Here is a 288,358-nt window from a genome sequence, read left to right as displayed (position 1 = left end):
GCAGGCTGGAAGATTGGGAAACTTTCAAACATAAACAAAGGGATGCTAAAAAAGTAATAAAAAGAGCTAAGGTGAATTATGAAAAAAAATTAGCGCAGAATATCAGAAAGGATAGCAAGAGCTTCTACAGGTACATAAAAGGAAAGAGTCGCTAAGGTGAATGTTGGCCCCTTGGAAGATTAAACCGGTGAGTTAATAGTGGGGAACACAAATGGCAGAGGTGCTAAATCAATCCTTTGCCTCAGTTTTGACAGTGGAGGGCACTAGCACCATTCCTATAGGAACCGGCAATTCAGAGGTAATAGAAAGGTGGATCAATCAGCATCAATAAGGAAACAGTACTCAACAAACAATTCGGATTGAGGGCAGACAAGTCCCCAGGGCCTGATGGCCTACATCCTAGGGTGTTGAAGGAAGTGGCAGCAGAGATTGTGGATCCGTTGGTTATAATATTCCAAAATTGGGAAGCATGGTGGTGCAGTGGGTTAGCACTGCGGTCTCACGGCGCCGAGGTCCCAGGTTCAATCCTGGCCTCTGGGTCACTGTGTGGAGTTTGCACATTCTCCCCTTGTTTGCGTGGGTTTCGCCCCCACAACCCAAAAATGTGCAAGTCAGGTGAATTGGCCATGCTAAATTGCCCCTTAATTGGGAAAAATGAATTGGGTACTCTAAATTTAAAAAAAAATATTCCAAAATTCTCTGGACATGGAAAAAGTTCCAGTGGATTGGAAAAATGCGAATGTAACGCCCTTGTTCAAAAAGGGAGGGAGGCAGAATGTGGGTATTTACAGACCAGTTAGTTTTAACACCTGATGTTGGAAAATTGTTAGAATCAATTATCAAGGATGTAATATCAGGACATTTGGGAAAGCCAAAGCGCTGTCCATCAGAGTCAGCATGGTTTTATGAAGGGCAAATCATTTTGACTAATTTGCTAGAGTTCTTCAAAGATGTAACAAGCAAAGTGGATAATGGGGATCCTGTAGAAGTAGTATATCTGGATTTCCGGAAGGCGTTTAATAATCTGCCGCACAGTAGGTTAATTCCCAAAGTGAGATTACCTGGTATTAGGGGTAACATATTAGCTTGGATGGAAGACTGGCTGACGAACAGCAGACAGAGTTGGGATAAATGTTTTTTTTTCTGGATGGCAAGATGTAACTAATCGGGTGACACAGGTCCATAGGCCCCACCTATTTACAATCCATATTAACGACTTCGATATAGGGTTAGAAGGTTCTATAGTCAAATTCGCAGATGACACAAAAATAGGTGGGACAGTAAGTTGCAATGAGGAAATCAGAACCTTACAAATGGATATAGATGGGTTCGGAGAGAGAGCCAAAATGTATTAGATGGAGTTTAACGTGGAAATGTGTGAGGTCATGCATTTTGGTTGAAAAATTGAATGGCAACTTATTATCCAAATGGGGAGAGACTTTGGGCTCTGATGCAGAGGGATCTGGGTGTCCTTGGGCATGAGTCACAGAAAATGATCATACAGGTGCAGCAGACAATAAGGAAATGGAATGTTGGCATTTATAGCAAAAAGAATGAGTATAATGTTAAGGAAGCGTTGTTGCAACTATACAAGGCATTGGTAAGACCGCGCCTGGACACAGGTGCACAGTTTTGGTCCTCTTATTTGAGGAAACATGTAGTGGCATTAGAGGCAGTTCAGAGGAAGTTCACTAGATTGATTCTCGTGAAGGGTTTGTCATATGAGGAGAGATTGAACAGTTTAGACCTGTACTCTCTAAAGTTTAGAAGAATGAGGGGAGCTCAAATCAAGGTACACAAGATGCTATAAGGTATGGATACAGTGGACGTGGAGCAGATGCTTCCTCTTGTGGGGCATTGTAAAATGAGAGATCAGAATCTTAGAATTAGAGGTCGCAAATTTAAAACAGATTTGAGGAGAAACAATCCCAAAGATTTGTGAATCTGTGGAATTCACTACCCCAGAGTGCAGTGGCTGCAGGGTCAGTGAGTAAATTTAAGGGGGAGTTAGTCAGAATTTTAATTGGTAATGGCTTGGAGGGTTATGCAGTACGAACAGGACGGTGGAGTTGAGGCCATGATGGGATCAGCCATGACCACATTGAAGGTGTTTAGGCTCGGGAAGCTAAATTGCCTACTCCTGCCCCTACATTATGTGTTGTGGGGAGGAGATCCTCTGGCTGATGTTGCAATCCAGCTCTTCGTCTGTCGCATTGTAGGAAACAGATGAGAAATATATCAGCAATGATAGAGCAGACTTGATGGGCTGAATGGCCTAATTCTGCTTCTATATCTTATGAACTTATGGAAAACTGGCGATTAATGACTAAACCAGTTGTCTGCCATAAACATTTGAATCCTTATCCTTTAGACTTGAGGGAAATGTTGATGAGGAATGACCAAAGTAAAGAGAATAATCATTTTAATGGTGGCGCCAATAACATAGTGTGGTACATCCTACATATATACAATCCTGCCTACCTCTTCCCCCCCCCCCCCAACAATTTAAAAAAAATCTAATATAGCTCTCAACCCTCCCCTTCCCCCAAAGAAAAGACTGTGTTACCTCCATTCCCAAAACCCTTGACAGGGCATCGATAACACCCCTCTAGACCCCACCAACTTGGGACACAGCCAGAGCATGTGGGTATGGTTCACCGAGGAGCCAGCACACCACACATTGATCATCTATCCCCGAGAAGAATTGTCTCGCCCTGGCCATCGTCATGTGCACTCTGTGTACCACTTTGAATTGGATTAGGCTTAGTCTTGCGCATGACTGGTGGAGTGGCATAGTGGTATTCTTGCTAGACTAGCAATCCGTGAAGTAAGGTGTAATGCTCTGGGGACCTGGGTTCAAATCCCACCATGGCAGGTGGTGAAATGACGAGGAAGCATTAATTGTATGCAGTGCCTACTTCCAAATCCAACCCCGCATCGCTCTTTCTCTCTTTCTCTCTCTCTCTCTCTCTCTCTCTCTCTCTCTCTCACTCTCACACATTCTCTCTCTCTCTCTCTCTCTCACACTCTCTCTCTCTCTCTCTCTCTACCCCCCCCCCCCCCCGACCCCCCTTCCCATTTTAGCCGAATATCCTCCATTGATGCTTGGTCCTTTTTGGTCAGTTCTGCATAGATATCAGAGATCTTGCCTTTCCCAGTCCCGTCCTCTGATAAGAGCCTATCCTGTAGTCCCGGGGGTGGCAACATTGGGATTAATTTCGTAAATTTGGGAGCGCCAGGCCTCCTTTTTGTCTATGTCCAGGAAAGCTCTCTTGGTTTGAGGAATCTTCCCGACTACACAAAGCCAAGGATCAGCTTATTAACCTTCCTAACGAATGATTTAGGGAAGAAAATTGGGAGATTCAGGAATAGAAAAAACAAATTAGGCAGAACCACCATTTTTACAGTCTGAACTCCCCCCGACAAGGACAGTGGCAACACATCGCATCTCTCGAAGTCTCCTTCATCTCCTCCACAATTCTCGCCAAATTTAAATTTATGGAATTGGGCCCAGTCACGCGCCACAAGTGTCTCCAGTTAATGGAAACTCGACCTTACCAGTCTGATTGGAAGCTTACTCAAATTATGCTCCTGCACCCTGGTGCTCATCAGGAACACCTAATTTTGTGCCATATTGAGCTTGTAAACTGCCACTCTGCAGGATTTGATATACACTGGGAGGTCGTCCGCATATACAGAGATCTGGGGTGGGATTTTCCGGACCCCCCCCCCCCCCCCCCCCCCCCCCCCCTGCCAGGGAGGAGAATCGCTGGGGGGCAGCGTGAATCCCGCTCCGACGCCAGATTTTGGGCGGGGATCGCATTGTGCCAGTCGGGGGCCGTTGGCAGCCCCCCCCCCCCCGGCAATTCTTCGGGACCCGATGGGCCGAGTAGCCACCTGTTTTCAGCCAGTTCCTCCGTCGTGAAATAGACAAGGTCCATACCAGCGGGACCTGTCTTGTAGGGTGGTTAGCGGGGTCCTCGGGGGGGGGGGGGGGTTCCAACCCCGGCGGGGGGCCCCACGGTGGCCTGGCCCACGACCGGGGCCCACCGATCAGGCGGGCCTGTGCCATGGGGACACTCTTTCCCTCCGCGCCGGCCTCTGTAAAACTCCGCGATGGCTGACACGGAGAAGAAATCCCCAGCGCATGCGCAGGAAACACTCAAGCGGTCGTGCGCATGCGCCAAATCGCGCCGGCCGGCGGAGGCCTTTCGGCACCGGTTGGTGCGGCGCGAACCCCACCGGCGCCAGCCTAGCCCCCGGAAGGGCGGAAGATTCCGCACCTTTCGGGTGGCCCGACGCCAGAGTGGTTCATGCCAATCTTTGGCGCCAGTGCGGGCCACCCCGCCGATCGCGGGAGAATCCCGGCTCTGGTGTTTCACTCCACCCCGCACCTCAAGTAATCATCTTTATGCTGCTTTGTTCTTGTATTCAGCTTCTTCATAGGTTGTCCATCAGAGGCCCTGGGTCAGCACGCTGACATCAGGAGGAGGCGTTCTGCCCCGTTGGGCTCCAGTCCTGCGCACTGCTGAGGAAGCATGCATCCGCGAAACAGACAGAATTCTGAAAGCTAGCCGCGACTAACATTTTCCGAAGCCAGTCACGCTGTTGGGCACTACTTCCCATGATCGTGAACACTGCGACGCATGACCCTGCGACTCTTCCGACACCCACCCGCGGTCCGCGACCTTGGGTTTGAAAATGAGGTTCAGAGAGCCATCACTAATTGCTCGATTACAAGGGCAAATGAGCAAGGGTAGAGTAGGCATACCTGTTTCTTCCCACACTGCAAAGCAAAGTATGTTGAGCTGATTCCATTCGTCAGGACCCTCGCCTTTGGGGCTTGTAGAATAATCTGACCCAGTCGTTAAACCCCTATCCAAGCCCAAACTGTTACAGTTCAAACAAGAACGCCTATTCCAACCGATTAAATGCCTTCAGCGCTTCCGTGGACACCACAACTTCCACCTCCTTCCCCCCCACCCCCCGTAGGCATCATGATGACTTCCAATAGCCTCCATACGTTTGTTGATCTTTCCCACTGCGAAAGCCACCTTCTTGCTTATCAACACAGCCACCCATCTTGTCTTCATGTCAAACTCTGATGGAAGACCTGACCCAACCAGCCCTGCCTTAGTCTCGTCTGATCTGCCACTTTCAAATGTGTCTCCTGTAAGAATATTACATCAAGTCTTCAAATGTGCGAACTTGTGTGACTTCTTAACAGGTCCGTTTAGTCGCCGTGTGTTCCAAGTCAGCAACTGAGTTAGCGCGCACCCACGCCCCTCCCCCTTAAATCAGCTATATTTCAGGATATGGAAAATTCTGGATAGACTCGGACCACGTTTCCCTCCTGTGTGCCCTTTGTCTGTCTGACCAAGGGCAAGATTTTCTCCTCATTCAGAAAACTGCAGACGCACCACCATCGCACTCAGCTGCTCATGTGCCTTTGTCTTCTTTCTCAGCACTCTATGCGCTCAGTCAACCTTGAGGGAATGGTCAAAGGCTCCCCCTCCCATCAGTTTCTCCAGCATACGTGTAACACATTCCGAGGCCTGCGAGCTCTCGATCCCCTCCAGCAGCCCAACTTTATGAATGTTTTGATGCTCTCGTGGTTCTCGATCTCATCAACTTGTCACGCAGCTTCTTATAACTTTCTGGAAGGTAAATTACGCTTCCAACGAGGCCAGACAATCCTCGTGGTTGGCCACAGACTCCTTCACTTTTTGCAGTGACGCTCCCTGGGATTCAAGCTTTTGATCCATTCTTTCTGCAGCCGCCCGGTTTGTAAAAGCACCCGGACCTCAGGATTAGTCTTATTTATATTTTTTTACTGAAGCGTAGATAGATGATAAAATGTTATTAAAAAACATATAAATGAAATCTTTCCCGACAGAATCTGGTTCTACATTCAACCATGGCGGTAGGACTTTTCTACTGCCTTTGTGCCACCTCCGCATAATTCCTGTAAAACATCCAAACTGTTTCACGTCCAAAGTTTGAAAAATGCAGCAGGCAATGTAAATTATGGACAATTGGATTGTTGGCAAGCTTAATAGCTTGTTAATTAGTGATTTCAAAATGGCAGATCAGCAGTTAATTTGGGCACCAGGTCGTCTTCTGTAATTTGGGAGACTGGTGTGATGACATTGGGCTGGATTCTTGCGCCCCGCCTGCTGCAAGATCACCACGAGCGAGACGCAGACAATGGAAAAGTCCATTGACCTCGGGTGGATTATCTGGTCACCAGGTGGGTGTGGCTAGAGAATCCTATTCATTGTATTGTTGACACAACGTAATCACTCCCTATTTTACGTTTGCGTGGGGGTGGGGGTGTCAACCTTCCTGATTTGTGCAAGTAAAATCCAGATAATTGTTTAAAATTGCTAACCTTTCATCAGAACTTACAGATCTTTACTGTTCTTTTTGATTTTAATTCAGCATGGTTTGACGAGTTAAAAGGCTCATATCCTTTAAAAACATGTTACAGTACTGTTAATTTTTAAATGTTAAGGTGAAGCATTTTGTTGTAATATAATGACAGTAGTATCGGCGTCGAGGACTTGGGTTCGTACACAGCACAGGACACTGTCCATGTGGAGTTTACTCATTCTCCCCGTGTCTGAGTAGATCTCACCCGCACAACCCAAAGATGTGCAGGGTAGGTAGTTTGGCCACACTAAATTGCCCCTTAATTGGAAAAAAAATTGGGTACTTTAAATTTAAAAAAAATAATGACAGTGGTATTTCAATTGTTTGTCCCTACAGAAACGTAGTCAACGGATGAACACTTTGGGTAATTCAAGTCCATTGCATCCCCCCACACTTGGCCACAGTAAGTTGCATGTAAATTGAAAATTTCTATTTGTTAATGTACTTGTTCATGAAACCCACAATATGAAATTTTGATGAAATCTGTGACACTAATTTCTTTAAACATCCAGCTATTCACAGAACTCAACCATGGTTTCACGGCCGTATCTCTCGAAAAGAGGCTCATAGTATGATTGAAAAGCAGGGGCCTGTGGATGGGTAAGGAGAAACGCAAGGGTAAAAAATAATTATTTCTGTGTAATCCGAGAAACATCTGTATCTGTACCTTGTGCCATGTACAGTGCCTTTAATACTGTAGAAAGCAAACTTTTAGGAAGTTAGGAAGATCAATAATTCAGTTGAAATATTTTAAATTATTAAAATATTATGAATTATTCAAACGGTAATATTTTAACTCTTTAAGCATTATATTTTATTAATCTTTCTATTCATAACAAATTGTTATTAAAAATGAAGCTTCCAGCCAACTATGTCAATAATAAAAGTGTTGTTTGGATCAATGCTAGGCTCTGGGATTAAGAATTAGACCATGTCATATGAGTGTTTCTCACCAGTTCATCTAACATTTTCATGGCAGCGAAAATATAAATGAATTTTCTCCTGGAACATGGTCATTGTTTTGGGCAGTTGCCTCTAATATGTACTAGATGGACAGTATTTTTTTAACCATGAAGTACTGCATTCTGATTGTATTTTCTGTGGAACTGAAGTTTGTTCTTTTCCTGTTGCATTTCTTATAGCTTTAATTTAGCTTCTTTTCATTTGTTTATCCCATTCACCTTAAAATATTGTCCAGCTGCAACTACAGTCTCCTAGTTAATGAATACAATTGGCATGTTAAAACCAGTTCAGATGTGTCTGTTTAGCCCAGCTAAGATTTCCAAAATTGCATCTTGCACAATTTTGCTTCATTACCTTGGCCAAGCTGACAAGGAGGTCATCAATCGAAGATCATAAGGCTTGAAAATTAGAAGATGGAAATGAGTTGTTACCAGGAAGTCTAGTGTGCCAGTTTTTCTAATTAATTATCAATGTACATAAGCCATCCAATGCATAACCAGCTTTGTCAACCTATACATCGTGAAGTAACGCAGTAAACACTACACTACGTTGACCATTGCGATTTTAAAAATGAAGTTGCATTTTGTCATGTCCTCCGACAAATAATGGGGCCAGGTTGTCTAATTTATTTTCTGTAATGTAAGTTGTTCTCTATCTCTTCATGCCGTGTCATGAAAGAACTGCAGCTACCGGAATCCTCAAGATTTTATGATGGTTACCTGGTTCTACCAACCGCGTGACATTCCTCTTATTATTTTAGGGGGTCTGCTGGATGGCCCAACAATAGCCTCATTTGAGAGGCCGCATCCTCATTTGTATCCTATATCCTAACATTCAGAATCTAAGAGATTTCTTGCTGGCATTAAATCTTGAATCAAGTTTAACTCAATCAGTTTCCCAACCCAAGTTCTTCCTTGAAAAACCCGTGTAAAATTCAGCCTTGAGTTTCAGTAGTTCCAGTCGGGTAATGCAAGAAACTGCACTTCGCATCTGATATGCAGGCTCCCATCCAGATGCTGATACCATGTGCACATGGTGATCTACAATTCTTGGTCGGTAGGCCACTACAAGCAAAATATTGCAAATTCTGTAAATCTGAAATATGAATAGAAAAAGCTGGAAATAATCATGTTAGCAGCATCTGTGCAAAAGGAATCTCTCTCCATCGATGCTGTCTGACCTGCTGAATATTTCCAGCATTTTCTGTTAATGCTATTGCGCATATGTGGGCACCTTCACACTTGCTGAAAGATTTTGAAATGTACGTTGTGCATTTTCAAATATTGGTATGAAATGCTGGTGCTGGTAGCCTTTCTCCAGATGCAAGCCCAGTCTGTTCCATAGAAGCTTAATTCTCCTTTTTCACATTTTTCCCCAAATTTACACCCACCAACAATAAACAATAATCAGCAACAAATATGTCAATCCCCATAACAATAGCAACGATCCCGTCCTCCCACCAAACCCCAAACATTAGCTAGCATGTTTACATAAACAAATGACAAAAAGCAATCAGGAATCACCCATAGTCACCCTCAATATACACAGCCCCTCCTCCCCCCCATCCCTCCCACCCATCCCCCCCCAACTAATGTTCGATGTTATCCAGTTCTTGAAAGTGCATAATGAAAAATGCCCATGGATTTGTAGAACCCCTCCGTCCTTCCCCTCAGTTCAAATTTAACCTCCTCAAGAGTCAAGAATTCCAACAGGTCCCCCCCACCACACCAGGGCACAGGGTGGAGAAGCTGCTCTCCATCCCAACAGGATCTGCCTTTGGGTGATGAACGAGGCGAAGGCTACGATATTTGCCTCCGCCCCCGTTTCCAACTCTAGCTTGTCCGACACCCCGAATATGGCCTCCCAGGGACCCGGGTCCAGTTTTACGAGCACCACCTTGGAAATTACCATAAAAACCTCCTTCCTGTAATCCTCTAGCTTTGGACAGGACCAAAACATATGAACGTGATTAGCGCCCCCCCCCGCCCCCTAAACGCTCACACACATCTTCTACTCCTTCAACGAATCGGCTCATCCTCGCCCTCGTGAGGTGTGCTCTGTATACAACCTTCAGCTGTATCAGCCCCAACCTCGCACATGAGGTGGAAGCATTTACTCTCCGGAGCACCTCACACCAGGGACCCCTCCTCTATAGCCTCTCCCAACTCTTCCTCCCACTTTGCTTTGCTCCCTTCCAGTGGTGCCTTATCCTCTTCCAAAATAGCTCCGTACACCGCTGACACTACCCCCTTCTCAGTCCCCCTGTCATCAGCACCTCCTCCAGCAATGTGGAGGCCGGTTCCTCTGGGAAGCTCTGTATCTCCTTTCTGGCAAAATCTCGAACCTGCATGTATCTAAACATTTCTCCCTGCTCCAGCTCATACTTCGATTCCAGCTTCTTTAATCCTACAAACCGACCCCTAAGAAACAAATCTTTTAGTGTCTTAATCCCCTTCTCTTCCCATTTGCGAAAATTTCCATCCCACCTCCCTGGCTCAAATCTGTGGTTCCCCCCCGAATTGGCATTTCCCTTGACCCTGCCCCCAACCCGAAGTGTTGGCAAAATTGCCTCCAAATTCTCAATGAAGCTATTATTACCGGACTCCCTGAGTATTTCCCCGGAGCTATCGGGAGCGGCGCTGTTGCTAGTGCTTTCAGTCCTGATCTCCTGCACAATGCGACTCCATTCTGACCCACTGGGAATCAACCCCTCTGACCCAGCTCCGCACCTGCTCCACATTCGCCGTCCAGTAGTCGTAACATCAGGTTCGGAAGACCCAAACCCCCTGCCTGCCTTCCCCTCTGTTAGCAGCACCTTTCTCACTCTGGCCACCTTCCCTCCCCATATGAAAGAAGTAATCCTTCCCTCAATCTCCCTGATAAAAGCCTTTGGCAGGAAAATCGGTAGGCATTGAAAAATAAACAGAAATCGAGGCAACGCAATCATTTTAACCGCCTGTACCCGACTCGCTAGTGATACAGGGAGACCGTCTCACCTTGCCAGATCAGCTTTCACTCTCCCCACCAAACTAGAGATGTTGTACCTGCGAAGCCTCCCCCACTCTTGGGCAACTTGCACCCCCAGATACCTAAAGTGAGTCCATACCCTACAGAATGGCAGCCCCCCCCCCAACCCCAGCCAAGACACCACAAAATAGTCCCTCTTGTCTAGGTTCAGCCTGTACCCCGAGAAAGACCCAAATACTCACAGTAGCTCCAATATTCCCCCTATCGACACACTCGGTTCCGACACGTATAACAGCAGGTCGTCGGCATATATGGACACCCTATGCTCTATCACCCCCCCCCCCCCCCCCCCCCCCCGCACTATTCTTTTCCATGCTCCCGAACTTCTTAATGCGATAGCCAACAGCTCAATCGCAAGTGCAAGCAGCAGGGGGACATAGGACAGCTCTGCCTCGTCCCACGGTGGAGAGAGAAGTATCTCGAGCTGATGTTGTTTGTGCGGACACTCGCCCTGACTCCTTATATAGTAACTTTACCCAGTTCACAAATCTTGGTCCAATCCCAAACAGCTCCAGAACTGCCATCAAGTACCCCCATTCCACCCGAACGTCTTCTCAGCTTCCAATGCCACAACCGCCCTTGTATCCTTCCCCTCTGCTGGTGCCATAACTAAATCCCTGGCTTTGAAAGCAGACCAAGCAGGCCAGCAGCATGGTTCGATTCCCGTAACAGCCTTCCCGAACAGACGCCGGAATGTGGCGACTAGGGGCTTTTCACAGTTACTTCATTTGAAGCCTACTCTGACAATAAGCAATTTTCATTTCATTTCAATACACTTCTAATGTTTGAAAAGAGCTGCCTTCCTTTCACGAACCCCATCTGATCTTCACCTATCACCTTCGGGAGGCACTCCTCCAGCCTACCCGCCAGTACCTTCACCAATACTTTTGCGTCCACATTCAGACGTGATATGGGCCTATACGACCCACACTCCGTCGGATCCTTATCTTTTTTTAGCAACAGTGAAATCGATGCCTGCCGCAAGGTTTGTGGCAACACCCCCTTCCCTATCGCCTCTTCAAACCTCCCCACCATCAGGGGTGGCAGCTTATCTTTGAATTTTTTATAATATTCTACCGGAAACCCATCCGGCCCTGCCACCTTCCCCGACTGCATCCTCCCAATCGCATCCTTTATCTCCTGCTCCACTATTGCTCCTTCTAATGTAGCCCTGTCCCCTCACCTACCCTCGGGTACTTCAACCCATCTAGAAATTCCTACATCTCACGGTCTCCCTCAGGTGGCTCTGACCTGTACAACCTCTCCTAAAATTCCTCAAAAACCTTGTTAATCAGCTCCGGAGCCACCACCAACGTCCCCGCCCTATCCCTCACCTGCACAATTTCCCTTGCCGCTGCTTCCCTCCAGAGCTGACCTGCTAACATACTGTCTTATCTCCATGTTCGTAAACTGCACCCCTTGCTCTTCTCAGTTGGCGCACCACCTTCCTGGTGTGATAGTCGGTCAAAACTCGCCTGTAGTTCCTTCCTCTTTTCCAGCTTTGCTGGGTCCCCATCTTCTGCATAACTCCTATCTACCTCCAACATCTCATCTATTACCCCCTGCCGCTCCAACCTCTCCTCTTTGTCCACCCTTAAACAAAATCACCTTCCCTCTCGCCTCCCAGACGACCGCCTTCGATACCTCACCCGTACATATACCTTAATTACCTTATGAAACCTACATATTCCTTAATTACCTTAATTTTCTCACAGAATACTTGGTCCCCCAAAAATCCCACATCTAATTTCCACCCCAGTCTCTGTGCTACCCCCTTCTCCAGCACCATATCCACCCAATGCGGAGCATGATCTGACACTGCAATTGCCGAGTATTCCGACCCCCCGACCCCTTAACGCCAGCCAGCAAAGCCTTTCCCACCACGAAAATGTCGATCCGCAAATATACCTTATGGACCCTGAGAAAAATGAGTACTCCCGCTTCCTCGGGTGCAGAAGTCAGCTCTACCCGTCTGATCTGCCACCACCTTCTCCACCTGGAAACGTACTCTTTTACTGACCATTACTGCTACTCCTCGAGCCCTTCCGTCTAGTCCAGAGTGAAACACCTGACTAACCCAGTCCTTTTTAAGTCTCACCTGGTCCGTCACCCTCAAGTGAGTCTCCTGCAGCATTGCCACATTGGCTTTCAAACTTTTAAGATGCGCAAGCACTCTTGACCAGACCTCCTAACCCCCTCACGTTCCATGTGACTATCCTAACTGGGGGTCTCTCAGCCCCCCCACCCTTCTTATCCACCATCATCATACCACCGGGCCCTGCCCCATGAGCCTGACCCGCCCCTATCCATTATTAACATCGAACACCTCCCCCCCTCCCACATTTCCTCTTGAAAAAACATCTCCCAGCATCCACCCCCCCACCCCGTCACTCGCATCGTAGGCCCATCAAAACCTGCTAACCATGCTCTAATGTCCGCAGCCTTCCTCTCAGCTCACCTCCGTTCACTAACCGACTTTCGTTAGCTAGAGTGGGTGGCTCCCCCCGTCAAGATATACCGTCCCCTCCCGCCCAGTCCCAGTGAAAGAAAAAACAAAAACAACAATCACACCCATACAATTCACTAAAATAAGATATAACCGTCGCAACACAGAATGCCAATCAACCCAACCAATAACTTGAACTCTAACAATGTGAAGGGAAGTAAATTACAATACACGTCAGTAAAAAGAAAATTGACATTTATACATTTTCCTGCTCCCCAATCACAGTCCACAGTCTGTCTTCCAGCTCCGCTCCTCACGTCTGTCCCAAGCTTTCCGCCCTCACGAACGCCTCAGCCGCCTCCACTATCTCGAAATAAAAGTCTTTGGCATCATGCATCACCCTCAGCTTCGCCGGTTATACCATACCAAATCGAACGCCGCTCCTCTTTTTGCCAACTCCACCGTCAAGTCCTGATACATCCAACCTCCAGCACTGTCCCACTGCACCTCACGCTTCTGCTTTGCCCAGCTTAACACCTTCTCCTTCATGCAATACCTATGGAAGCAGATAATTACTGTTCTTGGCGGTTCATTCACCTTGGGCTTCGGCCTTAATGACCGATGAGCTCGGTCCAGCGGGTACCGGGAGGGGTTCTCACCCTCCCCCATCAGCTCCGTCAACTTCTTAGCGAAGTACTCTGTTGGCCTTGGGGCCCTCTGTCCCTTCGGGCAAGCCCACAATTCTCAGATTGTGACGTCTCGAGTGGTTCTCCAAGTCCTCGAGCTTTGCTCGGAGTCCTCTGTTGACCTCCCCACCACTCTCCGCAGCTCGTCCCCCAAGGTGAGCTGGTCGCTGTGCAGCGACACGGCTTCCTCCACTTCCTTCATCTTCTCGCCCTGCTCTCTCACCTCAGCCGATGTTTTTGCCACAGCTACCCTCACCGGGGCGATTGCCTCCTCCACCAATGATTTCAATGCGACCGCCACCACCTTCCTCAAAGCCTCCATATACCTCGCAAACTGCTTTTCCAACTCCACCGCCATCACCTCGGACATCTTTTCCACCCTACCATCCGCCATCTTGTCAGCGCTTTTGCTGGCCTTGTCATTCAACAGCGAACCCGGGTTTTCTTCCTTCTTCCTAGCTGCTTTTCGCATCGTCTAACGACTTATTATTTTTTCTTTCTTCAATCCAAAAATAAAGAAATAATTATTTTCAAAAAGTTTTCCCAAAAATTCCATAATCAAAAAATCTCTTCCCCCAGGGACCGGACTTCAAACTCCTCAAGGATCCATTTTCAGTGGGAGCCACCCAGTGTGCTCTAGTCCCCCTCTACATCGCATTCTGGACTCAGGCCTGCCATCTCGATTGCCTCGCCTCGTTTCAAACTCCGCCAACGCATCTGACCTCTGGATTGATGCCTCCCGCTCCGGTTGCCTGACCCTCCGGCGGGGCTCCTCACCGGCTCCAAACTGGACCGACTCGACGCCCGTCCCTCAGGCCCCTAAGGCCGAAGAAACCCGGGAAGAAAGAACCACAGGGAAACCCCCGAAAAAGTCCAAAGTATCGCGGACCGGCGGGAGCCTCTTCTCGACGCAGCCACTCCGCTCTCGAGGGCCACCGGAAGTCCCAAGCACCAGGAGGAATTGATGAGGATGGAAACCCCTCTACCCTTCGCTTTGCCTGATGGTGCGGTGCGGTCCGCCTGGTGAATTGAGAAGCCTTCAGGTTGTTTGGCACAGTGCGGTGAGGCGGGGGTGAGCCATGTCTCTGTGAAACAGAGCACACAGCAGTTTCTGGAAATGTTGCTGTGGAAATTAGACAGGAAATGGTTCCTGTTGCTCGGACATCCAGTGGACTTCAGTCTGGGAGAGGTTGAGGGTCGTTCTTTCACTAACCCAACCTGCTTTTGCGCCCAGAAGTACAGCTCAATTGAACCAAGATTCCCCAATATCTACTGAATCACCAGTGGTTTTACATAGATCACAAATATAGTTGCAAAGTTCCAGAAAGACTGACATAGAATTGAGATATGTATGTTATTATGTTTCTTTCCTGAAGAGGGATTGAAATTTCTGAGGGGAAAAGTGTTATACAGTGTTATAATGAGCATCTACCTATTTGATTATATGTATTGATGCCTTTAACAAGTGTCACACCATACACGTCTGATATCATCGGTAGCACAGGCTTGCGCGGGTTCTTAATATCGCCACAAGGAGCTTGTGTATAGTTGAGTAAACATTCTGCTGGTGTCTGAAGTTGAACTGCACTATTATCTTAATATTTTCATAAGATTGAATTTTTACATGTTCGACTACCTTTTTGTGGTCAAGTTACCAGATTGTCTATTCCTCTACTGTAATTGTACTTTCTCTTCCTCACTTGGGTATCTTGCATCACCTAATGCTTCTCCCTCATTCACACTTCCTAGAAACGACTGAGCTATTCATGGGCAGCAAGGTAGCACAGTGTTTAGCACAGTTGCTTCACAACTCCAGGATCCCAGGTTCAATTCCCGGCTTTGGTCACTGTCTGTGCGGAGTCTGTATGTTCTCACCGTGTCTGCGTGGGTTTCCTCCAGTGCTTCGATTTCCTCCCACTGTCCAAAGATGTGCCGGTTAGGTGGATTGGCCATTTTAAATTGCTCTTAGTGTCCAAAAAGGTTCGGTGGAGTTACTGGGTTACGGGGATAGGTTGGAAGTGTGGGGTTAAAGGGGTGTTCTTTCCAAGGGCCGGTGCAGGCTCGATGGGCTGAATGGCCTCCTTCTGCACTGTAAATTCTGTGATTCTATTTCCCTGCATGAGATGGAATGAGTTAGAACATAGAACGATACAGCGCAGTACAGGCCCTTCGGCCCTCGATGTTGCACCGACATGGAAAAAATCTAAAGGCCATCTAACCTACACTATGCCCTTATCATCCATATGCTTATCCAATAAATTTTTAAATGCCCTCAATGTTGGCGTGTTCACTACTGTTGCAGGTAGGGCATTCCACGGCCTCACCACTCTTTGCGTAAAAAACCCACCTCTGACCTCTGTCCTATATCTATTACCCCTCAATTTAAGGCTATGTCCCCTCGTGCTAGCCACCTCCATCCGCGGGAGAAGGCTCACGCTGTCCACCCTATCTAACCCTCTGATCATTTTGTATGCCTCTATTAAGTCACCTCTTAACCTTCTTCTCTCTAACGAAAACAACCTCAAGTCCATCAGCCTTTCCTCATAAGATTTTCCCTCCATACCAGGCAATATCCTGGTAAATCTCCTCTGCACCCGTTCCAAAGCTTCCACGTCCTTCCTATAATGAGGCGACCAGAACTGTACGCAATACTCCAAATGCGGCCGTACTAGAGTTTTGTACAACTGCAACATGACCTCATGGCTCCGGAACTCAATCCCTCTACCAATAAAGGCCAACACACCATAGGCCTTCTTCACAACCCTATCAACCTGGGTGGCAACTTTCAGGGATCTATGTACATGGACACCGAGAGCCCTCTGCTCATCCACACTACCAAGAATTTTACCATTAGCCAAATATTCCGCATTTCTGTTATTCTTTCCAAAGTGAATCACTTCACACTTCTCCACATTAAAATCCATTTGCCACCTCTCAGCCCAGCTCTGCAGCTTATCTATGTCCCTCTGTAACCTGCAACATCCTTCCGCACTGTCTACAACTCCACCGACTTTAGTGTCGTCTGAAAATTTACTCACCCATCCTTCTGCGCCCTCCTCTAGGTCATTTATAAAAATGACAAACAGCAACGGCCCCAGAACAGATCCTTGTGGTACACCACTCGTAACTGAACTCCATTCTGAACATTTCCCATCAACTACCACTCTCTGTCTTCTTTCAACTAGCCAATTTCTGATCCACATCTCTAAATCACCCTCAATCCCCAGCCTCCGTATTTTCTGCAATAGCCGACCGTGGGGAACCTTATCAAACGCTTAAGTTGATAGCTTTAAGATGCTAGCTTCTAGTCATCATGAGGGTTTTACAATCTCAGTTGGTATTATAACTGGATAGGAAGATCGCAGAATGGACGCCTGGCTCAAAACACTAACTTTTTTTCTTTTTTATAAAATGCGGAGGAACAGAGTCACTGTTGTCTAAAAGCTTTTACACAAATTCTGAAGTCCAGCCATCCATTTCCATAATTATTTCAAATAATGCCTCCCAAACTGTAGTAATTTCTCACAAACCTTAGCACTATTAAACTTATCTTCTTCGCCTCTCACGATCCAATGCCTTTTCAACTCTGTGACTTTACTGAACAATTATCTGTTCTGGTTCCCAGTTTCCTCGATTCCGTTAACTCCAAGTTTCTTGGAAACTTGTCTTCATTTCTCTAGTTTCCTTAACTAGCTGGACTTTAGATTTCTGGCATCTGTTTTCTTAACTATTGCTCCATAATATTTCTAATTCTAGAAAGGCTGAGAGTGATGGTCCGTCTTTCGCCTTCTAAAACCAACTGCTTCTAAGGGAGCTGAGAGCTGCCTTCTCTCACAACCTATCTCCAACTGCAATCAAATTAGCTAAATTGAAACTTAAAAGCTTCTCTACCTTACAAGGCCCCAGTTGTTAAGCTACCACAGCTAGTTAATTTACTCTTCATGCCGTAGCCCCATCTGTGCACAATCAAAACAGAGTGAATTGAAACCAATTCCCACACGTACAAACTGTTACAATCCCGGACCAGATCTCAACAGTTCCTTGGATACTGGACAGAAATCCCAATATTTAATTTAATTTATAAGACTGAGAGAAAAGGATACTTTGCTCCAGGAATGATTCCACGTACAGATAGGCATAAGGTACATTAAAACAAACTTACTAATACAGGATTAAAATAACTTAACATCATCCAAGAAAATAGCGGTTACCTGTTAAGGGCAGCACGGTAGAATAGTGGTTAGCATCAATGCTTCACAGCTCCAGGGTCCCAGGTTCGATTCCCGGCTGGGTCACTGTCTGTGCGGAGTCTGCACGTCCTCCCCGTGTGTGCGTGGGTTTCCTCCGGGTGCTCCGGTTTCCTCCCACAGTCCAAAGATGTGTGGGTTAGGTGGATTGGCCATGCTAAATTGCCCGTAGTGTCCTAAAAAGTAAGGTTAAGGGGGAGTTGTTGGGTTTCGGGTATAGGGTGGATACGTGAGTTTGAGTAGGGTGATCATTGCTCGGCACAACATCGAGGGCCGAAGGGCCTGTTCTGTGCTGTACTGTTCTAAATCTAAATCTAAATACTTAATAGTGAAAATGAAGCACTAACTGCTATATTTTATTCCCACTCGAGCAAAACCCATCTCCGGTCAGAATCCGCTTTTAAATACAGTTAGCACACCCAGGAATATTTGCTTTATTGAGATGTCTTGGTTAAACTGCTTTGAGATCCTTCAGGAACTAGCTTTCAGATTCTTGTCTATGTCAAAATACTGTATAACATCCCAGCAATTGGCAAAATGCTCCTGTCCTGTTCACAGGAGAATCTAACTGTTTTGAGAGAAGCTGCTGGTCTGTTCATGTGCCAATCTTTAATGGAACTGAAACTACTGGGGCTGGTTTAGCACAGTGGGCTAAATATCTGGCTTGTAATGCAGAACAATGCCAGCAGCGCGGGTTCAATTCCCGTACCGGCCTCTCCGAACAGGCACCGGAATATGGCGACTAGGGGCTTTTCACAGTAACTTCATCGAAGCCTACTTGTGACAATAAGCTATTATTATTATAACTCAACACCTGATTGCTTCAACCCCATGGCTTCTCCCATTAACTACATCATCTCACTAAAACTAAACACAATGGGCTGGATTCACGGTTGTCGGGATTCTCCATTGTGCCGGCAGCCAGGGATTTCCTGGTGCAGCGGGACGGAAAATCCCACCCAAAGTCTCTAATTATCTACTCTTCAGGGAACCTTCTATACATAAACAAAATTCCATTAGCCCCACATCAGCTAAACAATATCCATGGCTGGAGTGAATTACGATATTTTAATGATGCTTTAATTGCATCTCTGTAACACAAAGCCTGGCTGTCTTTCAAACTAGGGTTTTGAAAAACATCACTGCATCAGTCATACACACACTAACCCTGGGTTGCTGAACCAAATACATAAAATACAATATATATCTGAAATTACTGAATTAAAGGAAATTACTGGTGATGCTGGAATCTGAAACCAAAGGAGAAAATGCTGGAAAATCTCAGCAGGTCTGGCAACATCTGTAGGGAGAACTCCTTTCTCTCCCTACAGATGCTGCCAGACCTGCTGAGATTTTCCAGTATTTATTTTTTGATATATCTGAAATCCCTACATCCATCACACAAATACCTTTGTCTAGCATGAGCTTAATTATAGGTTTTACTCTTCCAGGCACATAACAATTAAATTAAACCCACTTAAAACTATATCTTATTTCCAGTGTATACCAATACATATATAAATCCCTGAAAACTACCTTTATTTTCCGAACTGGGGCTGATGCATCATTTAGGGGCTAAATCGCTGGCTTTGAAAGCAGACCAGGGCACGCCAGCAGCACGGTTCAATTCCCGTACCAGCCTCCCCGAACAGGTGCTGGAATGTGGTGACTAGGGGCTTTTCACAGTAACTTCATTTGAAGCCTACTTGTGACAATAAGCGATTTTCATTTTTCATTTCATTTTCATTTTGGTAAACTCCCAAATTTCCCAAGAAAATGATGCAAGGAACATGTATGAGAATGGTAACTTTGAAGAATTCCATCCGTCAAACAGCAGTGAAATTTTCTATACTGCTTTTGTGCAGTGTACAATTGTCGTTTTGAGTAGGTGAAGAAAGGTGATTAAGGAAAAAAACGACAATAAGAAAGGAGCACCAACACAAAACCCGTGGAGTTTCACGACAGCGCATCTCCTGGTGGAGCTATTCATCGGCCCATAAGGGGCTAGGACGGGTGGAGCGTGAAGCGTCCAAGGGAGCAGTTGCCGATACGCCGGTTGCATCATTGACGCGACATCGCGACTGCTCATAAACATCCGCCGCACCCCCCCAACCACGCACACGCACACACACACACACACACACACACACGAACTGCATCCCCTCATCATGCCCGAGCACAGGGCACTGGGCATTGTTGGCGGACCGGAGGAGCGGGAGGTTGCTGATAGAGGTTGGAGGCGCACCACCAAGTGAGAATCGCCTGCCTGTACGCGGCCCCTCGTCCCACCCCGCTAATCCCTCCCTCCCCCCCCCCCTCACCCCACCTCCCTCACCACATCACGCCTCGCCCCCATCCGTCTGTCTAACCATAAATGCTGTCTTGTGTCTTGCAGCAGCAGCCGGCGATGGTACCGGCCCATCTGGCGCCCCCAGCCAGTGCCAGGGCCGGTGCCCCCCAGGGACACAAGTACCAATGGGGAGGGCAGTCGTAACAACAGCCCTCTGGCCAAGACGAGCCAGGATACCACGACCCAGGGGACGGAAACACAGGGGAGGACCGACACACCGAAAACCACTACACAGGGGACAGGCACACAGCACACCATGACCCAAGGGACAGACCCACAACACTCCACGACCCAGGGGAACCAACACACAGAGGACAGATGCACAGGAAACTAACACACAGCTGACAGACGCACAGCACAACATGATACAGGAGACCTCGGACTTTAGGATTTTGTTTATTGTCATGTGTACCAAGGTATAGTGAAAAGTATTTTTCTGCGTGCAGCTCAACAGATCATTAAGTACATGAAAACAAAAGGAAATAAAACAAAATACATAATAGGACAACACAAGATACACAATAGAACTACATAACACCGGCATCGGGTGAAGCATACAGGGGTTTCATGTTAATGATGGCAGTCCATAAGAAGGTCGTTTAGGAGTCTGGTAACAGCATGGAAGAAGCTGTTTTTGAATATGTTCATGCGTGTTCTCAGACTTCAGGTCTGATGATGACATAGACTTTCCGTAACTGCAGTCTCCTACACCCTCCACATCTCCGAGACTATCGCCTCGCCTGGGCTCTTTAATGAGGAGGCTTCTGGGACACTTACTGGTGCGCACCACACAACTGCTTCCGGCACAGCAGGTGGAAGTAGGAGGAGCCGAAGTGTAGGACGGTTGGAAGGCACCCGGCCCCAGCAACCAGCTGCTGCCCAGACAGGTCCTGGGTTTCTGGAATATCCACTCGGATACAGTCAGAGACCCAGGGACCTGTGGAGGGGATGACTTCCGGCTTCCAGGACCTGCAGATGCAGATGGAGGAGTCCAACCGCCTGCAGGAGCAGGGAATGGTGCCGGTCATGCATGCCACACAGGCCAAAACCGCACGGGTGGCGTCCACAGTGGAGGCACTGGGGGCAAAGGTTTAGGACACAGGTTATGTTATGCAAGGACTGAGGCCATCTGTGCAGGCAGGGGCCATAGCCCATGACATGCCTGCCCACTCACAGGCAGCCGTGTGCCAGCCCATGGTTGAGAGCATCGGTGCCATTGCCCAGGTGCTGGCCGGCGTCGCACAGACCCTGACAGGAATGGCCCGCTCCCTGAGCTCAATGGCCGCTAACGTTCAGACCCTGGTCGAGACCAGAGTGGGCCTCCAGGCCTGGCAGAGCCCAGTGGCAGGGGGGCCTCAAGGAATGGCTCTGCTCGCACTCCCGTCCCATGGAGAAGCCCAGGGGCCATTGGGCACCCCAAGGGAGGAGGAGGTGCTGGGACCCGTGCTGGCGACTCCTGCAGGGTAAGTGCCAGAACACCGCAGCACTTCTGAACCCCCCTCCTGTCCCTGCTGCATCTGAGCAGCGGGCAGAACAGGGTGGCCAGAAAGATAGACACCAGTTAAGTTGGCACGACTGCAGGGCACAGTTTAATTATAGGGGCTAGGGCACAGACTATATACCTCTGCACATTAAATATCTGTTATCACCAATGAAAGCTGCCTCTGTGCTCTGTCTGATGGGTGCGGGGATGGGGCAGTAAGTGATGGCCACTGTGGGTGAGGGGTGGTGGAAGTGTGAGGCTCAATTGGTGCGCTGTGCAGCCCCGCACCCCTGGTGGGTGCACTGTGCAGCCCCCCACCATCCGCCCCCCCCTCCCCCAGACGTCCCCAGCGATACGGCAGGGCCATCCGGTTCAAAGGAGGAGAGGGCAATGCGCACATCAGGTCTTCGGCCAGTCCCTTTGTGCTGTCTTCATCTTCATCTTTATGTCTTCATCTTTATGGAAACGGGAAATTTAGTGTCACATATGCAGGTCATCGTGACGAGCAGTCACAACAAGGTGCATGTTTTACTCGACACTGGATACTCCTGGGAGATGCTACTCTAGAATGCTGACAGCCTCATGGTCTTTTGGCAAGTTTTTAAATGTGGTATTACAGGTCAGCTACAGCAGAATAGTATTTTAATTTGGAGTCAGCCCTAAGTTACTAATTGACTCTGAGGTCTCAACTTAATTTCTTCATTTTTCTTTCAAAATCTGAAGCATCTCGAGCGTTGCACGGTAGCACAGTGGTTAGCACTGCTGTCTCATTGCGCAGAGGACCCAAGTTCGATTCCGGCCCAGGTCACTGCCCATGAGGAATTTGCACATTCGCCTCGTGTGTGCGTGGGTTTCACCCCACAACCCAAAGATGTGCAAAGAAGGTGGATTGGCCAAAATAAATTGTCCCTTAATTGGAAAAAAAGAATTGGGTACTGTAAATTTTTTTAAAGTCTGAAACTTCTCTCATTTGCCAGTACTTCCCTGCACATAATACACATGAGCTTTCCATCCTTATTTGTATTGGCACAATTGATAAAACCATAACTCAAGAATCACCTTCATGCTGCTTTGTTCCCGAGTCAAGTTTCTTCTTTGTAGGTCCTGGAACTCTATACAGAGCTAACACTGGCACTATTTTCTCCTGCCTGCATTCGCCTGAACAGCTCTCTACAGCAGACTCTTGTATGATCCTGTTCAATCGGTCAACTGTCTATTTAAGTTTCTGGCCGTGTCTCACTTTTAAGGAAACCATCAACTTCACAATTCACTTAAAATGCTTGCCAGCAGCTGGAAAATGGAAACAACAATGCTCCGTGATTTAGCACCAAAAGCACGTAGCTGGAGAGTGAAGTCAAGTGTGCCTGCAGGGCACATGACCTGCTCTCTGCTGCTTCTGGCCAGAAGACTCCACACAGCCTCATTTATTTCTATTTAAAAGGCGGCAATGGCTGCCATTCTCAACGTAAAAGCTGGTAGCAGCTTTTGGGTGCTTCTCTCGTGATCAGGCCGCCCCAGCAATGGTGTGACCGATCAGTCTGCAGCCCTCCGAACACACGCCCGCGACCCACCCGTGGGTCACAACCCACACTTTGGAAAACCCAACTCTATGCAATCTCAGTGCATGAGTAGTTTGAGAAGCTGATCCAAAAATATTTAAAGATTTAAAAACAACGTATTTGAACACACTCATTCCTCTCGTCTAACTTTGGCAATATTCCTGAGTCTGATAACTTTTTACTGATTTTCTCCCATGAGCTTCAGACAGAGGAGAATATATTCAGTTGCACAACCATTACAGTATCAAATGGGATCATTGCAGTTCTGATTGCTGCCATTGTTTACTTTTTCAAGTGAAGTACTTGTGCGTACAATTTTAATAAGTGGTTATAATTTTGATTTTGTTCATGCAGGTTATTTCTTCTGAGAGATAGTCAGAGTAACCCAAAGACATTTGTGCTAACATTATACTGTCAACAGAAGATCCGGCATTTCCAGATATTACCAGTAAGTTTTCAGTCACCTTTCTAAATGTCTTTGATTTATGTTAGTGTCTCCTTTTTGAAACCATAAATAATTTGCAATTAAGTAATTTACTTGCAAGTGCTTTGTGGTAGTTCCAACTGACAACACAAAGATACAATTGATACAATTGCTTGCAGCTATTATTAACTAATTATTCATTCATATTCATTTTCAATTATATGTTACTGACTCAACTCCATCAAGTGGAAAGGAAAAGGGAGAGAGAGAGGATGTGAAGAGAAAGAGAATGGGGCAAGGAGATTAAGAATAAACAAGGTTGGGTGTCAGAGAAAGGGCAAGAGTGAGTTAGGGAGAAATGTAAGAATGCCAGAGCTGAGGAAGACTGGAGACAGGATGAGAAGGGAATGGATTAGAAGTGGGAGTATGGGATAGAGGGGTGTATAGGAAGATGGCGAGAGTAGAAAAAATGAAATGAAATTAAAATTGCTTATTGTCACAAGTAGGCTTCAAATGAAGTTATTGTGAAAAGCCCCTAGTCACCACATTCCAGCACCTGTTCAGGGAGGCTGGTACAGGAATTGAACAGTGCTGCTGGCCTGCCTTGGTCTGCTTTCAAAGCCAGCGATTTAGCCGTGTGCTAAACCAGCCCCTGAGAATGAATGGAAGGAAGAAAACTTGGGAAGGGTTCGAAGTGGGAAAACTAGTTGAGGGGAAAGAAATGTGAGTCAGTGGAAGTGTGGGGATGAGAAGTGAAGTTGAAGAACAGGGAGTGAAAAGGCAGAAAACAAGGGACAAAGATGCAGGAGGAACTGTTTGCCTTTATGTTGGAGATGTTGCTGTGACTGCATTTAGTATCATCGATGGAGTGTGTGAACATGAACTAATTTTGTCAGGGTTAGGAATACTATGGTTGTAATTCTTAACATCTGCAGGAGGATTTTAGTTGTATTTTGAGCTTCATCAATTCTTTAGTGGTTCCAGCTTCTGCTTTCTGTTAGGGAATTTGGAATGGTTGGTGGATGGATCGAAGATTGTGTGCAAACTTAACACATTCTGCTTTGGCCTGAAGAAGTCCTCAAGCTTGAGGTGTAAAATGTAAGGAGACAGCAGGATTTAGATCGTTTGGAGACTTGGGTGGAGAGATGGCAGATGGAGTTTAATCTGGACAAATGTGAGGTAATGCATTTTGGAAGGTCTAATGCAGGTAGGGAATATACAATGAATGGTAGAACCCTCAAGAATATTGAAAGTCAGAGAGATCTAGGTGTACAGGTCCACAGTTCACTGAAAGGGACAACACAGGTGGCGAAGGTAGTCAAGAAGGCATACAGCATGCTTGCCTTCATTGGCCTGAGCATTGAGTATAAGAATTGGCAAGTCATGTTGCAGCTGTATAGAACCTGAGTTAGGCCACGCTTGGAGTATAGTGTTCAATTCTGGTCGCCACACTACCAGAAGGATGTGGAGGCTTTAGAGAGGGTGCAGAAGAGATTTACCAGGATGTTGCCTGGTATGGGGAGGCATTAGCTATGAGGAGCTGTTGAATAAACTCAGTTTGTTCTCACTGGAACGACAGAGGTTGAGGGGCAACCTGATAGAGGTCTACAAAATTGTGAGGGGCATTGACAGAATGGATAGTCAGAGGCTTTTTCCCAGGGTAGAGGGGTCAATTACTTGGGGGCATAGGTTTAAGGTGCGAGGGGCAAGGTTTAGAGGAGATGTACGAGGCAAGTTTTTTTACGCAGAGGGTAGTGGGTGCCTGGAACTCTGCCGGAGGTTGTGGTGGAAGCAGGGACGATAGTGACATTTCAGGGGCATCTTGACAAATACATGAATAGGATGGGAATAGAGGGATACGGACCCCGGAAGTGTAGAAGATTTTAGTTTAGGCAGGCAGCATGGTTGGCACAGGCTTGGGGGCCGAAGGGCCTGTTCCTGTGCTGTACTTTTCTTTGTTCTTTGTTTGAGATTACAGGTAGCTGCCGGAAAAATAAGGTGGTAATAGTTGGGGACTTTAACTTTCCCAACATTAACTGGGACAGCCATAGCACTAGGGTTTGGATGGAGAGAAATTTGTTGAGTGTATTCAGGAAGAATTTCTCATTCAATATATGGATGGCCTGATTAGAGAGGGGGCAAAACTTGACCTCCTCTTGGGGAATAAGGAAGGGCAGGTGACGGAAGTGTTCATGAGGGATCACTTTGGGACCAGTGACCATTATTCCATTAGTTTTAAGATAGGTATGGAGAATAATGCTTATGGCCCAAAAGTTTAAATTCTAAATTGGGGCAAGGCCAATTTTGATGGTATTAGGTGGGAACATTCAAATGTTGATTGAGGGAACCTGTTTGCAGGGAAGGGGACAGCTGGTAAGTGTGAGTCTTTCTCAAGTGCGTTAACTCTGGTTCAGGGTGAGCACATTCCTCTTAGAGTGAAGGGTAAGGCTGGAAGAAGTAGGGAACACTGGATGGCTCGGGATATTGAAGCCACGGTCAAAAGGAAGAAGGAGGCATATGACATGCTTAGACAGCTGGGATCAAGTGGATCCCTTGAATACAGGATTTGTCAGAGTAGAGCTAAGAGAGAAATCAGGATGGCAAAAAGGGACATGAGATTATCTTGGCAGAAAAGGCAAAGGAAATCCAAAGTGCTTTTACAGATACATAAAAGGTAAAAGAGTGACTAGGGAGAGGGTAGGGCCTCTTAAGGATAAACAAGGTAATCTATGTGCGGCTCCACAAGGGATGGGAGAGGTCCTAAATGAATATTTCTTGCCAGTATTTACTGTTGAGAATGTTAGGGAAATTGGGGAAATAAAAAGTGATGTCTTCAGGAGTGTACTTATTACAGAGAAGGAGGTGCTGGAAGTATTAAAGTGCATCAAGATACATAAATCCTCGGTACCTGATGAAATGTATCCCAGGGCGTTGTGGGAGCTAGGGAAGAAATTGCTGGCCCCCTAGCTGAGATATTTGAATTATCGACAGCCACAGGAGAGAGATGCCTGAAGATTGGAGGGTAATAAATGTTGTGCCCTTGTTTAAGAAGGGCTGTAGGGATAAGCCTGGGAACGACAGACTGGTGAGCCTTACTTCTGTAGTGGGTCAGTTGTTAGAAGGTATTTTGAGGGACAGGATCTACAGGCATTTAGATAGACAAGGGCTAATTAGGGAAAGTCAGTATGGCTTTGTAAGAGGAAAGTCATGTCTCACGAGTTAGATTGCGTTTTCTGAAGGGGTAACCAAGAAGGTAGATGAGGGCAGTGCAGTCACGTTGTCTACATGGATATTAGCACGGTTTTTGGCAAGGTACCGCATGGTAGGTTGTTGCAGAAGGTTAAATCTCACGGAATCCAAGGTGAAGTAGCCAATTGGATAGAAAACTGACTTGGTTGTGAAGGCTTTTTTTTCAAACTGGAGGCCTGTCACCAGCGGTGGGCCTCAAATATAGGTGCTGGGTCCACTGTTATTTGTTACATATATAAATGATTTGGATGAGAATGTAGGAGGCATGGTTAGTAAGTTTGCAGATGACACCAAGATTGGTAGCAGAGTGGATAGTGAAGAATGTTATATAATGGGTAGCACGGTGACACAGTGGTTAGCACTGCTGCCTCATGCGCCGAGGTCCCAGGTTCGGTCCTGGTTCTGGGTCATTGCCCATGTGGAGTTTGTACATTCTCCCCGTGTTTGCTTGGATTTCGCCCCACAACCCAAAGATGTGCAGGGTAGGTGGATTGTCCACGCTAATTTGCCACTTAATTGGATAAAAATGAATTGGGTACTCTTAAGTTTTTTTTTAAAAAAGAACGTTGTATAAGATTGCAACAGGATCTTGACCAATTGGGCCAATGGGCCGCTAAATGGCCAATGGAGTTCAATTTGGATAAATGTGAGGTGATGCATTTTGGTAGATCAAATCAGGGCAGGAATTACTCTGTTAATAGTCGGGAGTTTATTAATTGATATTTATTGTCACGTACTGAAGTACAGTGAAAAGCATTTTTCTGCGGCCAAGCGAACATACACAGCATGTAAATAGTAGACAAAAGAATAATCGACAGAGTACATTGGCAAGTGGTACATCAACAAACAGTCATTGGTTACAGTGCGGAACAAGGGCCAAAGCAGCAGCATAGGGCATTGTGAATCGTGTTCTTACAGGGAATAGTTCAAGGGAGAGTCATTGAGAGTCTAATAGCTGTGGGGAAGAAGCTGTTCCTATGTCTAGATATGCAGATCTTCAGATTTCTGTATCATCTGCCTGATGGAAGTGTCTGGAAGAGGGCAAAGCCTGGTTGTGAGGGGTAGTGATCTAGGAGTACAGGTTCATAGTTCATTGAAGGTGGAGTCGCAGATGGACAGGGTAGTGAGGAAGGCATTCAGCATGCTCGGTCAGAATATTGAATCCAGGAGTTTTGACATCCTGTTGAAGTTGTACAAGATGTAATATTGTGTTCAGTTCTGATCACCCTATTATAGGAAGGATATTGTTAAACTAGAAAAAGTGCAGAAAAGATTTACGAGGATGCTACCAGGATTTGATGGTCTCAGTTATAAGGAGAGGCGGGATAGGCTGGGACTTTCTTCCCTGCAGCATAAGAAGCTTATGGATGATCTTATAAGAAGTCTATTTAAAAAATGGGGAACATAGATAAAGTAGATAGTCAACAGGGATATGGACCCCGGAGGTGTAGAAGATATTAGTTTAGATGGGCAGCATGGTCGGCACAGGCTTGGAGGGCCAAAGGGCCTGTTCCTGTGCTGTACTTTTCTTTGTTCTTTGTTCTTTGACATCTTTTCCCAAAGGTAGAGGAGTCTAGAACTAGAGCGCAAAGGTTTAAGGCGAGATGAGAGATACAATAGAGAGCAGAGGGGAAATTTCAGAGGGTGGCAGTGGTAGAGGCGGGTACAATTTTGCCCTTTAAAAAGCAGTTAGACAGTTACATGGGCAGGGTGGGTATAGAAGGAAATGAGCTAAATGCGGGAAAGTGGGACGAGCTTAGTGATAGAAACTGGGCAGCTTGTATAAGCTGGGCCAAAGGACCTGTTTCCATGCTGTAAACATTTATGACTCTACATGTCTGTTATAAAACAGAGGGTTAAATATGTGGTGCCAGTTTTAAACATTTTGCAATGTTTATTGCGTATGTTATGCTTTTTTATTCAATCATTTTTTCCCCCCTAGTTTGAAGATAATGGACAACTTGTCTTCAGTCTTGATGATGGAAATACCAGATTTACTGATCTGATCCAGCTTGTTGAGTTTTATCAATTGAACCGAGGAATCCTTCCTTGCAAACTAAAGCATTACTGTTCCCAGATTTCCTTATAACCGTTGATTGTTGTTCACTGGTTTGTATTTGCTATAATAGACTTGAATTGCTACCTGATTCTCTGCATCAGCTCTGCAGTCTTTGGAGAAAATAAAACTGCATTCATTTAACAGAACTGTGAAATCCAATAAAGGCATAAATTGAAGACTAAAATGAATTGAGGCTATAACTTCTTGTTCACAAAATATGTGTTAATACAGAAGAAAAGATGGGCTGAGCAATTAAATATTTGCAAGTTTCAGTAATCACTTTTTAGGAATTGAAAGATCTTCAAGAAAAACTGCAAATATATAAAAGATTTGTTTGTGACAACAAAAGCTTGACTATTGCACCTGCTCTGGAGTAACCTTGCACAAACTTTGTATGTTTTTAAAAATGGGCTACCCATTTGCTCATTCAAATGAAAAAGAAAAATAGACATCATCCTATTGCTGAAGAGACATTTCATATCCTACAGCACTTAATATTTCTTTTACTTCCTGAATGCAGTTTATTATGAGTAATGTTTAAAGTGTGGAGATCATGAAAGAATGGGACAAATCATATACCTATTGCTTTTGGAAGTTAAAACAGAACGTTCAAGAATGCAGATCCAACCCATTTTACTGCTGTGACATGTGCTTAAGTCAAGTTTTGAAACAATTATTTGTTGAATTTCAATCTATTTTGAAAGTACTTTCTGGAGATAACTGAAAAATATTTAATAACTATGGATTTCGACATGAGAGGAGTATTTTTTACTTTCTGTGCAGGTGGAAAATGGCAGTTCCTGATTGGGTGTCTTTTATTCCCCTTCATTGACTTCAGTGAAGTGGGGGAATCAGGTGGGATGTAAAATGGGTGACTTTTACCCAAAATGAAAATTACCACCAGCATTCGTATTAGTCCAGATCTTTGAGTATTCAAATTCAATGTTTTCTGGGAATTTGCTCCTTAGCACCAGATACCATTTCCACTCTAGGTTTAAATAATTGTTTAATTGCACATTAAATTGGTTTACTGCAGTAATTTATCTGCTAGAGAGCTCTGTTGTTTAGCCCTGGTAATCAAGGCCATTCACATTGGACAGGTCAGTGACATTCATTAGCCCACCACAAGAAAACTTTATTACTCAATTTAGATAGCACAGGAGCTCTATAAAACAAATATTTTCAAAATGTACTAAACCCATTCTTAAAATAGGCATCCCATATTTTTACGAAATCCTGCATTTCAGATGATTGTGTTGTAAAAGAAACCAAATGGTGTTCAAATGCAGTTCTAACAACAATGAAGGAAGCCCTGTTTTAAGAGAATGTGTAGAAGTAGAACACGATAGTTTACAAATTACAATTTCAGTTAGTATTTGTTGTATTGATTTTCTTTCAAAACCTGTCAAGTTATTGAAGGTGAGGCTTGATTTCAGTTTATGGGCATTATATGCTTGCCTTTATTACAAGTAAATGAGTTTCATTTTTTTCTGCTGTGTTGTATTTTTCTCAAAATGCCCCATTCAAAGAAAAGGTTGCCTCGTGTACCACCATACAAGAATGTACATGCATGCTTTTGTAATAAGTTGAATAAACCGCTCCACACAGCCAATGCTGGCTGAAGGCATTTAAATGTAACAAAATATCAGTGGTTCCAAAAATGATATTCCAAAAGAGTTGAGAATTTTTGAGATCGAGTTCCAGATACCTTAAACGCATAGCCAGAATTTTCACATCAGTATTGCATCTCTTTGCATATTTATCAATGTAAATTATATTTAAATGTAGAGATGGAAAAGATGTTTAGTATGCCTTACGATAAAATGTGGTTTGAATGTTCAATAATTATTCATTAATTAGCCTTATTTAGTGCAGCAGATAATATGCACATACTATTAATTATATTCACACTATCAGCTTGGTTGAGTTCCTCCATTTAAATTTTGGCGCACTCTTCAATTTGACTGGGCCAATAGGTTCAGCTGGCTGTCAATACCAGAAGCCAATGATATTTTATTTTTGTATTTGTGATATGAATGTACAGTAAAAGGGGACTCTCAGGGTTGATGAAGCCTGTTGATTTTTTTTTTCTTGGCATGTGGGAAAAAAAATCATCATGTAGCAGATCATCTTTGGCTTAAGGAGGATATACCAAACATATTTGGTTATTAACATCAACATTGACTTGTGTGTCTATATTTAACAGCAAGCTAATTCACCCATCAAACTGAAAATAGGTAATGCATTTCAATTTGTTTGGGTCTGCTCCTCATTGTTTTTTTGCATGAAGATTTAACCAATCATTTGACCAATCAATGCACCTTTTCCAGTGATAGGATTTGCTTATCACAGATTAAATTTAACACAATGCAAAACTGATTTACTATGAAATGGAATATAGCAAACCTTTTTTTTCAGGGAATGCTTGAAGGTATTAACTTTTTAAATGAAATCTGTATTCAAAATATGCTTTGCTTTTTGATGTAAATAGCAGTAAAGCTTGTGAACTTAACTGTAACTGTTCAGGTATTTTTGTATAAATAAGGGACTGATATATTCTGTTTATTGTAATTAGAAATAAACATTAATGTAAACTTGCTCATCTACAACTACTTAGTTCAAATCCTAAGACTCTTCCTTTGGATCTCCACTAACTTAATTTTGTCTCATCATTGTGCAAGTGACCCCAGAGCTTTTAGCCAGCAGGAAGAAACTGCAGATGCCGCTTCATCTACCAACCACCGATAAGGTCGTTCACCAGTTACAACACTCTAGGATGGGGGGGGGGGGGGGGGGGGGGGGGGGGGGGGGGGGGGGGGGGGGAGACGGTGGGTAGGGTATAATGTACGAACATGGGGAGAAGGCCAGTCATTTCTTAGCTTGCCAGTTAAGGCGGCAGGCAGCCTTCCGAGAGATTGTTCAGATTCAAAACTCGGGTGGCGTGTTGGTGTCCATGCCAGATATAGTTGCTGGAGAGTTTGAAGCATTCTGTAAAAATCTTTACAGGTCGGATCCAGCTGGGGAGGAGTTGGAAATTGAGTTTTGAATGCTTGGAGCTGTTGGAGCTAAGCTGTGGAGGAGGTCCTGACAGCTATTGGGTGAATGCAGACTGGTAATGCTCCAAGGCCTGATTGGTTCCCGGTGAAATTTTACAAAACATTTGCAGGATGTTTGGTACTGTTACTGGTGGAGTTGTTTGAGGATTCAGTAGCATGGGGTTCTCTTCCTGAGATGTTCCAAACGTCCATTTTGCTTTTTTTAAAAAAACCGATATAAGAACTAGGAACAGGAGTAGGCCATCCGGCCCCTCGAGCCTGCTCCGCCATTCAATCAGACCATGGCTGATCTTTTGTGGACTCAGCTCCACTTTCCGGCCCAAACACCATAACCCTTAATCCCTTTATTCTTCAAAAAACTATCTATCTTTACCTTAAAAACATGTAATGAAGGAGCCTCAACTGCTTCACTGGGCAAGGAATTCCATAGATTCACAACCCTTTGGGTGACGAAGTTCCTCCTAAACTCAGTCCTAAATCTACTTCCCCTTATTTTGAGGCTATGTCCCCTAGTTCTGCTGTCACCCGCCAGTGGAAACAACCTGCCCGCATCTATCCTATCTATTCCCTTCATAATTTTAAATGTTTCTATTAGATCTCCTCTCATCCTTCTAAATTCCAACGAGTACAGTACGAGTAGACTGGCTACTCAACCTCTCCTCATAATCCAACCCCTTCAGCTCTGGGATTAACCTAGTGAATCTCCTCTGCACACCCTCCAGCGCCAGTACGTCCTTTCTCAAGTAAGGAGACCAAAACTGAACACAATACTCCAGGTGTGGCCGCACTAACACCTTATACAATTGCAACATAAATTAAATGTGGGTGTTTAGATATTGGCTAAGGTCCTACCACTAAGGCTGAAGCAGTGTCTCCATCAAGTCATTGGGGACGATCAGACCGGTTTCATTCAGCGTCGACGATTGTCATCTATTGTGCGGTGGTTGTTAAATGTGGTGTTGTCCCCGTCGGAGGGGATGGAGCAAGAGATCATTGTTGCACTGGATGCCGAGAAAACTCTTGATAGGGTAGAATGGGCCTATTTGTTTGGGGTACTTGACAAGTTTGGGATCGGGCCTAAATTTGTGTTGTGGGTACGGTTATATAAAGCATGAAAGCCAGTGTCTGTACAACAATGTAAGTTCGGGGTATTTTCAGTTGAACAGGGGAATGAGACAAGGTTCCCCAATGTCCCCCTCTTTTTGTGTTGGCAGTAGATTATTTAACCATTGCCCTTAGATAAGTGGAAGGGGATAATGAGGCGGCGGTGCGGAATGTTGGGTATTCCTGTACACTGACGATCTTCTGCATGTGACAAACCTGATCCCCACCATGGGTGATATAATGGTACGGTTGAAGTGTTTCAGTACTTTTTAAGGGTACAAATTGAACTTGGAGAAAAGTAAGTTTCCTGGTCACACTCCCGGGGAGGGGAGCTAATCTGGGGCTGTTGCAGTTCCGCTTAGCAGGTTCTCATTGCAGTTATTTGGGGGATCGGGAACATAGAACATACAATGTAGAAGGAGGCCATTCGACCCATCGAGTCTGCACTGACCAACTTGAGCCCTCACTTTCCATGCTAACCCAATAACCTCCCGAACCTTTTTGGACACTAGGGCAATTTAGCATGCCCAATCCACCTAACCAGCATGACTTAGTGCTGTGGGAGGAAACCAGGGCACCCGGAGGAACCCAGCAGAGAATCGAACCTGGGACCTTGGCGCTGTGAAGCCATAGTGCTAACCACTATGTTACCGTGCTACCGGGCAGTTCAGGACTGGGCCCGGTTCCGTGGGTTTAACATTGCAGAAGTGGGATAGTCTCCCACTGCCCTTGGCGGGCAGGTTTCAGTCGGTCAAGATAAATATTTTACCAAGATTGCTGTTCTGTTACAATGTTTGCAGGTTTCTCTAACCAAGTCCTTTTTTGGGAGAGTCGAGAAATTGATTTTGTCCTTTGTTTGGGTGGACAAAGTGGTGAAAATTCGAAAGACAGTCCTTCAGAGGGACCAGCAGTCAGAGGACTTGAAGTTGCCGAGCTTGATATATTATTACTGGGCAGTGAATGCGGAGAGGATGTTGGGGTGGGGTGGAGATCCGGAGGTTACATGGGTATGGATGGAGTTGAAATCATGACAGGCAGGGTTTCTCAAACTGCGTCGTGACTTGCAAGTGGGTTGCGGACAGGTATCGGGTGGGTCGCGGAACAATCAGTCGCAGCGTTCCCAATCGTGCGAGAAGCGTCCAACCACAACTGGCTTTTAAGAATGCTGACAGCAGCATGGCTCTGAATGGTGGGGATGAGGAGTTTACGTGGACTCCCCCCACCCCTCGCGTCTAAGGTGACGATGAAGGTGATCAATGCCTACCCTGAATACCAGGACAAGATCATCAAACCGATGGGAGATTACCTCCTGAAAGGATAAAAGATGCTGACACTGTTGTCAGGAATATGGAACAGTCCTCCTTCAAGACAAACAGAAAAACTACTGTGTTGCCTGTCTGGATTCTGACGTGGACAAGGACAACCCAGCTTTGAACCCACAGGCAGTCCTGACTCAAGTGAAGGAGGGACAGCGCGTTTTTAATGCCCAGGAGAAGCCGCTCCATTCCGGATCCTTCCGCCAATGCCAGAGCTCGGCCCCCACCTTTTCCCAAGCTCCCTGAGCCAGCCCCTTCCTTTGCCGAGGGTGACAAGGCTTCCTTGGCCTGGGCAGCCCACGGGCCGTGCCCATCGGGAGGCCGCGCAGGCCGTTTGCAGAAGCTGGCATGGACCAGTGGCTAGTTAGAGCGGGCCTTGTCCGTGGAGTACAGCTTGTTGCTCTGCATCTTGATCAGGAACTGCTCCAACTCCCTTCAAACCCTGAAGCAGCTGGCATAGTTGTGCGTCAGGGGTGTTGAGGCGTGGGGCTGGTCTCTGCTAGTGACTCTGCCACCATCGCAGTGGACCGGTCCGGTATCCGATAGTGCAGTTCTGCACCAGGTCTGCAGGAGGCACAATTCGCTGTTACATTGGCTCTGGCACATCCTCCAACCCATGTGAATGCCTTGCTATGTCCCCTCTGACCCCCTCTGCCATATCTAATTTTGGCCTATTGGAGAGCAAATGGAGCCTATATTGCCAATGGGGTATTTAGTGGTTAACTACATTTACAAGGCTTCAGTCCACCTGAATGTGTTCCTTGAGAAAATGCATCCTAAATATCAGTCTGACCCAATCAAAGATCCTTTTCATTTCTCCCATCTCCAATACTTCATTAACTAATAAACACAAGTGTTAATTTAAAAAATATGAATGCCAGCCGTGTCAGGTTTTAAATGCGAATGATGCTGTTGAAAGTAGTGACAAAGCGCAGATCATGCGCCCGGCACACACACGGACGTCAAGCGGTCTGTAGTTCTGTGCATCTGGTATGAAATCACGGAGGAGAGTTCCCTCAATTTTCTAGCTGGGAGAAAGCAAGGCAACAGGTTTGTGATGAACTGAAGATGAATTGTTTTGTTATAAGGAAGAAAGGGCCAGAGATACAAACAGGCCAGGATCTCACAACTGAATCTGCTGGGGAGAGCTGCTAAGGAGAGTCCACGGCAGGACAGAGCAGTACAGGTGTGAGTTGTATACAGAGGGCCAAGGCCTCTGGTGAATAGCCTACCAAGAAGAAACTTAAATTGGGAACAAAACAGTATAAAGGTGATTTCGTGAGATATGGCTTTGTTAATTGTGTAAATGCAAATTGGGATGCAAAGCCTTTGCGGCATTTGAAGACTAAGCATGGCAAGTTCGAAGACAAACCTCTTGATTTTTTTCAAAGGATTCAGCAGGAACTTAAATCATCAGCTTAAATCCTTTGCAAATATGTAATATTGAATGACAAAGCAAATGAGATTGTGAGGATCAAGCAGGTCACCTGTCACATTAAAGGTAAGTGAAAATGTCGGCTGGCATAGGTTGCAAAGATCAGCCATCATGGGTCCCAAAGTTCAGCCAGTTGGTAAAATTGGTCACAGGGAAAACGAGTTTGAAAAACACTGATGTAGGGAGTCAGAGTCGAGTGCACTAGTGACGGTCTTGTTCCTGTTCTCATCTTTGAAATATTCAGCAAATCTGCAATTTTGTGTAAAGGATCTTTCCGACATTCTCTGTGGTGCCGCCAGCCTTTTTGACGGAGAGAGTTCTTTCGCTGGCTGGGTCGGGGGAGTAGGGGAATATCAGTAGTATCAATGGAAGGATATCTATGGATATTGGGTATCTATGGAAGGATTATGGGTGAAGACACACTATTGGTGAAGGGAGTTAAGGCCAAATAGGAGGAGGAGTTGGGGATGGTGTTGGAGGATGGGGTGTGGAGTGAGGCCCTCTTGTGCGAGGCTAGGCTTAATACAGTTCTAAGCAGTGCGTAGGGTTCATTTGACTCAGCCTAGGGAGAATAGGTTGCTTGCAGGAGTAGAGGACAAGGGCGAGTGTTATGGGAGGCGTCCAACCAACCATATGCATGCGTTCTGGTCGCGATCTAAACTCATGATACTCTGGATCTCCTTTTTAGAAAATATTTTATTGAGGCATTTATAGTTTTAACATTTTTAACATTCTTAACAGAGAGATCCAACACACAAAAACCCCACAATAACACACCCAACTCCCCCCAGCCCTAAACCCTAACTATTACCCATACATTGGGTTCCCTGCCCTTATTCATCACTTCCATGCCTCTCCCTGTTCTGCCCCCCCCCCCCCCCCCCCACTCTTGCTGACGGTCAATTTTCCTTGAAGAAGTCTGAAAGGCTGCCCCCTCCGAGCGAACCTCTGTAGTGAACCCCTTAAGGCGAACTTAATTTTCTCCTAGCCTAAGAAACCCTGCCATGTCACTGGCCCAAACCCCTGTCTTTGAGGCTCCGAGTCCCTCCATCCCAGCAAAATCCATCTCTGGGCCACCAGGGAGGCAAAAGCCAAAATGTCAGCCTTTTTCCCTTCCTAGACTCCCGACACTTCAAATATTGCCATCTCTGGACTCAGAGTCACCCTCCCTTCCAGGACCTCTGACATGGCATCTGAAAATTTCTGCCAAAATCCCCTCAGCCTCGGACACATCAAAAACATATGTACATGATTCGCAGGACGTCCCCCGCCCCCCCCCCCCCCCCCCCCCAAACCACCCACACCTGTCCTTCACCTCTACAAAAAACCTACTCACCCAGGCCACAGTCATATGAGCCCTGTGGACCACCTTGAACTGGACCAGGCTAAGCCTGGCACATGACAAGGATGTATTGACTCACCTCAGGGCATTCTCCCATAACCCGACTTCCAACTCCCCTCCCAACTCTTTCTCCCACTTCCTCTTCACCTCCCCAATTGGAATCCCTTCCCACTCCATCAGTTCCTTGTATATTTCTGAGACCCTTCCCTCCCCAACTCCTGGTTTAGACAACACCTTATTCTGTAGTCCCCTTAGTGGGAGGCGAGGGAAGCTCTGGACCTGCCTCCGAACAAAATCCTGTACCTGCAGGTACTGGGTCCCGTTCCCACCCGGCAACTGAAACTCCTCCAAGCTCGGGAAACTCTCCTCAATGAAGAGATCCCCAAATCTCTCAATCCCTGCCCGCTGCCACCTCCTGAAGACCCCGTCCAGCTCTTTCCCCCCCCCCCCCCCCCCCCCCCCGGAAGCGAACCGGTGATTGTCACAGATCAGTGACCAGACCGACGACCCCTCCAGTCTCATGTGCTTCCTCCTTTGCCCCCACACTCTCAGGGCTGCCACTACCACTGGGCTTGTGGAGTACCGAGCCAGCGATAACGGCAGGGGTGCTGTTAACAAAGCCTTCAGTCACGTGCCCTTGCAAGATGCCGCCTCCACTCACTCACACACCGACCCCACCCCCACTACCCATTTCCTAACATCGATATAATAGACGCCCAGTAGTAATTAATAAAGTTCAAAAGGGTGAAGCCCCCTTCCCCGCGCTTCCATTCAAGAACGACCTTCTTCACCTTCGGGGCTCTCCCGGCCCATATAAAACCCAAGATTGCCGCATTCATCTTCCTAAAAAATGCCTTGGGGATGAAGATTGGAAGACACTGAAACACGAACAGCAATCTCGGAAGGACTGTCATTTTCACAGTCTGTATCCTCCTCGCCAATGATGCATGTCCCACCTACGGAAGTCCCATTTTATTTGCTCAATCATCCTGCCCAAATTTAGTTTATGTAGCTGACCTCAGTTCCTTGCTACTTGAATCCCCAGGTACCTAAAACGCCCTACCACCACTTTAAACGGCATCTCCCTCTGTCTCCTCTCCTGCCCCCTTGCCTGGATCACAACACCTCACTCTTGCCCATATTCAGTTTGTAACCCGAGAACTGACCAAATTCCTCCAGTACCCCCATAACTCCTGCAATTCCCCCCAACAGGTCTGTTATATAAAGGAGCAAATCATCTGCATAGAGCGAGACCCTATGTTCTACTCCACCTCTCACTATTCCCCGCCAAATGTTTATGCCCTCAGCACCATTGCCAAGGCAAATAGTAGTGGGGAGAGTGGACACCCCTGCCTCGTCCCCCGATGCAGACTAAAATACTCTGAACCCAGTTTGTCCTTGCATTTGCCACCAGTGCCTGATATAATAACCAAACCCACTCCACAAATCGCTGCCCAAACCCAAACCTTCTCAGAACATCCCACATGTACTTCCACTCCACCAGATCAAAGACCTTGTCTGTGTCCATGGTCACAACCACCTCGACTTCACGCCCCTCTGTAGGCATCATTGCGTAATTTAGACGCCGTCTAATTTTGGGCGTCAGGTGTTGCCCCTTAACAAATCCCGTCTGGTCCTTCCCTATTACCCCCGGAGCGCAATCCTCTATGCGTGTGGCCAAGATCTTTGCCAGCAATTTTGCATCTACATTTAACAGGGAAGTTGGACTATATGAGCCACAGCTCTCCAGACCCTTATCCTGCTTCAAAATAAGGGAAATCAATGCCTGTGATATACGTTGGGGGGAGCACTTCCAACTCCTTTGACTCGTTAAAAGCCTTTACCAGGAGCGGCCGCAACAGCTCGAAAAACTTTTTATAAAACTCCACCGGGTATCAGTCTGGTCTCGGGGTTTTACCAGATTGTATCGTACCCAATCCGTCAATAACTCCCCAAGCCCAATTGGGGCTCCCAAACCCTCCTTTGCCTTGCTGATTGCTCTGAGGCGAGTGTTGATGGGATGGAGGTCAGCTTCTCCACCCAATGCCTCAGTGTGGCTGAGGGATCTGATGGAGTTTCTATACCTCAAGAAAGTCAAGTACACCATGAGGGGAGCAAGTGAGGCAGCCATTTATCTTGTACTTCAAAGAGCTCGTCACCATTAGTTGCTGGGGTCGTAGGGGCGAGGGAGTTGCTGGGGAGGGTTGGTGACCGGGAGTTTGGGAGGTTGATTTTTTTTATTCCATGGGGGAGTTTATTTTGGGGTGTTGTGTTCTTTTGGTGTAATATATAAAATTGAAAATGTTTGAATAAAGGTTTTTTTTAAAATCTTGGTGCAAGTGCGCCAGTTGTTCGTAAACCACAGAGTGATAGTTTGAGCAGGTTAAAAATGCCATGGGCCACCTCATTTCCAGAGATAAGTTTTCCCTCATGCTCCACCATTTTCTTTCCTGATCCCTGCCATGCCTGATGATAGCTGCTTGTTCAATTATTTTTCTGTGGTATCTATATTCCTGTGGCCCAAAACAGTAAGTATCAGCAAGCGAAAATGCTCATGGGAAATGTCAGGTGAAACCTCAGTTTTGTCGTGATTTGACATCGACTTTTCAACAACAGTTTTTAAAATTCTTTTACGGGATGTGGGCGTCACTGGGATAGGTCAGCATTTATTGCCCATCCCTTGTAGTCCTTCAGAAGGTGGTGGTGAGCTGCCTGGTTGACCCGCTGCTTTCTTTGAGGTGTAGGTACACCCACTGTGCTGTTCGGGAGAGAGTTCCGGAATGCTGCCCCAGCAACAGTGAAGGAGCGGTGATATATTTCAAAGTCAGGGTGTTGAGTGACTTGGAGGGGAACCTCCGGGTGGTGGGGTTCCCAAGTATCTGCTGCTCTTGTCCCTGGAGATGATAGTGGGGTTGGAAGGTTCTCTCTAATGTATCTTGGTGAGTTACTGCAGTGCATCTTGTAGATGGTGCACACGGCTGCCACTGTTCGTCAGTGGTGGAGCATGTGAATGTGGAAGGGGGAGCAATCAAGCGGCTGCTTTGCCCTGGATGATGTTGAGCTTCTTGAGTGTTGTAGGAGCTGCGCTCATCCAAGTAAGTGGAGAGTGTGGAGAGTATTCCATTACACTCCTGACTTGCCATGTAGATGGTCGACAGGCTTTGGGAGGGTCAAGAGGTGAGTTACTCGCCGTCGGATTCATAGATCATAGAATTTACAGTGCAAAAGGAGGCCATTTGGCCCATCGAGTCTGCACCTGCCCTTACAAAGAGTTCCCTGCTCAAGCCCATGTATCTACCCTGTCCTCATAACCGGTAACCCCCACTTAATCTTTTTGGACACTAAGGGCAATTTAGCATGGCCAATCCACCTAACCCGCACATCTTTGGACTATGGGAGGAAACCGGAGAACCCGGAGGAAACCCACGCAGATACAGGGAGAATGTGCAGACTCCGCACAGACAGTGACCCAGCCTGAAATTGAACCTGGGACCCTGGAGCTGTGATGCAACTGTGCTAACCACTATGCTACCATGCTCTCCTTCCTAACATTTGACCTGCCCCAGTAGCCACAGTATTAACATCCAACTGTGAATGGTGGTGGACAGTTAAACAATTTACTGAGGAGGAGGCTCCACAAATATCCCCGTCTCAATTATAGAGGAGCCCAACACATACGAGCAAATGTCAAAGCTGAGGCATTCACAAGCTAGAAGTGCCAAGTGGGTGATCCATCTCGGTCTCCTCATTCTTGATCCTTTGACAAGTAGAAACGGTTTCCACGACATATTCTGTCCAGCCCTTCTAATTTTGAACATCTCTTTCAAAGCTCCTGTCAGCTTTCTCTTCAAGGAGAACAGTGACAACCTCTCCAATCGTCAGAACTGAAGTTTCTCAGCCCTGAAACCATTCTTGTAAACCTCTTCTCTACTCTCTCCAATGCATTCACTTCCTTCCTATAGTTTGGTGCCCAGAACTGTACACAATATTCCAGCTGATGTCCAGCATGTGCCTTGTATAGTGCAGAAGGAGGCCATTCAGCCAATCGAGTCTGCGCCGACCCACTTAAGCCCACTTCCACCCTATCCCCGTAACCCAATAACCCCTCCTAACCTTTTTGGACACTAAGGGAAATTTAGCATGGCCAATCCACCTAACAAGCACGGATTTGGACTGTGGGAGGAAACCGGAGCACCCGGAGGAAACTCACGCAGACACTGGGAGAACGTGTAGACTCCACACAGGCAGTGACCTGGGGGGAATCGAATCTGGGACCTTGGAGCTGTGAAGCCACAGTGCTACCATGCTGTGCTAAGTTCAGCACAACCTCTTTGTACCCTATGTCCTTATTAATAAAGCCCAGGATACTATAAGTTTTATTACCTGCTCTCCACTTGTCCTGCCACCTGCAATGATCGAATCACATTTACACCCAGAACTCTCTGCTGTTGCACCCCTTTAAACATTTTACCCCTTATTTTATATTGTCTTCCTTCCCAAATGCATTGTCTCTCACACTTCTCTAATCTGAATGCCATCTGCTACCTGTCTGCCCATTGCACCAATGTTTCTTATGTCCTTTTGAAGTTCTACATTGTCCTCTTCAGTTTTTTCAATCTGTCCAAGTTTTATGTCATCCCTAAACTTTGAAATTGCCCCCTGCATCCCAAGATCTAAATTATGAATATATGTCAGGAAAAGCAAGTGTCGCAATATCGACCCCTAGGGAACACCACTACAAACCTTCCTCCAACCAAAAGATATCCATTGACCGTTACTCTCTACCTCTTTAACTTCAATGAAAAATGAAATGAAATAAAAATCGCTTATTGTCACAAGTAGGCTTCAAATGAAGTTACTGTGAAAAGCCCCTAGTCGCCACATTCCTGCGCCTGTTCGGGGAGGATGGTACGGGATGGTTCAAGTCAGTCAAATACTATTTCCCCTTTAGAAATCAATGTTGGCGGGGATGCTGCGGGTGGTGAGGACATGGCGTCAGCAATCTGGCAAAAGGGGATCAGCACTCAGCAGACTCCAATGACTAGTGACACTTCCGATATGCCAACAAATTTAGAAAACCCTTACAAAGAACCACCCAAGAGATGCATTCTGTGTGGTGGACAGATATATTTCTGATTTTTTTAAAAATGGGTTAAAGGGATAGGGGCAACAGGTGGGGAGGTGTATTTGGGACCAGGAAGAGATCAGCCATGATCTGATTGAATGGTGGAGCAGGATTGAATGGTGGAACGGGCTTGAAGGGCTGAATTCTGCTCCTAATTCCTCTGCTGCTATGTTCCTATATTCCTATGCCCTGCTGGATTTCAACTTTGGACCTCAAAAAAAAAGACTGGTGAAATAATTGATGCATTTGTTTTAATTTTCCAAAATACACTCTGGGATGTTCCCATTAGATTGGAAAATAGTGAATGTAACTCTTCTATTCAAAAAGGGAGGGAGACAAAAAGCAGGAAACTACAGGTCAGTTAACTTAATGCTTGTCAAAGGGAAAATGTTACATTGTATTATTAAATACTTTATCGCAAGCCACTTAGTTGAATTTAAGGTAATTAGGCAGAGGTTTTGTGAATGAAAAATCACGGTTAACCAATTTATTGGAGTTCTTTGAAGAAGTAATGTGCTGTGGAAAAAAGGAGAACTGGTGGACATGCTGCATTGGATTTCAAGAAGGCATTTGATAAGCTGCCACATCAAAGGTTATAGTTCATGGTGTAATGTGTAACATTGGCATAGATGGAAGATTGGCTAGCTAACAGAAAACAGTTGCTATCAATGGGACATTTACTGGTTGGCAAGATGTAACTAGTGGTGTGCCACAGGGATCAGTGCCTCAGATTTTTGCAATTTACATACATGATTTGGATGAAGGGATAGAAGGTATGGTTTCTAAATTTACTGATGATACAAAGATGAGTTGGAAAGTAAACAGCAAAGAGGACATACGGAGGCGACAAAGAGATATAGATAGGTTTAGTGAGTGGGCAAAAGGTTGCAAATTGTGTATAATGTGGAAAATTGTGAAATAATCCATTTTGGCAGGAAGAATAAAAAGGAAGCATATTGGAACACTTAAGATGCTGAGGGTCTGGGAGTCCGAGTTCATGAATCGCAAAAGGCTAGAATGCAGGTACAGCAAGTAATTAGGAAAGCTAATGGGTGTATTCAATTCCCCTGCAATAAATTATAACAAAAGTACGGGTGTTATGCTTTAGTTGTACAGGGAATTGGTGAAATCCCACCTGGAAATATCGTGTGCAGTATTCATAGAATTTGCAGTGCAGAAGGAGGCCATTTGGCCCATCAAGTCTGCACCAGCTCTTGAAAAGAGCACCACACTTAAGCCCACACCTCCACCCTATCCCCGTAAACCAGTAATCCCGTTTAACCTTAGGGCAAGTTAGCATCGCCAATCCACCTCACCTGCACATCTTTGGACTGTGGGGGGAAGCCGGAGTAAACCCACACAGACAAGGGGAGAATGTGCAGACTTCGCTAACCACTGTGCTGCCCACTTTGGTTGTCTTATTTAAGGAAGGATATAAATGCGTTGGAAGCAGTCCAGAGAAGGTTCAGAATCATGAATCACTACAATGCAGAAGGAGGCCATTCGGCTATTGGGCCTGCACCGACCCTCTGAAAAGAGAACCCTATCTAGGCCCAATCACCACCCTATCCTCATTTAGCATATCCAATCTGCCTAACCTGCAGACCCTTGGACTGTGGAAAGAAACCAGAGCACCAGGAGGAAACCCACGCAGACACTTGGAGAATGTGCAAGCTCCACACAGTCACCCGAGGTCGAAATCGAATCTGGGTCTCTGGTGCTGTGAGGTAGTAGCACTAACCACTGTGCCACCCTTATTACTATTAATATTGTCTGGAATGGGTAGGTTGTCTAATGAGGAAAGGTTGGACAGGCTAAGCTTGTATCCGCTGAAGTTTAGAAGAGTAAGATTGAAACATATAAGATGTTTAGGGTTCTTGACAAGGTGAATGTGGAGAGGATGTTTCCCCTGTGGGGGAATGGGGAACTAGGGATCACTGTTTTTAAAAATAAGGAGTTGGCCATTTAAGACAAAGATTTGGAGAACTCCTTTCTCTGTGGGTGAGTCTTTGGTCATCAGCAAACTTGGAAATATTACATTTGGTCCCCACATCCAAATCATTGATCTAGATTGTAAATACTTTGGGGCCCAACCACGGATCCTTGCAGTGCCCTACCAGTCAACTAGAGAATGACCTTTTTCTATTATGTTTTCTGTCCATTAACCCATTTTCAATCCATGCCTGTATATTGCCTTGAACCTCATGTGCTCTAATTGTGTTTACTATCCTCTTCTGTGGGACCTTATCGAAAGTCTTCTGAAAATCTAAATTCAGCACATCCACTGGTTTCTCCCTCGTCTATTCTGCTAGTTCAGTCCTTAAAAAGCTCCCAATAGGTTTGTCAAACATGATTTCCCATTAAAGATACATGTTGACTCTGCCCAATAAAGTGTTCATGTATACATCCTTTGTAATAGATTTTAACAATCTTCCTTCCTCATATCAGGCTAACAGGCCCAATCCCTGCTTTCCCGCTCCCTCCTTTCTTAAATAGTGAGGTTACATATGCTACCTTCCAATCTGCAGGAACCATTCCAGAATCTATAGAACTTTGGACAATAACCACCAATGCATTAATTATCTGCCCAGCCACCTCTTTCAACACTCTGGGTTGTAGATCATCAGGTCCAGGGGGGGATTTATCAACTTCAGTCCCATTATATTACTAATTTCTTTCAGTTCTCCATTCCTGCTCACACCTTGGTACTCTAGTATTCGTGGGCGTTTTTTGGTATCATTCTCCGTGAAGCCAGGCAGTAAATATCTGATTAGTCTTTCATGCCATATGCTTATTACCCATTCTAAATCATCTTGTCTTTTCCTGCAATGGACCCACATTTGCCTTTGCTGATCTTTTCCTTTTTAGTCTTTTTAATCTTACAAAGCTTTTTATAATTGTGTTTTATTGCTCACTAAATTACTCTTCTATTTTCTCTTTATCAGTTTCTTTGTTCCCCCAATGCTGAATTATAAAAAGCACCCAAACCTCAGACTTAATACTTTTATGGCAACTTTATCAACCTTTTCCTTGATCTAATGCAATCTTTAACTTCTTTTGTTTGCCGCAATTGGATCACTTCTCTGGTTGGGTTTTGTGCCTCAATGGAATGTATATTTGTTGTACTATTATTTAAATTCTAGCACCCCTCCCCCTCCCACCCTCACCCCACCTCACCCCTCCCCAAATGAGCACGGAGATCCACTTATCCACCCCTTTGAAGAAAGATTTAGGTAAAAATACCGACAGACACTGGAATAAAAACAGGAATCATGGCAACACATTCATATTAGCTGCCTGCACCCGGCCCATCAACGGCAAAAGGGGATTGTCCCACTTCGACAGATCATCCTTCAAACTCGCACCATAGAATCATCGAATCCCTACAGTGTAAAAGGAGGCCATTTGGTCCATTGAGTCTCCAGCGATCCTCGGAATGAGCTACACATTTACATTCCCCTGTCCACCCCACTCTATCCTTGTAACCGCATAACCTAACCTGCAAATCCCTGGACATAAAGGGGAGATTTAGCATGGCTAATGCTCCCCACCTGCATGCCTTCGGACTGTGGGAGGAAACCGGTGTAATGATCTCTATATGTGTATGTACACAAGGAGTTAATGTGTAATCAGTTGCATCACATGATCACTAGAGGGCCACACCAACAGGGGTATAAAAGGCAACCGCATTGGGTCTCTCTCGCTCTCTTGGGTGCATTGTGACCAGGGCAATAACAGACTAGTTCAGATGGCTAGTGGAGTTACATATCGTTACCGTAGTTAGACCTTGTTAACCTTATCACTAGTATCAAAGTTAAAGTAAAGAACTCATGCAATTATTATTATAGTTACCCAATAAACCTTTTGTTACTACTGGACAAGTTCAAGTCTTCATCGAGATTCAGAAGACCTCATCACTAACCAAGGTTTGAGTATCACATGTTACCTACCACACCGGTAACAAGACAACCGGAGCTCCCAGAGAAAACCCACGCAGACATGAGGTACTTTGAATGTGTCTGCTGTTTGGAACAGGAGTTTGTGAATCTATGTGGGGCAGGGTATGGGGAACCAGAAAGTAGCAATGGAGGATCCTCAGCTCTTCTAATTGTCCAACAGATATGTGGTTCTTGCAACCTGTGTTGGTGACAGCAGGATGGCAGGGAGGTGGAACAGACTGTCCGCAGCACTGTGGTGCAGTGGACCAATCAAGTGGGGAATTAAAAAGGAATGTTGTTGCTGCAGAGGACTTTATATATGGAGGGATAGATACAGTTCTCCACAGTGTGTTCTGAAAACTGTGTTGTCTGCCTGGTGTCAGAGATGAGGACATTCCTTTGGGCTGAGAGGAACTTGGAATGTGATACGAAGGATCCAGTTGTGGTCAATGGGTACCAATGACACAGGTAGGACTAGGAAAGAGGTTCAGCTCAGGAAGTATGAGCAGCTTGGGGCTAAAAAAGGAGCCACAAGCAAATTGTTTTGTAAATAATATCAGCGTATTGAAGGCATGGCTCAAAGATTGTTGAGGGAGAAATGAGTTTTGATTCTTTGGTCATTGGCAACAGTACTGGGGAAAGAGGGGAGCAGTACCGTTGTGATAGCTTTACCAGAACAGCACTAGGATCAGTGTCCTTGTGAATGATATGACTAGAACTGTAGGGAGCGCTTTAAGAAAAATAGTCCTGGGGGGAGGGAAGAGTTATTGGGTTGGGTTGCTGCTGTTCATGTGAGGGGAAATTTTGAAAGTTAAACGGAAAGATAATAGTTCAGAATCATGATAACCAGCATTTGACAGGCATGGACAGGGCACAGAAACATGTGCACCAGTAAATAAGGTCAGATGAAGCAAAAAATGGTAAAAATACAGGATTAAACACACTTTATCTGAATCGTCGCAGTATTCCTAACAAGGTGGATGAATTAATAGCACAAATAGAAATAAATTAGTTTGATAGAAGCCATTATAGAGACATGTTTATAAAGGTGAGAAACAATCTTCAGGAGATCAAGAAGGAGAATCAGTTTGGGTGGAGATAAGAAAGATCAAAGAAAACATGTCACTGGCGGGGCTTTTTTAGGCCCTGGAATAGTGATAACCATGAGGACAGAATATGCATTAAGAAATAATTAGGGCTTGCAGGAATGGTACTGCAATATCATGGGTGATTTTAATCTTTTTACTGATCAGACAAATAAAATTGGCAATGGTTGCGTTCGAAGATAGAGTGTATTCAAGAAACTTTCTTTGAGCAATATGTTCTGGAACTGACCAGGCTATTTTGGACCTGGAATTGTATAATGAGACAAGATTAATGAAAGACCTCATGATGAAGGCAAGTGTGATCATAACATGGTAGAATTTCACATTCTGTTTAAGATTGATAAATGCAGGTCCGTAATGAATGTGTTAATTTTAAAGGCAATTGCAAGAATATGAAAGCAGAGTTGGACTGAGAAAACAGGTTAAAATATAAGAGAATGGAGAAAAATTGGTACACATTTGAGGAGATGTTTCATGACACTCAAAGATATATTCCATTGAGGAAGAAAGATTCTACCATAAGAATGCACCACCCTTGGTGAAATAACGAAGTTAAGACTGGCCTCAAATTGGAAGAAAAGGCAAACAATGCTGCAAAGGTTCATGGTGGGCAAAAGATTGGTACAGTTTTAAAAACCAGTAAAGATGATTTCGCCCGTGGGCAGCACGGTAGCATTGTGGAGAGCACAATTGTTTCACAGCTCCAGGGTCCCAGGTCCGAATCCTGGCTTGGGTCACTGTCTGTGCGGAGTCTGCATGTTCTCCCCGTGTGTGCGTGGGTTTCCTCCGGGTGCTCCGATTTCCTCCCACAGTCCAAAGATGTGCAATCTAGGCATGGTGGAACAATGGCATTGTGGCCTCACAGTGCCAGGGACCCGGGTCCAATTCCAGCCTTGGGTGACTGTCTGTGTGGAGTTCGTGTGTTCTCCCGTGGCCAATCCACCTAACCCGCACATCTTTGAAATGTGGGAGGAAACCGGAGCACCCGGAGGAAACCCACGCAGACATGGGGAGAACGGGCAGACTCCGCACAGGCAGTGACCCAAACCTGGAATCAAATCTGGGACCCTGGAGCTGTGAAGCAACAATGCTAACCACTGTGCTCGATAACAAACAACGTACAACACAGGACTAGCCGCTTCAGCGACCCAAGCCTGTGCCGATCATGATGCCTGTCTAAACTAAAACCTTCTGCACATCCGAGGTCCATATCCCTCTATTCCCAATCTCTTCATGTATTTGTCCAGATGCGTCTTAAACGTTGCTATGTTGCAAGAGCACCTGCTTCCATCACTCCCCTGGAAACAAGTTTCAGGCACTCACAGCCCTCTTTGTAAAAAAACTTGTATATTAACTTCCGGTGAGGGCAGGGCAGCACGGTGGCCTAGTGGTTAGCACAACCGCCTCACGGCGCTGAGGTCCCAGGTTCGATCCCAACTCTGGGTCACTGTCCGTGTGGAGTTTGCACATTCTCCCCGTGTCTGCGTGGGTTTCGCCCCCACAGCCCAAAAATGTGCAGAGTAGGTGGATTGGCCACACTAAATTGCCCCTTAATTGGAAAAAATAATTGGGTAATCTAAATTTATAAAAAAAAAACTTCCGGTGAGGGCGATGGAGTGAGTGTTCGCACATTTGGTGGCTCCTGCTCGAGGTAGAATTTGCTGGTCTTTCCCCATCCGATTTCAGGGATGTTTGCTGGTGAATGATGTATAAGCACTGGAGGATTAAAGTACTCCTCTGGTGGGGGTGGTATATGGCTTATTGGATGAGGAGTGTAACAAAGAGGAGGTGAGAATAGTCGCGGTGCGACACAGAAAAAGATGACGGAAGTCGCTGGGGCATCAGTGGTTGATGATAATAGCTTATTGTCACAAGTAGACTTCAATGAAGTTACTGTGAAAAGCCCCTAATTGCCACATTCCGGTGCCTGCTCGCTGCTGGCCTTGTTCTGCATTATAAGCCAGTATTTAGCCCACTGTGCTAAACAAGCCCCTGGTTACAGAGTAGCTCATAAACATTTTGAATAGCAGGTTCCAACAGCGGAGGAAGGAGGCCTCAGAGGACCAGGCTGAGGTGGTGGAGCTGCTTAGGGCGGCTATCGAGAGAGTGGAGTAGAGGCAGGAGGTACAGAGCCTCCAGAAGGTGGAGGAGTCGGCGGGGGAGCAGGAGAACTGGTTGGCGTCACTGGATGCAGATATAGTACTGGTGGCAGACAGCCAAAAGAGGTTGAGGGAGAAGGTGAAGGACCTTCTGAATCGCTCCAAGAGGCAGAATGTCCAGATCGTGAGGATGCCTGAGGGGCTCGAAGAAGTGCAGACCCTCAATAAGTGGCAAAAATGCTGAAAAAGTGAATGGAAGAGGGGCCCTTTGACTGAACCTTTGAGGTGGATCGGGCACACAGAATGCTGAGGATGAAGCCAAAGGCAGGGGAGCCACCGAGGATGAAGCTGTGAGGCTGTATCGCTTTCTCAATCGGGAGAAAATCCTGAAATGGGTGAGGGAGACGAAGAAGTGCACCTAGAAGTGGGACAAGCTGAGAATCTAACAGAACCTGGGTGCGGAGTGGGACAAGCAGTGGGCCGGTTACAATTGGGTCCAATCTGCTCTTGACAAGGAGGGGTGAAGTTTGGGTGCTGTATCCTGCTCGTCTGTGGGTCATGCATCAGAATCTGGAGTTTTATTTTAATACACCGGAGGTGACAAGGGCGTTTATGAGAGACCATGGACTGGGAGGATCTAACACACAGGGTAGATCTGCGGGTGGTGCAGGGGGAGGCTCAGCGGCTGCAGTGGAGGCTGAACGTGTGATTGCTGGAGGACAATGGGTCTGTGAGAGCGATCATTCGAAGTTATGTGGAGCTGAATAATATAGGGGAGGTCATGGCCTCCACACTGTGGGAGGCATTGAAGGCAGTAGTAAGGAAGGAATTTATTTTGATTCAGGCACATAGGGAGAGAATGGAACAGGAGGAGAGGCTGAGGTTAGTTGAGGATATCCTGACAGTGGACTGGAGATATTTGCCGGAGGAGGAGTTGCTGAAGGAGGGACAGAGGCTTGAGATGAGTTTGGACGAGTGACAACAGGAAAGGCAATCTATGAGTATGGGGAAAAAGCAAGCAGGATGTTATGCATCAGTTGTGGAAGCAGGCAGCAGCAAGAGAGATGAGAAATAGATAGGCACAATGGTGTTGGAGCCAGAGGAGGTGAATGGGGTCTTTGAGACTTTCCATTGAAGGCAGTATGAATCGGAATCTCTGACCAGGGAGGAGGGTATGAGGCGGTTCTTGGATGGGCTGGAGTTCTTGAGAATGGAGATGGGGACGGTGCAAGGATTGGGCGCCCGGATTGGGCTGCGGGAGGTGTTGGACGGTGCAGGCTGTCCTGCGTCATGGGGTTTCCCATTGTGACCACCCCCACGTCATCGGGAAATCTGTAGGTGTGAATGCGCTGCCAAGTCTGGTCTAGTCCAGCACTATTATAAACTAAAAGAATTGGTTCCAGGGATTCCCATAAGCCCCAGCCGCGAAACCAATCCAAAGTGAAGTCAGTTCGAACCCATGCAGGACACGATACCTCCCCCACCCCCCCCACCCCCCCCCCCCCACCCTCCCTCACACATACACCCTCCTCACAAACCATCCAATACATATGCCAAAAACAGGACCCTTGGGCAGGGTCACATACCTACCATCAAATAAAGAATATTCAGACTGGCCTGCCTCACAAAAGCTCCGACAGCAGGAAGAACAGTCAAAGAGGGAGGCCCAGATCAAGAGAAAAGACTGACTTCCCCCTGAAGAGGAGTCCAACAAACCCCAGTCCCCATCAGGATAATGCACAGTCTGCCTGGGCCGAAGATGAAAAAGGCGCAGCCAAAAGTAAAAGTAAATCTCTGACTATGGGAGACCTTCCTCGAAAGTAGCGAGGACAAATCTAAATCTTAACACCCACGCCATCGCCCCGCACCGGCTCTTCTCATCTCACCTCCCAAAGATATATTCGGATAAAGAAGCTGTGCACAAATCTCAAAATCAATATTCAGCTTAACACGATAAAACCTTATTAAATCAGGATAACCAGTGGTGAAGACATCACAGCCAAAATATTTACTTCCCTGCAAAATGACAATATTAACAGACGACAACATGGTTATCAAGGAGTAAAGTCAAGGATAACAACTGAGGAACGAGGCAGTCATCAGGATAAAAACCAGAGAACGAACTTCAGGTTCTTCCAAACATTCCAATATTCGGAGCATGAGCCTCATAACTTCCAACATGCAAACTCACCCGAGTCCAGGCGGTCGACTACCTTGACACCAGCAGGGGGAGCAGTGTGGCTGGCTCAGCTGCTCCAAACACCTCTCGACTGACAACAGGAACAAGACCAAACAGAAGCAGCGTTTGGTAGGCCTGGCCAACCCAACCCAAGGCCTTGGAGAGAGGATTAAATGTGCTCCATTGAATTTGAGATACCTGGCCTCCAGATCGAGATTCCCGAAACATGGCAGTAAGTTATCAAACTCGGCTGGAAATTTCTCCACCAGCTCAATGGAGACACCAGGCATGAACAGATGCCTAACCCATTCCCCTTGCTATCATCCAAAATCCTCAAGGTGGCCGACAGATCTTGCAACAGGAACTCAATCGGCAAAGGCAGCCCTCCATCAGAGACACAAGAACCTCCTTTATACACCATCACTGCCTCGATAAAGATGCCTTGCAACTCTTGGAATTGGTCTTTAATATCCTGCACCGCAGAGTCATGGCTAGCGGACAGATATCTTCAATGCTAGCAGCTATCTTCATCGGTTTGAACCACATTATCGGGGTAGGAATCCTCTGAAAAGCAGCTGTGCCACCAAAGACAAGGACCGACTCCAACTCTCTACAGCCACTACGAATCATCGAACATTAAAGCATATTGTCCTGACTCAAAAGTGCTAAAACATTGACCAACAAATCTCAACACATATTAACAGTGATATAAACTGAATAATGACAGAAAAGTGCCCAAGGATAAGAACCAAGATTGAAAGATGAGCAGAGCTAAAGCTCAGAGAAACACAGCTGTTCCCATGCTCACATCAAATCCCCTGGGGACTTTGTGTTATTGAGACTATTGCAGATAAAAATGTCCTCTAATCTGTGTTAATCCTAAAACCCACATGTAATTGTTAAACGAAGAGGGGCTAAAGGCCTATTGTATCATCATCCAAATTTTTAACGTTTAATAAATACAGGGTGCGATTCTCTGGAAAGTTTTCTGGATGTGGAGGCGAGCGGGAAATGCCGCGAGTTTCCCGGCGCTCGGCCAAGTGAGGCCAGCAACACTATACAACGTTAATTGGTCCACTTAACAAGGCCTTAGAGAGGGCAGCACGGTGCCACAGTGGTTAGCATTGCTGCCTACGGCGCTGAGGACCGGGTTCGAATCCCAGCCTTGGGTGACTGTCTGTGTGGAGTTTGCACGTTCTCCCCGTGTCTGCGTGGGTTTCACCCCCACAGCCCAAAGATTTGCAAGTTCGGTGAATTGGCCAAGCTAAATTGCCCCTTAATTGGAAAAAATAATTGGGTATTCTAAATTTATAAAAAAAAACAAACAAGGCCTTAGAGAAGCGGACCTTGGAGGTGGCTGAGGATAGATTGGTCACCCACGTGGATGTTGGTAAGGTGAGGAACCACCGGGTTCCATCCGGAGGACCTCTCAACCGTGAGTTGTTTTTGTCTTACTGACTGACCCATCTCTCCCACTGACCACATGTCTATTCTCCGCAGGTCCTCCAGCCGGTGGCGCCGGCCCATCCCGGGCTGGGGGTGGGGGCCCTGGAAGGGAGGGGTGCTGTAAGGCGGCTTGGGGGGTGGGGGGCCTGAAGAGGGGAATCCACAGGAACCCCATAGCGGGGTGTCCTCACTTGGGTGGTGTGGGGACCACAAGCTCACTTAGAGATCGGGGCATCCTTTCAAAATGATGGCCTGATATCCGAGTTCGGCTCCCCAGTGCTGAAGAAAATTCTCAGTGTGGGCGAAACTGGTGAGAAACTCCCTGGGGCCCCAAAAAGTGACTAAGTGTCATTGAATAGTGGTAGGGAACCTGCCGGAAAGCTCCCTGAAAACCCGCCACAAATTAATTTAGAAATTGTTTTGGAGAATCCGCCCAAATTTTTGAACCAGGTTTCCATTCTGGGTTCTTCCAGTCCAGTTATAATATCAACTGGGATTGTTACAATACATTCACACACAAATAGTATGGGTGGAATTCTCCGACCTCCCAGTCGTGTGTTTCTTTGCACCATTCGCTGATGGCGAGATTCTCCCTTCCCGCCGCTTGTCAATGGATTTCCCATTGAAGCGACACGACGTCGCTGGGAAACCATCAGGCAGGGATGGGCTTCCAGCAGGAAAAAAGAATCCCAACAGTCGGATAAATCCACCCCACATACATCCACACACAAACAACACACCCACTAAATAGTCCTACACACAAAAAAACACATAACACAACAAACACACAAGAAACAAACCACAACATCATGACACTTTTAATACAGTAAAAGATCCCCAGCTTCTTTACAGGAGCACTATCGGGCAATATTTGACACCGAGTCGTGTAAGTGTTAACCAGACACATGACCAAATGGTTGGTCAAGAAAGAACATTTAAGGAAAGCCGCTAAAGGGGAAGAGGTACAGAAGTGTGGGACAGAATTCCAGATCTTGGGGCTTAAACAGCAGGTTGTTAATGGTGGAGGGTTGAAAATTGGGGATGCACAAAAGGCCAGAATTGGAGGAGCTCGGATATCTTGGAAGGTTGTGGGGATTGAGGAGATTATGGAGATAGTGAAGGGGGGAGAAACCATCAAGGGATTTGAAAACGGGTATGGCGATTTTAAAATTGAGTTTCTCGACCAGCATCCAGAATAGGTCACTGCGCACAGGAACATTAGTGAACAACAGACAGCAATGTTTGTCCATACATAGATCAACATAGATCAGCTCATGTTTATGGAGAATGAATGTTGGGACTCTGGCCTGGAACATAGAATGGAAGAAACAGTGTAAAAAGCTGAAATGGGGAGCATAATGTTCATAATACTGCATACCAAGTTTGAATTCAAGCAATTGCGATTTTTTCACAAGTGCTAAAAGTTCACATGGAAAAGCAAATTGCACTAATTGTGAGAAAAGTGAAGCATTTTTAACTTGATACTTGTAGCCACCTGGGGTGACGACTGCCCAACACAAAATGGAAGATTGCAAGGAATGCAGGGAAATTGGACATGTTGTAAAAAGCAAGCAGCTTGCAAAGCACTTGTATATTCAGGCTACTGCAGAAACCAGTTTTGACTGCTGCAGAAACCAGACAGCACTATGAAAAGAAAACAGTTAGCATACTAATGAGGCGATACCGGGCGATCCCCAGATACAATGGAAACAAGTTAAACACAGATCGATACATTCAATGGAAGGCCAGACTTTTCGGCGCCAAAGAAATCCAAAACAATAAGTCCTAAGAACCGCCCCAGTGATCGAGGAATTGCCCCGCTATTGGGGAATTCAAATCAATCGATTGGGAAGAGACCTAATCGATTGCGAGAGTATAGAGGGTTCGCTCAGGTGGCCGCAAGACCCTGAGAGGAGTATAAGACAGAGACAGCGACCCCAGCTCGCTCTCTCTGCCAGCCTCTCCTTGACCAGCCAGCCCTCCCAGCAGAACACCGTTGCAGCAGAAGAACCTTGAGGAGGAGAGGTCTGGACAGTAGTCGCCAACAAGTAAGTCACAACGCACGCTACGAGAGTAGACACTCCTGATCCCCTTTAGTCCATAACTACTGGAAGCCTGCGGACCCAGGACAAAGCTAGAAGCCGTTGTTCCCTGATCCGGCAGTCCCCTTGTCCAGATAAGTATTTGGCCTAGTAGTGGTAGGATTAGCCTAGTCTTATAGTTTTATATGCATAATTAGTAGATTACTGTAATATAATAAACATGTCTTGTTTGAACTTACTTATTGGTGTATGGTTTTATTGAATCTACTTCTCCCACCTATTCCAGATCAGAACTCACGACGTTGTTTCCCTCTCCTGACATCTGTTTTGTTTGGGAGGCAATGATGTGGTGGTATTGCCACTGGACTCATAATCCAGGGACCTAGCATTCTGCTCCGGGTCCTGGGTTTGAATCAAACTAAAGCCTTGAATTCAGTAAAATTCTGCAATTAAAAATCTGATGATGACCAGTATACCATTGTCGATTGTTGTAAAATCCTATCTGCTTCACTAATGTATCTTTAGGGATGGAAACCGGTCATCCTTACCTGACCTGGCCTACATGTGACTCCAGACCTATAACAATGTGGTTGACTCTTAAATACCCTCTGAAATAGTCTTGCAAGCCACTCAGTTCAAGGGCAATCAGGGATGGGCAAGAAAGCTGGACTAACCAGCAACACCCACATCCGATCAATGAATAGAAAAAGATCTGTGGAACCAATTTCTCTTTATTTGCTCTATTAAAATCCTTCAAGATTTTGAATGCCTCTTTCAAATTTCCTCTTGAACTTCTCTGCTCAAAGAAGAGGAACCTCAGTTTTTTTCATCTTTCCACTCAATCAAGGGCGTGCGTTAATGGTCTCGTTGCACCTGACTAGTGACGTAACGAGGCGTATCTTGTGAGTAGCCTTTCGCGAGATTCGCAATGCTGAAAACTCCCTGTGAGCTTTATTGAGATCTTGTGAGACATCACAATCTGGATCTTGTCCTCGCTGGGCGAGAGCCAGATTAACATACTTAGCTTGGGAGACCTCGCCAGTGTGCCTTTTAGCACTGGTTTCCACAAACATGGACCAGCCGTAACTGCACTGGGAGGCATTCTCTCAGTCTATTAGGAACCCCCCCCCAGGTGCTGACCCCTCCTGGTGCTCGGGCTCTGGGCAGGACAATACCCTAGCACTCCTGCTGGCACCCTGGGCACTGCCACCCGGGGACCTGGGCAGAATGAGGGTAGAATTGCCAGGCTGGCAGCGGCATTGCCAGAGTTCCAGTCTGGCAGTGCCAGGTTACCCTGCCAGGGATCAGGTTCGGGGTGCAGGGGGGAGGGCTTGAAGATCCACTAAGAGGTAAGTTGGGTTTGATGGGGGGGGGGGGGGGGGGGGGGGGGGTCCGGAGGCCGCAGTGGCGTGGGGGGGGGGGGGGGGGCGGGGTTGAACAATTGGGGCGGCATTTAAAAATGCTGCCCTCGATCTGCAAATACTCTTCCTATATTGAGGAGCTGTGCTCATTAGTGCAGGAAATTAAGTAAGTGCAGCCTCAACAGTGCATTCCTCATTGAGCCCAACCCCCCCCCCCCCCCAAGCAAAATCCCATTAAATAGCAAGCGCCGGGAACCCCCCCCCCCCCCCCCCCCCCATACCACCCAAAACGGGACTCTGTTTTTGTCCTGTTAAATCGTGGCACAAGATTTTTACCTTGGCACCATTCTAGTAAATCTCCATTACAACCTCTGAAAGGCTTAACCGTTTCCTCAAATGTGGTGTCCAGAGTTGAATATAACATCTAGCTGGGATCAAACCAATGTTTTAGATAGGACTTCCTTGCTTTTGTTCTCCAATGTTCAATTTTAAAATTTTAAAATTTATTTTTTTTAAATTTAGAGTACCCAATATATTTTTCCAATTAAGAGGCAATTTAGCATGGCCAATCCACTTAACCTGCACATCTTTGGGTTGTGGAGGATCAAACCCACTCTGACACGGGGAGAATATGCAAACTCCACACAGTCAGTAACCTGGGGCCAGGATCGAACCTGGGATCTCAGCACCGTAGGCAGCAGTGCTAACCACTGCACCATTCCAATGGTCAATTTATAAAACCAAGAATCCCACATCCTGGAAAACAGCCTTCTCAAGTTGTCCTGTTACCTTCATAGATTTGTGTATGCAAATACCTCCCAGGGTCTCTCTGTTCCCACACCCCGTTTCAAATGCCCAATCCAATAACCTGTCTATTTCCTCCTGAAGTCTATTACTATCTTTCTAATTACTTGGTACAAATTTTGAATTTCAAATCATTTGCAAATTTTTAATTATGCCCAGAATATCCAAGTGCAATTCATGAATAAGTATCAAAAGGAGCAGTGATCCCAACATTAACCCTTGGGAGACACCACTGCACATTTCCTACTAGTCTGGAGAAAACATCTGATCACACCACTATGTTTTCTACCAAAAGCAGCTACACTGGCAAAAATCCTGCTCCATCTTAAATCTTTTCAAGTTCTCTTTAGCTGTTTCTGTGCAAGCAACTTGAGGCAGAAATCAATTTATTCATAGATAAACATGCTGTGTAATTAATAAATATAATCTGAAATAATTAGATTCAAATTCTAATTCCAAGATACGCCAATAATTGTTTCCAGGTATGAATCAAAGCTTTAAAAAAATTCTTTGACTGAAGTCAAAGAGTAGCCTGTCTCCTGACTCTGAGAATCTAACTTAACACTTCAGTAGTGGTCAGAATAAAATTAAACAAGAAAGTATAGTTCAGTTTAGAATTTGCAAACCATTTATTTCTCACAATACATAAGGCAATAGCTACTGGAAATGTATTACTATTAATTATTTGCTTGAGCAGGTATTAAATCATTTTGGATTGCTATTTAAAAATGTTTTTTGACTGCTTAAAAATAATAATAATAATAATCGCTTATTGTCACAAGTAGGTTTCAATGTAGTTACGGTGAAAAGCCCCTAGTCGCCACATTCCGGCACCTGTTCGGGGAGGCCAGTGCGGGAATTGTACCCGCGCTGCTGGCCTTGTTCTGCATTACAAGTCAGCTGTTTAGCCCACTGTGCTAAACCAGGGTGGGATTGATCCAGTAACTCTTTATTATCCCGGATGTGCCATCAGACAACCAAACTAGATGTTGTAGTGTAAATGTTCTTGAGGATGGAAGCAGCGACTGAATTACAACAGCTCCGCTCAAAAAAAAATAGAGTACCACAATGAAGTAAGAGCCAAACATGAATAGCAATCATTACATTTTTCAATACACAACGTTATTTGTTGAACACACAAGGAATCAAAATAAAATCTACAGTGCAAAATACATACAAGATATTTATGAATTTATTTGATTCAGTGCATGGGAATGATTGGTTTACATTATTCTCTGATCATCCAGATTAGCATCAAAATCAAATCTTGACAAAAATAAAATTAAAATGCAGGCATTTCGCGCAAATGCATGTAACAATGACGCTGGAATTCTTTACCCAAGTAACATATTACTGATGATCTTTTTCAAGGTCAGTCGCAATCTCCTTTATGTTCTGCCAGGCATAATGAACATGTTTACTTTCAACTGCCTGTGCACATAAAGCAAACCGGAGGACAAACTTGTCACGAAGTCGGCATGGCACAATGTGAATCTTTCCCATTTTGTTTATTCTTTGAATGAGATTTTCATTCCGCTCGTTTGAACCCTAAACAAAATGAAGTACACGAGACAGATCTTGAAGAAGGTTTTTACTTTTTTATAACCATGCATATTTTAATAAACTGCAAACTTTCCGATGTGGAATCATAAAACCTACAGCGCAGAAGGAGGCTATTCAACATATCGTACCTATGCTAGCTCTTTGAGAACGCAGACATACTTCGTTCCACACCCCTGTATTTTGTCCTTAACCCTATAAATTCTTCATCCTCAAGTACTTAACCAAATCCCTTTAAAATTATTAATTGATTCGATTTCCACTATTCCGATCAAGCATTCCAGATCCTGTCAACTGAGTGAAAACATTTCCCCTCATTGCCCTGCAGATATTTTGCCAATAATTTTAAATTTACAGCTTGACCTCCTTTTCAGAATATTAGCAGCAGCTTTCCTCACTGCGGTGTGTCTGGGAGGTCGAGAGTTTCATGCACAGCACTTCTATAGACGTGGTTATCCTGCAGCTTAAGAGTATGGAAATTGTGTGCGAATGGGTGACCATCAGACAGTCGAGAAGAAACAGCCAGGAAGTACAGGAGTCCCTCAGTGCATCTCACTCAAAGCAGTATTCATTTGGGGAGTGCTGCCAGAGCCAGGTCTATAACACTATAGATGTCTCAGCTGTACAGAGGGGGACATGGAAGTGTGGAAACGTAACATCGATAGGAGATTCAATCATTAAGGAACTATATTGGTGCTTCTGCGGCCGTAGACATGAATCCCGGATGCTGTGTTACCTCATGGAGGGTGCGTGAAAAGAATGCCATGGGCCTGCCTGCCTGGTTGAGGGTGTCGGCCAGAGCTACGTCCGATGCATCGCTCTCGACCTGGAAAGGGAGGGACTCGTTGACCGCTTGCATCGTGGCCTTGGCGATGTCTGCCTTGATGCAGTTGAAGGTCTGGTGGGCCTTGTCCGCATAGTTAGGGACCCACTGGGCATAATGGAAGAAAATCCCCAGGCATCGTTTCAGGGCCTTGGGGCAGTGGGGGAGGGGGAATTCCATGAGGGGGTGCATGTGGTCGGGATCGGGCCCTAGAACTCCATTTTCCACAACATAGCCAAGGATGGTTAAGCGGTTGGTGCGGAACACGCATTTCTCCTTCTTGTACCTGAGATTAAGGAGTTTGGCGGTGTGGAGAAATTTGTGAAGGTTAGCGTGGTCCTGCTGATCGTGGCCGAAGATGGTGATGTTATCTAGGTACGGGAAGGTGGCCCGCAGTCGTACCGGTCAACCATTCGGTCCATCTCACGTTGGAAGACCGAGACCCCGTTAGTGACGCCGAAGGAAACCCTAAGGAAGTGATAGAGGCGGCCATCTGCTGCGGACGCAGTGTACTGGCGGTCTGCCTTGCGGATGGGGAGGTGGTGGTAGGCAGATTTCAGGTCCACTGTGGAAAAGACCCGGTACTATGCAATCTGATTGACCATATCAGATATGTGTGGGAGAGGGTACACGTCGAGCTGCGTGTACCGATTGATGGTCTGACTGTAGTCAATGATCATCCTGTGTTTCTCCCCAGTCTTTACTACTGCCACTTGGGCTCTCCAAGGGCTGTTGCTGGCCTCGATAATACCTTCCTGCAGAAGTCGCTGGACCTCCGACCTGATGAAGGTCCTGTCCTGGGCGCTGTACCGTCTGCTCCTGGTGGTGACAGGTTTGCAATCAAGGGTGAGGTTTGCAAACAAGGAAGGTGGATCGACCTTAAGGGTCGTGAGGCCGCATACGGTGAGGGGGGGGGGGGGGATTTTGAAGTTAAGCTTTGTAGATTGCCGAATTTCAGAGGCGTGGAGGGTGCAGGAAAAGAATGCCACGGGCCTGCCTGCCTGGTTGAGGGTGGCGGCCAGAGCTACGTCCGATGCATCGCTCTCGACCTGGAAAGGGATGGACTCATCGACTGCTTGCATCGTGGCCTTGGCGATGTCTGCCTTGATGCAGTTGAACGTCTGGCGGGCCTCAGCCGTCAGGGGAAAAACTGGTTGGTGAATGAGTGGGCGGGCCTTGTCCGCATAGTTAGGGACCCACTGGGCATAATAGGAGAAAAACCCCAGGCATCGTTTCAGGGCCTTGGGGCAGTGGGAGTTCCATGAGGGGGCGCATGCGGTCGGGGTCGGGCCCTAGAACACCATTTTCCACAACATAGCCAAGGATGGCTACGCAGTTGGTGCGGAAAGTCCCGTCTGTCCGCGAATCGGCTCTCACCCGACTGTGGCAGCGCTGGACTGAGTCCGCAGCCGCCAGGCCGAGTTCCCGACAAGTAATAGCATGAGAGACCCACGCCGTCAGGAACTCGGCCGGTCGGTGGGGGCGAGGCATCGGGGGAGGGCTTCGATACGGCATACTCAAGTATGCCGCTTTGGAGCGGGTGGAGCATCACGAAAGCGGCGCCGCCCCCATTTCGTTGGAAAAGTTGATTTTCTGGCAAATTGCTGAGCGCAATTTCGCCCTCGGTGATCGAAGAATCCTGCCCAGTGTTTAGGTTGGCTTTGGAAAAGGACAAAGACCAGACCAGAGTAAGAATAACTAACTGGGAGAAGGCCAACTTCAATGGGGTAAGAATGGATGTGACCTGAATATTTTGGAGTCAAATGAGAAGCAGAAGCTGAACAATGGGCTGCTTTTGAAGATAAGCGATGGGATTCTCTTCAGAGACTAAGGGCTGCATTCTCCGCTGTCGGGATTCTCCGTTTTGCCAGCAGCCCGGGGGTTTCCCGAAGGTATGGAGCTGCCCCACAATGGGAAACCCCATTGAGCAGCCGCCAAAACGGAGCATTCCGACAGTGTGTCGTACCAGCATTTGGTGCAGCGGGGTTGAGTATTCCACCCGTCCAGTTGACCCCTCGGGGAATCCTTGTGGTGGGAACCCCTCCCACCACAAGGACGCACACATCATAATTTCCTGCACTGAGTAGCTCCAGCGAGCTCAGCTCCTCCGTGCAGGAAAAGATTGTGATGCCACTTAAATGGCATCCTGATTTCTCAGCTCCTGAAGCAACTCCCAGACCCCCCCCCCCCCCCCCCGCCCCGGCATCCCAACTCACCTATAAGGGGGTCATTGAGCCTTCTTGCATGCCACATCACGTGGGCAGGGCACCCCCGGGCCTGAAACTGGTATGGGTAAAATGCCAGCCTGGCACATTGGCATGGCCAGCTTGGCAGCGCCACCTGGACATCCTGGCAGTCCGGCAGTGCCAAGGTGCCCAGGTGGCACAAGCAGTGTCGGCCGACCACCCCAGGGCCTCCGATCATCTGGGTCACCCCCAGGTACCGTTCTGCCTAGTCCCCATTCATGGGGGCTAGTACTGAACAGCACTGGCAGTTAGATCCAGTATCAGTGTGGCTAAGTGTGTTCTTAGACTCACTTAGCATACAAACCTGATCGCAACGTCTTGAGAGATCTGGTTAAATTGCGCGAGGCGTAACGGCTATCGGGAATTCCGGGATGGCCTTTCCTGGGATCTACTGGCCATATTGCGTCCCGGTCCAGTGACACTCAGCTAGTAGATTGCACCCATAGAGATTAAGATGAAGAAGAAAAGGTGTATTTATGACAACTGTTGGACGGGGAATACAACAGAGAACCAGGCTGAATATAGAATGTTCAGAAGTGAAGTGAAAAAACAAATAAGAGAAGCAAAGCGAGAGTATTAAAGAAGACTGGAGTTAACATAAAAGTGAATTCCAATGTAATCGTTCGGCACATAAATGGTAAAAGGATGGTAAAATGAGGAGTGGGGCTGATTGGGGACCAAATTGGGGATTTATACATGGAGGCAGGGGCATAGCTGAGGTATGAATTTAATATTTTGTATCGTTCTTAACCAAGAAAGAAGATGTAACGTGGTGAAAGAGGAGGTGATTAATAAATCAGAAGGGTCACTTCCGGTTGCGGTGATGCAGAGCTAAGCCGCACTTTCAGCAGCTCCTGCTATCAAAGGACTTTTGGGCCTGTTTTAGGGCCCCAAACAGCGCTCTGTTTCGACGATTCCCGTGGGGGAAGGTGCTTGGAGGAACATTCCCCGGAATTTATGGTGCGCACCCGGAGTGGGGCAAAGAAAAAGGCTGCAGCAGCTCCCCAGAAAAAGCGGGGGAAGGAGGACAAAATGGCGGCTGGCGGAGCACCGGAGAATTGGTGGCAGTGGGCGCAGGAGCAGCAAGCTGCTCTTCTACGCTATTTTGCGGAGCTGAAGGCTGAGTTGCTGAACTCCCTGAAAGCGACTACCAGTAAACTGCTTGAGACCCAGACAGCCCAGGGGGCAGCCATTCAGGCCGCTGATCGGGAGGAGGAGGCTGTGGTCCTCGTGGGGAAGGTGAAGATGCACGAGGCACTTCACAAAAAGTGGCAAGACCGCTTGGAGGAGCTGGACTTTCGCAAGAGGCGGAAGAATTTGAGGATCCTGGGCCTTGCGGAGGGGCTGGAGGGGTCGGATCTACCGTCCTATGTGGCCACGATGCTGAATTCGTTGGTGGGGGCGGGGTCCTTCCATCTGCCCCTGGAGCTTGAGGGAGCCCACAGAGTGCTGGCCAGGAGGCCCAAGGCGAATGAACCCCCGCGGGCGGTGCTGGTGCGGTTCCATCGGTTCAGTGACCGGGAGTGTGTGCTGTGCTGGGCCAAAAAGGAGAGGAGCAGCAAGTGGGAGAATTCGGTAGTGAGAATCTACCAGGACTGGAGTGCGGAGGTGGCTAAGCGGCGGGCCGGGTTTAACCGGACGAAGGCGGTGCTGCATGCCAAGCAGGTTAAATTTGGAATGCTGCAGCCTGCGCGTCTGTGGGTAACATATAAGGACCGGCATTACTACTTCGAGTCCCCGGAGGAGGCGTGGGCCTTTGTGCAGGCGGAGAAGCTGGACTCGAACTAGGGTTTGGGGGCTGCGGGGTCCTGTGTACTACGGTTGTTGCTGTTTTTGCTGTTGCTGTTTTTGTAATTTTGATATGTTTTTTCTATGCTGGTTCTTGCTCTGTTTCCGGGTGGTTCTGTTGGGTATGGTTTTGTATTATGTGGGGGATGTTGGGGGTTTGTTTTTTTTCTGTACGGGGCTGGGGGATGGGGTGGAGCTGGAATTTGGGAGCTGCGCCAGAAGGGTGGGGTGGGGCAGTGTGAAAGCGCGGGCTTTCCTCTGGTTTCCCGCGCTGCGGGGCAGGAGGGGTGGAGCTGGCGGTGGGGGCGTGGCCTCTACTGGTTTTTTCCCACGCTGGAGCGGTGCCAAGGAGGAGTGGCAGGAGGGGGGATGACCCCATGACGGGAGGGGTCGGGGTTTGGCGGGGGTTGCCGGGGTCAGCAGAAGTCAGCTGACTCACGGAAGTACCATGGAGGGTGCGTCGCGGCTAGGAGGGGTCCTAGCCTGGGGGGGTGTGGGGTGGGGGGGGGGGGGTACTGGGTTGCTGCTGGAATGGCCAGGAAGGAGCTGGTGTGGGCCGGGGGGTAGAGGAGAGGCGCTATCGCCATGAGGAACGGATCGGGCGGGGTGTGCTGGCCTGGGGCGAGCAGTCGATGAGCTATGGCTAGTCGGCGGGGGAGGGGGGTGCGGGGTGCCCTCTGATCCGGCTGATCACCTGGAACATGAGGGGGCTGAATGGGCCGGTTAAGCGGGCTAGGGTATTTTCTCATTTGAAGGGGCTGAAGGCGGACGTGGCTATGCTCCAGGAGACCCATCTGAAGGTGGCGGACCAGGTTCATCTGAGGAAGGGGTGGGTGGGGCAGGTTTTCCATTCAGGATTAGATGCGAAGAACCAGAGGGTGGCGATTCTGGTGGGGAAGAGGGTGGTGTTCGAGGCGTCTGAGGTGGTGGCGGACAAGGAGGGCAGGTTTGTTATGGTGAAGGGTAGGCTGCAGGGAGAGAAGGTGGTGCTGGTAAACGTGAATGCCTCGAGTTTAGATGACACTGGCTTTGTGAGGCGTATGCTGGGCCGCATTCCGGACCTGGAGGCGGGGGGCCTGATCATGGGGGGAGACTTTAACACAGTGCTGGATCCCCCACTAGACCGGTCCAGTTCAAGGACAGGTAGGAGGCCGGCGGCGGCCAAGGTGCTGAGGGGGTTTATGGACCAGATGGGAGGGGTGGATCCCTGGAGGTTTGGGAGGCCGAGGGCGTGGGAGTATTCCTTTTTCTCCCATGTGCATAGGGTTTACTCCCGAATAGATTTTTTCGTTCTGAGCAGGGGATTGATCCCGAGGGTGGAGGATGCCGAGTATTTGGCCATAGCAATTTCAGACCATGCTCCGCACTGGGTCGATCTGGAGATGGGGGAGGTGTGGGACCAGCGCCCGCTGTGGCGTCTGGACGTGGGGTTGCTGGCTGATGAGGCGGTGTGTAGGAGGGTCCGGGGAAGTATTGAGGGGTACCTTGAGGCCAACAATACGGGGGAGGTCCGGGTGGGGATGGTTTGGGAGGCTCTGAAGGCAGTGATCCGGGGGGAGCTGATTTCCATCCGGGCCCATAGGGAAAGGAGGGGGAGCAGGGAGAGGGAGAGACTGGTGGGGGAGCTCCTAGATGTGGATAGGAGGTACGCGGAGGCCCCGGAGGAGGGATTGTTGGGGGAACGGCGTAGCTTGCAGGTCATGTTCGACTTGCTGACTACCAGAAAGGCGGAGACACAGTGGAGCAAGGCGCAATTTATGAGTATGGGGAGAAGGCGAGCAGGGATGTGGCTAGGGAAATTGGTGGAGTGATGGATAAGGGTGGGAATGTGGTGCGGAAGGGGGCAGAGTTGAACGGGGTCTTTAGGGACTTTTACGAGGAACTGTACCGGTCGGAGCCACCGGTGGGGGTTGGGGGGGGATGGAGAGCTTTATGAACAGGCTACGTTTCCCAAAGCGGCAGGAGGACCTGGTAGAGGGGCTGGGGGCGCCAATTGAGTTGGAGGAGCTAGTCAGGGGGATTGGTCAAATGCAGTCAGGGAAGGCGCCGGGGCCGGATGGGTTCCCGGTGGAATTTTATAAAAAGTATGCGGAACTGGTGGGCCCCCTGTTGGTGCGGGCCTTGAATGAGGCATGGGAGGGGGGGCTTTGCCCCCAACGATGTCACAGGCGCTGATTTCTTTGATCCTGAAGCGGGATAAGGACCCCCTGCAGTGTGGATCATACAGGCCAATCTCGCTCCTCAATGGGGATGCTAAATTGCTGGCGATGATCCTGGCCACCAGGATAGAGGACTGTGTGCCAGGGGTGATACATGAGGATCAGACAGGATTTGTCAAGGGAAGACAGCTTAACACGAATGTGCGGAGGTTGTTAAATGTTATTATGATGCCGGCGGTTGAGGGGGAGGCGGAGATAGTGGTGGCGCTAGATGCAGAGAAGGCCTTTGATAGAGTTGAGTGGGGGTACCTGTGGGAGGTGCTGGAGAGGTTTGGATTTGGGGAGGGGTTCATCAAATGGGTGAGGTTGCTTTATGAGGCCCCGATGGCAAGTGTAGCTACTAATGGAAGGAGGTCAGAGTACTTCAGGCTCTACCGTGGGACCAGGCAGGGGTGCCCCCTGTCCCCCTTGCTTTTTGCACTGGCAACTGAACCTCTGGCTATGGCGTTGAGGGAGTCGGGGAGGTGGAAGGGTCTGGTGCTGGCTGGGGAGGAACATCGGGTATCACTGTATGCGGACGACCTGCTGCTGTATGAGGCGGACCCAGTGGGGGGAATGCCGGGGGTGATAGAGCAGTTGGCTGAGTTTGGGGGCTTCTCGGGCTATGAGCTGAATCTGGGTAAGAGCGAGGTGTTTGTAGTGCACCCGGGTGATCAGGAGGAGGGAATTGGTAGGCTCCCGTTTAAGAGGGCAGTGAAGAGTTTTAGGTACCTGGGGGTGCAGGTGGCCAGGAGTTGGGGGACTCTCCACAAGCTTAATTTTACCAGGCTTGTGGAGCAGATGGAGGAGGAATTTAAAAGGTGGGACATGGTGCCGCTATCACTGGCGGGTAGAGTGCAGTCCGTCAAAATGACGGTGCTCCCGAGGTTCTTGTTCCTTTTTCAGTACCTGCCCATCCTTATCCCTAGGGCCTTTTTTAGGAGGGTGACTAGCAGCATCATGAGCTTTGTTTGGGCGCATGGGACCCCGAGGGTGAATAGGGTCTTCTTGGAGCGGGGCAGAGATGGTGGGGGGCTGGCGTTACCCAACCTCTCGGGGTATTATTGGGCGGCCAACGTGTCGATGGTGCGCAAGTGGGTGATGGAGGGGGAGGGGGCAACATGGAAAAGGTTGGAGATGGCGTTCTGTGGAGGCACAAGCCTGGGGGCCCTGGTAACGGCGCCGTGGCCGCTCCCTCCTACGAGGTATACCACGAGTCCGGTGGTGGCGGCTCCCCTCAAGATTTGGGGGCAGTGGAGGCGACATCGGGGGGAAGTGGGGGGCTCAATGGAGGCTCGCTAAGGGGGAACCATCGGTTTGTCCCGGGGAACATCAATGGGGGGATCCTGGGGTGGCACAGAGCAGGCATCAGAAAGCTGAGGGAACTGTTCATTGACGGGAGGTTTGCGAGCCTGGGAGAGTTGAGGAAGAAATTTGAGCTCCCCTCGGGGAACATGTTCAGGTACCTGCAGGTAAAGGCGTTTGCTAGGCGGCAGGTGGAGGGATTCCCTTTGCTGCCCGCGAGGTGGGTGAGGGACAAGGTGCTTTCGGGGGTCTGGGTCGGGGATGGGAAGGTATCTGATATCTACAAGGTAATGCAGGAGGTGGCGGAGGCATCAGTAGACGAGCTAAAGGCTAAGTGGGAGGGGGAGCTGGGGGAGCAGATCGAGGATGGGACATGGGCGGATGCCCTGGAGAGGGTTAACTCTTCCTCCTCATGTGCGCGGCTTAGCCTCATCCAATTCAAGGTGCTGCACCGGGCCTATATGTCCGGGACTAGGATGAGTAGGTTCTTTGGGGGCGAAGACAGGTGTGTCAGGTGTTCGGGGAGTCCAGCGAACCATGCCCATATGTTCTGGGCATGCCCGGCACTGGAGGAGTTCTGGAAGGGGGTGACGTCGATATATGCGTTGCTACGGTCTTGGGGGTGTTATGCTTATTCTGTTGTTTTATTGTTGTTTTTTACTGTTTGTTGTTATATATTTTGTAAAAAATTTCAATAAAAATTATTTTAAAACAAAAAATAAATCAGAAGGGTTTAAAATTCATAAAAAGATCTTGGACAGGATGTCTGTACTTAAAATTTACAAGGCCCCACACCTCAGGAAGGACATACTGGCACTGGAGCGGGTCCAGCGGAGATTCACACGGATGATCCCAGGAATGGTAGGCCTAACATACGATGAACGTCTGAGGATCGTGGGATTATATTCATTGGAGTTTAGGAGGTTGAGGGGAGATCTAATAGAAACTTACAAGATAATGAATGGCTTGGATAGGATGGACGTAGGGAAGTTGTTTCCATTAGCAGGGGAGACTAGGACGCGGGGGCACAGCCTTAGAATAAAAGGGAGTCACTTTAGAACAGAGATGAGGAGAAATTTCTTCAGCCAGAGAGTGGTAGGTCTGTGGAATTCATTGCCACAGAGGGCGGTGGAGGCCGGGACATTGAGTGTCTTTAAGGCAGAAATTGATAAATTCTTGATTTCTCGAGGAATTAAGGGCTATGGGGAGAGAGCGGGTAAATGGAGTTGAAATCAACCATGATTGAATGGTGGAGTGGACTCGATGGGCCGAATGGCCTTACTTCCGCTCCTATGTCTTATGGTCTTATGGTCTTAAGGCACCGGGACCAGGCGAGGAGCAGCCAAGGATCCTGACAGACCTGAGAGTGGAAATTGCAAAGGCTTTGACCATCATTTTTTAGTCTTCCTTAGACTCAAGAGCGGTGCCAATGTACTGGAGAATTGTAAATGTTACACACTCTTGTTTGTAAAACGTGTATAAATAAACTCAACAGCTCCACATTGGTCAGTTTAACTTCATGGGTGGGGAAACTTCTAGAAACAATAATTCAAGCAGAATTAAGTCACATAGGGAAATGCAGATTAGTGAAGGGAAGCCAGCACAGGATTATGGGAAAATCATGTTTAACTAACTTGCTGGAGTTTTTTAAAAGGGAAGCAGAGAGGATTGTTGAGGGTAATGCTGTTGATGTGGTGTACATGGACTTCCAACATGTCTTTGATTTGGTGTCGCACAACAGACTTGTGAGCAAAATTCTAGCCCATAGAACAAAAGAGACAGTAAAAATATGGATATGAAATTGGCTGAATGATAGGAAACAGAGAGCAGTGATAAATGGATGGCTTTCAAGCTATACTGGAGGAAGGTTTACAGTGGGGTTCCCCACGGTTCAATGTTAGGACCCTTGCTCTTCCTGCTGTATATTAATGACTTAAACCTTGGAATACAGGGCAGAATTTCAAAATTTATAGATTATATAAAACTTCAAAGCATTGTGAATTGTGAGGTAGATGTGTAGAATATTGAAAGGACATAGGCAAATTGGTACAATGGTCCGACAAGTGGCAGATAAAGTTCAATGCGGAGAAATGTGGAGGTATTCATTTTAAATAAAGGGCGTAATTCCAATGGCTAATTAACCAATCGCCTGTTACGTGGCTGACACTTTCTGGAACAAATCAAGGGGGTTTCAGCTGAGAATTTGAACTAATGAAACTAAGTAAGGGGCTAAACCCAGATAAGGATTCCCTTAAGAATGTGATCCGTTTGACTGATTAGAGAGAAGTTTAGCCATCGGAGAATCCTTGAAGCATTCGTGAAAATTACTTTTAAAAAGGCCTTTTGTTGAAATTACTTTTAATTTGTAAATCTGGAGTCACTTTTATCTTGAAGTTTTTGATTTCACTCCTCAGTGTCTCAAGGACATTTCAATGTACACACACAAAATTGTTTTGATTAAATTTTGTGTAAATGTACCAAAATGAGTTCTTAAAGAAATAAACAGTACTTCTTACATCTATTCAACCGGACTGAGACCTTATCTATGAGCGAGAGATAAGAGGAATCTTACTCAGTTCATCAAGTCTGCACCGACACTTCGTAAGAGCACCCTCCTCATGCCCACCATCCTGTCCACTCTACCCTATCCCTATAATCCAACCTAAACTGCTCATTCCTGGACAATAGGGGCTGTTTAGCACAGGGCTAAATCGCTGGCTTTGAAAGCAGACCAAGCAGGCCAGCAGCACGGTTCTATTCCCGTAACAGCCTCCCCGAACAGGCGCCGGAATGTGGCGACTAGGGGCTTTTCACAGTAACTTCATTTGAAGCCTACTCGTGACATTAAGCGATTTTCATTTCATTTTCATAAGGGGCAATTTCACATGGCAAATCTACCACACATCTTTGGACTATGGGAGGAAACCGGTGCACCTGGAGGAAACCCACGCAGACACAGGGAGAATGTAAAAACTCCACACAGACAGTGACCCAAGGCCGGAATTGAACCCAGATCCCTGATGTTGTGAGGCAGCAGTGCTAACCACTGTGCTACCATGCACAGGTGGTTGACAAGTTGAGACAGTAGTTGAGACAGCACACAGGAGCACAGAGTACAAGAGCAAGGAGTTCATGTTAAACTTGTATAAAACACTTATTTGTTCTTAACAGGAGTATTGAATCCAGTTCTGGGCACCACACTTTAAGAATAATGTGGAAGAGGGACAGTGCAAATTGGATTTGGAATAATGGTTCCAGAGATGGGGAACTTGAGCTCCAACGATAGATTGGTGAAGAGAAAGATAAGAGAAGATTTGATAGAGGTATTCATAATTATGAGGGGTTTGGATAGTTAGCAAAAAACTGTTCTCACTCATGAAAGCATCAAGAATGAGAGGACACCGATTTAAGGTAATTGGCAAAAGTAACAATAGAAACAGGAGGAAAAAATGATTTTCATGCAGTAAGTGTTTACGATCTGAAATGCACTACCTGAGGATGTGGTGGAGTGCTCATGCATTGATGGGACATCACAAGGGAATATTTGGACACATTGTGGATAGTAATAACGAGACACCCAGGGGAGCAGCCTCACCAGGTCTAGTCTCCATTCCTGTGCTTGATGTAGCCTCAGAAATCTAAGTGCTGGTGAGCTTTACTGGCCGTATAGTTAGAACCCTTCCTGTTACAGAATGGATGCGGCAACCAGCCTGTGTTACATGACGCAGGGGAGCGCAATAGCGGGGTGATAATTAGTTTGCTCTGGTAAAGAGATAGTTGGGCATGCTGCTCCGAGAGTCAGCAAGTTTCCAGATCAGGGAATGGCCCTGCAATTCCAGCAAAGGCTAAGATGAGAAGATTTTGATGATATTTTCCATTTCATGCCAGGATACCCAAGGCCTGACTAGATGATTTACTCAGTACAAATTGGTTGGGTTCATGTTGAATAAAGAAACACAATAGTCAGAACTTTATGCTACCCCCCACCCCCCAACACCGGAGTTTTCTGCTCCCTTAACTTTTGAACGGCTTTCCTTATTTTCCGGCCCTGCTGCCGTCGTGATGAGGTCATAAAATTCCACCCCATCCCAATTTCCTTGTCTGCACTTCTATGTATTGGACCTTTGGAAACACGTATTTGGACTAGAAATCTAGGCCTCAATGCTAAAGAGGAAAATATCAGGTGGGATTAATATTAACAGTGTTTTTACATACCTTCATTCTGAAGCACACCAGTCCCAATATAACATCATTTTCAATTTCAAAACGTCCATCTTGACGTACCAAACTCTCAAACTCGTGTGCTAGACCCACGTGCTGCAGCAGACACAACATAAATGGATGCTCAAATCCCACTTTTTGACATACCTTTTCTCAGCAAAAATAAATGATGCTGCCACAAAATGAATAAAATTGGGCAAACAGTGTTGGAACATTCTCACTGATTATGTAATTTAAACATGAAAATATTTATAAATAAGACAAACTACAGGACAGGCGCGACAATTAAAATCAATGAGAGAATTTTATGACGCTTTTAGTTAACTTCCTTCTTGCGTAATACTGTATGTGCATCGATTCTTGGGTCTGACAGCAAAGAAAAGGGTTTCGAGACCCATAAAGCTTGGCAACATTTCTACCAAGTTGAGGAAAGGGAGGTGGAAAGTGGGTGATTTGTGTGTGGGAGGGAGGCCAGGAAGGAGGGAGGTCCAGCAGCCAGTGGACCTTAAGAGTAGGGCACCTAAAGCCAGTAGGAGGCAGCTGATGCAGCTGTTTCGCACCCACCCAATCCGACTGAAAGTTGGGATTCGAACCTCATTATCAGGGTCTCTGGATCACTGGTCCAGCAACAATACCACTATGTCACTACCTCCCCATAACATGTAAGAGTGGAACCAGGGAGGGGCATCAGGTCAAGCTGAACAATGGAGTAGGTGTGTTGAAATCTGCATCATATTCACAGACAATATCGTTTGTGAGTGACTTTGGCGAAGCTTGGTTAAGTGTTATTGGATGGGCAGAACTCACATGATGGGCCGAATTCTCCGCCCTGCAGTGCCACATTTCTTTTTCAGCATGCCGGCGGGATGCTCCGTTACGTCGGCCAGTCAATGGGGTTTCCCACTGTGGGGCAGCCCCATGCCGTCGGGAAACCCCCGGGCGCTGGCAAAACGGAGAATCCCGCCAGTGGAGAATCCAGCCCGAGATATTCAAGCAGATTTGTAAGAAACAGAGATACAGACCTAGGAGGCTTCAACTTGCTAATTTGGTTGAGGAAAAGGAAGTCGAAGATGGCACAATAGTTAGTGATAATAGGGGTGTTGAGAGTGGGGTTTTATCGAGATGCGTCATCACAGCAGAGGGTGGGGCATGAATATAGTTATAGGGGAGAAGATGCCATTTCCAATGTCAGTTTACATGGGGACAGGAAAGTAAATTGTTTGATCATGTATCTGGTGGGAACATGATCAGGGGAACAGGACTAAGATGAGTTTGGAGAGAGTAGTGTCACAGGTGATTTCAGGATTATGCAATTTGTCTTATTGAGTAGGAAGAAGGAATAAAGCATGAGACAGAAATTAGCACCCGTTCTTAACATTTTGACTTATCCTACACAAGATGAAAACTGGCTCCATCAATTTAAAATGGGCTTCTGGTGCAATGGAACCTCATAAAGGATGGGCACAGAGGTATCAATTTATCAATGATAAATGATAACACTTAAAAAACATGTTGGCTAAGTGACAGTGTAGAGCCGATGGAGGGAGGATGCTTGAATTCGGTCAGGAGAAGCTGGGAGAAAGGAATAATAGAGGAATAATGGTCAATAATATTGCCAGATGTTAACATATACAGTCTCATGGCTTCATGCCAATTTGCTAACAATCTATCAACCCTCTCTACTGATGAATCCATCCGTAATACTTCAGATGAAACTCTACATGGAGGAAGTACCGATGAATAAACAAAGGTACAGAATGTATTCTTCCAACTTCTTCCATCGAGCAGAGGATACAAAAGTCTGAGAACACGCATGAACAGATTCAAAAAGAGCTTCTTCCCTGCTGTTAAATGCCCGCTGTTAAATGACCTTCTTATGGACTGATCTGATTAATACTACACTCCTCTATGCTTCACCCGATGCCAGTGTCTACGTGTTTACATTGTGTACCTTGTGTTGCCCTATTACGTATTTTCTTTTCATGTATGTTTGCACATAGAAAAATACTTTTCATTGTATTGTCACACGCGACAATAAACAAATCCAAATGGAAGTGAACTAGCAGAGACCTAAGTAATCTAAACTACGAATGTTGACTTGGGTTAGATATCAAAATGAACAAATAATCTATTTGACTTCAACCTCAAAAATATGTCTATCACTGATGCCTTTTTCAACAATTGCTTTGATAAGCATGATTACCATACAGTCCTTGTGAATATATGAAGACTAAAAGGATAACTCAAGGAAGAGTAGAGACTATTAAAGACCATAAAGATGAATTGTATGCGGAGGTGGAAAACCTGTGCATTTTTCTTAATGAATACTTTGCACCTGTAAAGAAGGAGATGAAGCAGATATTGTGTTTAAAGAGAAAGACTGTGAAATATTAGATAGGATAAACAAAGTGAAGGAGGAAACATGAAGGTATTTAACATCCTTGAAGGTGTATAAATCACCATGCCCAGAAGAAATACATTCAGGGCTGTTAAGAGATGCAAGAGGGGACTATCATTTTCCAATCCTCCTTTGCTATAGAAATTGTGACAGAGTCGAAAGGACGTACCACTGTTCAGAAAAGGATAGGCTGAGTAATTACAGGACATTTGGCTGAACTACGGGCATATTATTAGAAAGGCTTCCGACAGTATAAATCATCATTTGGCTCTGGGGATCCAAAGGAAATTTTGATCTAAAATTTGTAAAGTGTGAAGAAGCAAAGGGTAACACATGTTTGTGTGATTGGAACTTTGTTTCTAGTGACGTTTTGCCAGGCTCCAGACCTTGTTGTTCATAGTAATAAGAAAGACTTGCATTTGTGTATCACCGTTCTCAACCACTCGTTATCCCAAAGTGCTCGACAGCCAATGTAATAATTTTGAAATGTAGTCACTGTTGCAGCATGGGAAATATAGCCGCCAACTTGTACGCAGCAAGCTCTCACAAACAGCAATTTGAGAAATTCCAGATAATATTTTTTGTTTTACTGAATGAAGAAAGATAAATATCGATCTGGATGCTGGGAAAACACCTGCTTCACCATCATTGTTATTACTATTAGATTCGGACTCCTCTTTCTTATGGTCACCATAGGTCTTGGAGTCCTCAGAACCCTGGTTCTTTTCTAGGTTTTACCTTTGAAAAATCTCAGTGTAATCATTCCTTCAAAATAATTTGATCAGTAGCAACAGAATCAGATTCACTACCATTGTCATTTGATATGTGATTAATGTCTGTCAACGTTTCTGTCTTTGAGTCATTTAATGCCCAATGAGTTTTCCAATTCCCACATATCTACCGTTGGCATCTCATGTGCTATCTGCTGTACATCCCTCAGACTCTCTCTAATCCTGGGTGAAGCTATGACCTTCACTCCTGCCAAGTCATTCCTCAAACGTATGTCTACTCCATGGGAGTTTCTTAACCACTCCGAGAAACCACTGGACCTGACACTAAATCAGACTCCAATTGTACTTTACACAATGGAATTGCAATATAACCTCCACCTATCCACCTGTTGTATAGAACCTTGGTAAAGCTGCACTTGGAATAATGCATACAGTTCTGGTCGCCACACTACCAGAAGAATGTGAAGGCTTTGAAGAGAGTGCAGAGAAGGTTTACCAGGATGTTGCTTGGTCTGGAGGGTGTTAGCTATGTGGAGAAGCTAAATAGACTCGGACTGTTTTCATTAAGAAGACGGAGGTTGAGGGGTGACCTGATAGAGATCTACAAGATTATGAGGGGCATAGATAGAATGGATGAGCTGGCACTCTTTCTCATGGTAGAAAGGTCAGTTACCAGGGGGCATAGGTTTAAGGTCCATGGGCAAAGTTTAGAGGAGATGTACAAGGCAGGTATTTTACACAGGTGGTGCTGAGTGCCTGGAACGCGCTGCCAGGAGAGGTTGTGGAAGCAGATATATTAACGGCATTCAAAAGGCATCCTGACAAACACAAGGATAGGATGGGTATAGAGGGATACGGCACAAGGAAGTGCTGAGAGGTTTGGAAAAGGTTGGTATCATGACCGGTACAGGATGGAGGGCCGAAGGGCCTGTGACGTGTGCTGTATTGTTCTTTGTTCTTTGTGATCCCATTCACTAATACCTTGGCTTTCATTGAGCTCTCCAGAGGGAAAACAAAATCCTATTCCAGTAGGAGAGTTTGAGTAGCATCTGTAACCTTAAAACTAATCATGGGTTTAGCTACATCAGTTGATGAAAATTGAGTGCTCATTTCCTCAGACAGAAGCCCTGAATATCTCCCCTCTACCTAATTTCCTCACACCTGTTCCCACTGCAGTGTTGACCTCAGATCCCTTAAGTCCAGTTAAAGTTACAGTCTGCCCTGTAGTATCCTCCATTTGTGTTCTGTTTTCAGAATCCTTGTGAATTCCCGCGAGTCCCATGGGCTTTACTTGGAATTTCCAATATGCTGACCGAACGCTTCCCACTGTGTTACAACGGTAACATCTAGGCTTGTGAGTCTCACATCCCCCCTCAATACCTTCTTTCCTGGTCTGAGGAGGTGACTTCGGAGCATTCCCAGCTATCCATTCTTTATCTTGGCTACCTGCATTCCTTTCACTCCCCCACTCCCAATCCTTTTCAAAATCATGGGGGCGAAGGAACACAGATTTAAATTTATGGATGAGCTCATAATCGTCAGCCATTATTGCTGGTTGCCTAGCAGTTTGTACCCTCTGGTCTTCAACATGGGTTCTTATCATAGAAGTTTGGGAATTCTTAAATACCTCTAAGAGAATGACCTCTCTCACAGCCTCATAGGCAGCTGCAACTCCCAATTCTCATACCTATTGACCTCTCTCAGAGCCTCATAGGTAGTTTCAACTCCCAATTCTCATACCTATTGACCTCTCTCAGAGTCTCATAGGCAGTGCAACTCCCAATTTTCATACCAATTGACCTCCCTCAGAGCCTCACAGGTAGTTTCAACTCCCAATGCTCATATCCATCTATCAAAATTATTTTGTTTAACCCTTTCAAATTTGGCATACATCTGCCCGACTGTATCCTTAAATTCCAAAACTCTTGCCTTTATGCTTCAGGGACCAATTCATATGCACACAGAATAGCCTTTTTTTAAATCTTGTTATAATTCTTAAACACCCGCTCTGATTGGGAAACATAAACGACCTGTACCCACCCCATCAATTTACTCTGCATGTGTAATGCTCACTTTTCTTTTGGCCACTCCATTTGGGTTGCTATTTTATCAAAAGCCCTAAAAATGGTTTCTACCTCCTGCTCTTCGAATTTTGGGAGGGCCTGTATAAATTTTAATATATTGCCACTGGATTCTGTTCTGAGATTAGATTCCCCTATACTTTATGGCAGCCCCCCACTAATTTCTAATGCCTTCATCATAGAATCTCTTCAGTCTCTCTGCAGAAGGAGGCCATTCGGCCAATCAAATCTGTACCAATCCTCTGAAAGAGCAACCTTGTAACCCCACCTGACCTTTTTGATACTATTGGGCAATTTAGCATGGCCAATCCACCTAACCTGCACACCTTTGGACTGTGGGAGGAAGCCGGAACACCTGGAGGAAACCCACGCAGACACAGGAATAATTTAACTCGGGTGCTTGGGCACTGTGAGACAGTAGTGTGAACCACTGTGCCACTGTGCTGTCCGGAATGCTCTCTCTTTTGCTTTTCACTGTCTCTCTAATTCCAACCGACTCATATCCATCCCTATTTCCTTCTCTTTTTCTTTTTGCTTCATCTTCATTTCTTTTTCTATTCTTTTTCATTCCCTTTCATGCTCTAACTGCAATCGAACTCTCTAATTTCCCCCAGAAAATATCCTTGATGCTACACTACCTTGAGGGTTCTCCTGTGTTTCTAGCATCTCTTTCAAATTAAATGCTGAGCAATCGCATCAGTTATCTCCACCTTCCTAACTCTAGACAGTACCCCTATTTTTAATTCCCCTGCCAATTCGACCAGCTTGTCTTTCAAAGCTCTTTCAAATAAACCAGAGATAAGTCACCCACCTGAAGAAATTTCTTAGCAGCTTCCAAAGCCAACCTGTTATATCACTACAAACCTGGTGTCTCTTTTTAATGTATACTATAATCCCAATTTACCATTTATGGTTCCAAAGATCCCAAACTTGAGCACCCAAATTATGTTGTGACACCCTGGGCAAGTGTGTGGTCAATTCCAGCTGCACTTTTCCTGGAGTCACAACACAAGTGAATTAACCAATAAAATACCCAAAATCTTTGGCCCCTAGCTGTCTATTAATTGCAGTCACAAACTTAATAGGTTTAACCACAATTATAGTTTATTTATAACAAGATCTATAATGTACTGTGCAGCAAATACATTGGTTAACTATTAACTTGTTCCTAACTCTCCACTTTAACTTACACCCCCCCCCCCCCAACTGTCTACACACACACAAGACAAACAAACACAGAGAGGTGGAAAGGGATAAAAAATAATCCAAGGAAAAAAATGTCTTTGATTCAGATAATGGTCTTTAGCACACATTCCTGCACAGCAAGCTTGCAGGTTTTGGTCTTTGTTTTGCAGCCTGTAATGGTTTCTTTGTAAGTTCAGAAATAGGGCATTCACAGCAGCTTTCCTGGAGATGCAGCTTATTTCTCGTCAAACTTTTCTTTCAGGGCAAGATTTGCATTCAGGCCTTTGATGTTTCAGTAATACAGCACTCACAGCAGACTTTCTGGAGAGAGATTTGGAGGAGAGTAGCAATACCGATCTTTGTGCTGCCATATCAAAACTAAAACTCTTTGGGACTCTGAAAACATTCCAGTGGGATATAATCCAATCACCACCTGTTACCAGGCAGAGTTCGGCCTTTTAGGCCAATTCACTGGCCACCAGCCAACACATCTCTTACTGATGCTGATAAGTCTGTGGTCTCCTGTTCAAACCAACACAGGCTAGCAATGTGATCTCTCCTCTAACTTCTGGATTATTCTGTTTGAATTAAAGATACAGGCTGCTTGCCTTAACATCCATAGGTCAAAATAAGAATTGTAAAATAAAAGAAAGTAGAAATAAGGGGAATAGACAGGACAGTCCTTTCCACTTTCTACCTGACAAATCTGGTTTTATTTATTTATTTATTTATTTTAAAAAATAAATTTAGAGTACCCAATTATTTTTTCCAATTAAGCGGCAATTTAGCGTGGCCAATCCACCTATCCTGCACATCTTTTTTGGGTTGTGGGGGTGAAACCCACGCAGACACGGGGAGAATGTGCAAACTCCTCACAGACAGTAACCCAGTGCCGGGATTCGAACCCGGGTCCTCAGCGCCGTAGGCGGCAATGCTAACCACTGTGCCACCGTGCTGCCCTACAAATCTGGTTTTATAATAAACTAATAATTTTATTGAAGAAACCTGGGCATTGAGTGGTAATTCTGAGATTAATGAATCAAGTACATATTTGACTGTATAGTTGGCTGCAAAAATTAATTTAAATATATGTTGGCACACATGGAGTAGTGGATCCAGAGATGGACAGTGCATTCTTCCCATCTCAATCATTACAATAGGTATGACCTCTTTCTGTTAGCAGCCAGACCAGGAGCCATAGATTTAAAGTAATTGGTAGAAGGATTAGAAGGGAGTTGTGGAGAGATATTCTTTCGCCTAAGAGCTGGTGGAGATCTGGAACTCTGCCCGAAAGAGTGTGGCCACAATAAAGACCGTCATCACTTTTTTCAAAATACATGGACATGCACAGCTATGAACTAAGAGCTGGAATATGGTATTCGGCTGTTTTTCATGGGGTACAATTCTGAAGGCAGTGCAGGAACAGAGGGACTTGGGTGTTTATGTGTACAAATCATTGAAGGTGGCAGACACCATGAGAAAGTAATTTAAAAAGCTAATGGGATCCTGGGCTTTATAATTAGAGACATAGAACACATTAAAAAAGGAAGTTGGGATAAACGTGTTTAACTTCACTGGAATACTGTGTCTGGACATCACTTTCTAGGAAGGATGTGAAAGCATCAGAGAGGGTGCAAAAAAAGTAGATTCACAAGGACATCCAAATTAGGAACAGGAGTAGGCCACTCAGCCCCTTGGGCCTTTGCTGCCATTCAATACAATCATGGCTGATCGGACTGTAACCTCAACCCCACATTCCTGCCTACACCTAAAAACCTTTCACCCCCTTGTTAACCAAGAATCTAGCTAGCTTTGCCTTAAAAAATTCAATGATTCTGCTTCCACTGCCTTTTGCGGAGTGCTGGGTGGGTGATCCATCACAGTCTCCTCCAGAGGTCCCCAGCATCACAGATGTCAGTCTTCAGCGAATATAATTCACTCCATGTGATATCAAGAAACAGCTGAAGGCACTGGATACTGCAAAAGCTGTGGGCCCTGACAACAACCCGGCGATACTACTGGAGACTTGTGCTCCAGAACTTGCCGCGCCCCTAGCTAAGCTGTTACAGTACAGTTACAACACTAGAATCTACCCAGCAATGTGGAAAATTGCCCAGGCGTGCCCTGTACACAAGAAACAGGACAAATCCAGCCCAGCCAATTATCACTCTATCAGTCTACTTTCCATCATCAACAAAGTGATGGAATGAGTCACCAACAGTGCTATCAAGCGGCACTTACTCCATAAGACCATAAGACATAGGAGCAGAATTAGGCCACTCGGCCCATTGAGTCTGCTCTGCCATTAAATCATGGCTGGTATTTTTTTCATCTCCATTCTCCTGCCTTCTCCCCGTAACCCATGATCCCCTTATTAATCAAGAAGCTATCTATCTCTGTCTTAAAGAACTCCGTGATTTGGCCTCCACAGTCTTCTGCAGCAAAGAGTTCCACAGATTCACTACCCTCTGCCTGAAGAAATTCCTCTACATCTCTGTTTTAAAGGATCGTTCCTTCAGTCTGAGATTGTGCCCTCTGGTTCTAGAGTGGAAACATCCACTTCACGTCCATTCTATCCAGGTCTTGCAGTATCCTGCAAGTTTCAATAAGATCCCCCCCTCATCCTTCTAAACTGCAACGAATCCAAACCCAGAGTCCTCAACCGTTCCACAGATGGCAAGCTCTTTATTCCAGGGATCATTCTTGTGAACCTCCTCTGGACCCTGCTCACGGATGCTCAGTTTCAGTTCCGTCATGGTCACTCAGCTCCTGACCTCATTACAGCCTTGGTTGAAACATGGACAAAAGAGCTGAATGCCAGAGGTGAGGTGAGAGTGACTGCCCTTGACATGAAGGCAGCATTTGACTGAGTCTGGCATCAAGGAGCCCTAGCTAAACTGGAGTCAATGGGAATCAGGGGAAAAACTCTCCACTGGTTGGAGTCATACCTAGCACAAAGGAAGATGGTTGTGGTGGTTGGAGGTCTATCATCTCAACTCCAGGACATCACTGCAGGAGTTTACTCAGGGTAATATCCTCAGCCCAACCATTTTCAGCTGCTTCATCAATGACCTCCCTTCCATCATAAGGTCAAAAGTGGGGATGTTTGCAGATGACTGCCCAATGTTCAGCACCATTTGTGATTCCTCAGATAATGAAGCAGTCCATGTCCAAATGCAGCAAGACTAGGCTTGGGCTGACAAGTGGCAAGTTACATCGCACCACACAAGTGCCAGGGAATGACCATCTTATACAAGAGAGGATCTAACCATCACCCCTTGGCATTCAATAGCATTATCATCGATGAATCCCCCACAATCACAAGTTACCATTGATCGGAAACTGAACTGGACAGCCATATTAATATTGTGGCTATCAGGGCAGGTCAAAGGCTAGGAATCCTATGGCAAGTAATTCACCTCCTGACCCCCCCCCAAAGCCTGTCCACCATCTACAAGACACAAGTCAGGAGTGTAATGGAATACTCTCCACTTGCCTGGATGAATGCAGCTGCAAACTCAGAAGCTCGACACCATCCAGGACAATGCAGCCGCTTGATTGCTCCCCCTTCCACAAACATTCAAACCCTTCACTACCGATAAACAGTGGCAGCCATGTGTACCATCTACAAGATGCACTGCAGTAACTCACCAAGGTTCCTTAGATAACATCTTCCAAACCCAAGTCCACTCCCATCTAGGACAAGAGCAGCAGATACCTTGGAGCCTCACCACCTGGAAGTTCCCTGCCAAGTTACTCACCTTGGAAATATATTGCCGTTCCTTCACTGTCACTGGGGCAACATCCTGGAACTCCCTCACTAACAGCACAGTGGGTATACCTACACTTCAAGGACTGCAGCGGTTCAAGAAGGCAATCTACCAGCACCTTCTGAAGGACAACTTGGGATAGGCAATAAATGCTGGCCTATCCACCAATTCCCACATCCCGGAAATGAATAAAAAAGAACGTTCCAGAGATTCGTGAACTTCAGAGAAAAAAAAATTCTCCTCATCTCCATCTTAAATGAGCGACCCCTTATTTTTTAACCAGTGACCGATATTTCTAGATTCTCCCATGGAAGCAAACATCTTCTCCATATTTGTCCTGTCAAGGCCCCTCAGAATCTTGTATGTTTCTCTTTTTCTTATGCCCTTATTAAGACATTTATATATATAGATCAAACACAACCAAAACAAAAATAGAGAACGGGAAATCACATAACAACACAAGTAAATAACCAACACCCTTGTGCCCCACCCTCCTTGCCATTCCCCTGCAACCACTCTGCCCCTTTTGTTTTCATCTCAAAGTCCCCCCCCCCCCCCCCCCCCCCCCCCTTCCCCTGCTGACTTCTTAACTATCCTTGAAGAAGTCGATAAACGGTTTCCATGTCCGGGCAAACCCTGCACAGTCCCTCTCAAGGTGAATTTGATTTTTTCCATCCCAAGGAATTCCACCAGGTCGCTCACCCACACCTCGGTTTCAGCCGCCCCGAGTCCTTCCATTCCAATTGCATCCTTCTCTGGGCTACCAGCGAGGCAAAGGCCAAAATGTCGGCCTCTCTTGCCCCCTGTACTCCCGGATCTTCCAAAACTCCAAAAATCGCCACTTCTGAGCTTGGAACCACCTTCACCCTCAGCACCTCAGACATCACGTCAGCGAACCCCTGCCACAATCCCTCCAGTTTCAGACAGGCCCAAAACATGTGGACATGTTTCGTTGCCCACCACCCCCACCTCATGCACTGACCACACCTATTCACCATTCCCTCAAAAAACCTCCTCATTCTGGCCACCGTCATATGCGCCCTGTGGACTACTTTGAAGTGAATGAGGCTAAGCCTCGCGCACATAGAGAATGCATTCACCATCCTCAGAGCCTTCACCCATAACACAGCCTTCAACGCCCTCTCCGGCTCTTCCTCCCACGTGTCCTATCGGGGCACCCTTCCAATCCATTAATTCTTTGCAAGTGTCCGATACCCTGCCCTTGTTTTTGACACTACCTTGTCCTGCAACCCCGGGGACGGCTGGTCAGGAAAGGATGACACCTATTTCCTTACATTGTTTCATAATTGTAAGTACTGGAACCCATTCCCGCTAGGCAGCTCATACTCCTTTACCAGTCCTTCCAAGCTCGGGAGGCTGCCCCCCACGAATACGTCTCCAAACCACTCAATCCCCATCCGCCACCACCCCCGGAACCCCCGTCCAACCCACCCCTGAACAAACTTGTGATTCCTGCAGATTGGAGCCCAATCTGAGGCACTTTTGAGCCTCAGGTGCTGCCGCCACTGACCCCACAACCACAGGGCGGCCACCACTACCGAACCTGTGGAGTGCTTGGCTGACGAGAAGGGCAGAGGTGCTGTCAACAATGGCCCCCAAACTAGTGTCCTTACAAGAGGCTGCCTCCATCCACTCCCACACTGACTCTTCCCCCACCACCCACTTCCTGACCATGGTTATATTTGCTGCCCAGTGGTAGTTCATCAATGGGTCCGATATGTAAAGCAACAGGTCATCCGCATATAGAGAGACAGCCCCCCCCCCTCCCACCCCCACTCTCCCTTTCCAACCCCTTGACACTCCAAGCACCATTGCCAGTCGCTCGATCGGCAAGGCAACAGGGAGAGTGGGCATACCTGCCTCGTCCCACGATGCAGCCTAAACTACCCCGAGCTCACCCGGTTCGTCCTTGCCCTTGCTGCTGGCGCCCGATATAACAACCGGACCCAAACCACAAACCCCTGTCCAAACCCCAACTGCCCCAGTACTTCCCACAAATACTCCCATTCTACCCGATCAAAGGCCTTCTCCGCGCACATCGCGACCGACACCTCCACATTCTGTCCCTCCGAGGGCATCATTATAACGTTCAACAGGCGCTTAACTAGCCAAAGATGTCTCCCCTTTGCCAACCCTGTCTTGTCTTCTCCTATCACCCCCGGCACACAGTCCTCAATCTGAGAGGCCCCTTGCCAACAACTTGCCATCTATATTCAGCAGTGATATTGGGCAGGAGGACCCGCACTGCTCCGGGTCCTACTCCTTGTTCAAAATTAAAGATATTGAGGCCTGCGATAACGTGAGGATGCGGGGGGGGGGGGGGGGGGGGGGGGGGGGGGATGGAAGAGCTCCGCTTTCTTCCTCGCCTCATTAAATGTCCTTACCAGCAGAGGTCCCAGGTCTCCCAAAAACGTTTTATAAAATTCTACTGGGAAGCCATCTGTGCCCGGGTCCTTCTCTGCCTGTAACACCCCCATATCCTCCATCACCTCCACCAGTCCAATGGGAGCTTTCCTCCCCTCTATCAGGTCATCCTCCACCTTGGTAAACTCCAACCCATCCAGGAAGCACTGCATTCCCTCCCCTCCGGTCGGGGGTTCTGATTCATAAAGCCTCCTGTAAAACTCCTCAAATACCCTGTTCACCCCCCCGTTCCAATACCACCCTAACCCTCCAAATCAACTGGTGTGAGTCCAGGTACAGAGTCTTCTCTAGCACCCCTCTCATCAACTCCACATCATTCCAATTTGGGGCATAAACATTTACCAGGAATATTGGCATCCCCTCCAGCTTCCCACTCACAATCACAAACCTTCCCCCAGAAACTGCTACTTTATTCCCCACCTCAAACGCCACCCGTTTATTTACCAGCACCACTACCCCCTATGTTTTCATGTCTAATCCAGAATGGAAGACTTGCCTACCCACCCTTTCCTTAGCCTTGTCTGATCCCCAATCTTCAAGTGTGTTCTTGTAAAAAGGCCACGTCTGCCTTCAAACTCCTCAGGTGCGTGAAAACACGTGACCGTTTAACTGGCCCATTCAGCCCCTCACATTTCATGTGATCAGTCAGGTTGGAGGACACCCCGCATCCCCCTCCACTGCCAATTAACCATAGCCCTTCTTAGGCCAGCCCCCGGCCCATGCCACCCGACCCTCTAGGCCCACCCTAGGATGTCCACCATCACCACTCCCTCCCAAGATACGCCACAACAGCAACACCTCTGTCAGAAATTCCTCTTCTCCTTCCCCTGAACAAAACAACAACCCCAGCCCACTCTCCTTCACTAACCACCTGATCTCCCCCCCTGCACTCCGTTAACTAGCCTGCCCAGCTAGCCTGTCAGCCCCCATCCAAGGCGCCTGAGCCGCCTACCACCCCCGCTGATTCCCTTCCCCCCTGCTCGTATGCCTCACAAATAGCAATGAAACATGAAAAAAGGTGCACTCACCCTCAATGCAACAAAACATCTCGAAGGAGAAAAATTCTCCAACAGCCAACAAACGAGAAAAAAAGAGACAAGAAAAAGTGGCCAGAAAAAGCACCCACCTCCTCACAGTACAATGTCCTCCTTCTCCTGCCAGTCTATTGTCTCTTAAAAACTCCATCGCCTCCTCTGGTGTTCCAAAATAATGTTCTCGGCTATTAAAAGTCACCCAGAGGTGGGCTGGGAACAACTTCCAAAACTTCACCCCCTTTTTAAAGAGCCATGATGTGGAGATGCAGGCATTGGACTGGGGTGAGCATAGTAAGAAGTCTTACAACGCCAGGTTAAAGTCCAACATGTTTGTTTCTAATCACTAGCTTTCAGAGCACTGCTCCTTCCTCAGGTGAATGAAGAGCTATGTTCCAGAAACATATATATAGACAAAGTCAAAGATGCAAGACAATGCTTTGAGTGCGAGCATTTGCAGGTAATTAAGTCTTTATAGATCCAGAGATAGGGGTAACCGCAGGTTAAAGAGGTGTGAATTGTCTAAAGCCAGGACAGTGGTAGGATTTTTTAAGCAGCCTTCACCCGATTAAACCCGGCTCCCCTCTTCGCCAGGTCCACGCCCAGGTCCTGGTACACCCAAAGCTCGCTCCCCTCCCAGGTGCATCTCCTCGTCTGCCTCGCCCATCTCAATATCTTCTCCTTGTCCAGGAACCAGTGAATATGCACCACCATCGCCCATCACCCTCAGTGGCTTATTTGCCTCCGGCTTCCTCATCAGCGTCCTATGCACCCGGTTGACCTCCAGAGACCGGCCGAAGGTCCCCTCCCTCATAAACCTCTCCAGCATCTTGGCTACATACGTGCCAAGGCGCATGGCTACACCATGGCAGATGATGAAATTTGAATTCAATAAAAAAAATCTGGAATTGAAAGTCTAATGATGAGCATGAAACTATTGCCTATTGTAAAAACCCATCTGGTTCACTCATGTAAATTAGTGTGCTGTCCTTACCCGGTCTGGCCTACATGTGACTCCAGACCCAAACAGCGATGTGGTTGACGCTTAACTGCTCCCCACTGAAATGGCCTTCTCCTGTTCCTATGTTAAGCCTTTCTGAAAACATACATTATCATTCTTCTTTATACCTTGAAATAGAAAGCCTATAGGATTTCTCCCACTGATTTTTAGAACTATAACTACTTTTAAGCTATTGTAATATGTTGAGCTTTCCATTCTATACTATGTATCAAACTTCTTTGTTTGTTACACACTCTCAATTAGTGATTATATGAGACAGAATGATAAGGATTACTGTAGTTTTTATCAAAGTATTGTACACAGAGATATAATGACACAGATTTTCAGTATGCTTTGCAGACACTTTTTAAATACATACATATATAATTTTTGGTAACCTACCTTACGGATATATTCTTGAAGTCTTTTTATTCCATACATTCTGAACACAAACCACATTTTCAGAGAATGGAATATACGTCCGAGGGGAATCTGCCAGTGCTATATGTAAACAGTGTTAGTTAAAATAGCTGCTTGGTGACTTCTGTCCCACAGCCTGAATCAAATTGAGCAATTTGTAGAACGGATATCTATTATTGATTTGTCCTTAATGCTGGAATACATAATTTGAGCTCATACTCAAGGTGAAGGCTGAAGATTGAATGGAGAGAATTAATTCATACTCATTAAGCTCTATATCCAGCCCTGAATTTCCTTGATACATTGCAGTGTTGTTACTTTACAAAGCTGCACTGATCATCTGCAAATATGTTTCTTGGGAAATTAATTTTCCTGTGAAGTGGTTTAAGTTCTGGCATAGTTACATTCTAAATATGCATTGAGCAGCCGAGGCCCAGAAAACTAAATTTCATAAGTGATGCAGGTTTTGCAGAAGCTTTAGCAGAATTCTCAGTTTTTGAGGTGAAATGCGATGGCTGGCTGCTTTGGCAGCACCTTTCCCACTGGCCACAATCAGGATTCCCCAGCAGATTCTGCGCTTAGAATCTCATTAATTATGCACAAGTGGGCTCCCCTCTGCATCGCCTGGCGGCCATCAGCTGATTCATCTGCCTGCCATCAATTGGAGGCTCTGAAGATCCTGGTGCCATATTTAAACACACTTTAAGTCCATCTGTCTTCAGACTTTCCAATATGTCAGGGAGCCACAAGATAAAGGCTAGCAGCCTCAAGGAGGAGGCAGCACCAGCTTTCACTACCATGGCACTTGAGGCCATTGCTGTACCCCAGAAAGAAGCACACCAACCTCACCCCTCCAGCCTGGGAAGGCGTTGCATAGGAGCTCAGCGTGGCTGTCACTCGTCTGCAAAACACTGTTCAGTGAAGGAAGTGGATGAATGCTCTCATCCATTTCACCAGGGTAAGTCATCTCTCAACATGGCATCATGTAATCAAACTATTACTCTCTTCGCGGATCTCACAGGCGGCAGGTATCAACACTTACTCTCTCAAAAAGACTTTCACAACATCTGCCTTGTTTCTTGAGCTCTGAGCCCTTCTGGGTCGGACACATGTCGAATAGGGGACATGTATTTCATTCAATCTCTGCTTCTTCCTCTCTCATCACATCCCTTCCTTTTGCCCCAATATAGACCAAACTTGCACACAAGTGCAAGCCAATCCAGTCAGGGAGGGACGGCAGAAATCATCACCCTTAGTGAGTTTGAGGAGGCTGCTGCAGAGCTTGCGGGCGAGGAATGAGATCGCTCATGTCCCAACACAGAGTTTGGTCTCTCACAATCTGGTATAGATCGCAGCTACATCACTTCATCAAATCCTGCGATTCACATTGAGTGCCATGTGCTCTGAATTTACTTCAGTTCATCCAATAAAACTGTCCTTCTGCTTTTTCAGGCGGACCATGACCATCTACCTGCCAAGCAGCTCTCTGAGCCCCTGGAGCATCGCTGCGAATGAGGGGGCTCAAAGCATTCAGCCACACCCTCCATTAATGCAGAGACACACCTTGCTGGGGTGTAGCTTAAGGATAGAATCAGGGTCACTTTCTGGGAAACATCTCCAGACATGTGCTCGCAGCAGTCGGAGGCTGGAACAGGCCAAATCTCTGGAACTCAAGAGGGCTGCTGGAGACCAGTCGCATGCTCAGCCCCAGTCAGATGATGAGCCTTTGGCAGCGTCTGTCAGTCAGCTCACAGGTGTAGATGCAGAGGGAGACATTGGAACATCGGGTAGAGCTTAAGCAGTCACTGGCAATTTTGCTTTTTTCTGTCTCCACCACTTAATTGGGAAGCCAGTGATGCACTATGCCAAGAAAGCAGGTAAATGCCATTGCCATGTAAAGTCCCCTGGTGATTGGATGGGTGGATTGTTAAAATTGCCAAGAAGGTCAAAGAAATGACATGAAAAGTTGGTTGCCCGGATTTGGTTTACACAAGTACAGTATCTCACAACTTGCAACCTCAAGATCAAGGCCATGCCAGATTTCAAATTGCGCCGGATTTTGGACCAGGTGATTCGGGACATGGGCACCTTGGGTGAAGCTGGTGCAGTTGGGGTCAAGGATTACTCAGAAAGTGTGATTAGACTGGCATGCAAACGCCAAAGGGAATAACCAGTCAGGTGCTACACTATCTAACTTGTCCAGTTTAGTGTTCTTTAATTTTTCTCAATTAAAATTGATGCATGGAACATTCTAAAAATATCTGGTTTTGGACAACTCAGATTTTAGACACGGCACTGTATTACATAGTAAGGGAAATGTTGTAGTCTGGTGGGTAGCATCCCTGTTTCTAAACCAGATCCTCTGGGTTTGAGTCCCATTCCATGATTTTATGGCCATGGGAGATGTGCTCATTAAGTGGTCAAACAGATTGATTATCAACCAGTAAATCCTCCCGAGAACTCCATGGCAGCTGGTAGGAACAGGAGGGCCTCCTGGTCATCCATGATTGATGCAGAGTGGTGCCCCTCAAGCTATAGCCTCTGGTGACAGGCTGGTGACCTGCTCCAGGGAAAACTAGACACAGAAACAGACTGAAACACTTGCTCCGTCTGTCTGATGTGCCAATGGGAAGAGAACCAAAGAAACAAGTTTTACATAGTATTCACAGCAATGTTAAAGTAGTTATGATGATATTATTTCAATTGTAACATACAACGTAAATAAGAAGATGGAACAGAAATAGGCCAGTCGTACCCTCAAGCTTGTCCCTTCAAAGACTCATGGCCCTCTCAGAGAAAAAAATGGCTGAATCTCCATCTTAAATATTTTTAAATAGCGAATGGAAGGATTCTTGCAATAATTTATTTGCACTCCTTATTTTCTTGGCCTCTATTTTGGTGAATCCTGTTCTCCTTGGACGGTAGCCTTCAAGAGTAGTAAAGCGAGGGGAGAAGGACAAGTTTGATAAAAGACATTATTCAGCAACAACATTATCTATACGAGGCCTGATACACCTCACCAGGTCCTCTTTCCTTTCTAATTGGCTCTACAGTGAGTTCTCCCAGTGAGCCAAAGAAGACGCAGCCAGAGTGAGACACAGCGAAGAGTGAGTTTGAAGCTAGGTTAGAATTTGAAGCTTGGGGGGAGGAGGTGCTTCTTATCCCTGGTAAGTGACTGGTAAGTAATTTTTCTTTTTTCTTTTTCTTTTCATTGGTATATTTATTTATTTTTTCTTCATTTTTTGGGGAATTGTAGTTGTATAAGTTAAACGAAGGTTTAAGACATGGCAGGAGATCCCAGGCCCGTGTCATGCTCCTCGTGTGTGATGTGGGAGCTCAGGGACACGTCCACTGTCCCTAGCTCCTTCACGTGCAAGGAGTGTGTTCAGTTGCAGCTCCTATTAGACCGCGTGAGGCTCTGGAGCTGCGGATGGACTGACTTTGGAGCATCCGCGATGCTGAGGATGTCGTGGATAGCATGTTTAGCGAGTTGGTCACACCGCAGGTGTAAGTTACCGAGGGAGATAGAAAATGAGTGACTAAAAGACAGAGCAAGAGTAGGAAGGCAGTGCAGGTGTCCCCTGCCGTCATCTCCCTGCAAAACAGATATACAGCTTTGGATACTGTTGAGGGAGATGGCTCACCAGGGGAAGGCAGAAGCCGCCACGTTCATAGCACCGTGGCTGGCTCTGCTGCGCAGCAGGGCAGGAAGAAGAATGGCAGGGCTATAGTGATAGGGGGCTCAATCATAAGGGGAATAGACAGGTGGTTCGGCGGACGGATTTGAGACTCCAGGATGGTATGTTGCCTCCCTGGTACAAGGGTCAAGGATGTCCCGGAGCGGCTGCAGGACATTCTGGGGGGTGAACAGCAAGCTGTCGCGGTGCACATAGGCACCAACGATATAGTTAAAAAAACGGGACGAGGTCCTACAATTCAGGGAGTTAGGAGTTAAACTAAAAAGTAGGACCTCCAAGGTAGTAATCTCAGGATTGCTACCTGTGCCATGAGCTAGTCAGAGTAGGAATGTCAGGATAGATACGATGAATGCGTGGCACGAGAGATGGTGCACGAGGGAGGGAATTCAAATTCCTGGGGCACTGGAACCGGTTCTGGGGGAGGTGGGACCAGTACAAACCGGACGGTCTGCACCTGGGCAGGACTGGAACCGATGTCCTGGGGGGGGGGGGTTGCTAGAGCTCTTGGGGAGGGTTTAAACTAATGTGGTAGGGGGAACAAATGCAGGAAGTCGGAAGGTAGTAAAACAGGGACAGAAACAAAAGGCAGTAAGGGGGAAAGTGTAAGGCAGAGAAGCCATAGTCAAAAAATCAAAAAGGGCAACAGTAAAAGTTACGGTGACTGAGGGGAGGTCAGTGAATAGGCCTAGTAATACTAAAAGGAATAAAACGGGAAGTAAAAACATAAATGGTAAGCGATGCGGCTGTTGTTACATAAAGATATGGGTTCAACGACAAGGAAAATTAGGAGAAAAGTTAAGAGGAAATGTAACTTAGGAGAGGTTACTGATCGAGGTGTTAAGATTCAAAACAGAGGTATAAAAGCCAACATAAGTGTACTTTACCTGAATGCCTGTAGTATTCGGAACAAGTTAAATAAGTTGATGGCGCAACTCATCGTGAATGACTATGATTTAGTGGCCTTTACTGAAACATGGTTAAAGGATGGCCACGACTGGGAGTTAAATATCCGAGGGTATCAAACTATTCGGAAGGACAGAGTGGATGGTAAGGGAGGTGGTGTAGCTCTGTTATTTAAGGATGACATCCGGGCAATAGGAAAGGATGACATCGGTGCTATGGAGGATAAAGTAGAACCCATTTGGGTGGAAATCAGGAATAGCAAGGCGGAAAAGTCACTGATAGGAGTAGTCTATAGGCCACCAAATAGTAACATCATGCCGGGGCAGGCAATAAACAAAGAAATAACGGATGCATGTAGAAATGGCACAGCAGTTATCATGGGGGATATCTACATGTCGATTGGTTTAACCAGGTCGGTCAAAGCAGTTGAGGTGGAGTTTATACAAGGTATCCACAATAGTTTCCTAGAACAGTATGTAATGGAACCTACGAAGGAACAAGCGGGCCTAAACCAGGTCCTGTGTAAAGAGACAGGATTGATTAATGATCTCATAGTTAGGGATCCTCTCGGAAGGAGCGATCACAATATGATGGAATTTAAAATACAGATGGAGGGTGCGAAGGTAAAATCAAACACTAGTGTTTTGTGCTTAAACAAAGGAGATTACAATGGGATGAGAGAAGAGCTAGCTAAGGTAGACTGGGAGCAAAGACTTTATGGTGAAACAGTTGAGGAACAGTGGAGAATCTTCCAAGCGATTTTTCACAGTGCTCAGCAAAGGTTTATACCAACAAAAAAGAAGGATGGTAGGAAGAGAGAAAATCGACCGTGGATATCTAAGGAAATAAGGGAGAGTATCAAATTGAAGGAAAAAGCATACAAAGTGGCAAAGATTAGTCGGAGAATAGAAGACTGGGAAATCTTTAGGGAGCAACAGAAAGCTACTAAGAAATCTATAAAGAAGAGTAAGATGGATTACGAGAGTAAACTTGCTCAGAATATAAAAACAGATAGTAAAAGTTTCTGCAAATATATAAAACAAAAAGAGTGGCTAAGGTAAATATTGGTCCTTTAGAGGATGAGAAGGGAGATTTAATAATGGGAGATGAGAAAATGGCTGAGGAACTGAACAGGTTTTTTGAGTCGGTCTTCACAGTGGAAGACACAAATAACATGCCAGTGACTGATAGAAATGAGGCTATGACAGGTGAGGACCTTGAGATGATTGTTATCACTAAGGAGGTAGTGATGGGCAAGCTAATGGGGCTAAAGGTAGACAAGTCTCCTAGCCCTGATGGAATGCATCCCAGAGTGCTGAAAGAGATGGCTAAGGAAATTGCAAATGCACTAGTGATAATTTACCAAAATTCACTGGACTCTGGAGCTGGTCCCGGCAGATTGGAAATTAGCAAACGTGACAACACTGTTTACAAAGGAGGTAGGCAGAAAGCAGGTAATTATGGGCCAGTGAGCTTAACTTCGGTAGTAGGGAAGATGCTGGACTCGATCATCAAGGAAGAAATAGTGAGGCATCTGGATGGAAACTGTCCCATTGGGCAGACGCAGCATGGGTTCATAAAGGGCAGGTCGTGCCTAACTAATTTAGTGGAATTTTTTGAGGACATTACCAGAGCGGTAGATAACAGGGAGCCAATGGATGTGGTATATCTGGATTTCCAGAAAGCCTTTGACAAGGTGCCACATAAAAGGTTGCTGCATAAGATAAAGATGCATGGCATTAAGGGTAAAGTAGTAGCATGGATAGAGGATTGGTTAATTAATAGAAAGCAACGAGTGGGGACTAATGAGTGTTTCTCTCGTTGGCAATCAGTAGCTAGTGGTGTCCCTCAGGGATCAATGTTGGGCCCACAATTGTTCACAATTTACATACATGATTTGGAGTTGGGGACCAAGGGCAATGTGTCCAAGTTTGCAGACGATACTGAGATGAGTGGTAATGCAAAAAGTGCAGAGGATACCGGAAGTCTGCAGAGGGATTTGGATAGGTTAAGTTTTTGTGAATGGCCTAGGGTCTGGCAGATGAAATAAAATGTTGACAAATGTGAGGTTATCCATTTTAGTAGGAATAACAGCAAAAGGGATTATTATTTAAATGATAAAATATTAAAACATGCAGCTGCGTAGAGTACCTGGGTGTGCTTGTGCATGAGTCGCAAACAGTTGGTTTACAGGTGCAGCAGGTGATTAAGAAGGCAAATGGAATTTTGTCCTTCATTGCCAGAGGGATGGAGTTTAAGACTAGGGAGGTTATGCTGCAATCGTATAAGGTGATAGTGAGGCCACACCAGGAGTATTGTGTTCAGTTTTGGTCTCCTTACCTGAGAAAGGACGTACTGGTGCTGGAGGGTGTGCAGAGGAGATTCACTAGATTAATCCCAGAGTTGAAGGGGTTGGATTACGAGGAGAGGTTGAGTAGACTGGGACTGTACTCGCTGGAATTTAGTAGGATGAGGGGTGATCTTATAGAAACATATAATATTATGAAGGGAATAGATAGGATAGATGCGGGCAGGTTGTTTCCACTGGCGGGTGAAAGCAAAATTAGGGGGCATAGCCTCAAAATAAGGGGAAGTATATTTAGGACTGAGTTTAGGAGGAACTTCTTCACCCAAAGGGTTGTGAATCTATGGAATTCCTTGCCGAGTGAAGCAGTTGAGGCTCCTTCATTAAATGTTTTTAAGATAAAGATAGATCGTTTTTTGAAGAATAAAGGGATTAAGGGTTATGGTGTTCGTGCCGGAAAGTGGAGCTGAGTCCACAAAAGGTCAACCATGATCTCATTGAATGGCAGAGCAGGCTCGAGGGGCCAGATGGCCTACTCCTGCTCCTAGTTCTTCTGTTCAACCGCTTATACTAGAGATGGGTAAGCTACCCCGTCCACAGCAGGGAAGTTCACAGTTCCAATGAGAATGGGCAAGGGGAAACAATCATCACCAGCTGGATGAGTGCCCTGTAAGTTATTAGCCCCCTCCCCCTCAAAGTCCGGAAATCCTCTTAAGGATGACCATGGAGGAGAAGACCAGGGAAACAAAACTTGAGGAAAAAGAAGAGGACAAAGCCACTGCAAACCTGCAGGTGACAGAAGAAAAAAAGTGTTTTGGTTCTAATAAGACACTACTGAGCGGGCGAGCAGGACATGCCGATGTGAACTCCGCCCATCATTACGGAGCCAACGCCCCCACTAATCACATAGGGGGCGAAGTTGGCAACAGCTGAAGCTGGGGATGGTGTGCGTCACGGTGTATGTCCCATCAACCCGAGATCCAATCGCTGCAGCGTTCCTTCCAGCCATAGAAGAATGTGGTAGGGGATGGCAACAGACAACTCCAGCTCTACATTCTGTATCTCCCGAACGTCCTGCACATTGCCAATGTGGAAAACAAAATCTACAGCACTTACCAACACACCAACGGAGCCACTAGGTTTTTCCAATATATTTCTCATTGTCACATAACCACATTACAACCAACAAAAAAAGCCTAGCAAGGCTCCTCAAGGCGTGCTAAATTGGCACTTAATTGGAAAATAAATTGGGTACTTTATATTTAAAAAAGGAAATGTTAACGATGATCATCAGAAGCCGGTCAAATGATACCACATCTGATACTGCCAGATAGGTCAGTCCCCAGACCATACAAAGGGTATGTGCTCTACAAGCCGGCAACAAAACCTTGGCTCGGCGCTCGCCATCCATATCCTCATAGGCTCTGAATAAACATCCTAACAAAGAACTCTGCACCTTCGTCCGCACAAAAACAACTTTTGGGGAGGTGGTTCAGCTGAACAGGAAACAGCCGACAGCTCCAAATTCACCCTCCTCACCAGTTTAATTAAGCGGGAGGAGTCCGACAAGTTTGATAAAAGACATTTAGTCAGCAACAACGAGGTGCGGTTATACCTCAACAAGTCCTCTCGCCTTTCTAGTTGGCTCTACAGTGGCCGAGCTTTTCTCCACAGTGGCCAACGTTTTATACTAACGCCAGATAAGCTATCTCGTCCACAGCAGAGGAACTCACAGTTCCAATGAGCACGAGGAAACAATCATCCCCAGCTGGATGAATCCCGTGCAGGATATTATAAGTATGATCACCCTTCATGATAAGGAAAGGGTGTGAATGTGATGGTTGGTTGCTTGACAGTTGGAATGGGGTGTGTTGTGGGTGGTGGGGTCACAGGTTTTCTCAGGGGACTTTCAAATGGCTGACATATGGATGTTAAGTGAAGCATGCCTGAATGACGCAGTTGTAAGATTCTCTGGTGGCAAGGTGTACAGTTCCAGGTTCCATTGGCACACCAGCCTTCTCCGCTGCCTTCTCGTTCTCCTCCGCCTCTGTTGGTTATCCTACCCCCTTCCTCGTGCTGCAGTCCCTCTCCCCTCTGCAGTGTATGTTATGATATGGCACACCAGTTACAACAATCCTGCAGACTAATGATGCGGCATGTTGAAGGACAGTTCCAGATTTGCCAAGAAGCAGAACTGCTTTCTGAGCAACCCAAAGGCTTGTTCTATTATTGTCCTTCTGATGATGTGGCTCCTCTGTATCTCTACTCTGGATCACTGGCAGTGTTCTTCAGAAGCCCGCTCTTCAGAGGGTAGCTCCTGTCTCCCAGAAGCTAGTCACTACGCCTGTGTGGTGAAGAGAATAACAGTGGAAGATGTCACTACCAATGAATAAATGAATCTTAGCAGCTCCCTGGATATCTAGCACTGATGTGCAAGGTCATAAATTAACTGCTCATTAAGTCAGTGGAATCCCTTGTGATTAATGAAGACTCCTGGCTGACATAAGGACATCTTGATTGCTACATGAATGTAACCAATCACTTCCTGCATTTGTGGGAATCCAGTCGATGCAGTGAGGTCAACAGCCCTCTGGGTTTTTCTGCCTTCCTCCCTGCCAAAGCTGATAAAATTGTGACTTTGTGAAACAAGGAGTAGCGACTTTGGAGATGCACAAATGGGCAGAAGACTGTAATATCTTGTGGATGTAATTAGCCAATCCCTGAAAAGAGCTGAAGTGCAGGAATTCAGGGTTGTGGTGACCTTCAAAGTCACTGGCAATGTGTGGCCACCTCGCCCTCTTGGAAAATGGTCTTGTTCCAAGGGTTTGCATATGTGGGTCACATCATGTCTCAAGTGCTTGAGCTTTCTGCGGCACTGTTGCTCTTTCATTAAATATTGGGAAGAGCGAAGCAACTGTTTTCAGTCCCTATTCAAAAGTCCAATCCTTAACTCCTGACTTCATCCTTCTCCCTGACAACAGTCTGAAAGTAAACAAGTTTGTTTGTGACCATGGTGTCACATTTGATCCCAAGATGAACGTCTGACCTCATATTTGTGCCTTTTTCCTCCTCTATAACACTACTCAATTTCACCCTGTCTCAACTCATCTGCTGCTGAATCCCTCAGTTGTGCCTTTATCAAATATCTGGAACTCCCTTCCTTAACAGTGCTGAGTGTGTGCGTACACCACATGGACTGCAGCAGTTGAAGGAAGCAGCTCACCATCATCTTCTCCAGGGTGCTGAGAAATAAATGCTGGTCAAGCCAACTATGTCCACGTCCTGTAAATGGATAAAAGAAAACTCTAGAACTGACAAATCCAATGCACTCTTGGTTGGTTGCCTAAAGTCTACCCTCCACAAACTTGTGGTCATCCAAATTCTGCTGTCTGTGTGTTAACTTGCTGCAAGTCCCATTTCCCTATTATCCTTGTGCTCGCTGACTTACAATGGCCCTTAACCAAGCAACATCTTGATTTTACAATTCTCAACCTTGTCATCAAATCCTTCCAGGGCCTAGCCCCTCCTTAACTCGGCAATCTCTTCCAACCTCACAGTCCTCTGAGATAGCTGTACTTCTTTATTTCTGGCATCTTGCATATTCCCAATCATACCACTGGTGCCCAGGCTCCAAGCACCGGAATAGCTTACCCTCCACCTCTCTACAATGTTTTCCTCCTTTAGACACTTCTTAAAACCTAACTATTTGACTAAACATTTGGTCACCTGATGTAACTTTTGTGGCTCAATGTCATACTTTGTTGTTGAGCGCTCCAGTGAAGCATTTTGGAATGTTTCATCATATTAAAGTGCTGCATAAATACAAGCTGTTGTCATGTTGAGGAACCAACCCTCTGTCTATAAATCCTGTGCAAGGGTATGGCGTCCTTCAAGCTGAAACCTCTGTTCCATCTCTTCAGTCCTGTGGATGGCAGCTGCTCTTGGTGTTTCTCCTTCTCCAGTTGTTGCTGCTGGTGCTTCTGCTGGTGTGGCCAATCCTGTTGCTGTTTTTTTCGAGGTCCAGCCTACTGCTGTGCAAGTGACACTTAGAACATAGAACAGTACAGCACAGAACAGGCCCTTCGGCCCTCGATGCAGTGGCGTGCAGAGGGGGGGGGGGGGGGGGGCGACGGTGCGTTGGCCCCGGGCATCCATTGGATGGGGGCATCAATCAGAGGCTATTGCTCTCCCCAATGTCACCCAGATGCCTAAACTTTTCCACCTGAATTTAACAAATTGTTTTGCTAAAGGGGGGGGGGGGGGGGGGGGGGGGGGGGCGTCACAATCAAATCCAGTGACTACCGAAATGTACCTTGTGCCAGGGTGAGGTGACTGCGCTCCCAGACTCCCCCGCGGTGGGGAAACCGCTCTATCTGCCGCGCGGGCGGGCGGCCCGGGACTGCGCATGTCCAAGGAAGGGGGAGCTCCTCACATGCAGGGAAAGGCCCCGCCCCCTGATCTGCGTGCTGAGATGTTGACCAATGAAAAAAGATTGAGGACCGGAGGGACTGTGGTTCTCCAGCCAATCAGAGCTCCTCACATGCAGGGAAAGGCCCCGCCCCCTGATCTGCGTGCTGTGATGTTGACCAATGAAAAAAGATTGAGGACCGGAGGGACTGTGGTTCTCCAGCCAATCAGAGCGCGGGCTTTGTGTGAGTGATAATTGAGCTTTCACACCGACGGAATCTTCCTCCTGTCTCCAACATCTGTGAGTAAAACACTTTCTTTTCTCCCCCTTTCCATTTCTTTTTTCATTCTGACCATCAATTGGTCACTTGCAGCAACTGAAGGGAAAGGAAGTGAATCCAGGGAGGGTTCAGACTCTGGAAAGCTTGGCCCAGGTTTCTCTCTTAAAAATATTGACATCCTTTGCTCCCTCAGTTTGACACATGAAATGAAATGAAAATCGCTTATTGTCAGGGGCTGTTTAGCACAGGGCTACATTGCTGGCTTTGAAAGCAGACCAAGGCAAGCCAGCAGCACGATTCGATTCCTGTAACAGCCTCCCCAAACAGGCGCTGGAATGTGGCGAATGCGGAATGTGACAATAAGCGATTTTCATTTCATAAGTAGGCTTCAAATGAAGTTACTGTGAAAAGCCCCTAGTATTGACCAGGACACGGGGGTAACTCCCCTGCTCTTCTTCAAAATAGTGGCTGTGGGATCTTCAACATCCACCTAATAGGGACAGACAGAGCCTCAGTTTAACAACTTATTTGAAAGAAGGCTGTTCTGACAGTGCAGCACTCCCTCAGTTCTGAGTGCGATTAGGGATTCAGTCATTCACCCCAACTGCTGACACACCAGCGAGTTCACTCTGGGGAGAGGCTGTTCACCTGCTCTGTGTGTGGGAAGAGATTCTCTCAATTAACCAACCTGCTGACACACCAGAGAGTTCACTCCGGGAAGAGGCCGTTCACCTGCAGTGTGTGTGGGAGGGGATTCACTCAGCCATCCATCCTGCTGAGACATCAGTGAGTTCATACAGGTGAGAAGCCATTGACCTGCCCTCTGTGTGGTAAGGGATTCAGTCATTCATCCCAACTACTGAGACACCAGTGAGTTCACACTGGGGAGAGACCATTCACTGCTCTCTGCACACAGCAGTTTAGAACATCATCTACATTGAAATGAAAATCACTTATTGTCACAAGTAGGCTTCACTGAAGTTACTGTGAAAAGCCCCTAGTCGCCACATTCCGACACCTGTTCAGGAGGCTGGTACGGGAAGTTATATTCAAAATGTTTACCTTTCTCATAATATTTCTCAGTATATTAGGCCTTATACTTGAGTCTTTGGGGCATACAATCAAGATTTGCCCCGGGCATCACCAGACCTCTGCACGCCACTGCCTCGATGTTGTGCCGAGCAACGATCACCCTACAAGCCAACGTATCCATCCTATTCCAGTAACCCAACAACCCCCCCATTAACCTTATTTTTTAGGACACTAAGGGCAATTTTAGCATGGCCAATCCACCTAACCCGCACATCTTTGGACTGTGGGAGGAAACCGGAGCACCCGGAGGAAACCCACGCACACACGGGGAGGACGTGCAGACTCCACACAGACAGTGACCCAGCCAGGAATCGAACCTGGGACCCTGGAGCTGTGAAGCATTTATGCTAACCACCATGCTACCGTGCTGCAGTGATGGCTAACAGCAAGGAGGTTGAGATGCAGGTGGAAATTCTCAAAGGCACTTATAATTAATTCCAAAATGTTGTAACAGTCACTCAAAATAGTGAACCCAGGCTGACAGAAATAATCTGACAACAATATGCCTTTCACTGCAGCCAACCACAAGCTAAGTGATTTCATTGCCAGCACATCAAGTTCATGAAACATTTTCTCCCCTGCTGTACTCATGCCTCTTGCAGCTTGCCAAGATGTCCAAAGCTGTAGAAACCGGTGCACTGGCTGCTGAGTGAGATTAATGACCTATTTTAATATTTTGATTGGTTTCCTGACTATTGGAAGAGCGCACTGCACTCACCTCCAAAACTCTCTGGGCTAACCTCAGAGGTGGTTGGGATGATGACTGGTTCCTGACCCAGCATTACTTTACAGGTATTTCATCCCGTGCCTGTTTCTCTGTCCATTAAAATCCTACCCTGTGACGTGGACTTCTTCAAAATAAACAACAAGCAGTAATCATCTGCAAGGGACAAATGTAACTGGTGTTTGACAATACTGAGGGATTTCTGCAGAGAATGTCTGTTCAAGTCATGACAGGGTAATAACAGTATAATAATGCTACAGGATGCTGCATATAGCAAGGAAATTCGGGGCTGGCTCCTTTCCAATCTTTTTCGGCGATTTTTAAGTTTCATATGATAAACAACACTGTGTTGTTACTCGTGTCTTAATAAAGCTCGTAGTCTCAAATGTGGAGAAGATGCTTTATTGTGAGTTCGTTCACTCTTCAGAGCTGTTTCCTAAGGTTACCTTCAGTGTTCCTAGCTGGTATGTGTGGGTGTCTGTCCTGCTCCAAGTTCTGCCCTCTGTGAAGTGTGTCCTCACTTCCTGTCCCCGTCTATTTATATGGCTCTCCCGTGCCCCCTCTAGTGTTTGCTCAGTTGTATTGCATCTAGTTAACTTGTGATCACCACATCCCCTTTTTCTCTTTACATATTTTCTGTACATCGTTAAAGACAATTGTACATCCTGTCCCGGTGTATTTATAGCTCTCCCTCTGGTGTTTGCTCAGTTGTTTTGTATCTAGTAAATCTACGATCACCACATCCCCCTTTTTCTCTTTACATATTTGCTGTACATCGTTAAAGAAAATTATAGAAAACAGTTACTTATGATATGCGTATCTATACAGGTGATGGTGCTATTGCATATTGTACAAAGCCAATGCAGTTATATGTCCAATCTTAATAAAAACATTTATGAGTCCAAACTTGATGAATTTGTTCAGAGCTTTTTTTTTTTCTTTTTGTTGTTGATGACGTGGTGATATTGATATTGCAAGTCCGCTGTGAATGTTGTTGGTGTTCCTTGTTATTTTAAGTACCCAATGCATCATCCCGAGGTGTTTGCATGGTCACCTCACTGATGTTGACTGGCATGGACTTTTTTCTGTGCTTGTGGTGTTGATTTATTGTCTCATCCGCCTTGGATGCTGGTGTGCTTGCTCGTTCTGGAGCAGACGTGAGTTTGTGCGATTCGTTGTCATCCCATGACATGTTTGTAGTCTTGTCATCGTTTTGCAGTGTGCTGTGGCATTGTCCTTCATGTGCCGAGTAGTACCATTGTGTACAAGTCGTTGTTTCATTGCTGTTGTTTCTGTCGTTCCTGTTTTTGTTGTTTTCGTTGCCGTACTTGTTGCTGTTTTTGTCGTTTCTGTCTTTGGTGTTGGCACTGTCGTTGTTCCTGACTTTGTTGTTTTCGTTGCCGTTCGTGTTGCTGTTTTTGTCGTTTCTGTCTTTGGTGTTGTCGCTATCTTTGTTCCTGACTTTGTTGTTTTCGTTGCCGTTCTTGTTGTCTCTGTCTCTGTCATTGTCGCTATCTTTGTGCCTGACTTTGTTGTTTGTCTTGTCGCGCTTCAGGTTGCTTTTGTTCTTTCTGTTGTCGTTCTCGTTTCTGCTGTGCTTCTTGCTATTGTTGTTGGTCTTATCGCGCTTCATGTTGCTTTTGTTCTTGCTGTTGTTTGTCCCGTTTCTGCTGTGCTTCTTTTGACTTTTGTTTTTCTTGTTATACTCTATTCGTGTCCCGAGTGGATAATTTGAGTCATTGAGCATTTCGTCTCGAGAGTGGTGCGAATGATCTGATGTTGCATCGGTGCAGGTGACCTCAATCATTTGTGGAGAATTGGATTCCTCATCTTTGCTTTCTTGGTGCTCCTCTTCCGGAGTCAAATTCTTCTCGATTTCATTTGACGCGGTGTCTCTGGATTCTTGGCGCTCCTCTTCTGGAGTCAAAACCTCCATGATTACAATTGACGTGATGTCTGTGGACTTCTGGCGCTCCTCTTCTGGAGTCCAAATCTGCATGATTTCAGTTGACGTGGTGTCTCCGGACTCTTGGTGCTCCGCTTCTGGAGTTGAAATCTTCATGATTTCTGTTGATGTTGTCTCACTGGACTCCAGGTGCTCCTCTTCTGGAGTCAGAATCTGCATGGTTTCTTTCGGCGTTGTCTCTCTGGACTCCAGGTGCTCCTCTTCTGGAGTCAAAATCTGCATGTTTTCTTTCGGCATCGTCTCTCTGGACTGTTGGGTGGCCCGACTCTGTGCTTCTGTACAGACAAGCTGAGAACTGTCAGTCTCGCTGTGATCCTGTACGTCGAGTGCGATCACCTTGTTACTGTTTTCGCTCTGTGCTTCGGTACAGACAAGCTGAGAACTGTCAGTCTCGCTGTGATCCTGTACGCCGAGTGTGATCACTTTGTCACTGTCTTCGCATGCAGTGGGTAGAGGTGCATTGTCTTCTTCTTGTTCATGTGAGCTTGTTAGACTTTCATAGTCTGCTTGTGGTTGCTCAGATACGGCAGGTTGACCTTCATGGTCTTGTGCATGCATGGTGTCAGTGGTTAGATGTACGTTGTCTTCTTCCTGTTCCTGTGAGCTTGGTAGACTTTCATAGTCTGATTGCGGTTGCTCAGATACAGCGGGTTTACCTGCATGGTCTTGTTCATGCATGGTGTTCGCCAGGGAGTGTTTGCTTGCATCCCTTTTGGAGTCTTTCATCACTCGCACTGTGGAGCCTGTCATCGCTCGCTCTGTGGAGTCTTCCTGTGCTCTCTGTGTGGCGTCGTCGTCGTCTAGGGTATTGCTGTCATCCAATGTATCGACGAGCTGCCATGGCATCATGGTGTTGGATTCATCTACCATGAGTAGAGTCGTGTTGAGCTTTGCAACGGTGTCGCTGATGCTGTGATCAGCATGTCCAAATAACTCCTCCATGTCTGAGTAGTATTCTTTGAAACCCATTTCATCTTCGTTGGCTTCTTCTACCACGAGTTGATTCGTGTTGAACTTTGCGACCGTGTCGCTGATGCTGTGATAAGCATATCCGACTGACTCAGCTGTGTCTGAGTAGTAGTCTTCGAAAACCAAATCATCCTGGTTGGATTCTTCTACCACGAGTTGATTTGTGTTGAACTTTGCGACCGTGTCGCTGATGCTGTGATAAGCATATCCGACTGACTCAGCCATGTCTGAGAGGTAATCTTCGAAAAACAAATCATCTTTTGTTGTTTCGGAATTCTTTTTGTTCTCTTCACTTTGGGTGGTGCAGACTGCTTTTTTCAGGGTGTTGTGCAAGTTGTTTTTAACTGTTGGTTTAAGTTCAGGCGTTTTTTCTGTGTTCTGAGGCAAGAAAATTTGTGTTTACCACTTTAAGTGTCTTGTTTGCAATTTTCGGGCATTTCCCTTTTAAGTGGGCGTGGTCGGGATGCTCAGACGTCATGACGTCACGCGCAGGAATGCATTGCGCATGCGCAAATCGGCCTTCCTCCTTCACTGCGCGGTTTTGTTTCCATTGCGCATGCGCGGCGTGCGCATGCGCATTACGATCCGCGACCAAAACTTTTTTTGTCTGCGCATGCGCGGCTTGCGCATGCGCATAACGATCGGCACCGCAATATTTTTTAAACTGCGCATGCGCGGCTTCCGGTTCCGGCGCATGCGCAGACGCAATTTGTCGTTCTTTGCTTACCGGAGACTGCAAAATGTGCTCCGACGCCATTTTTTTCGCGGATTTCAGCGATTTTTCTGTCCCATCTGGACTGGATTTCTAAAAGTTGTAAGTTACCTTCTCTTCCCGATTTGGACTGGGTTTCAGCGTTTTGGCTTTGTGAGAAATTCTTGTTATTTCTTCTTTTTGATCTGTACTTTTCATTCGCGATTTCTTGTTCTTTTCGTGATATTTTAAGTTTTGCATCACTCAGTCTCTGTGCAGTTTGGACTCTGAGTATGCCTTGCTGTGCAAATTCCTTACAGTACTCTTCAAATTTGTTTAGTACCGTTTGTAAGCTGTTTCTGTCTTCACCTTTTGAGTATTTAAATCCATTATAAACTTTCGTAGCTTCATGTCCTTCGATGAGAATTGCTATTTTAATTTCGTCTGAGGCTGCTGCTGCATCATTTGCTATGATACCGAAATCGAACCATTGTTTAAACGTTTCCCAGACACTTTTTACATTTCCAGTCGTGTCCAGCTGAAGTGGGAATCCAAGGCACTTCCTCCCATCAGTGATGTCTTCCCAAGTCGAATGTCCAGTAGGAGATTTCCATACCATTTTGTTCTTTCTGTGTCTGCCACTGAGTTGTCCTGTAGTAAGCGTCTGAAGCCACTCCTGGGTACCATGTGTTGTTACTCGTGTCTTAATAAAGCTCGTAGTCTCAAATGTGGAGAAGATGCTTTATTGTGAGTTCGTTCACTCTTCAGAGCTGTTTCCTAAGGTTACCTTCAGTGTTCCTAGCTGGTATGTGTGGGTGTCTGTCCTGCTCCAAGTTCTGCCCTCTGTGAAGTGTGTCCTCACTTCCTGTCCCCGTCTATTTATATGGCTCTCCCGTGCCCCCTCTAGTGTTTGCTCAGTTGTATTGCATCTAGTTAACTTGTGATCACCACAAACACATAATAAACGAGTGAAAACAGTTCATATCGCAAGTGGTCATTTCTGATGCGGTGGACACGAAGAAGGAACTTATAATTTGCAAAACTGGAATCAAGATGGGTTAACAATGTGAAAATAATAATTCCTCCAATTGGGTAATGGTAACGTCACTGGACTGGTAATCCAGAGGCGCAGGCTGATGTTTTGGGGACACGGGTTCAAATCTCAACATGGCAGCTGATAGAACTTAAATTCTGTTAATAAATCTGGAATTGAAAAGCGAAGGAAACTGTCATCAATTGTTGTAAAGAACCCACTTCATTCATTAATGCCCCTTGGAGAGGGAAATCTGCTGTCCTTACCTATGTATGATTCCAGACGCACAATAATGAGGTTGATTCTTAACTGACCTCTGTAATGGCTTAGCAAGCCATTCACTTGTGGCAATTAGGGATGGGCAATCAATGCTGGTTTTGCCAGTGAAGTCCACATCCCATGAAAGAATTAAAAGAAAAGCCTACCTCTCAGCTAAAATGCTTTTAAAGAGAGTAACCTCTCTGAAGTGCTACTTTTACTCTGAGGCAGTGATTCATAGCTTTGCCTGCCTCGACAGGTGGTGGGAACCTCTCCATTATTTTTCTCCAGTGATTATTCCTGACCGACAATCTTGATTTAGCAGCTGAGAGCTATTTGACTCACAAGGCCACAAAGCTGAGCATGATCTTATCCTCAAAACACAAATTTATCAGAAACCATCAGGAAGCAGGAATTTTAACTGTTCCCCTCCCTACCTCGAGGACACCATGTTCACTATATAGGGCGCGATTCTCCCAGACAGGGAGAAATCGTAAGGCTGGCGTCAAAACCGGGCGGGTTTGACGCCAGCCTCCCCCTCCCCGACCGGGAACCGATTCTGGTCCCCGGTCGGGGCTAGTATGCCGCGGCCATGAACTCCGGCATCGCGGGCTTAACGAATTTCGTTAAGCCTGCTTGCCAGAGTTTGCGCCGGCTGACGCGTCACATGACGTCAGCCGCGCATGCGCGGATTGGAAGACTCCAACCCGCGCATGCGCGGATGACGTCATCGCGCATTTGCGCGAAACCCGCACATGTGCGGGCCGGGATGCCCCTCAGCCGCCCCGCGAAGTGATACAGCGGGGCGGCGGAAGGACAAAGAGTGCGCGGGAATCGGACCCGCTGCCCGCGATCGGTGCCCACTGATCGCGGGCCCATGGCACCCTTGGCACGGCCGTGGTACTGCCGTGCCAATCGGTGCCATGGTTGCCAAGATCGGGACTTTACGGCCGTTTTTACGAACGGCCAGACCAGGTGTGTTTGCCGTTCGTAAAAACAGCCATAAAGGGCTTGGAATTCGGCCCATCGGCCAGCTGAGAATCGCTGCTGGCCGTAAAAAAAACGGCGGCAGCGATTCGTGTCGGGACTTGGGCGTGGGGGGGGGGGGGAGAGAATAGCGGGAGGGCGCGGACTAACGTGGCCGTAAAAATTTACGACCCCCGCTATTCTCCGCACCGTCGTGAGTGCGGAGAATTGCGCCCATAGTGTTTCTGTGTGGATTCTAAAGTGCCCCTTTTTAATTATATTCTTAGCAGCCACAGAATAGAACCGTAGAATTCCACAATGCAATTCTGCACTGACTCTCTGAAACAGCACCTAACATAGGCCCACTCCCGCATACTAACCCCGTAACCCCACTTAACCTGCACATCTTTGGACAATTTAGAATGGCCAATCCACCTACCCTGTACATCCTTGGACTGTGGGAGGAAATTGGAGTACCTGAAGGAAACCTACACAGACATGGGGGGAACATGCAAACTCCACAAAGACCAAGTCCGTGATTGAACCTGGGTCCTTGGTGCTGTGAGGCAGCAGTGCTAACCACTGTGCCACCGTGCTGCACCATATTCCCATCAGAAACTTACCAATGTGCATAATCATTTAAAAACAGAGGGCTATATTTTTCTTTCTTTGCTCATTTTAGAGAGGAATTATACGGGAGTACGAAACAATACTTTCTACTTTATATTCTGGCCTTTATTTTTACAAAAATTAACAAACAAAAAAATATATGTATGAATTCACCTATGTCACATTCCAAATGGAAATACATGTTCAAGGAAGGCAGCAACCAGAGAATTAACAGTAGTGTTGACATCTCGGCGCGATTCTCCGCACCCGCGGAAAATGGTGTGCGACGGCCCGACACGGCCCCGTTCCCGACGTATTCACGTCCGGGAAATGGGCTAGGAACGGGGCCGCGTAAATCACGTGCACGATGATGCCGGAACGCGACGACGATACGAACACGCCCACGTGAGGCCGCCCGACGCCGTAAAAAGGCGTGGGCGAGCACAGAAACTGTAGGCCAGGATGTCGGAGCAAAGGAGAGCAGCCCCGCAATTCTTGGAGGCTGACGTTGAGACGCTGCTGGATTCAATCGAGCAGAGGAGGGGCATCATCTGCCCACGTAGAGGGCATCGCCACCCTGCCAGCGCAGTGCGCCAGGCCTGGCGTGAGGTGTCTGCTGCCGTCAGTACTGTGGGGCAGACCCCTCGCTCTGCAGAGCAATGTCGGAAGAAGATGCACAACCTCACCAGGGCTGCCAGGGTAAGTGCCAAGAGGGTGCCCCCGGGTCACAACCATCCCTCCCCCCTTTACTTAATCACCCACCTCCCCCCGGCACGGGGGGTGGAGGGTGATTCGGGCAGAGTGAGTTGAGGGTGGTTCACAAAGTAGTCACAGACCCAGCGCTCTGGCCCCCGTGGAGAGATGCAATGGTCTTATTACAACTTGACCCCCAAACTGTGCCAGTATCTGAACGGCCTGCTGATACCTGCCGTATTGTAATGATCTACCTATGCCCCCTCCCCCAACAGGACAAGACCGCTCACAACAGTCGTGAGCGGAACAAGACTGGAGGGGGTTTGCCCATCCTGCACCCCCTCACCACGTTCAAGCAGAGGGCACTGGACCTTGTTGGGGGATCTGCCACCCGGGAGATCGCGCGATGCGAGGTTGGCGGAGCTGCAACAAGTGAGACAACCCTGCATGACAAACACCCCCCCCCCCCCCCCCCCCCCATCCTCTGTCCCTTCACACTCTGCCCACTGGAACACCTCCCCCATCCTCTGTCCCTTCACACCCTGCCCACTGGAACACCTCCCCCATCCTCTGTCCCTTCACACACCCTGCCCACTTGGACACTTCCCCCATCCTCTGTCCCTTCACACACTGCCCACTGGGACTGTCCAGCGCCCGGCCGAGCGTCTGTAAATAACCCGTTTCATTCTCTTCCCTAGGACGTGATGCCGAACGACCAGGGCCGTCTGCCTCCAGGCGGACACAGGCATCTGCCCCCACCGCACCCAGGGCCGCAAGACAGAGGGTGCCCGATCAGCGGGGAGTCCCATCCTACCCGACCGAATCTGTGGAGCAGGACGCCCAGAGGGCGGCAAGAGAGGAAGAAAGAGAAATGGCCCGCGAACGCCCTGAGGCCTCTCAGCGGGCCGATGACATAGAGGAGGCGTGCACCCAAGACGACCTCGATCTTGCGGCACAGCTATCTCCCACACCATCCACCATCCCAGAGACACTCACCCCGGTTGCGCTATTTAGTGATGAGGCTCCTGGGTCACAGTCTGGGTCGCACATCACAGCTGAGCAGGTACAGCAGGTGGAGGTCGGAGCAGCCAAGGGCCCGGACTGGCGGAGGGCAGGCCAGGCCCAGCATCCAGCTGGCTCCCAGACGTTTTCCGAGTTCCTGGTGTTTCTCAACCCACCCACACAGCCGATGCATCAAGAAACCCAGGGACACAATGACGGGATGAGGGCTGTCTTCCAGACTCTGCAGACGCTGTTAGAGGAGTCGAACCGCGTCCAGGAGCAGGGAGTGGTGCCGCTCATGGCAGCAACTCAGGCCGACACCGCACCGGTAGCATCTGCGGTGGAGGCAATGGGTCAGGTTATGCAAGGCGTTGGGCTTAATGTGCACGTGTCATCCTCGGCCCTGGACAGGGTTGCCCTCTCACAGGCAGCAATGCGCCAGAGCCAACACGACATTGCCGGCGCGCTGCGGGCCTTGGCCAAGTCTCAGCAGGTCATGGCCCAGTCGCAGCACGCCATGGCACAGTCACAGCAGTCGATGGCACAGTCCCAGCAGTCAGTCGCGGAGAGCATCAACCGCCTGACACATGTGCTGGATGGCGTCGTGCACTCACAGGTTGAGATCGCACAGTCCCTGGCGGGAATGTCTAACTCCCTGGACTCCGTCTCTGAAAACCTTCGGATCCTGGTGGATACCGTTGCAGGCCTCCAGGACTGGCAGCGCCAGGTGTCGGTGGCGCGACGGGGCACCTCCCCGCTCGCACCTCTGTCCCAAAGTGAGGCCCGGGGGCCGCCAGGCTCCCCAAGGGAGGAGGAGGTTTCGGGGCATGTCCCATTAGGTCCATCACGGGACGTCCCGGAATTCTCGGCCTCCCCCCGTCCTATCCCTGGTGCATCGGGTGGGCAGCAGGCAGAGCAGGGTGGCACAACATCACCCGAGACGCCCGCAGAGCAGCCTGGCCCATCAAGGCGATTCGCAGCAGTCCTCCTCCACTCCTGCTGTATCAGCTGGGGAATCACTTAGACATTGTGGTAAGGCAACAAAGAGAGACACTGAGTACGTTGGCACGGGTGAAGGGCACAGTTTAGTTGTAGGGGCTAGGGCACCTGTAAATTATTGTTAACATTAAACGCACTGTTCCACCTTACTTGTAATACCGTGTGATTGTTCCACAGCCACAGGAATCGTGATGGTGACCGAGTGTCGCTGGGGTTGACGAGCGGTGAAACTTCGGTGCCGGGTGTGCAGTCCCTTCCCCTCCCCCCACCCTCTCCCACAGCTACCCCACGCGGGCACGTGATGGAGTGTCCGTGGCGACCTCAGCGGCCACCAAGGTGGATGGTTCAGCTATTGCCATGGGTCAGACTCTCTCTAACGATTCTGAGTTCACAGCTCATCGCAGAGCGGGCTGTCATCATTCCACATGGCACTGATCACACCTGCTGACACAGCCATCAATATTGTGCCATACCATCTGGATCCAGTAGTAAGGGTGATGTCGAAGTGGAGCAGTGTACACTGAGAGGGGGTGTGGGGGGGGGGGGGGGGGGGGGGGGGGGGGGGGGGGGTTGTGGTGGTGGCAGTTGTGTGTTGACCCTCTGCACAACTAGCGATGCTGGTGGTGGTTTGGTGTTCAGCGGGGACGTCACATGCGACGCGTGAACCGTGCTGCCACCAAGGCGTCGCGTGCCCACCGTCCTCGCCGGGTCCTTCGTGCCGCCTCCTGGACATCACCAGCACCTGGGTCGTGTCTGCGTGCTGCGCCCGCCACTCCGCCAGCCTCCTCCTCCTCCTCCCTCTCCTCCTCCTCCTCCCTCTCCTCCTCCTCCTCCTCTGTGCTGGCACCACTGCCACTGGCTTCTCCCTCCGCCTCCTGCAGCAGGTCATCTCCCCTCTGCATCGCGATGTTGTGCAGCACACAGCAGACCACAACAATGTGAGCGACCTTGTCGGGCTGGTACTGCAGGGCCCCTCCGGAGCGGTCCAGGCACCTGGATCTCATCTTCAGGAGGCCAAGGCAGCGCTCCACCACACCCCTGGTTGCTGCATGGGCCTCGTTGTATCGGGTTTCCGCATTGGTCTGAGGCCTCCGTATAGGTGTCATTAGCCAAGACCTCAGAGGATAACCCCTGTCGCCTCACAACCAGCCCCTCAGCCGGGGTGGACGTCCCTCAAACATCGCAGGGATGTACGACTGCGCCAGTATGTAGGAGTCGTGCACACCCTGGGAACCTTGCACAGACGTTCATGAACGTCATGTGGGTGTCGCATACCACCTGGATATTCATGGAGTATGTCCCCCTCCTGTTTGTGAACACCTCCTTGTCCCCGGCAGGCGGGCGCATGGGGACGTGAACACAATCGATTGCCCCCCTGCACCATCGGTATCCCGGCCACGCTGGCAAATCCACGAGCTCGTGAATCTTGACTTGCTCGGTCCTCGGGAAAGGTGATGTAGCGGTCCGCGATGGCATAGAGGGCATCGGTCACATCCCGGATGCACCTGTGGACCGATGACTGGGAGATCCCGGAGAGGTCCCCGCTCGGAGACTGGAAGGAGCCGGTTGCATAGAAGTTAAGAGCAACCGTCACCTTGATGACAAGCGGGATCGCGTGTCCTCCCCCCGTTCCACGTGAGGCGAGGTGCGCCACGAGGTGACAGATATGTATCACCGTCCCCCTACTCAGCTGGAGTCTCCTCCTGCAGGTGATGTCCATCATTGTCTGGAAAGAGATCCGGACACGGTACACCCTCGGCCTTGGTCGTCGCCTCTGGCGCCGTGGCTGAACCCTCACTCTCTCCTCCTCCCCCTCCTCTTCCTCCCACCCATGCTGCTCGACGACTGGCAACTCCTCGGCCCTTCCCTCTGCTGCTGCAGCTGGCCCTGCATCCACTGCGGGTTGTGGCTGTGGACGCTGCTCCATCTCCAAATGCAGTGCAGCGGCCCCAACCACTGCGCAGAACATAGGCGTTCTGTTCACATACATTGTGCTAACCTACAGAAGGGTGGTGGGGGGCAGAGAAACGGGACATGTTAGACGGATGTTAGTCGACACCTCGGCAGCCGCCTGCCACGGGATACCTGTGTGTCCCGGTGGCCTGGTCGCACTGCTGACACGCGGGCAGCCTAACCCCTGGTCACTTTCTGCATCCAACGGGCAGTTAACTATGTCCTCTTCACCGGTGCGTCAGTGGCCTGTGGCCGTAAGGCACAAGGCAACCAGCGGCCGTGTCCTCGTGACCGGCACGCCATGGCATGGTGGCAGACATTTTGTAACCGGGGTTGGACGGGTCACTCGCTCACTCTCTCCCTACCCTCCCCCCACTCTCACTCCCCCCCCTCCGTCTCCCCCACTCCCCCCTCAGTCTTCCACACTCCCCCCCTCCGTCTCCCCCACTCCCCCCTCCGTCTCCCACGTTCCCCTTCAGTCTCCCCCACTCCCCCCTCCGTCACCCCCACTACCCCTCCGTTCCACACTCCCCCCTCCGTCTCCCCCACTCCCCCCTCAGTCTCCCCCACTCCCCCCTCTGTCTCCCACACTCCCCCCTCCGTCTTCCACACTCCCCCCTCCGTCTGCCACACTACCCCCCTCAGTCTCCCCCACTCACCCCTCAGTCTCCCCCACTCCCCCCTCAGTTTCCCCCACCCCCCCTCCATCTCCCCCACTCCCCCCTCCGTCTCCCACACTCCCCCCTCCGTCTCCCACATCCCCCCCCGCTCTGGACCCCCCTCCCGTTCTCGGGGATGCCTTCCCCGTTGTGGCCAGACTCCAGCAGTGCGCTGAGCGGTGCGCTGAGCGGTGCGCTCACCTCCTCGAAGCTCTCGTCAGCCAGCACGACTGGTTGACGAACTTCAAAAGCAGGTGTGTTGGCGGCGTGAAAACATGGCGTGATGCCGTCGGGACTTCGGCCCATACGCGCCGGAGAATAGCGGGGGGCCAAAAAGTCGGGATTCTGGTCGTGTCGGGGAGTCTGTCGAGGCCTTTGCCGGGAATGCCGACGTGAAGTTGTGCGGGGTTCGGAGAATAGCGGGAGGGCGTCGGACTGGCGTCGCCGTGAAAATCTGCGCGGCCCGCTATTCTCCGAACCGGCGTGAGAGCGGAGAATCGCGCCCGATCTGACCTCTTGTTTTTTTCAGTGTAGCTATATGCAATTTTACATAAAGTCATGCATTCAAATATCCCATTTTATCTATCAAAAAGGTTTTCTTAAATGAGGAACCTCCAGAACAATATTTATGTTATTTTTTCATTAATTTCAAAAATTGAGAAATGTCAATTCATGAAATGGGTCTGATAAGCCTGATATCTTTGTTGAAATCATCATTAAATTGAAACAAGAACATCCAATATCTACAGTTACGTTTGGCGACTTAAAAAACCATAGAACTCACTATAGATTCAAAATGATTGCTGGTTTATCTGGACTGTTATTTTAACTAGAGACAATTTGTAGTAGTAAGCTATATTAAATCAATTAGCTCCCCAACATCTCATGCAGTAAAGGCTTCATACAATTAAGTCTTCTTGATCTCAGATTTAATCTCTTTCCATGCGATGTTAACTGCTTTCTGCCAGGTGGCACTAGAGGAGCTGCAATTGGCTTCAGCATCGCGAGGAAGGGAAAATCAGCCCCAAAGTTTCTGCTCAGGGCATTATTCAGTAACATTTGCTGGATGTGTTTGTTGATACTGGGGAGGATTGGGTTTGATAGCGAAGGTCCAAGTTGTTGAACATTCTGACAGTGTTCTCCATTTAGGCTCACACAGAAATACGTAGTACAGTAAGGTTGCACACAGCGAATCCTAACATAAATCATTACCCTCAGGAGAAGAAATATCTTCGAGAAAACCAAAATTTATCTTAATAAATATACATTTTAACAAACTGCAAAGCTGGAGGCACTGATAAATAATTAGCTGAATGCTAAGTGCTAAACCTGCCTAGAGCTGGAAAAATATACCATACTTATGAGACTATTTCACTTTAATTAGTTTTAGAAATGCTTGATGTGCACTCACCCGATAATCAGTGACGAGTCCTGGAAATATAGAGCAAAAAGAGAGCTGTTAATGTAAAATGTCACTAATTTGTTTTAATGCAACTGCAAATGATTGGATGAACAGAAAGGTTCATAGAATACAAGAATCCCTACAGTGCAGAAGGAGGCCATTCAGCCCATCAAGTCTGCACCGGCTCTTGGAAAGAGCACACCACTCAAGTCAACGACACCACCCTATCCCCGTGTCCCGGTAACCCCACCTAACCTTTTCGACACTACGGGACAATTTAGCCTGGCCAATCCACCTAACCATCACATCTTTGGACTGTGAGAGGCAACCGGAGCACCCGGAGGAAACCCACGCAGACATGGGGAAAAAGTGCAAACTCCACACAGAGAGCCACCCGAGGCCAGAATCGAACCTCGGTCCCCGAAGCTGTGAGGCAGCAGTGCTAACCACTGTGCTACTGTGCTGCCCAATATCAATGGTTCTACTAGAATATATAGAATAATAGGCACAGCAAAGTTTTATGGCTTTTGACAAAGAGACAGTGACAGTAAAATTTAATTACTTTAAAATGTTTGGGGAATCTGTAACTGTTATTTAAAAACGTTTGAAAAAGACTTCTGTTTGTATCAATTCTAATAGGATCAGTTATAACTTTTGGTAAATAAGAAATACTGGTCCATGTTACCTGGTGATTCTTGATTTGGAAGTTGAAAAATAGCAGGAACAAAATTAAAATACAACGGCTGTGTGACAGACAGAAAGAGCAAAGATAAAGATGTTTCTGGCAGATCCAGGCTACCATGACTGATGGGAGCTGAGAGTTCATAGAATCATAGAATCATAGAATCCCTAGAGTGCAGAAGAAACCATTTGGAAAAACGGATCCGCACCAACCCTCCGAAAGAGCACCCTACCTAGGCCCACTCTCCCGCCCCATCCCATAACCCACACATCCGTGGACACCTAGGGGCAATTGAGCATGGCCAATCCACCTAACCTGCATGCCTTAGGTCTGTGAGAGGAAACCGGAGCACCCAGAGAAAACACATGCAGACACGGGGGGAAAGGACTCCACACACAGTCACCCAAGGCTGGAATTGAACCCAGATCCCTGGCGCTATGAGGCCGCAGTGCTAACCACACGTGCCACCGAGCCACTCAGAGTTGAGATGATTCCAGAAAGAACTGTTCCATTGTTTAGATGATTGCATGAGCAGAACCCTGTTTATATGGAAGCTGCTGCCAGGGAAAATTGGCGAATGCTTAAAGGAGAAGGATTGGAATTCTGTCGTAAGACAATCCGAGCTTGGAAGAATTCCGAGGTTAGAACTGTTGCCATATTTTAGATATCTGGGGAGCAGCTGGCACGGGATTACGGGGTGGCTCCGAAGGTATAATATTACTAGTCTGGTGGGGAGGGTGAAAGCAGATCTGGTAAGGTGGGATGGTCTCCCTCTGTTTCTGGCAGGTCGGGTACAAGCAATTAAAATGAACGTGTTGCCACGATACTTGTTTATTTTTCAGTGTCTGCCGAGCTTCCTGCGAAAGGCATTTTCAAAGAAGGCCGAAAAGATGATTGCCTTGTTTATATTGGGGGGGGGGGGGCGGTGTTGGCGGAGTTGGCTAGGATTAGGCAGGTGCTGTTGCAGAGAGGATGGCAGTCAGAGGGGTTTGGTCTTCCAAATTTGTTATTTTATGACCTTTTAAAAAAAATTTTGAGTAACCAATTATTTTTTTTCAATTAAGGGCCAATTTAATGTGGCCAATCCACCTAACCTGCACATCTTTGGGTTGTGGGGGTGAAATCCACGCAGACAAGGGGAGAATGTTTGGCATAGGGCTAAAGAGCTGGCTTTTAAAGCAGACCAAGGCAGGGCAGCAGCATGGTTCAATTCCCGTACTAGCCTCCCCGAACGGGCGCCGGAATGTGGCGACCAGGGGCTTTTCACAGTAATGTAATTTGAAGCCTACTTGTGACAATAAGCGATTTTCATTTCATTTCAATGTGCAAACTTCACACGGACAGTGATCCGGGACTGGGATCGAACCCGGGTCCTCAGCGCGTGAGGCAGCAATGCTAACCACTGGGCTGCCATGCCGCCCTACTATTTTATTACTGGGCAGCAAACACGGAGAAAGTGAGGAGCTGGGTTAGAAGGAGAGAGGGAAGGGGAGGGGAGTAGGGAGGGAGGGGGAGGGAGGGAGGGGGGAGAATTCCCAGTGGATTAGAACGGAGGAGAGTCTGTGTAGGGGGTCAGGGCTGAGGTGTCAGCAACAGCGGCACTCACGATGGCCCCGGGGAAATACTCAGGGAGTCCGGGACTGGGATCGAACCCGGGTCCTCAGCGCGTTAGGCAGCAGTATTAGCGATGTTGAAAATCTGAAGGCAGATGCGTCAGCACTTTAGGCTGGGGGCGGGGTCAAGATAAATGCCAATTCGGGGGAATCACAGATTTGAGCCAGGTAAGTGGGATGGGTGTTTTTGGAGATGGAAGGAAAAGGGAGTCAGGGCATTAAAGGATTTATTTCTAGGGGGCCGGTTTGCGGTATTGAAGAAGCTGGGGGCGAAATATGGGTTGGGGCAAGGGAAATGCAGGTCCCAGATTTTGCGAAGAAGGAGATACAGAGATTTGAGTTGAGAAGTTGGAAGCTTGGCTGACTGTAGCAAGGTGTCACTATGACTTTCCATCTCTCACCTGCAGCAGGCACCCCAGTTGCATTGCAAATTTCATGTACATGTACCAAAATATGTAAATATTCCTGACTACAGGAACTGGAATGGTGCCAGGGACAAATGTTAAACACAATTCTATGAACCAAGGTATGACACATATACCTTTGGGGAACCAATGCTGTTTAAAGTTTTGTGTGTCAACTATTTTCAAATTCAGTTTCAAAACTATTTTTTAAAAAAAATAATTTTTATTAAAATTTTTGAAAAATGTATAACAACAGAACAATAATAATAATAACAAACACCCCCCGGCACCCGTAACAACGCATATAACAAACCCCCCACCCCCACAACCCAATCAACAACAAAATAAATTAACAATAAATTAAATTAACATAAACAATGCCCCCCTGAAACCCCACCCCCCTTCCCCCCCCCCCCCCCCCCCCCCCCGGGTTGTTGCTGCTGCTGACCTAGTTCCCTATCGTTGAGCCAGAAAATCGAGGTAAGGCTGCCACCGCCTAAAGAACCCTTGTACCGACCTCCTCAGGGCGAATTTGATCCTCTCCAGCTTAATGAATCCCGCCATGTCATTGATCCAGGTCTCCACGCTTGGGGGTCTCGCATCCTGCCACTGCAACAAGATCCTCCGCCGGGCTACTAGGGACGCAAAGGCCAAAACACCGGCCTCTTTCGCCTCCTGCACTCCTGGCTCCACCCCAACCCCAAATATCGCGAGTCCCCAGCCTGGTTTGACCCTGGATCCTACCACCCTCGACACTGTCCTTGCTACCCCCTTCCAGAATTCCCCCAGTGCTGGGCATGCCCAAAACATATGGGCCTGGTTCGCTGGGCTCCCCGAACACCTAATGCACCTGTCCTCACCCCCAAAAAACTTGCTCATCCTCGTCCCGGACATATGAGCCCTGTGCAGTACCTTGAACTGGATGAGGCTAAGCTTCGCACATGAAGAGGAGGAGTTCACCCTCTCCAGGGCGTTCGCCCATGTCCCCTCCTCAATCTGCTCCCCCAGCTCCACTTCCCACTTAGCCTTCAGCATCTCTACCGATGCCTCCTCCACCTCCTGCATCACCTGGTAGATGTCAGACACCTTCCCATCCCCGACCCACACCCCCGAAAGCACCCGATCCCTTACCCCATGCGGAGGCAGCAAAGGGAACCCCTCCACCTGCCACCTAGCAAACGCCTTGACCTGAAGGTACCTGAACATATTCCCCGGGGGGAGCTCAAACTTCTCCTCCAGCTCACGCAGGCTCGCAAACCTCCCGTCAATGAACAGGTCTCCCAACTTCCTTAAGCCCACCCTGTGCCACCCCAGGAACCCACCATCAATGTTCCCTGGGACAAACCGGTGGTTCCCCCGCAGCGGGGCCTCCACCGAGCCCCCCACTTCCCCCCTGTGTCGCCTCCACTGCCCCCAAATCTTGAGGGTAGCCACTACCACCGGGTTCGTAGTGTATCTCGTTGGAGGGAGCGGCAACGGCGCCGTTGCCAGTGCCTTCAGACTCGTGCCTCCACAGGACGCCATTTCCATCCGTTTCCATGCTGCCCCCTCCCCATCCATCACCCACTTACGTACCATCGAGACATTAGCCGCCCAATAGTACCCAGAGAGGTTGGGCAGTGCCAGCCCCCCTCTATCCCTGCCCCGCTCCAAAAAGACCCTCCTCACCCTCGGAGTCCCGTGCGCCCAAACAAATCCCGTGATGCTGCTGTTCACCCTCCTAAAAAAGGCCCTCGGAATGAAAATGGGGAGGCACTGAAACAAAAACAAAAACCTCGGGTGTACCCCCCCCCCCCCCCCCCCCCACCACCACCGGCGGCTCCAACCGGTACAGTTCCCTGTAGAAGTCCCTATAGACCCCATTGACCTCTGCCCCCTGCCGCACCACATTCCCACCCCTATCCTTCACTCCACCATTTTTACGGACTGTACTTCATTTTTACGGACTGTACTCTACCCGCCAACGACAGCGGCAGCATGTCCCACCTTTTAAACTCCTCCTCCAACTGCTCCACCAACCTAGTAAAATTAAGCTTATGCAAAGTCCCACAACTCCTAGCCACGTGAACCCCCAGGTACCTAAAACTCCTGACTGTCCTTTTTAGCGGGAGCCTACCAATCCCCTCCTCCTGATCCCCCGGGTGGACAACAAACAGCTCGCTCTTGCCCAGGTTCAACTTATAGCCCGAGAAACTCCCAAACTCAGCAAGAATCTCCATCACCTCCGGCATTCCCTCCACCGGGTCTGCTACATACAGCAGCAAGTCATCTGCATAAAGCGACATTCGGTGCTCCTCCCCACCCCGCACCAGACCCCTCCACCTCCCCGACTCCCGGAGAGCCATGGAAAGAGGCTCAATTGCCAGCGCAAAAAGCAAGGGGGACAGGGGGCACTCCTGCCTCGTCCCACGGTAGAGCCTGAAGTACTCGGACCTCCTCCCATTTGTTGCTACACTCACCATCGGGGCCTCGTACAGCAACCTCACCCATTTAATAAACCCCCCCCAACCCGAACCTCTCTAACAACTCCCACAAGTACCCCCACTCAACCCTATCAAAGGCCTTCTCTGCATCCAATGCCACCACAATCTCTGCCTCTCCTTCTGCTGCCGGCATCATTATCACATTTAGCAGCCTTCGCACGTTAGTGTTCAGCTGCCTCCCCTTCACAAAACCTGTCTGATCTTCATGTATCACCCCGGCACACAGTCCTCTATTCTAGTGGCCAAGATCTTTGCCAGCAACTTGGCGTCCACATTCAGCAGTGAAATTGGCCTATATGATCCACACTGCAAGGGGTCCTTATCTTGCTTCAGGCTCAGGGAAATCAGCGCCCGTGACATCGTCGGGGGCAAAACTCCCCCCTCCCATGCCTCGTTAAAGGTCCGAACCAACAGGGGGCCCAACAGGTCCGCGTATTTTTTATAAAATTCAACCGGGAACCCATCCGGTCCCGGCGCCTTCCCCGACTGCATGTGGCCAATCCCTCTAACCAGCTCCTCCAACTCGACCGGCGCCCCCAGTCCCTCCACCTGCTCCTCCTGCACCCTTGGAAATCGCAGCCTGTTCAAAAAGCTCTCCATTCCCCCCCCCCCCCCCCCCCCCCACCACCGGCGGCTCCGACCGGTACAGTTCCCTGTAGAAGTCCCTATAGACCCCATTGACCTCTGCCCCCTGCCGCACCACATTCCCACCCCTATCCTTCACTCCACCAATCTCCCTAGCCGCGTCCCGCTTGCGAAGCTGATGCGCCAGCATCCTGCTCGCCCTCTCCCCATATTTGTAAACCGCTCCCTGCGCCTTCCCCCACTGTGTCTCCGCCTTTCTGGTGGTCAATACATCAAACTTGGCCTGCAGGCTACGCCGCTCCCCCAGCAATCCCTCCTCCGGGGCCTCCACATGCCTCCTATCTACATTCAGCATCTCCCCCACCAGTCTCTCCCTCTCCCTCCTCTCCCCCCTCTCCCTATGGACTTGGATGGAAGTCAGCTCCCCCCTAATCACTGCCTTCAGAGCCTCCCACACCATCCCCACCCGGACCTCCCCAGTATCATTGGCCTCGAGGTACCTCTCAATACATCCCCGAGGGGTCAGCAGAAGTCAGCTGGCTCACTGGAGTACTATGGAGGGAGCGTTGCGGCTAGGAACCCCACGTCCAGACTCCAAAGCGGGCGCTGGTCCCGCACCTCCCCCATCTCCAGATCCACCCAATGCGGAGCATGGTCTGAAATTGCAATAGCCGAATATTCGCATCCTCCACCCTTGGGACCAGCCCCCTACTTAGGACAAAAAAATCAATACGGGAATAAACCCTGTGCACGTGGGAGAAAAAAGAGTACTCCCGAGCCCTCGGCCTCCCGAACCTCCAGGGATCCACCCCTCCCATCTGGTCCATAAACCCCCTCAACACCTTGACCACCGCCGGCCTCCTGCCTGTCCTAGAACTAGAACGATCCAGTGGGGGATCCAGCACCGTATTGAAGTCCCCCCCCATGATCAGGCCCCCCCGCCGCCAGGTCAGGAATGCGGCCCAACATGCGCCTCATGAAACCAGCATCATCCCAATTTGGGGAATACACATTTACCAACACTACCCTCTCCCCCTGCAGCTTACCGCTCACCATCACATATCTGCAGCCACTATCAGCCACCACCTCAGACGCCTCAAATGCCACCCTCTTCCCCACCAGGATCGCCACCCACCGGTTCTTCGCGTCGAGCCCTGAGTGGAAAACTTGCCCCACCCACCCCTTCCTCAGAAGAACCTGGTCCGCCACCTTCAGGTGAGTCTCCTGAAGCATGGCCACGTCCGACTTCAGCCCTTTCAGATGCGAAAACACCCGGGCCCGCTTAACCGGCCCATTCAACGCCCTCACGTTCCACGTGATCAGCCGGATCAGGGGGCACCCCGCCCCCCTCCCCCGTCGACTAGCCATAGTCCATCGACTGCTCGCCCCGGGCCAGCACCCCCCACTTGGCCCGTTTCCCACGGCGATAGAACCTCACCCCGACCCCCCCCGACCTGCACCAGCTCCTCCCTGGCCAATCCAGAAGCAACCCGGTATCCACCCCCCCCCCCCCCACCCCCCAGGCTAGGACCCCTCCTAGCCGCAACGCTCCCTCCATAGTACTCCAGTGAGCCAGCTGACTTCTGCTGACCCCGATAGCTCCCGTCCTAACTCCGACCCCTCCCGATATGGGGTCACCCCCCCCGCAGCAGCTCCTTGGCACCGCTCCAGCGCGGGAAAACGGAACTGATATCCACACCCCTTGCCTCCAGCTCCACCTCCCTAGTCCCGCAGCGCGGGAAACCAGAGGAAAGCCCGTGCTTTCCCACTGCCCCACCCCACCCCCTCAACGCAACTCCCAAATAGCAGTCCCAACCCATCCACCAACCCCGTACAAACAAAAACAGAACAACCACAGACGTCAACACCCCCCTTAAAACACAAAACCATAACCAACATCATCCGAAAGCAGGAAAAAAAAACAGAATAGCCTGCAACAGCATAAACAGTGATACAAAAAACCCCCACAGTCCCCAATCCCTAGTTCAAGTCCAACTTTTCAGCCTGCACAAAGGCCCACGCCTCCTCCGGGGACTCAAAATAGTGATACCGGTCCTTGTAGGTGACCCACAAGCGCGCAGGCGGCAGCGTGCCGAATTCCACCTGCCTGCTGTGGAGCACCGCCTTCGTCCGGTTGAACCCGGCCCTCCGCTTGGCCACCTCCGCACTCCAGTCCTGGTAGATGCACACTACCGAATTCTCCCACTTGCTGCTCCTCACCTTCTTGGCCCATCGCAGAACACATTCCCGGTCACTGAACCGATGGAACAGCACCAGCACCGCCCGCGGGGGTTCATTCGCCTTGGGCCTCCTGGCCAGTACTCTGTGGGCCCCCTCCAGCTCCAGGGGCAGATGGAAAGATCCTGCCCCCACCAGCGAGTTCAGCATCACGGCCACATAAGCCGGCAGGTCCGACCCCTCCAGCCCCTCAGCGAGGCCCAGGATCCGCAAGTTCTTCCTCCTTGACCGAAACTCCATCTACTCAAAGCGATCCTGCCACTTTTTGTGGAGCGCCTCGTGCATCTCCACCTTCCCCACGAGGGCCGAGACCTCATCCTCGTGCTCAGAGGCCTGCTGCTGCAACTCAAGGATCGCTGCACCCTGGGTTGTCTGGGTCTCCAGCAGCTTACTTGTCGTAACCTTCAGAGAGTCCAGCAACTCCACTTTCAGCTCCGTAAAGTAGCGCAGAAGGGCCGCCTGCTGCTCCTCCGCCTACTGCCTCCACTCCTCGGGGGCTCCACTGGACGCCATTTTGTCCACCTTCCCCCGTTTTTCCAGGGGAGCTGCTGCCATTGTTTTCCTCGCCCCACTCCGGGTCCGCACCAGAAATCCCAGGGGTGTTGCTCCAGACCCCTTTACGCACCGGGAATCGTCGAATCAGCGCCGTTTGGGGCCCTCAAAAGAGCCCAAAAGTCCTATGAAAGCAGGAGCTGCCGAACGTGCGGCTTAGCTCCGCATTGCCGCCACCAGAAGCCAGTTTCAACTCTATTTAAAATACTGTATTTAAATTATTTTCAAATACCGTTCAAAAGCTAAGGAAACTATTTGGCCGGGATTCTCCCCTACCTGGTGGGGCGGGTCGTATCGGCGCCGAGGAGTGGCATGAACCACTCCAGCGTTGGGCTGCCTGGAAGATGTGGTATCCTCTGCGCCTTAAGAGGCTTGGCCGGCGCCACGGGGTTGGAGCCGCATTCCCAGCCGGTGCCAAAGGGCCTCCGCCGGCCGGTGTGAGTTGACGCATGCGCGGGAGCACCAGCATGTGCTGGCATCATCCCAACGCATGTGTAGGGGGTTCTTCTCCGTGCCAGCCATGGCAGAGGTTGACAGCAGCCGGCGCAGAGGGAAAGAGTGCACCATGGCACAGGCCCGATCGCGGGCCAGGCCACCGTGGGGGCACAGCCCCGGGGCCAGATCCCCCCCGCACCCCACCCCAAGGACTCTGCAGGCCGCCTGTAGAGCCAGGTCCGGCTGGTACGGACCTGGTTTGATTTACACCAGCGGGACCGGCCGGAAACCGGCTGCCGTTCAGCCCATTGCAGAGTGGAGAATCCTCTACCCCTTCAAATCCTGCCCCATCCAAAACGGGGTGGGGTGGGATTCATGCTGCCCCCCCCTGACGATTCTCCGACCCGGCAGGGGGTCGTTTGTACCGGTGCCGAGGAGTGGCGGGAACCACTCTCGTGTCAGGCCGCCCGGAAGGTGCGAAGTTCTCACAGGGCCATATTCCCGGCGCACACCACCACCCCCCCCCCCCACCCCCCCGGAGGACCCTGCAGGCTGCCCGCAGAGCCAGGTCCCGCTGGTACAGACCTGGTGTACTTTACGCCGGCGGGATCCGCCGAAAGCGGGCGGCCACTCGGCCCATTGAGGACCGGAGAATCACTGGGGTGGCCACTACCAACGGCTCGCGACTGGCACGGCACGATTCCTACCCCCGCTAAAAATCTGGCGTCGGAGAATCCGGTGCGGGGTGGGATTCACGCCGCCCCCTGCCGATTCTCCGGGCCCGGTGGGGGGGGTCGGAGAATCCCGCTGCTTATTTCTATTATGATCCCTGTGGAGATCCATGGGCTGGATTCTCCGACCCTCTGCGCTGGAATCGTGCACAGCGCAGGGCGGATAATAGCCGTTCACGCAAGGAATCCGGCACAATGGCACTTCGGTGATTCTCCACGGACACGCCAGTCGCGTGCGCCGCCGATCAGAGGCCGTTGGAACAGGCCCTCGCGGCGATTCTTCGCGGTCAACCGTCCGAACTCCCGTCAGCGGGGTTTACATCTGGTACCACCCAGCGGGAGCACGGACCAGCGGCCGCAGTGATGGTCCTGGTGGGGGTTGTCTGACGCCGGGGGAGCCACAGCGGTGGCCAGGCTCACGATCGGGGGCCACCAATTGATGGGCCATTGCGATCTATGGGGGACCTACCTTACTCCACGCGGTCCCACTGTGTGGCTCCGCTATGCCGGCGGCGCCAGTGCCTAACTGGGCCGCCGCACGCATACATGGGCCCACTTTCAGCCACCGTGCACATGTGCAGCCACGCGGTCTAGTCAGCAGGCCCCCACCGGCAGTGACATGTGAGAGTATCTTTAAGAAATGGGTGTTTAAGAAATGTAGCTTTAACAAATGGGTGTTTATCAGTGATGTCAGAGAGTGGGTGGAGCTGGGCTGTCTGTCAGCTTTTTACTTTTGTTTTAGGTTGTTTGCTGCAAGGTGTGTTTTAGATAATAAGGGGAAGTAGATTTAGGACTGAGTTTAGGAGGAACTTCTTCACCCAAAGGGTTGTGAATCTATGGAATTCCTTGCCCAGTGAAGCAGTTGAGGCTCCTTCATTACATGTTTTTAAGGTAAAGATAGATAGTTTTTTGAAGAATAAAGGGATTAAGGGTTATGGTGTTCGGGCCGGAAAGTGGAGCTGAGTCCACAAAAGATCAGCCATGATCTCATTGAATGGCGGAGCAGGCTCGAGGGGCCAGCTGGCCTACTCCTGCTCCTAGTTCTTATGTTCTTATGATTCGTTTTCAGTGTTGGAGCTGAAGCCAGACAGAGCAGGTGTACTGCTGTTCTCTCTGCCATCAAAAGACTATCTCTTGATCATTTGGTGAATTCTGAATTAAAAATGTTTTCAGTCAAGAATGGAAACCTAATGTGCTTCTGTTGAAAGGTGTTTCTTCTGTCTTCTGGATGTTGTTTGGGAAGTTATTAAGGATTACTTAGTGTTGTATTCTTTGGGGGTTGTATTTGAATTCATGGTTGCTAAGATGTTCACTGTATGTTTCAAAAATTAACTTGAGTAATAGAATAAACATTGTCTTGCTTTAAAAAATACTTTTTCATTTCCGCTGTACCATGCCTGCAGAGTGGGCCGGGTGCTCCCCATACCACAATCTTTTAAAAGTTGTGGGTCAGGTGAACTCCATGATACACTTCGGGGTTCTCTAAACCCTGGCCCATAAGAGCAGCCAGAGCTGTGGGACACATGCCGGGGCCCTGCTAGCCCCTAGAAAATGGAGAATCATCCCGGACATTCGAGGAAAAAGTCCGGAGTGATTCTCGCCCGTTTTCCGGCAGGCGTGGGGACTTAGTCCCCAAAAGGGAGAATCCCACCCCCGATACTGTAGCCACCTGGGGTGGCCACTGCCCAACACAAAATGGAAGATTGCAAGGAATGCAGGGAAAATGGACATGTTGGAAAGCAAGCAGCTTGCAAGGCTGGGACAACTGCAGAAACCAGTTTTGACTGTTGCAGAAACCAGACAGCACTGTGAAAAGAAACCAGTTAACATACTAATGAGGCGATACCGGGCGATCCCCAGATACAATGGACACAAGTTAAGCACAAATCGATACATTCTATGGAAGGCCAGACCCTGTGGCGCCAGAGAAGCCCAAAACAATAGGTCCCAAGAACCGCCCCAGTGACCGAGGAACTGCCCTATGATTGGGGGGTTCAAACATATCGGTTGGGAAGAGGCCCAATCGATTCCAAGCAGGTAAGGGAGTCCGCCCAAAGGGGCACGGACCCCCTGTGACCTATAAAAGAAAGGTCCCACACATGGTTCAGTCTCCTGTCTCCTGGCTCCTGTCTCCTACTCCAGCCGTCGAGCAGCAGCCACCAACAAGTAAGTGCCTAACGACGACCGTTACCAGAAATAGGCACTCCTGACCCCCTTTTCAATTGATAACAATCTGAAGTCTGCAGACCAGAGCAGAGCAAGAGGCCTTGTTCCCTGACCCAGCAGTTCCTTCGAGATCAGTATCAGTTGTTTAGCGGTAGGAGTAAGTTTAATCCTTTAGCGTGTGCATGGGTAGTTATTATAATTGTATTATAATAAACTCAGTTGTTTGGACTTACTAATTGGTGTATGGTTTTATTGCTTTGAACTTCACCTTGAAGCTTGTGGCGGTGCCTTAACGGCACCTGGCGACTCCAGAGCTTAGAACAAGAAACAGAGCCAAATTGAGTGTTAAGCACACTCACCCAGAACGAGCAACATTTAGTGGCAGACTCTGCTGGGACTCGATTAGAAGTGCTGCCCCCCCCCCCCCGCCAACTCCGAGAGAACCCAGAAATTTGAATTGGAAATCCAATTGGAAAAAGGAAAAACCACAAGTGTTCAAGGAGTTCAAATCAATAATGATAATTCGGAAGTGTGGTTTTGCATGCGTAACTAACAGGGTTGTAAGGTTAAACTGAGAGATTTTTGTTGCGTCAAACTGTCGGGAGTTTTATAATCGGAACATAGCGTTAACCGTACCCGTATTTAAAAGCATTACCTGATCATCCCTTGTTCCAAATTAAAGAGAGAAAGAGGAAATGGCCATGCAGGCAATGGAACGCCTCATGAACCCAGAGCAGGGAATGAGGAGACAGGTCCCAGGAGTATAGGACATACTTGGTGGGAGAACCTTTCTCAAATTCACAGGAAGAATTTAAGTAAAGCACGCAAGCCGATGGCAATTGTGTCCTGCTTGGCACAATTGCGAGGCACAGAGGAGGTCGTTCGGACTCTCCGAGCAGAATTAGAGGAAAGGAATAGGACGAGCAAAGTGGATGTCAGGGACATCGAAAAGGAAAACCTAGAGTTAAGAAGGAAGCTGGCAGAGAAGGACAGAGAGGTGGATGATGCCAAGAGGGCACATCAGTCCTGTCTAGCCCATCTGAGCAGTTCCCAAACCCAATATGAAAAAGCCTATCAAGATGTGCAGCGTGCAGTCCTGATAAGAGAAGAGTCAGAAAAGCAGGTAGAGGCACTGCAAAGGCAATGCTCTGACCTAAAAGCAGCTTTAAGAGCACTCCATGCTGCCACCACTGAGCAAAGGCAAAGCACAGTGGATCACGCAAAGTGTAGGAAGCAGATGTGGAGCTGCAATCTCTGCTTTCCGTACAGAATGGGTTCCAAAGCACCTTTGGAACACAGTTAGATGAGGAAAATGCCCCAGATTGGCAAGAATTGAGCGAGACAGCGCAGCGCTATGTTCAGGGAACATGTGCGCCAGCAGCGCAACAGAAAAGGAAAGCGCCCCAACCCCCCACAGATCAGATAGCACCCGCACCTATGAACCCAGTCACCACCCAACGAAAGGCAACCACAGAAGGCGCACCCGACATCACCTACACCACCCCCTTAACTGTAACACAACTCAGGGACGCGTGTGAGAAAATCACCCCGTTCCTCCCCACTGCAGACCCCCACCAATTTTTCGCGAAAGTAAAACAGAGGCTACCATGTACGGCCTGGATGAGCGAGAGCAAGTGAAGCTCACAGTTTTGAGTTTAGACTCACCAGTATTTGCAGCCCTCCCCGACCCACAGAACGTTGGAGGAGGCACACTAGAGGAGATGCATACATCTATTTTAGACGCAATAGGGTACAATAGAGGAGACCCAGTCGAAGGCCTAAATAAGGGTAGGCAAAAGAGGACAGAGTATCCCACAGCATTCGCAGGAAGGCTGTGGATTAATTTCACTGCCGTTTTTGGCAATTTAGACCGAGCGCATTTAACCCACGATAATATGGGTTATCTATGTTCTAATATGGTTAATGGACCCGCACCATAATCTCCCACACCACAGATGCAGGACAGAATGTCTGCAGTAGTTATGACCCCTCAGAAGAGGCCCATAATGAAAAATGGGTTTTGAAAAGATTGTCCCGCGCTTGGGAACAATCTGCCCAAGGCAAGGTTAAAGTGAAGACCCCAGAAGAAGCTCAGGCTGCAGCAGATATACAGGCAGTAAGAGCGCACCAAAACCCCGCATGGGTAAACTAAGGAAAGAACAGCCCCCCACAGAAGTCGCAGGAATGCTACAACTGCGGACAGTTAGGACATTTTGCAAGGGAATGCAACGGCCCACAGAGATCTCAGAGAGGCCAGCAGACAGGCATTCTGAACAGGAACCAAGCTAAGCCTATCCACAGTATAGGGACGCAGTCAGGACAGACCAATGTGGACGGAACGGACTGACGGTGTTCAGGCTCCCCCACTTGGGTCTGTGACACCCTCTGGGACCGATCCGGAAGGCCGTTGGTCACAGCAAAGATTAGAGGGAAGCCCATAGAATTGCTTTGGGACACAGGAGGATCCCGTACAACAATTAATTCCACCATTACAGCACAGGCAGACGCGTGGCCGACCACATCCACAATTACACTCAGCGGACTTACTCACTCGCAGCAGGGACACATTACAGCCCCTGTATCAATTCAGCTAGGGAACATCTCCACCAGACACCCTATTGTATTAGTTAATCTGCCCTGCACAGCAGAACACATACTGGGTATTGATTTTATGAATGCCCACAGCCTGTCGTTCGATCAAGTCAATCAGTGTGTCTGGAGAATGGCAAAATCGGACAGAGCACCCGTAACTCTCACAGTGGAAGAGTATGCAAATAGGATTAGCGCAGTAGGCGACTATTGTTTCGACCCGACCACGCTTAACACGGACAAACAGGTTAGGGCAGTTTTGAACCGACGCAGGACAGCATTTGCCAGTCACCGGCACGACTGCGGCAGAATGACTGGACAAGTTCAAGTTACTGGACCTGACCCGAGACGACAGAGACAGTACCGATTTCCCCTAGAAGCAGAGGGAGAAATTGGAAAGGTTATAGAGAGCTTATTAGAGCAGGGTGTACTTAGGACAGTAGCCTTGACTAATAATGCCCCTATTTGGCCAGTGAGGAAGCCCGACGGATCATGGCGTCTGACCATTGATTATCGGGAACTCAACAAAGTAACCCCAGCAGTAGCCCCCACGGTAGCAACAAGTCCCGAGACCATGCTCAAGCAGGGATTCCACTCCAAATATTTCACGATATTGGACATTAGCAATGGCTTCTGGTCAATCCCATTGGCAAAGGCGTGCCAGTACAAATTTGCCTTCACATTTAAAGGAAAGCAGTATATGTGGACATACCTCCCACAGGATTCCACAATTCACCCTCCATTTTCCATCGACAGCTGGCAAATGGATTAGCCAAACTTTCCCGCCCCGAATGTCTGGTTCAGTATGTGGACAACCTATTACTGCAGATAGACACAAAGGCAGAGCACATTACGCTTCTGGCCGAGCTCCTGGAAATTTTACAAGAGATTGGATGTAAAGTTAACCCCAGAAAGGCCCAAATATTAGAGAATCAAGTGATGTATTTGGGTACAGTCATCACGCACGGCAAACGCGAGATCGAGTTCAAAAGAATTGAATCGATTGTCAAATTGCCCCTTCCCCAGAATGTTTCAGCCCTCCGGTCGTTTTTAGGACTGGTTGGGTACTGTCGGAACCATATCGATGGTTTTGCGACAAAGGCAGCCCCACTCTCAGACCTCCTTCAGAAAGGAGCCCCTTGGGAATGGCTTCCGCAGCATACAGAGGCTGTGGAAGAGTTATAAAAGGCCCTTAGCGCAGCACCTGCGCTACAAGTTCCAGACCAACTCTCCCCCTATGCAATAGAGGTAGCTAGCACCAATCTGACCCTCTCGGCCGTGCTCCTTCAGGAACGGCACGAGCAGCTACGACCCGTGGCTTATGCCTCACGACTTTTAGACCCCGTAGAACAAGGATTTTCAGCCTGCGAGAGGCACCTACTAGCAGTTCTTTGGGCAGTTCAGTACTTCTCGTACATTACCGGACTTAATCCCATCACCATTTTGACCGAGCACACCCCCATACAGTTACATTTAGACGGTCGACTGAAGGACGGTTCTGTGAGCCAGATAAGAGCAGCTAGATGGACACTACTGTTACAAGGACGGGACATAACAGTTAAACGGACCAAAACACACACATTTTTAGCGGACAACCTCCAGTATCCAGGACAACCCCATGAATGTGAGATTGTAGCAGCCCTACACAACACAGGACCCTTCATTGCAAAGACACCCCCCAGAAAGATAGCTAATTCGAGCCAGAGCCCCCAGCACACCGACACGTGTGCCCCATTGAAGATATATGTGGACGGTTCATCCACAGTTTTAGATGGAGAACGCATCACTGGATGCGGGATCTATGTTGAGGATGAGCAGGGTCGCGCACTAGAAGAAATCGCATTAAAATTACCAGGTCACTTAGGCGCGCAGGCAGCAGAGCTCGCAGCCATTGCATATATAGTGGACCACCCAGATTCGTTCCCCAGCCCAGCAGACATATATTCGGACAGCTTATATGTCTGTAACAGCCTGACCGATTTTCTACCCCTGTGGAGGACAAGAGGTTTTGTCTCCGCAGACGGGAAGCCCCTTCCATCAGCCCCATTACTCCGCCATATCCTTGAGAAGGCAAAGGATAGGACGTATGGCATAGTTAAAGTTAGGAGTCACCATAGGTCATCCCCTCCTGGAAATGTAAAAGCCGACGCACTGGCAAAAGCAGGTTCCAGGCGAGGTCACTTTTGGACACCCCCAGCTAGTGCACCAGCTAGCGCCCCTATGAGTGCTGTTCAGGTCTCACAGACAGAAATCAAAGATTTAGTACAGGCACAGAAGCAGGACGAAAACCTCCGGAGATTTTTAAAGGAAACTTTGTGGCCCAGTATGCTAGATTCAAACACGCTTTGACCACACATGAGGGTGTGATCATTAAAGATAAATTGTATGTGGTTCCTGAACAAGACAGGAATCAAATGATTGCCTTATTCCATGACAGTCATGGACACCAAGGGATCGACCCGACCACAAGACACCTTAGACAACTCTGTTGGTGGCCCAACTTACGACAAGATGTAACCCACTACATAGAGAATTGTTTAATTTGCGCACAGGATAACCCGGAGAGATATTCAAAGAAGGCACAACTCAGCCACACACGCCCCGTTAATGGCCCCTGGACAAACCTCCAGATCGATTTTATAGGACCATTGCCCCCTTGCAGGAATGGCTATAAATATGTTCTGGTGGTCATAGATACCTTTACCAAATGGGTAGAGGCATTCCCTTCACGCACCAGCACAGCAAAGACAGCTGCAAAGATCCTGACCCACCACATCTTTACGAGATGGGGTCTCCCCAGAAGTATAGAGTCAGATCAGGGATCTCACTTTACAGGACGGGTCATGAAGAACGTCCTGACCATAATCGGCATAAAACAGAACTTCCACATTGCGTATCACCCCCAGTCAAGCGGGATAGTAGAACGCATGAATCGGACCCTAAAATCGACCCTTAGGAAGATGGTACAGGAGAACAATTCGACTTGGGATTCAGTGCTCCCATTCACACTAATGTTCATCCGAAATACAGTTTCATCATCTACAGGTTTCACCCCACACACACTCATGACCGGACGCCCTATGAAAGGATCAGAATTCCTTTTAGGACTGGACATGACTAGCCCAGAAGTGACGGCCCTCACACACGAGAAAGCAGTCAAAGAATTAGTTGAAACTGTGAGGTCTGCAGAGTTAGCAGCCGCAGTATCATTGGGAAAACAACGAAAACAGAGCACGGCCTGTTTTAACAAGAATGTACACCCCACAGAATTTCAGGTTGGGCAACAGGTTATGCTATCTGTTTATAACCCCAGCACGTTTTTGGCTCCTAAATTTTCCGGCCCGTACTCAATTTCGGACAAAATCAGCCCCTCAGTTTATAGGATAAAGTACCCCAACGGTAAGACTGCGTGGTTTCATATTAACCAACTGAAGGCTTATGGAACACAGTCAAACCACTCGCACCATGTCCTGCTCGATTCAGCAGAACACCTCGCCCCGCCCACAAGAGACACATTTCCACCCTCCCCCTCACAGACCAGTTCCTCATCGGACTCGACCTCGATTCCGCCCACTGACTTCAGACCACGCCCCGGAACGTCCACAAGCTGCCACAGCAGAGACAGTGACAGTGAAACTGAGGACAGCCACAGAATTCCACCCTACAGCCCCCACTTCAGCGACTACGACCCCGACTCCAGTGACCCCATGGAGATCACCTACATTAAATATCCAGACCCACACCCAAACCCACCACCCAACACTGACGACCCCGACAATGCTCCTTCAATTTTAGACCCCACGATTTGGCACAGGGACAATTCTTGGTGACTTGTCCGCAATATGAGAGTGACCCCCAGTCACATAATGCAAAGATTGCATGCCTGGTCCATACAAGGGTATGGGATCCGGGAGAAGAGGATGACTTGATGTCTGACTCCCGACACGGCAACCCCTTTGTGACCCTGTTCGCAGAGAATGAGGAGAAGTGAGGTGTCCAGATGATGTAAAAGAGGAACCGCTTGAGAGAAGCGATGTCCTTTCTGATGGAACCTACACGTATATATGTTTGTTTGTATGTTAAATGTTTGATTGGAGATCGACCACTCACTTTTCAGCTGAAAAGCTTGTGACCACCTCACATGCACGTTAGTTTGTCCGCCGAAATTTCGGAGAACTTCACTCAATTGAAATGTCCTCTGCAGAACCGACAATGTTCACGACTTGTCTTCTGTTTACAGATGTTGGAGCATCTTGGCTCCTCTTCTTTTTTAGGTGCCCCTCTATTCTGGGAATAGAGGCTGCAATTCCACTACAACTACATTCTTGCCCGTTCATTTCAGGTTGCTCAGGCAGTGGAGAAACGGCATTGAGGACCTGCCCTGTCTGAGGACCCCCGCTCTGGTCAACTAAGCTCGGGTACAGCACAGCATGCCCTACCCGGGGATCCCATTCAAATCTTACCCGTAGCGGCCCACACGCAACCCATTCGGATATCTCATTTCTAAACTTTGGTTTCATTTTTGTTTAAGGTAGCCCTTCGGCAGCCATCCCATATGCTATTTACATCCAGGAACATTCGGATGGTAAATCGCAAAACCTGCGAGACGGCTCGCAGTGGCAAAGTTGTTAGGTGTATGTCTGGTCCTAAATTCGCTTTTGAAAAAAAAATGAGGGGAGTCACAGGGTGTGACTTGGCCATTCATTTAAGGGGCAATTGGAATGAGAGGACAGATACACTAACATTACAGGTATTAAACGAATTATTGACAGATACTGTGCTTGATCCCATAGCTTTCGAACGGTCGAAGGAAGGATCAGAGCAAGATCAGCAATACAAAAGGACAGAAGGAAGAGAAGGAAGAAGACCACGATGAAGAACTACATGCTTTTAGTTACTGTTTTTGTATTTTTGCGCGCGGATGCAAACCATTTTTCCCCTATGACCCCCGCCGTTAATGTTTCCCACACACCGACTTCTAAAAGCCCAGTAATGAACAGCAAAGACCAGACCTGGTGCACAAAATTAATGAACTGGTACTAACTTTCGTATCACTTTTGGTGATTGCAGTTCTCTGCATCATAGTGCAGACCCTCAGGATGAGAAAATGGAGAAGGAGAGCCTCTCGCTCTTGCGCCTCAACCATTTACAGAGTACAATCCCCTATTTTCGGATTCCACCAATCCCCCCCAACCCCTTGATGTATAATAAAAGATTTAATTTAATGCGATCTGTAAATAAAGATTATTGCGGATGTATTATAATGTTCTGCACTCGACTGCCGAGTCAGAAAACGAAATGTAAAGATACTGTTGTATGAATGAGTAAGGGTTTAGAATGTTATAGGATGTTTAAACGTGAGATGAGAATAGTTTATTGCAATAGTTAGAGGTTCCCGATTCGAATTGGTAATGCATGTCCCCTTTGACATAGCGCCAATCAGAAAATGTTAGTTAAAATTTTTTTTGCCATAGTTGAGGAAAGGATAGAAGCCATGGAACTCGCTGAGGTCAGGGAACACAAAGACACCGAACTTAGGTGATCCTTCATGATTTCTCATAAATCATGAGTGGCCACCCCAGGTGTAGCCACCTGGGGTGGCCACTGCCCAACACAAAATGGAAGATTGCAAGGAATGCAGGGAAAATGGACATGTTGGAAAGCAAGCAGCTTGCAAGGCGATTGTATATTGGGACGACTGCAGAAACCAGTTTTGACTGTTGCAGGAACCAGACAGCACTGTGAAAAGAAACCAGTTAACATACTAATGAGGCAATACCGGGCGAGTCCCAGATACAATGGACACAAGTTAAGCACAAATCGATACATTCTATGGAAGGCCAGATCCTGTGGCGCCAGAGAAGCCCAAAACAATAGGTCCCAAGAACCTCCCCAGTGACCGAGGAACTGCTCTATGATTGGGGGGTTCAAACATATCGATTGGGAAGAGACTCAATCAATTCCAAACAGGTAAGGGAGTCCGCCCAAAGGGGCGCGGACCCCCTGGGACCTATAAAAGAAAGGTCCCACACATGGTTCAGTCTCCTGTCTCCTGGCTCCTGTCTCCTACTCCAGCCGTCGAGCAGCAGCCACCAACAAGTAAGTGCCTAACGACGACCGCTATCAGAAAAAGGCACTCCTGACCCCCTTTTCAATTGATAACAATCTGAAGTCTGCAGACCAGAGCAGAGCAAGAGGCCTTGTTCCCTGACCCAGCAGTTCCTTCGAGATAAGTATTAGTTGTTTAGCGGTAGGAGTAAGTTTAATCCTTTAGCGTGTGCATGGGTAGTTATTATAATTGTATTATAATAAACTCTAGTTGTTTGGACTTACTAATTGGTGTACGGTTTTATTGCTTTGAACTTCACCTTGAAGCTTGTGGCAGTGTCTTAACGGCACCTGGCGACTCCAGAGCTTACAACAAGAAACAGAGCCAAATTGAGTGTTAAGCACACTCATCCAGAACGAGCAACAATACCAAAAAGAATCAAAATTGTTGAACAACTGTCAAAAAAAGAAATTACCGAACAAGCTTTCAATTTGTTCGGGTGAAAAGCAGGAGGGGGATAATTCGAGATTCGCACCAGGTACGAACCATTTTGCAATTCACCCGACCCGTTCCTGATGGCGAGTTCCACATCTCGCTCAAAAATGGCGAGAATATCATTACCCTAACTTGCATGCATTCAATCTCATTAGCGAGATTGAAGTCAAATGCAGCAGCTTCCCACGAATTATCAGACTTCCCAGCGGGAAGTCAAGGGGGTGTTGTTTAGTACTCCTTTTGAAAAATGCTGCTGTAATGGCTACCGAGGGGAAGTGACGAGGTGAGTAGCCCTTTCCAATTACAGGCATGCAGCTCAAGAGCCCCTGTGCTCGGGGGCGGTGTGTGTGTGTGTGTATGTGGAAAAGAGTGGGGTATGGCCATGCAGCTCAGGATCCCAGAGCTTTGAGGGGGGGGGGGGGGGGGGGGGGAGGAGTAGGTGGAGGCCCTTCAGAACGGTTGGCTTGTTCGGGGGCTGGAGTATTCCAGGTCCAGGTTCACCCCTGGATCGAGGGGCTAAGGGGCTTTACATCTGTGAGGCCTTCCATCTTTAAATATTATGGAGACCCATAACAGGGGCACCCACAGCTCCAGCCTCTGTCTTACCAAATTCTCCAAGGACAGAGCCCTGCTGCAGCTTCATCCTGAAAGTCAATTTTGCTTCCTTTGACTATGAGCAGCCTCTGGCTTCACAGCTGAAGGCTATTTCAAATGATGAATTAGCCTGGTTAGTTGCGAGAGCACTTCACACGCTCATGAATTCACAAGTGCCTCCTCGAAGGCACAGGTGCCACATCTCAGAGAATGATTTGTGCACTGCATGTCCAGCACCATTTGATGACTGAACAGCGTGCCTGTAGTTTCAGACCTTCAGCATCATAGATAAAGTTGCCAACAATCAAATACGAAACAGAAGGCCTTCACAAATGATGATCGTCTCGCGACCAAAGGGTAAATGTCTGGATGAGCCACGGAAGGCAGTTGAGTACAGCCTCCCTAATGTTCCCTGCAGAGGTCTGGGGTCTAGGGGCTCCTGGTGTGTCCAGGGATAAGTGTGCAGAACAAGGTTTGCCGGCACAATTGGTTAACAGGATGGAACTCTGAGAGAAGAGGGGATACTCACGGTAATGGTGGGGGAGGTTTGGGGAATTTAATGGTCCAGGGTCACTGATCACTCTCCTCTAATTCCTTCTGGATAAAAACATTTTTGCTGGTGTAGATCCGCACAGAACTGCCTCGCTATGCTTGTGGCAGCTGAGGCAGACAGACGCCGAAGACAGCAGCAATGCCCACACAGGCTGGAGGAGGCACCACATGTGCAGGGAATGCTGCACACCCTGAAGTCCTGGCTGCCCATCAGGGTGAGGAGGGGGCCAGAGGGAAGGCCAGTGACGGCTCAAGCTATGCAGGCGTCGTTGGTCCTTCCATGAGCTGACAGATAGCATCTGCCGCAGAAGACTGCATCTCAACAGGGAAACAGTGCAGCACCTCCACCACACCCGCACCAACATGACACACCATAGAGACGGAAGACATCTGCTCCCGGTAGACATGACAGTCACTGCAGCCCTAAACCTCTATGCCACCAGGTAATTCCAGGGCCCCATTGGAGATTTGTGTGGCATATCGCAGTCACCGCCCACCACTGTTCTGTATGCCCGGACATCAGACTATGTCACCTTTGACCTGAACCAGGCCCTCAAAAATGCCCGGGGTGCAGATGTCGCCACCATCGCTAGGATGCCCCAGGTCCAGGGGGCAATCGATGCCACGCATGTCACAAAGTGAGGACCGGGGCATCAGTGAGTGTATTTAACAGGAAAGGCTTCCATTCCCTGAATGTTCAGATCGTATGCGACCACTGCCTCAGAATCATGCACATGTGCCCACTACCCTGGGAGTGTGCTTGACAGCTACATCCTGAGGCACTCGGGGGAATCCCAATGTTTTCGAGGACCAGCCCTGGCTGACGGGTTGGCTTGTGGGGTACAAGTGATATACTGAGGACATGGCTGATGATGCCGTGTGGAGGCCTGAAACAAGTGCATAGACTTGATACAATGAGGTCTGCATTGCCTCCCGTGCTGTCATTGAGCAATGCCTCAGGTTGCTCAATATATTGTTCTGATGCCTTGATCGCTCTGGTGATGCCTGACAGTACAACCACCAGAAGGTCTCCCGCGTTGTGGTAACCTGCTGTGCCCTCTGTAAATTGGCACAGCAGCTGCGTGACATGCTCGAGGAGGGACAATGCAGACTGGTCTGAGAAGGAAGAGGATGAGGCGGTGAACCAGGAGTAGCTAGAGGAAGAGCCAGAGGATGGAGACTAGGCTGCGGCGAAGGTCCAAAATGCCAGGAGGAACATGGAGGTCCCGGTGTCCATTGGGTCAACGCCCCCACCCCCATTTTCCCTCTCAATTTAAGCCCCCATTTCACCTGAATGCCCTTTCCCCCCCAATTCCCCACATCCCCATTCCACCCACCCCACCCCTCCCTGAGCACCTTGTTTCACCCTCCAAATGTCTATGTAACATCACTCCAGAATGATGGGCCATAGTGTGGTGAATGTAATTCACACTATTGTATTGTATTGTATAGTATTATGTCCTTGTGGGCTCTGTCTGTGAGCCGTTGCGCGGCTCTGCCCATAGGGGGAGATGAGAAGTTTGTACAGGGCTCCATCCTTGGCTCCGCCCATGGCCCCATCCACTACCGGAAGTATAAAGCTGCAGCCATGTGAGCCTGCCCTCAGTTCTTCTGGTCGCAGGCAGGCTCAGTTGTAAGACTATTAAAACCACAGTTTAAATCCAATCGTGTTCCGAGTGAATTGATGGTCTCATCAATTTAATAGTCTTAGAAAACTTGAAGAAAACTACTATGGAATCAGCCCTCAAACCTGATCGACTAGAACTCAACCCGCAGGCTGCAGAGGCGAAGGAAATCTTTCTACACTGGCTTCGGTGTTTCAAGGCCTACCTGGCTGAATTGAGCACCTCCGAGACTACAGAGGAGCAGAACCTCAGCCTACTGCACGCACGGGTGAGCCATCGCATCTCTACGCAACTCAATTGTACCACCTCCTATACTGAGGCCCTCGCTATGCTCGAACGATTGTACGTGCGGCCAATAAACGAGGTCTACGCGCGGCACATTTTCACTACCCGCCGCCAGCGCCCCGCAGAGTCACTAGAGGACTTCCTGCGCGACTTAAAAGCACTTGCTCAGGACTGTAACTTTCAGGCTGTAACGGCCTCCCAGCATATGGAACTCGCTGTCCGTGATGTTTACGTTGTGGGGCTCCAGTCTAACTATGTGCGCCAGCGACTACTCGAGAAAGAGGCCCAGAACTTGGAGAACACAGTAGAGCTAGCAACTTCTATGGAGGTCGCGTTCCAAAGTCTAAACTCATTCCCCGCGGACCAAGCGACCCCATCGTGGACCCCCGACCAGCGACTGCACCAGGCCTGCGCCGCGCAGCCACCCACTCACTATGGAGCGCCAGCGTGCCATTTTTGTGGCCAGCCCCAACACCCACAGCAGCACTGCCCGGCCCGCAACGCAACCTGCAGCAGCTGCGGTCGCAAAGGACACTATGCCAGAGTATGCCTGCCAAAATCAAAACTCTCTAACTCTAACTCCCCCGCTGTCCAGAGCACTCGGCCCCCAACTTGCAGGCCCGCAGACCCCGTAATGCTGCAGCGTGTCTGCGGACTCCGCCTCCACCTGACACGTGCGACTGATGGGGGCCGTCATCTTGGCAATCCTCCCCCACGCGGCCGACAATGTGCGAGTCATGGGGGCCGCCATCATGGACGCCATCTTCCTCGCCGCTAGCCACGTGCGATCCACGGGGGTGGCCATCTTGGACGCCATCTTCTTCATCACCCGCCACGTGCGATCAACGGGGGCCGCCATCTTGACCATCAACCGAAGTTCACCTCAACGACTACGACCTCAGCGGACAGTCATCACGGGGACACTCCAGGACTGCTGATCGAGCCGCCGACTACCCGCAACTCAACGCAGTCACGTTGGACCAGTCGCATCTGAAGCACCTCCAGAGCTCAATGATGTCCGTTCAAATCAACAGGTACAGGACACCGTGCCTCTTCACCTCCGGGTGTGAGGAAAGCTCTAGTGCTCCTAGTTTCTACTGATGTCTGATTCCTGTCTTTCTGCTGACAGCACAGTCACACCCATCCTCTGATCTGAGTCTTCATTGGGGGCTTTGATCTTGGACCGCTGTGCCGGGGGTGAACGGAGGGGTGGGGGGCAGGCCCACATGTATGTGGTGTTACATGTTTTAATAGTGAACATTTTACTGTGACAGATTTCCATTCCCGCTTGTTCAGACAGTGACCTCACCAGTGCACTCTCAGTGCTCCTCCGTCTTCTTGGCCGTCTGAGGTCTAGTGCTATTTTTAGATATGTCCTCAGTGGCATGGGAGTGTCCCTTTAAGACATGTTTTGGTCTTATCCCATGGCTTCAGTGATGTAATTGTGTGGGTGGAGCTGGGCTGTGGCTCTGGGAGATGGTTTTACTTCCGCTTTGGCTTGGGGCTGGTTTGTGGCTCTGAGTGTTTTGCTTTCTTCTTCACATTTGGCTGCTGCACTCAAAAAGAGAAGTATTTTGGAGTGTAGCCATCGAAGTTGGCCATTCCCTCAATACAAAATGGAGGAACGCAAAGCTTGCAGGTTAAAATGGACAAAGTTTGCAGCACAAGCAGGCTGCACCAAGCCAATTAGTATTCTGTCTGCTAAGAGGGCAGACAGCACCGAAACGAACATTCCGCATACTAATGAGGCAATCTCCGGGATAGTTAACATAGTAATGGAACGATCCCAGGAACAATGGACACAAATAGGGAAGTGATTACAACAGTGTATGGGAAACCAGATACCCCGGCACCAGCGGGGTTCGAAAACAAAGCACCTGAAGGCCCGCCCAGAAGCCGAGGGACAGCCTCAGTATTGGGGGGGGGGGGGGTTCAAACAAATCGATTGGGAAGAGACCCAATCGATTCCCAGCAGGTAGAGGGCCCGCCCAAAAGGGCGCAAAGCCCTAGGACCTATAAAAGACAGGTCCCAAACTTAGTTTGTTCTTTTTGACCAGCCCTCCTCTCTTGACCAGCCCTCTCGACCAGCCTTTTATCGAAGAAGACCTTGACTGAGAGGAGAGGTTTGGGACAGCAGCCGCCAGCAAGTAAGTGTCTCACAACGATCGGTACCAGAGATAGACACTCCTTTTTAACCCGTACCAACCTGAAGTCTGCGGCCCCAGCGCAGAGCAAGAGGCCTTGTCCCCTGATCCGGCAGTTCCCTTTAAGATAAGTATTGGTTTATTTAGTGGTAGGAATAGTTTAGTCATCTTAGCGTGTGTATGAGTAGATTATAATTGTATTATAATAAACTCATTTGTTTGAACTTACTAATTGGTGTATGGTTTATTGCATTGAACTTGACCTTGAAACTTGTGGCGGTATCTTAACGATACCTGGCGACTCCAGAGCTAAGTAACAAAACAGAGCCAAATTGAGTGTTAAGCACACTCAGCCAGAACGAGCAACAGGAGTATCTCTCTATCTTCAGTTTAAAACCTGTTTCCAGATTACTTGGTAACTTGAAAATAAATTATTGCTTTCTGGAAGGAATTCAAACCTGCTGTTTTAGAAAGGAATGCTGTGTGCTGGCCACACCTTTGAAAAGGGGTTTCTGGTTTATGGGATCTTGTTATTAAATTGGAACAGTTAAATGGGGGAATTTATTAAGGGTTGTACATAGATTACTGTAGCTGTGAGGGGTATTTATGTTTGTAATTGATAAACATGCTTATTGTGTGTGTTTATAAAAATGTTAACTAAATTCATAGAATAAAACTTGTTTTTGATCAATAGTGCTTCAGACCTCAGTTGATTAACACTTGAAAGGCAGGCCCTTGTGCTCATCATAACCAAAATAGATAAACAGGTATAGGTTAGGTGAACTCCATGATATACTTTGGAGTTTTCTAAACCGTGCCCAATAACAAATTGGGGGCTCGTGGGATAAAAGCCTATCTTTCGTGATTAGGTTGGCTTTGTGAATTTAAAGACAGTGAGGGGTGAGCATATTTGTGTTTGCTTTTCAGGTGTTGGATTCCAGTTTAAGTAGGGAGTGAGTTGTGGACAATGGTTCTTTCAGAGGCTCAGCTGTTTTTGGGGATGGAGAAGGTCACACGCAGTACTTAAAAAACAGAGACTAAAAAAAGGCAGCGCGGTGGCACAGTGGTTAGCATTGCAGCCTACGGCACTGAGGACACGGGTTCGAATCCCGGCCATGGGTCACTGTCCGTGTGGAGTTTGCACATTCTCCCCTTGTCTACGTGGGTTTCACCCCCACAACCCAAAAGATGTCCAAGTAGGTGAATTGGCTATGCTAAATTGCCCCTTAATTAGAAAAAATAATTGGGAACTCTAAATTTAAAAAAAAAGGCGTTTAGATTTGGCAAAAACATTGCAGTTAACATTGCCTACCAAAATATGAAATGCAGAGATCATTGCGATGGTAGTTGAGCATTTAAAATTGTCTGAGACACAGTCAGAATCATTGGAAATGGCAAGAATTCAATTACAGATCAAGCAGCTGGTAGATGAAAAAGAATTAAAGCAGTTTGAATACAAAATTAGGTAAAAGGAAAGAGAAAGGGAGGTACAGAACCGGGAAAAAGAAAAAAAGAGAGAGACTTTGAACTTCATAAAATGGCCATGAAACATGTAAGTCAGTTGAAATTGGCGGATTTATAGAGAAATGTACAGTTTAAGGACATTGATCAGGATAGTGCGAAAGAGTGTCATAGTCAAAGGCTTGGTGGTGATCTATTTAAATATGTCCAAGCATTGCCAAGGTTTGATGAGAAGGACGTAGACGCCTTTTTCATTTCATTTGAGAAGGTAGCTAAACAAATGAATGGGCCACAGGACATGTGGGTATCACTGATTCAAACAAAGTCGGTAGGTAAAGCTGGTTAAGTGTTTGCATCACTATCAGAGGAGGCCTCTGGGACATATGAGGAGTGAACAAAATCCATCTTAGATGCATATGGACTAGAGCCTGAAGCCTACAGACAAAGGTTTAGAAATTTAAGGAAAGAACCTTGTCAAACATACATGGAGTTTGAAAGGATCAAAAAGAGTAATTTTGAAAGGTGGATAAGGGCTTTGCAAATAGACCAATCATATGAAGCTCTTAGAGAAATTATAATTTTGGAGCAGTTTAAAAATTCAATTCCTGATGTAGTGAGAACTCATGTGGAAGAACAGAGGGTTAAAACTGCGAGATTAGCAGCAGAAATGGCAAATGGTTATGAATTAGTTCATAAATCAAAGCTTGGATTCTGACATCAGTTTCAGCCTATGAGGGATAGAAACTGGGGGCATGAGAAATACTCAAGTGGTAAAGGTAAAGGTGATCTGATGGGAGATAATAAGGAGAGTGTACTTCAGATTAAAAAAGAAATCCGGGGGGGTGGAAAAGTTAAAAGTTTCAAATGTTTTCACTGTAATATGGTTTACAGCCATGTAAAGTCACAGTGTTGGGGGTTACAGAAAAGCACGTGGAAGGATGATGTGGTAAAACAGGATAAGACAGTGGGGTTTGTTAAAGTGGTACAGGAAAGCCGAAGTGAAGCAAAGGAGGTGCAAACGATTGTACAGCCTGATCAAGAGATGATTGACAAGAAGGTGACAGATCCCTTTAAAGAATTTACTTGTGTGGGTATAGTTTACTCATGTGTATCAGGAGGAGCAGGTAAAGAAGTCACAATTTTAAGAGATACAGGAGCTGGTAAACCTTTGATGGTGAGAGATGAGAGAGTTTGCAGTTTGGGAGGAATATTGCCAGAAAATGTGGTAATATGTGGAATTTAGGGTGAGAAGAGCAGTGCTCCATGATATAAGGTAAGGTTGGAAAGTCCACTGAAGAGTGGTGAAGTGGTAGTAGGTCTAATAGAGAAACTATATTGTGTAGGAATACAGTTTATTTTGGGTAATGATATAGCTGGATCGCAGGTGGGAGTGACGCCTACTGTGATTGATAAACCAGTGGAAACTCAAACAACTGAATTGTTGAAGGACGAATATCCTGAGAATTTTTAGGATTGTTTAGTAACCAGGTCGCAAAGTCATAGGTTAAGACAAGAGTAGAAATCAAAGAGTAAAGAAAAAGCTGAAGTTAAATTATCAGAAACGATTTTTGATCAGATGGTTGGAAAAGAACAAGAACAGGTGGAGGATAAGGCGGATATATTTATTTCAGGAAAATTGGCGGTGTCACAACAGAAAGATATAGAAATAAAACGGATTTATCAGCAAGCATACACAGAAGAGGAATCTGAGTGTATACCAGAACGCTACTACCTTAAAAATTATGTCTGAATGAGAAAATGGAGACCCTTGCTTATGCAGGCGGATGAAAAATGGGCAGAAGTTCATCAAGTGGTACTGCTGGTAGGGTGTAGAAAGGAGGTGTTGCGAGTAGCACATGAGGTACCAGTAGGAGGTTATTTGGGAGTAAGGAAAACTCAAACAAAAATACAAAAACATTTTTATTGGCCTGGACTACATAAAGATGTAGTTAAATTTTGTCGATCATTTCACAAATATCAAATGCTAGGGAAACCTCAAGCGGTGATAAAACCAGTAACCTTGATACCCATTCCAGCATTTGAGGAACCTTTTACAAGGTTTTTAATTGATTGCGTAGGACTGCGTCCTAAAACAAAAAGTGGGAATCAATATCTTTTGACTATAATGGATGTGTATACTAGGTTTCCAGAGGCCATCTCAGAACGCAATATTACAGCTAACAAGATTGTGAAGGAGTTACTTAAATTCTTTATAGATATGGAATAACCACAGAAATACAATCGGATCAAGGATCAAATTTTACGGACTTCTGGTTGCGGCTATGCGGAGCTAAGCCGCACGTTCGGCAGCTCCCGCCAGGAATGGACTTTTGGGCTCTTTTAAGGGCCCCCAGCGGTACTTGCTCGATGGTTCCCGATGTGGGAAGGTGTCTGCAGTGGATCCCCAGTGGTCTATGGTCTTGACCAGGAGTGGGGCCAGCAAAATAGCGGTGGCAGCGCCTAAGAAAAAGCGGGGGAAGAGAATCAAGATGGCGGCCGGGGGAGGCCTCGAGGAATGGAGGCAGTGGGCGCAGGTTCAGCAGGAGACTCTCCAGCGATGTTTTCAGGAGCTAAAAGTGGAGCTGCTAGACTCTCTGAAGGCGAATGCAGACAAGCTGCTGGCGTCACAGGCAGCCCAGGGGGTGGAGATCCGGAAGCTCTGACAACAAGCCTCCGAAAGAGAGGATGAGGCCGCGGCCCTCGCGGTAAAGGTGGAGATGCATGAGGCGCTCCATAAGAAGTGGCAGGAGCGGTTCGAGGAGATGGAGAACCGGTCGAGGCGGAAACACTTGCGGATCCTGGGCCTCACGGAGGAGCTGGAGGGGTCAGACCTGGGGGCCTATGTGGTCGTTTTGTTGAACTCGCTGATGGGAGCTGGGTCCTTCCAGGGGCCCCTGGAGCTGGAGGGGGCCCACAGAATACTGGCCAGGAGGCCCAAGCCGAATGAGCCACCACAGGCGGTGCTGGTGCGGTTCCACCAGTTCGCTGACCAAGAGTGCGTGCTTAGGTGGGCCAAGAAGGAGCGGAGCAGCAAGTGGGAGAACACGGTAGTGCGGATCTACCAGGACTGGAGCGCGGAGGTGGCTAAGCGGAGGGCCAGGTACAACCGGACGAAGGCGGTGCTCCACAGAAAGAGTGTGAAGTTTGGCATGTTACAGCCGGCGCGTCTGTGGGTCACCTACAAGGACCGGCACTTTTATTTTGAGTCCCCGGAGGAGGCGTGGGCCTTTGTGCAGGCCGAGAAGTTGGACTCTGACTGAGGGTCGGGGGTTTGTAAATAACTGTGTTAACTTTTGGTGGGAAGGGTCTCTGCTTTATGCTGTTTTAAGCTGGTTGTGTGTTGGTTCTTGGGCGGGTGGGGTGCTGTCTTTTTTGCGTGGACGGGGTCAGGCAGAGGGAAAGCAGGGGCTTTTCTTCTGTTTCCCACGCTGAGGGTGGATGGGGGCGGGGTCGGAGCTGAGAAGCGCGGGCTTTTTTCCCGCGCGAGAGCGGGAGGGGGAGGAGGAAGGTCTGCTGCTGGTGGATGAGAATGTGGGCGGGCGGGTTCGGGAGTGTATCAAGAGGTACTTAGAGGCCAATGATAATGGGGTGGTCCGGGTGGGGACGGTTTGGGAGGCATTGAAGGCGGTGATTAGAGGGGAGTTGATTTCCATGCGAGCCCATAGGGAGATGGGAGAGCAAAGGGAGAGGGAGAGGTTGGTGGGGGATATGGTGAGGGTGGACAGGAGATACGCGGAGGCTCTGGAGGAGGGACTGTTGGGGGACCGACGTAACCTTCAGGCCAAGTTCGACTTACTGACCACCGGAAAGGCGGAAGCTCAGTGGAGGAAGGCACAGGGAGCGGTGTACGAATATGGGGAGAAGGCGAGTCGGATGCTGGCGCATCAGCTATGTAAGCGAGACGCGGCCAGGGAGATTGGTGGAGTGACGGATAGGGGAGGCAATGTGGTGCGAAGGGGGGTGGACATTAATGGGGTCTTCAGGGACTTTTATGGGGAATTGTACTGGTCCGAGCCCCTGGTGGTGGGGGGGGGGGGGGGGGGGGGGGGGGGGGGGGGGCCTTTTGGATAGGCTGAGATTTCTGAAGGTGGAGGAGGGACAGGTGGAGGGGCTGGGGGCGCCGGTTCAGCTGGAGGAGCTGGTCAAAGGGATAGGCAGCATGCAGTCGGGGAAGGCGCCGATGCCGGATGGGTTTCCAGTCGAATTTTACAAAATGTATGCAGACCTGTTGGGCCCCCTGTTGGTTAGGACCTTTAACGAGGCAAGGGGGGGGGTGGGGGGGGGGGGGGGCTTTGCCCCCTGACTATGTCACGGGCGCTGATTTCCTTTATCCGCAAGCGGGACAAGGACCCCCTACAGTGTGGATCATATAGGCCGATCTCATTGTTAAATGTGGATGCCAAGCTGTTGGCAAAGATCTTGGCCACAAGGATAGAGGACTGTGTGCCGGGGGTCATTCATGAGGACCAGGCAGGGTTTGTGAAGGAAAGGTAGCTGAACACCAATATACGTAGGCTTCTGAATGTTATAATGATGCCGGCGGTAGAAGGGGAGGCGGAGATAGTGGTAGCATTAGATGTGGAGAAGGCCTTTGATAGGGTTGAGTGGGGGTACTTGTGGGAGGTGCTGGAAAGGTTTGGGTCTGGGGAGGGGTTTGTTAGTTGGGTGAGACTGCTATATGAGGCCCCGATGGCGAGCGTAGCCACGAATAGGAGGAGATCGGAGTACTTTCGGTTGTACCGGGGACGAGGCAGGAGTGTCCCCTGTCCCCTTTGCTCTTTGCGTTGGCAATTGAGCCCCTGGCCATGGCGTTGAGGGAGTCGAGGAATTGGAGGGGTCTGGTGCGGGGTGGGGAGGAGCACCGAATGTCATTATAAGCAGATGACTTGTTGCTTTATGTGGCGGACCCAGTGGGGGGGAATGCCGGAGTTGATGCAGATCCTTAGGGAATTTGGGGGCTTTTCTGGGTACAAGCTCAATCTGGGTAAGAGTGAGCTGTTCGTCGTGCACCTGGGGGATCAAGAGGAGGGGATTGGTAGGCTCCCGCTGAAAAGGGCGGGGAGGAGCTTTCGGTACCTGGGAGTCCAGGTGGCTAGGAGCTGGGGGTCCCTTCACAAGCTTAATCTCACTAGGCTAGTGGAGCAAATGGAGGAGGAGTTCAAAAGATGGGACATGTTGCCGCTGTCACTGGCGGGCAGGGTGCAGTCCGTCAAGATGACGGTGCTCCCAAGGTTTTTGTTCCTGCCTCCCCATCCTTATCCCGAAGGCCTTTTTTAGGAGGGTCAACAGGAGTATTACGGGATTTGTATGGGCGCATGGGACTCCGAGGGTGAGAAGGGTGTTTTTGGAGCGGGGCAGAGATAGGGGGGGCTGGCGTTGCCCAACCTCTGTGGGTACTATTGGGCTGTCAACGCAGCGATGGTGCGTAAGTGGGTAATGGACGGGGCAGGGGCAGCATGGAAGAGGATGGAGATGGCGTCCTGCGTGGACGCGAGCCTGGAGGCGCTGGTAATGGCGCCGTTGCCGCTCCTCCAACGATGTATACCATGAACCCGGTGGCGGCGGCTACCCTCAAAATTTGGGGGCAATGGAGACGGCATAGGGGGGAGGTGGGGGGCTCGATGGAGTCCCCGATACGGGGGAATCACCGGTTTGTTCCAGGGAGCATCGATGGCGGGTTTCTGGGCTGGCACAGGGTAGGTATTAGGAGGTTGAGGGACCTGTTTGTGGATGGGAGGTTTGCGAGCCTGGGTGAGTTAGAGGGGAAGTTTGGGCTCCCCCCCGGGAACATGTTTAGGCACATGTAGGTTAGGGCGTTTGCCAGGCGGCAAGTGGAGGGGTTCCCTCTGCTGCCCCCACATGGGGTATGGGACAGGGTGCTCTCGGGGGTGTGGGTTGGACGGGGGAGGATTTCAAATGCGTACCACGTCATGCAGGAGGTGGATGAGGCCTCGGTGGGGGAGCTGAAGGGTAAATGGGAGGAGGAGCTGGGTGAGGAGATTGAGGAGGGGACGTGGGCGGATGCCCTGGAAAGAGTGAATTTCTCCTCTTCCTGTGCGAGGCTTAGCCTCATAGAGTTCAAGGTGCTGCACAGGGCCCACATGACTGGAACGAGGGTGAGTAGGTTTTTCGGGGGCGAAGACAGGTGTGCTAGGTGCTCGGGGAGCCCAGCGAACCACGCCCATATGTTCTGGGCATGCCCAATGCTGGTGGAGTTTTGGAAGGGGGTAGCAAGGACTGTGTCGAGGGTGGTAGGATCCAGGGTCAAGCCGGGCTGGGGACTCGCAATTTTTGGGGTTGCAGTGGAGCCGGGAGTCCAGGAGGCGAAAGAGGCCAGTGTTCTGGCCTTTGCGTCCCTAGTAGCCCGACGGAGGATCTTGCTTCATGGGAAGGATGCGAGGCCCCCAAGCGTGGAGGCCTGGATCAATGATATGGTGGGGTTCATTAAATTGGAGAAGGTGAAATTTGCCATGAGGGGATCAGTGCAGGGGTTCTTTACGTGGTGGCAGCCTTTCCTGGACTTCCTGGCAGAACGGTAGGAAAATAGGCCGGCAGCAGCAGCAACCCGGGGGTGGGGGGGGGGGGGGGGGGAGAGGGAGAGGAGGGAAGGGGGGTTTTGTTTCGGGGAAGGGAGAAATGTGTATCTGTGTTTATTGAATATGCCGGGTGTTTATCTATTTCTTCTTTTTGTAGTTACTGGGGGGAAGGGGGAGGGGGGGGTTGGTTTTGGGGGTTAGTGTGTTTTTCTTTTTGTTGTTGTTAATACTGTTTTCTTGTTGTTATTTTCTGTGTTTGATATGTTTTTGAAAATCTCAATAAAAATTATTTTTTTAAAAAAGGATCAAATTTTACCTCAAGGTTATTCACTGAAGTTATGGATAGTTTAGGAGTAAAACAACTTAAATCACTGTGTACCATCCGGAATCACAGGGAGCATTACACCGGTGGCATTATTCGTTAAAGGTAATGTTGAGGGCTTATTGCCAAGATTCTCCAGAGGATTGGGATAAAGGAATTCTATTCGTAATGTTTGCAATTAGGGATGCATCTAATGAGTCAGCCAAGTTCAGTCCTTTTGAACTAATTTTTGGTCATGAGGTAAGAGGACCACTTAAATTGATTAAGGAGAAATTGGTGAGTGAGCAGCCGGACCTTACATTATTGGATTATGTGTCAAATTTTAGGGAACGATTAAGTAGAGCAGGTGAATTGGCAAGACATTTAAAAGTTGCACGTCATGTGATGAAACAGGTTGTAGACAAGAAAGCAACAGTTCGCCGTTTTACCAGTGGAGATACAGTTAGTATTGCTACGAGTGGTAGGTGAACCTTTAAAAGCAAGGTTTCGTGGAAAACTTATCAGATTGGAAGGAAATTTATTGAGGTGAATTATGTGGTTAAAAACGTCAGATAGAAGGAAAACTCAGAGTGTGTCATGTGAATATGCTTAAAAGGTCATTTGAAAGGGAAGGAGAGCAAAAGGAGGAGGTTTTAGTGATTCTAACTCAAAGTGAAGAACCAAATCCAGAGGACTCTGAATTTGGCATTCCTCAAATTAAATTGGATAACGAGGATGTTCTTAAAATTTGGGATTAACTTCCAGAGGAAAAACAAACTGACTTGAAAGAGTTATTAATATCTCATGGGCACGTTTGTGGAAAGAAGTTGAGAAGTACAAGTTGATGTAGATGTGGGAAACGCTGTTCCAATTAAACAATATCCATATTGACTTAACCCTTTAAAATTGGCACAGGTTAAAAAATAAATTGAAAGTATGCTTAAAAATGGCATAATTGAAGTAGGTTGCAGATAATGGAGCTCACCCATAGCGATGGTAGCGAAGCCGGATGGTACCTAACGATTGTGTGTGGACCATAGAAAGTTAATGCAGTCACAAGAACAGGCTCTTATCCTATCCCATGCTTGGAAGACTGTATGGAGATGGTGGGACAATCAGCTTTTATCTCCAAACTGGATTTACTTAAAGGTTACTGGCAGGTACCTTTATCTGAAAAGGTGAAGATTTCAGCTTTTGTGACTCCAGATGGTATGTACCAATTCAAAGTTGTGCCATTTGGGATGAAAAACACTCCAGCCATATTTCAACGGTTAACTAAAAAAGGCGTTTCAGGATTACCCAATTGGGCGAACATAGACAATTTGGAGATTTTTAGTCAGACATAGAAAGAACATTTGAAACATCTGATGGAGTTATTCAATCGACTTCAGGAGGCGGGTTTGGTGGTAAACCTAGCCAAAAGTGAATTTGGAAAAGCCCAAGTCACTTTCCTTGGCTCTCCAATTGGACAGGGACGAATGGTCCCACGGAATGTGAAAACAAAAGTTATTGGGGAGTTTCCAATACCCTCAACATGAAGGGCAATAATGCGAATTCTTGGCATGAGTGGATTTTACTGAAAATTTGTGCCGAATTTCAGCAGCATGGATGCTCCACTGACGGACTTGCTGAAGAAGCGTAGCAAATTTCAGTGGACGGCGGAGTGTCAACAGGCATTTGACGGCCTGAAGGTTGTGTTAACTACTGCTCCTGTGTTGGCCACCCCAAATTACACAAAACCATTCAAAATGGCTATTGATGCGAGTGATGTGGGCGTAGGTGCTGTGCTCTTGTAAGAAGACGACAAAGGAATAGAGCGGCCTATTGGATATTTTGCCAAGAAATTGAACGATCCCCAGAGGAAGTATTCAAAATTTGAAAAGGAGACTTTGAGCTTGGTGCTGGCTTTGCAACATTTTAACATTTCTGTTACCAGCAATTCGTCTGAAACAATTATATGTACTGGTCATAATCCATTGACGTATTTGGAGTGATTCAGGAATACAAATACCAGACTGTTTCGAAGGAGTTTATTGTTGCAGCCATTTCATGGCTTCAGTGAATGTCATGGGAGTGTCCCTTTAAGACATGTTTTTGTCTTATCACATGGTTTTGGTGATGTCATTGTGTGCGTGGAACTGGGTTGTGGCTCTGGGAGTTGGTTTTACTTTCGCTTTGGTTTGGGGCTGGTTTGTGGCTCTGAGTGTTTTGCTTTTGTTTTCACATTTGGCTGCTGTACTCATAAAGAGAAGTATTTTGTAGTGTCTCTCTATCTTCAGTTTAAATGTTGTTTCGAGGTTACTTGATAACTCGAAAATAAATAATTTATTTCTGGAAGAAATTCAAACCTGCTGTTTTGAAAAGGAAACAAGAGTGTCAATACCAGGTCTTTAGTGCTGTGTGTTGGACCACGCCTTTGAAAAGGGGTTTCTGGTTTATGTGATCTTGTTATTAAATTGGAACAGTTAAAGGGGGGAATTTATTAAGGGTTGTATATAGATCACTGTAGCTGTGTGGGGTAATTTATGTTTATAGTTGATGAAAATGCTGACTGTGTTTATAAAAATGTTAACTAAATTCATAGAATAAAGCTGGTTTTTGATTAAAAATGCTTAATGCCTCAGTTGATTAACACTTGAAAGGCAGGCCCTTGTGCTCATCGTAACCAACATTGATAAGCAGGTGTAGGTCAGGTGAACTACATGATATACTTTGTAGTTTTCAAACCAGACGTACATCAGAGGTAGAATCTGCTGCTGCTAATTGATGCACTGTGTGGCCTTTGATGCCCTTGACGACGTCTTCTGGAGAGTCTGGAGGTGGAGGGCCCGGACCAACTTACGCTGTCACTGGCGTTGCCATGCCTCCCTGTTCTGCCCATTGCCCTTGACATGCGCTGGTGTAAAGAAGGGGGGAGGATTCAGAGGCATTGGAGGCTGCTGTGGTCTCCTTGGTGGCTGGCTCCAGGTTGCATTCCAGCATTTCCTCTTCCTGGAGGGTGCCTGTCAAAACTTGGGTTATTTCATGAGACGGAAGGGCAGCTGGAGTGATCTCCAGAAGCCTCAGTCATGTGGCACTGCCAGTACTAGAGGCTCCCCATTGCATGCACCATGGTGTTGGCACCTTCAGTGATGGTCCTGAGAGTCTGTGCCATGCTCTTTTTGTCCTTGGCAATGTCCACCTGTGGCTGGGACATGTCCTTCCTCAACTGGGACATGATGTTGAGGCCCTCAGCCATGGGCGTTACAGACTCAGCCACGCCTTGGACACCACCATTTAAGTCGCAGATGTCGTGATGCAGGCTTTCCATTGCGGTTGCCATCGTATCAGTGTTGGCTTCGTGCCACACAATCTCGGCACCATCTCCTGCACCTGAAGCCTCCAATCAGTCTTGCAATTACTGGAATGTCGCTGACACCCCCTCCCGAACCTCAAGGCTCTGGCCTATCACCTGTATCAGCTCAGGGAGAAGAGGTAGAGGCACACACCTCCAGATGGCCTGGTTTTATCAGGTGGAGATACTGCAAGACAACAGAATTCTGGCCAGTGAGAGGGAAAGGTAAACCTTGTGGGACACGAACAACTCGCTTGAAACAGCTCTTCTGGGTAAAGGGGCACTGGATCCTCACCTCTCTAGCGCAAGCCAACCTTGCTGTCAATCACTGCTCTCTCTTCGGACAACCCCGCGAGCTTCAGGGCCTTTTCCTCACAGGTGAACTCGAATCTCTGGGACTCCTGCCCTGTCTTCATCCATTCCCTCTTATTTTGGGCTATCTTGTCCTGTGGGGACAAAAAGAGGACATTGTGAGCCGCATGCTTGATGATTCAGGGCTGGTCTATAGCAGGTTACATGTGTGGACACTGCAGCTAGACATGAAGGGGTTGTGCTGGTGGGTGCGATGAGGTGCTGAGAAACAAGTTTGAAGATCCGATATGAAGTGGGTGGAGGGTGAAAGGTGTCAGCAGTTGATGGGGGCAGGGGGGTGTTCGGGAATTTGAGAGGTGCAGGTGGAACCGATGCCAGGAGAGAGATGGTAACTGCAGCTCGTTGGAGGTCGTTTGTCCTCTTCCGACATTGGAGGCAGTCCTCCTGGTCATGCTACCAGCAGTCACTGCTGCTTCCACTGCCTCCCAGGTGGCTTTGCTGACTCTGCTGCTGGTTCTCTGACCCCTCAGGGGAACAGAGTACCCCTACTCTCATCAACTGCGTCGAGAAGGCTGGCCAGGTCAGCATCCGAAAAGTGAGGCGTAGGTCTGCGTACTGCCACGATTGTGTGTTGGCCGAGAGTGAGCGTTTAAAATCAGCTCTCCCTTGACAGCAGTGAGCAGCTGAGGCACGAACTGGGCAAATCAGACGGTGAGAAAGCCAGGCATGGCGAGATTCACACAGCGGCTCATTTTTGGCACTAAGTGCCATTGAATATGGGCTGTGATCTCGCCAACGTGGTCGACGGTCGACAAGAATTACCCCACCAAATGCGCTTATAACCCTTTTCTGCTGAATCGTGCCTGTAATTATTTTAGTTAACCATGAACGGGGGGTCCATCATTTGGAGTTTTTATTACTCATCGAAATGTATCTTGTCTGTGTAATTTGAAATTCCTATAAATGTCTGCCAACTGCATCTCCCTCGACCTAATTTGCCAGTTCATTTTTGCTACCTGTCCTTTCACGTCCTCATAATTATCCATAAGTTAAAAATTCTAGTGTTGGACCTACTCTTCTCTTCTTGAACCTCAATGTAAAATTCAATTGTAGTATGATTGCTGCTACCAGGAGTCACCTTCACTATGTGGTCGTTATGTGGTCATCCAGCAGAGTGGAGCCGCTGATTGGCTGTTGCGGGGAAAATTTGCATCAGTGCATTGCGGTCACTCTTTCCAGGAGGTGTACCTGAGCAAGACACCCTCTGTGTTCAAGTGAAGGCAAGCATCCAGCAGAGAGCAGCAGAGTGGAACCGCTGATTGACTGTTGCGGGGAGAATTTGCATCGGGGCAGCACGGTAGCATGGTGGTTAGCATAAATGCTTCACAGCTCTAGGATCCCAGGTTCGATTCCCGGCTGGGTCACTGTCTGTGCGGAGTCTGCACGTCCTCCCCGTGTGTGCGTGGGTTTCCTCCGGGTGCTCCGGTTTCCTCCCACAGTCCAAAGATGTGCGGGTTAGGTGGATTGGCCATGCTAAATTGCCCGTAGTGTCCTAAAAAGTAAGGTTAAGGGGGGGGTTGTTGGGTTACGGGTATAGGGTGGATACGTGAGTTTGAGTAGGGTGATCATGGCTCAGCACAACATCGAGGGCCGAAGGGCCTGTTCTGTGCTGTACTGTTCTATGTTCTATATTCTATCAGTGCCTTGCGGTCACTGTTTCCAGAAGGTGTACCTGAGCAAGACACCCTCCATGTTCAAGTGAAGGCAAGCATCCAGCAGAGGGCAGCAGAGCGGAGCTGCTGATCGGCTGCTGCGGGGAAAATTTGCATCAGTGCATTGCAGTCACTGTATCCAGAAGGTGGTTTGTGGAGGAGCTGTTGTCAAGTGACAGTTAAACCCCAAACACTTCTTCAGTGTTTTCCTCCCTACCTCCTCCTCTAACCAAAAAAAACAATCACTGTAAGGATCCCAGCCGAGTAAAGATCAAGATGGAGACTCGAGGGCAGGTAGAAGTAGAAAGAAGTTGAACCGTGACGTCACAGCCAGCAGGTAAGTGATTGGCTGCTGACTGGTAGGTAGTTTTTCTTTTCCTTGAGGTGTGTTGGTAAGGTAAGGTTTTTCTATTTCTATTTTTTTATCGTGTGATTGGTAACAATTTTTTCTTTTTTTTATCCTTTTTCATTTATCCATTATTTGATATTATAGTTGGACTAAGTTAAATTTAAGATTAAAAACGGCAGGAGATCTCAGTGTTATGCTCCTCTTGCTCAATGTGGGAGCTCAGGGACGTGGCCGATGCCCCTGACTCATTCACGTGCGGGAAGTGTGTCCAGCTGCAGCTCTTGTTAGACCTCATGACGGCTCTGGAGCTGCTGATGGACTCACTTTGGAGCATCCACAATGCTGAGGAGGTCGTGGATAGCACATTTAGCGAATTGGTCACACCACAGATTAGGATTGCTGAGGGAGAAAGGGAATGGGTGACCAAAAGGCAGAGAGAAAGCAGGAAGGCAGTGCAGGTGTCCCCTGCGGTCATCTCCCTCCAAAACAGGCATACCGTTTTGGATACTGTTGAGGGAGATGGCTCACCAGTGGAAGGCAGCAGGAGCCAGGTTCATGGCACCGTGGCTGGCTCTGCTGTACAGAAGGGCGGGAAAAAGAGTGGAAGGGGTATAGTCATAGGAGATTCAATTGTAAGGGGAGTAAATAGGTGGTTCTGTGGTCAAAAATGAGACTCCCGAATGGTATGTTGCCTCCCAGGTGCACGGGTCAGGGATGTCTCAAATCGGCTGCAGAACATTCTGAAGGGAGAGGGTGAACAGCCAGTTGTCATGGTGCATATAGGCACCAATGATATGGGTAAAAAATCGGATGAGGTCCTAGAAGCAGAATTTAGGAAGTTAGGAGCCGAGTTAAAAAGTCAGACCTCAGAGGTAGTAATCTCAGGATTGCTGCCAGTGCCACATGGTAGTCAAGAGTAGAAATGAAAGAATAGGCAGGATGAATGTGTGGTTTGAGAGATAGTGCAGGGGGAGGGTTTCAGATTTTTGGGACATTGGGACTGGTTCTGGGGGAGGTGGGACTACTACAAATTGAACGGTCTATACCTGGGCCGGACTGGAACCAATGTCCTTGGGGGTGTTTTTGCTAACGCTATTGGGGAGGGTTGAAACTAATGTGGCAGGGGGATAGGAACCAAATGAGGAGATTAGTGGACAGTAAGGTGGTAGTAACTAAAGCCTGTAAGGAACTAGATCATGAAGTCAGTGTGACTAAGGGGAAGAGTAGGCAGGGAGCAGATGGTGTACGCAAAGGGACTGGTGGTCTGAGGTGCATTTGTTTTAATGCAACAAGTGCAGTAGGTAAGGCAGATGAACTTAGGGTTTGGTTAGTACCTGGGAGTATGATGTTGTTGCTATTACTGAGACTTGGTTGAGGGAAGGGCATGATTGGCAACTAAATATCCCTGGATATCGATGCTTCAGGCCGGACAGAGAGGGACATAAAAGGGGTGCAGGAGTTGCATTACTGGTCAGAGAGGATATCACAGCTGTTCTGAAGGAGGGCACTATGGAGGACTCGAGCAGTGAGGCAATATGGACAGAACTCAGAAATAGGAAGGGTGCAGTAACAATGTTGGGGCTGTACGACAGACCTCCCAACAGCAAGCGTGAGATAGAGGTACAAATATGTAAACAGATTGGGTGGTGGAGATAGGAGATTTTAATTTTCCCAATATTGACTGGGATACACTTAGTGTCAGAGGTCTAGATGGAGCAGAATTTGTAAGGAGCATCCAGGAGGGTTTTCTAGAGCAGTATGTAAATAGTCCAACTCGGGAAGGGGCCATACTGGACCTGGTGTTGGGGAATGAGCCCGGACAGGTGGTTGAAGTTTCAGTAGGGGATTAATTTGGGAATAGTGATCACAAATCCGTAAGTTTTAGAATACTCATAGACAAAGACGAGAGTGGTCCTAAAGGAAGAGTGCTAAATTGGGGGAAGGCTAACTATACCAAAATTCGACTGGAGCTGGGGAATGTGGATTGGGAGCAGCTGTTTGTAGGTAAATCCACATTTGATATTTGGGAGGCTTTTAAAGAGAGGTTGATTAGAGGGCAGGACAGACATGTCCCTGTGAAAATGAGGGATAGAAATGGCAAGATTAGAGAACCATGGATGACAGAGGAAATTGTGAGACTAGCTAAGAGGAAAAAGGAAGCATACATGAGGTCGAGGCGACTGAAGACAGACGAAGCTTTGGAAGAATATCGGATATGTAGGACCAATCTGAAATGAGGAATCAAGAGGGCTTAAAGGGGTAAGGTTAAGGAAAATCCCAAAGCTTTTTATTCATATATATGGAGCAAGAGGGTAGCAAGAGTAAGGGTTGGCCCACTCCAGGACAAAGGAGGAAATTATGCATGGAGTCTGAGAAAATGGGTGAGATTCTTAACGAGAGGGACATGACGGATGTTGAGGTTAGGGATAGATGTTTGATTACTCTAGGTCAAGTCGGCATAAGGAGGGAGGATGTGTTGGGTATTCTAAAAGGCATTAAGGTGGACAACTCCCCAGGTCCGGATGGGATCTATCCCAGGTTACTGAGGGAAGTGAGAGAGGAAGTAGCTGGGGCCTTAACAGATATCTTTGCAGCATCCTTGTAGACGGGTGAGGTGCCGGAGGACTGGAGAATTGCTAATGTTGTCCCTTTGTTTAAGAAGGGTAGCAGGGATAATCCAGGGGATTATAGACCGGTGAGCCTGACATCAGTGGTAGGGAAGTTGCTGGAGAAGATACTGAGGGATAGGATCTATTCCCATTTGGATGAAAATGGGCTTATCAGTGATAGGCAACATTGTTTTGTGCAGGGAAGGTCATGTCTTACCAACTTAATAGAATTCTTTGAGGAAGTGACAAAGTTGATTAATGAGGGAAGGGCTGTAGATGTCTTATACATGGACTTCAGTAAGGCATTTGATAAGGTAGGCTGATGGAGAAAGTTAAGTCTCATGGGGTCCAGGGTGTACTAGCTAGATGGATAAAGAACTGGCTGGGCAACAGGAGACAGAGTAGTAGTGGAAGGGAGTGTCTCAAAATGGAGAACTGTGACCAGTGGTGTTCCACAGGGATCCATGCTGGGATCACTGTTGTTTGTGATATACATAAATAATCTGGAGGAAGGTATAGGTGGTCTGATTAGCAAGTTTGCAGATGACACTAAGATTGGTGGAGTAGCAGATAGTGAATGGGACTGTCAGAGAATACAGCAGAGTATAGATAGATTGGAGAGTTGGGCAGATAAATGGCAGATGGAGTTCAATCCGGGCAAATGCGAGGTGATGCATTCTGGAAGATCCAATTCAAGAGCGAACTATACGGTAAATGAAAAAGCCCTGGGGAAAATTGACGTACAGAAGAGATCTGGGTGATTAGGTAGGTCCATTGTACCCTGAAGGTGGCTGCGCAGGTCGATAGAGTGGTCAAGAAGGCATACGGCATGCTTTCCTTCATCAGAAGGGGTATTGAGTACAAAGGTTGGCAGGTCATGTTACAGTTGTATAAGACTTTGGTTCGGCCACATTTGGAATACTGGATACAGTTCTGGTCGCCACATTACCAAAAGAATGTGGATGCTTTGGAGAGGGTGCAGAGGAGGTTCACCAGGATGTTGCCTGGTATGGAGGGCGCTAGCTATGAAGAGAGGTTGAGTAGATTAGGATTATTTTCATTAGAAAGATGGAGATTGAGGGGGGATCCTCATTGAGGTCTACAAAATCATGAGAGATATAGACAGGGTGGATAGCAAGAAGCTTTTTCCCCAGAGTGGGGGACTCAATTACCAAGGGTCATGAGTTCAAGGTGAGAGGGCAAAAGTTTCAGGGAGATATACGTGGAAAGTTCTTTACGCAGAGGGTGGTGGGTGCCTGGAATGCATTGTCGGCAAAGGTGGTAGAGGCGGGCACGATAGCGTCATTTAAGATGTATCTAGACAGATACATGAATGGGCAGGGAGCAGAGGGAGCAGAGGGATACAGATCCTTACAAAATAGGCGACAGTTATAGATGGAGGATCTGGATCGGTGCAGGCTTGGAGGGCCGAAGGGCCTGTTCCTGGGCTGTAATTTTTCTTTGTTCTTTTTGTTCTTTGTTAATGAATCCTATACCATTGCATGATATCAGGTCTAGTATAGCCTGCTCTCTAGTTGGCACTAGAATCTGATGTTTGAAGAAATAACCCCAAAATCATTCTATGAATTTTTCATCTAGGCTACCTTCTCCCATCTAATTTTCCCAGTGTATAGCAGATTAAAATCAACCATGATTGTTGGAGTAACTTTCAACAAAAGCCCGTCATTTCCTCCCTCATATCATATCCTACTGGGTGGTTACTGTTCAGGGGGCTGTACACCATTTCTCACAAGTGACGTCTTGCCGTTATCATTTGTTATCTCTACCTAACCGTTTCTACATCATGGTTTCCTGAACATAGGTCAGCCCTCTCCAATGTAGTCATACCATGATTAATTAACATAAAATCCCTTGCACTCTGCTCGCTTCCTGTCTGTGGTGGGAATGGGTTCCATTGATCACGTGACCAGATCGGGGACAATTTCGCAGGCGCGTCTGAACCCGACCAAAAGAGAGTTTGCGCGAGACCCTGGGAGCAGGACACCAGCAAATGTGGACCAGGCAGCCGAAGTGTTAAGACCTGTTGTATTATGTTCTGTACCTGTTACTTACTTTGCCTTTCATCAATAGACCCCCTTGTTAACTACTAGAAATCTCTAGTGAATGCCTCAAGCCACCACGCTGTCCTTCATAACTCCTATGTACCCTTCAATATTCAGGTGCCATTGTGTGCCATCCTACAGCCAAGGCTATCAGGCCGCACTTATTTATTTGTGCTCTCAGTTCATTAGTTTTGTCCCTTTATTTGTTTTGTAATATCGAGCCTCATCTGCTGATTTGTTCTCCCACTGCTCTCTGTCTTTTCCTGTCACCGTCTAGTTATCATTTCCCACATTAATACCTTTCTCTCTTATCTTTTCTCTATTTGATTTACCACATCTTCCCATATTTAATCTTTTGCCCACATTATTTAATTTAAAATCCTCTCGACTTTCCTAGTTATGTGGCTTGCCAGAACACTAGCCCGAGCATGGTTTACGGGTGTAGCTTGTCCCAAAGGTATAGCCGCCACTTTCCCCAGGACTGGTGCCAATTTCCCCCGAATGGGAACTCACTACTCCCGCACCAGTCTTTGTGCCACAGATTCATCTCTCCAATTTAATATCCCAAAGTCAATTTGCATATGGCTCAGGTAAGAAATTTGTGGTCCTGCTTTTTAAGTTAGTATATAGCTCACACTCTTTATTCAGAACCTATTTCCTAGTTCTATCTATGTCATTGGTGAACCACAGAAACAGGGTCCTCTCCTTCCCACTGCAAGTTATTTTCCAGTCCTGAGCAGATGTCCCAAACCCTGGCACTGGGCAGGCAACACAGCCGTCTGGACTCTTGCTCTTTTCTGCAGAGAACAATGTTACTCCCCCTCACTATACTGTCCCTATTAGTGCTACATTCCTTTTTGCATTCTCCACTTGAATGTCTTCCTGTACCAGGGTGCCGTGGTCAGTTTTTCTAAAGGAGAAAATCAGCAGGAGATTATGTCTTGGAAAGGAAGAAATAACTTGTGTTGACAGTTCTTTCCTCAGCTCAGGATTTTCTAAAACACTTCACTGCCAATGAATTACTCATTCAAAAGTAGTCATTGTTGTCATTTAGGCAAACATGGCAGCCACTTCCTGAATGGCAAGATCCCCAAAACAATTGTTGAGGTGATGCTCCATTAAGCTGTTACTTCTTGGTGTTCGTTGATGGATGATGACAAGGATGCCAGAATACGCAGACATGTATTCACCTTTGCATCTCATCAAAGAGAGCATGAACTTCTTATTTCACTGAACAATCAACCTAGATAATTTCCTCACGTTCTGCAGTGGGGATTGGAGATATAACTTTCTAACATGTGCATCACTGAGACAGCATAAATACTCCAGATTGTTCAGCTACTTTGAGCTTAATGAAGGACTGTGCATACAGAGTTTCTGAATCACCATGGACTTGATTGATAAGCGAGGGACAGATTAGGGGGGTGGGTTAGAGGACAGGAAAGTGGGGTTGAGGCCACATTCAAATCAGCTATGATCTTATTGAATTACATAGCCGACTCGAGGGGTCCAATGATCTCCTCCTTCTTGTAATTCTTGTGTTTTTCTATGACAAAACTACTAGGCCATTGAGTCTTTCCAGATAGCAACAGGAGACATCAGCTAAATTGCAGCTCGCACTGTAAAAGTAGATGAATTGATTTCTTCTATTGCTAAGCAGCAATATACCAATCAATCCAGATTGAGGCGATCCAACATTGTTGTTTATATTTACAAAGCTATAATGGACTTCTTGTCTCTTGGCTGTTTCTGCAATAAAAGGTATTTCCACATGAGCAATTCTTTAACCTGACTCACAGCCCCATACAAATGAACTTAAAGTTAATTCAATCTCAAGTTTGGCTCTTACTTTTTGACCTTCTGATTTGGGTGTCCCCACCAGAAGTTATGCTCATCATCCCTAATCCTGTCTCTTCCACATTTATGGCACTCATTTCCAGTCCCTTAAGTTCAAGAGATGCAGTCTTGAACCGATATAACAGGCAACTTCACTGCCAGATATGGCTAGACCACAAAAAGCACTAACAAGTCATGCTCTCGTCTGTAAAAACTGCTTCCGATTGCAGAATCAGCCTCAAATGGAAAAGTAATCTCTGGTTTCTTTTCTCTACTGCAAACTGTGGTTTTAAGTCCCTCTCCTCACTCTTCACCATCTTTATGTCCAACAACACATGCAAGGAGCTCATGGATTTCTTTGTCACGAAGATTGAGAACATCTGATCAGCTGACCCTGCCACTTACCTCCTTTTCCCAAGCTCATGGCCAATCTTCCTCTCAGGGACTCCCTGTCCTGACCTTGTAACTTTCTCTCCAATCTTCCCTCATATCCAAAATCTTATCCATGCAATCAACCTCCAGCTTCCTTGGCCCTATTCTCACTGAACTACTAACCACCCAATTTCCATTTCTGATTTCCACATTACCTGCTACTGTTAATAATTTTTGTTTCTTGGATATTGTCGACCTCTTCTTCAAATCTACCACCATCACCCTGCTCTTCAAAAAGAATTGACCCGTGATCTTTTCATCCTTGCAAACTGCAACCCCATCTCCAACTTCCCTCTGTTCTCCAAATATCTTAAATATATTGTCACCTCCTTAAGTCATGCCAAATTGCCTGGAAATCCATGAGCAGAATGTAATGGTTGGAGGCATTTCCCACCCATCACCTGAAGGGTCAGCAGGGAAGTAATTTAATGCTGTGCGAAGCCTTGCCTTCGAAAGCGGTTGGCCAATCTGATTGACTGGCACCACTGGGAGTGGTGGTCATGGCTGGCACTACGACAGTCCCAGCAAAGAAAAGCTAGGATCCGGATGGAACCAATGTACGGGGAGGGGGATTTTTCAGCTGGAATAGGGTAGGAGGTACTTGGGTAGGGTGGTTGAAAAGGGTGAGAAGGATGGGAGTCTTGAGTGAGAGACCAGGGGAGGGCAGGGGTGGAGGAAACGTGAGTATCAGAGACAGTCCGTCGGGTTGATCATCTGATCATGAAAGGGGGTCCATTGATGGGAGACACCCCTCACTCTCTTGCTCGAGAGCCAAGCAGGGCAAAGTGCCAGGCTTCCCCTGCCCCATCCATGTTCTCTTCTACCGTGTGAAAAATTGAATCTGTTTGGGAAGCAGCACTTAATTGGCCAAGTAAGTATGAGTAAATGAGGGATTGTGAACTTCCCTAGGCCTCGCCTGTCCCAATAAAATTGCAGACAGGTCAAGGACAGGCAGATTAGTAGCAGGAAAGTCACCTAGGGAATTTTACAGGCCTCCCTGCCTGCAAACGGGCATGTGCGGCCTGTAAAATTCTGATCCATGCTTGAATCCCTGCCTTGATTTCCGCCGTTTCATACAGCTCTTACCAATTTCACAAATGACATTCTATGCCAATGTGACAAAGATAAACTTTCTCTCTTGATCCTTCTCGACCTGTCTGCAGTCTGTGACACAGTTGATCATCCCATCATCCTTCAACGCCTCTCCATCCATCCAGCTGGGTGGGTCTGCAGTCGCTTGGTTCCATTCTTACCAATCTAATCATAGCCAAAGGATCTATCCTCAGCCACCTCTTATTTCTCATTCATAGCCTGCTCTTCAGAGACATAATCTGGAAAAACATCAGTTCCCACATGCACACCACCGACACCCTACTTCACCTCATTTTTTAATGACATATCAATATTCTGCAGTTGTGTGACAGCAGGAGCAGAGATCTTTAGGGTCTTGGCCCGTGATCCCATGAGGCATTGGCCAGTTCATTGAGGAGGTTGTTTTTCTATTTGAATAAAATAAATAGTTTCCAGGTTGGCCATGGCTCATGTGCAGCCAGCCCAAATCAGTGCGGGGGTCACCAACACCATCCAGTCTGCAGCTGTGGTGCAGTCCAAACAATGACTCACATTGTGGAGGACTGCCTGCTCCACCTCATCATCATCTCCCTCTGCCCCTCTCCTGCCTCTTTTTTGTTACAATGTATTATTGAGATCCTGTCCTGGAGGAGCTGCAAATTCCTCCAATTAAAGATTGCGAAGACCAAAGTCATTGTCTTCACCCCTGCCACACTTTTGGCCCTTCCTCCACCAGTCCTATCTCCCTTATTACATAAAAATAAATGATCGTTGCTCCTGTTGCTATTGGTGATGCCAGAACCAACACAAATAATTTTTAATGACCCTGTACTTTCCCACAAAATTGTAGCAATGGACAAGACTGTCCATAAGGGGCTGGTTTAGCTCACTGGGCTAAATCGCTGGCTTTTAAAGCAGACCAAGCAGGCCAGCAGCACGGTTCAATTCACGTACCAGCCTCCCCGGACAGGCGCCGGAATGTGGTGACAAGGGGCTTTTCACAGTAACTTCATTGAAGCCTACTCGTGACAATAAGCGATTTTCATTTTCATTTCATTTCATTTTCACATGCCGAATTGCTTTAGTTTCCTGAGGAAGTATTTTCAAGACACTTAAGTATATCTAGTAAAAGAAATAATCAATATTACACCCTGAAACCTGAATGTTAATGATGTGAGATATAGTCAGACTAAGGTTAAAGATTTGCTCCATTAACTCCACAATTCAAAAATAATTTCACAATCAGAAATCTGAAAAATACCAGAGTTCTGATGATCATGGTTGAGATAAATATGATCCATTTTGAAAGCTCCAATAAATTCTGATCTCCTTTTCACCCTAAAAGTGACAAAAGTGACAAAATGATCATGAATTGATATATTTACTTGCACATCCTAGCAAAGATAATGTTTATAAATTATTAAGTTATACCATAATGTACAGAAACAATCATATTTCTGATTTGGCATTCTCTGCAAAGCTCACACAGCTAACTTTGTACATATTTGCAGAGCTTATACCTCCTTCTATGCAGTGAGCATGATATTAGTAAGAAATGCGCCAAAGGACTCACTGCCCAGGAATAATTATCTGTTTCACATTAAAAGAAAACATTCTAAATGAGCATTTTTAGAATATCTCTTCAGTGACAGTACTTTGCTATTTAAGAAGTGTGAGAACACACAACTGCAATATCCACACAGCATAATTGACATTCAGATGAAAAACAATAACAGTGCTTCATTAGTTTTTAAACATAACTTGGCAATACCTCCTTAAAATCAAATATAAAATAGAATGAATATTAGGTATTTACTCCTGATTTCATTAATGTAATTTTTAAAAATCAAACTTTAATATTCTTTACAAAAATAACTAAATTGTGTTTACTTATTGCACATCCAGGAGGACATTTAAGAATCACCCACATTTCTGTGGGTCAGGAATCACATGTAGGCCAGACCAGGTAAGGATAACAGATAACCTTCCCTACAGGACATTAGTGTACAGATGGAGTTTTACGACAATCGACAATGATCATTATTGGACATTTGTAATTCCAGATTTTTTTGTCCATTCAAATGTTACCATCTGCCATGGTGGTATTTGAACCCAGGTCACCAGAGCCACTTTACAATTTTCTGGGCTCAACATTAAGTTCAACAATTTTGTTCCTTTTTCTTTGCACCTTTGACACTTATTTGTGCATTTGGCTAGCAACTGCTTATTTTTCTGCCATTCGCAACTCCTCTAGACGATTCTTCGGTTTCATTCCTTTTCCCATTACCCCTCCCTTTGGCCTTGTAGCAACAAATCTTTTGTTGTTTAATATCTCCCATTTTCCACCCTATCAGAGACAATTTTCACCCTCTCCATTAGCCTACGAAAACCTCTCACATTTCTAAGTTTTTTCTAGTTCTGATTAACGATCACCATGCCTGACCTGTTGGGTATTTTATTTTTTTCCCTAAAAGAGAGAATTATTTTCAGCTGCAAACATTATGATGTGATAAGAAAATTGAATGGGGGTTTTAATCTGGATAACTTACCATAAGGCAGAGCAATGGAAGTTCACTAAAAGCCATTTTTGAGGATTAAAGTTGAAAGAATCTGCAAACTGATAAAGCAAAGAAAACATTATCTGCAGATTTAAGGTTCAATTATGCAATATAATTATAACAGAACGAAGGCCTGTTTCACAGGTGTGGCAAATAATAGAGAACTGATTTAATAAAGTCAACTCGGGTTATTAATTATGAAACAGGCTGGCTGATGTTCTGGTTATTTAATCAAATATCCAAAGAGTTAGCAAATGTTGTTGGGCTCCTGTGGTGAATGTGATTCACACCGGATTATAACCTGTATATACATGTGTCTATATTGCAAGTGCAGTTGCACTATCTGACCTCCAGGGGGAGTAGCTCTGGGAATGCTTGAGAGTTGTACGGGGCTCCTCCCTTGGCTCCGCCCAGGACTCCTCCCCCGTGAGCTGCTGTATAAAGATCAGTCCACAGGGTCAGCCGGCCAGTTCACCGAAAGTTCAACGGCTATTGACAAAGATACCTATCTTTGAGCTAGGAAGTCCAGAAAAGGCTGCCACCGTTTATAGAACCCTTGTACTGATCCTTTCAGGGCAAATTTAACCCTTTCCAACTTTATAAATCCCGCCATGTCATTGACCCAGGTCTCCACACTTGGGGGCCTCGCATCCTTCCACTGCAGCAAGATCCTCTGCCGGGCTACTAGGGACGCAAAGGCCAGAACAGGGCAGCACGGTAGCATGGTGGTTAGCATCAATGCTTCACAGCTCCAGGGTCCCAGATTCGATTCCCGGCTGGGCCACTGTCTGTGTGGAGTCTGCACGTCCTCCCTGTGTGTGCGTGGGTTTCCTCCGGGTGCTCCGGTTTCCTCCCACAGTCCAAAGATGTGCGGGTTAGGTGGATTGGCCATGCTAAATTACCCGTAGTGTAAGGTTAATGGGGGGATTGTTGGGTATACGGGTTACGTGGGTTTAAGTAGGGTGATCATTGTTCGGCACAACATTGAGGGCCGAAGGGCCTGTTCTGTGCTGTACTGTTCTATGCTCTATGCTCTAACAGGCTGGCTCTGTTGTAAGTATATTAAAACCGCTATTCTAATCCTACAAGCACGTGGCCGTAGAATTGTTGGATCCAACAGCTCCTACACTCAGTTAACGCAGAGATGGACAGTGAAAGGTTTAAAGACTTTCTGCTGGTAGTTGAAAACATGTAAGGTGGAACAGAAGGAAGAATTATGGATCTTATTTCAGAAGATGCAGGAAAATGTTGTTTGGGCTAAGGTGCACGCTCTGATCAACAATACTGTTAGAAATGCTTAGATGTAAGCGGACAAGCTGTGGCAGTGTGCCAACTTTTTTGTTTAGCTCCTAATTCCTGAACTGGATCGCCTCCCTTTTCCTACCTACGTCTTTGTTCCAACATGAACCACAGCAATTAGATTATTCCGCTCCTTTTCATAGTAAGTTCAGATACAATGTGCTGCGGAACTAGACTGAGACAGTCATGATGCCGGATCACATATGCATCATTACAATGCACACAGATTAATGAACACATTGAAAGGAATGGTAGCAATAAGCATGTCAAATTCTGCTGTCTCAGAGCAATGCACCTTCACATCATGCTTCTTTAGGTCCTTCTCTTTTATTAAAAATGCACAAAATCAGATATACCATCGATGTTGTTATTGTAATGATATCTACAGGATATAATGAGTCTACAGGATTCTCAAAGGGGAGGGTGAGCAACCAGAAGTCGTGGTGCACATAGGCATCAACCACATAACTAAGAAAAGGGATGAGGTTCTAAAAAGTGATTTTAGAGAGTTAGGTTGGAAGCTAAAGAGCAGGACAAGCAGAGTAGTAATCTCAGTATTGCTACTGGTGCCATGTGCAAGTGAGGCAAGGCATGGAACAGAGAGCGAGTGTAGCTGAACACGTGGCTACAGAGCTGGTACAGGAGGGAAGGCTTCAGATATGTGGACCATTGGGATACATTCTGGGGAAGGTGGGACCTGTACATGAAGGACGGATTGTAGCTAAACTGGAAGGGCTCCAATATCCTGGGTGGGAGGTTGCCAAAGCACTTCGGGAGGGTTTAAACTAGTTTGGTAGTGGGATGGGAACCAGAGCTATGGATCAGGGGATAGGGTAGCTGTTGAACAGGCAGAAAAAGTGTGCAGCGAGTCTGTGAGGAAGGATAGACAGTTGATGAGGCAAAGTTGCACTCAGTGGAATGGATTAAAGTGCATCTGTTTCAATGCAAGGAGTATCAGGAATAAGGGAGATGAACTTATAGCATAGATTAGTATTTGGAACTGTGATATTGTGGCCATTACGGAGACATGGATTTCACAAGGGCAGGAATGGTTGTTAGATATCCCAGGGTTTAGATGTTTTAAGAAGAATAGGGAGGGATTCAGTTAAGGGTAATGAGGAAAAGTAGCATGATCAATTTCAACTTCTCACACATATAGAATCATAGAATTTACAGTGCAGATGGAGGCCATTTGGCCCATTGAGTCTGCACTGACCCTTGGAAAGAGCACCCCACTTAAGTCCACACCTCCACCCAATCTCGCTGCCCAGCAAACCAACCTTTTGGACACTACAAAGTGAAGCCGAGCAGTATCTCCGGAAGCAGCGCACCTCTCCCTGATGAACTCAACGCACTTTATGCTCGGTTCGAGCAGGTAACCAACAATCCGCTGTCAAGTGCCCCAGCAGCCCATAACTCACCCATATCCACCATCACAGCTTCTGAAGTCAGATTGGCTTTCCTAAAAGTAAACCCTCGGAAGGCGACAGGCCCAGACGGGATCCCTGTTCGTGCACTCAGAGCCTGCGTGGACCAGCTGGCAGAGGTGTTTGCGGATATCTTTAACCTGTCCTTACTCCACTCCGAGGTCCCCACCTGCTTCAAGAAGACCACCATCATACCGGTGCCAAAGAACCAGGCAACGTGCCTCAATGACTACCATCTGGTGGCCCTGACTTCAGTCGTAATGAAGTGCTTCGAGAGGTTGATCATGAAGAGCATCACCTCCATACTCCCAGAACACCTTGATCGACTGCAATTCGTATACCGTCGCAACCAGTCCACAGCAGACACCATTTCCCTGGCCCTACACTCATCCCGAGAGCATCTCGAAAAAAAGGGCTCCTACATCAGACACCTATTTATTGACTACAGCTCTGCCTTCAACACCATAATCCCAGCCAAGCTCATATCAAAGCTCCAAAACCTAGGGCTTGGCTCCCTACTCTAACTGGATCTTCGATTTTCTGCTCAACAAACCACAATCAGTAAGAATGAACAGCACCTCCTGCACAATAGTCCTCAATATCGGGGCCCCGCAAGGCTGCATACTTAGCCCCCTATTATACTCGCTGTACACACACGACTGCGTGGCAAAATCTGGTTCCAACTCCATCTCCAAGTTTGCTGATGATACAACTATAGTGGACCGGATGTCGAATAACGACGAGTCAGAATACAGGAGGGTGATTGAGAACCTAGTGGAGTGCTGCAGCGACTTCGATCTCTCCCTCAATGCCAGCAAAACTAAAGAGCTGGTCATTAACTTCAGAAAGCAAAATACTGTACACACCCCTGTCAGCATCAATGGGGCCGAGGTGGAGATGGTTAGCAGTTTCAAATTCTTAGGGGTGCACATTTCCAAAAATCTGTCCTGGTCCACCCACGTCAACACTACCACCAAGAAAGCACAAGAGAGCCTATACTTCCTCAGGAAACTAAAGCAATTCGGCATGTGGAAATGAAATGAAATGAAAATGAAAATCACTTATTGTCACGAGTAGGCTTCAATGAAATTACTGTGAAAAGCCCCTAGTCGTCACATTCCGGCGCCTGCTCGGGGAGGCTGGTTAGGGAATTGAAACGTGCTGCTGGCTTGCCTTGGTCTGCTTTAAAAGCCAGCGATTTAGCCCAGTGTGCTTAACCAGCCACCAGCATGTCCACATTAACCCTTACCAACTTTTACAGATGCACATAGAAAGCATCCTATCGGGCTGCATTACAGCCTGGTATGGCAACTGCTCGGCCCAGGACCGGAAGAAACCTCAGAAAGTCGTGAACACCACCCAGTCCATCACATGAATCTGCTTCCCATCCATTGACTCCATCTACACCTCCCGCTGGCTGGGGAAAGCAGCCAGCATAATCAAAGACCCCTCCCACCCGGCTTACTCACTCTTCCAACTTCTTCCATCGGGCAGGAGATATAGAAGTCTGAGAACACGCACGAACAGACTGAAAAACAGCTTCTTCCCCGCTATTACCAGACTCCTAAATGACCCTCTTATGGACTGACCTCATTAACACTGCACCCTGTAAGCTTCATCCAATGTTGGTGCTTATGTAGTTACATTGTATACCTTGTGTTGCCCTATTATGTATTTTCTTTTATTCCCTTTTCTTCCCATGTACTTAATGATCTGTTCATCTGCTCGCAGAAAAATACTTTTCGCTGTACCTCAGTACACGTGACAATAAACAAATCCAAATCCAAGGGCAATTTAGCATGGCCAATCCACCTACCCGGCACATCTTTGGACTGTGGGAGGAAACCAGAGCACCGGAGGCAACCCATGCAGACATGGGGAGAACATGCAGACTCCGCACAGACAGTACCCAAGCCGGGAATCGAACCTGAATTAGCTTATGAATAAATTGCAGATCATTATTCGTAATGATTTCTCCAGGCACACCAAATAAACAGAAAATGGCAGCTCGTGTGCGTGACATTAATTTGTGACATTTTTTAAAATATAAATATTTTATTGAGGTATTTATGGTTTTCTACCAGTGACAGAAGAAACAATGTACATATAAATATAAACATAGTGCAAAAGCCATCTTCCTCCCTCACAGGTCCCACCTTTTCTAGCCTCCTATTCTACACTAAACTACCCTCCACCCACCCCTCCCTTCTGCTGACGGTTAATTCTCCCTGAGGAAGTCGACAAATGGCTGCCATCTTTGGGCAAACCCTAACATTGATCCTCTCAGGACGAACAAGATTTTCTCCTGACAGAGAAAGTTAGCCATGTCAGAGAGCCACGTCTCCAACTTCGGAGGCTTTGAGTCCCTCCAAGCTAATAATATCCGTCTCCGGGCTACCAGGGAAGCAAAGGCCAGAACATCTGCCTCTTTCGCCTCCTAGATTCCCGGGTCTCCCGACACTCTGAAAATCGCAACCTCTGGACTTGGTGCCACCGTTGTTTTTAATAATTTGGGCATGACGTCCGCATACCCCTGCCAGAATCACCTAAGCTTCGGGCATGCCCAGAACACATGGACATGGTTCGCTGGTCCTCCCACACACCTTGTGCACCTGTTTTCCACCCCAAAGAATCTGCTCATCCAGGTCACTGCCATGTGAGCCCGGTGAACAACCTTAAACTGTATCAGGCTGATACAGTTGTGGACGCGTTGACTCTACTCAATTCATCCGCCCAGAGACCATCCTCCAACTCGCCACCTAACTCCTCTTCCCATTTGTGTTTCAGCTCCTCCGTCCGCGTTTCCTCTGACCCCATAATCTCCTTATAAATGTCTGAAACCCTCCCTTCTCCTACATACACTCTGGAAACTACCCTGACCTGTATCCCCCTTGGTGGTAGGAGCGGTAAGGTTGAGGCCTGCCTGCGTAGAAAGTCCCGCACCTGCAGGTACCTAAATTCATTACCTCCCGTCAGTTCAAATTTCAACTCCAGCCCCCTCAAGCTGGGAAAGCTCCCCTCTATAAACATATCGCCCATTCTCGCGATCTCTGCTCTCTGCCATCTCTGGAACCCTCCATCTAGCCTCCCCAAGGCAAACCAGTGATTATTGGAAATTGATGACCAGACCGATGCTCCCTCTGCTCCCACATGTCTTCTCCATTGCCCCCAGACTTTCGGGGCCGCGACCTCCACGGGGCTGGTGGAGTAGCATGACGGCAGGAACAGCAGAAGCGCCGTTACCAATGCCCCGTGACTAGTGCACTTACAAGATGCCGCCCCTACTCACCCCCACATCGACCCACCCTCCCGGCCCGCCCACACCCACTTCCTAATCATGGCTATATTCGCCGCCCAGTACTAATTACTAAAGTTTGGCAGCACCAGCCTGCCCTCCCCTTGGCTGCGCTCCAACATCCCCTTTTTAACTCACAGGGTCTTACCCCCCCCTCCATACAAAGCCCGAGATCACTTTGTCGACCCATTAAAAAAAGCACTGTGAAGACAGTGCTATCTGTGTTGTTCCTCGTGTCTTAATAAAGCTCGTAGTCTCAAAGGTGGAGAAGATGCTTTATTGTGAATTTGTTCTGTCTTTAGAGCTTAACCTACGGCTACCTCAAATGCTGCCTGCCTGTGTGTCTGTGTCCTGCTACGAGTTCTGCATTCCGTGAAGTGTGTCGTCACTTCCTGTCCCTGTGTATATATAGCTCTCCCGTGCTCCCTCTAGTGCTTGCTCAGTTGTATTGCATCTACTCAGATCTACGATTACCACATCCCCCCTTTTTTCTTTACATATTTTCTGTACATCGTTAAAGAAAATTGTACAAAACAGTTACTTATGATATGTGTATCTATACAAGTGATGGAGCTATTGCATATTTTACAAAGCCAATTTATATTTATGAGTCCAATCTTAATAAAAACATTTATGAGTCCAAACTTGATGAATTTGTTCAGAGTTTTTTCTTTTGTTGTTGTTGACGTGATGATATTGATATTGCAACTCCGTTATGAATGTTGTCGGTGTTCCTTGTTATTTTAAGTAACCAATACGTCATCCCATGGTTTTTGCATGGTCGAACCACTGATGTTGACTGACATGGACTTTTTTCTGTGCTTGTGGTATCGATTTAGTATTTCATCTGCCTTGAAAGCTGGTATGCTTGCTTGTTCTGGAGCAGATGTGAGTTTGTGCGATTTGTTGTCATCCCATGGCATGTTTGTAGTCTTGTCATTGCTTTGCAGTGTGCTGTGGCATTGTCCTTCATGTGCAAAGTTGTACCATTTTGTACAAGTCGTTGTTTCATTGCTGTTGTTTCTGTCGTTCCTGTCTTTGTTGTTTTCGTTGCCGTTCTTGTTGCTGTTTTTGTCGTTTCTGTCTTTGTTGTTGTCGCTATCTTTGTTATGCTTCTTGTTGGTTTTGTTGTTCGTCTTGTAGTTTTTGTCGTTGTGCTTGTAGTTTTTGTTGGTGCTGTTGTTGTTCTTGTTTCTGCAGTGCTTCTTGCGATTTTTGTTGTTCTTGTCTCGCTTCATGTTGCTTTTGTTCTTCTTGTTATGCTCAATGTGTGTCCCGTGTGGATAATTTGAGTCATTGTCACAGTTATTGGTGCGAGTGTCCTTTGTGGAATCTGTTGCATTAAACGTTTCGTCTCGAGAATGGTGAGGCTGATCTGATGTTGCATTGATGCTGGTGACATCAGTCATTTTTGGTGGATTTGATTCGTCGTCTTTGCTTTCTTGGTGCTCCTCTTCTGGAGTCAAATTCTTCACAATTTCATCTGACGCGGTCTCTCTGGACTCTTGGTGCTCCTCTTCCGGAGTCAAAATCTTCATGATTTCAATGACGTGGTCTCTCTGGACTCTTGGCGCACCTCTTCTGGAGTCAAAATCTTCATGGTTTCTGTTGATGTGGTCTCACTGGACTCTTTGTGCTCCTCTTCTGGAGTCAAAATCTTCATGGTTTCTATTGGCGTGGTCTCACTGGACTCTTGGGTGGCCCGACTCTGTGCTACTGTACAGACAAGCTGAGAACTGTCAGTCTCGCTGTGATCCTGTACGTCGAGTGTGATCACCTTGTCACTGTTTTCGCATGCAGTGGGTAGATGTACATTGTATTTTTCTTGTTTATGTGAGCTTGGTAAACTTTCATAGTCTGCTTGCGGTTGCTCAGATACGGCGGGTTGACCTTCATGGTCTTGTTCATGCATGGTGTTCGCCAGGGAGTGTTTGCTTGCTTCCCTTTAGGAGTCTTTCATCACTCTCACTGTGGAGCCTGTCATCACTCTCTCTGTGGAGTCTTTCTGTGCTCTCTGTGTGGCATCGTCTTCTTCTTGGGTATTGATGTCATCCAATGTATCGACGATCTGCCATGGCACCATGGTGTAGGATTCATCTACCATGAGTAGATTCGTGTTGAGCTTTGCGACCGTGTCGCTGATGCTGTGATCAGCATATCCGAATAACTCAGCCATGTCTGAGTAGTATTCTTCGAAAACTAAATCATCTTGGTTGGATTAATCTACCATGAGTAGATTTGTGTTGAGCTTTGCGACCGTGTCGCGGATGCTGTGATCAGCATATCCGAATAACTCAGCCATGTCTGAGTAGTATTCTTCGAAAACGAAATCATCTTGGTTGGATTAATCTACCATGAGTAGATTTGTGTTGAGCTTTGCGACCGTGTCGCGGATGCTGTGATCAGCATATCCGAATAACTCAGCCATGTCTGAGTAGTATTCTTCGAAAACTAAATCATCTTGGTTGGATTAATCTACCATGAGTAGATTTGTGTTGAGCTTTGCGACCGTGTCGCGGATGCTGTGATCAGCATATCCGAATAACTCAGCCATGTCTGAGTAGTATTCTTCGAAAACTAAATCATCTTGGTTGGATTAATCTACCATGAGTAGATTTGTGTTGAGCTTTGCGACCGTGTCGCGGATGCTGTGATCAGCATATCCGAATAACTCAGCCATGTCTGAGTAGTATTCTTCGTAAAACTAATCATCTTTTTTTGTTTTGGATTTCTTTTTGTTCTCTTCACTTTGGGTGGTGCAGACTGCTTTTTCCAGGGTGTTGTGCGAGTTGTTTTCAACTGCTGGTTTAAGTTCAGGCGTTTTTTTGTCTTCTGAGGCAAGAAAGTTTGGTTTTACCGCTTTAAGTATCTTGTTTTCAATTATCGGGCATTTCCCTTTTAAGTAGGCGTGGTCCGGATGCTCAGACATCATGACGCTCGTGACGTCATGCGTAGGAATGAATTACACATGCGCAAATCGGCCTTCCTTTACTGTGCGGTTTTGTGTCCACTGCGCATGCGCGGCTTGCGCATGCGCATAACTATCCACGACCAAAACGGTTTGAGACTGCGCATGCGCGGCTTGCGCATAACGATCAGCAACACAAACTTTTTTAAACTGGCGCATGCGCAGAACGATAAACGGGTGATTGTAACTGCACATGCGCAGACGCAGATTTTAGTTCTTTGTCTGCCCGAGACTGTACAATGTGGTCGGACGCCATTTTATCGCGGATTTCAGCGTTTTTTCTTTCTGAAAGTTGTAAGTTACCTTTTCCTTTCGATCTGGACTGGATTTCAGCGTTTTGGCTTTGTGAAAAATTCAAGTTATTTCTTCTTTTTGATCTGTACTTTTCACTCGTGATTTCTTTTTTTGATAGTGATTGTCTGAGTTTTGCATCACTCAGTCTCTGTGCAGCTTGGCCTCTGAGCATACCGTGCTGTTCAAATTCCTTACAGTATTCTTCAAATTTGTTTAGTATTGTTTGTAAGTTGTTGCTGTCTTCATCTTTTGAGTATTTAAATCTATTCTAAACTTTCCTAGCTTCATGTCCTGCGATGAGTATTGCTATTTTAATTTCGTCTGAGGCTGCTGCTACATCATTAGCTATGATATAAAAATCGAACATTTGTTTAAATAGTTTCCAGACATTTCTTACATTTCCGGTCGTGTCCAGCTGAGGTGTGGTTCCGTGCCACATCCTCGAATAAGCGATGTCTTCCCAAGTCCAATGTCCAGTAGGAGATTTCCATGCCATTTTGTTCTTTCTGTGTCTGCAGCTGAGTTGTCCTGTAGTAAGCGTCTGAAGCCAATCCTGGTACCATGTGTTGTTCCTCGTGTCTTAATAAAGCTCATAGTCTCAAAGGTGGAGAAGATGCTTTATTGTGAATTTGTTCTGTCTTCAGAGCTTAACTTACGGCTACCTCAAATGCTGCCTGCCTGTGTGTCTGTGTCCTGCTACGAGTTCTGCCTTCCGTGAAGTGTGTCATCACTTCTTGTCCCTGTGTATATATAGCTCTCCCGTGCTCCCTCTAGTGCTTGCTCAGTTGTATTGCATCTACTCAGATCTACGATCACCACACTATCCACATGTGCTACCATGCTGCCCACACTGAAACACAAACAGGAATCTAGGGAGAACCGTCATTTTCACCGTCTGCACCCTCCCAGCCAGTGATAGCGGGATTGAGGGGGCTGGATAGTGAATCTTTATTCCCATCTTTATTCGGACGTCCCACCTCCGAAAATCCTCCTTCATTTTCATACTTCCTACTACTCGGGCCAGATTAAGCTTGTGTAGTTGTTCCCCTTCCCCTGCCACCTGTATGCCTAGGTACTGGAAGCTTCCCCCGCCAACTCTAAACGGCAGCTCCCCCAACGACTCTCCTGCCCCCTTGCCTGGATCGCGAACATCTCACTTTTCCCAATGTTCAATTTCTAACCAGAAAACCGGCCAAAATCCCCCAGAATCCCATAATTTCTTCCATCCCTGCCAATGGGTCCGACACATATAAGAGCACATCATCCGCGTATTGCGAGACTCTTTGTTCCACCCCCCTCCCCCTCCCCCCCCCCCCCCCCCCCCCTCCCCGGTCCCTTCCAGCCCTTTGAGGCTCTCAACGCAATTGCCATCGGTTCTCTGGCCAGTGCGAATAACAGCGGGGAAAAGGTGCACCCCTGCCTCGCACAGAGAATCCCAGTCCACCTGGTCAAATGCCTTCTCTGCGTCCATTGCGACCACTACGTCCATGTCCCTAACTTCTGGGGGCATCATAATTACATTCAGCAGCCTTCTTACGTTGGCCGCCAACTGCCTCCCCTTAACAAATCCCATCTGGTCCTCTTCAATCATGTCCGGGACACAGGCCTCAATCCTTGAGGCCAAGATCAAAGCCAACAAATTTGCGTCCACATTTAGTTGGGAAATCGGTCTGTAAGACCCGCATAGCTCCGGGTCCTTATCCCGCTTCAGGTTTAAAATAGGCGCCAGAATGTGGCTACTAGCGGCTTTTCACAGTACCTTCATTGAAGCCTACTCGTGACAATAAGTGATTATTATTATGAGATAGTGGCATGTGACATCGTCAGGAGAAGCCCCCACTCTCTCCCTTGCCTCATTAAATGTCCTCATCAGCAGTGGCCCCAGTATCCCAGAGACCTTTTTGTAAAACTTCACGGGATACCCATCCGGTCACGGGGCTTTACCTGACTGCATGGCGTTCAGCCCATCTGCTATCTCTTCCAACCCAATCAGGGCCCCCAGCCCTTCTACCAAGTCTTCATCAACCTTCAGGAACTTCAGCCCCCATGCCTCATCCCCTCTGACTCATACAATCTGCTGCAGAATTCGTCGAACGCCTTATTGACCCCAGCTGAATCTCCGACCAGGTTCTCATCTTTATCCCTTACTCTCCCAATCTTCCTGGCCGCCTCCTGTTTTCTAAGCTGCTGTGCAAGCATTCTACTGGCCTTCTCTCCATAGTCATAGATAGCCCCCCTCGCATTTCTCAGCTGCTGCACCGCCTTCCCTGTAGTTAACAAGCCAAACTCTGCCTGTAGCCTCCGTCGTTCCCTTAGAAGCCCTGCCTCTGGGGTCTCCGCATAACTCCTGTCGACCTGTAGTATTTCCTTTATCAATTGGTCCATCTCTGCTCTGTCAACTTTCTCCCTGTGGGCCCATAAAGATATCAGCTCCCGCTAACCACCGCCTTCAGGGCCTCCCAGACCACTGCAGCCAAAACTTCTCCTGTGTTGTTGACTTCCAGATAGTTCTGGATAAATTTCGTCAGCAGCCCACACATCTCCTGATCTGCTAAAAGTCCCACGTCCAGCCTCTAGTGCGGGTGTTGGCCACCATCCTTGCTCACCTGTAGGTCAACCCAGTGTGGGGCATGATCCGAGATTGCGATCGTTGAGTACTCCGTGTCCACTACCCCCGGCAGTAGAGCCCAGCTCAGGATAAAAAAGTCAATCCAGGAGTACACTTTATGCACATGCGAGTAGAAGGAAAACTCCTTCACTCTCGGCCGCCTAAATCTCCATGGTCCCCCCCCCCCCCCCCCCCCCCCATCTGCTGCATAAACCCCATTAGCTCCTTTGCCATTACTGGAATGCTGCCTGTCCGTGATCTAGACTAGTCTAGCCCTGGGTTAATGCCTGTGTTGAAGTCCCGCCTCATAACTAGCTTATGCAAATCCAGGTCCGGGATCTTCCCCAACATCCTCCTTATGAGCTCCACATCATCCCAATACGGCGCGTACATATTCACGAGTACCACCGGCAGCCCCTCCAGCTTTCCACTGACCATTATGTACCGACACCCCACGTCCACAACTATTCTTCCCGCTTTGAATGACACTTGCTTATTAATCAGGGTTGCAATCCCTCTGGTCTTAGAGTCTAGCCCCGAGTGGAAAACCTGCCTGACCCATCCCTTCCTTAGTCTGACCTGGTCAGTTACTTTAAGGTGCGTCTCCTGCAACATTGCCACATCCGCCTTCAGTCCCCTCAAATGCGTGAACACGCATGCCCTCTTAACCGGCCTATTTAGCCCTCTTACATTCCATGTGATCAGCCTGGTTGGGAGGATTCTTGTCTCCCCCCCTCCGCCGATCAGCCATCACCTTTCTTTGGCCAGTCTCCAGCCTGTGCCCCATGCATCCACAGGCCCGGCCCCAGGCAGCCTCTGTCCCCGACCTCCTTATTGTCCCAATGCAGAAGAACATTTCTCCCTCTCCACTCCCCCCCCCCCCCCCCCCCCCCCGCCAGAGTAGCAGCACCATACACACAGCCCCCTCCAAAAGCATACCATCTGCTCACACCCTACTGCGCTTCCGTGAGCTAGTTCACCCAGCTAGCTTGGTGGCCCCTTCCCATGGCGCCAGACATTTTCCCACCTATTGTTCCTTCCCCCCCTCGGACACCCATATGCAAACATAAACAATCCCAACCCAATTGCCCAAAAGAAACACACAAAGGAAATCAAAAAGAAGATCAAACATCTAACATTCACACCTCCAACCCCCATTAGTGCAAATGCAAATTTTAACTCAAGCAACTCTTCCGCAGTACCAACTCAATACAAAAGGCATTACAAGTAACATCCAAAGACAAAAACTTTTCTTTTAAAAAAAAATCAATTGAAGAGAAGAGAGAAAAAACCCCACATGAACACTGCAGCAAAGTTCAGTCTAAACACCTCAGTCCAATACTAGCCCTTTCCTTCTCACGAAGTCCATCACTTCCTCTGGCGACTTGAAGTAGAAATGTTGCTCTTCGTGTGCAACACAAAGACGGACAAAGTTTGGAAGTTCAAACATTACCTTCTTCTTAAAAAGGGCCGATTTTATCTGGATGAGCCCTGCTCTTCTCCTGGCCACGTCCGCGCTCAGATCCTGATATATACGCAGGACGCTGTTCTCCCATTTGCAGCTCCACGTTTGCCTGGCCCATGGTGGAATGCACTCCTTGTCCAGGTACCTGTGGAATCTCACTACTATTGCTCTCGGGTGTCACCCCCATTTGGCTTCCTTGCTAGAGCTCTGTGTGCCCTGTCCACCTCTAAGGGTCAGGAGAATGTCCCCTCCCCCAGTAGTTTCTCAAACATAGCCGTTATGTATGCCCCTGCGTCCGTTCCTTAGGATCCCTCTGGGAGACCCACGATTCTCAGGTTCTGCCAGCGGGACCTGCTCTCTAGATCCTCCACCTTCTCCTGGAGCCTTTTCTGTTGGTCTCTCGACATCCCCACCTCCAATTCCACTGCAGCTTGGTGTTCCTCCTGCTCAGTCAGTGCCTTCTCCACTTTCTCGATCGACCGACCTTGGGCATCCAAAGTCTGAGTTCCAGTCGCGCAATAGACTCCTTAATCGGGTCCAAGCATTCCTTCTTCTGCTTGGCGAAACCCGCCTGTAAAAACTTAATTAACTGCTCCATCGACCGCTGGGTCGTCAAGCCAGAACTCTGGTCCTCCGCTATGCTTTCTCCTTTCGTAGCCTCGGTCCAAACCTTCTCCATTCGCTTATTTCTTCCTTTACGAGCACTCCTGGTCCGCTTCCATGCACTGATGTAGAATTCGTCTTCACAATTGCGTCCAACATCAATTTTCCACTTCAGATCCGACAAAAGATCGGGGGAAAAGGTCCAAAGTTTCGACCCAAGTGGGAGCCACCAAATGTGCGTTCTACTCCTTCATAGTCGCAACTGGAAGTGTAGTTCTTGACATATTGAGCTATTGGTGAACAATAGGGTACTTTCCATGGAGTTGACAGTGACGATTCAGTGGACCAAGGATGGTATCAACTTCATGTAAAATCAATAGTACTTTGTGGTCACTTTGTGTGGTAGTGCAGCCCCTTTAAGGTGGCAGGACGGGCGGACCACGCGACTGGCACACCACGCGGTAGCAAGCGAACCCTGGCCAATAGCGAGTTTGCACGGGGCACTGAAAACACAGACCCCGGAGCTGAAGACATCAGACCCATCCTATTGTGTTTTGTGTCTGTAGAATTACCAGCCTTTGCCTTTCATTGATAAACCCCTTTGTTACTACTGAACGCCTCTAGAGGGTTTCTGGAACCACCATATTGAGGATGAGGTAAAAGGTTCAATTACAGCCTGCAGTACTTTGTTATTCGAGTGGGGGGTGGCTGCAAAGGAGAGAGCAATTGGAAAAAGGACAAATGAGAGTCGGGAACTGTTAAAACATGAATGAAAATGCCTATAATCGGTAAACTACACCCGTTTGACCAAGGGTTTGAATATTGGAGCCAATAAATCAAACAGCTACGCTATTTCTTCAGCATGTGATCAAAGAGCTGAATATTGGAGCCAATAAATCGAACAGCTCCGCTATTTCTTTACTGTGAAGGGGATCATAGGGGAGAGAAGCAGAAAGTGATACTTCATGTGGGCCTGAAACTTATAATCCAATTCGGAAACTCACATCCCCAGAGGCACCTTGACTCAAAGACCTTTGATCAGATAGTCAAGTTGGTCAAAGAGCACATTAACCCAAGGATGTTGATTATATTCCAACGTTATAAATTCAGGGTTAAGGACCCTGAAGAATCCGCCTCAGTTTTCATAGACAGACTTCAACTGCTTGTTGAGCACTGTGAGTTCAGGACTGCACTTAGTGTGACCAGTTGGTTTGTGGAATCCATAATCTCAACATGCAAAAGAAAATCCTGGCTGAAACTACCACAAAGTTGATAAAAGCGTTTGAGATGGCTCAGGCGACGTGTGCTGAGAAAAGCTCCAAAGCGTGGCTGATGGGGAAGTTAAGTAGGGGGTGGTATGGCTGAAATGTGTGTAGCAGGATCAACAGGCACAGCAGAGAACCTGACACGGAGTCAAAGGACTGGGAAAAGAACAGGACGTCAACCTAAGACAGAGGTGGACTGCCATCATTGTGGGCCGGACCATCCCCAGAAACTTGCCATTGCTGAGAGTTCATGTGTTCCCATTGTAATCATAGAGGCCATATTCAAGCATGTTGCGGCGTAAGGAAAAATGCGCCAATGCAGAACAGTAGCAGTGGCAGTCCACACGGCCACTGAACAAAGTGGAGTGGAGCTTTGAGGAGGAGCACACAATGTACCATTTGAACACCGTCCTGTTAAACAACATGGCCCCAAATGAAATCATCCTCAGTACGAACGATAAACCTTTAAAACTGGAAGTCAACTGTGGGGCCTTGATGACTGATGTGGGGGGACAGACCTTCAAGTATATCTGTAATGGACATAAAACTTCTCTATTTTGCAGCATACGATGGAAAACGACGTTTAAAGAATTCCCAAGATGATGGTCTATCTCGACGATGTTTTAGTCACTAGCACCACCCCTGCAGAGCACATGTCAAGCTGGAGGAAGTGTTAAGAAAGTTTCGGGAGGTGAGAGTCCACCTCAAATACGAAAAATGTACATTCCAGGTTTCAGAAGTGGCATATTTAGGTTTCTGCGTTGATACAACAGGATTGGATCCCGTCGAGGAAAAAGTCAAAGGTTGCGATTCTCCGCTCCCCACGCCGGGGGGAGGGGGAGAATCGCGGGAGGGCCGGGTGAATCACGTCACGCCGCCCTAGCACCCCCCGCGATTCTCCCACCCCACCCCCCCAAAATGGTGTGTCGCGTTTTGCGACACGCCACTCGGAGAATCGCTGCTCGCCGTTTTTCACGGCGACCAGCGAAACTCCGACCCGGATGGGCCGAGCGGCCTGCCGACCCCAACCGGTTCACGCCGGCGTCAACCACACCTGGTCGCTGCCGGCGTGAACATCGCACGACAGGTAAGTGTGGGGCCTGTGGGGGGCGGAGAGAGAATCGAGCACCACGGGCGTGCTCATCAGATGTCTGGCCCGCGATCGGTGCCCACCGATCGTCGGGCCGGCGTCTCTAAGAGACGCACTCTTTTCCCTCCGCCACCCCGCAAGATCAAGCCGCCATGTCTTGCGGGGCAGCGAAGGGGAAGGCGGCAACCGCGCATGAGCGGATTGGAGCTGGCCAACCTATGCATACGTGGCTGATGTCACTTAGGCGCCGCCGGCTGCGTCATTCGCGGCGCGCCACTTTGACACCGAGGTTCGCGCACCGCCGCTCCTAGCCCCCCCCCCGGTCACGACTGGGAGTTAAATATCCGAGGGTATCCGAGACTGACGTCACCTAGGCGCCGCCGGCTGCGTCATTCGAGGCGCACCACTTTGACCCCAAGATTCGCGCACCGCCGCTCCTAGCCCCCCCCCGGGTCACGACTGGGAGTTAAATATCCGAGGGTATCTGTTATTTAAGGATGACATCCGGGCAATAGGAAAGGATGACATCGGTGCTATGGAGGATAAGGTTGAATCCATTTGGGTGGAAATCAGGAATAGTAAGGCGAAAAAGTCACTGATAGGAGTAGTCTATCGGCCACCAAATAGTAACGATATGGTGGGGCAGGCAATAAACAAAGAAATAACTGATGCATGTAGAAATGGTACAGCAGTTATCATGGGGGATTTTAATCTACATGTCGATTGGTATAGGGGTGAGGAGCGGCCTCCGACGCTGGAGTGAAACACTCCGGGTTTCACTCCGGCGTCGGCTGTTCCTCTCTGTTTCGGAGAATCGTGCCCAAAGTTATCCGTTAAGTTCTAGAACCCAACAATGTAAGCGAGCACAAATCCTTACTTGGATTATCCTGGCATTTACCTGGCATGGTAAATTATTGTGGAAGATTAATTTCCAATTTAGCCACAACAGTGGCATGATTATAGCAGCGACTAAAGAAACATTAACGGTGGCAACGGAGGGAGCCTCAAGAAGAAGATTTTGTTTGATGACGGAAGTTTGCAATCCTTAAACCTTTTAATTCACTGCGACCTTGGGAATCATTTGTGCTCATGGTATAGGTTCAGTTTTAGCCCACAAGATGGGACATGGTTCTGAACGCACCGTTGCCTTTGTATTGTGGACAATGTTAGAAGTGGAGCATAACAATGCTCAAAACAAGGATAAGGGTTTAGTACTCATGTATGGTGTGAAGGAATTCCACCAATATGTTGTCATGGGAGTGTCCCTTTAAGAAACGTTTTGTCTTCTCAAATGGCTGCAGGGATGTCATTGTGTGGGTGGAGCTTGGCTGTGGCTCTGAGTTTTACTTTAGTTTTGAGCTGGGAGCTGGCTGTGGCTCTAAGTTTTACTTTCGGTTTACACTGTTGGAAGCTGGATTCAGACAAAGAAGGTTTCTTTGGTCTCCCTCTCTGCATGTTAAAAGGTGTCCAGATCACTTGATAATTTAAAAATCGTAACTGTTTTCTGTAAATAATTCAAACTTACCGTTTTGGTAAAAAGGATTGTCTGGTTTTATTGGATTTTGTTATCAAATTGAAACAAATTGCGTGGCTGACGTCACTTAGGCGCCGCCGGCTGCGTCATTCGCGGCGCGCCACTTTGACCCCAAGATTCGCGAATCGCCGCTCCTAGCCCCCCCCCCCCACCCCCCACCCCCGGGTCACGACTGGGAGTTAAATATCCGAGGGTATCAAACTATTCAGAAGGACAGAGTGGATGGTAAGGGAGGTGGTGTTGCTCTGTTTTTTAAGGATGACATCCGGGCAATAGTAAGGGATGACATCGGTGCTATGGAGGATAAGGTTGAATCCATTTGGGTGGAAATCAGGAATAGTAAGGCGAAAAAGTCACTGATAGGAGTAGTCTATCGGCCACCAAATAGTAACGATATGGTGGGGCAGGCAATAAACAAAGAAATAACTGATGCATGTAGAAATGGTACAGCAGTTATCATGGGGGATTTTAATCTACATGTCGATTGGTTTAACCAGGTCGGTCAAGGCAACCTTGAGGAGGAGTTTATAGAATGTATCCGCGATAGTTTCCTAGAACAGTATGTAATGGAACCTACGAGGGAACAAGCGGCCCTAGATCTTGTCCTGTGTAATGTGACAGGATTGATTCATGATCTCATAGTTAGGGATCCTCTCGGAAGGAGCGATCACAATATGGTGGAATTTAAAATACAGATGGAGGGTGAGAAAGTGAAATCAAATACTAGTGTTTTGTGTTTAAACAAAGGAGATTACAAGGGGATGAGAGAAGAACTAGCTAAGGTAGACTGGGAGCTAAGACTTTATGGTGGAACAGTTGAGGAACAGTGGAGAACCTTCCAAGCGATTTTTCACAGTGCTCAGCAAAGGTTTATACCAACAAAAAGGAAGGACGGAAGAAAGAGGGAAAATCGACCGTGGATATCTAAGGAAAAAGGGAGAGTGTCAAATTGAAGGAAAAAGCATATAAAGTGGCAAAGATTGCTGGGAGATTAGAGGACTGGGAAATCTTTAGGGGGCAACAGAAAGCTACTAAAAAAGCTATAAAGAAGAGTAAGATAGAGTATCAGAGTAAACTTGCTCAGAATATAAAAACAGACAGTAAAAGTTTTTACAAATATATAAGACAAAAAAGAGTGGCTAAGGTAAATATTGGTCCTTTAGAGGATGAGAAGGGAGTTTTAATAATGGGAAATGAGGAAATGGCTGAGGAACTGAACAGGTTTTTTGTGTCGGTCTTCACAGTGGAAGACACAAATAACATGCCAGCGACTGATAGAAATGAGGCTATGACAGGTGAGGACCTTGAGACGATTGTTATCACTAAGGAGGGAGTGATGGGCAAGCTAATGGGGCTAAAGGTAGACAAGTCTCCTGGCCCTGATGGAATGCATCCCAGAGTGCTAAAAGAGATGGCTAGGGAAATTGCAGATGCACTAGTGATAATTTACCGAAATTCACTAGACTCTGGGGTGGTCCCGGTGGATTGGAAATTAGCAAACGTGACGCCACTGTTTAAAAAAGGAGGTAGGCAGAAAGCAGGAAAATATAGGCCAGTGAGCTTAACGTCGGTAGTAGGGAAGATGCTGGAATCTATCATCAAGGAAGAAATTGCGAGGCATCTGGATAGAAATTGTCCCATTGGGCAGACGCAGCATGGGTTCATGAAGGGCAGGTCATGCCTAACTAATTTAGTGGAATTTTTTGAGGACATTACCAGTGCAGTAGATAACGGGGAGCCGATGGATGTGGTATATCTGGATTTCCAGAAAGCCTTTGACAAGGTGCCACACAAAAGGTTGCTGCATAAGATAAAGATGCATGGCATTAAGGGTAAAGTAGTAGCATGGATAGAGGATTGGTTAATTAATAGAAAGCAAAGAGTTGGGATAAATGGGTGTTTCTCTGGTTGGCAATCAGTAGCTAGTGGTGTCCCTCAGGGATCCGTGTTGGGCCCACAATTGTTCACAATTTACATAGATGATTTGGAGTTGGGGACCAAGGGCAATGTGTCCAAGTTTGCAGATGACACTAAGATAAGTGGTAAAGCGAAAAGTGCAGAGGATACTGGAAGTCTGCAGAGGGATTTGGATAGGTTAAGTGAATGGGCTAGGGTCTGGCAGATGGAATACAATGTTGACAAATGTGAGGTCATCCATTTTGGTAGGAATAACAGCAAATGGGATTATTATTTAAACGATAAAATATTAAAGCATGCCGCTGTTCAGAGAGATTTGGGTGTGCTAGTGCATGAGTCACAGAAGGTTGGTTTACAAGTGCAACAGGTGATTAAGAAGGCAAATGGAATTTTGTCCTTCATTGCTAGAGGGATGGAGTTTAAGACTCGGGAGGTTATGTTGCAATTGTATGAGGTGTTAGTGCGGCCACACCTGGAGTATTGTGTTCAGTTTTGGTCTCCTTACTTGAGAAAGGACGTACTGGCGCTGGAGGGTGTGCAGAGGAGACTCACTAGGTTAATCCCAGAGCTGAAGGGGTTGGATTATGAGGAGAGGTTGAGTAGACTGGGACTGTACTCGTTGGAATTTAGAAGGATGAGGGGGGATCTTATAGAAACATTTAAAATTATGAAGGGAATAGATAGGATAGATGCGGGAAGGTTGTTTCCACTGGCGGGTGACAGCAGAACTAGGGGACATAGCCTCAAAATAAGGGGAAGTAGATTTAGGACTGAGTTTAGGAGGAACTTCTTCACCCAAAGGGTTGTGAATCTATGGAATTCCTTGCCCAGTGAAGCAGTTGAGGCTCCTTCATTACATGTTTTTAAGGTAAAGATAGATAGTTTTTTGAAGAATAAAGGGATTAAGGGTTATGGTGTTCGGGCCGGAAAGTGGAGCTGAGTCCACAAAAGATCAGCCATGATCTAATTGAATGGCGGAGCAGGCTCGAGGGGCCAGATGGCCTACTCCTGCTCCTAGTTCTTATGAAACAGTTGGAAGGGAAGTTATTAAGGGATATGTATATATATATATATATATATATATATATATATAGAGAGAGAGAGAGAGAGAGAAAAAAAACTGTAGCTGTGTGGGTATTTATGTCTGTAGGTGGTAAAATGCTTACTGTGTGTGTTTATAGAAATTTTAACTGAATTCGTAGAATATACTTTGTTTTTGATTAAAAGTACTTAAGACCTCTGTTGAATAACACCTGAAAAGTAGGCCCTTGTGCACCTCGTAACCAGAATTAATAAACAGTTGCAGGTCAGGTGAACTCCATGATATACTGTGGAGTTTTCTAAACCCTGGCCCATAACAATGTGTTTGGATGGCGATTTGATATAGTCACCAACCACAAGCTGCCACTGGGCCTTTTGAGGGAGGACAAGCCTATACCACCAATAGCCTTGGATAGGGTGCAACGCTGGGCCTTGCTGCTGGTAGCCTAAAATTATGCCTTCCAACTTTGGCCAGCGGGTTGCCAATGCAGATGCAGTGAGCTGACTCCCCCTGCCAAAAAATGTACCACCTTCACCAAGTGTGACAAGGAGTTGATCACGTTTCCTGGCTGGTGCAGGATGGATAGGATCAGGGTGGACAGTCAGGGCTTGGAGACAGCTCGTGAACCTCAGGGGTGGGACAGCTTTTGGAGGGGCTGTGTGTCAGAGATGGCTCCAGCAGCAGTGGTGCTGATGTTCTGTTTTTGGGGGGAGCTCTGCTAACCCTTTGCTTCCTTTGCTGTGGGGCTAAGCTTCTGAGGAGTGCACTGAGTAGTGTCAAAACCTGATGGGCCGGCGATTGAGCATGGCCATGCCCACCCCCTTGATGATACTGCTGGGATACGCTCCCCTCAACAGCCATTGTCCATAGGTTCCATACTTTCACCAAATCATGCCCACATGATTCCTGGCTGTGAGGGGTGGAGAATCATGTGGGGGTTGGAGAATAGGTCTTCCAACTTGTTAATCAGATTAAAATGCATACAAATCACAATTTTTCATGGTGCCGCCGGTGCAGGGTGTGTAACACACTGTTGCTGCCTGTAGGGGGATCCAAGCATCACACCAGGTTTAGTGCCTGGTGCTGGTCTCCTTTTTCAGCTGACACTGCTTTCTCTGCCCAATTGGGAAACCCAATACCGGCCGAGGGTAATGGAGAATCCAATGTGTCTACTTTTAATTCTGAAAAGGAATTGTGCATCCTTCACTGGTCAGAATGGTTGTCCAAATCTGCATACAGCACAGCAATTAAGTGTCTGCTGAATAGCATTTTTTTCATTATTTTGAATAACCTAAACTACAAATAATAATTTCAACTATTTCAAAAGCAATTTGAATAATTGATTGTTCTTGGCCAATGTCTGGTAATTAAGGTTCCTCTATTGTTTCAAAGGGACAATGGCTTGTTTCAAAGGGACTACAGATTCCCCATCAGCTACTCTATCAGGGTAGGGATAAAAGCATGCTAAGAACAAAGTGCGTTAACAGCGCAGCAGACCAGAAACCTTCCAATTTCAAGCACTGTTCAGATACAAAGTTGATCTTAGCCAGGTGATAGAGCCAAAATTCAACTTTAGCATACATAAGTTAGTCAGGGGGAAATTAGCTAGGTTTCTCCCTCTTGATTATTATGGAATGAACAGCATCAACCATTATTTGTGGCTTTTTGACTTCACAAAATATGTTTTTTGGGCAAATATTCTGGAATCTATTATTAAAGAAGTCGTAACAATATATTTAGAAAAAAATAGTAATGAATAGAGCAAGTCAACATGGCTTTACTAAAGGGAAATCCTGTTTGATACATTAGTTTATGAAGATGCAAGTAGAATTACTGCAGACCAGAAGGAGGCCATTCAGCCCACCGAGTCAGCTCCGACCCTCTGGAGGGTGTCTAGATAGCCTGGGTCACATTGAGATCCAAAAAGACGAGGTGTTGGGCGTCTTGAAAAATATTAAGGTGGATAAGTCCCCAGGGCCTGATGGGATCTACCTCAGAATACTGAAAGAGGCAAGAGACGAAACTGCTGAGGCCTTGACAGAAATCTTTGGATCTTCACTGTCTTCAGGTAATGTCCCCGAGGACTGGAGACTAGCCAATGTTGTTGCTTTGTTTAAGAAGGGTAGCAAGGATAATCGAGGAAACTACAGGCTGGTGAGCCTTACGTCACTGGAAGGGAAATTACTGGAGAGAATTCTTCGAGACAGGATCTACTCCCATTTGGAAGCAAATGGACATATTAGCGAGAGGTAGCACGGTTTTATGAAGGAGAGGTCGTGTCTCACTGACTTGATAGAGTTTTCGAATAGGTTACAAAGATGTTTGATGCAGGTGGGGCAGTGGATGTTGTCTATATGGACTTCAGTAAGGTCTTTGACAAGGTCCCTCATGGCAGACTCATACAAAAGGTGAAGTTACACGGGATCAGAGATGAGCTGGCAAGATGGATACAGAACTGGCTAGGTCATAGAAGGCAGAGAGTAGCAATGGAAGGGTGCTTTTCTGATTGAAGGGCTGTGACTAGTGGGGTTCCGCAGGGATCAGTGCTGGGACCTTTGCTGTTCGTAGTACACATAAATGATTTGGAGGAAAATGTAACTAATCTGATTAGTGAGTTTGCGGATGACACAAAGGTTGGTGGAATTGCGGATAGCAATGAGGACTGTCAGAAGATACAGCAGGATTTAGATCGTTTGGAGACTTGGGCGGAGAGATGGCAGATGGAGTTTAATCTGGACAAATGTGAGGTCATGCATTTTGGAAAGTCTAATACAGGTAGAGAATATAAAGTGAATGGTAGAACCCTCAAGAGTATTGACAAGTCAGAGAGATCTAGGTGTACAGGTCCACAGGTCAATGAAAGGGGCGACACAGGTGGAGAAGGTAGTCAAGAAGGCACACAACATGCTTACCTTCATTGGCCAGGCATTGAGTATAAAAAATGCCATCATGTTGCAGCTGTATAGAACCTTAGCTCAGCCACACGTGGAGTATGGTGTTCAATTTTGGTCGTCACATTACCAGCAGGATGTGGAGGCTTCGGAGAGGATGCAAAAGAGATTTATCAGGATGTTGTCTGGTATGGAGGGCATTAGCTATGAGGAGAGGTTGAATAAACTTGGATTGTTCTCAATGGAATGAAGGAGGTTGAGGCGTGACTGATAGAGGTTTACAAAATTATGAGGGGCACAGACAGAGTGGATAGTCAGAGACTTTTTCCCAGGTTAGAGGGGCCAATTACTAGGCGGCATATGTTAAAGGTGCGAGGGGCAAGGTTTAGAGGAGATGTACAAGGCAAGTTTTTTTACTCAGAGGGTAGTGGGTGCCTGGAACTCACTGCCGGAGGAAGTGGTGGAAGCAAGGACGATAGTGACATTTAAGGGGTATCTTGACAAATACAGGAATAGGATGGAAATAGAGGGATATGGAACCCGGAAGTGTAGAGATTTTAGGTCAGATGGGCAGCATGGTTGGCGCAGACTTGGAGGGATGAAGGGCCTGTTCCTGTGCTGTACATTTCTTTGTTCTTTGTTTAAGGGATCCTGCCTCGGGTCAAGACCCCACCCTATCCCCTTAACCCAGTAACACCAAATAACTTAACTTTTTGGACTATAATGGGCAGTTGATCATGGCCAATCCACCTAACCTACACATCTTTGGACTGTGGGAGGAAACCAGAGCATCTGGAGGAAACTCACGTAGACACAGGGAGAAGTGCAAACTCCACACAGACAGTCACCCGAGGCTGGAATTGAATCCGGGTCCCTGGAGCAGTGAGGCAGCAATGCTAGCCACTGTCTCACCCTTCCGCCTGAACTAGTAGGGGAGATAAAGGGGAACCAGTAGATGTACTACACATTATAGAGGGATTTGGATAGTTTTCGTGAATGGCTTAGGGTCTGGTAGATGGAATACAATGTTCACAAATGTGAGGTTATCCATTTTGGTAGGAATAACAACAAAAGGGCTTATTATTTAAATGATAAAATATTAAAACATGCTGCTGGGAAGAAGAACCTGGGTCTCCTAGTGCAAGAGTCGCAAAAAGATGGTTAAGTCGCAACAGGTGATTAAGAATGTTCATAGAATTTACAGTGCAAAAGGAGGCTATTCAGCCCATCGAGTCTGCATCGGCACCCAGAAAGAGCACCCTACGCAAGGTCAACACCTCCACCCTATCTCCATAACCCAGTAACCCCAGCCAACACTAAGGGCAATTTTGGACACTAAGGAAAATTTATCATGGCCAATCCACCTCACCTGCACATCTTTGGACTGTGGGAGGAAACCAGAGCACCCGGAGGAAACCCATACACACATGGGGAGGATGTGCAGACTCCGCACAGACAGTGACCCAAGCTGGAATTGAACCCGGGACCCATTGTGCTATCCACAATGCTACTGTGCTGCCCTGAAGAAGGTGAATGTATTATTGTTCTTCATTGCTCAAGGAAGTTTAAGATTAGTGAGGTTATGCTGCAACTATATAGGTGTTAGTGAGGCCACACCTGGTGTATTGTGTTCATTTATGGTCTCCTTATCTGAGAAAGGATGTACTGGCACTGGAGGGTGTGCAGAGGAGATTCACTAGGTTAATCCCAGAGTTGAGGGGATTAGATTACAAGGAGAGATTGAGTAGACTGGGACTGTACTCGTTGGAATTTAGAAGGATTTTTTATAGAAACATATGAAATTATGAAGGGAATAGATAGGATGGATGCGGGGAGGTCGTTTCCACTGGTGGATGAAGCAGAACTAGGGGGCATAGCCTCAAAATAAGGGGAAGTAGATTTAGGACCGAGTTTAAGAGGAACTTCTTCGCCCAAAAGGTTGTGAATCTATGGAATTTCCTGCCCAGTGAAGCAGTTGAGGCTCCTTCATTAAATGTTTTCAAGATAAAGACAGATAGTTTTTTAAAGAATAAAGTAATAAAGGGTTATGGTGTTCCGGCAGGAAAGTGGAGCTAAGTCCACAAAAGATCAGCAATGATGTCATTGAATGGCTGAGCAGGCCCAAAGGGCCAGATGGCCTACTCCTGCTCCTAGTTCTTATGCTCTTATACCTGGATATCCAAATGGCATTCAGTAAAGTGCCATACACGTATCAGGCAAGTAATATATATATTAACCTGAATAGAGGATTGATTAAAGGTCAGTATGCAGAGAGTAAACACAAACAGGCTGTTTCAAGTTGCCAGGCAGTAAATAATGGAGTGTTGCAGGGATTAGTGCTTGGACCTGTCATTTAAAATTTATATCAATTACTTAGATGAAGAGATAGAGGTAAGTAGCTAACCACTTCAAAATCACTCAACTATGGAGGGAGGTAATGTGAAGGCACTTAATTCTGTCTGAAATGGTCCAGGAGCTGTCAATCAAGGCTTGACGTTTATAAACATTGTGGTTGAGAATTTCAGAGTAACTCAACCATGAAGGAAGATGAATGGAGCAATTCTGACAGCTGTATGTGTGTGTGGGCAGTCCATCACAGCCTAGCAAAATTAATATCAAAGAGAAATTAATAAATGGCTTGCAGATCAAGGATCTGAGGGGGTTTAAACAAAGCTGACTGGTTTTCACTTTCCAGGAATTTACAGGGGCTGTTTCCTTTGTGTGAATCAGCAGGTGTACTGCCCAGGTGAGTGTTAAAGCAGCAATTCTTTTCGTTGCCTCTGTCTGCACTGCCCTCGTGCTTTCAGACAGGCATCTGTTTTCATAAGAAAGGCTCCAATCCAGGTCATTGGGCTGGTGAACAAAAAATAGCAATTTACCTTTATCAAGGATATGTCACAAAACAAGGCATTCCTAATCCGGATAAAGGAGTGGGAACCATAATTGAAACAAGGTTGAAGCAAGCGATGAGCCACAAAATTACTCCTTGGACTTCAGATGGAAATAAGAGGGATTATCTGTAAAATTTTTCCTTTGCCAATGTGCAATTTAATAAATGATTGGCATAAGCCACCCAGAAATAAGCTATACAGTTCTCAAAATGGAAAACACTTCGGACAAAAAGGAGAGCTTCTTGAGATGGACCTATACTGACTCCAGTCTAACACTTGCATAACTTGAAAAAGAGTGAAGAAAACTGAACAAACTGCCACTTCCAACCTGTGCCTTGGAGAAGACAAAGAGCATTTTAATATCTTGGCTGACTTGAGGAGGCAGAAAGATAAAGAAGGCAGCTGCCTGTTGGGAAATAGATAAAGGACTGTCACTTGCAGCCATGGAGGTCAGCTTCATCCAGCCATGTGTCTGGTTCGGACCAGTGTATCATTCTGAGCAGACTGCTGCCAGCAGCAGCCATGAAAATCAGCAACATCCCCCCAATTCCCCCACACATTTGTCCTATCTGGGACCAATAAACTGTTCTCAACAGTTACGGGTCATATGTCTTTTCTGCCTATTTAGCCTATGTACCAAATTTCTTACACTCCTCAAATTTGGCTCGACTCAGAAATTTGTCACCCCTCTTTTGCCTGCTCCAAAAAGATACGAAAGCTGTAATCTTCACCAATGGAACCATCATAAATCCTATCTCAGTGAAGACTTAGTCAACCAAGGCTAAGTTATTGCCCCAACTCTCTTCTCCATTGTCTTTGCTGCAATACTGCACCTCACCTCCAGCAAATTACCCACCAAAGTGGAGATAATCTACAGAACAGATGAGAAATTATTCAACCTAGGCTGCCTTCAATCCAAAATCAAAATCACTCCAATCTCTGTCATAGAACTTCAATATCCAGATGACACTTGCGTGCAAGCTCAAACGCAGAGCTCCAGGTTATTGTTGATTCCTATCCAAAGCATATGAGAAAATGGACCTTTCACTAATCATCCAGAAAATTAATGTCCTCGTCCAACCAGCTCCCACAACACAAGACATCCACTGTTGTTTACAAATAATGGTGAGATCTTGGAAAATGTTGTCCATTTTCCACATAATGGGAGCCTCTTCTCAACGGGGACAGACAGAGATAATGAAATCCATCTTCACCTCCAATTTGAGTGTTTAGACTTCAGTCAACTGAGGAAAAGGGCCCTGAATCTCAAGCCTAAGCCTGAGATCATGGTTTACTGCAGCAGTGATTCCAGACCTCCTATTTATTTCACAGACTTGGACAACATACAGTAGATACCTCAAAGCACTGGGGAATTGCCAGCAGCAGTCTCTTCGCAAGATGTACTCAATCCAGTGGCCAGATAGGCAGTCCAACAAAATGTCCTCACTAAAATAACTTGCCCAGCCTCGAGGTGCTAATCACTCAAAACTAGCTCTTCTGGGCAGGACATGTAGTTTGTATTCCTGACATTAGACTCCCAAAGCAAATGCTCTCAGAACATGGTCACGTCAGGAGACTCACAGGAGGACAGCGGGAACGCTTTAAGCTATCTGTAAAGTATCTCTGAAGAAGTCAAATATCCATTCTGACTCATGGGAATCCCTGTCTTATGACCAACCAAAATGAAAAAGGATCGTTCGGGAAGGCACCAAACACATGGAGAGACTTTGTAGGGAATGTGCAGAGGTGAAGTCAAGACATCAGAATCAGCGGACAAACCTTCAAATCCATTTACCCAACCCTTCAAGCACCACCAGTCCCACATAATAATCAGCTACGTTGGAACCGGATTGGAAGCAAGTTTTCTTGAATGCAGAGGGACTGCTCAAGAAAAATGAAACATTTCCAAATGTGACCGTTGGGTGAGTATACAGTAAAAATTGATTCCGATAAGGATTTCACATGAATAATGTCTGCAAGGAACTAGGGGGCAACAGTTATGAATGGAATGTCCAAACTTAGCAAGAAATTACCACCAAGAAGGTAGGCAAGGATAAGTCAATAAAAGGTTGACAATTAAAGCCACTAGGGTTCTGCTAAAATATGAATGAGCAGAAATCAAGCGTATCAATGCTTCTTTTCAACAGCACAGTGTACTGTTTATTGAGTATTGTAACATTTCAGTGAAAAAGTATGTTCTTTGTTTTGACTTAAATTTAATCAATGAATCATTGGGGACTGGGTTTATTACTAACCATGAAATGCAATGTTCTGCCAATAACATCTGTTTTATGTGCATTTCCTTCATAACATTTGTAATTTTCGGCAACCTTCAAAGAAAAATGCCCTCAGCGTTTATTACCATGTAAAGCAATTTGATTGAATGTTGATATTCAAATATAGATTTTCTTTAAATTAATGGCCAAAAAAGCCCATGAGCTCACCAGGGTCTGTGTCTGACCTAAAGTGCCCTCATGATGCACATAGTTCCAAATAATAAAACATGGCCGTTAATATATATGAGGAACCACAAGAGAAGTGAAGTCTTTGGGATTGGAAATCGAATGAATAGTTGCTGTGTTGACAGACGGATTAATTTCCTCAATAACTAAAAATATCATAGGAAGTTATTGCAGATTTAATCTACCTATTGATAAATTATTTTTAATTTCCTTGCAGTTTGGTTATTATTTGAATACTTGTTTGTTTTGTACAAATAAATATTGCTTGTACATTGAATGAAAGTCAGTGAATTATTTAATCCTCATGAGTTGTTACTACCTGGTTGATTTAATAATAAAACACAAGTCATATTCCATACTTATCGAAAGGAAATACATGCAATATAGAAAACATGCATTCTAAAAATGTGCTATTTACTAGACTAAAAAGTTGATTGAAAGGATTCAGAATGGTTCCAGGAATGAGGGATTTTTAACTTCAAGGCTAGGTTAGGGAAGCAGGGATAGTTCTCCTTGGAGTAAATCAAATCGAGGAGAGATCTGATAGAGATGTACAAGATAAGGGAGATAAGGATAAGATGATCCCATTAACTGAAGGTACAAGGTTTAGAGGACCGAGATTTAAGACTTTGAGTAAGAGATACAGGAGAAATGTAAGGAAGAAATCTTGTACGGGGTGGCGAGTAATGACCTGGAACTCGCAACATAAAAGGGTAAGAGAAAAAAGATGATCAAAAACTTCAAAAGGAAATTGGATAGAAACTTGATAAAAATAAACTTGTAGGGCTTCGGGGATAGAGCGGGAGGAATGGAACTGACTAGACTGTCCCACAGGGAGTCGGAATAGATTTGATGTGTTGAATGGCGTCCTTCTCTGCTAATATGTATGTATGATTATGAGTAAATTCTAGTATGCTTTTACAACTATTGACATTTCACTTTTCCATTTATGAAACTTGAGGAACAGAATGAACTTGGCCTAACACCAGCAGTCCAATGAAACCTGAGTGAATTAGCACGGGTTGAGTAGCTGATCATGGGCACGGAAGAGAAAGGGCTTTGGCTGTCTACAGCCAGACATATGGTCAGCAGAGATCAAGCGCCTGGCCTGCTGTAGCATCTGGCAATTCAGGGCCCTGTTGATAAACATATCATCCGATTCGGATAGACTTTGAATCCCTTATTCAATGAAAAACACACCTCACACTGTCTGGAATAATGTGCAAGAGTTCATGATCCATACAGGTATGGAGCAGAGAATTGTTGGAAATGCGGTCTATTGTGGATCATGTGACAGTATCTGTGCCAACTACACAGCAGGATTTTGCCATTCTACTGTGGAAGAAACATTCACAAATATTCAAACAACTGATCTAGAGTTATTGAGGGACAACCTCTTGGTCGGGCAGCAAAACGCTGAAATTTCCAATGGGTATTGTTGGGGGGCAGAACCTCCATTCACCTCAAACGGGGCATCAGTGCAGAGTTTCCAATGTTGAGAATTCTCAGTCTCCTGACTTTCACCAATACCGAGCATAGATTCATCAGTGGAGATCAGGCTAAATGATGATACCAGCTGGGACTCAGTCTGGTATTGTGATGAAAAAGGAATACTTAAAAAAATTACAAAGTGGGACGGCCGGGGGGGAAGAGTTCTCCAGACTCGTGAATATCCACTACAATTTGTGTGCTTTTAAGTGGACACCTTGGGTGTGACTCTCTTGGTGTGAATGTGCGCCACTGACCCCACAAACTTTCATCATTTTCCACACATGTCTACGAATATTACTGATCAAGCACCGAAGCACCCCAAGATCAGCTTAAATATTTAGTTGTAACATTATGCTTTAATTTTTCTTTCAATTTGTTCACCTAGAGCCAGCTCAGCAATTGCTGCAAACAAGCGAATTAAACTTCCAGAAACATAGGGGGGAAACAGGGGGCTCGATGGAGGCTCCACTGGGTGGCAACCATCGGTTCATCCCGGGGAACAAGGATGGGGGATTTAGGGGGTGGCAAAGGGCGGGCATCAGCAAATTGAGGGACCTGTTTATTGGCGGGAGGTTTGCGGGCCTGGGGGAACTGGAAGATAAATTTGGCCTTCCCCAAGGGAACATGTTCAGATACTTGCAGGTAAAGATGTTTGCTAGGCGACAGGTAGAGGGATTCCCTTATTGTAGTGTCTATTCTGTAACTTTATATTGTGTTAATTTGCGTTGTTGTTAAAATGCTGTGTTGTTCATGGAGGTGGGGCAAATGTTTATGATTGTTAATATTATTGTTATTTTTGGTATTTTACTAAGGTGCGTTATTGTTGTATAAATTCAAAATTTTTCAATAAAAATTATTTTTTTTTTTAAACTTCCAGAAATCTCCACTACTCCATTCAATTAAAGCTCTGTTAAAACAACAGAGGGAGAAATGGAACATAACTAAATTAAGCATTTTCTGCTAATATCTGCAGCAATAATATCTAGCCTACAACTAAATACTTTTGAACTATATCTATCACTGAATAATCCTATGAATAACAGCCTAATGTTACTTATTCAGGTTATTTTCCCTTTCCATCTTTACTGATGGGAAAACGTCCATTGTGTGCGAGTAGTTTGTATTTTTAATTTCAGTGTGCATCACTTTTATTTGTATGCATATTAAATTTTATCCACCTTACCTCGTTTATCAAACTCATTACAATGCGATAAGCAACATTGGTTTTTGTCATCATTCTTTTTCCAAAATTACACCCCTTCCTATTTTTATGAATAGTAGAAACAGGATGGAAGAATATTGCATCAAAGATTGCCGTTCTTACCTCCACACCATTTAAAAGAGGTCTGAACTCTGGGCAAATAAAAGAACTTCCTGCATAGGCGGCATCAATGTGCATCCAGATATTTTCAGAATTGCCTGAAAAATTACACATGAAATTAAATCATATTTTATACTTTATTTTGTGAAGTACAGATGCCCAAAAAAGGAAGATGTTTTCTAACAATGCGATATCAGTCAACAACACAGAAGCACATAGAAGGTAAAGAAAGAACTTGCATATGTACAGCATCTTCCATAACCTCAGGATACCCCAAACAAGACAATGAATTTATTTTGAACTGCAACATAGGGAATCACTGCTATAATATAGGTAAACAGAGCTGTCATTTTCTACACAGTAGGGTCTGATGAGCACCAATGAGATAATGAGCCGATCATTTTATGATGTTGGTTAAAGGGTAAGTATGGGCAAACCAAGACACCTACCTGTTCTTTCTTGAACAACATTCAAGCCTCTGAAGGGCATTCAGCCTCTGATCTCTGGGTAAGTGTTCTTCAAGGCAGCCTTCAGGACACGCGACAACGCAGAATTGCCGAGCAAAAACTTATAGCTAAGTTCCGCACGCATGAGTGCGGCCTCAACCGGGATCTTGGATTCATGTCGCATTACATCCACTCCCCATCATCTGGCCTGGACTTGCAAAATTCCACCAGCTGTTCTGGCTTGAGACAATTCACACCTCTTTAACCTGTGATTATCCCTCTCTCTGGATCTGTAATGATTTGATTACCTGCAAATTCTCGCATTCAAAACATTGTCCGGCATCGCTGACTTTGTCTATATAAATGTTTCTGGATCATTCCTCTCCAGACACCTGAAGAAGGAGCTGCGCTCCGAAAGCTCGTGTTTGAAACAAACCTGTTGGACTTTAACCTGGTGTTGTAAGACTTCTTACTGTGCTCACCCCAGTCCAACGCCGGCATCTCCACATCATGGCTTCTTGAACAACGGCATTGGATTTTTCATGGCCACTTTACAGAACAGATATGGTTTTGATTTAGCATCACGTTTGGAAGATTGCAGCTCTGATGATGCAGCACTAATTGTCTGCATAGATTATGAGCTCAAATCTCTGGAGTGCAGACTGAGCCTGTGACATAGTGGGGGCCAGAGGCAAAAATGCAATAAATCAGCCTCTAACATCTTAACAAAGTAATTTTCTTCATCTTAAAGCCCCATTCACACCAGTGTATTCAAATTAGGAAAAGAGGCAGAGACCTGTGGGGTGGCACTTTAACTCATTTAAAACTCAATGGCTTACACAGAGTTAAAATTGGGCCTGTCACCTCACCACTCTGGTTTGTGCTATGACATGAATCTCCAGGTAGAATGAGGAAACATGAAAATATGGCAACTAGATGAGCTGCAAGAATTTAAATTGCATCAAGGCGCCAATTTCACAGCAGCATGTTCTGCCATTAACAGCGATCATCAGGGGTAAGAAGAACCCCCCAAACATACTTGAATCAAGGATTTCCTTAAATTAATTGTAGTATAGCTGTGGCGTCTAAACAAAAACTGTGCCTGTCTCTAGCCAGAGCCACACAGAGATTTTCTGATACTGCTAATTCCCTTTGGTGTATAAAATGGATATAAACTGTTGAACCACCGGGAAACTACGGCTTTGACCTTCAGAAAGACAGTTCATCCTATACTCTCCAGTTACAGACTGGCAACAAATGTGACTTAGCAGTGCAAGGCATCACCCAAAAGCAGAACACAAATCATTACTGGTTCAGAACACTTAAGCCCTCCAGGGGAAAACTAAATATCAAAGGAATGCCAACAAGTGCGCAAGTCATGTATCGTATGTTGTCTGGAGGGTAGTAGTTCTGTTCTGAATGTCAAATCACTCACCTGCGCACTGCCGACCAGTGTAACAGCAAGTTAAGCTATTTCACCAGGGTTAGAAAGCGAACACACCAGTATTCTATCCTACTCTCCCTTCCCACACCTTTGATATTTAGTTTTCCCCTGGAGGGCTTAAGTGTTCTGAACCAGTAATGATTTGTGTTCTGCTTTTGGGTGATGCCTTGCACTGCTAAGTCACATTTGTTGCCAGTCTGTAACTGGAGAGTATAGGATGAACTGTCTTTCTGAAGGTCAAAACAATCTTTACCTTCTTAAGATAATAAATAGTTATTTGCAACAAAACAGAAAATGCTGGATAAACTCAGCAGGTCTGGCATCATCGGTGGAGAAAGAAACAGTGTTAACGTTTTGAGTCCTTATGACTCTTCTCCAGAACTGAAGACGGGTAGAAAAGTGATGGATTATACAGTTGGGGAAGAGGGTGGAGAAGTTGAAGCAGAATAGAAGGTCAGGGATAGGTGGGAGCTAAGGAGAGATGGACAAAGATGTCATGGACCCAAAACAAAGGAACTGTTAATTTTTTAAAATTAATTTATGGGATGTGGGTGTTGCTGGTTAGGCCAGCATTTATTGTCCATCCCGAGTTGCCCTTCAGAAGGTGGCGAGTTGCATTCTTGAACCGCTGCAGTCCTTTTTCGTAAAATGTATTTTATTACAAACATTTATCAAAGCAGGTTACAGCCAACAAACACCTCGGGAAACATACTTCCCAACAATCAACTATACAGTCTGTACAGATTTTTCCCCTTTTTCACCCCCCCCCCCCCTCCCCCCACCACCCACAACCCCCCCATACCGCCCCTGCGATGAACAGTTCCTCAAACACGGTCACAAACAACCCTAACCTTTTCTCAACTCCCCTGCTGTGCCCCTTAACTCATACTTTATCTTCTCCAACTGCAGGAAGCCGTACAGGTCACCCAACTATGCCGCTACTCCTGGTGGTGATGCCGACCGCCACTCCAGCAAAATTCTCCACCGTGCTATCAGAGACGCAAAGGCCACGACATCGGCCTTCCTCCTCTCCATGAGCTCCGGCTTCTCTGAAACCCCAAATATTGCCACCAAAGGGTTCGGGTCCACCTCCTCCTCCACTACCCTGGCTAAGACTGCGAACTCTCCGCCCAGAATCTTCCCAATTTTTCGCAACACCAAAACATGTGCGCGTGATTCACTGGTGCCTGCCCACACCTCTCCCACCCATCTGCTGCCCCCTGTAAGATTCCACTCATTCTCGCCCAAGTCAAATGCACCCTGTGCACCACCTTAAACTGTATCAGACTCATCCTTGCACAAGAGGAGGTCCCGTTTACCCTTTGCAGTGCCTCACTCCATACTCCCAACTCCCCTCCCAACTCCGCATCCCATTTCTCCTTGATCTTCACCACCTATTCGCCACCCTGCTCCCCCAGCCACTAGTACATATCCCCAATTCTTCCCTCCCCTTCCATATCCGGAAGCAGCAGTCGCTCCAGCAAGGTGTACCCCGGCAACCAAGGGAACCCCCTCCAGATCTTACACGCAAAGTTCCTAATCTGCAGACACCTGAACTCACTTCCCCTTGGCAGCTCTAGCCTCTCCCTTAGCTCCTTCAGACTGGAGAATGTTCCTCCAAATCCCTCACCTTGACCAGCCCCATTTCCCTCCAACTCCTGTGTCCACTATCCATCCCCCCGGCTCAAACCCATGATTCTCGTATAGCGGCATTAGCACCAACATCCCTTCAATCCTAAAATTCCTCCTCAGCTGATTCCATATCTGCACCGTAGACTGCACCACTGGGCTCCCTGAATACCTACTCGGAGCCATTGGTAATACTGCCATCGCCATAGCCCTTAGCTAGACCCCTTAGCTAGATTCCTCCTCCATCCTAACCCACTCTACCCCTTCTCCTTCCCACCACTGCCGCACATTGACAACATTCGCTGCCCAATAATAATGAAGCAAGTTCAGCAACGCCAACCCCCCTGCTGCCTCTGCCTCTGTAGCGGGATCCTCCCCACCCTCGGCACCTTCCCCGCCCATACAAAGTCTGAGATGATCGTGTCCACTTTATGAAAACTGGCCTTTGGAATAAAGATCGGGAGAGCTTGAAAGATAAACAAGAACATCGGCAGAATATTCATTTTCGCCACTTGAACCCTCCCCGCCAACGTTAAGTGCAGTGTGTCCCACCTCCTAAGATCCTCCCTGGCCTCCTCCACCAGCTTTGTTAAGTTCCACTTATGGAGCCCCGTCCTTTTCCTCACTACCTGAATCCCCAAATACCTAAACCTATCCCTTGCTACTGTAAATGGCATCCCCCCTAAATTAGCCCGCTGTCCCAGCTCATTCACCGGGAATACCTTGCTTTTCCCGACATTCAGTTTGTACCCCGAGAACCCTCCAAACCTCCCCAGCAGGCCATAACCCTTCCCATACTCTCCAACGGATCCGAAACATACAGCAAGAGGTCATCGGCATAGAGCGACATCCGATGCACCCTCTGTCCCCTCATAATCCCCACCACTCCGCCAACCTCCTGAAAGCCATCGCCAATGGCTCTATGGCCAGCGCAAACAGCAGCGATGACAGTGGGCACCCCCGCCTCATATCCCTGTGTAAGTCAAAGCTTTGTGAGGTCATATCAGTCGTCCTCATCCTCGCCCATACCCCAAGTCTCGGCCCAAACCCAAACCTTCCAAAAACTTCAAACAAGTACCATGAACCGCTGCAGTCCTTGATGTGTAGATACACTCAACTGTGCTATTAGGGAGGGAATTCCATGATTTTGCCCCAGTGACAGTGAAGGACCGGCGATATATTTCCAAGTAGGGGTGGTGAGTGACTTGGAGGGAAAACTCCAGGTGGTCGGGTTCCCAGGTATCTGCTGCTCTTGTTCTTCTAGGTGGTAGCGGTCATGGGTTGAAAGGTTCTGTATAAGGACTTTGGTGAGTTACTGCAGTGCATCTTGATCTTGTAGATGGTACACATGGCTGTCACAGTTCGTCTTGCTGGAGGGTTTGAATGATTGTGGAAGGAACAGCAATCAAGCGGCTGCTTTGTCCCCTCTAGTGTCAAGCTTCTTGAGCGTTGTTGGAGCTGTTTCATCGAGGCAAGCGGAGAGTATTCCATTACACTGCTGACTTGTGCCTTGCAGATGGGGGACAGGCTTTGTTTGGGGGGGGGGGGGGGTGGTCAGGAGGTGAGTTACTCACTGTAGGATTCGTAACTTTTTCCCCTGATTCCCAATGACTTCAGTTTTGCTCGGGCTATTGATGTCATACTTGGGCAAATGCTGCCAACTCTCACCTCACCTCTGGCAATCCACTCTTTTGAACCAATGCTGGAATGAAGTCAGGACCTGAGTAACCCTGCCAGAACCCAAACTGAGTGTCCGTGAGCAGGGTATTGCTGAGTAAGTGCTGCTTGACAGCACTGTTGATGAATCCTTCCATTACTTTGCTGATGAAGGAGAGTAGACTGATAGGGCAATAATTGGTTGGATTGCCAGGTAGATGCCAGCATTGTAGCTGTACTGGAACAGCTTAGCTAGGGATGCGGCAAGTTCTGGAGCACAAGTCTTCAGAACTATTGCCAGAACATTATCACACATGGCCCTCGCAGTAGCCAGTACCTTCAGCAATTTCTTGCTATCCTGTGGAGTGAATCGTATTGGTTGAAGACTGATATCTGTGATGCTGGGGACCTCTGGAGGAGACCAAAATTGATCATCCACACGGCACTACCGACTGAAGATTGTTGCGAATGCCTCAGCATTGTCTTTTGCACATATGTGCTGGGCTCCTCCATCATTGAGGATGGGGATATTTGTGGAGCCACCTCCTCCAGGGAGTTGTTTAATTGTCCATCACCATTCACGGCTGGATGTGGTAGGACTGCAGAGCTTAGATCTGCTGTGTTTGTTGTGGAATCGGGGAGGTGGTGGCTTAGTGGTATTGTCACCAGACTAGTAATCCAGAGACCCAGGATAATGACCTGGGGACCCAGGTTTGAATCCCATCAAGGCAGGTGATGGAATTTAAACTTGATAAAATATCTGGATTTAAAAGTCTAATGATGATCGTGAAACCATTGCTGATTGTTGTAAAAACCCATCTGGTTCACTAATGTCCTTCAGGAAGGAAATCTGCCATCCTTACCTGGTCTGGCCTACATGTGACTCCAGACCCGCAACAATCTGGTTAAATCTTAAATGCCTCTGAAATGGCCTCGCAAGCCACTCAGTTATATTCAACTGCGACAAAAACACAAAAACAAAATGAAACTGGATTGACTACCACACATCAAACCAGGCACCGGAAATGACAACGGCAAACCCAGCTCTGATTATCCTGCATCCATACTAGCATTTGGGGGCTTGTGTCAAAGTTGGGAGAGCTGTCTCACGCACTCGTTAAGCAACAGCCTGAAATAATGATACTCACAGAATCATACCTTACATACAATATCCCAGACATTACAATCACCGTTCCTGGATATGTCCTGCCTCACCGACAGATCAAGGAGAGGTGGCGAAACAGTGGTATACAGTTGGGAAGGAATTTCCCTGGGATTCCTCAGCATTGACTCTGGATCCCATGAAGTCTCGTGGCTTCAGGTTAAACATGGGAAAGGAAATCTCCTACTGATTACCATGCACTGATAAATCAGTACTCCTCCATGTTGAACACCACTTTGAGGAAGCTGAGGGTGGCAAGGGCGCAGAATATGCTCTGGGTGAGGGACTTCAATGTATATCACCAAGAGTGGATCGGTAGTACCACCACAGACCGCGCTGGTCAAGGTTTAAAGGAAATAGCTGCCAGACTGAGTCTGCAGCAGGCGGTGAGGGAACCAACAAAAGAGAAAAACATACTTGACCTCATCCTCACCAATCTGTCTGCTGCAGATGCATCTGTCCATGACTGTATCAGTAAAATTCTTGTGGAGACAAAGTCCTGTCTTCACATTGAGGATACCCTACATCGTGTTGTGTGACATTATCACTGTGCTAAATGGATTAGAGTTCAAACAGATCTAGCAACTCAAGATTGGGCGTCCATAAGGTACTTGTACTGTGAGCCATCAGCAGCAGCAGATTTGTATTCAACCACAATCTGCAACCTCATGGCGGCATATCCCCCACTCTACCTTTACCACAAGCCAAGGGATCAACCCTGATTCAACGAAGAGTGCAGGAGAGCATGTCAAAATCAACATCAGGCATACCGAAACAAGAGGTGTCAACCTGGTGAAGCTACAACACAGGACTACTTGTGTGCCAAACAGCATAAGCAGGAAGTAATAGACCAAAGCGATTCCACAAACAATCCGTCAGATGTAAGCTCTGCAGTCCTGCCACATCCAACGTGAATGGTGGTGAACATTTAAACAACTTACTGGAGGAGGAGGCTCCACAAATATCCCCATCCTCGATGATGGTGGAGCCCAGCACACATGTGCAAAAGACATGGCTGAGGCATTCACAACAATCTTCAGCCAGAAGTGCTGAGGGATGATCCATCTCCGTCTCCTCCAGAGGTCCCCAGCATCACAGATGTCAGTCTTCAGCCAATACGATTCACTCCATGTGATATCAAGAAATGCTGAAGGCATTGAATACTGCAGAGGCAGTATTTGTGTATCCTCTTTGTTGAAGGATTTAAGGCATCATTGTAACTTGTTACAAATTGTACTTTGGTATATAGGACCCTCTGATTATGGACATAACCATCAATCTTTGATCCTGCAAGAATAAAGTGACTGTACTTTTGTCCTCCACTACTTCCTTCTGTTATTGTTGTAAGGAAGGATGGGGGTCATACTTAATTCCATATCCTATTTAATTAGTGTTGCTTTGAATGGTGCAGTCTTTTCATCCTAAAAAAGAGTAAGTCTTGCAATTATAAAACACCTCTCATGTATTCTCAAAACACTTCAAAGCAGGGTTTGTCAAACTCAGGCTCACTGGTGGGTTGCGGATGGGTGCCGTGAGGGTCGTGGAGCGATCTGTTGTGATGTTCTCGATCGCGGGAAAAAGTTCCCAACTGCCGTGATCAGCTTTTAAGAATTCCGGCCGCGGGCAGTCCCCGATTGATTGCGGTGTTTAAGGGGGCGGACGGACGAGGCTGAGCTGTGTGCTGGTCACTGTGTGCAGAGCAGCAGTGGGACAGGGGGCGGGAGGGGGGGGGGGGGGAACGATCTGGGCTGCGGGTGTCCACATGGACGTAATGTTAATAGTGGCGGCCCCAGCTTGGAGCTCCGCTTTATTGCTCGTCCTTTACGCGCTGTTCGGCTCGTTCCCCGCTACCGATCGGGAGTATGCAACCTATGGCTACTTGGTGAATCTGTTCAACCTCCAGAACAACGTCCATTTGTACTCCCATGACGGTAAGTACTGATCGGGAAGTGGTCTGTGACTGGGGTGGATACAGTGAGAGGATGCCAGGCCAGGTTTTTCAGAATACTGCTTAACCGAGGCCAGTCAATAGGCTGACATAGGTAAACACTGGAACAACCATACAGTCATCACTTTGTGCCGACCCTCTCTGGGAACCAGGAAGTAATTGCTTTTGATGAGAATGGACCAGGAGATGACCTGGATGTTTGGATAATGCAATGAAATGAAATAAAAATCACTTATTGTCACAAGTAGGCTTCAATGAAGTTACTGTGAAAAGCCCCTAGTTGCCACATTCTGGCGTCTGTTCGGGGAGGCCGGTACAGGAATTGAACCATGCTGCTGGCCTGCCTTGGTCTGCTTTAAAAGCCAGCGATTTAGCCCAGTGTGCTAAACCAGCCCCTCAGTGGAACCAGTGAGAAATAGTGTAACATTGTGCATGCTTGACAAGTTACTTTGTCTCCTCTGAAGTTGTAGTTTGTAAAGCAAATACAATGTTGCACATTTTTCTATAATTGGTAACATTTCTGGAGAAATGGGAATATATTTAAAACAAAGATTGTGTGTAAAAGTAAAGATGCACATGTTCAACTGAAGTTGTTTTAATTTTTAGCAGTGAAAAGTCATACATTTGGAATAATTAGGTCTTAGAAAAAAAGTTTCAAAGTAAAAAATTGAATGCCGGCAGCGAGCGACCTTTAAATATGAACGACGAGTCTTTCTATCAGAGGCAGTGGCAGAGAGGTCACGCAGCCAGCAGGTTAATGCTTTGGGTGCAAAATCATTGAGGTGAGATTCCTCCATTTTGTAGCTGCCAGCAAGCAAACAACAGGACTGTGTGATGAACTGAAGATGGGTCATTTTATAATAAGATATAGAGGGCCAGAGATACAAACAGAACAGGATCTCACAACTAAATCTGCTGGAGAGAGCTTCGCAGGAGAGTCCACGGTAAGAAAAGGCAATGCTGGTGTGAGCTGTATCCCGAGCCCCAGGGCATCTGGTGAACAAACAATCAAGAAGAAACTGAAATTGGGAGCAAAGCAGTGTAAAGCTGATTTCTTGAGGTTCACATGGCGCTAATTGTGGCAATGCAAACCAGGATGCAAAGCCTATGGATGCTGTATGCAGGGAAGCACTGATAAATGAAGTTTAAAACCCTCAAATCTTCAAAGGCATTTGAAGACTCAGCATGGAGAGTTCGAGGACAAACCTATTGATTTTTTTCAAAGCATGCAGCAAGAACTTAAATCATCAGCTGGATTCCTTAGCAGAAATGTGACATTAATGACAAAGCCAGAGAGATCGTGAGGACCAAACAGGCTCACCTGCCGCATTAAAAGTAAGCAATAATGGTGGGTCACGAAGGTCAGCCGACGTGGGTCGCTGACATCAGCCGGCATGTCTCGCAAACGTTGGCCAGCATGGGTCCTAAACGTCCGCCGGTTGGTAAAAGTGAGTCCCAGGAAAAAAAGTTTTAAAAACACTGCTTCACAGCTAATGAAATACTTTTGCGTGTGGTTACTGTTATAATGCAGGAAATACAACCGTCAATTCACACTCAGCAAGCTCCCACAATCAATAATGTGATAATGACCAGATACTCTGTCTCTGTACTGTTGATTGAGGGATAAATATTGACCAGGGCAAATATTGACCAGGACATCAGGGAGAATTTTACTGCTCTTCTTCAAATTAGTGCGTGGGATCTTTTACATCCACCTGAGGAAGCTGTTTGGCCCTGGTTAACTTCTGATCTGAAAGATCGCAGCTCCAACTGTGCAACACTCTCTCAGTACTGCACTAGAGTGACAGTCATGATATTCATGCTCAAGCCCTGGAAAGGGTCTTGGACCCAACGTAATCATATGATGAACAGGTATACCATGTGAACCATTAATGGAAACTAATGCGAACATACGTTTGTGGTTTTAGAGCTTCATAAAATCATGCAGCACAGAAGGATGGTATTTGTTTTTGCACTTTATAACTGTCAATCAATTAATCCCACCCCCTAACTCTTCCCCGAGAGACCAGGGGCTGGATTCTCCGCCGGCGGGATACTCCATTTTGCCGGCAGCCCGGGGGTTTCCCAACGACGTGGGGGGGTGCCCCACAATAAGAAACCCCATTGATTAGCCGGCGTAACGGAGCATCCCGCTGGTGGGGTGAAACAGAAACGTGGCGTGGCGGGGCTTAGAATCCACCCCCAGCTTCCCCTCCTTTTCGAGTATTTAACCAATTTCCTTTGAAAATTATTCTTGTCCCATCCTTTCAGGCAGCGCATTATAGATCATAATAACTCATTGCATTAAAAAATAATTTTGCAATATTGGTCTGGATCTTTTGCCCATCACCTCAAATCTGTGTCCTCTGATTACTGAACCTCCTGGCTTTGGAAACAGTTTCTCCAAATGTAGTCTGTTAGCGGAAGAAATTGCTATATGGTGTCAGAATTGATATAAGTAATAATAAAGACGTATCAAGTATTATAACAGCACAGGTCAAGGGAAAAACCAGCAGGCAGGGGGTTAAAATGTAGGACCTTAAAGAAAAGTCACCTGCACAGGAGATAATTCAGTCATCTCACAGGGCATTAGGATAAGAAAGGTGACCCACGTCACAGAAATCATGGCTCCAGCCTGTGTGTAGGAGATTCATTGTCCAGCCCAGTGCAGGGTATAAAAACACATTATTACCCCATCCAGAAGTTCAGGGTAAAGGAAATATGTTGAACAGAATCCAAGAGATTGTAAAGAAGCATTGTAATAGCTGATCGTTTTCCCATTAAAGGGACCAGAAAATACGCATACTGATCATCTTGTATTGTTCTGACTGAATTGATGACGTCAATGCCTACTTGTAAATCTGATAGAACCTTAAATATATATGTGTGTAATTCTGGCCATGATCAGAGCTGACTTTTGCGAGTTAAGGCTAGCAGCAGAACTTGTGTCTCCTGTGTGCACACAGCAATTCTGAATAAACACAATGTTTACAACTCCACGCGGTCGTTTTACTTCCCTTCAACATAGTCTATCTAATAATGCAAGGTTTTGAATATGTCCACTAAATTTCTGCTTAAATGTCTTAGTTTCATAGAGAAAAACCTCAGGTTCTCTGGTCTCTCCACATGACTCAAGTCTTTCTTCCCTGTTACCATTTTAGTAAATCTCCCCTGCACCCTCTTGTGGGCCTTGATATTCATCATAAAAGTGTGGTACCCAGAATTGCCACAATCCACCATCTGGAATTTTATAAACATTTAACACACCTTCCTTGCTTTTGTACTTACAACTCGATTAATAAAGCAAAATATCCCTGATTTTTTTAAAAAACAGCCTTCTCAGGTTGTTGTCACCTTCAAAATCTCACGTACATACACCCCCCAGGTCTCTCTGCTCTTGCACCCTCTTCACAGTTGTACCATTTAGTTTATCTTGCACTTCACTGTTCTTCCTACAACTGTGAATTTCTTCACATTTCTTTGCATTAGAATTCATCAGCCACATACTCTAATTTTACCAGTCATTCTATGTCCATCTGGAGTCGATCACTATCCTCCTCACTGTTTCTCCATTTTCACATTTTGTACCATCTGCAAACGTTTGAAATTATACACTGTCTACCCAAGTCCATGTAATTAAATATATATTTTTCTATATACACACATATCCATCATAAATACAGATATAAACACAAATGTTCCACTGAATAGTGAGCTTGTTAATGGCTCCATGAGTATTCCCCTGAGAAGAAAGCCACTAACAGTAGGTCCAGGTTAGGATTACTTCTGCTTTCCAGATCGATAGGCATCATATGTTGTTGTTATTATGTAAAGCTTATAAAATGACATTTTGTTGTGGAGGGATATGTTCTATTCTTGAACTTGACTTACTTAAGACTATGAATTAAATGATAGAAATGATCAACAGCCTCAAATTCGTTAGATCTAACATTGCATGGCTCAGTTTGGCCTCAATGCCAGAGAGATGCCAAAAATTTAATTCAGCCACTCCAATAAAACTAGATGGTACTCCCTCTCTTCTGCCTTGCTGGAATTCCCATGGTTATGATCTGTGCTGCTGTACTGTGAAGGGCATCATTGTTCTGATGATTACATACCCATGCTGCTCCTGTTCATCCACATCCCATGGGAGCTTAAGTTCCTCCATTGGATAGAGCGCCAGCTGGAGTGGGATTCAGAAACACCGCCGTCCTCTCGCACTGGCACTTCTTCCCTGGCAAGCTCTAGGGCGCTCTCCTCAAATGAAGTGAGGATTTTCAATTCGGGCGTGCCTCCAGTCTGAGTGTGCTCTCTCCGTTTTATTGTGAGCCAGCTCATCCTTCAAGGAGATAAGGGGAGTGTGTAAACAGGCCCCAGTCCAGGTCAGATGGCAAGGATGCTTGGCATGTGTAGTTGGGTGGGAACTGGTATGTGATGAGGAGAAGATCTACAGAGGGGATGAGGATGAATGTGGGAGGATGAGTGATGGACCCCTATGAGGTGGCAGTGAGCAGTGAGTGAGCTCTCAGTGAATGTGTGATGGGTGTGTGAGTGGGTGAGAAGTGACAGATGAGATGAGTTATTTACTCTGGCTGCACTGCACCCCCATCCTCCTCTGCAGGGAGGAAGAATTGTCCAGCATTGCCATCGCCTCCCATGTGGGATTGGTGACCTTGTTCAAAGGTGTAGGTGTAGGTGTAGGTCTATAGTGTAGGTCAGATAGGCTTCAGATGGTTTCACGGGTCGGCGCAACATCGAGGGCCGAAGGGCCCGTACTGCGCTGTAATGTTCTATGTTCTAAAGGTCTTTGTCCTGATTGAGGGTACAACACAGCACATCTCTCCTCCACTGCTCCCTCTGAGATGTGTGGCGCAGTCTTCCTTGCAACCATCTCTTTGGCTATATTTTGAACAAGTGCAGGGGAGACGTTTAAATGCAACCCCTCCCCCCCCAATTGAAATGCTCAGCTGATTCCCGGGTGGGCAAATCAGAGCCATATTGCCACGGGCACAATGGGAATCTCATGAAAATATTACTTTAAATTTAAAAGTGCCTAAAAGTACGCCGCAAAATCTCATCACCCCCTTTGGTGTGACTCTCTCACAGAAAACTACACTGCCAAAATAATGTAAGCGTTTGTCTGGTGGGCTGAATGGCCTCTTTCTGCACTGTAACTTTCACTGATTCTAACCAGTGCCTTGTTTTCCTTTAACCAATAAGAGATGGCCTGATCAAAATTTCTACTTTTTTAGGATACATGCTAAGGTGAAATACCCAAAGTCTCCGCCGTGAACTCACAGATAAAGTTTAGCATATTTTCCATCTCTCAACCACTTGAAATCAGAGTTGATTCCCTGCTCCCCTGATATCAAAGCACCGCAAGAAGTCTTACAACACCAGGTTAAAGTCCAACAGGTTTGTTTCAAACACGAGCTTTCGGAGCACGGCTCCTTCTTCAGGTGAATGGAAAGGCTTGTTCCAGAAATATTTATATAGACACAGTCAGAGATGCCCCGGAATGCGAGCACCTGCAGGCAATCAAATCATCAAAGATGCAGAGAGAGAGGTAACTCCAGGTTAAAGAGGTGTGAATTGTCCCAAGCCAGTTCAGTCGGTAGGCCTCTGCCTCTGGACATTCGGCCCCCACCAACAAGCCTGGACTTGCAGAGGCCTACCGACTGAACTGGCTTGGGACAATTCACACCTCTTTAACCTGGAGTTACCTCTCTCTCTGCATCTTTGATGATTTGATTGCCTGCAGGTGCTCGCATTCCGGGGCATCTCTGACTGTGTCTATATAAACATTTCTGGAACAAGCCTTTCCATTCACCTGAAGAAGGAGCCGTGCTCCGAAAGCTCGTGTTTGAAACAAACCTGTTGGACTTTAACCTGGTGTTGTAAGACTTCTTACTGTGCTCACCCCAGTCCAACGCCGGCATCTCCACATCAAAGCACCGCAACCACTACCTCAGTATCTCCGTGGCTCATTCTGAACTTAGTGGAGATATGTACATACTCTCACCAGTTCTCAGTATTGTACAGGTCATAATCCAAAGCTTTCCAGGCTATGACCCTCGACTTGCTCAGTATCAGCAAATAACAGGGATATTATGGACAACAGCAAAATGAATGGACTGTAAGCCTTGCCAGAAGATCTGATTTGCAGTATCTGAGCAGACACAGATGGGACTATTGCTGGAATAATAAAAATGTGGTTTATGTCCACAACATTTCTTCATATGGAAACATGTTGGATTACTTGCATGTCATAAATTATATCCTGGACTTTAGATTTTCGCCATTTCCAGAAAGTTTGCCTTTTGGTCGGAATTTTGATCCCACATTAGCCATCAGTGAGAACAGTGACGTGGGTGCAATATACAGTGAGAATTGGGAAGCATGATTCTCGCTGGCAAGATCGGGTTTTGCGATTTTCCTGGTTGTGGTAGTCACCACTGTTGTATTATATTGTATATATGGGTATTACGGTAAGGCCCCTGTACTGCAGGTACGGGGGTAGATCCCTGCCTGCTGGCTCCGCCCAGTAGGCGGAGTATAAATGTGTCTGCTCTCCGAACAGCAGCCATTTTGTCAGCTTCTGTAGGAGGCCACACATCTCTGTGTAATAAAGCCTCGATTACATTCTACTCTCATCTCATCCTAATTGATAGTGCATCACTAGTCCACGCAGTGGTAACGTGAATCCTGCCGTGGAAGGCTGGGAACTTAATTTCAGTAAATTACAATATATGTCGGGAGCCGTCCAGCCGCGGCAGCCCCCTCAATGAATATTCTCCAGTCGCCGGTTTGGTGTCATGACAGCGTGAGTTACAACAGCTGTATAAAAACGAGAACCTGGTGACTTCACCCCCAAAGGGGATAGGAATATCGGATGTGAGCGCTGAGGTCACCATTATCTTCCAGGGTGCCAGTCACAGAAGGGACAGCAGTTGGACTCGGGCCTCGGGGGTGGGGCAGGGGGGGTTCATTCAGTATCAGTATCTCGGGGGATGGGGTCGCTCACAGGCCTTAGCAGCCCTCATGGTTGGAGGTCTCTCGGTTTAAAGGGTCTGGTGGCTGGTATACAGGCAGCGTTTCCAATGTCCCTTAGAGAGGCACAAGGCTGGAATGCCCACTGACCCTGCTCTTGTTCGCCCTGGCAATCGAACCCTGGCCATCTCGCAGCGAGACGCAAAAGACTGGAAGGGCATCCGAAGAGGGGCAGAGAGCACAAAGTCTCACTCCATGCGGATGACCTGCTCCTCTACATCTCGGACCCACGGAACAGCCTGAAAGCAATAATGACGCTCCTGGAAGAGTTTGGGGCCTTCTTGGGCCACAAACACAACCTGGACATGAGTGAGGCATTCCTGGTGAACCCGAGCGGGGGAGGGACAGAGCCGGGTGATCTATCATTCAAACTAGCCCAAAGCAAATTCCACTACCTGGGCATCCAGATAGCCCATGACTGGACACGGATCCACAAGTGGAATCTGACCAGTTTGGTGGAGGAAGTTAAAAAGGACCTCAGGGATGGGATGCACTCCCGCTTTCCCTGGCGGGGAGGGTGCAGACGATCAAGATGAACGTGCTGCTGTGGTTCCTCTTCCTGTTCAGATCCATAACGATCTTCATCCCCAAGGCCTTTTTCCACGGGATAGACAAAATGATCATGGCATCTGTGTATTGGAGGGGGTTGGGGGGGAGGGGGGGAGAACCCAAGGATCCCCAAGTCTGCACTGCAAAGGAGGAAAAACATGAGTTGCCTGGCCTTCCCGAACCTGCAATACTACCACTGGGAAGCCACAGCTGAGAAGGTGAGGGGATGGATACGAGAACCAAACTGGAATGTGTGAAGCTGGAAGAGTCCTCCTCCAAGGGAACGACCCTCTGGGCCCTCGCCACAGCAGTAATCCTACCCCCCCCCTCCCCCCCCCGAAAAATACACATGCAGCCCAGTGGTGGTAGCCACAGTGAGGACATGGAACCAAATGAGGCATCATTTTGGTTGAACCGGGATGTCCTCCATGGCCCCCATCTGCAGTTTCCACAAATTCCCGCCAGCCACTGGACACCACCTTTATAAATTGAAGAAAGGATGGGGAGGATGCTGGCAGTCAGGGATTATTACAAACGGGACAGACTCGCGACCCTAGATGAACTAACGGAAGAACTGGACATACTGGCAGGACACGATCTTCGGCACCTTCAAGTCAAGCACTTTCTCTGCAAGGAAACAATGAAGTACCCCAGGGCCCCGAGAGCCACACTACTGAAAGAACTACGAAACATGGACAGAGGGAACTATGGGTCATCAACGGACAACTTCTGGAAAGGGCAAGGACAACATTGGATGGAGTTAGGCAGAGATGGGAGGACAAACTCAGGATGCAAGTGGGTTGGGGACTCTGGAGCAAAGCACTAAGTCGGGCCAACTCCACCTCCTCCTGCGCAAGGCTAAGTGTCATGCAGTTTAGAGCGATGCACAGAGCGCACCTAACTAGAATCTGAATGAACGTGTTCTTCCCGGAGGTAGAGGAGAAATGTGAATAGTGCCAGGGAGGCCTGGCCAACCAAGCCCACATATTTGGGGCCTGTCCCAGACTTGCTGGGTTCTGGGCAGCCTTCTTTGAGGCGATGTCCAAGGTTCTGGGGGTGAAGATGGAGCCTTGCCCTGGAGTGGCAGTCTTCAGAGTTTTGGACCAGCCAGAACTACATATGGGGCAGAGGGCCGGCACCCTGGCTTTTGCTTCCTTATTCGCACGCCAGAAATTCCTGTTCAGCTGGCGATCAGCAGCACCACCCACAGCTGCAGACTGGCTGGCCGACCTGTTGGAATTTCTCCACCTGGAGTAGATCAAGTACACAATCCAAGGATCGGACGAGGGCTTCCACAAATTGTGTGGAGCTATTCATCAAACTGTTCCAAGACTTGTTCAAGGTCAACAGTGATTAAGAAGTAAGCACGTAAGCGGGGACCAAGGAGGGCAGGCATGGAGAGAATACAGGGGAATAGCAGAGAGAGAGAGAGAGATCAGGAAAAAGGAAAGAGGGGAGGGGGCAGGGAGACCGCCCCCCCATGTGAACCCAGAAAGGCAACATCAGGAACCGCATAAGAGAGGAGCGATGTACAGCAATATGACATCCAGGGCGATAGTTGGTGCCAAGAAGGAGCCCATCTATCAATGGGGGCGGAGGGGGGTGGCGACGGAAGTAATGTGTGTAAAATGTGTAAATAAGAAACATCATACCATGCAAATATCAGGTGCATATGTTAAACTGTTATACTGTAAAAATTGGAATGTGCCAATAAAAACATGAAAAAATATCTATAACCGCTGAGGGATTGCCCTTCCAGAGTGGCAGCTGGAAAGAGGGTGGGAGCAGATGAATCCATAGGGTCAGCACTGGGATCGACTGTGCAGTTCTTGGTTGGGGTCCCATGAAAGGCTAGGCTGCAGGGGCAGAGATGGGGACTGTGACAAGGGGTGTTTTCCAGTCTCATGAGGCCTGAAGACCCTCACAAAGAGGGGAGGATAACTGCAGTGTGAATGAACCCCCCACACTCAGGCAGCACTGTGAAGCCAAAGGGCGTGAGATGTCTGGAAGTTCAAGGCCACTGGTTATGGAGGTCAGGCTGAGAGCGATCAATGTTGGGGTGGCTGGCAATTCAAGTTGGAAGGCTCATTTAATCCACAGCCGTTGAAAGTTCATGGAATAAGGCAGCCCTCTAAGGATGAAGTTGACATGCTAATTTCAGTCCTCACACACATCAGGTGTGCCTCGCCTGCCACAAAAGAAAGCAAGTTAGGGTTAGGCTTTGACAAAGGGTCATCTGCACTCGAAATGTTAGCTTTTTCTCTCCCTACAGCTGCTGCCAGACCTGCTGAGATTTTCCAGCATTTCCTCTTAGGTTTCAGATTCCAGCATCCGCAGTAATTTGCTTTTATTTAGGAAGCAAGTTGCCTAATCAGGTCTCTGAGTCCTCCTTGACAAGTCAATTGTGTCAATTTAGTCAGCATTGCAGAGCTTGGGTGTGCCAATAATTGTCATCCAACTTTTAACCTTTTGGAAGAGTAGCCCCCCTCCCCCCCCCGTCCACTCTAGGGTTAGGGTGCTTTATCAACCCCGTTAATCATGTATTGATTTAATGTCTTAAGCTCCCTGTGTGATTCATTTTTTGTTTATGGCAGTTTCCACTTTTGGGACTGTCCCTTGAATTTGTCACTCAGTTAATTTGATATTGTTTACTTGGTTATTTATGTTCATCAAAATAGTTGGAAGCCTGCCCCCCCCCCCCTCCCCCCCCCCCCCCCCCCCACCCCTCCACCCGCCACCCCCATGCCAGTTGGAAACCGTAGGGGCTGGGTGCCTTATCGACCCCGGTAATCACATTTTGATTTGTAGGGCGGCTCAGTGGGTATCACTGCTGCCTCATGGCGCTGAGGACACGGGTTTGATCCTGGCCCTAGGTCACTGACCGTGTGGAGTTTGCACATTCTCCCTGTGTTTGCTTGGGTCTCACACCCACAATCCAGAGATGTACAGGGTAGGTGGAGTGGCCACGCTAAATTGGTCTGTTGTGCTCATGTTTGTCCTGCAGTGAGATAGACAGGAACAGTTTAGGTAGGAATCGTGCCATATCTGATGGGGATGCAGTGTGGCATGCATTGGAGATGAAAGGGAGCTGGCATTTAAGGGGTACCGGAGCTACTGAGGGGCTTATGAGACACATGGCAAGTGCTGTCACCCCACATGGGGACTGAGATCACCAATGGAGGTGTGAGGGGTGTGTTAAGGGGTGCTGAGGGAGACCCAATCGTTGGGTCGAGCCTCTGCTCGCACCCATCAAGATGTTTGCTGAGGTTGTCTCTGTAAAATGTGGTGCAGTCTTTCTGGCAGCCTTCCTCCATATAGGAATTGGAAGAAATGCTGAGGAGCAATTTAAAAAGGAGCGCCTTACTGATTACAGAGATTAGGTTTTCCGGGGTGATTGTATCGGAGGCAAGCTGCCATGAAACACGTGGAGAGAAAAAAACGGTTACAGAGGTTGAATACATGGTTGGTTTTCCTGCCATCGATTCTCCACGTTTTTTTCACTGGAACCCACTTTTAAAAATCGATTCCACCCTTTGTCAGTCTTCCCCAGACTTAGACTGGAATTGTCCACTCTTGTTGGTGGCAGTCATACTTGGCAGCATGAGTGGACAATATAGCGGGATGCGAAACAATTACCAAGTGGAATCACCCCCATCCCTATTTATTGTTGCATTGGCAGGAAAACAGGACACGATCAACAGATCAAACAAAGTCAACATAGATTTATGAAGGGGGTGGGTTTTCCACCCCTCTCATGGCGTGTTTTGTGACAGCAGGGATGGCCTGTCATTGGCCTGCAGTGGGATCTCCCATCGTGATCAATGGGTCGCCGAGAACAAGTGGATGTGGTGTACTTGGACTTTTAGAAAGCTTTTGATATGAGGTTATTGTGCAATACTAAAATACATGAGGTTGGGGATAATATATTGGCACAGATAGTGTTTCGCAAAAGAAACTACAAAAGGCTGGTACACCTCACTAGGTCCTCTCTCCTTTCTGGTCAGCCCACACTGGTTGAAATTACAAACACACACACGCGGAAACGCACGCACACATGTCAGATGTGTGCAGCTAAGCTGCTGAGGTGGGGGTGATGCATGGGGAGCATTGGCAAAGCCTGAAACTGAAGCTGGAAGTTGACAACTGCATACATTAGTCAGTGACAGTGAACATTGTTTCAGTTTATATAAATGACCACTGGTGCCATTGCCTCCCTGGTCAGTTTGGTGACTCTGTATCTCCTGTAGCCAGAGTACAAGTAAAGGACATTGCAGCGAGTTTCTACTGTGTCCGGCAGGTAGCCCAGACAGGTGTCACTAATTTTGAGGACTACCTTTGCTTTCCGTTGCCTGGAACAGTCCTGGTCTGTACGTATGAAGGAAGCTACGTCCTGATGTGTGCTATGAATTTGGCACCATAGGGTGCACTGATGGGATGGTGTGGCAGCCAAATCCGAGCCCACCTACCAACAAACCAGGGGGTTGACTGTGAATGCATTATTAATGAGGTGGGTCATGGTGGGAAGGACTAAAGCGCCCTCTTTAGGCCATGAAGTGGATACTAAAGAAGACCTCTCCCAGCCAGGAAACCTGCTGAGCGATTGCTAGGGTTACTTGGTGGTCTTCATATACTATTGTGGGCCTGCTGTTGCACGCAAAATGGAGGTAGGGACAGGAAGTTACCTTTAATTAGACTCAAAGAGTCTGAATTGACTGAAAGTGAACTTGATCAAATCCCATGGCAGGCGAAGATGGGGAAATTGAGCTCATAGCTTGCTTCTAAAGTTAGATTTAAAAAGCACGGATGTTGGAAAGTTATAAATGTGGGAAGCTATATGCCATTCATGTGTGCTGAACACTAGCTACATTTTGAGAATGTGAGAACATTTAGCCCTAAGGAAACTTGTGCTACCTTATACTGAATGACACTACAAACACAATCTTAACATTACTCAGTGCCATGAAAGAACATATGCCTTGTGTTGTCTTTACAAACATAATACATACAGATATTCAGTTCTGGTTATTGCACTATAGGAAGGATGTGATGGCACAAGAGGGGGTTGAGAGGAGATTCACCAGGATGTTGCCTGGGATGGGGCATTTTACCTATGAAGAGAGACTGGATGCGTTCAGGCTGTCTTTTGTGGAACACAGAAGCTGAGAAGGGGACCTATTTGAGGTATATGAGATTATGAACGACAATGACATGGTGGATAGAAAGCAGCTGTTCATCTTAGTTGGAGGTGAATAACATCGGGGCTTAATTTTAAGGTGAAAGGCTGGAGTTTTAGAGGTGATTTGAGGAAAGATTTTTTCACCCAGCGAGTGGGAAGAATCTGGAATGCACTGCCAGGGAGGGTAGCGGAGGCAGGAAACCTTACAATCTTTAAAAAGTACTTGGATTTGCACTGGAAATGTCGTAACATTTAAGGCTATGGACCAAGTGCTGGGAAGTGGAATTGTGTAGATTTAGAGCAGTTTTTTGTCAGTGCAGGCTTGATGGGATGAAGGGCCTATTCTGTACTGCATGATTCTATGATTCTAAAAACGTCCTGTCATGATATGCAGATAATGATATACAGACAGGCACAAACAGACAGCTAATGAACACAGAGAACAGGACAAACCAATGAACAGGCAGGACACTCAGGGGTGGTATCTCACTATAAAAGGCACGAGGCACTCACACTCTGCCTCTTTCCACTGATGAACATCTATAGAGTGAGTCAGGGTGTATGTACAGTATCGCACCTCCAGCACGTGGCTAAGAACTAGTCTGGTTCAGTCAGACAGAGCAACCGCACTTAGGTTATCAGAGAGTTGAACTCATAGAGAACTGTGCTAACTGTGCTCCTGGTTTAATAAATCAGATTGAACTAACTTCAAGGTCTGGAGTATCTTTTGGTTAAAGCTGCATCCAGTTGCAGCCTGTGTTATCCCAGAGTACATAACACAACATGCTACCAGGAGACTGCTTAATCCAGGTGGTTTACCTCAGTCGGTTCCGTGACGGCCAGCGAACGTATCCCGGCACCATGGAGAATATTTAGGCTCCTCACCAGCTCACGACCTGTAGCAGTCTCAGTGCCAACTGGCGGACATTCAAGCAAAGGTTTTTGCTGTACATCGAAGCATCAGACCTCGTGGGTGCGTCTGATGCAAGGAAGGTCGCGCTTCTGCTGTCAACAATGGGTGATCAAGCCATCGAACTCTTCAACTCTTTTCACTTCACCGAAGGCCAGGACAAGACAAAGTTTCAAAGCAACCTGGACAAGTTTGACAGTCACTGGAGTGGACACCAATGGAATCTTTGAGCACTACATATTCAAACAGCGCCTACAAGGTAAAGATAAATCTTTCAACTCCTTACCTAACCTCGGCCTGCTAGCGCTGTCCTGCAACTTTGGTAATATTGCTGACTCCATGATCAGAGACCAAATCGTTTTTGGAGTTCACTCTGATCCTCTGAGAGAGCAGCTACTGAAAGTCAAGCATGTGACCCTGCCAGGTCGCGATTGAAACATGTACAGTGCAGGAGCATGCCAAAAATCGCTCTGCCCAGTACGAATCGGCTGAAAATGAGAAACTTGCCTCCCACGAGGCAGAGAGTGTGCTGGCCATCTCCCGGATGCAGCGCCTCAGCATTGATGAAAGTGGCCATTTTGTGCGCTTTTCCCGGGGCCCCACGCATGTGCGATGCGAACAGGATAACGAAGTGGCCGACACCTGCACTGTGCATGTGCGACGACGCACGGAGCGTCAGGATGCTGACGTCATTACGTGCTCGAACTGCGGCAAAGCCCACTTAAAGAAATTTTGCCTTGCAAGAGGCAGGCGATGTTTAAACTGCGGGAAGCCTGGACACTATGCAGCCTTGTGCAGGTCTGCACCACCAGTCAGCGGCCAGCGCTCCCAATTCCGCGACGTCGCGTTCAGAGTGTGCAACAACGATTACAGGATTCTGATCCTGGCAGCACAATGGATCCAGAGGAAGAATGTCTGGACTCCGCCTTCTGTGTGGGCATCATTACCAAATGTGAATATGCCACATCCAACTCATCACAAATTCAATCCATCCTCCCTGTGGATTCTGCGGATGAATGGCCTGCGGTGATGCAGGTCAACTACTGCTCAATCCAGTTTAAGCTGGACACAGGTGCTTCTGCCAACCTCCTCTCACAGGCAGATTTCAAACGCATCAAGAAGCCCCCCCAAGGTCCTTCCAGCAGCCTGCAGGCTCCTGGACTACAACGGAAATGCCATCACGGCACTGGGATCCTGCCATCTACTCGTCTCTAACCGGAGCACCCGTGCACGGTTACGTTTTGAAACTGTCAAGCCAGACAGGGCATCCCTACTTGGCGCGCATGCCTGCAAGCAGCTGAGCCTCGTGCAGCGGGTTTATTCAATGACATCTTCCAATGTGGATCTTCAGGCCGGCATTGATGACATCCTCGCTCAGTTTCCGGATGTGTTCGACGGGATGGACACGCTGCCATATTGATACAAGATTCTGCTACGGCCTGATGCCAAGCCAGTGGTCCACGCACCACGCCGGGTCCAGGCTCCGCTGAGGGAGCACCTGAAGGCACAGCTTAAGGATCTTCAGCAACAGGGCATCATTTCCAAGGTAACCGAACCGACTGATTGTGTCAGCTCGATGGTATGTGTTAGAAAGCCTTCAGGAGACCTGCGCACCTGCATTGATCCCAAGGATCTCAATAAGAATATAATGCGTGAACACTACCCCATCCCGAAGCGGGAGGAACTCACGAGTGAGATGGCACACGCACGTTTTTTCACCAAGTTAGATGCGTCACATGGAATTTGGCAAATACAGCTGGATGAGTCCAGCAGAAGGCTCTGCACGTTCAACACACCGTTTAAGAGATACTGCTATAATCGCATGCCGCTTGGCATTGTCTCGGCATCGGAGATCTTCCATCGCACCATGGAGCAGATGATGGAGTTCATTGAAGGGGTTCGTGTGTACGTGGATGACATCATCATATGGTCCACGACACCTGAAGAGCATGTTTCCCGCCTCCAGCAGGTATTCCACCGTGTTCATGTCAATGGCCTGAAACTGAACAGGTCCAAATGTTGCTTTGGCATGTCGAGACTCAAGTTCCTAGGCGACCATATCTCTCAGCAGGGCGTGCGCCCGGACACAGACAAGGTCAAGGCCATCGAAGCCATGAAGGTCCCTGAAGACAAGAAGGCGGTGTTGCGCTTCATAGGCATGGTCAATTTTCTGGGCAAGTTCATCCCAAACCTGGCCTCACACACCACGGCCCTATGAAACCTGGAAAAAAGTTCACTGACTTTGAGTGGAAGGTAGCACATCAGGCAAAGTGGTTGGAGCTGAAAGCCAAGCTCACCACTGCACCCCCCTTGGCATTTTTCGACCCCGACAGGGAGACAAAGATCTCGACAGAGGCGAGCCAGGATGGCATCGGTGCGCTTCTGCTTCAACGTGATGACACTTCATCCTGGGCACCGGTAGCCTACGTATCGAGGGCCATGACGCCCACCGAAACAAGGTATGCGCAAATAGGGAAGGAATGCCTGGGTCTTCTCACTGGAATTCTCAAGTTTCACGACTATGTCTACTGCCTGCCGACATTCACTGTCGAGACGGATCATAGACCTCTGGTCCACATTAACCACAAGGACCTGAATGACATGACGCCTCAGTTGCAGCGCATCTTCCTCAAACTCAGAAGGTACGACTTTGACTTAGTGTACACGCCTAGCAAGGAGCTCATCATCGCTGATGCATTGTCCCGCTCCATCACATTGCCTAGTGAACCACTGGAAATCATTCGGCAGATTGAATCACAGGTGCAGCTGTGTGCTAGCACCCTCCCAGCGTCTGATGAGAAGGTGGTTCATATCCGCGAGGAAACAGCCAAAGACCCCCTCTTGTAGCGTGTCATGCACCACGTCGCCAATGACTGGCAGAAAGGGCAGTGCCCTCAATTTTATAATGTAAAGGACGACCTCAAGCTGGGCTGGATTGTCATTCCACTCAGTCTCCAGAGCTTGGTGCTCCGCCAAATCCATGAGGGACACCTGGGCGTCGAGAAGTGCAGACGCAGAGCCAGGCAGGCTGTCTACTGGCCCGGTATTAGCCAGGATATCTTGAACATGGTCCTCAATTGTGCGACCTGTCAATGCTTCCAGCCAGTGCAGAGCAAGGAGACGCTCCAGCGGCATGAAATAGAGACCTCCCTGTGGTTCAGCGTTGGTATCGACCTTTTTCGTGCAAATGGTCGTGACTATGTGTTGATTATTGACTATTTCTCCAATTACCCTGAAGTCGTGAAGTTCTCAGACCTCACTTCTCGGTTCGTCATCAAGGCCTCTAAGAAAACGTTCTCCCGGCATGGTATCTCACTCACTGTCATGAGTGACAATGGCCCGTGCTTCAACAGCCACGAGTGTCTACATTTGCCAAGTCATACCATTTCAAACATGTCACTTCCAGCCCACACTATCCGCAGTCCAATGGGAAGGTTGAAAAAGGGGTGCACATTATGAAACAGCTCATCTGCAAGGCCACGGATTCTGCTTCTGAGATCGACTTTGCGTTGCGTGCGTACAGGGCGATCCCACTGTCCACTGGCATGTCGCCGGCTCAACTCCTGATGAACAGGGACCTGCGAACGACACTTCCAGCCATGCACGTGCCCAACCTGGATCACCTCCCGGTGCTGCAGAAGGTGCAGCAGCTCCGAAACCAGCAAAACCATGGCTATGGTGCTCATGCCACCAATTTGCCCGTGTTATCCCCGTCAGACACTATCAGGATCAAGATACCGGATGGTGGCTGGTCTGCCCCAGCTGTCATTGTTCGACACGCTGCGCCCCGCTCGTATGTTGTACATATGGCTGATGGTTCTGTTGTGCGATGAAACAGACGGGCACTGCGCAAAGGTGCCTGCCCGCAACCGCTTTCTTCTCCGTCTCCGTCCGTTGTTTTGCCACCTCCTGATACCTCGAACTACAAGGCCACCAGTCAGGCTTCCATTCCACCTGTCAAGGCGCCATCGTCCCCACCACCATCTCTCCGGTGGTCGACAAGGATCAGACGCAAGCCCCAGAGACTGGGCTTATGAACATTTGTTTTGTTTGCTATGTTCTGTTTTCTCGCATTAGACAACTGTCTTCACATGTAAATACGTTCACATATGCCACCACATGTAAGTATGTTCCCATGTGCCAACAAAACAAAAGTAAGGGGAAGATGTCATGATATGCAGACATGCAGATAATGACATACAGACAGGCTCAGACAGGCAGCTAATGAACACAGAGAACAGGACATGACCAATGAGCAGGCAGGCCACTCAGGGGTGGTATCTGACTATGAAAGGCACGAGGCACTCACACTCCGTCTCTTTCCACTGATGAACATCTACAGAGTGAGTCAGGGTGTATGTACAGTATCACACCTCCAGTACGTGGCTAAGAGGTAGTCTGGTTCAGTCAGACAGAGTAACTGCACTTAGGTTAGCAGAGAGTCGACCTCATAGAGAACTGTGCTAGCTGTGCTCCTGGTTTAATAAATCAGATTGAACTAACTTCAAGGTCTGGAGTATCTTTTGGTTAAAGCTGCATCCAGTTATCCCAGAGTACATAACACAACATGTCCTACATTTATATTTTTAACATAGTGAAGTATTTCTTCCTTGCTCCTGTTCAGGCCATAAGTAAGACTCTGTTGAAGCACTATCACCACCATCCATGCTGACTGATATCATGGTACTAATCAATTCCAGGGTATCACCCTCCTCCAAATCCAGTTGCTGCACTGCACTCCCTCCAGAGCAAGAACACCCTTCCTCAGACAAGGACACCAAAACTGCATACAATACTTCAGGTGCGGCCTCATTGACGCCCTATACAATTGTACTAAAACATCCCTATTCGTGCACTGAAACCCTATCGCTATGATGGCCAACTTACAATTTGCCTTCTTTAATGCCTGCAGTACCTGCGCACTTACTTTCGGTGGCTGATGCACAAGGATACCAAGGGTTCACTTGAGTATTCACCTCTCTCAATTTGTACCCGTTCAAATAATAATCTACCTTCCTATTTTTGCTACCAAATGGAAAACCTCACATCTATCCACATTATACTGCATCTGCCATGCATATACCCAGTCATTAAGCCTGTCCAAATCACACTAAAGCATGTCTTTCTGACATTTCTGATGAGTCACAAATAACCAGGAGCGGTTTTGTTTCTGCCCTTCAGTCTGATCATAGTTCACAGAACCAACAATCTATTCGGGTGCAAGGCCAGTTTGTTGCTTCAAAAGCATTTACTCATTTGATGCATAATGGTGCTGGGACAGATTTAGCTGCCAAATATCTTTAACCTGGTGCAGCAAGGTTGTCCCTTGTCAATGTAGGAATAATGTAGTGTAACAGATCAGAGAATTTCCAAAGAAAAATAACTTGTCCTTTAATGTGGATAACACTATAAACATTAAGTAAATATATTTAAGACATTCTTACAGATAGGTCCCAGCTCCATGATGTTATCGAATGCACAGGAGGAAGTGGTGCCAAGTGTTGCACAAAACTGTGGATATGAAGAGTAGAAAATAAATAAAATCAGCTGATTAGAACATTCATTTAGGCCCTCCCGGTCTGCCCAGCTACATTCAAACAGACAAGATTCTGAAGGAACATGACAGGGTTGTTTCCGCTGGCTGGGGAGTCCAGTCTCCGGGTGAGGGGCAGATCATTTAGGACTCAGTGGAGGAGAAATTTCTTTCCTCATAATCTGTGAATCTTTAGAATTCTCAGCCCCACAGCCTTGTGGATGCTCCATTACTGAATACCTTTAAGCCTGAGATGGACAGATGTTTGGTCTCCCAGGGAATCGAGGGACATGGGGAGCAGGTGGGAAAGTAGAGTTGAAACCCAAGAGCAGCCATGATTGTATTAAATGGTGGAGGAAGTGCAACAGGCCGCATGGTCCACTCCTATTCTGATCTTTGCAATTTTGCAAAGGGCTGAATGCAGTTACTAAGGCCATTTCTAAATTTAAAACTTTTAAAAGTTGGGAAGAGGGCCCTTCATGATGGAGGTACCCCCTCTCTAGCTTGAACAGCAGGTTACTGCTTCTTCCAAGCTGAGGGGCTTTTTATTGGCCCTGCAGCTTTGAGAGGCCATCTGCCATCCTTAATTTGGAAGCAAGCCATCATCCTCTGCAACTAATTGACCAATTCGGAGAAAATTTCTGCTCGATAATGTCGTGTTATTCACCCTAGGGTAACATGGACTGCAACACGATGCAGATAAACGATAAATCATACACCAAATGTAGGCGTTGGTTCAATAAGATTTATTGAACTTCAGTAACGAAGCACAGCTGCCTGTGGGTTGACTCTCTACTACTCTAAGTAAACTAACTCTAACTATCTAGACCAGGCTAGCTCTGATCCACGTGTAGAAGGTGTTGAATGATTTGTACACCCTGACTATCACTACAGTTGTCACCAGTGGAAAGAGGCAGAGTGCTGATGCCTCGTGTGTTTTATAGTTGGAAGCCCCCCTCTGGTGTTCTGTCTGGTGATTGGTTGTGTTCTGTTCTGTATGTTGATTGGCTCACCTGGTTGTCTGTCACTGCCTGCTTTTACCTCATGATGTGCATGGGTGCATATTATGACATTCCCCCCTTTTTAAAGAAATTGTTGGTTGCTTATAGCATATACGACATATTTACGAAAGTAACTATTTACAGCAATTGGTGAGTGAATGCATATGTACATCTAAGGTGTCTGGCGTGCAGAAACATAACAATATTTCTACAAAGGAATTATTTATAAGTCCAGTCGTTGGGGCTGTCGTCGGATTCTTGTGGACTGCCTGAGAGGTGGAGGTGGTGATGATGGCGCCTTGACAGGCTGGCACGCAGCCAGACTGGTGGCCTCTTAGAGCGAGGTGTCAGGATAAGGCATAATGACATCTGGCAACGTGAGATCCGGTGGTGGGCAGGCAAGTTTGCGGAGTGCCCTTTTGTTGCGCATGATAATGGATCCATCAGCCATGCGAATAACAAACGACCTGGGAGCAGCCTGTCGAACAACGACAACTGGAGCTGACCAGCCTCCACCAGGCAACTTGTTGCGAACAGCGTTCTTCGGAGAGAGCACGGGCAGATCAGTAGCATGAGCATCATATGTCAGCTTTTGCCGGGTTCTGATTGGCTGCATCTTTTGCAGCACTGGAAGGTGATCCAGGTCAGGTAAATGAATGGCCGGAACAGTCGTCCGCAGGTTACGATTCATAAGGAGCTGTGCCGGAGACATACCGCTGGACAGAGGGGTTGCCCTGTATGCCAGAAGAGCAAGGTTAAACTCCGAAGCTGAGTTAGCAGCCTTGCAGAGCATTTGCTACATGATATGGACCACTTTTTCGAGCTTCCCATTAGATTGTGGGTAATGCGGGCTCAAGGTGATGTGCTGTAACTGATATTGCTTTGCAAAGTTGGACCATTCTTGACTATAAAAACAGGGACTTTTGTCGCTCATAAACATGAGCGGGATACCATGCCTGGCAATGTCGCATTGCAGGCCTTTATGACAGTCCTGGATGTTAGGTCAGACAGTTCCACTACCTCGGGGTAATTGGAGAAGTAATCAATTATCAGGACGTAGTCATGCCCATTGGCATGAAAGAGGTCAACTCCTACCTTAGACCACGGAGAGGTCATGATCTTGTGCTGCTGGACCGTTTCTTTGGGCTGAGCAGGTTGGAAGCGCCGGCAGGTCGTGCAATTGAGGACGACGTTTGATATATCCTCATTGATGCCGGGCCAATAGACAGCCTGCCGGGCCCTGCACCTGCACTTCTCAATACCGAGGTGTCCCTTGTGGATCTGCGTGAGCACCAAGCTCTGGAGGCTGCGAGGAATGACGATGCAATCCAATTTAAGGAGGATCCTCTCGACAACTGTTAGGTCATCCTTTACATTACAGTACTGGGGGCATTGCCCTTTCTGCCAGCCATTTGTGAGGTGATGTATGACCCGCTGCACAAGAGGGTCCTTGGCGGTCTCTTCTCGAATGATGACGAGTCGTTCGTCGGGTGTCGGGAGGGTGCTGGCACACAGTTGCACCTGTGCCTCAATGTCGTGTATGAAGTCTACCTGCTCACATGGCGAGGTGATGGCACACGGCAGGACATCCGCGATGATCAGTTCCTTTCCAGGTGTGTAAACCAGTTTGAAATCATACCTGCGGAGTCGAAGGAGAATGCGCTGGATCCTAGGCGTCATTTCATTTAAGTCCTTGTGTATAATGTGCACTAGGGGTCTGTGGTCCGTGATTACTGTAAAGGTTGGGAGATCATAGACATAATTGTGGAATTTCACAATGCCCGTGAGAAGTGCCAGGCTTTCTTTCTCTATCTGAGCATGTCGCTGCTCAGTGGCGGTCATGGCCCTTGACGCATAGGCCACTGGAGCCCAGGACGCGATGTCGTCCTTCTGAAGGAGCACCGCCCCAATGCCATCCTGGCTGGCATCTGTGGAGATTTTAGTCTCCATCGCTGGGTCAAAAAAAGCTAGAACAGAGCGGTGGTTAGCTTCGCTTTCAACTCAAGCCACTCTGCTTGATGTGCGGGTAGCCACTGGAAAATGGTGGACGTCTTCACCAGATGCCTGAGAGGCATGGTGTGGAATGAACTTCCCCAGAAAATTTACCATACACAGGAAGCGGAGGACCGCCTTTTTGTCCACTGGGTCTTCATTGTGTTGATGGCCTTGACTTTGTCCGAGTCCAGTTGCACGCCCTGCTGGGATATCTGATCACCCAGAAATTTAATCGGCGACGTGCCAAAGGAGCATTTGGTTTTGTTTAATTTCAGGCCGTTGGCATATATGTGTCTGAAGACTTGTTGCAGACGAGAAATATGTTCTTCCGGGGTTGTGGACATGATGATGACGTCATCAACGTAAACCCGCACACCCTCAATGCCCTCTAGCATTTATTCCATTATTCGATGAAAGAGTTCAGAGGCCAAAACAATACCAAACGGCATGCGGTTGTAGCAATACCTTTCGAAAAGTGTATTGAATGTGCACAGCTTCCTGCTGGACTCGTCCAGTTGTATCTGTCAGAAGCCATGCGATGCATCCAGCTTTGTAAAGAATTTGGCATGTGCCATCTCACTTGTCAGCTCCTCCCGCTTCGGGATCTGGTTGTGTTCCCACATAATGTTGCGGTTTAGATCCTTGGGATCGATACAAATGTGCAGTTCTCCAGAGGGCTTCTTGAGACCATCGGCCTGACCCAGTCAGTTGGTTCCGTCACCTTGGATATTATACCCTGATCTTGGAGCTCCTGCAGCTGTGCGTTTAAACAGTCCTTTAGAGGCGCCGGCACCCAGCGTGGCGCATGGATTACAGACATGGCATCAGGCCTGAGCAAAATTTTATAGCGGCTGGGCAGCATGCCCATCCCACTGAACACATCCGGGTATTGCAATAGTAGCTCATCAATGTCGGCCTGAAGAGTGGTGTTGGCAGAGGACATGGCATGTACGCGCTGGATGAGATGGAGTAGCTTGCGTGCATGGGTACCTAGCAAAGAAGCCTTGCCGGGCTTGACGATCTCAAACCGCAAAGTGGCCTTGATGGCCTTATTAGGCACATGCAGGTGACAGGACCCTGAAGCAGTGATGGCATTGCCATTGTAGTCAAGCAGCTGGCAGGCCGACAGAAGAATTGTTGGTTGCCTATGGATACGGGCAAGATCTGCTTGGGAGATTAGATTGGCCGAAGCACCGGTGTCCAGCTTGAGCCGGATGCTACAATAGTTAACTTGCACTGTTGCACGCCACTCATCCACAGAATCCACATTGAGGATGGGTGTGTGTGTTGCTGATTACGAGGAGGCCTTGTCATGCATGGTGATGATGCCCACTAGATATGGGGACTCTGGGCAGTCATCCTCTGGATCCGTGGCGGGATCAGGTTCCAAATCCAGCAGCCCTTGTTGCACACTTCAAACGCGTCAGCGTTGGAACTGGGGTCGCTGGCCCACTATCGGAGGTGCAGACCTGCACAAGGCCGCATAATGGCCAGGTTTCTTGCAGTTGAGACATTGCCTGCCTCTTGCAGGGCATTGCCGCTTTAAATGGGCGGTGCCACAGTTGGGGCACGTCAACGTCATGACGCTCTGTGCGTCGTCGCACATGCGCAGTGCGGTCAGCCGCCGCTCGCATCTGCGCAGTGTGGTCTTCGGCCGCATTGTTCTCCCGACCGCTAGCGTGGGACCCCTGGAAAAGCTGCATTTAGGCAATGGCCTATACACTCTCAGCCTCATGGGAGGCAAGTTGGTCCTGCTCTACCAACGTAAGGCGGGAATAGCGACTTTTTTCCTGTTCATGGACTTTGCACATCTCAATGGCTACTGGCAGGGTCATATTTTTGTATTTTTAGGAGCTGCTCTTGCAGGCGTCAAACATGATCTGGTCCCTGATGAGGGTGTCAGCGGTATCACTGTAGTTGCAGGATTGCGCAAAAATGCGCAGATGAGTGAGAAAAGACTGGAAAGGCCTTATCGTGAAGGCGCTGCTGGAAGACATAACGCTCGAAGCTTTCATTTGTTTCGGCTTCACAGTAACTGTCGAATTTGGCTAAGATGGTCTGGAACTTGGTCTTGTCCTCACCACCAGCAAAGTGAGTGAATTGAAGATCTGGATGGCCTGGTCCCCCGCAGTCGATAGTAGCAGCGCGATTTTTCCGGCATCGGACGCACTTTCGAAGCCCGAGGCCTCAATGTATAGACTGAATTTCTGCTTGATGACCCGCTAGTTGGCGCCAAGATTTCCGGAGACCCAGAGCTGTGGAGGTGCCTGGATCTTTTTCATGCCGCTGGAAGGCAGTTGCTGGTCGTCAGTGAATTGTCGAAGGTAAATTACTTAGATGAAGTAGCCACTCCTGGTATCATGTCGAAGTAACGAAGCACACAGCTGTCTGTGGGTTGACTCTATACTACTCTAAGTAAACTAACTCTAACTATCTAGACCAGGCTAGCTCTGATCCACGTATAGAAGGTGTTGAATGATTTGTACACCCTGACTGTCACTACAGTTGTCACCAGTGGAAAGAGGCAGAGTGCTGATGCCTCGTGTGTTTTATAGTTGGAAGTCCCCCTCTGGTGTTCTGTCTGGTGATTGGTTGTGTTCTGTTCTGTATGTTGATTGGCTCACATAGCTGTCTGTCACTGCCTGCTTTTACCTCATGATGTGCATGGGCGCATATTATGACAGATAACTGTTCCCTGTGCATTACACAGATGGGACCCCTATTTTACACCAACATTGGAGGTCCCAACCCAGAATCCAACTTTGAAAGGGTGCATTCCAGTTAAAATATCTTCAGTATACAAATAGGCTCAGCGAGCTGCATCGTTACACTGTGCAGCAGTGTAAACTTTGAACTGATTTGGGCGAGGTTTATTAAAGAATGAAGGACCTAAAGGATACAAACCAGTGGACTCCATGTTGATGTGGGCAACACACACTAGGGTGATTTATGTACATTGGCACTGTGCACGTATCGGGTGCTATCTACCAGCTGTTCATGCTGGCGGGATATTATGGTCTCATGTCACCACACGGGTTTCCCGGTGATAAAGGGTGCAGTCACAGGAAAATTCTATTTACAACAGCGGGGTCGGTAAATCCTGCTGGTGATCCGCCTCCGCCACCGAAAAACACGCGGTGGGATGGTCAGTAAATCCTGCTGGCAGGCCGCCTACACCGCCGAAAAACACGTGGTGGGATGGTCGGTAAATCCTGTTGGCAGGCCGCCTCCACTGCCAAAAAACACGCGGTGGGATGGTCGGTAAATCCTGCTGGCAGGCCACCTTCACTGCCAAATAATATGCGGTGGGATGGTCGGTAAATCCTGCTGGCAGGCCACCTTCACTGCCAAATAATATGCAGTGGGATGGTCGGTACATACTGCTTGCAGGCCACCTTCACTGCCAAATAATATGCGGTGGGATGGTCGGTAAATCCTGCTGGCAGGCCACCTCCACAATTGAAAAACATGCGGTGGGATGGTCGGTAAATCCTGCTTGCAGGCCACCTCCACCATCAAATAATATGCGGTGGGATGGTCGGGAAATCCTGTTGGCAGGCTGCCTACACCGCTGAAAAACACACGGTGGGATGGTCGGTAAATCCTGCTGGAAGGCCACCTCCACCACTGAAAAACACGCGGTGGGATGGTCGGTAAATCCTTCTTGCAGGCCACCTCCACCATCAAATAATATGCGGTGGGATGGTCGGTAAATCCTGCTGGAAGGCCACCTCCACCACTGAAAAACACACGGTGGGATGGTCGGTAAATCCTGCTGGAAGCCACCTCCACCACTGAAAAACACGCGGTGGGATGGTCGGTAAATCCTTCTTGCAGGCCACCTCCACCATCAAATAATATGCGGTGGGATGGTCGGTAAATCCTGCTGGAAGGCCACCTCCACCACTGAAAAACACACGGTGGGATGGTCGGTAAATCCTGCTGGAAGGCCACCTCCACCACTGAAAAACACACGGTGGGATGGTCGGTAAATCCTGCTGGCAGGCCACCTCCACCACTGAAAAACACACGGTGGGATGGTCGGTAAATCCTGCTGGCAGGCAGCCTCCACCGCCAAATAATATGCGGTGAGATGGTCGGTATATCCTGCTTGCAGGCCACCTCCACCGCCGAATAACATGCGGTGGGATGGTCAGTATATCCTGCTTGCAGGCCACCTCCACCGCCGAATAACATGCGGTGGGATGGTCGGAAATACTGCTGGTGGGCCGACTCCAGCACCGAAAAACACGCGGTGGGATGGTCAGTAAACCCTGCTGGCAGGCCGCCTCCACTGCCGAATAACATGCGGTGGGATGGTCGGAAATACTGCTGGTGGGCCGCCTCCACTGCCGAAAAACACCCGGTGGGATGATCGGAAATACTGCTGGTGGGCCGACTCCAGCGCCGGAAAGCACACTGTGGGATCGTCGGTAAATACTGCTGGCAGGCCGACTCCAGACCGAAACACACGTGGTGGGATTGTCGGTAAATCCCACCCATAATGTATAAAATCGCAATCGAATTTTACGAGCTATCTATAAATTTAAACCATATTTTCATTTGTTCTTTGATGCAAATAAATGTTCATATGATTGATGTAGTAAACTGTGTATGATATTAAAAAATTACATTGCCTGCTGTTTTCCAGTTTTGAAGAATTGATTATATCTAAAGCAGATCTCTTCCTTCATGATCACCACATTTATTTACCGATGCATTATTATATTTACTTTATTGCTCAAAAATGTCCAGAAATGTTTTACATCCTTAGGCTGATGGAGGCTGAAAGATAATGAGATTTAGTTCAATCTTTGTGGCCATGTGTTAGCTATACAAACAAGGCAGGAATGTCTGCAGGCTCAATTAGCTTAAACAAATAACACTGAGTGTTTCAGTTATGCTTAATTTGTAGACAAATGTTTTTTAAAATAATGGATTCAGAAGGTGAGACAATTTATGAGCCATCTGCCTGGCATTTAGGCCCGCAGATTTAATTTACGCTAATAAGGACTACTTGAAACTGTAAAGGAGATGTTTTACAATCTTTTATTAGTGTCACAAGAAATATCAACACTGCAATGAAATCCCCTGGTCATCACACTCCAGGGCCTGTTCGGGTACACTGAGGGAGAATTCAGAATGATCAATTCACATAACAAGCACGTTTTTTTCAGACTTGTGGGAGGAAACCGGAGCACCCGGAGGAAACCCACGCAGACAGGTTTCCAAGCTGGGAACTGAACCTGGGACCCTGGCGCTGTGAAGCAAAAGTGCTAACCACTGTGCTACCAAGCCGCCCTGTTCCATGTGATTCCCCTCCCTCCTTTTCCAAAAGCATAAAACCCAGAAAATCGCTTAGTTCCAAAGAAGAGTCATATTTCACTCGACATATTTGTTCTCTTTCTCTCTCCACAGATGCTGTCTGACCGGCTGAGATTTTCCAGAACTTTTTTTTATACCTGAAATGTTATTGTTGCATTAATCCACAGATACCAAATCATCTAATATTGTAGGTCTCAAAATATGGTCGGGTACTAACATTTAAAATTAGTTTAATGAGGCACAACTCCCCACCAGAATATCAGGAGTATCATTAATCTGGTCAGGAATCTTGATTTATCTTTGTATTCACTCTCTTTCTGCACGATAAAATGACACTCTCAGAGCCTCATCTCACAAAAATTACCTGTTCATGCCACAGAAAGCCAGGATGCATGTTTTGCGAAAGTAATCTAATTATGCAAATAATTCATGGTTTGAGTCCACAAGAAGGTGGAAAATATAGAAAAATAATAGTGCAGTCAAGTTAGTTTCTGACCAAAGATAATGAAAATGTTCACTTACGTAGAAAGGAATGAGTCCCAAGACTTTATCTTCTTCCACAGCTTGTCTTAATGTTTCCCCACGCAGACAGAATTTCTCATCAGTGGGTAACTTTCGCATTTTGATGCTAGCAATCATTCCTGCTCGTTCAACAGAACAGTGAGCCTGACAAAGAAACAAAGATTGATTTAAAAATTGGATTGAAGTGGCAAATAAACATTAATTGCAAGGTTAAGCTACCATTAAGAAACAAAGTTTCTTTCTTTTCGATAGCACTGACTCGGACTCATGGATCCAATTTTAACTCTTCGTAAGTGAGTGTGTTTGAAGAGTTAAAATCTCACCCATCTCTGCTCCTCGCAGCCCTCTGGTACTTCATCCAAGTTGCCATTCAAACCTGAGCCCAGACAGTGCGTGAAAGCATTATAGCGGTGTCAAATATCAATACATGCAGAATTCTCAGCAGAGATTAATGAATGACAATCTTGAATGGGAACCCTAGCTGATTTGTCCATATTCCAGATATAACTGGTTGGGAGAAAGGCCAAATGGAGAATTGATATAGTTGATGAGGATTTTAGCAGCAAATGGGCTGAGACAGGGGATGAGTAGAAGTGGATGTAGATAGTCTTTGTGCTCAAGAGTATGGGTAGCTATAACTGCAGTGCCATCCTTTAACTTCAACTGAGATGAGGTAATTTAGCACATTTTAAAAACTTAATCTCAACCTTATAGCCTCGCTGCATGTCATCCATGGACCTTGAACCTCATTGTTAAATGCGGTTAGAATGTTAGTTTGATTCAGATATTGCATTTTAGCCTGTCTTATCAGCACTAATATATTTTAAGGTTTTACATTAGGTATTTTTCGATTCATTTCCTGCAATCACTCCTGTGACAGAATCTCACATTGTCTCTGGTTTAAGTGTGTGTCTATCTGTCCAATAACTAGGCAGACAATTATCAGGGATCAAACAAGCCTCTTGCTTCCACTATATGCTGATTTACAGGAATGTACCGCCTGCTGCCATTTCCATCTCCTCCAATATTAGACTGAATACAAATTCTATGCACATCATTTGGAGGGGCGCTTTGTGTACATTGGGGGCATCCTTGAGGATGTTACCTCATCCACTACATTGGGGGCACCCCTGAGGATGTTACCCCATCCACTATAAATCTGTAAGTTTGCGGATGATACGACTGTGGTGGGCCGTATCTCAAACATCGACAAATCAGACTACAGGAGGGAGATAAATCACTTGGTTGCATGGTGTACCGAAAACAACCTATCTCTAAATGTTGGAAAGACCAAGGAACTGATCGTCGACTTCAGGAAGCGCAGCACGACACACACTCCCGTCTGCATCAATGGCTCCGAAGTGGAGATGGTCGATAGCTGTAAGTTCCTTAGGGTCACCATCACCAACAGTCTGTCCTGGTCCACTCACGTTGATGCAACAGTCAAGAAAGCCCAACAACGTCTCTACTTCCTAAGGAAGCTAAAGAAATTTGGCATGTCTGCAACGATTATCACAAACTTCGACAGATGTGCGATAGAGAACATCCTATCTGGCTACATCACGGCCTGGTATGGCAACTGCTTGGTCCAAGATCGCAAGAAACTGCAGAGCGTGGTGAACTCAGCCCAAAACATCACACAAGCTTGCCACCCCCACATTGATTCTGTATACACCTCCCCCTGCCTCAGGAAGGCAGACAGCATTATCAGAGACCCCTCCCACCCAGGCATTGCCTTCTTCCAGACCTTTCCATCAGGCAGAAGGTACAGAAGTCTGAAGACTTGCACATCCAGACATCGGAACAACTTCTTCCCTGCAGCTACAAGACTCCTCAACGACTCCCCCTCGGACTGATCTGTTCCCTGTAAGAACACTATTCACAACGCCCCATGATGCTCTTGCTCATGTATTGGCTTTGTTTGGTCCCTTGTTCCGCACTGTAACCAATCACTGTTTGTCGATGTACATAGAACATACAGTGCACAAGGAGGCCATTCAGCCCATCAAGTCTGCACCGACCCACTTAATCCCTCAATTCCACCCTATCCCCGTAACGCAACAACCCCTCCGAACCTTTTTGGAAACTAAGGGCAATTTAGGATGGCGAAACCACCTAACCTGCACGTCTTTGGACAGTGGGAGGAAACCGGAGCACCCGGAGAAAACCCATGCAGACACGGGGAGAACGTGCAGACTCCGCACAGTGACCCAGCAGAGAATCGAACCTGGGAACCTGGTATAATTTGTCAATGTTCTCTGTTGATTATTCTTTTGTCTACTATGTACGTACTGTGTATGTTCCCTCGGCCGCAGAAAAATACTTTTCACTGTACTTCGGTACATGTGACAATAAATCAAATCAATCAATCAATCAGTCCACTCTCCCAATTTGTTCCATCCCACCTGGCCTGCAAAGCCTCCTGCCCCCACTCCAGCCTTGCTGCTGGGTAATCCGAACCCTTCCCACCATAAAGGAATGGGACTTATCTGGTCAGGTATCATTCCAAGATTTTTGTAAAACTGCTTGCAGTCCCAGCAGTGTCCACTCCTCAGTTCTAGTGCTGCTGAGCCTGCTGGAGTTGCTGGCTAATGGTAGTTCTTGAGGACTTCCCGTCCACTGAGGGGATGATCTGCAGCATGTTATTATTGTGGGTGACTGATTCTTAAAAATCCGTTGGTGACTTTCATTCCCGAGGGTCAAACATTCCCGCACCCACCCTTCCACCAACCCCCCTCCCCCGCCACAAAATTCAGGTTCTCTTGCAACCTCAGATCTATCATTGATCTCTCCTATTTTTCATCTGCATGTTGTCCCTCAACAACACATCCCAAGAGACAACATCAAATGCCTTGTGGTGATATCCAACTCGACCTCACTACCACATCCCTCAATCACTGCCTCTGTATTTTTTGATTACTTGTCCAAATGCCAATCCTAGATATGCAGAAATTCCTCCAATTAAATACGATGAACACCAAAACCATAGTCCTCTATCCCCATAAAAACATAGTTCCCCAGCCATAGATTTCACCCTTTGATGGATCCCGGTCGTTGTCTCAAGCTAGACTATTTGCAACCTTGGTGTCCTATTCCACCTCGAATTGACATTCCAATCCCATAACCTCTCTATCATAATGATCATCTCGTTGCATCTCTCTCTAACATTACCTTGCTCTGGCCACCTCAGCCAACCTGTTAAAATCCTCATCCAAGCCTTTGTTACCTCCAGTTTTGACTTTCTCAATGGTTTCATGGCCTATCTCTTAACTTTACCCCTCCATAAAACTGAAATGATCCAAAACTCTTTACCATATTGTGGTAGTATGACTAGAGGTATTACGGTAATTAGCAATGCCTAGACACCATTGGTGGAGAAGGCTCGCTGCTCATTGGCCCAATGGTATGTAACACTAGTCACCCATTGGTTAGAGCTGTAAGGTAGCTCCGCCCTGTAAGGCGGGGTATAAGAGCCCGTGTGTTCCCCACAGCTTCCTTTCTGTCCCTGAGCTGCTGGGGAAACATCTTGTCTATTAAAGCCTTCAGTTTCGGACTACAACTTTGCTTCTGTGGTCAATTGATAGTGCATCACATATCCTAAATTTTACAAAGTCCTGCTTATTCTCCAGCCCCATGCTTGCTGATCTTCATTGGCTGCAGATCCACCACCACCAACTTTATTTAAATACTGTCAGCCTCATGCTCAAATTGCTCCATGGCATCTCTCCTCCCTACTTCCTTAATTTCTTCCATCATACAACCACTCAAGAACTCGGGCCTCAAGTGCATTCACCATTTATTTAGCTTTACAATTGTTGGTTGTGCCTTCAGATATCTACACCTAAAAGTATGGAACACTTCCCAAAATCGCTCCGTCTTGTATATTTGTCCCCTTGTTCTGGACTTACACAGAAATGGAAATGGTTTCAGGTTATGTACCCTATTGAAGTCCTTCAAATTATTAAGTCCTCCATCACGTCTCCTCTGGAGCCTTCTCTTTTCCAGCTAAAGACTGCATAACCTTTCTGATAGTCGCATCCTCTCTTCAGTGGTTCAATATGTTCTTTGTAGTAGGGACACCAGAATGGCACACAACACACCAAGTACAGACAAAGGTTCAATACAAATTTAACATTGCGCGCGATTCTCCAGAAACATTTCTAAGTGTGGTAGCGAGCGGGAAATGCCGCGAGCTTCCCGGCACTCGGCACAGCGAAACCGGCAACGAAATTCAATGTTGATTGGTCCATTTAACAAGGCCTCACGGGCTTCTTGCCACAAATAACACCTCACGAGCTGATTCTCCAGGACCGTGCTCACCAGCCCCATACAAACAAGGTCGAGAGCACTGAAACTGCACCTGCTCAGCCAATGCCAGTCAGCTCGTAATAATGGTGCCAAGGAGACCAGCCCCATGATTCAGGGACGCTGACCTGCAGGGGCTCCCAGACGCAGTGGAGACCAGGAGGGATGTCCTGTTCTCCCGGGAGTCCCAGAGGGTGAGCCACAAGGCAGCAAGTGCTGCCTGGGATGAGGTTGCGCCAGCCGTTAGTTCCAACAGTGAGACCAAGAGGACTGGCCAGCAGTGCAGGAAGAAGGTCAACGACCTACACCGGGCAGCATGATTGAGTAGACACCAACGTCCTCCCCCCCCTCCCACCCCCCAAGGGAGCAGCCACCCCCAACTCTCCAAGTTACTCCAGCCCTCCCTCCCCCCCCAACCCTGCCTTCACATCCCTTCTCTCACCACTGAACCACGCGGGTTGCTAACGATGTCCTCTCTGTGTCTCCTCATGAAAAGCTCTCCCACAATTGGCGGGAGGGAGCCCAGACCGGCAAAGTGTGCCAGACATAAGAATCCTCACCTTCTTCGAGGAGCGGTCCCTGGAGATGACAGGTATGGCTGAGGACAGATCGGTCACCCACGCGGAGGCTGGTGGACGCCACAGAGGTAAGGAACTACCCGAGCTCCACCCAGGAGACTTGCCAAATGTGTGTACTGATTGCCTTACTGACTGACCCATCCCTCCCACTGACCACATGTCCATTCTCCTGCAGGTCCTCCAGCCAATGGCGTCAGCCCATCCCGGGTGGCCCCCACTCCTGACTCCAAGGTCAACACCGTGGAGGAGAGCTCGGAGGATGCCACCGTGGTCACATCCACCCTCCACCAGAGCAGATACACACACCATGATGGGACACGTTAGTGGTCAGGTTTCTAGGGCAAATTCTAGTGACCACCACACGATGCTGATGAGGAGGCAGGTACCCCAGGTGAGACAGCAGTCGGAAGGTTGCTGGATCCCAAGACCCAGATGGGTCCCAGCCTGATGCTGAGCCTCTAGACGTGGGTTATCTGGAGCTGATGGAGACGTTAGGGAGCGGCCAGTACATTCAAAGGGAGATATCAGCATCACTCCAACAGATCCATAGCCGGAGAGTTCCAGAGGCTACAGGCACAGGAGATGGCACTGACAATGAGTGGCATTCGAGGCCAACACTGCTGGGTTGGCGACCACAGTGGAGACCCTGGTGCAGTCTGGGGGATGTCACCCAGCACCAGGCTGATCTTGATGAGGTTCTGCAGGACATGTTCCAGCCATGTGTGGGCATTGCTGAGGAATTGCAGAGCATGTCCCATGGAGGAGCATCACTAAGGGCATTAACACCATGGTGCAGATCATGGGGAACTGCCAGGGCTGGCAGAGCCAGACGATGCAGGGGCAGCCAGGGCTTCAACTAGCTGCCCCTCCGTCCCCAGGTGAACCTCAGTATCCTATGGGCATCGATCGGGCTGAATGCCAGGTCAGATCGGTCCCATGGAGTGGCAACTGTGGCCACCAGCTCCCCCGAGTACCACCCCTCTGATGAGGCCACATTTTGCAGTCAGCCGGGACAGGGCGGGACTGCTGTGCGTGTGCCATCAGCAAGTGAGCCGGGGTCCTCCGGTCCCAGATATCAAAGGTCACTGCCTCCACCTCTGATGTGCATCCTGGGGAAACACCGATACGTAGTGATAGAGCTATGAGGGCTAGGCCACATTTAGGATCACTGAGGGAACCGGGGTTGGGGCGGGCGGGGGAGAGGCGGCACCATCGGGAGTGGGGTATTATGCAACACATTGAACAAATTTTTTGCACAACTATTATGATGCCTCTGTCACTTTCTTCCGCAATGCAGGCTGAATCCTGTACCCTCTGCCCATCTCTCCACGCAACCCCCCCCCCCCACCCCCAACCCCCCCCCCCCCCCCCACCCCACCCCCACCGTGGCGCTAACCCAGCCTCCTGCAGTGTTCAAACACAGTGTCTAGGCATCAATGTGCCATCGGGATGCTGGGCAATGGTTCCCACATGTACATGGCCTGTCCACCCACGGGAATGCACTTGGCATGTGTCAAGTGCTCACTTAAATACGACTGCCAATTTCCAACTAGCGACAGCCTTTAGCTGCACGGCCAAAGGCCTCAGCAGTCCAGGGGGATTATGAACGCTGGTCCGACGCCGGGACGCAATTTTCCATTATGCGCAGTCGACGTGACATCGGTCGGGGGCCGATGAAAGAGGCCCCCGCGGCGATTCTCCGCGGTCGACCGGCCAAGTTCCTGCCGGCGTAGTTCTAACATGGTTCCACCCGGCGGAAGCTCAGACCTGCGGCCACGGTAGCTGTTCTGGTGGGGGGGGGGGGGGGGTGGGGGGGATCAGACTTTGGCGGGGGGGCCCTCCACAACAGGCAGGCGCGCGGGGGCCACTGATCGGCGGGTGCGCGTGATCTGGGGTGGCCATTTTCTTCCATGCCAGCCCGCTGTGTGACTCCGCCATGTTGCGCGGCGCCAGCACACAAGCGGCCGCCACGTACATGCGCAGACTCGCAGCGAGCAGTGCAGGGCCACGTACGGCAGCTGGAGCAGCACACAGCACTCCAACGCCGTGCTGGCCACCTGTGGGCAACAGAATCGCTGAGCCAAGAGGCACATTAACGCCAGCGTGAAACATTCTGGTGTTGACGCCAACGTCAACGCTTAGCCGCGTTTTCAGAGAATCGCGACCCATGTTCTCTGGCCAGAGTACATTCACTCCTGGTCTGCACTGGTGCTAAGAGCGGTTTCACGTGCTATACTCTCTCCCTTGCCATGCTAATTTATGCATGGTGGGAACTCATACAATCCCGACAATGCAGAAGACCATTCGATCCACTGAGTCTGCACCTCTCTCTGAAAGAGCACCCTACCAAGGCCCAATACCCAACCCTATCCCCTAAACACCCCCAAGGGCAATTTAGCATTGCTAATCCAGCTAACCTGCACATCTTTGGACTGTGGGAGGAAACTGAGCACCCGGAGGAAGCCCATGCAGACACAGGAAGAATGTGCATAGTCCAAACAGACAGTAACCCAAAGTCAGAATCAAACCTGGGTCTTTGGCGCTGTGAGACAGCAGTGCTCCTGAGATTCCGTTTGCATCCCACTATCAGGCCGCCATTTTGAATGGAGGTGTGCTACCGTGGTCTGGCAGCTGTCCAGTTGGCTTCGCAGCAAAGCAATGCTGAAAAATACTTTTGAGATATATTCAAACTTGAAGGGAAATAACAATAAGCAACTCAGGCACCTGGGTGTCTGGAAGCTATTACCTTGTAAATTACAGCCTACTAAAAGCTATTTCTCTTTAAAAGTGAATGGAAGCCTTGCAAATTAAAGGATCTGAGGGGATTTAAGTCTTGTGATGTGTTTTGGCTTTCTATGGAGCAACAGCTGCTGCTTTCTAGGCTGTCTGAGGCAGCACATGTAAGGGACAGGAAAGTGAAAAAGCAGGGACTTTTCATTGTTGCTGCCTGGATTGTTCCTCAGCTTCCAGGCTGGGGTATCTGGGGGGTGCGGGGGGAGGGGGGGGGGGTGCGGTTTTGGAGTGAAGTGAGCAGGATTTGCGTTGTGGGAGAGAGGGGAGCCCTCCAATCATTTTTGGGGGCACCTACATTACATAATTACCCCCTTAACCCTCCGCAGGGTATATCGCTTAAAAATACTTGCACCAATCCACACCCAGAGCCATGGAGAATCAGGCTTCCAGCCCGTTGTCGGATGCAAATGGTTTCAAATGATCCATTTGCATCCTCCTGCAGCATGTGGCTTGTACCTCGTTGCCGCTGCCAAAAAGGGACCGGAGCATCAGAACACAATTGGCAGCAGTGGCGGAGAATCTCCCCCTATACCATTAATTTTGAGTGCAAACCATAACAGTGGTCCCACCATAAATCCCTATGGCACACCACCATCTCCTTTCTGCCTGCCTGAGAAATTTCCCTGAACTCTATCCATTCCACCGCAAGACCCTCCATTCCCCCATTGATTTCCCCACCCCCCTCACCAACCTACCAGGATCACCCTCCCCATGTACTCCAGGCTGCAGCAGGCCCCCCTCACCAGGCCCCAGGCCCAGGTCCATCCAACTCTATCTTGTATTGTCCATGGCTGCATAGTCTGTTATTTTAATCCAAAATTCCATAAGGCTTTTTTCCCTTTTATTTTGTCATGGATGAGAGTGCCTCTGACAAGACTAGCATTTGTTGCCCATCCTTAATTTCCCTTGAAGTGAGTGTCTTTCTCAATCATTTCGTAGGGTAGTTAAGAGTCAACCATATTGCGCTGGGTCTGGAGTCACATCTGGGCCAGACCAGGTAAGGACATCAGATTTGCTTCCCCAAACGACATTCGTGAACCAGATCTTTTCTTTTTTAAATTGGTGATGGTTTCACGGTAACCATTATGGAGATGAGCTTCATATTCCAGAAATTTTAATTGAATTCAAATTCCGGCAGATGCCAAAGGGGATCTGAACCCATATCCTCAGCGCAGAACCTGGGTCTTTGGATTACTAGTCCAATGGCACTAGCACTCTGCCTTTATCTCCCTCAGGACCAATCTTCTGGCCTCGTTATGCTCCCACTCAAGCGAAACGAGGCCGGTGAATCGCGGGAGAGGCCAAAAACGATATCCGCGCCAGGCGCCAAACAATTTGTGATGCAACCAGTCCCCTCCCATACACGAAATCGGGATCTCGCCGTAGTGTGGCGATAAACCACACGGGGGCCTCACGGTAGCATGGTGGTTAGCATCAATGCTTCACAGCTCCAGAGTCCCAGGTTCGATTCCCGGCTGGGTCACTGTCTGTGTGGAGTCTGCACGTCCTCCCCGTGTGTGCGTGGGTTTCCTCCGGGTGCTCCGGTTTCCTCTCACAGTCCAAAGATGTGCGGGTTAGGTGGATTGGCCATGCTAAATTGCCCGTAGTGTAAGGTTAATGGGGGGGATTGTTGGGTTACGGGTATGTGGGTTTAAGTCGGGTGATCATTGCTCGGCACAACATCGAGGGCCGAAGGGCCTGTTCTGTGCTGTACTGTTCTAAAAAACCAATTATCACTACTTAAGCCCCATTTCAATACAATTAACGAGAGCCATTTTTTATCCAATGGCCTCCCGTCATTCAGCGGCCTCCACAGCAAGTGTTCACACTGGCGCCGATAACGTGAACCTGGCGGAAGGGACTCAGTGGGGAGCCGAGGACGTGAGTAGCCATCTTTGCTCACATGCAAAGAGCCAGGGACGCTGGGCTACTCACCCTAATGCTTGGCGTGAGGGGGGGGGGGAAAGAGGAGCTTGGCTGGGGGTGGGGCGATCCTCCGCAGGGGTCGGCTACCATGGGACGGTGGGGGGGTGAACTAGGGGGGAAACCGTGGGGGAACCACTCGCTTCACCACCATGCCAACCCCTGGATCATGTGTACCCTTTCCGGGGGCAACCCTTGTCTCTGCCCATCTGCCCCATCGACCACCCATACGTCCTACTGACTCCCGAGGCCTCTGGCTGCTGAGCTGAAGGCTATTGCTTATAGGAAATTGGCAATCGTGGTTAAGTGAGCACTTCCAGATCTCCCGAGTTCCACCCCTCTGAAGAGGCTGTATCTCGGGGTCAGCACATGGGACAGGGTGGCACAGCAAGTGTATTCCCGTCGGTGTCGTTGCCTAGCATCCCAATCAGACAGTGATGCCTGGGCAGTGTGCCAGAACACTACGGAAGGCAGCATCACACACACAGCAGCCAACATCCAAACACTCAGGGGATGGGACACAGCTCTGGGAAACATGTCCACAGCCGAAGGGTGGGTGAGTGCCATGGGGAGGGGGCCAGCGCCCGGTCCGGGTGATGTTCTGAGCGGGTGTCCGAGGTACAGGTCCTGGGGCCGGATGAGGGGGTGCCTGCTGCGGAATGGAGTACATAGGGAGGGCGTTCCGGGTAGGTTGGTGGGGCGGAGAAATCTATGGGGGAAGGGAGGGTTCTGGGTTGGGAGCCACCACGGTCTAATACTCTCTCCCAATGCCTTACAGATATTGAACGCGATGATAGGGATCTTGGACGGAGAGGTTGCCCTAGTGGTCCTGGCGCTACGCGATGCAGCCAGGCGCCAGAGATGGCGGAAGCAGCATCTGCAGACGCTCGAGGCAGCGGCCCATGGGCCTGATCCCGTCCGACAAGCTGAGGTCCCGGCCGCCCATGAGGGAGAGGGAGAGTCCCGCAATGGCCCAGGGTGTACAGACGTCGCTGGTCATATGAACAAATGACGGACAGCATGTGCCGCAGGAGGCTCAGACTCAACAAGGAGACGGTGCAACACCTGTGCCATATCCTTGCCAACTTGGCACCACATGGAAGAGGAGGACAGCCGCTCCATGTAGCCGTCAACGTCACTGCAACCCTGAACTTTAATGCCAGGGATCATTCCAGGGCTCGAGTGGGGACCTGTGTGGTATCTCACAGGCCACAGCCCACAGGGGCATCCGGCAGGTCACGAATGCCCTGTATGCCCGGGCAGAAGACTACATCATTTTTGACATGGACCAAGCCCACCTGAGATGTCCGGGCAGCAGGTTTCTCTGCCATCGCCGGGATGCCCCTCGAACAATATGGGTATCGCATAGGAGATAAAGGGTTACCAATTGCTTGTAAATACATCTCACCACCAGATGGTGATCAAGAGGAGTCACATATATATCATATGATAATCCTTGATTCGGGGAGAAGATGTTTAGGCGTGAAAGTTCTGTCGTTAGAGTTATAGCATTGTTTATTTTAGCAACCTTTATACTTAGGAATACGTTTGAATCTAGTTTAAAGTAGTGTTAATAAATCAGCTTTGTTATTAACATCACTTGGCAAGTCCAAAAATAGTGGGAGCCACCGAAAGTGCGGCTCAGCTCCGCATCACCGCAGCCGGAAGTCCGTCCCCGCTTCTTCAATGGCCTTGGTGAGATCTTTTCACAGTTCTTCCCTCTGCTGCTAGAATTCAGCGTTCATAAAGGCCCTCAAGTCAGCTTGAGGCCTCTAAGCTGGCCCTTCCCCTGCCTGCATGCTTGCAGAGGCTTTTGTCTGCTGCTGTTTCAGCCAAATCTTGCACTGTTTCTGAGGGTCTGATAACCAAGAAACATACCATTCCTGGGGGAAAGTACTCCTCCAACATTCACCTACGCCTTTTCATCGAAATTCCAACCCGTGTTGCTTAAAAAAGAGCTCTTTTCTGTAACCTTGGGTACGAGCTGCCTCTGTGTGACCACTCACTCCATGGTGCACACCGGACAACCCTGCACAAGGATGTTTATTGTACAATATATATGCCCACTCTCCTCAGTGCAGCCCCCCTCACCCCCTCACCTAAAATCCGCCCTTGACCCACTATCTATCCCGTCCCCCTCCCCAGGTGATCCTCAATGTGCTTGGTCCTCCCAGCTCTACCACTACATCTAGGTGTGTCCCCAGGATGCACATCTGAGGTGTAGGCAACCAGCTGCTTACCTCATCCCGTGACCTTCGATGTCCCTGGTGGGCATCCTTTGGGGCCGGAGAGCCCAGGCTCACTTGGTGGCACAGATACAGCTATGCCACCCTGTCCCATGTGCTGACCCCGAGATGCAGCCTCTTCAGAGGAGTGGAACTCGGGAGATCTGGTGGCCACTGTCGCTGCCCCATGGGACGGGTCTGTGTTGGCACTCAGTGCCCATTCATCCCGGTCAGTGCCCATAAGGCCCTGGGGTTCACCTTGGGACTGTGGGGCAGCTGGTTTGAGCCCCGGCTGCCCTGCATCGTCTGGCTCTGCCAGCCCTTGCGGTTCCCCAAGGTCCGCATCAGAGTGTTGACGCCCTTGACATTGCTCCTCAGTGACTGGGCCATGCTCTGCAGCGCCTTATCCATACCCACCTGCGACTGAGACAAGCTCTGCAGCTCCTCGGCCATGCCCATTTGATAGTGGAACATGTCCTGCAGAACCTCATTAAGGTCACCCTGCTACTGGGTGACATCCCCCAGTGAGGTAGACATACTGCCAAGACCCTCAGCCATGGCCGTCTCCGATTGCGTGGCGCCTAGGACACCTTCACTCATGGTGCCGACGTCGTGCACCAGTCTCTCCATTGTGGTCATCACCCTAGCAGTGTTGGCCTCGACGCCACTCATTGCCGGCGCCATCTCCTGTGCCCGTAGCCTCTGGGATTCCTCCAATCGGCTATGGATCTGCAGGAGTGATACTGACATCTCCTTCCGAATGTCCCGGCTGCTCCCTATCATCTCCATCAGCTCCGGGATGACCTCTTCCTCAGCATCAGACTGGGACCCAGCTGGGTCCTGGGATCCAGCAGACCTACAACTGCTGTCTGGCCTGGGGGTTCCTGCCTCCACCTGATGTACATCAGCAGCAGTGTGCTGCTCACCAGATTGTGCCCCAGAAACCTGACCACTAACATTTGCCACCGAGATGTGTGTATCTGGTGGGGGGTGGGGATGACAGCTGTGCCGCGACTATGACAGTTACATCCATGGAGCTCTCCTCCGAGGTATTCTCCTCAGGGTCAGGAGAGGTGGCTGCCCGGGATGGGCCAGAGCCGTCACCTGCTGGATCTTTCGGGAGAATGGGTATACAGTCAGTGGCAGGGATGGGTCAGTTAGTAAGGCAATCACTCCTCCCGTTTTGACAGGTCCCCCGGGTGGAGCCTGGTGGTACCTCACCTCTGCGGCATCCACCAGCCTCCTTGAGTGACTGCCCTGTCCTCGGCCACACCAGTCATCTCCAGGGGCCGCTCCTCGAAGGAGGTGAGGATTCGGAGGAGACACACAGAGGGCATTGTTAGCCACACGTGTGGTTTACAGTTGTGGGAGAGAGGGTGTCAGGGAGGGTTGGGGTAGGGCTAGGTTTGAAGGGTTGGGTGGAGGATGTCCCTAACCGTCAGAGCCCCCTCGTCCTTTAGAAGGTGACGTCCATTATTGCAGAAGTGAACTTGTGTGTAATAAGTCCACGGAGCAACGTCCCTTCACCAGAATTCCTTATATTAACAAAACCAACAGCCGAACAACTAGGTGCATTCAGCTTTCTGTCCACACTGGGAGTGCAGAGGATCCTCCCTGTTATATACAAAGAAGGAGGTTCCCTGATTGTGCCGCTAATCAGGGAACTCGTATTCCAATTGGCCAATCTCAAGTTATTACACCCCCCCCCCCCCAAAGCCCAAGGAGCCCCCGTGCTCCCCGTGACTCACGGGCCTCTTTCTTGGTTTCTGTGCCAGGTCCAGATCCTCCACTTCGGCCTCTGACATAGCTGGGGTATAATGGCTAGGTGCCCATCTTTTCTGATGAGGGCGCCTTCCTCCGGTGGCAGTGCGACAGCCGCAGCGTCATCCACGGTGTCCATATCAGAGTCCGATGTCCTCACCAGTAGTGCTGGAGGGGCTTGATTAATCTGTTGGGGAGGACTCTGCACAGTCCTTGGTATGCTGGTCTGAGTCAGCTCTGGGGAAGGAAACGAATCAGAGGCGCGCACCTGATCCAGGTGCTTTTTTACAACATGTTCTCCCACACGTATCTGATACAACACAGGTCCTATCCTGGCTTTGACCATTCCTGCTACCCATGTGGGGCCATTCGCATAATTTCTGACCCATACCTTTTCACCCATGTTGAACTGCCTTTCTTGGCGAGTGTTGTCGTGGCCCCTGCATTGGGCCTCTTGGTGTTTTTCGACTCTTTCCACCTAAATTTTGGAATAGTGGGCTCAGCCTGGTTCAGAGTTGGCTGCCCACCGGTGCTATTCCCGCACCGGTGCTATTCCCGTTGTGGTGTGTAGGGTTGTCGGAGAGTCAAATAGCCAGCGTGATAGATTAGTGTCTTCAACTCGACTTTTAGGGTCTGGACAGCTCTCTCCACCAACCCATTTGAAGCCGGGCGGTATGGTGCCATCCTTATCTGCCGAATGGAGTTTGGCCTCATGAATTTTATGGACTTCTGGCTGGTGAAAACCAATCCCATTGTCTGAAGCTGACACCTCTGGTATACCATGTGTTGCAGACGAGGTGCAAAGTTTTTCAATGGTTGCTGTTGTATTTGCCGAGCTCATTTTGTGGACATCCAGCCATTTGGAATGGGCATCTACTATCACAAAAAACATTGAACCCATAAACAGGCCTGCAAAATTGACATGAAGTCGCGACCATGGTCTACCTGGCCATTCCCATGTGGCAGCGGGGCTGCCGGTGGCACCTTCTGCCCATGTTGACATTCTTGGCACCGACCTACCAATGCCACTATGTCGGTGTCCAGGCCCGGCCACCAGACATTGCTCCTGGTCAGCATCTTCATTTTTGAGACTCCAGGGTGCCCATGATGTAATTCAGCCAGTATGGCTCAACGGCCCTGGCTTGGAAAGATTACTCCGGCTCCCCATAGCAGTATCCAGTCTTCCACAATGATCTACTCTCTTCTGCTCCAGTAGGGGCGGAATTCTGCCTGGACTGGTCTTTCCATCTACCCTGTTAGCACCATGTGTTATATTTTTGCTAAAACTGCGTCCCTTTGTGTCCACAAATGAATGTTTTGTGCGGTCACTGGAAAGGTGTCCAGGAAATGTAATGTCATCACCATTTCATCTATTCTGGATACCAATGGTGGGGTGTCCAATCATGGCAGCCTGCTTAGTGCGTTGTCGTTTGCCACCCGGGTTCCTGGCCGATGCTCCAGTTGATACTGGTACGCCGCCAGTAGTAGGGCCCAGCATTGGATCCGGGCCGAAGCTATTGGTGGTATGGCTTTGTCTTCTTTCAACAAACCCAGCAATGGCTTGTGGTCTGTGATTATCGTGAATTTCCACCCGTACAAGTACTGGTGAAATTTCTTCACCGCGATGATCACAGCCAGTCCTTCCTTTACGATTTGGGCGTACTTTCTCTCTGCTGTTGCTAAAGTATTGGAGTTAAATGCTATAGGCCATTCCTGTCAATTTTGCCCTCTTTGTGTCAGAACTGCTCCAACGCCACATGGCAATGCATTGCAAATGAGCACCAACTCTTTCCAGGGGTCATAGTGTGCCAAGACGTTTTCTGAGGAGAGCTGTTGTTTGATCTTCTTGAAAGCCCTGTCTTGGCAGGCGGTCCATTCCCAAGCTTGTCCCTTTTTTAGTAATTGGCATAGAGCGTCCAAAATGGAAGCCCTGTTCTGTATAAACTTTCCGTAGTACGTCGGCAGTCTTAAAAAATACCTTAGGGGGCCGGGGCATCGTTTATCGCCCTCACCCAATCCTCCAAAGGGTGTAGCCCTGACTTGTCAACCTTGTATCCCAGATAAGTTATTTGAGCTGCTGGAAAAACACATTTTTCCCTCTTTAGGCGCACACCAGCTGCTGAAAACCTCCTGAGGACTTCTTCCAGATTTTGCAGGTGTTCTGCCTTTGTTTTTCCCATAATGAGGATCCCGTCCAGATAAATGGCGACCTGTGGTAACCCTTGTAATATATTCTCCATTGTCTTCTGGAATATCGCACAGGCTGATGATACCCGAAGGGTGTGTACTGAAAAAGGCCCTTCAGGGTGTTGATTGTTGAGAATTTTTGTGACTCTTCATCCAACTTCAGCTGTAGATATGCGTGGCTCATGTCCAGCTTTGAGGATAAGAGTCCTCCTGCCCGCTTTGCATACAAATCCTCAATCCAGGGAATTGGGTATTTGTCCAGTTGTAAATAGCGATTAATCGTTTGTTTGAAGTCTCCACAAAGGTAGATCAAGCCGTCTGGCTTAAGAATAGGCACTACACGTGCTGCCCATTCTGAAAACTGGACCAGTTTTATTATTCGTTCACGCTCCAATCTCTTCATTTCCGCATCGACTTTCTCCCTGAACGCGAAGGGTACCGGTCGGGCATTGTGTCTGCATCTGGATCTACGTGTAATGTCGCCTTTACTCCCTTCATTTTTCAGAGCCCTTCTCAGAAAACCTCTGGGTATTTGCACAGGAGTTCACTCAGGCGGCCATTTTACAGCTGGAAAATGATTACCCAATCCAGCTGGATCACTTTTAGCCAGTTGAGCCCCAATAAGCTCAGTCCCGAGCCTTCCACCACCATTAAAGGCAGCCTAACCAGTTGCTCTCCACAAGCCACAGTACATGTGTTGTGCCCAACACTCTCAATAGTTCCCGTGTACGCCCTCAGTTTTGCCGAGGTCCTAGTTAGTGATAAGGGTTGTTAGTGATAAGGGTTGGAGTTCAGTGCGGATTTTATTAAACACTGTTTCTCCTATCACCGATACAGCTGCTCCTTTTTAATCTCCATTAATGCTGGACGTCCATTCAGCCTTATGGTTAATTTAATTAGATTTGATTTAACCATCATTACACAACTTAGTTGTTCTTCATCGGAGGTAGGCGGGGCTTCCAGGGTGTGCATTCTCATGTACTCCGGCCTACATGTCCTTCCCCGAAATGTTGGTTTTGGATTTCTATTTCTCCTCTCTGCCTCCGAACTTTGGCAACAACGACAATATCTTGCCCGGCGGGAGGCTGCAGGAGCTGCCGTCTGTCTGGTCCGAATTTTCCTTTGGTTGTGAGCGGATCTGCAAGTGAGCCTGGGTTCCTTAGTATCCGAGTTGTCCCGTGAGGATGGCTATGCTGTTGCCTATCCCCCAGTGGTAGTCCCTTAACTCAGTTGCACTGGTGTGGGCATTTACCTCTATAGGAGTACCCTGTAACTTATGTGCTCCGCTTTTTCTAAGGACAAAGCTAGCTGCAATGTTTGTTTGCAATCCAGTTTGGCCGCTGCAAACAGACGTTTTTGTATTGCTAAATTATTTATTCTGCACACCAACTGGTCTCGGAGCATCTCATTTAGCATCAGGCCAAATTCGCAAGCCTCTGCTAATCGTTTTAATCTTGTTAAAAAATTAGTGACTGACTCCCCTGTGTCTCGGAATGCTGAGTAAAACCAGTACCTTCGCAGGATCAGAGGTGGCTAAGGGTCATAGTACTGTTTTACTAAGCCCGTCAATTCCTCGAAGGTTTTTGTGTCCGGTGCCTCCAGAAAAGCGAGACTGCGCATAATGGCAAAGGTTGCCGGATGCCACGCGGTCAGCAGAATGACCTGTTCCGTTTCATCCGGAACTATATCGTTTGCTCTAAAAAAGTCTTTCATCTGCTCTGAATATTGGGCTCAGTCTTCCACTGCAGGGTCAAAAGAATCCAACTTCCCAAATAAAGGCATTTTGCCCGTCAATGGCGTCACCTCAATATGTGGTGGCTGATAATGAGCAGGTTCCTCCGCGTCATTCCGTTTTCCTCATCACCACTGTAATATGTCCACGGAGGCAGAAGCCCTTTCATTAACAAAACCAACAGCAGTACAATCACGTGCATTCAGCTTGCTGTCCATACTGGGAGTGCAGAGGATCTGACACTCCCTGTTATATACAAAGAAGAGGTTCCCTGATTATGCCACCAATCAGGGAACTCGTATTCCAATTGGCCAATCTCAAAGGCCTGGTCCAAGTCATTACACTGTGGTTGTATCAGATGGGGGCCATGATGGACATTTTGGTTCGGTCAAAGTGTTGCCTCATTTGGTAACACATCTGGAGCATGGCTACTACCATTGGGGCCCCTCAAGTATTTGGCCCAGGAGGAGGTGGGGGAGCTGTAGCTAAGGCTCAGAGGGATGTCCCTATGCAGGAACTCTTCCATTTTCACCCACTCTGCTCCTGTACTCTTTCTGTGGTGGCCGGCCAGTGGTAGAACTGCACTTCTACAGCCCTTTTTGACTTCCTCCTCCAGACTCGACAGGTTCCAAATGTGGATCCGTCTCCAATCGTGGGCTATTTGGATTCCCAGGTACCAGAATCTGGTCTGGGCTTGCTTAAAACGGCAGGTCGCCCAGCTCTAGCCCTCCGTCCTGTGAGTTCACAGAGATCTTGCGCTCTCTCTCAGGTTACGTTTGTAACTGAAAAGGCTCCAAACTCCTTTGGGAGTTTTATTATCCCTTCCATGCTGGACCGGGGGTTTGAGATGTAGAGCAGCAAGTCATCTGCATAGTGTCAAACTATGCTCGCTGCCCGCCCCCCCCCCCCCTCCTTTGAATATCTCTCCACGCCTTTGCCGCTCGGAGGGCAATTGCGAGTGGCTCGATTACCAGAGCAAATAGCAGCGGGTATAATGGACATCCTTGCCTCGTGCCTCTGTGCAGCTGGAAGTATTTAGAACTGGTGGTCTTTGTCCATTCGCTCACCAGGGGAGCACAGCACAGTAGTTTCCCAGGAGATGATCCCTGGCCAAAACCGTTCCAGTATCTCTATGACGTACTTCCACTTGACTCTGTCGAAGACCTTTTCTACGTCCAGGGAGATGATCACTTAGAATCATAAAAAAGTTACAGCACAGAAGGAGGCCATTCAGTCCATCTTGTCCATGCCAGCCCAAGGATACATAGATGCCCATTCTAATCCCACCTTCCTGCACCCAGTCCATAGCCCTGAAGCTTAGAACACTTGAGGTGCAGATGCAGATACTTTTTCGAAAAAAGAGTTTAGGGTCTCTGCCTCAATAACAAACTTGGGCAGCGAATTCCAGACTCCACTACCCTCTTGTGAATGTCTACTCTTTAGATCTCGCTCTTTAGTGCTTTGTTGTACCAATAATTCACTGCAAGACGGTGAGAGTGAATGAACTTCGGCTTTATTAACCAAGAACTAGCCTGCCTGTGTCTGCTGTACAAAATGAGCGCCGCCCCCAGGCGGCCGGTCTATATACCGTCCGGAGGTTGGGGGGGGGGGGGGGGGGTGCCCACCAAGTTCCAGTACAATACCTGTAAAGGAGACCACATTACTATTGGGCCACAGTGCTACACTGACAGCTTATACTATGGTGAATACATTCACCACATTCACCCCTTGTTAAAAAAAAATTAAGTCCTGCGCGGGTGAAAGTGGGCTCATCATATGTTCAGTCTGTCTGGAGGCCTGACTGTTCTGGACCTCCTCAGCTCTGGTGGTGCGGCGGGTATGGGCGTTGCAGTCATTGACTCCGGGAGCGTGTTGTCTGGAGCTTCGGTCCGGTGTGTCGGTGACGGTTGAGGTGTGGGGATAGGCAGGGGAGTGGTGGATGGAGGCAGTGTGGATGGCGGTAGGGGGGGTGGTGGATGGCAGCAGTGCAGGCTCTGGACAGTACAAGAGCCCCGGGGAGGGGGGGGGGGGGCATAAGAGATCGGGGGCTGGTGAGAAGTGGTGGTGGGGACCACCACTTGGGAACCAGCTGGCGCCAGGTCCCAGGGGGAGACCGTGTCTTGCCGTCCGTCTTGGTGCGTGACGTAGGCATATTGGGGGTTGGCGTGCAGCAGCTAGACCCTCTCGACCAGGGGGTCGGTCTTGTGGCTCCTCGTATGCTTCCCGGGAAGGACAGATCCCGGAGTAGTCAGCCAGGCTGGAAGCGAGACCCCGGAGATGGACTTCCTGGGGAAGACAAACAAACGGTCGTGAGGGGTCTCGTTCGTGGCTGTGCAGAGGAGCGATCTTGTACGAATGGAGTGCGTCGGGGAGGACCTCCTGCCAGCAGGGAATTTGGAGACTTCTCGACCGAAGGGCCAGAAGGACGGCCTTCCATACCGTCGCGTTCTCCCTCTCCACCTGCCCGTTTACGTGCGGGTTGTAGCTCGTAGTCCTGCTCGAGGCGATGCCCTTACTGAGCAGGTACTGACGTAGCTCGTCGCTCATGAACGAGGAGCCCCAGACACTGTGGACGTAAGCAGGGAAACCGAACACTGTGAAGATGCTGTGCAGTGCCTTTATCACAGTGGCCGAGGTCATGTCGGGGCATGGGTTAGCGAAGGGGAAGCGGGAGTACTCGTCAATGACGGTCAGGAAGTATACGTTACAGTTGGTGGAAGGGAGGGGCACTTTGAAGTCGATACTGAGGCGCTCATAGGGCTGGGAGGCCTTCACCAGATAGACCTTGTCTGGCCGGTAGAAGTGCAGTTTGCACTCGCGCAGACTTGGCAGTCCCTGGTCATGGCAGGTTGCGGGACTTAATAAAGTGGATGAGCTGGGTGACCCCTGGGTGACAGAGGTCATTGTGGAAGGCCCAAAGTCGTTCCTCTTGTGTGCTGCCGTATGTGCCGTGGGACAGGGCATCTGAGGGCTCATTGAGCTTCCCAGGATGATACTTGATATCGTAGTTGGAGGTGAAGAACTCGATCCTCCACCTCAAGATTTTGTCGTTTTTTTATTTTGCACGTTGTGCATTATCAAACATGAAGGCTACCTACCGTTGGTTGGTGACAAGGAGAACCTCCTACTGGCTAGGTAGTGCCTCCAGTGCCGCACAGCTTCCACGATGGGTTGTGCTTCCTTCTCGACAGCGGAGTGTTGAATCTTGGAGGTGTGGAGGGTTCTAGAGAAGAAGGCTACTGGCCTGCCCGCCTGGTTGAGGGTGTTGGCCAGGGCGACGTCTGACGCATTTCTCTCTATCGGAAAGGGGTGGACTCATCCATCACGTACAACGCGGCTTTGGCGATGTCTTCCTTGATGCGGCTGAAGGCTGAGCGTGCCTCAGCCGTCAGGGGGAATGTTGTGGCTTTTATAAGTGGGCGGGCTTTGTCTGGTCGAGGGTTACTGCGCCGAGTCTGCGTGGTCTGAGGTATTGAGGTCACAAGATGGCGGCCCCCACGGGTCGCACATGTCCAGCTGGGTTGAAGATGGCGAACAATATGGCCGCCCCCATCGGTCGCACGTGCCAGTTGGTGCTGAAGATGGCGGCCAACATAGCCGCCCCCACGGGTCACACGTGTCGGGCTGAGTCAAAGATGGCGGCCCCCACGAGCTGCACGAGGCGGACGACGCTTCTGGAGGGGCCAGTACCGGCAGGCACGCAGCCACATTGTGGGGTCTGTGGGCCTGTGAGTCTGTGGATCGGGCCTGGTGTGCTTTCGACTTCGGGGCTTTGGACCGGGCCAGACAGACTCTGGCAAAATGTCCCTTTTTGCCGCAGTCACTGCATGTCGCGGTGCGGGCTGAGCAGCATTGCCGGGGGTGTTGGCCCTGCCCACAGAAGTAGCACGGCGGTCCCCCAGGCTGCACGGGCAACCGTGTGGCACAGATCTGAGATATAGTCGGGTCGGATGACGGCCATGCCCACGAGGGGTTCGCTGGGTCTGCAGGGAATGCGCTGAGGCTCTGGTAGGCCACCTCCAGTGAGGTGGCTAGCTTTATCATGTCCTAAGGTCAGTGGCCCCATTTTCCAGCAGCTGCTGCCGGATGTAGTTCGACCGGACCCCAGCCACGGATCATCAGTTTCATGTGCTCCTCGGCCGACACGGCTTTGCAATTGCAGTTGCAGGCGAGTAGCGTCAGGTTCTCTAGGTATTCGTCGAGCGATTCCCCAGCGCGTTGACGGCAGGTAGTGAGGAAGTGCCACGCGAACACTTCATCCACGGGCTTCATGAACTGTCTCTTTAGGATCATCACCGCCGCTTCGTACGTAGTCACGTCCTGAATCATACCCGATACTCGGTGGCTCACACAGCCATGGAGGATGCGCAGCTTGAGGGCATCGGAGAGAGGCGGTCTGAAGGAGTCGAGGTAGGCCTCCAAACAGCGGAGCCAGTGGGTGATTTCCTTGGTTTCTGCTGTGATGTACCAGCAATTGAATGCGAGACGAGTTGCTGAACAAAAGTATGGCTTTAATATACTAGATTTTAAGCCCTGCGGTCGATTACAGTAGAAGGACGACCGCCGGGAGTACTGGGTATTTATACCCCGCCCTGGAGGCGGGGTTAACTCAGCCTCTCGACCAATCGGGGAGCCGTCACATGACTGGTCTCAACCAACCGGTCGAGAGGCACATGACCTACCAGGGCCAATGGTAAGCCGGTGTTCTGCACCAATGGCAGGCAGCTATGTTAATCATACCACCACATGCTGCTCATGCGTCGAGTTCCAGCTTATCAGTCTTTTGAGCGGCTTCCATAGTGATGGCTTTGGTTAATAAATTGTTGCACCAATAATTCGCTGCGAGATGATGAGAGTGAATGAACTTCGGCTTTATTAACCAAGAACTAGCCTGCCAGTATCTGCTGTACAAAATGAGCGCCGCCCCCAGGCGGCCAGTCTATATACCGTCCTGGGGCGGGGGGGGGGGGGGGGGACGGAGCCAGAGGCAGAGCCCACCAAGTTCCAGTACAATACCTGGAAAGGAGATCGCATTACCACAGAGGCCACAGTGCTACACAGACAGCTTATACTATGGTGAATACATTCACCACATGCTTCCCACTGGTTTTCCACTGATTTCTTCTCTAGCAGTGCTGGCCAGTCTACCTCGGCCAAGTTCCTTTTAATTGCTGCAAAATCTGCCTCCCCCCAGTTCAAAAATGTTTTACTCCTGCTTTATCTCTTTCCTTTTCCATGGTATACTGAATCTAACTGAATAGTGATGAATATCCGCAAGATGTACCGCCAACTGTCACTTCACCCACCAGCCCTTCTTTATTCCACAAGTTTAGGTACAGAATTGCATCTCCTCTCATTGGGTTTCTCACTAATTGGTTGACTTCTGGTGTACTTTCCCCGAATGGGGTCATTATCACGTTCAGCAGCCGCATGATCGATGTTAGTTGCCTGCTCTTGACAAAGCCCGTCTGGTCCTCCATGGCTACCTCTGGCATGCAGATCTCCAGCTGCCTCGCCAGGGCTTATGCCAGGATCTTTGCGTCTACGTTAAGTAGTGAGATAGGCCTGAATGACCCGCACTCAATCGGGTCTTTGTCCTTTTTGGGTGCCAGTGTTGGTGGTAGGGTGCCCCTTACTAGACAGTCTGCGAACAACTCCTGCAAAGTGCAGGGTCAGTGCTGACAGAAATCTTTTGTACAGGTGCACCTGGAATCCATCCGGCCCTGACACCTTCATAGAATCATACAATTTAGAGTGCAGGAGCAGGCCATTTGGCCCATTGAGTCTGCACCGACCCTTGGAAAGAGCACCCTACTTAGCCCATACCTCCACCCTATCCCGTAACCCAGTAACGGGCAGCACGGTAGCACTGTGGATAGCACAATTGCTTCACAGCTCCAAGTTCCCAGGTTCGATTCCGGCTTGGGTCACTGTCTGTGCGGAGTCTGCACATCCTCCCCGTGTGAGCGTGGGTTTCCTCCGGGTGCTCCAGTTTCCTCCCACAGTCCAAAGATGTGCAGGTTAGGTGGATTGACCATGATAAATTGCCCTTAGTGTCCAAAATTGCCCTTAGTGTTGGGTGGGGTTACTGGGTTATGGGGATAGGGTGGAGGTGTTGACCTCGGGTAGGGTGCTCTTTCCAAGAGCCGGTGCAGACCCGATGGGCCGAATGGCCTTCTTCTGCACTGTAAATTCTATGACAAACCCTACCTAACGTTTTAGACACTAAGGGCCATTTATCATGGCCAATCCACCGAACGTGCACATCTTTGGACTGTGGGATGAAACTAGAGCACCCGGAGGAAAGCCACGCAGACATGGAGAGAATGTGCAGACTCCGCACAGACAGTGACTCAAGCAGGGAATCAAATCTGGGACCTTGGAGCTGTGAAACAACTGTGCTAACCACTGTACTACCGTTCTGCCCTGGAGAGGATGAACTCATGGAGTTAATACTCTCCATGACTTCCATCTGTTCCAATGGTGCTTCCAGGTTCTGTCTTTTATCTTCCCCCATGACTGACATGTCCAGTCCATGGAGGAACTTCTTCATCTTCGGGTCCCCCTCCGGGGTGTACAGCCCTTGGTAGAAGGTTGCAAAGGCTTCGTTGATCTTTTCTGGCGCAGCGACTAGTATGCCGCTTCTGTCTTTAACCTGAGCTATTTCCCTCATGGCTGCCTGCTTTCTCAGCTGCTAAGCCAGCATGTGGCAGGCTTTGGCTCTATGTTCGTAAAAGGTACCCTGTGTCTGGTGGAGCTGTTGCACTGGTTTCCCAGTGGAGAGCAGATCAAAGTCTGTAATGTTTTCCCTTCTGCCAGTAGTTCCACGGTCGGGGTTGAGGAGTACTACTGATCTCCTTCCAACATGGAGTCAACCAGCTGTTGCATAGCTGCCCTCTTCTTCCTATCTTTGCATGTCTTGTATGCAATAATTTCCCTCCTTATCACCACCTTCAGTGCCTCCCAGAATGTGGAGGGTGAGACCTCCCCATTTTGGTTGTTGGTAACATATCCATCGATTGGCCTGTGATATCAGTTCGCAGAATGCCTGATTGGCGTGGAGGGCCATGTCCAGCTTCAATAGGGGGTGGGCGCTGTGCCCAGCCCGTCTCCAACCTCACATCCACGTAGTGTGGAGCGTGGTCAGAGATTACGATTACGGAGTACTCAGCTCCACTATTCCCGGAAGCACTGCTTTCCCAATTGTGAAGAAGTTGATTCTGGTATATACTCTGTGTGTACCTGGGGAAGAAGAACTCCTTCTCCCCTGGGTGTGTGCACCCATCTGTTCCATGGAGGCAATCAATTCCTTCACCATATTTGATAATTTCTCTGACTTGGGGTTGGACCTGCCTGTCGCTGGGTCCTGTACGCAGTTCGTTAGTCACCTGGAGGAAGACTATCGGTTCTCAGACTTTTCTGATGTGCGAGGACTCTGAATCTTCTCACCTGGTTGTCAAGTCCCCTGACATTCCAGGTGACTATTATGCGCGCGGGGGGGGGGGGGGGGCATCCAAGATGGCGGCTGTCGCAATACTCACCAACTGGTTGCACCCCTGCACACCCGGGGTTTCCTTTTGTCCAGGGGCCAACCAAGATGTCCACCATCATTGTGTATGCCATGTGGATGTGCCGTACACTCCAGGATTTCCATTTGTTTGCAGGCCCTCCAAGATGGATGTTTGCGGTGCCGCTGTTTCTGTTGTCGCCTTGGGCGATCTGTCGTAGCTAGTGTTCTACCCTCCCCCAACCGTCAATTTCTCCCCTGAGCCTGTGTCCCCCCTTTCCTCCTCCCCTGCAGGCCTCATCCCCCACATGCCCCTCAGCCTCTTCCCCTCCCCATCCCTGTTTTTCATCTCTGCTTTCCCCCATCCAGAGTTTTCTCCCCCCCTCCTTCTGCCAAGCACTCTCTCCCCATTGGGAGGTGTGCTGTGCCGTGCCGCCTCCCCTCACTTCCCTGTCCTACTTCACATGCTAGTGTGGTGGCTCCCCGAGAGTGATCTTTACCTTCCTCTACCTGTTGCGTTTCACCCCCCTACCCCATTCCCTCTCCTCACCCCTTTCTGCCCCATCCCCTTCTTCCAATCGCGACTGGAAGTGTGTTTTGCACCAGCATCTGGGTTCCTTACGGACATAAATTGAGACCATATAAGATTCTGAGTGGGTTTCAAAGGGTGGTTACTGAGAGAATGTTTCCTCTTGTGGGGGAATCTAGATCTAGGGGGCATAATTCAAAAATAAGAGGTCTCTGATTTAAGATGGAAATGAGGAAAGATTTCCTCTGTCAGAGGGTCGTTCGTCTTTGCAAATTTCAGCAGCGGGGGCCGAGCCATTGAATATATTCAAGGCCGAGCAGGACAAATATTTGATCTACAAGAGAGTCAAGGGTTATGGGGGAAGGCAGGAATGTGAAGTTAAGAACACGATCAAATCAGCCATGATCTTATTCATGGTGGAAAAGGCTTGAGGGCTGTATGGCCTACTTTTACAGGTGCACCATAGAAAGCATCCTACCTGGCTACATGACAGCCTGGTATGGCAACTGCTCGTCCCAAGACTGCAAGAAACTTCAGAGAGTCGTGAACACAGCCCAGTCCATCACATGAACCTACGTACCATCCATTGACTACATCTACGCCTCCCGCTGCCTGGGGAAAGTGGGCAGCATAATAAAAGACCCCTCCCACCCAGCTTACTCACTCTTCCAATTTCTTCCATCGGGCAGGAGATACAAAAACTGAGAACAGGCACAAAAACAGCTTCTTCCTGCTGTTACCAGACTCCTAAACAACCCTCCTATGGACTGACTGATTAATACTACACTCCTGTATGTTTTGCTCGATGGTGGTGTCTATGCATTTACATTGTGTACCTTGTGTTGCCCTATAATGCATTTTCTTTTTCTTTTTTTTTCATGTACTAAATGATCTGAGCTGCTCGCAGAAAAATACTTTTCACTGTAACCCGGTACACGTGACAAGAAACAAATCCAATCCAATCCTATTCAATTTGCTATGATCTCTCAGTGGAAGCAGGGAATGAGATCATTAAAGGTTTTGAGTGGGATTTCCAGGATAGTCTAAGAATATTCCAGAAGTGCCTTCAAACTACTGTTAACACAAGTGTGGGGGCGGCGATCCAACTACCTATCCCCAATCTCGCACTCCCCACTCCACTTTTTGAGACTGTAGTTTGAGATATAGTTGTTGCCATGTTTCTGAACAGCTAAATATGAATTCCACTATATTTGTGGCAAATCCTTTGCACAATATCCAAGCTGATATCTACATTCTAATAATTGGCCGAGTTGGCGCAATTTAGCACATTTTTAGTTGTGGATCTCCTGAAGCCCAAACCTACTAAGTACAGAACAATGACACATTTTATTTCCTGAACTTTACAAAAAAAGTAATTCCAGAAAATAATGACTTCTTAATATTATTTTTTAATTCTGTTTAAGTTCAGTTCTCTTGTTCACATTCATGGCCAACAATCCTTATCTATTATAAAACTATACATAACTTACGGGTGGTTGAATAGTGACATTTAATATTTGATAAGGTAAGTTCAAAGAAAAGAACAGATCAACACTCACCTCCTCGGATGTGTAAGCCACCAGCTTTGACATGATGGTGTGTTCTCCAAGATCAGGACATTTAGCTTGCATTTGTGTAATCATCTTCTTTCTTGCAGCAAGAAGTGCCACCAATGTACTTTCACTGGCTGAGCTCTAAATAAAAATTTAATAACCATGAATTGCCAACATTTAAACAGTTACAAGTCACATAGTACTCCCTTCGAGCACTGCTTTCCATGCCACAAATATGATTTTGGCTTAAGAATGGTATTCATAGTTGCACCTCATCAACAACACTCATCCCACTAATGGATCAAAAAATGCGCAAATTCGGGTATAAGCTGCACCAAGCACCATTTTGGTGAGCCTGTTCATGCATGTGCAGGGAGCATGAACCTGAAGTATGCCGAGGAGGCAGATTGTAACATTAATCAATTGATCACACAAATTGGATGCTGGCACTGCTATCTTGGAACTTTATGGTCCAGCAAACACCTTCTCTTAACCCCACACAAGTGAACATGCATTCAGCAGCAAGAAGGACCAATTCAATTCAAATTGTTCTTTCAGGTTAGTTGCTGATGGTTTTCCATTGGTTTATGCTGCAATTGTGCAAGTGTTTAGTGGTTTCTGAAGTTCTTTGAAGTTGTTGACGTCTACCAGGAATGGTGTGCTGCATAATTAAGTCCATACTTCAAGGATTTCACACAAATCACTTGTTCCCAAACATGCATACGCTTAATCTTCTTCCCTCTTGAATGACAGCATTGTAGAAAGAGGAAGCAGAGGCAACAGAGAGCAAGCCGAGTTGCTGGAAGACGGAGAAAGGGGCTGGGGAGAAAGACTTTAAGCTGAAGGCCATATCTGCCAAGGTTCTCAGGGTTCTCAGGGAGTAAGTATTCAATCAGCGTGTCAGATGTCTTCAAGAAGGTCTGAAATCTGCTACATACTACAGCCACAGTTACAGCCTCAGAGCAGGACAAGAATGACATTATTAGTGGCTAGGAAAGTGAGCATGAACTTATGTTGTTCATTGCAGGCGGGAGATCTTTTTCTTTTATTATTTCATGGGATGTGGACATTGCTGGCTCAGCTAACATTTATTGCCCAACCCTAAATGCCCATGATAAGGTGGTGGAGTAGAGGATTTCCTGGTTTGTGTGTTGCTTGCATCAAAGCAATAGCAGTAACATTTTTCAATTTTGTGCCACTAGGGGCTGGTTTAGCTCACAAGGCTAAATCGCTGGCTTATAAAGCAGACCAAGCAGGCCAGCAGCACGGTTCGATTCCCGTACCAGCCTCCCCGGACAGGCGCCGGAATGTGGCGACTAGGGGCTTTTCACAGTAACTTCATTGAAGCCTACTCGTGACAATAAGCGATTTTCATTTCATATTTACGAAAATTGAAAAGTTACAAAGGCTCTATTCATGGATTAGTATGTTACAATATATGGGGACGTTTTACAGTGTGCATTCATAATCAACACTATTAAGACACTTTGTAACTGGTTTTCTTTTAACACCGGTTCTAGTTTCCTTGATCACTTACAGCTTTGTAGCTTAGTCCGAGATGACTATACATGGAACAACATGAAAACTGCTGGTATAGATATACATAGCTGTGGAAAATTGACAGAAATCAGATAGAGGATTGCAGGTTTATAAAAATCCATAAAAGGGGGAAAGGATTTTGGTGTTATACACGGATTACCAAAGAAAAAGGCAGAAATGATGGGCCTAATTTTCACAGACCACAAAACAATGTGAAAATGACGGGCAGGGCCAATGAATGCGACAGTAACAATGGCATGTGCGAAACCGCTTTTAAAAATCATCCAGTTATTATAATAGGGTGCATTGATTCTGTGCATATTGTATACTGGATGAATCAGCATTGAAGTGCCATGGAGTTTGGGTGGGTTGGAATGGAGAATGTGAGGGTAGGGTAGGAGGCAGGAGTTGGTATTGGGATTGCCAGGGGAATGGGATGGCATTTGGAGTGGGTGGGTGGTGAAGTCGTGAGGGGCGAAGGCTAAAGGGTGGGAAGTGTAAGGAAACAAGTGTGGCGAAGTTGCAGAGAACTGAGGCAGGCTTTTTCACCCACTGCCTCAGAACTCAGCTGCCCTTGATGTGATGTTGTACGAATTATCAGCACTTCAATGCTGATTCATTTGGAGAAGTGACGGCACGGCCGCAGATAGAGAGGGAGGGGCTGCGGAGAGAGGAAGGGGCTGTGGGGGAGAGTGGGCTGGGGGAGAGGGAGTGGGGCAGGGGGGAGAGGGAGAGGGGCTGGGGTGGGGAGAGGGGCTGGGGCGGGGAGAGGGGAGGGGCTAGGGCGGGGAGAGGGGCTAGGGCGGGGAGAGGGGCTGGGGGGGAGAGGGAGGGGCTGGGACGGGGAGAGGGCTGGGGCGGGAGGAGAGGGGCTGGGGGGGAGAGGGGCTGAGTGGGAAGAGGAGCTGGGGGATGAAAGAGGGGCTGGGGGAGGGAGGGGCTGGAGGGGGAGGGGCTGGAGGGGGAGGGGAGGGGGGGTTGGAGAGGGAGCGTGCTGGGGAGGAGGGGGGGGGCAGGGAGGGCGAGTATTGGAGAAGGTGCGTGCAGGGGAGGCGGGGGGGCTTTTGGGGAGGGTGCGTGCCAGGGAAGGGGGGGGTGTGTGTTGGGGAGGGTGCGTGCCGAGGAGGGGGGTTGTCCGCCTGGCCATGTGCCAGCTGGCAACAGCCGCGACCATGCAGCCCATGGCACCTGGCTGCGGGGGAAGTGTATGGGCTATGGTGACATGTCGTCTATCCCCCTCACCCCCACCCCCCATCCCCTGCTGGCCGTTATGTTTGGTCATCACCCAGCGATGTTGGCCGCCGTGGCAGGAGCCACACTTCTACATGTTGCCCTGGGGGAGCTGGAGCAGGAGCGTGCCAGAGAAGCGGCGGAGGCTGCCGCAGAGGAGAGTGCTGCAGGGAGGCAGGTGGCAGCCGCCTAGGCTGGAGGGCTGCCCACCCGTCAGGACAAGAGGAGGAAGAGGTGGTGGTGGTGCCATGGCGACTGAGACACCCGATGAAGCCCCGTGTGTACCAGCCCCGCTCGTCGTACCAGGGCCTCACGCAGAGGGCATTCAGGAGGAGACTCCGGATGAGCCGGGAAACCATGGCACACATCTGCCACCTGGTGGCACACCTGGCACCGCATGGCACTGGGGGAGGATACCCTCTCCCTGTGGCTGTCAAGGTTACGGTGGCCCTGAACTTATATGCCACGGGGTCATTCCAGGCGTCGAGTGGGGATCGGTCCGGCATCTCCCAGGCATCGATGCACCCGTGCAGTAGCAGACACCCTATATGCCATTGCGGACCGCTATATCCATTGGACAATGTCTAACCCATGGCCACGGTACCGCCTTCCACCCGGACCGTCCCTGCATGCGGCCGTGACACGGCAGCGCACAGTCCCGTCGTCTGCCCAGGGGGGTGGAGAGTGTGACCGGGGGGGGGGCACACTCACCTGAGGCTGATGTTCTATCACCCCTCACACACCCACGCGCTCAACTCACACCACACCCCCGCACACATCGGGGAGAGCACGAAGGCAGCTTCTGTAGGTGTGAAAGTGATTTTAATAATAAACACATGCTCTAGCCCCAGAACTAATCTGTGCCCTGCACCCGTGCCAACTTACTCAGTGTCTAATTTTTTGGCCTTGATCGAGGTGGTTCCCCAGATGGTACAGCAGAACTGGAGGTGGACTCCTGTGATTCCTGCCCTGTGACTAGGGACCACTTTGACGGCCGTTTCCTGGGGCGGTCCGGCCTAGATGGGCCAGGCTGCGGCTCGGGAGACTGGGATGGCGAGCTGCCAGCCTGTCCTGCCCGTTGCCCACCAGATGCACCTGGGGCGGAAGTGTGGGGGGGTGGGGAAAGAGTCCGAGGTGTCCCGGTGTTCCGGGACCTCCCTTACCGGGGGACCCGGAACGGGCCCCAGCACCTCCTCCTCCCCCCTTGGGGTGCCCGATAGCCCCCGGGTCTCTACATGGGTCGGGATTGCAGACGGACCGAGCACCCGATGCCCCCCCGACACCTGGCGCTGCCAGTCCTGGAGGCCCGCCCCGGTATCAACAAGGGCCAACAAGTTTGCAGCCATGGAGCTCAGGGAGTTGGCCATCCCTGTCTGTGTCTGGGCGACGCCGGCCAGCACCTGGGCAATGGCGCTGATGCCCTCAGCGATGGCCTGCTGAGACTGGGCCATTGCCTGCTGAGACTGGGCCACAGCATTGAGCGCCTCTGCGATCTGCTGCTGGCTCTAGCTCATGGCTGCCTGTGAGAGGGCAGCCATGTCCTGGGCCACGGACGTCGCCTACACAGAAAGCCCCACACCTTGCAGGCTTTGGCCCATGTCTTACACCGTCACACCCATTGCCTCCACCACAGATGCCATGTGCGGTGTCAGCCTGGGTGGCACGCATGACTGGCACCACTACCTGCTCTGCACATGGGTGGACTCCTCAACCTTCGTCTGCAGCCACCATAAGCCAGCCATCACCCCCTTCGTTCGTCCCTTGGTCCGTGACTGCATCGGGTCTATGGGTGGGTGTAGCAACTCCAGGAACCCCGAACCCGTCTGGGCGGCAGATGTTTGCCTGCGCCAGGCTTCCCTCCGACCGCTTGGCCCCTCGGCTGCTCCTGCCTCCACCTGCTGTACCGGGATGGCTGTGTTATGCGCACCAGTCAGTATCTCAGATGCCTCATTGGTAAAGTGCCCAACCGAGGTGAGTGTCTCTGCGATGGTGGAGGGTACAGGAGATAGAAGTGGCGTAATGGCATGCTCCTCATCTGACCCGAAGTCCGGGGTCCCCTGGAGAGATGATTCCTGTCCATCCGTCCCCTGTGTGTGGGTGTCGTGTGCGTCAGTGTCCTGGGTCGGCTGCGACAGGGGCCTGATGCTGTGGCTGCCCTCCTCATCGCTGGATGTGGCCCACTGGCGTCGCTGCACTCACACTAGATTCGGGCGGCGTCCACCTGGTGCTCTGGGTCTGTCTCGTGGCCACCCTGGAACGTCCTGGGGGCATTGTGTGCCTGATGGGCCGTGTCTGTCTCCCCTCCCCCATACCCCCTCTCCCCCTATAGCCCCCATATGGGGGAAGGGGGGAGATATGGAGGGGGATATGGGGGGGAGATATGGAGGGGGATATGGGGGGGGATATGGAGGGGGATATGGGGGGAGATATGGAGGGGGATATGGGGGGAGATATGGAGGGGGATATGGGGGGAGATATGGAGGGGGATATGGGGGGAGATATGGAGGGGGATATGGGGGGAGATATGGAGGGGGATATGGGGGGAGATATGGAAGGGGTATATGGGGGGAGATATGGAAGGGGTATATGGGGGGAGATATGGAGGGGTATATGGGGGGGAGGGAGGGGGATATGGGGGGAGGGAGGGGGATATGGGGGGAAGGAGGGGGATATGGGGGGAAGGAGGGGGATATGGGGGGAAGGAGGGGGATATGGGGGAAGGAGGGGGATATGGGGGGAAGGAGGGGGATATGGGGGGAAGGAGGGGGATATGGGGGGAAGGAGGGGGATATGGGGGGAAGGAGGGGGATATGGGGGGAAGGAGGGGGATATGGGGGAAGGAGGGGGATATGGGGGAAGGAGGGGGATATGGGGGAAGGAGGGGGATATGGGGGAAGGAGGGGGATATGGGGGAAGGAGGGGGATATGGGGGAAGGAGAGATATGGGGGAGGGGAGATATGGGGTGGTGGGAGGGGGGAGGTATGGGAGAGAGGGGAGATATGGGGGGAGGGGGGAGATATGGGTGAAGGTGGGATATGGGGGAAGGGGGGATATAGGGGAAGGGTGGGATATGGGGGAAGGGGAAAGGGGAGCAGGCAGTGGGTGATCTAACTTCGAGAGGCGCGGCGTGCGGACATTTTGCCAGGTCTCCGGGGGGAATCGTCTTTTATGCAGTGCGCGTCCGTGACGGGTGATACTGTCGCATATGGCGTCACGCCGCTACTAGCCCATTCCCGGCCGGAGAATTTGCGACGTTTCGGGGGGCCCGACGCCGGAGTGATTCGCGCTGTTTTTGGTGCCGGGTTTGGGCCATCGCACCGATTCACGGAGAATCCTGCCCCTTGTTTTTGACTGAACCACTGATTCAAATGTATGTTTTCCGAATTAAAGCATCAATATAAAACAGGATCATGCTCTGAAGAGACACAAAGAATGGGACATTTTCTGGCTGTAGTTGAGGATTTGGAGTCCAGCGGTAAGCCTTCACTTTCTGGTTCCTACACCTCGTCAACAATGTGTTCAACAGTCTATCTCCTTCATCAATGGCACAAAAGGACAGGGACACAACTACAGCGAAGGAAGTAGGGTAATTAGATTCAAAAAGATACATAAAGTGAGGGAAAGAAAGGCTGGGTTAAGAGAGAGAAATAAATAAACGGGAAATGAGAGAGATACATTTTAAAATTCTCCAGAACAATTTTCTACCAACAGGAGTGAAACTTGGGAGGTTTAATCGTTCCTTGTCTGGGCCTTCAAGATTGAGTTCAGATCAAGCCATTATTATCTTAACAACGTGAATCTGCTGCCCTAAATGGCTATGGAGTGATTCATTCATACTTGTGACTTTTGTGAAGATTGGCAATGAATTCATTGTATTTACTAGCTATATGTGGAGTGGCAAAAATTGTCCAGCAATTTAATGTATTTCACTACTCCTGACATGATTGCTTCTCGGTCATAAATTGCTGAATTTTGTACTCACGAATAATGACAGGTGCTATGAATTCACCCTTATTTTCCCAGCAATCCCTATGCAATTGTAAAGTTTGCAATCTTTATAATCTATTATTGAGTCTTTTTTTTAACCTGTATCACTCCACCACCTTCTCCACCAGTCTCAACTAGAAAATCTTCAGGCAGATTCAGCATCTTCCCCAGCCAGTCAAGCATCACAGTCTCTAACTCCGTACATACGGGGCTCGAAGCCTGAAGGGAAAACCAGGAATTTGCTTACATCTCATGAGCTAAACATAAAAGTCATAGATCACAACATTGTTCTAACTAATACTGATCAAAATAAAATAGCTTTTGAATGAGCCACATTAAATTCGCAAACAAAGTAAGTATTTTTTTTATTGCTTCACGGGATGTGAGCATCACTGGCAAGGCCAGCATTTGTTGCCCACCCCCAACTGCCCATTCCAAAAAGAGCAAAAAATGGTCTCACTTGTTTAAGATAGAGGGTAAATTCACCTGGGGCTTTTCCAACTCGGTCACACAAAATGGGGCTTTCTGCTGAACATGTACTGAAATTGTGATATTGGTGCAGAAAGAACACGAAGGAAATTCACGGCCAAATTGTTTTAGTAGTGCTCACTATTTGAGTTGCTGAAGAAAACAGAAGTGACAAAATAAAGCATCTTCGCACTACTGTGAGGATGTGTTTTAGATAAAAAAGGTTGGCACTTCTGGTGGCGGCATGTAGGAGGAAATTGCACGTTGGATAGCACCTGCTCAATGCTCTTTTTTTTGGGAACTTAATGCCCGATTCCAGGGGCAATTTTTAAACAAACAGGATTAGGAAGTCATAATGGGGGGGCAGTCTAAAAATCAGAATAAAGCCATCGGGAAGGCGAGGGCAAACGAAGGTTCACCATCGAGCGAAAGGGTCAGCCCAGAGCTGGAAAGATGGCAGAGGCTGGGTCACTGGGTGGAGCCACGCCCTTCACAGCAGAGAAGATGACCGAGGTGATGGTTGTGGAATTTGAGAAGCAGTTTGTCAAACACATGATGAGGAAGGAAATGATGGCAGCAACGAAGGTACTGGCGAAGGAGGCATTGTCCCGGTGAAGATGGCGGTACATGGAGCGAGAATTCAGAATGTCCAAATTACCTAACAGCAGGTCTTTCGGGACATCTGAGGAGTTCCGGCGAGTGGAGCTCCTCAGTATACAGAACTAGGCTATGTGTGGCCTTGGCGTTCCCCGCTGAGGCCCCTTATACAATGCGATTCACGTTGTATACTCACATATTTATCGGTGCTTACTAGCGCCGGGAAACACGGGGCTAAACGTGCTCGCTCTGGGACTTTGTTCCCACTTTGTTGAGAAAGGAGAAGGGACAAGTTATGAGTGAATGTGAAGAGGAAAAGGAGTAAGTAGAAAAAGGATTTGGGATATCATTCTCAATGGGGAAGAGAAGTGCAAAGAGCTGCATTCTGCCACTTATGTCCCATTTTTTCTTCTCGGGAACGATTGGCTTCTGCCGGGGGGGGGGGGGGGCTTCCTCCTCCCCCCCCCTCTATTATACCAATGAGGACCTGCCTGTCACTGGGGAATTGTTGCAAGATTAACTAACACCCTAAATTTATACCCCACCAACTGTTAAATACGTATTTCAACTATTTTCTCACAGCAAGATGTAAAAAGCGATTTGTTTTCCCGTTCACTGTGCTGCAATCTTCCAAGTATCGTCACCCAGCGTTATGGGGGGGGGGGGGGGGGGGGGGGGGAGGAGGAAGAGGGCACGCAGCAACACTTGGGGGGGGGGGGGTTTCCTTATTGTAGTTTCTATTCTGTAACTTTATATTGTATTAATTTGCGTTGTTGTTAAAATGCTGTGTTGTGCATGGGGGTGGGGGCGAATGTTTATGATTGTTAATATTATTGTTATCTTTGGTATTTTACTATGGTGCGTTATTGTTGTATAAATTCAAAATTTTTCAATAAAAATTATTTTTAAAAAAATTTAAATAAAAATAGTATGCCAAGGAGCAGTTTAACAATATTGTCAAATTGATCTGTTATTGATTTGCAACTTTCTCAATCTGCAATAATCTCTTGTGCACAGAAAAACAATGTCCTGACGATTACATGAACTCGGGCAGTTGGTATCAACACCAAATAATGTTTCCTCCAAAATTGTTTTTTTTAAGAAAAAGAACAGCCATGATAAACAGGAGAAAAAACGCTCACTCGGTGCCATTGCACTATACTAACTGACGGGTTTGAATGCATTCGTCCGTATTCACTAAATGTGGTGTGTAAAACAGAAAGAGGGTTCTTACCCAGGAAAATCCAACGCAACCGATGCCACCACACAACATGTCACCCAGAAAACCAGGTAAGGAGACAGCGGCGGGGTAATATGCATGAAAGTGAGGACTTTGCCAGTGGGTTACCTGAGAACGAAAACACATGATTACATTAAATACAATGTACATTACAAAAGGAGGTGTCAAAAAACTCCTACCGATCGCCAATGTGATGTTCACTGATCTCACTAATCAACCCTGTGTGGAGATTGCCTATTCTCCCCGTGTCTGTGTGGGTTTCCTCCCACAGTCCAAAAATGTGCAGCTTAGGTGGATTGGCCATGCTAAATTGCCCAAAGTTTGGGTTGGGTTAGGGGGATAGGGTGAGAGATTGGGTCTCAGTGGGGTGCTCTTTCTGAGGTTCAGCGCAGACTCGATGGGTCGAATGGCCTCCTTCTGCACTGGAGGGCTTCGAGAAAAAATAAACTAAATCCCAATCCATATTTACTGCTGCCTGCTATGATAACTGGGTTTTTGGTTTAATTCTTACACAATGTGACTTTCCAAGTTGTCAGTTCTTGATCTTGTCATTCAAACACATGGCAACAGGTAGTTTGGGAATAATGTTTTCAGCATTTCTTAATTCCAGGGAGCAGGTTTATGCAGAAGTTTAAAAATCAGGGCTAAATTTGCTCACCCCCGGCATAATGACTCTCTCAATGTCCGCCATCAGGTCCTCAAAGCTTTCGGGTCCCTGGGGTGCGCTGTCCGGAATGAGGGGTCGCAGATACCCGGGCTGCACTGCCGGATAAACGCGACGTTGTTCGATGGTTTCCCAGTAATCAATGATATAATCCACCATCTCTTTACCCCTCATTCGAAATTCTTCCAAATCCATGGCTTTTTACTTCAGATTCCAACTAAAGGGAAATGCAGAATTTTCATTAAAAATAAAACAATCGGGAATTACTGCACAGCTGAAAGAAACACGGGGAAATCTATACAGTGGTGGCATGGTGGTTAGCACTGCTGCTTCACACCTCCACAGACCCAGGTTCAATTCGGGCCTTGGGTGTCTGTGGAGTTTGCCCTTTCTCCCCATGTCTGCATGGGTTTCCTCCAGGTGCTCCGGTTTCCTCCCACAGTCCAAAAATGTGCCGGTTAGGTGGATTGACTATGCTGAATTGCCCTTAACTGTCCAAACAAAAAAAGGTTAGGTGGGGTTACTGAGGTACGGGGATAGGGTGGAGGTGTGGCCTTAAGTTGGGTGCTCTTTCAAAGGGCTGGTGCAGACTCGATAGGCCGAATGGCCTTCTTCTGCACTGTCGATTCTATGATATTACCTAACTGCTGACATCAAAATGAGCGCACGTCCCTTCAAAGGTAAAGTGATTGTCTCCAGGTCAAATTCAATTGTTGCAAACTATTTGTGTAATTCCCTGCGCGCCTACCCAGCTTCACCAACCCAATTGCAAATGTATAAAACAGTCTATTTTACTCATTGTAACATCTGTTAACATTGCCTTGTTACATTTAACATGGTTGACTTTACAATTCTAATCTCTATTAAACGCCGTTTTACGCTGTGCAGTAGCTTGCTTGGTTTAACGGCGATTAAACTGGTATTCAAAGTGTATGGGTCCGCTATTGAAAATATTGATACACGTTTTCATGTGGAAGGTACTGTACTCACATGTGCTCACAATGACGCTGACATGCACTTTGTCTTTTTGAGATTTCAGGCAAAATGTTCTCTTATACAGTGAGAGAAACACAAGTCGCAGTCCCAGCCAATCAGAGACAGGAAGGAAGCCCTGAAGCTTCGAATTCCACCTGTCAACTAAAAGGATCAAGCTCCCCCTCCCTTCGGATTTGCAAACAGGATTTAGCAGTCTAATAATGCAACATCCGACATTGCTTGGATCAAAGAACTTTGGACATTCGGCTCATTGTGCCTGTGCTCACTGAAAGAGAGCCTAATCCTAATCCCATTGTCCAGCTCCTTGTAGAATCACTGGGCAGAATGTCTGACCCCTTCCACTCGGCAACTTTGGTGGTATTTCATCAGACAGGAAGGTGAGGGGGCTTATCACCACCTTCCCATTTCCACACTGAATAAACCTGAGGTGGGAAGACCATCGAAGGATTTCCTGTTGCCAGCTATGGGCCTTAAATAGGCAATTAACCTTGTTTAGAATGTGAGCAGTTTAGAAGAATGAGAGGTGATCTCATTGAAACATACAAGATCCCAAAGGAGCTGACAGATTATTCCCCTTGTTTGGGGAATCTAAAATATGCGGACACCGTTTTCGGATAATGACTGTGCAAATGGAGTGAGGAAGTTTAAGAGAGTTCAGGGATGAGAGGAGGGGAAGGACTCCTTTGCTTTTTCTAACGTTTCCACCCTGTAAGAATTGGTTTCTGCTCTACTGCAGGGGAGGGAATGAATTGTTGGTAAGTATCTTGTAAATATCCAGGGTAAGTCTATTTTCTGAAAGTTTAAAATAGTACAGGAATTTGTTAGAAAATTAATATCTAAAAGAAAATAATTAATTGAATAAAATAATGAGCTGATTAATTAAAGCTTATATAAGGTCAGCATAGTAGCACAGTGGTTAGCACAGTTGCTTTTGGGTTGTGGGGGTGAAACCCACGCAGACACGGGGAGAATGTGCAAACTCCACACGGACAGTGACCCAGAGCCGGGATCGAACCTGGGACCTCAGCGCCGTGAAGCGGTTGTGCTAACCATTAGGCCACCATGCTGCCCTCACAGAACCAAAACTGACAGCCTCCTCTGCAAGAGGCATAGGAAAGGCTTCACACAGGTGGTATATAGTTGGCCAGACAAGGGCCATGCACTATTCTCCAAACACAAAGGAGTGCCATCAGGGGCCTGTCAACTTGAACTGAATACTTTCCGTACAGAGATCGGATCCTCAAGGAGGGTAAGCCTCCTTGTTTCCTGCTCCAGGAAGCAACAAAATTAGCCCAGGAACCGCTTGTCCTCCAGCAGCAGGTTGTTAAAGTGCCAGCATGCAACCCCACCCGAGTGCAGAATGGAATGGGTTCTGCCCATACCAGATGCTGGTCCGAGCATGGCGCCTGCTGCACAGAAAATAAGGGAACACAGGAAACTAATGCCTTAGAAATGTAAAGGTGGTCGATTCTGAACACTCCTGGCGACACACAAGTGAACATGCTGGAGTCAGGGTGAAGATGTCACCAGAAGTTCACAAAGTCAAGGGACCCGACCAGCTCCCTTAACTTCACCACCGCAAGCTTATGGCACTGGGTATCATTGCAGTCCCTGGCCCCGAGGGCATGGTTGAAATCACTCCCAAGGATGATACACTCGCCCGTGTTGATGGAAATGGGATGAGTGGACACATATTCAAAGAGCGTCATTTGCTGCTGGCCAAGCGTAGACATTCACCAAGTGAAGAACCACACCCCCCTCATGGACCGTGAGGTGCAGCAATCGCCCTGCACAGGTTCATTGACCCCCCCAGGATCTCCGGCTGAAAATGTGGACCCAACAGATAGCCACACCATCAGTATTAAAGGCAACTCATGTACACCCCCTTGCCACTCCGGCGGCCACTTGGCTTTGTCTCCTGGAATGGTGTGGTTTCCTGCAGGAAGCACTCCACATAATTTCTGTCCCAGAGGACCAAGACGTTTTGGAACCTGCGATGTGTGTCTCAGCTGCAGTTGATGTTACGGCTGGTTATGGTCACCTACGTGTCAGCAGTATAGTGCTACAGTCACCATCACACGGGATGGGCACATTAGTCCTGGGAGGGCGAGGACGCAAATGTGTCCCTCCGCTCCCTTCGGAGCTTGGTAAAGAAACCATTCAACATGCATCCTTCGATCTGGTCCATATCCTGCGTCTCTTTACAATAGGCATGGGTGGAACAGACCACTGATTGAGGGCCAGCTAGACTCTGTTTCAGTGACCGCGGTCCATCAGAAGAAAGTCCCACGGTTTCCCAGGGGGGATGAGGAGCGATTCTTGAAGGGGCACGAGGGAGTCTGCTTTGCTGCTCATCCTTGGTGCCCAACATCCAAGTAGCTGTCTTTCTCCAGCCAGTCGCTGTACGGGTCCAAGTCGTCTGCAATAGGGAGTGAGGCAGAAGCCACAGGCACGCCAACCACCCTGACTTTGTCCCGATCCCACCCCAGGATCGATGACAGGGGACCTCTTGGGGTTATGGGTCAGAGGGTGACGGCTCAGACCTTCACTCTGCCCCGCCCCAGATGCCAGTTCACTTGGCGAGTCCGGAACATTTTCTGAGATGAAGATACCGGTGCTAAAGATTGGGATGGATGAGGGGGAGTGACGTACACTAAAGATTTAGATGGGGGGGCCCTCCTCATTGCCTCCACCTATTGACTCAGCAGTGTGTACGTTGCTGGAATCCCTCCGCGAATCAATGTGCTCCTCACAGAAGCAGTTGAAGTTTCGGAGGATGCTGCCTCAAGGCCAACACCTTCACTGACCCCCCACCCCTTCACTGACCAGGCAAGAAGAACCAGGCATCGTGCCTCAATGACTACCGCCCGGTGGCCTTGACGTCAGTTGTAATGAAGTGCTTCGAGAGGCTGATCATGAAACACATCACCTCCATACTCCTGGAACTCCTTGACCCACTTCAATTCGCATACCGTCGCAACCGGTCCACATCAGACGCCATTTCCCTGGTCCCACACTCATCCCTGGAGCATCTGGAAAACAAGGACTCCTACATCAGACTCCTATTTATTGACTACAGCTCCGCCTTCAACACCATAATCCCAGCCAAGCTCATATCAAAGCTCCAAAACCTAGGACTCGGCTCTCCACTCTGCAACTGGATCCTCGATTTTCTTTTTTTTTAAATAATTTTTATTGAAAAATTTTGAATTTACACAACATCAAACCATACTAAAATACCAACGATAACAGTAATAACAACAATCATAAACCTTCGACCCTCCTCAATGAACAACCCAACATATTAACAACAAATTAAGTTAACCCAGTGTTAAGTTACATAACCGTAGCAAAGAAAATATAGAAACTATAGTTAGGAACACCCCCCCTTGTCCACACCCCCCCCCCCTGCCCCCGGGTTGCTGCTGCTATTGACCAAGATACCTATCTTTGAGCCAGGAAGTCCAGAAAAGGCTGCCACCGTTTATAGAACCCTTGTACTGATCCTTTCAGGGCAAATTTAACCCTTTCCAACTTTATAAATCCCGCCATGTCATTGACCCAGGTCTCCACACTTGGGGGCCTCGCATCCTTCCACTGCAGCAAGATCCTCCGCCGGGCTACTAGGGACGCAAAGGCCAGAACAGGGCAGCACGGTAGCATGGTGGTTAGCATAAATGCTTCACAGCTCCAGGGTCCCAGGTTCTGTTCCCGGCTGGGTCACTGTCTGTGCGGAGTCTGCACGTCCTCCCCGTGTGTGCGTGGGTTTCCTCCGGGTGCTCCGGTTTCCTCCCACAGTCCAAAGATGTGCGGGTTAGGTGGATTGGCCATGCTAAATTGCCCGTAGTGTCCTAAAATGTCCTAAAAAGTAAGGTGAAGGGGGGGGTTGTTGTGTTACGGGTATAGGGTGGGTGTGAGTAGGGTGATCATTGCTCGGCACAACATCGAGGGCCGAAGGGCCTGTTCTGTGCTGTACTGTTCTATGTTCTATGTAATACCGGCCTCTTTCGCCTCCTGCACTCCCGGCTCCACCGCCACTCCAAAAATCGCGAGTCCTCACCCTGGTTTGACCCTGGATCCAACCACCCTCGACACCGTCCCCGCCACCCCCTTCCAGAATTCTTCCAGTGCTGGACATGCCCAGAACATATGGGCATGATTCGCTGGACTCCTCGAACACCTGGTGCACCTGCCCTCACCCCCAAAGAACCTACTCATCCTAGTCCCGGACATGTGGGCCCGGTGCAGCACCTTAAATTGGATGAGGCTAAGCCTCGCACATGAAGAGGAAGAGTTGACTCTCTCCAAGGCATCCGCCCAAGTCCCGTCCTCTATCTGCTCCCCAAGTTCCCCCTCCCATTTAGCCTTCAGCTCCTCCACTGACGACTCCTCCACCTCCTGCATTAGCTTATAGATGTCAGACACCTTCCCCTCTCCGACCCACACCCCCGAAAGCACTCTGTCCATCGTCCCCCGCGAGGGCAGAAAAGGGAATCCCTCTACCTGTCGCCTAGCAAACGCCTTTACCTGCAAGTATCTGAACATGTTCCCCTGGGGAATCCCAAATTTATCTTCCAGTTCCCCCAGGCCCGTAAACCTCCCGCCACTAAACAGGTCCCTCAAATTACTGATGCCCACCCTTTGCCACCCCCTAAATCCCCCATCCTTGTTCCCCGGGATGAACCGATGGTTGCCACCCAGTGGAGCCTCCATCGAGCCCCCTGTTTCCCCCCTATGCCGTCTCCACTGTCCCCAGATTCTTAGGGTCGCCGCCACCACCGGGCTTGTGGTATACCTCTTAGGGGAGAGCGGCAGCGGCGCCGTGACCATGGCACCCAGGCTCGTACCTCTACATGACGCCATCTCCATTCTTTTCCACGCCGCCCCTCCCCCCTCCATCACCCATTTACACACCATTGACACATTGGCCGCCCAATAGTACCCCAAAAGGTTGGGCAGCGCCAGCCCGCCTCTATCCCTCCCTCGCTCCAGGAAAACCCTCTTCACTCTCGGAGTCCCATGTTCCCACACAAAGCTCAAGATACTGCTAGTCACTCTCCTAAAGAAGGCCCTGGGGATAAAGATGGGCAGGCACTGAAAGAGGAACAAGAACCTCGGAAGCACCGTCATTTTGACGGACTGCACCCTCCCCGCCAACGACAATGGCAACATGTCCCACCTCTTGAACTCCTCCTCCATTTGATCTACAAGTCTGGTGAAATTATGTTTGTGAAGAGTCCCCCAGTCCCTGGCCACCTGTACCCCCAGGTACCTAAAACTCTCCCCTGCCCGCCTAAGCGGGAGCCTACCAATTCCTTCCTCCTGGTCTCCAGGGTGCACCACAAACACCTCACTCTTGCCTAAATTTAGTTTATAACCTGAAAAGGTCCTAAACTCAGCTAGCAGCTCCATCACCCCCGGCATCCCTCCCACCGGGTCTGCCACAAACAGTGACAGGTCATCGGCATACAACGACACCCTATGTTCCACCTCGCACTAAACCTCTCCACCTCTCTGAATCCCTCAACGCCATCTCCAGCGGCTCGATTGCCAATGCAAACAACAAGGGGGACAGGGGGCAAACCTGCCTGGTCCCTCGATAAAGCCGGAAGTACTCCGACCTCCTCCCATTCGTGGCCACGCACGCCATCGGGGCCTCATATAGCAGCCTCACCCATCTAATAAACCCTTCACCAAATCCAAACCTCCCCAACACCTCCCATAAGTACCCCCACTCCACTCTATCGAAGGCCTTCTCCGCATCTAGCGCCACCACTATCTCTGCCTCCCCCTCAATCGCCGGCATCATGATGACATTCAACAATCTCCACACATTCGTGTTCAGCTGCCTTCCCTTCACAAAACCTGTCTGGTCCTCGTGTACAACCCCTGGCACACAGTCTTCTATCCTGGTGGCCAGGATTTTTGCCAGCATCTTGGCATCTACATTGAGGAGAGATATGGGTCTGTATGAACCACACTGCTGGGGGTCCTTGTCCCTCTTTAAGATTAACGAGATCAGCGCCCGCGACATCGTCGGGGGCAAAGTCCCCCCTTCCCACGCTTCATTAAGTGTCCGCACCAGTAAGGGGCCCACTAGGTCCACAAACTTTTTATAAAATTCCACCGGGAACCCATCCGGCCCCGGTGCCTTCCCTGTCTGCATCTGCCCGATCCCCTTAACTAGCTCCTCCAGCTCAATCGGCGCACCCAACCCCTCCACCTGCTCCTCCTGCACCTTCGGGAAAGAAAGCCCGTCGAGGAACCTCTTCATTCCCCTCCTCTCCCCCGTTGGCTCAGACCGATACAGTTCCCCGTAAAAGTCCTTGAAGACCTCATTCACCTCTACCCCCTTCCGCACCACATTCCCACTCTTGTCTCTCACTCCAGCAATTTCCTTTGCCGCATCCTGCTTGCGGAGCTGATGAGCCAGCATCCTACTCGCCTTTTCACTATGTTCGTACACTGCCCCTTGTACCTTCCTCCACTGTGCCTCCGCCTTTCTAGTGGTCAGCAAATCAAATTTAGCCTGCAGGCTGCACCTCTCCCCCAACAGTCCCTCCTCTGGTGCCTCTGCGTACCTCCTGTATACCTCCAGCATCCTTCCCACCAGTCTATCCCTCTCGCTCCTCTCCCTGTGTGCCCGGATGGATATCAGCTCCCCACGAATCACTGCTTTCAGGGCTTCCCAGACCACCACCACCTGAACCTCTCCCATATCATTCACCTCGAGGTACCCCTCAATACTTGCCCGGACCCTCCTACACACCTCCTCCTCCGCCATCAACCCCACATCCAACCGCCACAACGGGCGCTGGTCCCGCACCTCCCCCATCTCCAACTCCATCCAATGCGGAGCGTGGTCGGAGATTGCAATGGCCGAATACTCGGTCTCCTCCACTCTCGGAATCAGTCCCCTACTCACCATGAAGAAGTCTATCCGAGAGTAGAACCTATGTACGTGGGAGAAGAAAGAGCACTCGCGTGCCCTCGGCCTCACAAACCTCCATGGATCCACCCCACCCATCTGGTCCATAAACCCTCTCAGTACCTTGGCCGCCGCCGGCCTCCTACCCATCCTAGAGCTGGACCGATCCAGTGAAGGATCCAACACCGTATTGAAGTCCCCCCCCCCCATGATCAGACCTCCCGCCTCTAGATCCGGGACCCGTCCCAACATACGCCTCATAAAGCCCGCGTCGTCCCAATTTGGGGCATACACACTAGCCAGTACCACCTTCTCTCCTTGTAGCGTGCCCCTAACCATAACATACCTTCCCCCCTTATCTGCCACCACCTCCGATGCCTCAAACGACACATTTTTCCCCACCAGAATCGCCACTCCCCGGTTATTCACATCCAACCCAGAGTGGAAAACCTGCCCCACCCATCCCTTCCTCAGACGGACCTGGTCCGCCACCTTCAGGTGGGTCTCCTGAAGCATTGCCACATCTGCCTTTAGCCCCCTCAGATGAGCAAGTACCCTCGACCGTTTCACCGGCCCATTCAATCCTCTCACATTCCAGGTGACCAACCGGATCAGAGGGCGTCCCGCCACCCCCCTCCCCCATCGACTAGCCATAGCCCGTCGACTGCCCGCCCCACGCCAGCACCCCCTGCCCGACCCAGTCCCCACAGCGACAACACCTCACATCTGTCCCCCCGGCCCCCACCAGCTCCTTCCTGACCCTGCCAGCAGCAACCCAGTATTCCCTTTTCCCCCCTCCCTCCCCCCACAGGCTAGGAACCCTCCTAGCCGCGAACCGTCCTCCATTGTACTTCCGTGGGTCAGCTAACTTCTGCTGACCCCGGAAACTCCCGCCAATAACCCGACCCCTCCCAAAGTGGGATAATCCCCCATCCTATCCCTCCTCCAGGCACCACTCCAGCGCGGAGAAGAACCAATTAAGGCCCCGCCTCCCCCCTGTCATCGTCTCCACCCCCCAGCCCCGAAGCGCGGGAAACCGGAGGAAAGCCCGCGCTTTCGCACTGCCCCACCACACCCTTCTGATGCAGCGCCCAAATACCAGCCCCACTCCATACCCCCAACCCGACATAGAATACAACAAACCCCCCCAACCCTCGCCGCAAGATACAAAACTCAAACAATGCCCCACAGCAATAAACATAACAGAACACCCCCATAAATAACTATATCAAAATTGTAAAAGTACAGAAAAGGATAACACAGCAACAGCAGAATCCAGCAATAAAGTATTACAACCGACCCTGCAACCCCCAACCCCTAGTTCAAGTCCAGTTTCTCCGTCCGCACGAAGGCCCACGCCTCCTCCGGGGAATCGAAATAATAATGCCGGTCCGAATAAGTTACCCACAGGCGCGCAGGCTGCAACATTCCGAACTTAATCTTCTTGTAAAGCACCTCTTTTGTCCGATTAAACCCGGACCGCCGCTTAGCCACCTCCACACTCCAATCCTGGTAGATCCGTACTACCCCATTCTCCCAGTTGCTGCTCTTCACCCTCTTGGCCCAGTGCAGCACACACTCCCGATGGATCCTCGATTTTCTGACCAACAGACCACAATCAGTAAGAATGAACACCAACACCTCCTCCAAAATAATCCTCAATACCGGTGCCCCGCAAGGCTGCGTACTTAGCCCCCTACTCTACTGCCTGTACACACACGACTGTGTGGTAAAACTTGGTTCCAACTCCATCTACAAGTTTGCTGACGATACGACCATAGTGGGCCGGATCTCGAATAACGGCGAGTCAGACTGCAGGAGGGAGCTAGAGAACCTAGTGGAGTGGTGTAATGACAACAACCTCTCCCTCAATGCCAGCAAAACTAAAGAGCTGGCCATCGACTTCAGGAAGCAAAGTACTGTACACACCCCTGTCAGCATCAACGGGGCCGAGATGGAGATGGTTAGCAGTTTCAAATTCCTAGGGGTGCACATCACCAAAAATCTGTCCTGGTCCACTCACATTGACGCTATCACCAAGAAAACACAACAGCGCCTATACTTCCTCAGGAAACTAAGGAAATTCGGCATGTCCACATTAACCCTTACCAACTTTTACAGATGCACTATAGAAAGCATCCTATCCGGCTGCATCACAGCCTGGTATGGCAACTGCTCGGCCCAGGACCGCAAGGAACTTCAGAGAGTCGTGAACACAGCCCAGTCCATCACACAAACCTGCCTCCCATCCATTGACTCCATCTACACCTCCTGCTGCCGGGGGAAAGCGGGCAGCATAATCAAGGATCCCTCCCACCCGGCTTACTCACTTTTCCAACTTCTTCCATCGGGCAGGAGATACAGAAGTCTGAGAACACGCACGAACAGACTCAAAAACAACTTCTTCCCCACTGTCACCAGACTCCTGAATGACCCTCTTATTGACTGACCTCATTAACGCTACACCCTGTAAGCTTCATCCGATGCCAATGCTTATGTAGTTACATTGTACATCTGGTGTTGCCCTATTATGTATTTTCTTGAATTGTGTTTAATTCCCTTTTCTTCCTATGTACTGAATGATCTGTTGAGCTGCTTGCAGAAAAATACTTTTCACTGTACCTCGGTACACGTGACAATAAACAAATCCAATCCAATCCAATCCAAGGGGTCCTGCTCGTGGCACTATGGCAGTGCAATTGGGCTCGCACTCATTCACTGTGGAAGGAGCGATGACCCACTGAGTTCGGATGACATGTCCCTCTCATCAGGAGCAGGGAATAGGGGGGTGCAGGGGGGAGGGGTTGCGGGAGGGTAGGTATGGTTACAGGATGTGGGACCTCATCCTGGGGAGGGCAAGGGGGGTTAGTGAGACCTCCATAGGAGGAGGACACCTCCAACGCTCTTCTCACCCCAACATTCCACCCTCTGGGTTTTGGGTGCATCCCGTGAGTTCAATGGCCCCGGGTCGCTCACCCTTCGGCGCTAGACCCGGGATCCCACGCAGTATCGATGCCAAATTTAGCACCTGGTGCAGAGGTGCCACCTGGCCTGGGACCACACCCAATCGCAACGCTGCGTCCAGAGGCCTCGGGCTGGATTCTTCATTAGCCGATGCTGGAATCGGGAATCACAATTGGGCAGAGAATAGCTTCCGACGCCGAAATTGCAGTAGCCGCCGGCTTGACGCCAAATCGGGATGCTCCGGCACCCCCAAATGGCGTAAATGCGGCGCTCGCCGCGCGGGCTGAAAGTACAGTAAGCATATCATTAGCGGACCTGACGCTCTATACTCCAGGGCCTCCACGATTCAGCGCCTCCCATGGGCTGATTTGCTGACAACGTGCATCACTTATGGTTGTACAAATCGTGAACCTGGCATCCTGACTGCTGAGTGAGAGAGGAGGTAGGAAATGGCGTGGAGTGACTGCGGTCTTCCGGCTCAGACACCGACCATGCTAGCTGCGGCGGGGGGGGGCTCTGACAGGGCCGGGGGAGGGGAGCGGGTGGATGGGATGAGAATCCAGGGATCTCACCCCACAGGACTGGGGAGGTGCCCAGGCACCAACAACCATTACAGCGGCCATCTTGCTGACCACCCACCCCGGCCCCTGGTTCTACACAGTGACACTGGCCATATGGATGCGCCCTCTCCCGCACCCGAACACCCCACCCAACCGGCAGCAACCCACCGGGGGACCAGCTAGGCCACACCCGACGGCAGCACCCAGTGAGAGTAGTGCGAGACAACGGTGCCCCTAGCAGCAGGGACAGGCGCCAGGAGGGGGGGCACTGACGAGGTCTAAGTACGTGGGGGGGGGGGGGAAATGTGTGGGTGAGGCCCACTGCCAACTGGGGCCATCATGTAGCCCATGGTACCTGGTTGGGCATGGGAGTATGCGCCATGCTAACATGTTGGCCTTTCACCCCCTGTAGACAATGGCATTCGGACATCAACCGGCGATGCTGGCCACCATGGCGATGGCCGCAGCTCTGCAAGATGCCCTGTGGCAGCATGAGCGGAGGCCATTCAGAGAGGTGGCGGAGGCCACAGCAGAGGACTGGGCTGCAGAGGGGCAGGTGGCAGCTTCTCAGGCTGGAGGGCCATCGGCCAACAGGCCGAGGAGGAGGGGGAGGTGCCAAGGAGGCACTGCATGAGGCCCTACGTGTACCAGCGTCGCATGTCAGTTGAGGATCTTCCGGACCGAGCATGCAGACGGAGATTGCCGATGAGCAGCGAGACTGTCAGACACATCTGCCAGATTCGCTGAACATTCAGCTGGGTGTGACCAACAGATGTGCATTGTGAAATCTGCGCCCGATACCAGGGAAGTGTGCACGACGCATTCATACTGGCACACTAGGTGATCCTGATGCCCCCCCCCCCCCCCCCCCCCCCACCACCCCCAGCTGCGGGGCTGGCGCTGGGCAACAGGGGTGATCTGTTGTGGTTGAAGTTGCCTATCCGTAGGCCACAGACCGACACGGAGACCCGCTACAATGATGCCCAGACGGCGACCACGGGTGTGGTCGACTGGTGCTGTGGGGTCCTGAAAATAGGCTTCCAGTGCCTGAACCGCTCTGGAGGAGTCCTCCAGTACGAGGCTATGAGGATCACCCGCAATGTGGGGCTGTTTAGCTCACTGGGCTAATCGCTGGCTTTGAAGGGAGACCAAGGCAAGCTGGCAGCACGGTTCGATTCCCGTAACAGCCTCCCCAAACAGGCGCCGGAATGTGGCGACTAGGGACTTTTCACAGTAACTTCATTTGAAGCCTACTCGTGACAATAAGCGATTTTCATTTCATGTGGTGATCTGCTGCGTTCTCCGCAATATACCCCAGCAGAGGGGCGATGTGCTGGAGGAGGGTGTAGAGGAAGGGTAGGCCTCATCAGATGAGGAGGATGAGGGGGACAATGAGCGGGGCATGGGGCCTGGCCAGGCACGGGAGGCCGCACAACGCCATCGCCAGGACCAGCGCGGACAGGACGCCCTTGTCGCCTCATATTTCACCGACTAGGGGGGAGGGGGGGGTTGCTGGCAAGGGGCACGGGCACCACCATCCCAGACCCACACCCACTCACCTCCCACATCACCAAACCCCCTCATTTCCCACACCACCAAACCACCCACATTCACCCCCCTCGCCTCCATTATACATACCTGCGGCGCTACGAGCTGTGGTTACTGGGTTGGCAGTGACAGCGGGTCTGGTGCATGGGATGGAGGATGATGACAACACACACTTATGACAATGTCTGACTCATGCCCACAGGAGCAACTTCCACCTGGGTGATCCCCACATGCTAGCTGGCCAGTCCATCACACGAGTCCCTGGGGTAGCAGTGCTGGGGACGGTCGGGGCGGAGGGGGAGGGAGCACGGTCTACCAACGGGCCTCACTTGTCCCCGTCACCCCCACTCCCATGGCCAGCACTGACCGCCCCAGACCCACACACATCGGGCAGAGCACCAAGGCAGGTTTGAACGGGGTGAACATGTGTTTATTATGAACAAACATATACAGTCTGTGCCCTGGCCCCTATAATCCATCTGTGCCCTGCACCTGCGCCAACTTAACTGGTGTCTAACTTTCATGCCTTAATCATAGAATTTACAATGCAGAAGGAGGCCATTCAGCCCATCGAGTCTGCACCGGCTCTTGGAAAGAGCACCCTACCCAAGGTCAACACCTCCACCCTATCCCCATAACCCAGTAACCCCACCCAACACTAAGGGCAATTTTGGACACTAAGGGCAATTTATCATGGCCAATCCACCTAACCTGCACATCTTTGGACTGTGGGAGGAAACCAGACCACCCGGAGGAAACCCACGCAGACATGGGGAGGATGTGCAGACTCCGCACAGACAGTGACCCAAGCCGGAATCGAACCTGGGACCCTGGAGCTGTGAAACAATTGTGCTATCCACAATGCTACCATGCTGCCCCAAACAACTTAAGGGCCCTAATACTATGACTGGGTGGTTCTCCAGTCGGTACAGCAGGAGTGGAGGCGGCCTGCTGTGACTCCTACCCTGTGGGGATCACCGGCACGGCATGGCACGGATCCAGCACCTCCTCCTCCCTCAGGGTGCCCGAACGCCACTGGGCTACTCCATGGACAGGGATGCGAGCGGAGCCATCCCCTGAGCCCCCCCACGCCACCTGGCACTGCAAGTCCTGGAGGCCCTTTTCTGGTCTCGACAAGGGTCCGCACGTTCGCAGCCATGGAATTCTCTGCACCTTTTGGGGGCCAAGCCCTCACATTGAGGGGATAGGCCCGCGCCGGAGTGGTTGCCGCTCCGCCGACCGGCGCGAACAGCCTTTGGCGCCCCGCCAGCTGGGGCCGAAAGGCCTTCGCCGGGCGGCGGAAGCCCGCGCAGGCGCCGAAGCGTCAGCGACTGCTGACGTCATACCGGCGCATGCGCAGCGGAGGGGGTTCTCTTGCACCCCCGCCATGGTGAAGGCCATGGAAGAAAAAGAGTGCCCTCACGGCTCAGGCCCGCCCGCTGATTGGTGGGCCCCGATAGCGGGCCAGGCCACCGTGGGGGCACCCCCGGGGTCAGATTGCCCTGCGCCCCCCCCCCCCCCCCCCAGGACCCTGCCCGCGCCGCCTATCCCGCCGGCACCAGAGGTGTTTTGATTCCCGCCGGCTGGATTGGCCTGTCAGTGGCAGGACTTCGGCCCATTGCGGGCCAGAGAATCGCCGTGGGGGGCCCGGCGCGGCGCGATTCCCGCCCCCGCCGATTCCCGGGTGGTGGAGAATTCGGGCCTCCTGCGGGGGTCGGAGAATCCCGCCTCTATTGTTTGGGCTGCTCTCCCCGACAGTGCTCGGCTGCCTGGGGGACAAGGCCTCTGGCAGCGGCTGGGGCTCTCCGGATGGACCGGGCCCATCTCCGGCAGGTACTGGTTAAAGAGCTGGACGGGGGGTTGGGGTGATGTAGGGTGTGGGGGGATCCATACATGTGGCCATCGCGGCTGGCATGGATGCAGGCATGTGGGGCAGGGTGGGGGTTTGGCTGTCCCAATGGGGGGGGGGCCTGGTTACGTGTGTGTGGGGGGTAGGGGGGTTGGTGCCAGAGGCATAGTTGTGCAGTTTCTTCCTGCACTGGATGCCAGTCCCGATGACGTTGCCCACGGCGCTGAGTCCATCTGCCACCTGCTCCCAGGCTCGGCAAATGGCAGCGCCTGGTGACCTTCCTCCCTGGCTGGGGTACAGGGTCATCCTTCTCTCCTTCACAGCGTCCAGGAGGGTCTCCAGCTCAGCATCCCTGAAGCATGGCGATGTTCTCCTTCCAGCCATCTTGTTGATTGGGATGGTGTGTGTGGCAGAATGGATCGTTTAAGTGCGGCTGCGGCATGTGAGCCTCATGTGCGGCAATCACGGACCCGGCAACCTTGTGTTGTTGATTGATTGATTGATATTTATTGTCACATGTACCGAAGTACAGTGAACAGTATTTTTTCTGCGGCCAAGGGAACGTACACAGTGTGTACATCGTAGACAAAAGAACAACCGACAGAGTACAGTAACAAATGGTACAATAAATAGTGATTGGTTACATTGCGGAACAAGGGCCAAACAAGAGCAGCATAGGGCATTGTGAATAGTGTTCTTACAGGGCGCAGATCAGTCTGAGGGAGAGTCGTTGAGTCCAGTAGCTGTGGGGAAGAAGCTGTTCCCATGTTTGGATGTGCGGGTCTTCAGAATTCTGTATCTTCTGCCTAATGGAAGGGTCTGGAAGAAGGCAAAGCCTGGGTGTGAGGAGTCTTTGACAATGCTGTCTGCCTTCCTGAGGCAGCAGGAGGTGTAGACAGAATCAATGGAACTGATTGCGTTCCACGAGGCGATGGTGCTAGCCCATTTAGAATTGCTGAATCCGTGCACCTGTTGCGCCATTTTTGCTATCGTAAAAAACCACTGTTTCCATGCTGGCATCAGCATACAATCATAGAATTTACAGTGTAGAAGAAGGCCTTTCGGCCCATTGAGTCTGCACTGGCCCTTGGAAAGGGCACCCTACCCAAGCCCACACATCCATCCTATCCCCATAACCTAATAACTCCACCCAACCTTTTTGGACAGTAAGAGTAATTTAGCATGGCCAATCCATCTAACCTGCACATTTTTGGACTGTGGGAGGAAACGGGAGCACCCGGAGGAAACCCATGCAGAGACGGGGAGAATGTGCAGACTCTGCACAGACAGTGACCCAAGCCGGGAAATGAACTTGGGACCCTGGAGCAGTGAAGCAACTGTGCTAACCACTATGTTACCGTGCTGAGCACTTAGTCTTAGAATCGGATAATCCAGCCCCTCATTTCCCGTGAGCCGGTGTGTTGTGATATGTGGGTCTCGGGCGAGGGTTGAGTATTAGGGAACACATCGGTGTGCTTAGTCTTCAGCGTTCCATGCCTTCATTCGGCATGGATATTCCTCCCCGCTACCCCTCACCCCCACCTCACTGGAAGCCATTGTCTCAAACAATGTTGGCATCACTCCCCCTTGCAGGGGAGGAGATGGAGTGGTGGTGGGGGAGGTGCCTCAGTGGCAGCTGTGGCCACCCAGGTGTCTTCAGTGACCTTGGAGTAGTTCTTCCTGGTGTGTCCCACTCCCTTGCAGGCATAGCACCGCATACCATCTGGGAACCAGAAGACGCGGTAGGCAACCCCTCCATGGATGTTATCGAAGCCTGCCTCTGAGCATTGCTCCCGTGCCAGGCCAACTAAAACCTTGCAACATGAGGAGTAAATGTGCTGGAGGAGTCGTCCCTAAGGCTGAACGGGATCAGTGCCATCCCGGACTGTAGCTCCACCAGTTTATGGAGGTGAGGGAGGAGGAGCTCATCTGTGATGAAGGGTGGGACCTTGGGCAACTGAAGTCAATAGAACACTACAGCGCAGTACAGGCCCTTCGGCCCTGATGTTGCGCCAATCTGTGAAACCAATCTACAGCCGATCGACACTATTCCCTGATCATCCATATGTTTATCCAATGACCATTTAAATGCCCTTAATGTTGGCGCGTCCACTACTGTTGCAGCAGGGCATTCCACGCCCTTACTACTCTCTGAGTAAGGAACCTACCTCTGACATCTGTCCTATATATATATCTCCCCTCAATTTAAAGCTATGCCCCCTCGTGCTAGCCATCACCATCCGAGGAAAAAGGCTCTCACTGTCCACCCTATCTAATCCTCTGATCATCTTGTATGCCTCAATTAAGTCACCTCTTAGCCTTCTTCTCTCAAGTCCCTCAGCCTTTCCTCATAAGATCTTTCCTCCATACCAGGCAACATCCTGGTAAATCTCCTCTGCACCCTTTCCAATGCTTCCACATCCTTCCTATAATGCGGCAACCAGAACTGCACGCAATACTCCAAATGCGGCCGCACCAGAGTTTTGTACAGCTGCAACATGACCTCATGGCTCCGAAACTCAATCCCTCTAACAATAAAAGCTAACACATCGTACGCCTTCTCAACAACCTTATCAACCTGGGTTGCAACTTTCAGGGATCTATGTATGTGGACACCGAGATCTCTCTCCTCATCCACACTACCAAGAATCTTACCATTAGCCCAGTACTCTGTATTCCTGTTACTCCTTCCAAAATGAATCACCTCACACTTTTCTGCATTAAACTCTATTTGCCACTTCTCAGCCTAGCTCTGCAGCTTATCTATGTCCCTCTGTAACCTGCAACATCCTTCCGCACTGTCCACAACTCCACCGACTTTAGTGTCATCCGCAAATTTACTCACACATCCTTCTACGCCCTCCTCCAGGCCCCAAAACAGATCCTTGTGGTACACCACTAGTAACTGAACTCCAGGCTGAACATTTCCCATCAACCACCACCTTCTGTCTTCTTACAGCTCGCCAATTTCTGATCCAAACCACTAAATCACCCTCAATCCCATGCCTTCGTATTTTCTGCAATAGCCTACCGTGGGGAACCTTATCAAACGCTTTACTGAAATCCATATACACCACATCAACTGCTTTACACTCGTTTGGTCACCTTCTCAAAGAATTCAATAAGGTTTGTGAGGCACGACCTACCCTTCACAAAACCGTGTTGACTATCCCTAATCAAATTATTCCTTTCTAGATGATTATAAATCCTATGTCTTATAATCCTTTCCAAGACTTTACCCACAATATAAGTAAGGCTCACTGGTCAATAGTTACCGGGGTTGTCTCTACTCCCCTTCTTGAACATAGGGACAACATTTGCTATCCTCCAGTCTTCTAGCACTATTCCTGTAGACAATGGCGACATAAAGATCAAAGCTAAAGGGCGGACTTCTCCGCTCCCCACGTGGCGTGGGAGGGCCTCCCGGCATTTTTTACGCCCCCCTGGCGCCACCAGCGATTCTTCCCCCCTCCCCCCCCCCCCGGCTCGGAAAAAAGCGCCACTCGCCGTTTTCCACGGCGAACGGGGATTCTCCGAGCCCAATGGGCCGAGCGGCCGGCCCTTCACGCCCCTTTCACCACGGCAGCAAACACACCTGGTCACTGCATTCGTGAAACGGGCGGCAGATGCCCATTTGGGGCATCTAGGGGCCCGATTTGGACGGGAGCACCGTGACTGTGCTCGGGAGGGGACAGGCCCACGATCGGTGCCCACCGATCGTCGGGCCAGCGTCCAAAACGGATGCACTCTTTCCCCTCCGCCGCCCGGCAAGATCAAGCTGCCTTGCCAAGCGGCGGTGGAGAAAGACGGCACCGCGCATGCGCGGGTTCGTGCCGTCTGCGCGTTGATGTGATCCGTGCATGCCGGGTTGGAACCGGCAACCCGCGCATGCGCGAATGACATCAGAAAAGCGCCGTTTCCACGTCATTTCCGGCGCGACAAGGTCGTGGCCGGAAACGTTTGGGGCCCGCTCCTAGCCCCCCAGGTGGGGGTGAATTAGGTGCGGGGAGCGGGCCCCGAGGCTGTCGTGAAGCTTGGCCGATTTCACGACGGCCATCCCGATTTTTATTGGGAGCGGAGAATACCGCCCAAAGGCTCTGCAATCTCCTCCTCAGTTTCCCAGATAATCCGTGACTAACAATGCCACACCTCCCCCTCTTTTATCACCTTCCCTGAGCTTACTGAAACATCTAAACACCGGAACCTGCAATAACCATTCCTGTCCCTGCTCTATCCATGTCTCCGAAATGGCCACAACATCAAAATCCCAGGTACCAACCCATGCTGCAAGTTCACCCACCTTATTCCGGATGCTCCTGGCATTGAAGTAGACATACTTCAAACCATCTTCCTGCCTGCCTTGAAACCTTACTCATGACCTCACTACTCTCAACCTCCTGTACACTGGAGCTACAATTCAGGTTCCCATCCCCCTGCTGAATTAGTTTAAACCCTCCCGAAGAGCATGAGAAAATTTCCCCCCAGGATATTGGTACCCCTCTGGTTCAGGTGCAGACCATCCTGTTTGTATAGGTCCCACCTACCCCAGAATGAGCCCCAATTATCCAGGTACCTGAATCCCTCCCTCCTGCACCATCC

General features: G+C 48.4%; 2 protein-coding genes and 1 pseudogene across 5 annotated transcripts in view; 2 read left to right on the top strand and 1 right to left on the bottom strand.

Annotated features, from left to right (window-relative positions):
- LOC119966291 (growth factor receptor-bound protein 10-like) overlaps positions 1-31,534 on the top strand; it is a 200,718-nt gene extending 169,184 nt beyond the window's left edge. For 2 of the 3 annotated variants that reach the window (XM_038797747.1, XM_038797749.1), the window contains exons 10-13: positions 6,769-6,835; positions 6,945-7,032; positions 23,548-23,641; positions 28,809-31,534. In XM_038797747.1, the coding sequence (XP_038653675.1) occupies positions 6,769-6,835; positions 6,945-7,032; positions 23,548-23,641; positions 28,809-28,955 (396 nt within the window). In that variant the 3' untranslated portion in view covers positions 28,956-31,534. The remainder of the gene's footprint in view (positions 1-6,768; positions 6,836-6,944; positions 7,033-23,547; positions 23,642-28,808) is intronic. The other variant, XM_038797748.1, reaches the window with a different exon arrangement.
- A 2,794-nt stretch (positions 31,535-34,328) lies between these two features.
- On the top strand, positions 34,329-34,861 carry LOC119965685 (annotated as a pseudogene).
- A 23,594-nt stretch (positions 34,862-58,455) lies between these two features.
- Positions 58,456-270,306, bottom strand: LOC119966290 (aromatic-L-amino-acid decarboxylase-like). 2 transcript variants are annotated; one of them, XM_038797745.1, is made up of 14 exons: positions 269,905-270,306; positions 268,909-269,131; positions 268,245-268,358; positions 266,045-266,164; positions 259,195-259,329; positions 232,096-232,239; positions 223,164-223,230; positions 195,753-195,847; positions 163,878-163,945; positions 162,590-162,666; positions 113,100-113,119; positions 86,463-86,561; positions 71,414-71,515; positions 58,456-58,826 (listed from the first exon to the last, which is right to left on the bottom strand). In XM_038797745.1, exons 2-14 carry the CDS (start codon positions 269,107-269,109, stop codon positions 58,629-58,631), a joined length of 1,440 nt encoding a protein of 479 aa, XP_038653673.1. In that variant the 5' UTR covers positions 269,110-269,131; positions 269,905-270,306; the 3' UTR covers positions 58,456-58,628. The 2 variants fall into 2 exon arrangements, with proteins under 2 accessions (XP_038653673.1, XP_038653674.1); XM_038797746.1 differs by lacking the exons at positions 58,456-58,826; positions 71,414-71,515; positions 86,463-86,561; positions 113,100-113,119 and adding an exon at positions 151,356-151,390 and having other exon boundaries at positions 269,905-270,297.
- Between the last annotated feature and the right edge of the window lie 18,052 nt (positions 270,307-288,358).

This window comes from Scyliorhinus canicula, chromosome 5 (genome assembly GCF_902713615.1).
Source record: "Scyliorhinus canicula chromosome 5, sScyCan1.1, whole genome shotgun sequence".
Taxonomy (NCBI): Eukaryota; Metazoa; Chordata; class Chondrichthyes; order Carcharhiniformes; family Scyliorhinidae; genus Scyliorhinus; species Scyliorhinus canicula.
This window is presented reverse-complemented; position numbering and strand designations above follow the sequence as displayed.

Coding starts and splice junctions, on each gene's coding strand:
- LOC119966290 (XM_038797745.1), bottom strand. CDS start 269,109: ATGGATTTGGAAGAATTTCGAATGAGGGGTAAAGAGATGGTGGATTAT. Junction 223,231..232,095: donor TGGGACTCATTCCTTTCTAC/GTAAGTGAACAT, acceptor TCATATCCACAG/TTTTGTGCAACACTTGGCAC. Junction 195,848..223,163: donor CATGGAGCTGGGACCTATCT/GTAAGAATGTCT, acceptor GTAATTTTTCAG/GCAATTCTGAAAATATCTGG.